Source organism: Chlorocebus sabaeus, chromosome 2 (genome assembly GCF_047675955.1).
Source record: "Chlorocebus sabaeus isolate Y175 chromosome 2, mChlSab1.0.hap1, whole genome shotgun sequence".
NCBI classification, from domain to species: Eukaryota; Metazoa; Chordata; class Mammalia; order Primates; family Cercopithecidae; genus Chlorocebus; species Chlorocebus sabaeus.
In genome coordinates this window covers 20052706-20341063 of record NC_132905.1, presented here as the reverse complement: position 1 = coordinate 20341063, position 288358 = coordinate 20052706, and the positions used below count along the sequence as shown (strand labels likewise).

Here is a 288358-nt window from a genome sequence, read left to right as displayed (position 1 = left end):
TCTGTCCCGTTCCTCTGAGATCTCATGAAAACCTGATTAGCCCTCTCTCATGACACCAGGAGCTGCCTAATCGTTTGTGAGGACGGGTAGCATCTTACAGTGATCCACGGTCTGCACAAGGCTGTTCTAGAAGTTGTCTTACTTGATTATCCTGCGGTGGGGTCAGTGGTACCTTAAAATGCTGTAGCCGTAGAGTTATTAGGGTCATGCTCATCGAGGCCATTGCCTCAAACTTCCTGTTCTCCCCTCTGCACTCTCCCTGCGTCCTGGGGAGGGATAGGCAGTGGAGCAGACCTGGTCACAGGAGTGAATTCCAGACCACTTTCACGGAGGCGCTTAGGCTGTTGCACTTGTTACCAGGCCAAAGGAGCTTGCTGCCCAGTGCACTAGAAGCCAATACTATGACACTGGGTTTTTGAGAAATGAAAAGCTTTTTAAGTTGACTAACAAGGAGACAGGAGTCCAGCTCAAATCTGTCTCCCTGTGCTGACTTTCAGGCAGTCATTTCATTAAAAAAGGTTGAGGGGGTAGATTCTGGGATTAGCGGGTGATTGGTGGAAGGAAAGGGGAGGTCTGGAAAGTCCTGGGATATGCCCAGTTATCTCTGCATGCTACCACATGTGCAAATTTGTGGGAGTGTTCATGTGAAACAGGCAGTGTTTCCTGTTTTCAGACCAGGCAAGGTGGCTCACAAATGGCTCTATGATCCAGAGACAGTCAGCAGGGAGGGTTGTGATTTGTTATTATGAAAAATTAACAAATTACATCCTCAATGTGCTCAACTCCTATTCCCTTTGAAAAGGATCTTTGGGTACCTAATTGACATATTTTAAGAGACATATTGGCTAGTTAGACATCAATTGACATCCTCATTAAATATCAATTAACACATATCCTAATGTGATATTTAATTAGCTTGCTGTAGCTATTCTTTTAAAAGTCAATTAAATGCTTGGAATATTCTTACAAGCCGACTCCACTGATAGCAATTATGTGTGAATTCCTGTCATAAGTCATTTTTAGTGGATGACAGGGCAAACTGATTCTGAGTATACACATCAGGTCTTTCAAGAAGAATTTAAAAATCAATCATTAGATATCCAATGATCCCTCTTCTCTGCTGATTGTGAATAAAAGGCATGTTTGGCTCTTGGACTGTAGTTTATTGCATTTTCACATGATTGTTGAAACTCTAGGTCAAACAGAACAGACACCTGCCTCTAGGGAGACTTGCGCTTCATTTGAAAAGAATATTGTGGTAAAATAAACATAACATAAAATGTATCATCTTAACCTTTTAAAAATGTATAGTTCAGTAGAGTTAAGTACATTTGCATTGTACAACCAGTCTCCAGAACTGTTTTCATCTTGCAAGCCCGAAACTCTTGTACCCATTAAATAATGATTCCCTTTTCTCTCTCCTCTCAGCCCTGGCAACCACCATTCTGATTTCCATCTATAGGAGTTTGACTACTTTAGGTTCCTCATATAGAATTATACAGTATTTGTGTGTGTGTGTGTGTGTGTGTGTGTGTGAGAGACTGGCTTATTTAACTTAGCATAATGTCCTCAAGGTTCATCCGTGTTGTAGCATGCATAGAATTTCCCTCCTTTTAAAGGCTGAGTAATACTCCATTGTATGTCTAGGCCATGTTTTGTTTATCCATTCATCTGTTAATGAACACTTGCATTGCTTCTACCTTATGGCTATTTGGAATAATGCTGCTATGAACACAGGTATACAAATATCTCTTGGAGACCCTGCTTTCCATTCTTTGGGTACATACCCAGAAGTGGGATTGCTGGATCATGGAGTGTATTAGTCTGTTCTCACGCTGCTAATAAAGACATACCAGAGACTGGATAATTTATAAAGGAAAGGTGTTTAATGGACTCACAGTTCCACATGGCTGGGTAGGCCTCATAATCATGGAAGGCAAGGAGGAGCAAGTCACGTCTTACACAGAGGGTGGCAGACAACTCCTCTTGTGCAGGGGAACTCCTCTTTATGTAACCATCAAATCTCTTGAGACTTATTCACTATCATGAGAACAGCACAGGAAAGATCCACCCCCATGATTCAGTTACCTCCCACTGGGTCCTCCCACAACATGTGAGAGTTGTGGGAGCTATAATTCAAGATGAGATTTGGATGGGGACATAGCCAAACCATATCATAGAGTACTTCTATCTTTAGTTTTTTTTGTGGACATACTTCATTTTTAAGTTAATTGATTCAATGCGTTCATTAAGCACCTATGCTAGTGGACATTCTTTAAAAAGGAGAGCTCAGTCCAGTGAGCTGGCCAACCCAGGAATAAGCCTAACCTGTTAGGGCTACTGCTGCAGTAGTGATGATGCAAGCCCAGATGGTGTGATCGGTGCATTTCTAAATGTGGCATGAACCAGGCATACCAGTGGGGAGAGTCAACACAGCTGGCCTGAGGTTGCATCCTCAGAAAGGTCTACTTGCAAGGTTGGCCCTTGGCTGGTGTCTGGGTACTTGGGTTTCAGGAGGATTCTACCATTCCCGTAACTGATAAGAGTGGCTCACTGTGCCTAAACCGTTTGTAGGCACGTGCTGAGCCCCTGCTTTCCTTCTGGGAGTCTGGAATTTCGGTACATGTTAGGCAGAAGGTGCTTATATGGCCTGCCCCAGTAGAAACCTTGAGTATTGACTCTCTAATGAGCTTTTCTGGTAGGCAACACCTCACACATGTCAATACCTGTCCCTGGGAGAATGAAGTGCATCCTGTGTGACGTCACTGGGAGAGGACCCTTTGAAGATTGCACCTGGTTTTCTCTGGACTTTGTCCCTGCGCCTTTTCCCTTGGCTGATTGTTTTTTTTTTTTTTTTTTTTTTTTGAGACGGAGTCTCACTCTGTCGCCCAGGCTGGAGTGCAGTGGCCGGATCTCAGCTCACTGCAAGCTCCACCTCCCGGGTTTACGCCATTCTCCTGCCTCAGCCTCCCGAGTAGCTGGGACTACAGGCGCCCGCCACCTCGCCCGGCTAGTTTTTTGTATTTTTTAGTAGAGACGGGGTTTCACCATGTTAGCCAGGATGGTCTCGATCTCCTGACCTCGTGATCCGCCCGTCTCGGCCTCCCAAAGTGCTGGGATTACAGGCTTGAGCCACCGCGCCCGGCCTTCCCTTGGCTGATTGTTTTGTATCTTTTTGCTATCACGAATCACAGCCATTACTATGACTCTGCATTGAGTCCTGTGAGTCCTCCAGAAAATCGTGGAAGTGTTCCTGGGGACCCCTGACATAGGCAATACCCTGCAGGAGGCCTTACAGAAGCAGAGGGTACATCCAAGGTGGCTCTTGAAAGACAGGGAAGAGTTTTCCAGGTGGACAAGGGAGGGGTGGCTGTCCAGCCAAAGGCACATCATGAGCTCAGGCATAGAGGCTGGAGGAGAGTGCCTGACCGGGCAGCTGCAGCTGCAACAGAGGGCAGCCAAAGCCAAGAGGGTGTGGGGTGGCCACTCATGACAGGCCGGGAGCTGAAGAGCTGGGACTCTGTCCATCAGGCAACGAGGAGCCCCAGTGGGGTTTGGAGCAGGAGTGAGGGATGAGGGTTCTCCTGAAAGCCCCGGTGGGGGCTTCCAGGTGTAGTGAGGAGAGAAGGAAAATAAAGAGAATGAGAAAGCAGTTGATAGAGTAGCCAAGAGGGGGTGGAGAAGAGGGAGGAAAAAGGGAAGGAGGCTGAAGGAGGAGGAAAGACAGTCATTAGGTGCTCAAGGGAGAACAAGTCATCCTTGCCCATGGCCCATGATAGGGCAACCACCACTCCCCAAGTCCTCAGAGGATTTCTTCCACTTCCTGCAGGAAAGAGGCTGCCCTGGCTCTGTTGGCCAAGGCAGCTGGGATGGGCCGTGTGTCTCTCTTTGCCTCAGTTTGTCTCTCTGTTAAATGGGAGGGCAACAACATCTACTTGATGGTTGTTGTGAGGAATTCCTGGAATAACAGATGTGATTCAACTTTTATCCCCTAATGTGATGTCCTCAGGTGGAGGTGAAGATGGAAGTAATTTCTAAGTCTGGGGCCTGAAAGCTGGGTACAGAGACAGGCTACATGCCACATCAGGTCAGACAGTGAGGTAGCTTTGCAGAAGGAAGCCAAGTGTATTAGCCCATTTTCACGCTGCTGGTAAAGACATACCTGAGACTGGGAAGGAAAAGAGGTTTAATGGACTTACAGTTCCACATGGCTGGGGAGGCCTCACAATCATGGTGGAAGGCAAGGAGGAGCAAGTCACATCTTACATGGATGGTGGCAGGCAAAGAGAGAGCTCATGCAGGGAGACTCCTGTTTTTAAAACCATCAGATCTCGTGAGACTCATTCACTATCATGAGAACAGGGCAGGAAAAGCCCACCCCCATAATTCAATCACCTCCCACCGGGTTCCTCCCATGACACCTGGGAATTGTGGGAGTTACAATTCAAGATGAGATTTGCGTGGGGACACAGCCAAACCATATCACCAAGCTTCTGGAGGCATTCATTCCTGCTGTGGGAAAGTGAAGCCACATATTCTGGCTGAATTAGTGAATTCGGTCCCTCCTAGGACACCATATCTTGGCTACAGAGAGGCATCTTCACCCTGGAGGTGAGGACCGCATGGTGGCATGGGATGGGGAGGAATAGCACACTGCCCAGGGCACTGGGGGCCTGCTCTGCTGCCTGTTCCCTCTGTGTCCTGGGTGGCATGTGATGTGGCTAATGTGACTGCTTTGTGTCTGGATTCTGCATTGTGCCTGTGCCTGGCCTTGGAACCACTTTCACCCTGAAAAGTAATTCCAGGACTGTTGCTTCTGCCCGTTGCCACTCCCCTGCCTACAAGATAAAGGCCATGCTTCTTAGCTTGGCATTCAAGGCCCCCACAAGACCTTCAACGCTTTTTCCTGATGTCTGCCCTGGCTCCGCCCCCTGGCACCTCCTCATTATATTCTCTGGCTGTACTTTTTACCCCATTCCTGACATTACACCCACCTAGTCTAGTCTACCACCAAGGCAATGACCCCCATGCCTTAGTGGCTTCAGCTTTTCCAAACTGTGATCTTGGGCAAATTCCCTCTGGTACGTCAGTTTCCTCACATGTAGGAAGGACATGACATGAGAGGCTGCCCTGTTGGCAACTGGGACTACTTCATTGTTTGTCTTGGGGATTAGGCAAGATGGGGTTGAACAGACCACCTGAGGCTTCTGTCTACTCTGCCCCAAGGCCACCTGCTCCAAGCCCCTCTCTGGCGCCATCTGTCCTGGTTTCTGCCCCCAAGCTTCTGGCCTTTATTCTCAGAAATGGCCCAGGGTGTTGCACAAGCAAGGTTTGGCCTCAAACAGACCTGGTTTAAAACTCACAGATTGGATGCTTCTAGACAAGTCACTCCTCTGCTCTGATCCTTAGGTGGGTAACACGGGGAGCTCACAGAGATTGAGTTAACATTTGCAAAGTGCCCAATGTCCAGGTGCTCCATGAATGTCAATTTCCTCCCTCCTTCCATGCGCAGTGCTTCAGTTCTGACATAAGTCAGCCCAGCAGCGTGACCGGGAGAGTGGATTCTGCAGCCAGTCTGCCAGGAGTCAGCTTTGCCTGACTGACTCCAGGAGTTCACTGGCTGTGTGAACTTGGGCAGGCCACTTAAATGCTCCAAGCTCTGAGTTTGTCACGTGTAAGATGGGGGCAATGAAGTGTCCACTCCTAGGCGTTGTTGTGAGGAGCTGGCAAGAGATCACAGCCCTGTGCCTGACACATAAGTAACTCTTAGGTAAAGCTTCGCTGCTGTTAGTGATCTTTTCTTTCCCAACTCTAGTGGATTGTACTTTCCAAAGGAGGCTGCAACAATAGCTCCCATCCCATGTGATCTTCTTACAAGGTGACCTTGATGCATTCCCATCAGGAGGTGAAGTCTATGTCCCTGACGCTTGAAATTGAACAGATCTTTGCGACTGCTTTGACCAACAGAGTATGGCAGAAGTGACGCGATGTGTCTTCCAAAGGGAGGTCATGATAGGCAATATAGCCTCACCTGGCTCTCCCTCTCCAGGCACACGTGCTGTAGGAGCCCAGCCACTATGCTGTGAGGAAACCCAGGTGACCAGGAGGGGCCATGTGTAGGCGTTTTGGCTGACAACCAGCCTCAGTTATCAGAAATGTATTAGTGAACCTTAAAATGATTCCAGCCCCCAGCTCCTGTCTGAGTGCAACTGCAGGAGAGAGCTGAGAACCACCCAGCTGAACCCAATCAGTCCCCACACTGTGAAAGATAATGATAATGATACTATTTTAAAAATTCTGTGGTTTGGGCTTGGTGGTTCATCCCTGTAGTCCCAGCTATTTGGGAGGCTGAGGTGGGAGGACTGTTTGAGCCCAGGAGTTTGAGATCAGCCTGGGCAACATAGTGGAACCCCTTCTCTCCAAAAAATTAAAAAAATTAGCTGGGTGTGGGGGCACATGCCTGCAGTCTCAGCTACTTGGAAGGCTGAGGTGGGAGGATTGCTTGAGCTTGGGAAGTTGGGGCTGCAGTAAACTATGATCGCATCACTAGTCTGGGTGACAGAGCAAGACCCTGTCTAAAAAAAAAAAAAAAATCATTTGGTGAACATTTTTAAGGGGAAAAGCAAAGTTTTTTTCCTATTAATCGGTGACCTCAGCATGGCATCAATAGAAAAACAAGTTGGGAGAAGGGGTTGCTGGTGGCTATTGATAACTGTCGTGGAGGGCTTAGGATGACAGCAGAGTTGTCCCTGGGGCCCGTCATGAACCTCAGTTTCTAAGCTAAGCACAGACAGTACAGAGGTGGCAGCAGCAGGTGGGGACATGTGTGGGCCTGCAAGTCAGAACTAGGTGGACCCTGCTTCCAGCACCCACTAACTGTGTGGCTTTGGGCAAGTCCCTTCCCTGTTCTGGACCTCATTGGAGACATGTTTAATACACAGGAGCTGGGCCTGAATGTTCGTAAAGATGCTTTGGCCACACACAGGACTGTGATTCTCAGAGAGAAACCCCCCCTTCCTCGTCCTCTCCCACTGCCAGGTGGAGACGGTTAGTTGGTCGAGAGCCTCTGCAGGACACGGGGCAATCCCCAGTCCCCATAGAGACACCAGCTTGCTCAGCTCGTCCGCCATCTTCATGGTCTTTTCTGCCAGCCCCCTTTACCTTGCGTTTCCCCGCATCACCTCACCGACACCTCTCCTTGCCACATTTCTGTCCTATCACTTCCCCTCACATTTTGCTGTCACCCACACCCTTGTAGCCATCCTGACAGATTCCCACTGTCTCCCCAATGCATTTATAGACTCTCCTACAACTGCCATCAAACCCCACCCTCTTGTTTCACCTCACAATCCCAATGTCAATTCCCTTTACAATTTCAGGTCACATGCCAACATCCATCCCCTTCACCCCTGCAACCCCCAGATGCCCTACAACCTCAAGGCACCACCTCCACCCTCCACTACCACCCCTGAAGCTGCCCAGCCTTTGCCTATACTTTTGTGGTCACCTGGACCATGATAGATGCTTCCCCTGTCTTCTCATTGTCCCCTTCACCCCACCCAAAACCAGCCGGAAAATTACTGAGTTGCCATTTGCTGCCCAGATCTCTGCTCCGTTTCCTCGTTTGGTAATGAAGAGTTGTTAGTATAATCTCTACTTTGCACGTGGAGGACTTGAGGCTCAGGGAGGCTAACTAATCTGCTTGGAGTTTCATGGGGCCGATGCCTAAATAGCCCACACCTAGCTAATGTCATACCTGCCCCTGCTGCCTCCTGCTTCTCTTACCCACATTGTCTGACTTTCATCCCATTCTCTCTCCCTCCTCCGGCACACCCCCTCCCCATACCTCCTCCCTTCCAAGTGGCCTATGTCGAACTGAGGCAGAATGATCTGGGTAAAAAGGATGGAAAGATCTAGCAAGCATGGAATCCTTTGGCTCTTGGAGCCTCAGATTTCTTATCTATAAAATGGGGGCAAGAGATGGTTCCTTCATGTGACTGCTATGAGCATAAGCAAGAGCGTTCCTGTGGCGTCATCTAACAGAGTTGGGTGCATGGTAAGCATCTGATGAATCCACAAAAATATTCCAGGCACAGGATGCCATCAGGTTATGAAAAACACCTTTTCCAGATCCCCCAGGAGGTCCACCTTTGTCCCCCTGCCTGTGCTGTGGGCTGGTGGGGTGGTGGCATAGTCAGCTCCAGCAAGCTCTATGGGCCAGGGGCTTTTACACCTGCTCCTTTACTCAGCCCCTTAGGAAGAAGACCCCAAATGAGGCCCCAGGGCCCAGTTATCAAGAGGCTGAGCAGAGCTTGGAACCAGAAACTAACTAGAGTTGAAATCCAGCTCTGCCACTCATTGGCCTTCGAACTTCATCTCTTTGTGCCTCAGTTTCATAGTTTCATCATTTGTAAAATGGGGATATAAGCTGTGCCCATCTCATTGGACTGGTTGTGAGAATGCAATGAGTAAATCCAAGCCCCTTGGCACACGGTGAGTGCTCAGTAGATGTTAGTTACTGTTCTCACCATGGAACCCGCTGAGCCCCAGGAGCCAGAGATCCCTGCTTGGCACTAACAAAGGGCCTGAGGTTGTGAGTTGTGCACAGAAGGCCAGGCCCAGGTCCAGGACGGTCTTTCTCCAGCCCCCTTGTGTGCCAGGCTTTGTCATCAGCTCTCTCCACACCCAGCCTTTAGGAATATAATTATGAGACCCACTTCCAGGTGAAGAAATTGAGGCTCAGAGATTCTGAGAAACTCCCCAGCTGGTAAGAGGCAGTCAGGACCAGAGCCCGGATTGGCTGTGTCTTCATTTGCTCATCTCCAGCCATTCACCTGGCGCTGAGGACCTGCTAAGGGCCAGGCACTGTTCCAGGTGCTAGGGGAACTCCGCAGAGAAACACGGATATGATGCCTGCCGTTCCCGGATTTCTACAAGAGGATGCTGCCTCAGGAGCAGGGGAAAAGTCAGGCCTCAAATCTGTTGGGCAAGCATTGTTCACAGGGTCAGCTGAGCTATGCACAGGTGACAGGTATAAGTGGAGCTTGAAGAGTTAAAAAATAAGAGCCAGTTATTTCTCTGGGTACTGATGACTGCTTGATCAATGAAGAAGGAAGAAAAGATTGGGGTGACTGGGACTGCATTAATAGAGGTTTAATAATCAGAATAAAGGAGGTGAGAGTTCCACTTGTTGCAATCCAGATCAGATCTCATCAGTTCTACACTCTCACTATAAGGAGAACATGGGGTCGTTGAAGAGATGACATCAAAAACAGCTAGGATGGCCTGTGGTCCTTGGCTGAAGAGCTGGGGCCATGCATCAGGCAAAGAGGCAGCTTACTTGGGACATCAGTGTTGTTTTCAGCTGCCCAAGGGTGTCTTGTGGACTCACTTCAAGGAACTTGGGGGGCCTTAAGGTCATAACCTGGAGCAGATAGTGAACATTATAGAGTTCTTATGAGAATGAACTTTGACCTATCAAAATCCCCAGTAATGGGAGGCAGTTACTAGAGGCAGTGAGTTCCTTGTCACCTAAAGTGTGTGAGCAGAAGCTAGAAGATTATTCAACTGGGGCACGTGGGAGGGGTGTCGGACTAGGAGGTGCCTCAAGTCTCCACGCAGCTCATGCCTGGAGTCTCTGCTTTTACTGTTCCTTCTGTCTGGAAGGCGTTCCAGGTGCTGCCTTCTCATCCTTTAGGTGTCAGCTTTAATGTCACCTCTTCAAGGAAGTCTCCTTTGATCACTCAAGGTAGGTTTCTTCCTCTCCCACCCCACTATTCTCTATTTCAGAGACCTGTTGAATTCCTTCACAGGATTTTCCACAGTTTGTAATTACTTAGTTTTACTTGTTTGATGTTAAATGCCCTCAAAAGACTGCAGATGCAGGAAGGTACAGACCAAATTGTCTTTGTTTTGTTGTCTCGTTTACCAGCTGTGCCTCCAATACCTGGGATATCCTCAGTAAGCATTTCTTGGATGGATGGATGGATGGATGGACGGACAGATGGATGGAGAGATGAATTGATGGACAGATAGATGAATGATGGATGGATGGATGGACGGACAGATGGATGGAGAGATGAACTGATGGACAGATAGATGAATGATGGATGGATGAGTAGATGGATGAATGAATGAATACATGAATACATGCGTGGGTGGATGGATGACTTCCAGCTCACATGTTTTCAGGTGTACACTTCTCTGTGTGTTCAGGACATCCCTATACGTAGATGATAGGCAGAGAGCTGAGCTATGTGTGTGTTCCATTTCCAGTTCCTGTGGACAGGAATGATGACTTCTCTGGGGAATCACTGTAGTGAACTGATTAGCAGCTAATTACAAGAGGACATTTTTATGTTTTGACCCCAGAATTAACCACATGAACTTTGATGAAGAGGAAAATCAAGAACTGGGTGAATTCATTTAAATTTAGTTTAATATGTCCTTTCAGCATGTAAGCAGCTAATAAAAATGGACATCTTTCATGTGCAAATCTCCTCTGAAGGGTCCTCCGTGGATGTTGCAGGGTCACAGCCAGTTTTCTTTGAAATGTGGCCCAGAGATCTCTGGAGGCAGGTTCACGAGCTTTGTTAAAATGTAGATTCTGGGGCCCACTCCAGACCCATTGAATGGGAACTTCAGAAATGGGGCCCAGGATGGGACATTTCTGACGCACTCTTGTCTGAGCTTAGGCCCCTGGGAAACCATCTCAGACAGACCCTGACAGATGATGAAATAGGTCAGCCACGCACAGTGGCTCACGCCTGCAATCCCAGTGCTTTGGAAGACCTAGGCGGGCAAAGCACTTGAGGTCAGGAGTTCGAGACTAGCTTGGCCAACATGGTGAAGCCCCATCTCTACTAAAAATACAAAAAAATTAGCTGGATGTGGTGGCACGTGCTCATAATCCCAGCTACTTGGGAGGCTGAAGTACAAGAATTGCTTGAACCAGGGAGGTGGAGGTTGCAGTGAGCTGAGATCATGCCACCGCACTCCAGCCTGGGTGATGGAGTGAGACTCTGTCTCACAAAAACAAGGAAAAGTATTATATTGAAAAAAACAAGAAGCAGCTGAGGCCAGAGTTGGGCAGTGACCTACTTAAGGTCACACAGTAAATCCATGGCACAGCTCAGACTAGAACCTTCTCTTTTGTCTGCCAGACCAACAGCCTGTTCTTGATGATGGGTGACAGTGAATGGAACTTAGGGTTAAAAATAATCATATTGCTCCCATCTTAAACTTACATTTTCCAGTCCCAATTTTCTACGAATAATGTCCATTAAATAATTAATGTTCCTGAAAATAGTCTGGGCTCCCTCATGCCTTTTTATTCCTGGAACATCAAGCCCTTTCAGATCATAATTAATTAAGACTCTTGATGTCCCCGAGAGGTAGCCAGACACCCACAGAAACTTGGTAATTGGTTCCGAATACCAAGAGACACAGTCTGCATTCTAGAATTTCCCTGATTTGAGAAGGAGATGGGACTGGAGAGAGACAAACGTGGCTCAGAGGGCTGCCGCGCAGCAGGCAATGTGCAAGTTGCTTCTCATATATTCTCACTTCTCAGCCTTGTGACACTGGGCGGTACATGAAATTATCCCCATTTTACAAATAGAGGCAATGGAGGTTCAGACCACCCAAGGTGGCATTCTTCAGCCTGGTGGCATTGAAGGAGGTGGCAAATCTGTGTTACAGAACTCATCACATTCCCACAAATTGAGGTCAGGGTGGTGTTTGTTCTGCGCTGTTTTTTGTTTTGTTTTGTTTAGAGATGGGGTCTTGCTCTATAACTCAGGCTGGAGTTCAGTGTGGTCCAGCCATGGCTCACTGCAGTCTTGACCATCTGGGCTGAAGTGATCCTCCCACTTCAGCCTCCCAAGTAGCTGGGACTACAGGTGCATGCCACCACACCTGCCTAATTTTTTTTTATTTTTTAATTTTTTTGTAGAGACAGTGTCTTGCTGTGTGGCCCAGGGTAGTCTCAAAACCCTGACCTCAGGCAATCCTCCTGCCTCAGCATCCCAAAGTGCTGGGATTACAGGCGTGAGCCACTGCACCTGGCTATGCTGGTTTTAAAACACGCTTTGCTCGTGGCTTGACCACACTTGGTCAGCGTGGCTGAGAGGAGTGGAGTGAGTGTTCCAGGGACGCACCAGGAGGGTAATGAGGAAGGGTCAGCAGAGCTGGGATCTGGGGTTAGACAGAGGCCACGCTGTAGAGAACCTGCCTCCAGGCAAATAGCTTGTTTTGCACTATTTCTAAATAACCACCCCTCACACCCATCAAGGCCTTCATGGAGGTACCACACACAACCACCCCTAGCTGTTCATTTACTCATTCATTCATTCATTCATTCAACAAATATTTACTGAGCAACTGTTATGTGCCAGGCACTGTCTCAGGCACTGGGGAAACAGCAGGGACCTCGGTGGCGACACAGATAATAAAGCAGCAGAAAGTTTATTACTGTGGACCCTTGAACAACGTGGGGGTTGGGGTGCCGACCCCTTACCCCATGTAGTCGAAAATTCTCGCATAACTTTAAAACTTAACTAACAGCTTACTGTTGGCCAAAGCCTTATTGATAACAGAAACACTTGATTCACGGATATTTTATATGTTTTATGCATTATATACTGTGTTCTTATAATAAAGAAAGCTGGAGAAAAGAGAATGTTATTAAGAAAATCATAAGGAAGAGAAAGTCTATTTATTATTCATTAAGGGGATGTGGATCGTCATAAAGGTCTTCATCCTCGTTGTCTTCATGTTTAGGCCGGGGAGGAGGAGGAAGGGTTGATTTTGCTCTCTCAGGGGTGGCAGAGGCGGAAGAGGTGGAGGAGATGGAAGGGGAGGTAAGAGAGGCAGACACACTTGGTGTAATTTTATTGCAAAAATTCTGCGTGTAAGTGGACCCACACAGTTGAAACCTGTGTTGTCCACGGGTTGACTGTCATTAATTAATTACTCATTGTCACCCATGCGATGAAGGTCCAGGGTGTTGCGGGGTACTGTAGAGAGGGCAGTTAGGGAAGGCCTCTGTGCAGGGCTGATGTTTTAGGCTGAGAGCTGAAGGCTGGGGAGGAAGCAGCCGTGGAAGATGGGGAACAGTGAGCTGAGGCTCAGAGTGGGGGAAAAGTGCCATAGGATTGTGAACTATGGACCGTGGACCAAAAAGAGGACTCGCATTTCTGCCACTCCTGCCCTAAGGAGGGGGAGCAAGTATGTGGGGAGGGCAGGGCCAGATGGTCCTGGCCAGCTGAGAAGCAGTGTGGGAACATGAGGGTGCTTTAGCCGTGGGTTAGGAAACGGGGGGCCATGGAAGGGTGGGGGCTAGGAGTGACACAGGCTGACTTAGGATGTGTAAGCACCTTGTGGCTCCAGTGTAGACTGTAGATGGGGGCAGGTAGGGACTGCGGGTGGCTGCAGGGAGCCCAGGTAAGAGGTGGTGGCTGATTGGTCTGAGGAGGGAGGGATGAGGCTTGAGCCAAGGGCAGACCCAGATATATCTAGTGCACCTACCCAGGCTGACTTCTGGGTATTTGGAGACTCGCTCTGGGCCAGGGCAGGGACTTTTCTCCCATTCAATAGGTGGGAACACTGAGGCCTCCAAAGTGAATTGATGTGTCTGAGTTCTCTCCGGCAGGTGCAGCGCTACACAAGTCCTCTGCCCACCTTTGTGGCCTGGCTGGACCAGGGATCTTGTCCCTCAAGAAGTAAGCGAGTGCAGCTCAGGAGAGAACCCAGCCCTGCAGGTGCTCAGGGCAGACACAGCCTCCATTCACAGTGAACTCTTCCCCTGGACTGGACAAGGAGGGCTCAGAGAGGCTTGAGATGGAGCAGGGCTCGGGAGGAGGCTGCAGTCAGATGGGGGAGGAAGATGAGAGGCCCGAGCACAGTTACATAATGACACTCAGCAGCGGCTGAGGACAGGCAGCTCTGACGGTGGTGGTGGTGGTAAGGTGGGGGGGATCGGGGGTAGGAAGAGTGATCAGAGAGGCCTTCCTGGAGGAGGTGAGGAAACCACAGACCAAAGATGTGGCCAGCAGGGTGTGAGAGATGCCAGTGAGAGTGGAGGGTGGGTTTGGGTAGGAGAGACCCTCTAGGTGAGAGGATGGGGTGTGGGTGTTTTAGGATTAAGGGTAAAGCCTCATCATCGAGGCTGGGAGGCAGGAGGCCTGGCCTGTGGCCCCAGTTCTTCCCTGAGTGATCAGCTGCCTGGAGTGGCCAGTCACACCCTCTCTGGAGAGCCCTTTCTCCTAACTGAGCCTCGAGGGGGGCCTGGTCATGGCAAAACAAGCATTCCCCATTCATGGTAAAAATAATCTCTCCAACCATCTTAGAAGATCCGTAATTTTTTTCACTTCTTTCTTTCTTTCTTTCTTTTTTTTTTTTTGAGACGGAGTCTCTCTCTGTTGCCCAGGCTGGAGTGCAGTGGCACGATCTCCACTCACTGCAAGCTCCGCCTCCCGGGTTCACGCCATTCTCCTGCCTCAGCCTCCCATGTAGCTGGGACTACAGGCGCCCGCCACCACGCCCGGCTAATTTTTGTGTTTTTAGTAGAGGCGGGGTTTCACCGTGTTAGTCAGGATGGTCTCAATCTCCTGACCTCGTGATCCGCCCATCTCCGCCTCCCAAAGTGCTGGGATTACAGGCGTGAGCCACTGCCCCGGGCCTTTTTCATTTCTTTCATACAGTATATGTTAAAAAGTAGTTAATTATTTAGATAGCATACTGTTAAAGACTGTATTACAAAGTTCGTGTTTAATGCAGAAAAAGACATTTTTATCATCTTGTCCCTTGAAAAAGAGATACACACAATTTCTTGTGAATTTCTTTTGAATTAATTATGTAATAAATGGCACAATTTGTTGACAAATATATCTTTGAAGGACATCTCATGTTTAATTTGGGGGAATAAATGCATATGAAAATGTACGTTGATGTTTCATTCTGTACGTAATTGAAAAACTGCTTTCACAGCCGGATGATAGGGATTTGTGTGTTTTGTGCCTAAAATAAAAGCCATGGAATTACTGGTGAATTTGGAGGCTTTGTTTCAAATTGACTATAAATAGGAGAGAAGGCTCCAAGCTGATGTTGATAAGACCCAGGGAACCCACTGTGGTGTGGATAGCTTCTTTCCCCTCCAATAAATGAAAAGTTAAATTGGTTATGCCCATCTCTGCATTTTCTCTCTTTGTAATTGGTTTTTGTGGTGCTGGAAACATATGGATGTGTTTTATAAGAATTCTGATCAGATGGCACCAATGAAAGGTAGCACGAGGCACATCCAGTGAATTATCATTTCAGCGATGCCCATTCACTTGTATTTCAACTTCACTGTGCCTGGCTTCCTGTTCTTAGCTAATATTCTGTTGTGGGTATAAATGAAACAGGGTATGAGTAAGAATGTGAGCAACTGGAACTATCAAACAGCGAACATCCTACAACAAATGTAAAATTACAACAGTGATAAGATTCATAAGATGCTTACGGCCGGGCGCGGTGGCTCACGCCTGTAATCCCAGCACTTTGGGAGGCCAAGGCGGGCGGATCACAAGGTTAGGAGATCGAGACCATGGTGAAACCCCGTCTCTACTAAAAATAGAAAAAATTAGCCGGGCGCAGTGGCGGGCGCCTATAGTCCCAGCTCCTCAGGAGGCTGAGGCAGGAGAATGGCGTGAACCCGGAAGGCGGAGCTTGCAGTGAGCCGAGATTGCGCCACTGCACTCCAGCCTGGGCGACAGAGCGAGACTCCGTCTCAAAAAAAAAAAAAAAAAAAGATGCTTACAACACTGGAATATAGTCGGTGGTCAACAAAGGTTAGCTATGGTGATGATGATGAGGGCTCCGAAAGGGAGTGCTCTGGAGCTAAATTGCTGTGTGACCATGGGCCAGCTGCTTACCCTTTCTGTGCTTCAGTTTCTTCATGCAACATGGAGACAATTAAGGCACATGCCTCGTAGGTTTGTTGTAAGCTTTAAATGAATTAACATAAAAAGTGCTTAGAGTGTTCTGAGCACACAGTAAGAGCTAAAAAATGTTACTTACTTGTAAAAATCATTATCACTATTATTCTCATAATTAGTCGAGGGAGGTTTCCCAGAGGGAATGACTTGGAGCTGAGCTGTGAAAGATGAGTCAGCGATAGTAAGGCAACAATGGAGGGATAAACATTCCAGGCGGAAGGAACAGCATGTACAAAAGTCCTATGGTGGGAACGGACTGTGGTACATTTGGGGAGTCGAACAGAGCTAGTGTGACTGGAGTAGAGTGATCAAGGAGGAGTGGGAAGAGACCTGAGACTGCAGAGATCAGCTGGGCGTCTGAGGAGGTTGGGCCTGGGGGCTTTTGTTAGGGCTGTTAGTCTTTATGCTGAGAGCAATAAATGCCAACAAGGGGTTTGTAAGCCTGGGAGAGGCAAGATCTCCCTGTCGATTTGCAAAACTCCCTCTAGTGGTTTTGGGGAGGGCTGAGGATGGCGGGATGAGGGCTTTGGTGGGGTGGGGCTGGGAGGGATGAAGAGATAATTGCAGAGAGGAGTCTAAGATGCGGCCCCCAGAGGAGTTGGTGATGCATAGGGTGGTTGTGAAGAGTGAGGAAGAGAAAGAGGACAAGGACAACGCCCCTCTTTTTTGGTTTGTGTAGCCACTGGGTGGGTAGTGGTGCCTGAGCATGATGGTGTGGGGGGTGAGATTACTTCTCTGAGCCTCAGCTTCCTTATTTGTGCCCCCAGCCTGTGGTGGGGATTATTAAGTGGGAGAATGTATGAAAGAGCCGTCAGTGCAGCCCCCACAACGTGTCTTTTTCCCCCAGACTCATCACCTGGGACCTACCTCCTTCCTACCATGGCACTGGTGGGATAGAAGGTAAATATCACCCACACCCAAGTCCCTGGATCTTGTTTTCCTCATCTATACAATGGGGGCAAGGGCCCTTAACCCACAGGTTTCAATGAGATTCACAGGATAACGCTTTATGTGCATGAAGGGCTGTGGTTCATGGTCAGTGACCAGCAAGCCTGGGTCCGAGAGATGTTTCCTCTTCCTACCTCCTCCCTTCTGCAGCGTGCCTGAACGAAACTTTTTTTTTTTTTTGAGACGGAGTACCATTCTGTGGCTCAGGCTGGAGTGCAGTGGTGCAGTCTTGGCTCACTGCAACCTCTGCTTCCCATGCTCAAGGGATTCTCCTGCCTCAGCCTCCCGAGTAGCTGGGACTACAGGTGAGTGCCACCACTTCCAGCTATTATTTTTTGTTTGTTTTTTTAGGAAAGACAGGGTATCACCATGTTGGCCAGGCTGGTCTTGTACTCCTGACCTCAAGTGATCTGCCCGCCTCGGCCTCCCAAAGTGCTGGGATTTTAGGCATGAGCCACTGCGCCTGGTCCTAACATATATACATTTATGTGCATGCAACATACATGTACACACTTGTGCTCACACATTCCTCCTGCCAATTTCTTCCCTCAACACACGCATACCTGCACACACTTACACACACACTCATGGCACCCACCTCCACACACCCCTTGAAAAATTCAAACTCAGAAGGTCTCTAGAGCCTCACTCGCTATCAGTGAAAATACAATGCAAACCATATATATCATTTTAAGGTTTCTTGTAGCCACATTAAAAGTACAAAGTAAAAGTACACATTAAAAGTGCAAAGAAACGCTGAGATTAATTTTAATACGATATTTCATTTAACCCAATATATCTAAAATATCATTTCAACATGTAATCAAAGCAAAACTTATTTGAAACTTATGTAAACTTATTCTGATATTCTTGATGGGGTTTTTGTGCGATCTTAAAAATCCACGTGTATTTTACACTTACAAGACAGGCCACCTTTCAAGGGCACAATCACCACATGTGGCTTATGCTGTGACATTGGATGGCACAATTGGGGATTATCTGCTCAGAACCCTCGTTCAACTGATGGGGAAACTGAGACCCCGAGTGGGGCAGTGACTGGCCCTAAAGAATGCAGCCTGGCCGATTTATCCCACAACACCCTGCTATGTAAGGTGTCCAAGGCCCTCATTTACCCCTGCTGTGGGCAGAGTGGCCCCTGCAGAGCTCCACACCTGGCCTCCCAGAAGAGGCGCTGCCCACGCATGAATCAGGCTTGGGGTGGCCTGCAAAGCCTACTGGTCTGTGATCCTCTCCTGGGGGTGCATCAGCTGGAAGCGTCGGGGTTCACTGCAGGGAGGGAACACTTGGGTCCTCCTCCTTTTCTTACAGCCCCCGCATGGGGTGGCTGGAATGGGACCACGTGGAAGCCAGGCAAAGCTGAGACATGGGGGTCATGGTGACTCTCTCTCCCTGGTGGGCCCGGTCCTGGGGTCAGGGAATTCATTCTGCCTGCCTTGGTTCTGCCTTTAGCTGCTGAGGCCAGAGTTCACGGAGAGCGGGCGGCTGACCCAGATCCCATTTCTTCTCCCAGCTGTGAAAGCTTCTCTGCCAATCAGCCACTAGAGTCTTCAAGGCTAAATAAGAGGTAATGAGTCTGCTAGAAAAATGGGTCAGAGGTCCATTAACTCAGGCTCAGATGTGGCTGAGAGCCTGCTTTCACTATGGCAATGCCTCCAGCACCAGGCAGAGGTGGGGGCTTGGACTCTTCGAGAGAGGGGTTGAAGATGGAGCCTCAAATGCCTGAGGGGCCCAGGCCAGCTTCCTGGGGACTTGCTACCTGCCCTGCCACCTGGCCATTGGAGGAGTCAAGGGCATGTGCCACATACTCAATGCTTTGAGTATCATCTCATTTAACCCTCTCAACAACACGCTGTGGGATGCTGTACAGTGGCTGTCTCCAGTTTATAGATAAGGAAACTGAAGTGCAGCCAGGGGAGGGAATCTGCCCAGAGTCTCACAGTCAGCAGTAGGAGGAGCTGGGATTCACTCCCAGGTGAGCTTGACTCTGGGGTGGGAAGGAAGGTGCCCTTTCTGTTATAGTTTCACCCAGGGTCGAAGTCAGGCTCATTTAGGCCAGGCTCTTTCGTGCAGCCAGATGTCTCTCTGAGCTCTTGTTCCAGAGAGCCAGCTGCACTGGGAGGTATCTCTGTGGGTCCTGGGTGCCTCACGCCCTCCACGCTCAAACTTGAGCTCCCCTGACCTGCCGCTGCTCTGTCCACCTCATGGAGACAGGAGACTCTCCGCATGGAATTAGGCTCCCAAAGCCATTCTGATCTCCTGCTGCTCCCTCAACCTCACACCCAGTGATCCGTGCATCAAACACACACTGAGCACCTATGATGTGCCGGGCACTGATCTAGGTTCAAAGGAGAAACCAGTGGACAAAATCAACAAACATTTCTACATTCCATCTCGCAGGGTCTGACTCAAGAGGAAACATGAATAAGCAAATGATGTGCCCCTAGGGACTGCCTTGGAGAGTGTGGAGCAGGGTGAGGAACTGGGAATCTTGGAGGAGGTTGCAGTATTTATTGGGGTAGTCGCAGCATGCCTTATTGAGAAGCTAACCCTTGAGCAAGATTTTAAAGGATCAAGAGAATGAGTCAAGGGGATATTGAAGGGAAGAGAATTCCAAAGAAGGGGAACAGCCAGTGCAAAGATCCTGGGAAGAAATGGTGCTCGCAAGCTCAAGGAATAGCAGAGTGTGGGTGGAGAGGAAGGAGTAGGAAGAGGAGAGAGATATTAGCAGGAGATGAGGTCAGAGAGAAGACAGAGAGCGGGCAGATCATGCAGGGTCTTGTGGAACAATGCAAGGCCTGACTTTGACCCTGGGTGAAATGATGCCATCTGATTGCCTTCAAAAAGGCTCACTCAGACAGGGGAGGCAGGGAGGCCAGTGAGGTGGCTGCAGCCAAATTCAGGAAAGAGAGGAGAGGGTGGCTGGGACCGGGGAGAAGGGGTCAGATTGGAGTGTGTTGTGAAGACCGAGCTGGCGAGGCCTCCTGATGGGTTGGACAGGTTGGCAATTGAGAAGGGGGAGTCTGCAGGTGGGGCAGGTTTGGGGGAAGATCAGGAGTCCAGCTTTGGAGCTGTGGGGGTGGAAAGGCCTCCTAGACATCCCAGTGGAGATGTTGAGAGAGAGAGTCAGGTTTATGGGCTTCCGGATGGGGACAGAGGTCTGGGCTAGAGTGGCTGGCATGTGGGTAGACGTGGTCACCAAGGGAGGAGCCCCAGGGCCCTGGGGAGAAGAGGAGGGATGAGCAGAGGCAATAAGAAGGAGTAGTTGCAGGGTGGGAGGAGAACTAGGAGAACTGAGCTGTGCCGGGTCAGGTAAGATGAGGACTGAGCATCGCCCAGGAGACATAGCGATGTGGAGGTCATCAGTGGCCATGTGGGTGACGCCTGGCCAGGGTGATTCCCGGGTCTGAGCAATCTACCTTTTATCCATGTGGCAGGCTGAATAGCAGCCCCCATAAGGTGCTAGGCACGAATCCCCGCAGCCCCTAAATATTGATATTAGCTCTATGGCAAAATGGTCTTTGTGGCTGTGTTAAGGATTTTGAGATGGGAAAATTATCTGGGAATGCGTGGGCCCTACACACAATCCTTATGAGAGAGAGGCAGAGGGAGATTTGACACAGACAGACAGATGGCAATGTGACACCGAGGTAGAAATTGGAGTCATGCTGCTACAAGTTAAAAAGTGTCACAGCCACCAGAAGCTGGAGGAGGCAAGGAATGGATTCTGGCCTGGAGCCTCCGGAGGGGGCACAGTGCTCTTGACTCTTTAATTTCAGCCCAGTGATAATGACCTCAGACTTCTGGCCTCCAGAGCTGCGACTGTGACTTTAAGCCATCATGTTTATGGTAATGTGTCACAGCAGCCACAGGAAACAAACACACCCCTTCTGGCATCAGGTCCCCCCGCTTCCTACCCGCCTTAGTCATCCTCTGTCCCTCATCCAACAATTGTCACAGCCTCATCACCAGGCTCCTGCCTCCAGGCTGCCCCAGCGCCTGCCCTCCCCACACAGAGCCTGATGGGGTAACTTCCGTCCCTAATACCCTCTGCATGGAGCCCACAATCATTAGCCCAAAGCCCAAGGCTTTTCCTGATAAAGCCCTAACAGTCTCCACACTCATTTCTCACCACTGCCTCCCAGAACGTATGCTCCGTAACCTCCATGCAATTTTCAGTTGCTACATGTTCTCTTAAGCTTCTGAGCCATTGTACTTGCTGTTCCCTCTGCCTGGAACACCCTTCCCCATCCCGGAAATAGGCATGGTTTGTTTCCTCATCGAATTTAGGTCTTCACCCAAAGAACTTTTCTGAGGACCATTTTAAAAGTGCAACTGCCTCTTCAGCTCCACGTGCCTGATTCTCTTCCCCGCCTTGTTTTTCTCCATGGTGCGTATCACTCACTACCTATGTATTTAATTATATACCTATGTATATAATTTGTTCATTGTCTTGTGCCTCCAATTAGAATTCAGTTCCACGGGGGCAGGGGATGTAGTCTGTTTTGTGTACACTTGTATCTCCACCACCAAGGAATGTGTCTCACATGTAATAAGAACTCAAGAATTATACGCTGAACGAATGAGTGGGTGTATGAATGAATGAGCAAAAGAGACCAAAAAACCCCCCAAAAAACTAACCAGGTGTGGTGGCGCATGCCTGTGGTCCTGGCTACTCAGGAAACTGAGGTGGGAGAATCGCTTGAACCCAGGAGGCAGAGGTTGCAGTGAGCTGAGATCACGCCACTGCACTCCAGCCTGGGTGACAGAGTGAGACTCTGTCTCAAAAAAAAAAAAAAAAAGAAAAAAAAAAAGCCAGGAGCACATGTTATCTCTGCGGCTGAGAGAGTTAAGTGTTTCTTAAAAATATAGAAACTTCTGAATCATCCATTGTAAAAATGAGTCAAGTCTAGGTATAACGCTAATGTATTTTTATTGCATAAAGCTTTTTCGGGGATTTGATTACTGGCACAGCCTACCTGTGAGCCACAAAATTTATTCAACAAAAGAGCCATTCAGCTAGTTCCGCCAAACTCTCACATTCTTTGAGGATGAGGACGCCTTAAGTGCCAAGCCCTTGCTCAATGCTTCATGCTGTGATTTTCCCACCAGCCCTTTCCCTGGGGTGTAGGGACAGGTAAACAGTGCGGCCCCTCACCGTTTCCTGATCCCATTTCCAGGAAGTAACTAGCAGGAAAAGCTTGATGTGTAGCATGGTACATCTATATAAGGAAACACAAAGCTACGTCATTTTGAAAGTGGTAGTCCACAAGTCCTGTTATCCCACAACTGTTTCCCCTCCCCAGTCCCAGTCATCTGTGGATACCTTTCCATGTCATAATTAATATCTGTGTCATTGCTCCCATCACTTTAGGGCCACCTCATCCCACCCTAGAGTAACTATGGGGACCAGTTTACTGTGCACCTTTCCTGGCGTGTCTGATCTTAGTCTCACCATGATCTGTCTATATAGACATACACATGTATACACACAAACAACGCTGTGGGGAGGGACACATGCCCTGTCACGGAGCAGCAGCTGCTTTCTTCAGACCAGCTCTCCCACCTGGGAGTCCCCGCCCACCCCTTCCCAGCCTTTACAGAAGCCCAGGAGCAGGTGTGGGCTCTCCAGGGAGGTCGTGGTGGGGAAAGGAGTCCTTTCTGTCAGAGAGGAGAGCGGGGAGTTGGGGATGGGCGTGTTAATAGTCCTCTCTTGCAGCACACACGTGCTATTTTTAGCAGGCCATGGCATCACGCTTGAGTATCGGCCTGCGTCTTGCTTCCTTCACCCACCAGCTTGTCTTAGAGCACTCTCCATGTGGAAATGCACAGGTCCACCCCGCTGTGAGTGAGGGCTTCATAGAATTCAACAGGATGGCCAGGTCACACTGTGTCCAGCTTCCCTCCTGGGGATGGATCCCCACATGGTTCTGATCGTCTCCTTGCACGTTTGGAGGCTGCAGCTATTATCAATATCTTTACACACTGAACTTTTACTTTGTGCAGGTAGATTCCTACACAAGTAGTAGGCTTGCTAGATCAAAGGGCAAGGACATCTAAGATTCTAGTTGATGCTGATGCCAAGTTATTTTTTGCTATGATGGTAGCAAGCCGCACTCTCCCTCCGTGTGGGTGAATGGATCCAGATGCATGTGGTTGTCAGTCCAGGCAGGGAAGTGGATGAGTAGGGAGGCACAAGGGAGCTTAAGAGGAATGGGGGCATGTTCTGCCTTTTTTTTTTTTTTTAAGAGACAGGATCTCACTATGTTGCCCAGGCTGGTCTTGAACTCCTGGGCTCAAGCGATCTACCCGCCTCAGCCTCCCAAAGTGCTGGGATTACAGGCATGAGGCACCGTGCCCGGCGTGAGTTCTGCTTTGCAGAAAGGATGCTGGGGGTGAGATGTATCAAAGACAGTGCAGCGGAGTGGCTGTCCCTCCCTCCCACCCCGTGTGGACTTCTTTCCTATTCTTCTTTTCCCACGGGCCTCCTTACATCCCTGGGCAAGAGGGAACGTCCAGGGTCAGGCTAGTGAGCGCCTCCTTACATTTTGCACTTTGTCCCAGACCTGGCAAAATCATACCCATTTTACAGATGAAGAAAGTAAGGCTCAGTGCAATGAGTGTCCAAGACCACAGGACCTGCAGCTGTGTCCCTTCTCCAAGGACTCCTGTGGAATGTAAGGGAGGTGGGATGGGGTCCTCTAGGGACAACAGCCTGGCCAATAAGCAGAAGAGGCCTGAAGTCGGGGTGATTCTGGGGGTGCCACTAACTTAGCTCGGCAATCCTGGCTCCCCACCTCTCAGGCCACAGCTATGGCACCCAGAAAATGGGTAGGTAGACTTAGATTAAGGGTTATAAAAAGAAATGGCTACAGAGGACCCAGGAGACAACTAAGATCTAGCTGGTACACAGCTCTGAGACTGTGCAGATGGCAGGCCTGGGGCACTGTGTGAGGACGGGGCATGCTAGGGCCTGGGCACTAGAGATGATGCCCTGGCTGAAGGAGAAGCCTCTACTGGTGCTGGGAGCTGGGTTCCAGGAGGGGAGGCAGGTGCAGTATTGCCAGCAATTTTTTCTTTTTTTGAGACAGAGTCTCGCTCTGTTGCCCAAGCTGGAGGGCAGTGGCATGATCTTGGCTCATCTCCTGGGTTCAAGCAATTCTCCTGTCTCAGCCTGCTGAGCAGCTGGGATTACAGGCACATGCCACCATGCCTGGCTACTTTTTTTGTATTTTTAGTAGAGATGGGGTTTCATTGTGTTGGCCAGGCTGGTCTTGAACTCCTGACCTCAAGTGATCTGCCCACCTCGGCCTCCCAAAGTGCTGGGATTACAGGTGTGAGCCCCCTCGCCTGGTCTCAACTTGTACTTTTCACTGAAGATATCATAAATATTATTTCTTTGAAGAAAGTGAAAACTCGGGTTTTCTTTCTTTCTTTCTTTCTTTCTTTCTTTCTTTCTTCCTTTCTTCCTTTCTTCCTTTCTTCCTTTCTTCCTTTCTTCCTTTCTTCCTTTAAATGAAGTCTCACTCTGTCTCCCAGGCTGGAGTGCAATGGTATGATCTCGGCTCACTGCAACCTCCACCTCCTGGGTTCAAGCGATTCTCCTGCCTCAGCCTCCTGAGTAGCTGAGATTACAGGTGTGCGCCATCATGCCTGGCTAATTTTTGTATTTTTAGTAGAGATAGGGTTTCACAATGTTGGCCAGGTTGGTCTCGAACTCCTGACCTCAGGTGACCTGCCTGCCTCAGCCTCCCAAAGTGCTGGGATGACAGGCATGAGCCACTGCGCCCGGCCAAAACTTGGGTTTTCAAGCACTATAGATTTGTGAAAGGCTGGCCGTTCGTGGGGTTTGGGAGCCATCCCTTAGGCCTCCTGGGACTCTCAACCCTTTGCAATCCTCATGATCAAACACTCCTGACCTTTCTGAGCCCTGGGCCTCTTCTCTGAGCACATCTTTTAAATGCACAAAATAAAAATACATTAGATTACAAAGGATTCCAATTATGTTGAAACAGTTATCAAAATATTAAAAACACTTTTGATATAGCAATAAATGTACCTCTTGATTAATGCACTAAATAACAAGCGCTAGGGACAGGTCTAATTAGTATCCTAACTTTGAAGTGGTACTGGGTGTAAACGATCTATGGAGATAGTAGCAATAACTGTAATGCGATATGAAAATATCTGTGTTTCTTTTGGTGACAAAGCCAAGCACACCACTAATACAACTGTGGTTTGTTGTTGACATTCGCAAGGGAAGGAAATGCTAACTTTCAGGGCCGTGGTGCGGAAGAGACAGATACAATTTTTTTCCCACTTCCCAAGTTTACCAACTCCTCCGTGAAGATCCCCTGTCATTCACGGGGTTAGGGGTCAGCAGGGCGGGGCTTGGACCCCAGGGTGAAGTGCTCATGACCAGAGGCCCTTCCATGGCTAAAATTAGGAGGGGCAACAGGAGCTGATCCCCAGGGTAGGCCTCCCACAGCAGGCAAACCTGAGATCTGGGAAGGGCCTGCCCTTCCTCCTGCGGCCCTGGTGAGTCACAAAACGTCCTTTCTCAGGAAGACCAAATATAAACAGTTCAGGATTATCTTGAGAACAAGATGTTTGTTTACTTTCTAAAATTGCAGACATGGCAAAGTGCTGAGGCCTACAAGTGCAATTAATAATAATTCAGGCGCATCGCTCCCGGGGCAGAGCTGCATCTCCGTGTTAGACACAAAGATCCATCTTTTCCTTGTTTTGTGTTCAGGCAACATGACGTTGTTTATCTCTTCTTAGTCACAGATATTTTTATTGCTTGTATCACCCCAGATTATACAAGCAATACATGCTCATTGTAAAAATTTCAAAACACTACAGGAAGTAAAATTTTCCCCATTTTAACTCATTCCCAGAGAGAACCACTAATAATGTATTCCATCCACTGTGCTTTTCGTCTCTATGCCTGTACTCACACACATTGCCGTTCATATAATTTCTTTTTCCAAATGGCATTCTGTGAAAAATGTTCTACAGCTTGCACCTTTTTTTTTTTTTTTTTTTTTTTTTGAGATGGACTCTTGCTCTGTCACCCAGGCTTGAGTGTCAGCTCACTGCAACCTCTACCTCCCGGGTTCAAGCGATTCTCCTGCCTCAGCCTCCCACATAGCTGGGACTACAGGCGCCTGCCATCACACCTGGCTAATATTTGTACTTTTGGTAGAGATGGGGTGTCACCATTTTGGCCAGGCTGGTCTCAAACTCCTGACCTCAGGTGATCCACCCGCCTCGGCCTCCCAAAGTGCTGGGAGGCCTGAGCCCCCTCGCCTGGTCTCAACTTGTACTTTTCACTGAAGATATCATAAATACTGTTTTTTGATATGTCTGTCTCCTCAATTAGAAATTGGAGTTTCAGAAAAGGAAATACAGTGCTTTATAAATCTTTTTAAATCTAATGCGCCTTACCCGACAATTCATACATAATAGGATTCAACAAATATTTGCTGAGCTAATGACCAAATTAATAAATACATAAATTTGTTTTCCAGGCCGGGCACGGTGGCTCAAGCCTGTAATCCCAGCACTTTGGGAGGCCGAGACGGGTGGATCACGAGGTCAGGAGATCGAGACCATCCTGGCTAACACGGTGAAACCCCGTCTCTACTAAAAAATACAAAAAAACTAGCCGGGCGAGGTGGCGGGCGCCTGTAGTCCCAGCTACTCGGGAGGCTGAGGCAGGAGAATGGCGTAAACCCGGGAGGCGGAGCTTGCAGTGAGCTGAGATCCGGCCACTGCACTCTAGCCTGGGCGACAAAGCAAGACTCCGTCTTAAAAAAAAAGAAAAAAAAAAAAAATTTGTTTTTCAAAAAATAAATTGTGAACACCTTTGTGTGTTCATCAAACAATACTTCATTGTTTTGGGGTGCCTGAGAGATAAGTTGTAGGGACGTGATTGAATTTTTCAGTGACCACTCACAGGTACATAGGTCGTTTCCAATTTTTCAAACCTGTTCTGCCTCAAACATCCTTAAAACATATATATCTTTGCATGCTTCTTTATGCATTGTTTAGATTCAAAGAAAGGCCTATTTAGATTGTACCAAATTATAAACTTATCACCACAGAATCTTTTTTATCTGTTCCCTCACCAACATTGAGTGTTTATTTATTTAGTGAATGTGAACACATTTTAATTCAACAAAAATCAGGCCTATTTCAAATATGCCAAAAGTGCTTCTACAATTCTTTCTACTGACATTTCTAATTGGATTTTTGTTCTTTTGAATACTTCAAAAGATGATATACTTTGAACAATTTCAAGCTTGTGGAAAAATTACTAGAACAATACATAGAACTACCATATACCCCTCACCCAGATCATCAAATTCTTAACATTTTATCACATTCTGGCTTGTACGTGTGCTCTCTCTCTCTCTGTCTCTTTGTCTCTCCCTCCCTCCATTATTCTCTTGCTGAATCTTTGGAGGGGAAGCTGCAGACATAATATTCCATCATCTTTAAACACAGTCGTGTGTGTTTCACCAGACCAAGTTCATTCTCTACCTAACCCCGATGCAACCCTCCAAATCAGGAAATCAACATCAGTACAAACACCACCATCCAATCCTTGGACCCCATTCAAGCGTCCCACCAATGTGTCTTTTCCCCTCTGTTCCAGAACCTTCTCCAAGAACATGTATTGCATTTAGTTCTTGTGCATTTTTGGTTTCCTACAAGCCGGAACAGTTCCTCATTTTGCCCTGTCTTTTGAATCCTCAACGGTTTTAAAGGGTTCCATTCTCTAGGGTGACACTCAACTTAGATCCATCTGAAGTTTCCTGTGTCCACACTCAGCTCATGTTCCTGGGCAGGAAGGCTGCAGGATGAGGCGGTATGATTTCAGTGCATCATCTCAGGAGGCACAAGATGGTGGCCATCTCTGGAGGTGTTAATCTCGAGCACCAGGTCATCTTGGTGCCTGCCAGGTTTCCCTACCGTGTTTTTATTTTATTTATTTTTGAGACGGAGTTTAGCTCTTGTTGCCCAAGCTGGAGTGCAATGGTGCAATCTCAGCTTACTGCAATCTCCGTCTCCCAGGTTCAAGCTGGGATTACGGGCGCCCACCACCACGCCCAGCTAATTTTTTTGTATTTTTAGTAGAGACGGTGTTTCACCACGTTGGCCAGGCTGGTCTCGAACTCCTGACCTCAAGTGTTCTTCCCGCCTCGGCCTCCTAGAGTGCTGGGATTACAGGCGTGAGCTACTGTGCCCGGCCTTCGGTTTCCCCACCATAAACTCACCATTTCCCTTTTGTAATTGGTCGGTATATTGTGGGGAAGTTTTCTGAGATGATGCCAATATTTTCTGTTCCCTGTTAAACCCCCTTCATGGATGACTTCTGGATCAGTCACCTTTGTGATATTGGCCAAATGGTAATTTTTGTATTCTCATCATTCCTTCTACACCTATGAGTTGGTATTCTATTGTAAGAAAAGTCTTTTCCTTTTCCTTTTTGTATATACGGGTGTATTTATATCAGCAGGAGCTCATGGATTTCTATGTTATAATTCATTTCTATCATTACCTAGTTTGATGATCAGAATCTTGACTCCAGCCTGGGCAATGGAGTAAGACCCTGTCTCAAAATAAATAAATAAATAAATAAATAAATAAATAAATAAATAAATAAAAGTCCAGGCACAGTGGCTTATACCTGTAATTCCAGCACTTTGGGAGGCCAAGGCAGGCAGATCCTTTGAGCTCAGGAGTTCGAGACCAGCCTGGGCAACAGGACAAAATGCTGTTTCTACAAAAAATGCAAAAGTCAGCTGGGCTTGGTGGTGTGCACCTGTAGTCCTGGCTACTTTGGGGGCCGAGGTGGGGAGGATCATTTAAGCTCAGGAGGTGGAGGCTGCAGTGAGCCAAGATCATACCACTGCACTCCAATTTGGGTGACAGAGCCAGACCCTGTCAAAAAAAAACAAATCTTTTCCCAGATGGCGGGAACCCCTTCAAGAACACAGTGACTGCCTTGTCCTTTTACTATGACTTCATCATTCATTCACTATTTCCTTACTTTCTGGCATAATGAGATATTCTAGGTTCATCTCATCATCGTGCATTTTCTGCCTCAGCCTTGGCGTTAGTCATTTCTTGGAGTAGCCCTGATTCATTTTAGTGAAGGGTGATATTTACAACCAAGATCAGGGCACTCAGTATACTCATTACACCTGGGATGTAGGTATATGTGTGTGCATGCACGTGTGTATACACACATACTCATGCTTATTCAACTAAAAATTATTTGCATGTGTCTCTCTATATATATGTACACATACACACACACACACACACACACACATGAATCATGAGTTTATACTAAAACCTTCAAATCCAATCCAATACCTCAAGGTTATTTCTAGCCTTCACCTTTTACATTTGTAAATATCTTAGGCAATGAGAATCTTGGTGGCTGTCATTATCTCGAATATATGTACTAATGTATTCAATTGCTTTGCTTATTTGTTTTATATAACCTATCTTCCACCACCGCAACATCCTTTCACTGTTCTGCATCTGCGGCTGCTGTGACTCTCAGTCCACACCTCCTCAAAGCCCCCCAAACCACTGCCCCAGCCAGCCTCCTCGGCCATGAGGCCCATGGGCCTCACATTTTGACATGACCCCCCACCTCCAGCCCTGTGTCCTTGCCACTGACTAGTGCCTCCACCGGCCCACTTCCTGCATTATTTCCAAGTGCTCAATTTGGCCAGTCTTACAGTTTCAACAAAAATATCAGTGTTGTCATTTTAACTTTTTTTTTTTTTTTTTTTTTTTTTTTTTTTTTGAGGCAGAGTGCCACTCTGTCACCCAGGCTTGAATGCAGGGTTGCAATCTCAGCTCACTGCAACCTCTGCCTCTCGGGTTCAAGCGATTCTCATGCCTTAGCCTCCTGAGTAGCTGGGATTACAGGCGTGTGCCACCACGCCTGGCTAATTTTTGTATTTTTGGTAGAGACAGGGTTTCATGATGTTGGCTGGGCTATCCTCAGACCCCTGACCTCAGGTGATCCGCCTGCTTTGGCCTCCCGAAGTGCTGGGATGACAGATGTGAGCCACCATGCCCGGCCTCATTTGAACTCTTTAATCATTAACAAGGTTGAGTATCTTTTCTTGTTTCTTATTTGAGTGGCTTGTTCATTTATTTTGCCCATTTTTCTACTATATTGAGCTATTCTCTTCTTGATATGAGAGTTCTTTGTACTGTAGAGATGTTAGGTCCTGGTTCCTTGCAACCAATTATCTTTTGATTTTACTTATGGTATATGTTACCATTTAACATTTTTATGTAATAAAATAAGACTTCTTTTTTAGAGTTTTATATTCCCGAAGTTTTATATAGATATATTTTTCTTACCATTTTAAACATTTAAAAAATATATACCTCACTCATCTCTCTGGAATATATTTTGGTATTTGAAGGAAGTTTGGAAAATTTTTTTTCCTCCCAAATGCATAGCCATTTATCTCAACATCTTTTTTTGGGGGGTGAATTCTTACTTTGTCACCCAAGCTGGAGTGCAGTGGCGGAATCTCGGCTCACTGCATCCTCCGCCTCCTGGGTTCAAGCGATTCTCCTGTCTCAGCCTCCTGAGTAGCTGGGATTACAGGCACCTGCCACCATGCCCTGCTAATTTTTGTATTTTTAGTAGAGATGGAGTTTCTCCACGTTGACCCCGCTGGTCTCGAACTCCTGACCTCAAGTGATTCAACCACCTCAACCTCCCAAAGTTCTGGGATTACAGGCGTGAGCCACTGTGCCCAGCCCCTATCTCTTTTATTGTATAATCTGTAAACTTCTGACTAATTTGAACTGCTGGCTTTATTACAAATTAAACTTCGGTATACATTTGGGTCTAATTTGCATTATCCTTTCTGTTTCACTCATTTGTCTGTCTCTTTAGGCAACAGAATACATTATTGATTACTGTAGTTTGATAATACAACAGTACTTTTAAAATATCTGGTAAGGAAAATCCCCCTTTAATGTTCTTTTTAAAGGATTTTTACAGCATTATACATTTATTTTTGGGGACAGGATTTAGAATTATTTTTTGTTAAAATCCCAAAAAGTGTTTTTGACATTTTAATTTGGATTGCATTAAATTTTAGAGTATTTTGAGGAGAATACATATTTTTATGGTGTTAGATCTACATACAAGGTACCTATCAGTATGCATGCAGTCTTTTCTTATATATTATGTTTCTAAGCTGTGCTTTACATTTCTCTGCATTACAGGCTCTGCACATATCCTATTATGTTCATTCCTAAGAATTTTCTGGGTTTTTTTTTTTTTTTTTGCTATTGGGAAATGAATCTTTTATGCCATCATATGTTCTAACTAGCTATTACTTATATATGTCAGAGTATAGTGGGAGGAAGTAGTCCCTGGTGGTTAAATACTTAGCCTTTGGAATAGGACCACCTGGGTTTTAATCCTGGCTCTGATATTCAAAGCTGTGTGAATGCAGGCTGGTGACGTCACTTCTCTGAGCCTATTTCCTCATTTTTACCATAAGGATAAAAATAATATCTATTTCATGGAAATGTTCATGCTACATAGTAACTCCTTAAATATTAGCTATTACTTAAAATTTTTGTAATGAGCCATTTTAGTGAGCTATTCTATGGTATATATTTTTCTAACTTATATTGTTATTCCTGTATTATCATATTATATTGAATTATTATTTTATTTCTAATGGTTTATCAGTTGACTCTTAGATTTTTAGGAAGGTGATTATATAATATATAATTATTTTGCTGCCTTCTTTCCAAAACTTATATCTTATTTTATTTTTATTTTATTTTTTCTGTAGAGATGAGGTCTCACTATGTTGGCCAGGCTGATCTCGAACTTCTGGCTTCAAGAGATCATCTTGCTTTGGCCTCCCAAAGTGCTAGGATTACAGGTATGAGCCACCACGCCTGGCCTTTTACCTTATTTTCTTATTTACTTGCGGATGCCCTGATTCTGTTTTATCAGAAGAAATGCTCCTATGACTGAAGTTTTGAGTAAGATGTTAGTTATTGGAGACATAAGTATGTCTCCAACCAGTAGTTATCTATAGATAGCTAAATATCTGGGTATTTAGCTATCCAGATATTTAATAATGTTATACAATTATTTTTAACTTTTTCCTTATAAATTGATATTTCATTTCAGCCAATACCTTTTGGGAGGGCATGTAAGGAGATGACCTTGTCATTTTTCTATTTTAACCCATTGATATCGTAAATCAATGGATCTACCGAATATTGAACCAACCTTGTAGTCTTGGTGCAAACCCCTGCTTGGACATATTATGGTAGTTATGTGATGTACTGCTGTAAGTGATTCATTAATATTTTATTTAATGTTTGGGATCAGTTTACTTTTTTCTTGTTGTTTTCAGCTTTTAGTGCTACTTTTATGCCTGCTCTATTTAAAATTCAAAAAAATTCTTCTTTCTAAATGTACTGGAACACTTTTTTTATTCCTTAATTATATTTTTAAAATTGTATTTTATCATACGGTAAAACTGACTTTATTTGGAGAGTGTACAGTTCTATGCGTTTTGACAGATATATATATATGTATATTCTTGTAATCAGCACATATCAAGGCATAGGACAATTCCATCATTGCATAAAGCTCTCTTGTGGTTGCTAACCAGCAGAGAAGGCAGAGGAGGAAAGGAGGGAAGAGGAGTAAGAGGAAGAGGAAGAAATAAAGGTGGAGGGAGGGAGAGAAAGGGAAAAAGAGAAAGAAAGAGAAAGGGAGGGAGGAAAGGAGGGAAAAAGAGAGGAAGGGAAGGAGGGGGAGGAAAAAAGGGAAAGAGAGGTGAAGGGAGGGAGAGAAAAGTGTGACAGAGGGAGGAGGGAGGAAGGGAAGGCTGAGGCAGGGAGGAAGGAGGGGAAAGAGAGGGAGAGGGAAAGGGAGAAGGGGAGAGAAGATGATGATGATCAGAAGGAACTAGTGGAACAGAATCAAACATTCCTCAGTGGTTCCCAGAATTGTTTTTATGGGGAACCAACAGAAGGATGGACTATGGTTGGGATGGCTAAGAGTCATAGTAATTTGGATCTTAAAATTAATTTCTGGTCAAAGACTACTGAAACCTGAGAACATATCAGTGAATGTTTGTTTGGAATGTAATTGTTTGAGCATATTAATTTTCTTCTGAATACAGCTTTAGCTGTTTAAGTTTATTTGTTCTTTCAGTCAGGAGTTGTTGAGGGAGTAGAAAACGTCTGAATTTTTATTTTTTGGTTTGCCTTTACTATTAATTTATGCTTCTATTGCATCCAGGTTAGAGCTTGTGAATTCTACTATATCTACTTTTAGATTTTTTAGGTTTCCTTTGTAGTCTAGCACATGTCAAATATTCCACTGGCATGTGAAGAAAAGGAATATTCTCTGTTTTCTGTGGACAGAGTTTAACATATTATATACACACATATTTGATCAATGTGATTAATTATATTATTTAAATTATTTATAGCTTTATTTCTGAGAGGAGGTAGTTAAAGTCTTCTATTCTTGTGTTTCTCCTGATTTCTCATTGTATTTATCTAAGAGTTTTTTGCTTCATGTCTTTTGATGTTACATCATCTGGAATGATGTCATTGACAATCATTCTCATTGTGTTTTACATCCTTTATCAACATGGGTGATGCTTTGTCTCATTTGATAATTTTTGGTTTCAGTTTAACTTTGTTGATATTAATGTCATGAATCCTAATTTCTTTTAGTTCATATTTGCCTGGCAGATTCTCAAAAATCATTTTTTAAAAATTCCTTCCCAATCCTTTGCTTTTCTCTCACTCCCTCCTGCCCCCATCTAAACTATCCAGTTACTGATATAGCTCATCACATGTTTTTACTTTCTGAAAAGAGATATATTTATCTCTCTTTCTTGATTTCTCAGCTCAAGATGCAAAACAATGTATAATAGTGTATAGTGACTCTTCACCATAAAAAATTACAAGATCTGTGGATTCATACTTCCTCCTTATTTCAACTTTGTTATGCTCTAAGATTTTTATCATAGACACTGTAGGTATTCTATTTTAATTATTTATCTTTACATAATATAGATTTTCTTTGAGGAGTTATAATTTTGACTTAAAATTAAATTTCACAGTTATTGAGGCTTGATTTTATATTTAAAAGGATCCAAGATTCCCTTTTTTTTTCCCCCAGGCAGGGTCTCATTTTGTCGCCCAGGCTGGAGTGCATTCTTGCAGTCATGGCTCACTGCAGCCTCCACTTCTGTGGCTTAAGTGATCCTCCCACCTCAGCCTCCTGAGTAGCTGGTGCTACAGGCATGCACCACCACACCCGGCTAATTTTTAAGGTTTTTTTGTGGAAACTGGGTTTCTCTATGTTGCCTAGGCTGGTCTTGAACTCCTGGGCTTAAGTGATCCTCCCACCTCAACCTCCCTGAGTGCTGAGATTACAGGTATGAACCACTGTGCTGGGCCCAGGATTCACTTCTTAACCTCTTCTTTACCTTTCCTTCAATAGCTTTCCTATTCTTCACTTCTTTATTTTGAATTACCTTTTGGTTTTCTGGGTTTTATTATTTTCCCTTTTCTTTCTTTCTTTCTTTCTTTCTTTCTTTCTTTCTTTCTTTCTTTCTTTCTTTCTTTCTTTCTTTCCTTCTTTCTTTCTTTCTTTCTTTCTTTTTCTTTCTTTCTTTCTTTCTTTCTTTCTTTCTTCTTTTCTTTTCTTTTCTTTTCTTTTCTTTTGTGATGGAGTTTTGATCTTGTTGCTCAGTGTAGAGTACAATTGCGTGATCTTGGCTAACCACAACCTCCGCCTCCTGGCTTCAAGTGATTGTCCTGTCTCAGCCTCCCAAGTAGCTGGGATTACAGGCATGTGCCTCCACGCCTGGCTAATTTTGTATTTTTAGTAGAGACGGGGTTTTCCATGTTGGTCAGGCTGGTCTTGAACTCCCGACCTCAGGTGATCCACCTGCCTCACTCTCCCAAAGTGCTGGGATTACAGGTGTGAGCCACCGTGCCTGGCCTGGGTTTTATTATTAAAAAGCATTTTTTAAAAGAAATGTTGATGAATCCTACAGTCCCTGAATTTAGGTACTCCTACTGCACACACAGAAGATTATGTGAGCTGATGGATATGATGGATATGTTAACAATTTGCTTGACTGTAGTAGTTATTCCATTGTGTATATGTACATCAAAACATTATATTGTATACCTTAAATACATACAATGAATTTCCTAGAAAGAAAAAAAGCTAAAAACAATGGCAAAAATAAAAACACCTCACATCTGTTTATTGGGTATAAAGTTTTTAAGCATACTTTTATTCCCTCAAACCTATGCAGCTGTTATGCTGGTCTTCTGATATCAAATATTAATACAGAGAAATCAGTGGGGGCAGTCTGATAGTCTCCCTTTAATTGATAACTTGGTATTACTGGCGAGGTACTTATATAATTATCCTTCTTAAATGCCTTAAGTTGAAAATGTTTATCACAATATATCTAGATTTTCACCTTTCTTTACTAATGTTTCTTTGAAAGCCATATACTTTTTCAATCTTCACATTCACTATTTTTTCTTTATTATATGACGGATCATTTCCATGCCACATTTTTTTCTGTTCTCCCCTTTAAAGATGCTGCTTACCGGTATGTTTACTTCCATTGTGTGTCATACATAACAATCATCTGCTCTAAATTGTTTCTGACTCTTTGACCTTTTCCTTTGCATTTTGGGTGATTTTTCTATTACCCTATCTTGAATTCTCCCTCTTTATATTCCTGCCATTGTCAGTTCTGTCCTAGCTGTTTCTTATCTATTTAATAGGAACATAATTCAATTATTCTGGTTCACAACTTCTTAACCTGGCTCTGCAATTCTTCCAATCATCTCATCTTTGACTTCTTTGAGACTATGATAGATCTGTGGTCTAATTTTTTTTTTTTTTTTTTTTTTGATGTTTCTAAAATGTCTTCTTCCAAAATGATTTTTTTTTTTTTTTTTTGAGACAGAGTCTCGCTCTGTCGCCCAGGTTGGAGTGCAGTGGTGCGATCTCAGCTCACTGCAAGGTCCGCCTCCCGGGTTTACGCCATCCTCCTGCCTCCGCCTCCTGAGTAGCTGGGACTACAGGCACCCGCCACCACGCCTGGCTAATTTTTTGTATTTTTAGTAGAGACGGGGTTTCACCGTGTTAGCCAGGATGGTTTTGATCTTCCGACTTCGTGATCTGCCCACCTTGGGCTTCCAAAGTGCTGGGATTACAAGGGTGAGCCACCGCTCCTGGCCGCCTTAAGCCCTTTCCTAAAGGTACTAATTTCAGTCATGATGGCGGAGCCCTCATGGCTTAATCACCCCTCAAAGTCCCAACCTCTTAATACCATCACTTTGGGGTTAAGTTCCAATGTATGAGTTCTGGAGGGACACATACCTTCAAAGCATAGCAGTCCCCGTTGCTAGCTTCAGAACTGCTATTCTTGGTCATTTAAAAGTATATGTCTATTTGTGGTTGTCATTCTATTCAATTTGGGGAGACAGACATTGAGCGAGCCTGCATTTACTTTACCATCTTTCCTTGGATGTTTCAGATAATTTTAGAGAAAACCTCACAAAATAATTGAGTTATTCAATTCCATATCTCAAAAGTAGCTGTAATTACTCTTTGCGGCACATTTTCATACCACCCTTTCCTTGCATCACCTCATTTAATCCTCTGGCAGTTTATTGAGCTAGGAATTTTTATGCCCATTTTCTAGTGACTTTCACTCATCCATAGCAGTGAGCTGATGTGGATTAGATCTGTTCAACTCTAAATTTTGTGTCTTTTCCACTACACTGCACTCCTTTTCAGCAAATGAAATAATAACCTCCTTGCTCTATGCTGGCGAGTGTGTTAGTCAGAGAAATTGGATTCTACTAGCCATCGCTCACTGTATCTACTCTACCTAAGGGCATGTTTAATTGAACTTCATCGGAGCAACTACCCAGGGTTTTAAATTTTTATTATTATTTTTACTAGCTCACTCTTAAGCCAAAAACTCACCATCATTTAAAGCAGGTGTGGTTATAAGTTCAACTATATATAAATGTGGGGTTCTTCTCTGTTGGAAATAGAAATATGACAAAAGTACTGGCTCACCCTTGGGTTGGGATTTTCAGCCTGCCTCCTTTTTCTGTTCCACTGTGGGTTGGATCACTTTCTTCAGATTATGCAGAGGAAAACACACTGTGATTCTTGTCTTGGCTGTGTGACCAGAACAAGTTACTTAACATCTCTGGGCTTCATCTCTCTCTGCTGGGAATGAAAATATACTCTTCTTACCTTTAAGGTTTCAGATTTCATGAAATCCAAGTCTGGGAACTGACTCCAGACCACAGCTTCAGCATGGGCTTTGCTATATTGCTGGGTGGTCTTGGGAAAGTTCCTTCCTTCCTTTCTTTCTTTCTTCCTTTCTTGGGAAAGTCCCTTCTTTCTTCCTTTCCTCAGTTTGCCCATCTGTAAAATAGCCTTGTTAGGTAAGTGCAGTGGTTTCCTTTTCTTTTCTTTTCTTTTTTCTTTCTTTTTTTTTTTTTTTTTTGAGACAGAGTCTTGCTCTGTCACCCAGGCTGGAGTGCCATGACGTGATCTTGGCTCACTGCAACCTCTGCCTCCCTGGTTCAAGCGATTCTCCTGCCTCAGCCTCCCGTGTAGCTGGGACTACGGGCGCCTGCCACCATGCTTGGCTAATTTTTGTATTTTTAGTAGAGATGGGGTTTCACCGTGTTAGCCAGGCCGGTCTTGATCTCCTGACCTCAGGTGATCCACCCGCCTTAGCCTCCCAAAGTGCTGGGATTACAGGCATGAGCCACCGCACCTGGCCACCTTAGTGGTTTTCAAACTGTGTTCCAAGGAACACTAGGAACTGTGGAGGTGGAAATAGAAAGACTAGGCTTGTGCTTTATATAGTCCACCTCTGGGTAAGGTTACATTTGTAAAAAGTGTTCTATTGTTAACAAATGAAAAAATTGTTGTGAGATAGTTCTTCCCATACAGTCTCTCCCTGAAGGAGATTTCTTCAGGTGAACATTCTTAGAAACTAAAACGTACTACCTTAAGCACAATTTTGGTTTGATATTGAATGGAAATCAATATAAAGTAGAATTAGACATCTTGCCTTATTGGCAGCAAGGCACTGAACATTAACTTTTTCTTGCTGTTAAGGATCACTATCTTGAATATCAATATCCTCCCTTCTTCTTTCCTTCCTTCCTTCCTTCCTTCCTTCCTTCCTTCCTTCCTTCCTTCCTTCCTTCCTTCCTTCCTTCCTTCCTTCCTTCCTCTTGCTCTGTTGCTGGAGTACAGTGGCACAATCATAGCTTGCTGCAGCCTTGAACTCCTGGTTGAAGTTCAAGTGATCCTTCTGCTTAGCCCCCTGAGTAGCTAGGACTACAGGTGCGTGCCACCACACCTGGCTGATTTTTAAATTTTTTGGAGACACAGTCTTGCTATGTTGCCCAGGCTGCTCTTGAACTCCTGGCCTCAAGGGGTCCTCCTGCCTAAGCCTCCCAAAGCATTGGGATCATAGGTGTGAGCCACCACGACTGCCAAGTATGCTTCTTTAGTTTGTATACTGTCTTCTCTGATTCCCTCTTTACCCCATGGCTGTCAGGCAGTCTGAAGTCCTTACTCCTTTTTGAGTTGAGGGGTCCTCCTAGGCTCTGAGAAGAAAGTCTCATCACAGTGAGGCTCATGTTTAGAGGGGTCCCCATCTTCCTAGCCTACCTCTGTCTCCATGAGTTTATGGCCAGAAACCTGGTTGTCTCAGGACATCTTTATTGGTTACTCCAAAGATACCTCCAATCTAACACCCTCCCTTCACTTCCCCACCAACAGCCTCTTTCTTGTGAAAGCTTTTCCTCTCTGTGCATGGCAGGATCCCCTGACTCATTTTGGATTCTTCCATCTTCCTCAACTTCGCCATCCAATTAGTTACCCTGGTCAGTCCTGGTTCTGTCCCCAAGACAGCTTGATAACTTTTAACACATCCTTTAACTTCTCTGGGCCTCAGTTTCCTCAGGAAGGAAGAAAAGGGAGGGACAAAGATAAAAAGGAAGAAACATTTACTGAGCTCCTCCTTGCTAAATGCAAGGAATTTGACACCAACCAGATTGGGTCAGATCCAACCTTGCTACTTCTTAGTTTTGTGCTCTTGGCAAGATAACACATTCCCTTTCTGAGCTTGTTTCCTCATCTCTAAAACGGGGGTAGTAATATGTGTTTTGAGGAAGAAATAACAGTGGGCCTGGCATGTAGTAAGCGTTTGGTATATGTCAGCCAGTGTGCCTGTCCTCTCTCCCTTTCTCTTTCCTTCCTTGCCTCGTTGAGAGCCTGTTCAGCTGAATTTTTTCACCCAAGCAACTACTCTTCCCACAAGTGTGTGTATTGTTTGGGAGTCCAGGCTGTGAGATGAGGTTGTGAGTTGCAAAGATAACAACTCCTCCAGCTTCTGTCGCTGGCCAACAAATGTCACGTTCATCCAAACAGCAATTTCAGGGCACGCTTCTTTCCTGACTTGTTGGTACTTTTAAAAAATTAAATGGAGAGAACTTTGAGGTGCCAAGGAACATGATGAACTCATTGCAGAAGCAGAGCCAGCTCTTCCTCCACCCTCCAAAGCTCTAAAATTAGACTCAGCAAACTCTGTGAGGAGAGCTCAGCCCTCTCTTGACCCCAAAGCAAAGGGTGTCCTGTTTGCCATGAGGTCTTGGGTAGCCTAAAGGCCTCAGTTTGGGGGACAGACCCTCAAGACTGAAGCAGAGCCTGTGACATCTCTCCCTCCCTCCCTCCCTCTATTTCCATCTGGAACTAGATGCCACTGGAGATGCTGAGCAGTGACCAGCCAACATTTAATTGTTTCCTCTTTTAGAATCGACTTTGTTGGGGCATAATCCATGTATGATAAAATGCACAAGGCTGGGCATGGTGGCTCATGCCTGTAGTCCCAGCACTTTGGGAAGGTGAGGTGGGTGGATCACCTGAGGTCAGGAGTTTGAGACCAGTGCCAGCATGGTGAAACCCATCTCCACTAAAAATACACACACAAACTAATAATAATAATAATAATTAGTTGAGTGTGGTGGCACATGCCTGTAATCCCAGCTACTCAGGTGACTGAGGCAGGAGAATTGCTTGAACCCGGGAGGCAGAGGCTGCAGTGAGCCAAGATCATGCCACTGCACTCCAGCCTGGGCAACAGAGCGAGCCTCTGTCTCAAAAAAATAAAATGAAATGAAATGCACCCATTTCAAGTGTCCAATTCAATGAGCTTTGACAGATGTCCACATTCATAGAACTATCACCACAATAAAAACATAGAACATTTCTATCACTCCAACAATTTTTATTTAAAATTCAGAAATATTACAACCATCCAGAAATGTACAGAGATTAATATAATGAAATAATGCTTACAAATCTACCACTGAGGTTTAGCAGATGTTACTGTGTTGCTACATTTGCCGTGATTTGTCCTCATTTCTCTCTCTCTCTCTCCCTCCCTTCATCCCCACTCTGAGAAAGAAAGAAAATTAAATAAAAACTCTTTTAAATAAATGAAACATTATCAGTACAGTCAGAGCCTTCCTTATCCCAATGCCCATAGATAACTGCTGTCACTACCCATGTTTTAAAGGGACATGTCTTACTCAGGTTTAAAAACTTACTGCACTATGTATGATCACAAAGAATATACAGCTTTTTTTTTTTTTTTTTTTTTTTTTTTTGAGACGGAGTATCGCTCTGTTGCCCAAGCTGGAGTGCAGTGGTGCAATCTCGGCTCACTGCAAGCTCCGCCTCCCGGGTTCACGCCATTCTCCTACCTCAGCCTCCCCAGTAGCTGGGACTACAGGCGCTCGCCACTGCGCCCGGCTAACTTTTTTCTATTTTTTAGTAGAGGCGGGGTTTCACCATGGTCTCGATCTCCTGACCTTGTGATCCGCCCGCCTCGGCCTCCCAAAGTGCTGGGATTACAGGCGTGAGCCACCGCGCCCGGCCGAATATACAGCTTTGTTAGGTGGGTTTTTGACATTTATGTACAATAATAGTGTTATGTGTCCTTTTGCAACTTACTGTAACTTGACATGTGCTTTTAAGATTTATTCACCTTTTTACAAGTAGCTCTAGTTCATTTGCCTTAAATTAGTATTCTAGTGTAAGAAGGTTTTAAAATTTACTAACCCAATCCCCTACTGATAGGCATTTAGGCTGTTCTCTTTCTCTTCCCAATAACATCAGTGCTGCACTGCAAATCCTGAGCCCACGAATAGGAATTACTCTTTCAGGATATTTATCTGAAAGTCGAATTGTTGGCTTATAAGGCCCCAGGGCATGAACCTCTCCAGCTTTGCTAGATATTGCCAAATTGCTCTCCCAGGTAAGAGTATCAACACTCTCTTCCTAAAAGTTCCTGTCTTTCCCACCTCCTCTGCAACATTTGGTTAAATTTTTTTCCTCCACTCTGATGTTAATGAAATAGTCTTTTAGTTGCTTTAATTTGCATTTCCCTGGTCAACAGTGAAGCTGAGCATGTATTTATAAATTTATTGGACTTTAGAGTTCCTTCTGTGAATGATTGTAGATATTTTTATCTCTTTTTCTGTTTGCTTTTTAAATTGGATTGTAAAGATTCTTTATGTATTATAGATATTAATCCCTTCTCAGTTATATGTATTGTAAATTTTTTTTCCAAGCCTGTGGCCTCTCTCTTAATTTTGGTTTTGGTGCTTTTTGGTCACAGAAATTTTAAGTTTTAATGCAGTCAGATTTTTCTCTGTGGTTTATGCTTTTTGTGAATTGTTTAAGAAATCCTTCCCTACTCCAATAACATTTCTATATTTTCTTCTAAAAGAGATAAGAGTTATTCTTCCCATTTTACGGATAAGGAAATGGAGGAAGTGACTTGTCCAAAGTCCATGGATGTAGGTGGCAGATCCAGGACTGGCCCACTGTGTGCTGATTCTAAATCCGGCATGCTTTCCTCCACTTCGGGCCCCGGTGTTGAGAGCCGGATCTGGGAATCAGATGATCGTGGTTCAGTGTGGTCTTGACCTGTAGTGGGTGGACACTGGGCGGACCATGTCCCCTCTCTGTGGCTCCTCTTGGTGATCCTATGGTCAGGAAGGCTCACGACTTTCCCTTTGCCGGACGTGTCAGTGAATACTGAGTTCCTGAAGGTCAGCTTTGGAAGAGATGTGGGGCTATGTGTTACACATGGAGAAACTGAGACCCTGACTGGGGGAGAGAGTTGCTCTGGACTTGCCCGTGGCTTATCCTGCCTGCCATGGGGCACAATTCTGGCACTGCCTGGCTCCCACTCTGAACCCACTTGGGCCTTGCCACCCTGGCCTGGCCACTGGACAACAGCAGCCACCAATGGGGAGGACACATGCCACCTGCCAGGTGACTGCATGTCTGCCCCTTGACTTTGTCCTCACAGCAGCCTTAGGCCTGGCAACTGTCACCTCCATTTTACAGAGGAGGAAGATGAAATTTAGAAAGGGTAATTGGTTGGGCCAAATTCACACACAGAGGCAGGAAACCCTGATCCCCATGATTCCAAAGCTCATCCTGTGTGACCCAGGATCCTGCTCTGTTTTGGAGGCGACTGAGTCAACAATGGAGAAGCTGCTCCTCCTCTGATTGACCCTCAACTGTTAGAGAACCTGTGTCCCCAGCCCCACATAGTCACCTCTGCCCTGAGCCTCTCCTCAGTGTCTCAGAGCCGCAAACCCTGACTCCATCTCTTGTCTGTTTATTTATTTATTTATTTGACAAGAGTTTTGCTCTTGTTGCCCAGGCTGGAGTGGAATGGTACAATCTTGGCTCACTGCCACCTCCGCCTCTCGGGTTCAAGTGATTCTCCTGCCTCAGCCTCCCGAGTAGCTGGGATTACAGGCATGCACCACCAAGCCTGGCTAATTTTTGTATTTTTAGTAGAAACAGGGTTTCGCCATGTTGGTCAGGCTGGTCTCGAACTCCTGACCTCAGGTGATCCTCCTGCCTTGGCCTCCTAAAGTGCGGGGATTACAGGTGTGAGCCACTGCGCCCGGCTTGGTCTCTTGTCTTAAAGCAAGGAGGTTTTCACAGCTCATGGCCCATCCACGCACAGCCTCTGCCACTCCCACATCAGACTGAGTGGGCAGGGAATGTCCTACATTCATCCATTCATTCCATCACTCATTCACTTAATTTTAACTGGGCAGAAAGTCAGGGTGACGTGTGGCCTGGTCTGAGTCCTCTGCCATCTTACTTAATTCTCAGAGCCTCAGTTTCTTCATGTATAAAGTGGGCACAATGAACACTCAACTCTTCAAACTGCTGTGAAGATTAACTGAGAGGAACAAGCCTGTGGTTATGATTCCACGGCCAGTTTACCGTGGGGTCTGTGACTGTTGCCTCGGCTCTGCCATCTGAGCTCAGGGCTGCCTGGCCTGGAATGGAGGGGTGGGTAAGAGCACAGGCTCTGAAGCCAGAGTGCCTGGATTCAAATCCTCCCACCACCCTGACTAGCTGTGTGATTTTCAGCAATATACTAAGCTTTTTGGTGCCACATTTCTTCGTTTAAAAAATTATGTTAATAGTAATGCCCACCTTATGACACTGACATGAATATGAAAAAAAGTTAATACACGTGAAACACAAAGAACCATGTAATTATAGACAAAATTGTGTCTCCCTCACCCCCACCCCAGATTCATATGTTGAGGCCCTAACCCTCAATTTGACTGTATTTGGAGATAGGGCCTTTAAGGAGGTAATTAGGGTGATATGATTTGGTTGTGTCACCACCAAAATCTCACCTTGAATTGTAATAATTGTCAAGGGTGGGACCAGTTGGAGATAATTGAATCATGGGGGTGGTGTTTCCCATACTGTTCTCATAGTAGTAAATAAGTCTCGTGAGATCTGATGGTTTTATAAATGGGAATTCCCCTGCACAGGCTCTCTTGCAGGCCACCATGTGAGACATGACTTTGCTCCTCATTAACCTTCCGCCATGATTGTGAGACCTCCCCAGCCATTTGGAACTGAGTCAATTAAACCTCTTCCCTTTGTAAATTACCCAGCCTCGGGTATGTCTTTATTAGCAGAGTAAGAACAGACTGATACACAGGGTTAAACGAGGTCATAAGGGATGTGGGGGCGGGGCTAATCAGATAGGATTGATGTCCTTGTAAGAACAGAAGAGACAGCTGAGATAGATCTTCCCCCCATGACCTTTCCCTTTCTTTCTTGTGTGCACAGAGGAAAGGCCACGTGAGGACAAGGCAAGAAGGTGGCCATCTGCAAGCTAGGAAGTGAGGCCTCACCAGACACCAGCCCTGCTGACTCCTAATCTTGGACTTTCAGCCTCCAGGACAGAAATAAATTTATATTGTTTAAGCCACCTAATCTGTGGTATTCTCTTATGGCAGCCTGAGCAGACTAATATGCCAAACTCATAGTAAGTGCTGAAGAAAAGCTAATTATTTGATAATAATTTTATTTATTATTATTAATACAATTGTAGTTGTAACTGAAAGACCAGATTCAGGTATCTCCTGCAATGTTGATAGAGGGGTGGCAGGGTGAGGGACTGGGGCTAGTGTCAGCACCCTGCCCAACAAAGGACTTCCCCTCCCAGGCAGCCAACAAAAGAGGCTGGGCCAGGCTGCAGGTGGTTGGGGAAGCCTGGCCTCCTTGTCACTTCTGCCTCTCGTCACCGGTGCACAGGCCTGCTCTGGGCCAAGGGTACCAGAAGGCTTTGCCTATGCTGTTTCTCTGACCCAGTGGCCTCTCCTTTTTCAATTGCCTAACTCTGATGCCCCTTTCAGACCTGCCCCCTAAGGCACCCCCTTAGACATTGGTCAGTAACAGGAGAGAAGATTGACAGATTAGGGGTGGGGGCATGGGAAGTTCTCTTCTGATTGTTTCTCTTTCTTTTTCAAAATAAAAAGCAAGGTCAACAGCTGAGAGTGGGAGGGGGTAGGAGTTGGAGATTTGAGGGAGGGGAGATAAGGAATACAGGCTATCTTACTTTTGGTTGCTCAAAAGCAGAGACCCAAAGACAAGGATCCCAGAGCATGTAGTTTATTTGAAAGGTGATCCCCGGACAGCCAGGTAGGGGACTAGTGGGGTGAGGCAGGAAGGGAAAGGAGCCAAGCCCATTACCATGGTGGGCAGCTGAATGCAGATCAATCCCACTGGGCTATCGTGGGCGCCACCCAAGATGGGAGGAGACTGGAGTGATCTACATTCCAACTAGGGGTGGTTTTTGCTTAAAGGTTGCTCCTGGTTGAGAGGTCAAATCTCTGCCTCTACCCGCCAAGTCCCCAAGAAAGCCCTAGCCAGGCAGATGAGGGCAATTAGCATTGGGGCAGCAAGGAAAGGGTACTGGCCAGGGCTGGTGAGTGGGATCCTGCCAACATCTGCTCTGGTGAAGGAGTGAATTAACCAGTAGTAAGTGGAGGTCCCTCAGGGCTAATGGTGATTGATTTAAAGTGAACTAAAGAGTATAAGTTGTCAAAGGATCTTAGTCATTGTAGACTACCATGCCTGGCTAATTTTTGTATCTTTCGTAGAGATGGGATTTCTTTGTGTTTGCCAGGCTGGTCTCAGACTCCTGGCCTCAAGTCTGGCTTACAGACGACGTGAACTATAGGGCTCCCAGAAGAAAAGACACTTTTCCAAAATCACTCTTAGCATGGTCAGGATGGCAGGTCACATTCCTTTGGAACCTTGCACAGAAGAAAAAAAAAAACCTTTTAAAGCAGTTTTTAGTATTCAAAACTAAAACATGATTATTGGAGAAAATCCAGAAAATATGGACAGAAAATTTTAAATCACACAGAGAACTGTAACCCAGAGACAACCACTGTCAACAATGGATCTGTATCTTTCTAGTCTTTTTCCTAAGCCTATGTGTATCCATATAGTTTTTTTTCAACAAAATTTCAATCACATTATATGGAATAGAACATACTGTCCTCTAGCATGATTTTTTCATGTTACAGTATAATCATGTTTCTCTTTCCATAGCATTGAATATTTTTCTGCATAAATGTCTAGGGTCACACAATATTCCATTGTTAAACACTGAAATTGTTTGCATTTTTCCATTATTATAAATACTACTGCAATTAATTTCCCAGAAACTCACTCTGAGCATGACCATGAATATTTCCTAAGAATAAATCCCTAGGAATGGAATTGCCAACTCAAAGGGTAAGCACTTTTTAAGGCATTTATTTGATAATTTGCCAATTTGATAAACTTTGCTAACTTTGGAAACAACATGACTATTTATTCAGTTGCTCAGTCCAAAATTCTTGAGTCATTCTGTGTATAATAGTTCTGTACTTTGTGGTAGGATTTCTGTAGGGTCCTTTGAAGTGGGACATACAAAGGTGTATTCATTTGCCATTTTGATAACACTACCAAATTATCTTCTGAAAGTATTTAACCAAATTGAATGTTCTTATCCAAAAACACACTATTTCTCTCTCTCTCTTCTTTTTTTCTGTTAAATACTTCAGGAGAATTAAATTGCTGTTCCTTTCTCATAGACATCATGCACATTATAGACTTTATTCTTAGGTATCTTTTGAGTTTTATTGCAGGCATGAATGAAATTTTAAAAATCGGTTATATTTTCTAGTTGGTCATTGTTGAAAACCTAAGAAAACTATAGATTTTAACATATGTATTTATTTAATTATTATTTTTATTATGCTTTAAGTTCTAGGGTACATGAGCACAATGTGCAGGTTTGTTACGTATGTATACACGTGCCATGTTGGTGTGCTGCACCCATTAACTCATCATTTACATTAGGTATATCTCCTAATGCTATCCCTCCCCGCTCCCCTAATCCCATGACAGGCCCCGGTGTGTGATGTTCTCCACTCTGTGTCCAAGTGTTCTCATTGTTCTATTCCCACCTATGAGTGAGAACATGCGGTGTTTGGTTATCTGTCCTTGCGATAGTTTGCTCAGAATGATGGTTTCCAGCTGCATCCATGTCCCTACAAAGGACATGAACTCATCCTTTTTTATGACTGTATAGTATTCCATGGTGTAAATGTGCCACATTTTCTTAATCCAGTCTATCATTGATGGACATTTGGGTTGGTTCCAAGTCTTTGCTATTGTGAATAGTGCCGCAGTAAATATAGATGTACATGTGTCTTTATAGCAGCATGATTTATAATCCTTTGGGTATATACCCAGTAAGGGATGGCTGGGTCAAATGGTATTTCTAGTTCTAGATCCTTGAGGAATCACCACACTGTCTTCCACAATGGTTGAACTAGTTTACAATCCCACCAACAGTGTAAAAGTGTTCCTATTTCTCCATATCCTCTCCAGCATCTGTTGTTTCCTGACTTTTTAATGATCACCATTCTAACTGGTGTGAGATGGTATCTCATTGTGGTTTTGATTTGCATTTCTCTGATGACCAGTGAGGATGAGCATTTTCTCATGTGTCTGTTGGCTACATAAATATCTTCTTTTGAGAACTGTCTGTTCATATCCTTTGCCCACTTTTTGATGGGGTTGTTTGTTTTTTTCTTGTAAATTTGTTTAAGTTCTTTGTAGATTCTGGATATTAGCCCTTTGTCAGATGTGTAGATTGTGAAAATTTTCTCCCGTTCTGTAGGTTGTCTGTTCACTCTGATGGTAGTTTCTTTTGCTGTGCAGAAGCTCTTTAGCTTAATTAGATCCCATTTGTCTAATTTGGCTTCTGTTGCCATTGCTTTTGGTGTTTCAGTCATGAAGTCTTTGACCATGCCTATGTCCTGAATGGTATTGCCTACGTTTTCTTCTAGGGTTTTTATGATTTTAGGTCTAACATTTAAGTCTTTAATCCATCTTGAATTAATTTTTGTATAAGGTGTAAGGAAGGGATCCAATTTCAGCTTTCTACATATGGCTAGCCAGTTTTCCCAGCACCATTTATTAAATAGGGAATCCTTTCCCCATTTCTTGTTTTTGTCAGCTTTGTCAAAGATCAGATGGTTGTAGATATGTGGTATTATTTCTGAGGGCTCTGTTCTGTTCCATTGCTCTATATCTCTGTTTTGGTACCAGTACCATGCTGTTTTGGTTACTGTAGCCTTGTAGTGTAGTTTGAAGTCAGGTAGCGTGATACCTCCAGCTTTGTTCTTTTGGTTACGATTGTCTTGGAAATGCGGGCTCTTTTTGGTTCCATATGAACTTTAAGGTAGTTTTTTCCAATTCTGTGAAGAAAGTAATTGGTAGCTTGATGGGGATGGCATTGAATCTATAAATTACCTTGGACAGTATGGCCATTTTCACGATATTGATTCTTCCTATCCATGAGCATGGAATGTTCTTCCATTTGTTTGTGTCCTCTTTTATTTCACTGAGCAGTGGTTTGTAGTTCTCCTTGAAGAGGTCCTTCACATCCCTTGTAAGTTGGATTCCTAGGTATTTTATTCTCTTTGAAGCAATTGTGAATGGGAGTTCACTCATGATTTGGCTCTCTGTCTGTTATTAGTGTATAGGAATGCATGTGATTTTTGCACATTGATTTTTGTATCCTGAGACTTCGCTGAAGTTGCTTATCAGCTTAAGGAGATTTTGAACTGAGACAATGGGGTTTTCTAAATATACAATCATGTCATCTGCAAACAGGGACAATTTGACTTCCTCTTTTCCTAACTGAATACCCTTTATTTCTTTCTCCTGCCTGATTGCCCTGGCCAGAACTTCCAACACTATGTTGAATAGGAGTGGTGAGAGAGGGTATCCCTGTCTTTTGCCAGTTTTCAAAGGGAATGCTTCCAGTTTTTGCCCATTCAGTAACATAATGACTGTGGGTTTGTTATAAATACCTCTTATTATTTTGAGATACGTCCCATCAATACCTAGTTTATTGAGAGTTTTTAGCATGAAGGGCTGTTGAATTTTGTCGAAGGCCTTTTCTGCATCTATTGAGACAATCATGTGGTTTTTGTCTTTGGTTCTGTTTATATGATGGATTACATTTATTGATTTGCATATGTTGAACCAGCCTTGCATCCCAGGGATGAAACCAACTTGATCGTGGTGGATAATCTTTTGATGTGCTGCTGGATATGGTTTGCCAGTATTTTATTGAGGATTTTTGCATAGATGTTCATCAGGGATATTGGTCTAAAATTCTCTTTTTTTATTGTGTCTCTGCCAGCTTTGGTATCAGGATGATGTTGGCCTCATAAAATGAGTTAGGGAGGATTCCCTCCTTTTCTATTGATTGGAATAGTTTCAGAAGGAATGGTACCTGCTCCTCTTTGTACCTCTGGTAGAATTCGGCTGTGAATCCATCTAGTCCTAGACTTTTTTTGGTTGGTAGGCTATTAATTATTACCTCAATTTCAGAGCCTGTTTTTGGTCTATTCAGGGATTCAACTTCTTCCTGGTTTAGACTTGGGAGGGTGTATGTGTCCAGGAATTTATCTATTTCTTCTAGATTTTCTAGTTTATTTGTGTAGAGGTGTTTATAGTATTCTCTGATGGTAATTTGTATTTCTGTGGGATCTGTGGTGATATCCCCTTTATCATTTTTTATTGTGTCTATTTGATTCTTCTCTCTTTTCTTCTTTATTAGTCTTGCTAGCAGTCTATCAATTTTGTTATCTTTTCAAAAAACCAGCTCCTGGATTCATTATTTTTTGAAGGTTTTTTTTATGTCTCTATCTCCTTCAATTCTGCTCTGATCTTAGTTATTTCTTGCCTTCTGCTAGCTTTTGAATGTGTTTTCTCTTGCTTCTCTAGTTCTTTTAATTGTGATGTTAGGGTGTCAATTTTAGATCTTTACTGCTTTCTCTTGTGGGCATTTAGTGCTATAAATTTCCCTCTACACACTACTTTAAATGTGTCCCAGAGATTCTGGTATGTGGTATCTTTGTTCTCACTGGTTTCAAAGAACATGTTTATTTCTGCCTTCATTTCATATATACCCAGTAGTCATTCAGGAGCAGGTTGTTCAGTTCCATGTAGTGGAGTAGTTTTGAGTGAGTTTCTTAATCCTGAGTTCTAATTTGATTGCACTGTGGTCTAAGAGACAGTTTGTTATAATTTCTGTTCTTTTACATTTTCTGAGGAGTGCTTTACTTCCAACTATGTGGTCAGTTTTGGAATAAGTGCGATGTGGTGCTGAGAAGAATGTATATTCTGTTGATTTGGGGTGGAGAGTTCTGTAGATGTCTATTAGGTCTGCTTGGTGCAGACCTGAGTTCAAGTTCTGGATATCCTTGTCAACTTTCTGTCTCTTTGATCCGTCTAATGTTGACAGTGGGGTGTTAAAGTCTCCCATTATTGTGTGAGAGTCTGAGTCTCTTTGTAAGTCTCTATGGACTTGCTTTATGAATCTGGGTGCTCCTGTGTTGGGTGCACAGGATAGTTTTATATTTAGGATAGTTAGCTCTTCTTGTTGAATTGATCCCTTTACCATTATGTAGTGGTCTTCTTTGTCTCTTTTGATCTTTGTTGGTTTAAAGTCTGTTTTATCAGAGACTAGGATTGCAACCCCTGCTTTTTTTGTTGTTTTCCATTTGCTTGGTAGATCTTCCTCCATCCCTTTATTTTGAGCCTATATGTGTCTCTGCATGTGAGATGGGTCACCTAAATACAGCACACTGATGGGTCTTGACTCTTCATACAATTTGCCAGTCTGTGTCTTTTAATTGGAGCATTTAGCTCATTTACATTTAAGGTTAATATTGTTATATGTGAATATGATCCTGTCATTATGATGTTAGCTGGTTATTTTGCTCATTAGTTGATGCAGTTTCTTCCTAACATTGATGGTTTTTATAATTTGGCATGTTTTTGCAGTGGCTGGTACCGGTTTTCCTTTCCATGTTTAGTGCTTCCTTCAGGAACTCTTGTAAGGCAGGCCTGGTGGTGACAAAATCGCTCAGCATTTGCTTGTCTGTAAAGGATTTTATTTCTCCTTCACTTATGAAGCTTAGTTTGGCTGGATATGAAATTCTGGGCTGAAAATTCTTTTCTTTAAGAATGATGAATATTGGCCCCACTCTTTTCTGACTTGTAGAGTTTCTGCCCAGAGATCCACTGTTACTGATGGGTTTCCCTTTGTGGGTAACCCTACCTTTCTCTCTGGCTGCCACTAACATTTTTTCCTTCATTTCAACTTTGGTGAATCTGACAATTATGTGTCTTGGGGTTGCTATTCTCGAGGAGTATCTTTGTGGTGTTCTCTGTATTTCCTGAATTTGAATGTTGGCCTGCCTTGCTAGGTTGGGGAAGTTCTCCTGGATAATATCCTGAAGTGTTTTCCAACTTGGTTCCATTCTTCTGGTCACTTTCAAGTACACCAATCAGACGTAGATTTGGTCTTTTCACATAGTCCCATATTTCTTGGAGGCTTTGTTCATTTCTTTTTACTGTTTCTTTTCTCTAAACTTCTCTTCTCGCTTCATTTCATTCATTTGATCTTCAATCACTGATACCCTTTCTTCCACTTGATCAAATCAGCTACTGAAGCTTGTGCATGTGTCATGTAGTTTTTGTGCCATGGTTGTCAGCTCCATCAGGTCATTTAAGGTCTTCTCTACGCTATTTATTCTAGTTAGCTATTCATCTTATCTTTTTTCAAGGTTTTCAGCTTCTTTGCTATGGATTTGAACATCCTCCTTTGGCTCAGATAAGTTTGTTATTACCGATTGTCTGAAGCCTACTTCTATCAACTTGTCAGACATTCTCCATCCAGCTTTGTTCTGTTGCTGGAGAGGAGCTGCATTCCTTTGCAGGAGAAGAGGCACTCTGATTTTTAGAATTTTCATCTTTTCTGCTCTGATTTCTCCTCATCTTTGTGGTTTTTATCTATCTTTGGTCTTTGATGATGGTAATGTACAGATGGGGTTTTCGTGTGGATGTCCTTTCTGTTTGTTATTTTTCCTTCTAACAGTCAGGACTCTCAGCTGCAGGTCTGTTGGAGTTTGCTGGACGTCCACTCCAGACCCTGTTTACCTGGGTATCACCAGCAGAGGCTGCAGAACAGCAAATATTGCAGAACAGCAAATGTTGCTACCTGATCCTTTGGAAGCTTTGTCTCAGAGGGGCACCTGGTTGTATGAGGTGTCAGTCAGCCCCTACTGGGAGGTGTCTCCCAGTTAGGCTACTCAGGGGTCAGGGACACACGTAAGGAGGCAGTCTGTCCGTTCTCAGATCTCAAACTCCGTGCTGGGAGAACCACTACTCTCTTCAAAGCTGTCAGACAGGGACATTTAAGTTTGCAGAAGTTTCTGCTGCCTTTTGTTCAGCTATGCCCTGCCTCTAGAGGTGGAGTCTACAGAGGCAGTCATGCCTCCTTGAGCTACGGTGGGCTCCACCCAGATCGAGCTTCCCTGCCGCTTTGTTTACCTACTCAAGCCTCAGCAATGGCGGACACCCCTCCCCCCAGCCTTGCTGTCGCCTTGAAGTTTGATCTCTGTGCTAGCAGTGAGCAAGGCTCCGTGGGCATGGGACCCTCTGAACCAGGCGTGGGATATAATTTCCTGGTGTGCCGTTTGCTAAGACTGGTGGAAAAGTGCAGTATTAGGGTGGGAGTGTCCCGATTTTCCAGGTACCATCTGTCATGGCTTCCCTTGGCTAGGAAAGGGAATTCCCCAACCTCTTGGCCCCCTTGTGCTTCCTGGGTAAGGCGATGCCCCTCCCTGCTTTGGCTCACACTCCGTGGGCTGTACCCACTGTCCAACAAGCCCCAGTGAGATGAACCCAGTACCTCAGTTGAAAATGCGGAAATCACCCATCTTCTGTGTCGCTGATGCTAAGAGCTGTAGACTGGAGCTGTTACTATTCAGCCATCTTGGAGGGTGACTTCAGCATATTTATTTATTTATTTATTTATTTATTTATTTATTTATTTGAGACAGAGTCTCGCTCTGTTGCCCAGGCTGGAGTGCAGTGGCCGGATCTCAGCTCACTGTAAGCTCCGCCTCCTGGATTCACGCCATTCTCCTGCCTCAGCCTCCCGAGTAGCTGGGACCACAGGTACCCGCCACCTTGCCCGGCTAGTTTTTTGTATTTTTTAGTAGAGACGGGGTTTCACTGTGTTAGCCAGGATGGTCTCGTTCTCCTGACCTCGTGATCCACCCATCTCGGCCTCCCAAAGTGCTGGGATTACAGGCTTGAGCCACCACGCCCGGCCCAGCATATTTATTTTTAATTTGCCTGCCTTACTGAATCTATTATTATTTCTAACAGGTTTTCAATTCATTTTCCTGTTTTTTTTTCCCTAGGTAGAAAATAATAAAATATTTAAATATTAATCATTATACTTATTTTCCTAATAGTTGTATCTCTAATTTCATTCTCTTGCCTAGTGACATTGGTAGCACCTCCAGAAGAGAGAGCAAAACCAGTGGTAGCACCAGTCTCCTTAGTCTTTTCTCAGATTTAGGGGTAATCTCATGTGTGTCTTCCTTTTGAGAATGATACCAACACTCATTTGATGTACATATGCCAACGTTTTTGTTGTGGAACTATCTTTCTATTCTTGTTTTATGAAACACTGCCATCAGGGATAGATATTACTTTTAAAAATTGTATTTTAGGGCCATGCGTGATAGCTCACACCTGTAATCCCAGCATTTTGGGAGGCTGAGGTGCATGGATCACTTGAGGGCAGGAGTTCAAGAGCAGCCAGACCAACATGGTGAAACCCCATATCTACTAAAAATACAGAAGTTAGCCAGGTGTGGTGGCACGTGCCTGTAATCACAGCTACTCGAGAGGCTGAGGCAGGAGAATGGCTTGAACCCAGGAGGCAGAGGTTGCAGTGAGCCAAGATCATGCCACTGCACTCTAGCCTGGGCGACAGGGAAAGACTCGGTCTCAAAAAAAATAAAAAATTGTTTTTTAGGTATTTATTGAAACTTTTTTCTTTTTATATTAACAGCCTATGAAATTTTGAATAACCCTTCCTTATTCTCACAATTTTTCTTTTAATGTCCTGTTTAGTTTATTTGCTGCATGTATGTTCATAATTTATAGTCTTTCATTTTGTGCTTGTCTACTTTTAAAATATTTAATTCTGCCTAATTTGTAAAATTAATTGAAAATTTTATTTATGCATTGGGATGATTTAAATGGCAACAGATTTCTATGATGTTTGGATTTTTGAAAAAGTTCTCCTTCATCTGATGTTATCATGGTTCTGCTTTCTGTTTGTTTGTTTTTCCTAGAACAATTTTTTTGAACAAGTTTTGCTGGTCCTCTTACTCATAGTCTTTCTGAATCATTTTATTTTACTTAAGTGTTTGTGGAGTTATATTTTATGTTTTAATTTAAGCTTTTAAAAAATATCTGTGTTTATTCCATTTTCATTTGTTGTCATAATAATTTCTGTTTAAAAACGTTCTTAGGTTATTTTGTTTGTTGTGATTCATCGCAGTATAATGTGCTTTGTATCTTTTGCTGTACTGTTCATAATTTTTAAAGTAATTGAATGCCCATATAGATTCTGCTTTTAGATCTATTGATAATTGAATAACTTGATTAATCCTCATTCTTCAATTCATGAGTTTTAGAAGTAAGGCTTTGCCCTTTGTCTTTCTCTATGAATGAGAAGGCCAGCTCCACGTTTTTGATTCCTCTCATTCTCTCCTCCGTCAATATCAATTCCAAATCCACCTCACCAGATTTGTGTATCCTGAATTTTTGCCCTAGTCTATTATAAGGAACTTGTTAATATTTGTATTAGGTGTCTGTCTTTGTCAAAGAACTTAATATTTTTGTTCTTTCTTATAACAATATTTCCCATGGCTATTTAGTCTTCATTTCATGTTTAGAATTTGGATGCAGTTTGGATGGATTTGGCTCTTACCCCAGGCTTTCTACGACACAGCTTTCATGTTCAGAAATATGTACTTATTCAACTAGTTCTTGAGAGAGTGTTTACATGATCTCCTCCTAAAATTTTCTGATGTTTGATAACAGCTTGTTTCCTTACCAGGTGACTGGCACCTTGTCTGGGCTTAGAATTTGGGGGCTTAGAACTTAGGACCATATTCCTTTTCTTCCTTTAAACCCTGCCTTGTCTTCTGGCAGTGAATTGTATGGCAGAAACATCAGAGTCCTTTTTCTTCAGTGTCGATATTTACAGACATTTTTGTTTATAACCAAAATGAAATAATTTTTATCAGAACTTGCCTTGACATTGCCTTCTTTGTTCCTCTTTTGTATTAGGAAAGATCTCTTCTTTCATGTTTCGAACACTGTTTCTGTCTTTTTTGTCTTTTATTTTTTGAGATGGAGTCTCACTCTGTTGCCCAGGCTGGAGTGCAGTGACATGATCTTGGCACACTGCAACCTCCGCCTCCCGGGTTCAAGCAATTTTCCTACCTCAGCCTCCCGGGTAGCTGTGACTATAGGCGCACACTGCCATGCCCGGCTAATTTTTTTTGTATTTTTGTAGAGATGGAGTTTCACCGTGTTGCCCAGGTTGGTCTCGAACTCCTGAGCACTGGCAATCCACCTGCCTCGGCCTCCCAAAGTGCTAGGATTACAGGCATGAGCCACTGCACCCGGCATCTAGTCTCCTAAAGAAGAGTCTCCTAAAGAAGAGTCTTTAGGAGCACCAGTTATCCTATACTCCATCTCTTTTTCTTTCCTCTGTGGTTTTCCTCAATCCTTTGTCTTTTGCTTCTACATTCTGCATTATTTTCTCTCAACGACTCTCCATCTTGTCAATCTGGGTTCCTCCAGCGATGAATCTGTTCTCCCTCCCTTCCTACCCATTTAAAAAATGTTGCAGTAGCATTGCCTGGCTTCTTACCATTTTTTCTTAGCTTTGCCCATTCTTTTGTAAACCCAATCCATAGTTACAGGAGCTCATTTTTCATCTGTTTTCTTCTTTGGAGTCCTTGAACTTTTTCCCATGCCACTGAGAAGAGAAAGTAGATTTGCCCCAAATTTTCATGTTTTATGGGTTCAGTTTGCAGAAATATGGTCTTCGTCTCTCTACGCTGCTGTATTCATTTCCTTGTCATTGGTTGCTAAGTTCTTGCTTCTCGCTCCCTTCTCACCTTTGAATAGGATTCTATTTAGGATTTGTACTTGCCTTGGGCTGGCATGGGTAGATTTTCCTTCATGATTCCTCACACTTTGCACTCTACCCTTATGTATTTGGGTAGCTTCAGAATCGTCTTACTAGAACTCTAAGTCAATATGTATCTGGATGCATTTTGAGAGATTCAGAAGGATGCAAAACCAATAGAAAATATTGGTTACTTTAAAGGAAGATTGGAGGGAAATTCTATTGACCTTTAATTGAAAAACCTCTCTTAAAATATGGGCAAACATTATGAATATCAGACAGAATGTATAAATGACTAATCTGCTATGTAAAAAGATGTTTGACCTTGCTGATAGCCAGTGAAGTACAAATTAAAACCACACTTAGGCATCATCACTTGCACATCAGATTGAAAAAGATTTACAATTTTATAATGTCCAGTATGGTAAAGATGTTGAGAAAGATACACTATTTCAAGAATTTTTTTTTTTTTTTAAAGGGAACTTGGAGACTGGATCATGTAACTTAATTTTAGGCATTTACAACTCAGACTGAAATGGGCCTATGGACAAAGTGGGTTAATTTAGTCTTTATGTATTTTGTTTTGGCTAAATAAATATTTCACATATGTTTAAGAAACCTTATAAACAAATTCAAGTACAGACTTTAGTTTGCATTAGGATTGCCTTCAGTTTTTCTGTACTTTTATGTTTTGCCTAGAATGTGATTTCTTCACTGCTTTATCAAGAGCTGGACCTGACCAAATACATCAACATTATAAAATAAATATACAGAGCTTGAGGGCTTCAAGTTCCTGTCAAGGTGACCTAGAAGCCCACATTGATGGTCCTGCCATGAACTCTACTCTGGAGAAACCACAGAAATAGGAGAAAACATGGATTGGAGGAACTAACAAAGAACTGCTTGAAAGCCCCTGGAAGGGTCTCATGGCTGCTTTGAGCTGGAGTGTGTGTATATATGTGCGCACACACTCATGTATGTTGGGGGCCGTAGTGGATGGGACAAGCAAAGGCAATGGTGGGAGGGTAGGTTAGAGCAGTGATTTGTAATCCTGGTGCATGTTAGATATCATATGAGGAGCTTTAAAAAATATTCACACCAGATAACAGGGAAATATAGGAGAATGTCCTCCTCCTTAGTTGTTGAATTACTAGCTGTCTGCAACTTATTTCCAAATACTTCAGTGAAACAAAACACCCCCTAACAGAGAATAAGAGAGAGAGAGGATGAGAGCAACTGTGGCAACTTTTGGTGAATCCAGGTGAAGACAGCAGTGATGTTCTCTGTACTATTTTTTAAGACTGATTTGTTGGTTTGATTTTTGTTTTCAAAGTACAGTGTTGAGAAAATCAATACTCACCTCCAACCCTTATCCCGGGTATTCTGATTTCACTGGTCTGTGATGTAGTGGCATTTGAAAAATGTTCCAGATGTGAGTGTAATGCTGAACTAAGATTAAAACCCGCGGGGTTGGCAGGAAGCTTTTAAAAAGTTCTACTCTTGCTGCTTCTCCTGAAGTGCCTTGATACCATCTTTGACTTCCACTTCCCCATAGAAATTGGAAGCAATAGTCCAAATGTCCAGTACCAGTAAACATGGGACAGCTGGGTCCTCTGCTGAGCGAGGAATTGATGCAAAATGAAATCCCAACCAGAGGAGTTGTCGGTTACAATGGCAGCAAAGAGCAGTGGCTAACTGTTGTTTTGTGGTACTTGAGCTTCACTACCCAGAGGCTCATCCCTCTACTTAACTGACATTCATCCACAGGGACACAAATGACAGCCTGGCCCTTGAGATTCCATTCATATGCTTTGCTAAACAAAGTAGTTGGTTCCATTGTAGGAAAATGAATTCACAGGCCAAGATACCTAGACACCTGAGAAATACTTCTCTTATTTAAAAAAAAAAAAAAAGACAAACTGAATGCATTCCACCTGAAGCAGAATTATTGAGAGATGGCTTCAGAATTTAAAATAAACATTATAAAAATAATTAAGAAAATAAGAGATGATTTTAAGCATATGAAGAAAAAGTAAGAAATCATTGACAAGAGCCAAGTGGAAATATCGAGTATGAAAAGTGTAATAGTTAAAGCAAAAAATACAAGAGATAGAATTAATACCAGGATGGAAACAGCTGAAGAACAAATTAATGTAATGGAGGACTGGGTAGAGGAATTATTCTGAGGCAGTAGGAAATGATGAAGAGGGAGAAAAATATATATTTTCAAAATGCTTTGAATTATGGAGGATAGAAGTAAAAGTGTTAATATTTTAAAAATGAAAACACTAAGAGAAGAAAAAAATGGAGAAGATGAAATATTTAAAGAAACAGTGAAGATTCAACTTCCTAAAATTGAAGACAAGAGTCTCTGGCTTGAAAAGTCCTCTAGAACACCAAAGAAAATAGATAAAGAAAAACCTATACTTAGCTGGGTGTGGTGGCTCACACCTGTAATCCCAACACTTTGGGAGGCTGAGGCAGGAAGATTGCTTGCATCCAGGAGTTCAAGACCAGCCTGGTCAACATAGTGAGACTACTTCTCTACAAAAAATAAAAAAACTAGATGAATGTGGTGGTGTGCACCTGTAGTCCCAGCTACTTGAGGGGCCTGAGGCAGGAGAATTGTTTGAGCCTGGGAGGTTGAGCCTGCAGTGAGTCATGATCGTGCCACTGCACTCCAGCCTGGTGGATAGAGTGAGACTTTGTCTCAAAACAAAACAAAGCAAACCCCACAAAGAACTTGTACCCATATTAGAGTGAAGCATAAGAACATCAAAGACAAATTCTAAATGTTTTTGAAGTTGAAGCAGATCGCCAACGAACAAGAATCAGACCAACGTCAAGTGGGTACTACAAGTGATGTGAAAAACACGGAAGACTAGATAGAAATATAGTCAAGTTCAAGAAATAAATAAAGATAAATAAACTTGAGTATGGGTCTTAAATTAAGGGCAACTGACACAAGGCCCAAAGCAAAATATATAACTTTTGAACCAGCAAAAGGAAATTCTCCCTACCCAAAAGAAAGTTGGATAGAAGGAAAAAAGAAAAAGAAATTCCTATAAGTGTAAATTGTGAAATACATTATAACAATAATAATAATACATGAAAATGGATTAAATTCTCTAATTAAATTCACAGACATAGAGTAGATGTTTTAAAAGAAAGAGACAACATTGTGTATTTAAAATAAGAAATAAGCAATACAAAAAGGCAAAGAAAGTTGAAAAATCAGACTGGATTCCAGGCAAATATGAAAATATTGATAGTCTGGCAATTTGAACGTGTGACAAAATAGCATTTAATGCCTAAACATCGTAATGAACAAAGCAAGAAGTTATATAGTAATAAAAGGAACAATATAACAAAAAACCCAATACAAATATATATGCACCTAAAAATATACACTAAAAATATATCAAGCAACAATCGACAGAGTCACAGGGAGAGGATGATAATTCATTATTTGCAGTTGAATCTTTTATTGTATTCCTCCCAGGAGTGGACAGATTAGGTAGTCTAAAAATGATCAGAAATATTTTTAAAAATATTCTCTTTGCTCCCAGTGTTCTGAAATTTCACGATGATATGTTTCAGCATGGGTCTATTTTTGTCCATCTTACTTGGTACTCATGGGCCTTTTCAATCTGGCAATTCTTGTCCTTCTCTTAGGGACATGTTTTATTGTTGTTTTGTTGCTGATGTACTCCCCTATGTTTCTCTGTTCTCTCTGGAACTCCTTTTATTTGCATGGCATCTTCTGGATGGTTTCTCTAGTTTTTTTTTTTTTCTTTTTTTTTTTTTTAAATCTTTTCTTTCCTATTATCTATATCTTTGTCTTTTTGATCTACTTTCTGGGAGATTTCCTCATCTATAGCTTCCAAGCCTGCTGCTGACTTTAAATTTTTTCTATCATATTTTTAACTTTATGAGCACTTTTTCGGTTTCAGAATGTTGCTTTTCTTAAAATAGAATCCTGTTCCTATTTCATGTTTGCAAGACTTCATCCCTTTGAGGGAACTAATACTTTTTAAAAAAGAGATTTTCTTCTTTCTGGATAATTTCTGTTTCTCTAAATACCCCTGTTCTGGTTTTTTTGCTGCTGTAAAAAATTAAAACAATATGTGTATTATCTTATAGTTCTGTAGGTTAGATGTTCAATATGGGTTTCACTGAACTAATATCATGGTGTTGGAAGGATCGTGTTTCTTTCTGGAGGTTCTAGGACTAATCTGTTTCCTTGACTTTTTCAGTTTTTAGAGATCAGTCACATTTCTTAACTCATAGCCCGTTTCCTCACATCTCACTGTCTCTTTTCTAGTTGCCACATCTCCCTCTGACCATGGCAAAGAAAAGTTCTTGGCTTTTAAGGACGCATGTGATTTGACGGGGCTCACCAGGATAATCCAGAATAATCTCCTCATCTCAAAATCAGATCATTAACAACTTTAATTCCATTTGCAACCTTGAATCTGCAAAAGTGCCGTGTAACATAATACATTCCCTGGTTCTGGGGATTCGAACATGCACATTTTGGGAGGTCATTATTCTACCTACCATACCCCATCCCCATAACCTCTCTCTTTTTTTGTTTAGTTTTGTTCTCTGATTTTCACTTTGGAGGTTTTCCTCACATGTGTGGTAATCTCTAGCTATCTGCACATACTTAGGAATGAGAGATTAAAAAGTTTATTGGAAGCTCTGAAAACATGAGTGGAGCTCATTGACTGTATAACTGTGGATTATTTGACAGACTATTTCCCTGGGCAACCCCCATGTCAGTATCTCAGGGTCTTTCTTGTTGGGCTGGTCAATTCCCCAGAGAAGACTTGTACAGTCTCCTCCCTAGACGCAGAAGGCCTGGCCACCTGAGTCACACTATCAGAGCAGGTGAAGAGTCTTAAGAATTTCAAGATCCGGGATGTGTGTGTTTAGACTTAATAATTCACTTGTGTCTGTCAATTATACCTGTCATCCCTTTTGCAAAAACTAGACATTCAGTCTTCTGCCTGGGTGTAAAGATTCAGGGGGAAAATGGGGCAGGGGAGTCCAAATGTCTCTTAAACAAACCTTCAACAACTCTTGAATTATTAGTCAAATATTCACCTTTACTTCCAGAGATCCTGGATAGCAATTGCTGAGTGATTGGGGGACTCTTTAGTATAAACTAGGTTGGTTCTTGGATTTACCCTTCATTGGCTTATAACTCAACTTTCTCAGTCCTCAGCTTGTCTGTCTGCTTTCCAGTTTCCAAAATTTTGATGTTGGTTTTTTCCCTATTGGTCCTTGTTAATAGATGCCTTATTGGTTGTTGTTAAAACCCTTTATTGTTGCTTTAATGGCATTTCCAAAGAAAGTAGAGCTCAAAGCTTGGGTTCAATTCATTATATTTTTAACTGGAAGTTGGTACATTATTCCATATTTGTTGAACCCACTGTGCAACATGAGCCACGGAAGTGCCCTGTCCCACTGTGGATGCCTCTTCTGACTGACATATTTCTCTTTTTTTGGGGTGGACCAACCATATCAAAGAGAAGTCAAACTAAAGGAAAAGCTCATAACCACAGGCTTTCTGTGTTGAAGGTTGCTATGACTTTTAATGGCAAAACCCACGATTATGTTTGCAACAACTTAATAATACTCCCAACCCAACAGGTATTTGTTGAAGATGTTGGTCTATAGCTCTGAAAATAGTTCCCAAATGATATTTTCCAGTCTCTCTGATTCTGCCTTTGCCTTCCTGACATCCATGTGTGTGCCCACTTGTGTGTGCTTGCACACACACACACATTTTCTTCCTTTTTTGGAGTGTACCCTTATCAGTATTAAGAATCTGACTCAGAACGATGGGGAGGGCTTTGGTCTTCTTGTTCAACTATTACCATGGCTCAGAATGCTGTCTATGTCAGGAGATGAGTCCCTGATTTTTTTCATGGCCCATCCATGTCTTTCCCTCATGCCACCAAATTGAAGATAATGCTATAACTTTGCATTTAGTTTTATAGCTATAGGAATATCCAGCACTATATATGTTTAAATACAGGATAACCCAGAACATAAAACACCTCCATTTCTTTTCTAGTTGAGAATAATCTCCAGAATTTTGGCCAATTTAAGTATAGATAACCTTTAGAACCTTATTGAAATTGATATTTACTTATAAATTTGATTGGAGTAGTTTCATTATATATACAATCTAAAATTATATATTGTAAAAGTAACTTAATTTACTGCTTTTTTCCTACTCATATGATAATAAAGTTGTAAGAAACAATTTTATTCAAACTCCTTACTGGCGTCTTGGACATTAGTGTCTCTGTCGTCAGTAGAGCCATTTTTAAAAATCATCCAACACAGTTTTCCAGGTACATTGTCTTCATTTCCATTTGAGGCATTGTGACACATTTATGTTTGTATCTACATGTTTACTCCCATGGAAACTTCTATCCCAAGCCACAATAGCCCATTACGTGGGGACAGATTTTTGGTTGTTTAATTTGTCCTGATGATATGTGTGCATGATTTCCACAGACAACCATTTTCTGTATTGATTTTCAAGTGAGCTTTAGAAGGATTGTTTACAAAGACATTTGACACTTGCAATTGTGAGGTGATACCTTTAGCAATAATTACTAAATCTGTGTCAAATTTCTTTGCCTTCCTTATTTACTGATTCTGTCAGGTGACATCTCTAATCATTGCGAACAAGTATTGATTTAGGTCATTTCAGGCTGATGTTTCTTTGCCAAACAAGATTTTTGTTCAAAATAAAGAATTTGAGCCTGGGCACAGTGGCTCATGTCTGTAATCCCAGCACTGTGGGAGGCTGAGGTGGGTGGATCACCTGAGGCCAGGAGTTAGAGACCAGCCTGGGCCACATGGTGAAACCCTATCTCCACTAAAAATACAAAAATTAGCTAGACGTGGTGGTGGGTTCCTGTAATCTCAGCTGCACGGGAGGCTGAGGCATGAGAATCACTTGAATCTGGGAGGCAGAGGTTGCAGCGAGCTGAGATTGTGCCACTGCACTCCAGCCTGGGCAACAAAGCAAGACACCATCTCAAAAAAAAAAAAAAAAAATTTGAATGTACATTTCCATAATAGTGCCTTTCCAAGTTGGTCTTCTTGTTCAGCCTTATCATCATGGCTCAGAATGCTGTCTATGTAGGGAGATGGGTCCTTGATTTTTTTCATGACCTGTCCATGTCTTTTCCCTCATGCCTCTTCTTATAGATTACCCAGTCTCAGGTATTCTTTTATAGCAACACTAAATGGACTAAGACACTTTCTCTTCAGACATCCATAGGACTCTTTTCCATAATATGAGAGATTTTTTAAGGACGTAAATTTAGAGTAATTCTTTTCTGAGAGTTAATTTTTAGAAATTATTATATTTGGAGTAGATTCCACACTCACTTGGTTTTATTGCTTATTGTTGATCCCCTTTTATCATGATCTTCTCATTTCTGGATCCAACACTTTGATCTAATAGCCAATGGGATTTAAGTGCCATGATTTTAAACGTCATCTACACACTGATGGTGCTCAGTGTTGTACTTCCAGTCTTGACATTTTCCTTGATCTTCAGTTTATATATTCATCTGTCAACTCAACACCTCCTAAGCCTAAACCTAAATTGATGTTTAATAGGCATCTCAAACTTAAAATGTCCAATACAGAATTAGTTCTCCAAGAGTTGGATTTTATAAAGCCAGGATGTCCCTTGGGTTTAGTCTCTTTGCATGTATCCACTGCCCATTTGGCCTCTCCACCATGTTATACAGCAGACCAGTAGCCCTCACCTTGGGTCATACCCTTGAACTTCCCAGCTTGCAGAACTGTGAGCTAAATAAACCTCTCTTCTTTATAAATTACCCAGTCTCAGGTATTCTGTTACAGCAACAACACTAAATAGACTAAGACACCCTCCCTTCAGATATCCACGGGACTCTCTCCATCATTTAATTCAGGTCTCTCTTAAGATCTTATCTTCCCAACTGCAGTATCACCCCACTGACACACACTAGTCACTCTGTAACCCTTCATTCTGTGTTCTTTTTCTTTACAAAACTTACCATTCCATGCCACTGCATTTACTATAATTTAAATATTTATTATTTACATTATACTCACTTGTTTATTTTCTGTTTTACCACCAGAATGTGGGCTTCATTAAGCCTAAAACTTTGTTTTGTTCGTGATTTATTCTCAGTTCCTAGCACCAAGTCTGTGTTCAATAAATATTTGTTAAATGAATTAATGAATGAACAAACCAGTTTTCCATATGATGGATCACATATTTAGTTCTCCTTTCATCCTTTTTCTTTTACCCACTGCATTCCTGCTTTCCCTTTTATAATTTTCATCCTTCTTTTATCACTGCATTCCTGACATCTTATCAACATTGATGACTTGATATGCATTTGTTTTGCTGCAGTACTTAATTACTGTTGGCACACTACAAAATTCTGTCATAGCATTGTTTATTTCTTATATTATTAGTTTCTCACAGTAAAAACAATCTCAACCAGGCTTCTGTTCATCCCATTCTGCATTATTATTTCTTCTCTCATCTTACATTTCATAGGCTCTACATTTTCTTGAATTTCATTGGGAACTTAAACGTTTCTTTTAGCAAGTGATTTTCTTCAGAAGACCTTTTCTTTTGCTTCCTTGCAGAGTGTTTAGCTGTCTCTCAACATCCACACAGAACCCCAAAGTGAAGAATGGGAGATGTGTTGGTCTGAGGCATTTAAGGAAATCTCTCTTTAATCATTAGTAGCTAAGCTAAGCAAGCAGAGACTTCAGTTACAATGTGACAAAGAATATAAACTTTACAGAATAATTCCAAAGGCCACTAAAAAAAATTAGCAGCAGCAAAAACAAATAATAATAATAAACTCTGGAGGGGGGAGAATCTGATTTCCAGAGTTACCATATTATATTATTTTAAAGGTCAACTTTTTCAACAAAAAATATAAGTTATGCAAAGAAATCAGAAAGTATGGGCCATAAACAGGAAAAAGGCGCAAAAACAATTAAGAGAAACTACACTAAGGAACCCCAAATGTTAGATTTATTAGACAAAGGCTTTAAATTAGCTATTTAAAATATGCTTAAAGAACTAAGGAAATTATGTCTAAGGAACTAAAGAAAAGTTTAAAAATGTTGTCTCATGAAATATAGAATATCAATAAAGTGATGAAGTTATTAAAACAAAAATTCTGGAGTTGAAAGTACGGTAACTTAAATGAAACATTCACTTAGAGGAGCTCAACAGAACAGTTTAACAGGCAGACGAAAAAGAAGTCAGCAAACCTGATGATAGGTCAAATGATATAATCTGTCCAAGGAAGAGAAAGATAAAAAGAATGAAGAGAAATGAAGAGTCTCAAAGACGTATCAAGCATACCAAGATATACCAACAATACAAAAATATGCATAATGGGAGTTCTAGAAGAGAAGATAGTGTGGCAGAAAGAATATTTGAGGAAAAAAAGGATGACTAAAACTTCCCAAATTTGATGAGAAACATTCATCTACACATTCAAGAATCTCAACAAACTCCAACTAGGATAAACTAAGAAAGATCCTTACCTAGACACATCATAATTTAACTATTAAGAGGCAAAGACAAAGAGAATATCTTCAGAGTATCAAGAGGGAAGTGACTCACTATATATAAGAGATCCGTAATAAGATTGTCAGCTGATTTTTAATCAGAAACCATAGATGTCAGAAGATAGTGGGATGGTATAGTCAGAGCCCTGAAAGACAAGCTGTCAACCAAGAATTTTATATCCAACAAAACTATCTTTTAAAAATAAAGGAGACATTAAGACATTCCCAGAAAGACAAAAATGGAGGCAGTTTGTCAGGTATTTCAGCCTGAAGGACTGAACATTCATTAGTATTTCTCTACAAGAAATACTAACAAAATTCAGCTTTTCTACAAGAAATACTAATGAATGAATGTTCAGTCCTTCAGGCTGAAGTGATAGGATAACAGGAAGTAACTGAGATCCACCTAAAGAAATAAAGCTAACTACATAGGTAAATACAAAGGGAAAAATAAATACAAAAGGAAAAATAAATTTATTTTTTCTATGTAACTCTTTTTTTCCTCTTATTTGTTTTAAAGAACAGTGATATGAAGTAAAAATTATAAGTCTATGTTGATGGTCATACAACATATAAAGATGTAATCTGTATGACAAAAACAGGTACAAAAGTTGGAGAGGGAATGAAGCTATATTGGAGAAAGGTTTATGTATACAATTGAAATGAAGATAATACTAATCCAAATTAGGTTGTTATAAATTAAGATGCTAATTATAATCTCCAGGGCAAACACTAAGAAAATAACTAAAAATATATAATTAAAGAAATGACAAAGGAATACTAGAAAATATCTAGTACAAAAGAAGGTAATCGTGGAGGACTAGAAGAAATAAAAAACACATATAAAAACAAACATCAGCATAGCAGACATAAAGCCTACCTTATCAGCAATTACATGAAATTACTCTACATAATCAAAATATAAAATTTTTATGTTTCATTGGACACCATCAAGAAAAGTGCAGAATGAGAGAAAAGTTCAAATTATATATCTAATAAGGGACTTGTATCTAGAATATATAAAGAACTCCTACAGTTTAACAATAACTAGACAAATAACCCAATTAAAACATTGTGCAAAAGATCTGAATATACGTATCTCCAAAGAAGATGTGCAAATGACAGTAAGCACATAAAAAGAGGCCAAACGTCATTAGCCAGCAGGGAGGGTAGTGCAAATTAAATCAACAATGAATACGTTTTTTTGTTTTTGTTCTTTTTAAGAGATGGGGTCTCACTGTGGTGCTCAGACTGGAGTGCAGTGGTTACTCACAGGCATATTCATGACACACTGTAGCTGCAAACTCCTGGGCTCAAGTGATGCTCCCACCTCAGCCTCTCAGGTATCTGGGACTATAGGCATGCACCATTGCACCCAGCTTAAAACAATGAGATAGTACTTCAGACCCACTAAAATGGCTATGAGAAAAATGTTGGACAACAATAAAGGTTGGTGAGGATGTAGAGAAATTGGGACATGCCTACAGTGATGGTGGGAATGTAAAATGGAGCAAGCTGCTTTGAAAAATTCTGGCAGTTCCTCATAAAGTCAGACATACAGTTACCACATGAACCAGCAATTCCATTCATAGGCATATGACCCCCAGAATTGAAAATCTATGTTCACACAAAAACTTGCACAGAAATGTTCATAGCAGCTTTATTCATAATAGCCAAAAAGTAGAAAGAACCCAAATGTCCATTAGCTGACGAATGGATAAGCAAAACATGGTATATCCATACAATGAAATATTAGTCAGCCTTAAAAAGGGATGAACTACTGATGCATACAAAACATGGATGAACCTTGAAAACATATTGTTAAATGAAAGAAGTCAGACACAAAGAGTCACGTATTGTATGATTCCATTTATGTGAAATGTCTGGAAAAGGCATATCCATAGAGACAGAAAGAAGATTAGTGGTTGCCAGGGGCTTGGAGAAGGGGTAGTGCAGAGTGGTTGCTAATGGTTACAGAGTTTCTTTTTAGAGTGATGAAAATGTTCTGGAATTTGATAGTGGTGACTGTTGAACTACTCTGTGGATATATGAAAAACCACTGAATTGCAGTTTAAGGGGTAAATATTATAGTGTGTGAATTATATCTCAGTTTTAAAAATGGGACGGAGTTGTGCCTAGACCTCTAATGTGCAAGGGACTTCCTCCTATGTCCTACCTCTATCACCTGGACATGTCTAAGTGGCCCTCCTGACCCCTCTTGGTCCCTGTATTAGTCAGGGTTTTTTAGAGAAACAGAACCAATAGGATATCAACATCAATATTGGCATTGACACCAGTATCTATATTGACAAAAATATTGATATATAGAGAGATGTAGACACGTAGAAAGACCAGGTGTTCACCCCACAAGCTCCTTCCTGTTCCCTTTGGGAGCTCTACTCTTTATATTCCCAGTAACTAGCTAGGATTCCATGACTACCATCGTCACTCCTATTCCCCTTCTTGTTATTAGGTTAATGAGGGGATACATATTGAGCCCAGAACATGGCCAGAACTATGTCCTGGTGAGGGTGACTGGCTGACAGCTCCTGAGATGGAGAAGATGAGAATCGATGGTTCTTTGAACAGTTCACGGCTCCTGAGACCCTAACCTCTATGCATTGACTGGCATATGCTCAGCTTTTTTAGAGACTAGAATTAAAAATCTAATATTATTACAATTCTGCTCAAAACCTTCGCCGACTCCCCATTGCATTCTAAATAAGAGCCTAAGTTTAGTCTAACATTCCCTTTTCTAGAATATGATCCCAATCCACCTGTCTAGTCTCCTGTGCAATATTCCCTCAGTTCCTGTCATTCTTCTGCAGGACACTTGACCAAACATTCCAGAAAACCTGGTGTCTCCCTCATGCATTGAACATGCCATTCGGCACAATGCCATTGAGAAACTGAACTTGGGATACAGGGAGGGAGACCTGGTCAGGAAGTCCAGCTCTGCCAAAGACTAGCTGGCTAACCTTGGGAAAGTTACTCTACCTTCTGCTTAGTTTCCTCATTTGTCAAAATGAGGAATTAGTCTACCTGTCTCAGTCAGTGGTCACAAGGTGTAAGCGACGTAGAGTATGTGAAGGGCCTTAGAGAACTAATTTAGCCTAGTCTAGCATCCCCTTCCTGGGGGAAAGGCCCCCTCTCCTACTCCCTCCCTTTGGTTCTGTGGGCGGCCAGTCATTGCCACTTTTACTTCTCTGGACACACAGGTGAGGAAGTGGAACTCTTTGGGAACTTTCAAGTTGGAATTAAAGAAGGATTGTTTCCTTAGGATGGAAGAGCCTGGAAGATGTGAAGTAGGGAGGCAGTGGTGCCCATGTGGCCCAGAAAGCCAGTATGTAAGCATGAAGAGAGCCCAGGCGGCATTTAATTTTGGGGTTCTGGTTATTTCTGCAGCCAGCTGCAGCCCTTTCCACATTAAGCAAACTCACCCATCGATTACCTTTTCACCCAAACTGGATTAAGACAGACTTCTGATCCTTGCATGACTGATGAACTCAGGAGTCAGGGATTGGGGGACCCTTCCCAGACTCCTCGTTGCTCCAGGTTTGTGTTCTTATTCTCCACTCTTACCTTTCCCATGAAATCTGAGGCTCTGTCTAGGCAGGGAAATAGTCACTTGACTTGCTCCTCCCTGTGAGCCAGCCTGGGGTTCAATCAGTGTTTGGGCTTGACCCTTGAGGCTCAGGCAACATCAGCAGGGCAGTGAGAGCCTTTACTCAGGGAGTGGAGGTACTTAGACAACTTTGAGATGGGTGCCAGGACTCCTGCCAGCTTCCAAAGGAGAGAACTAAGTTTGGACTTCTATGAATCTCAATGGCTAAACCACCTTCATTTCCACTCAGACCCACCAAATCCAAGTTTCTGGAATCGAGGCCTGAGAATCTGCATGTTTTTCAAGATCCGGGTAATTCTCATGTACCTAAACTTGAAAATCTCTGGGCTGAGTCTTTTATGAAGCCCTGAGTTCATAGTTTTACTTCTTCAGATTCCTGAGTACAGCAGTTTGGGGAAAGTTATAACCACAACAAGCCAGCAAGCTAGTTTCTTATGCTAATGGTCACACAGATCTCATAATTACATGGAGGACACAAGTGTCTCATAATTAGCGTCTGCTGTTCTGTTCCTGGGGGGCAATTGTTCTGCAACAATGGCCAGGCTCAGTGCTGGACCACCAGCGTCCCTCAGCTCACTCCCCTCCACCACATTCCAATCTCATGAGAGAAGAGCCCCTAGTTCTCAGGACTTTAACCCTCTCCTGCCAGGACCCCCCAGGGCCAGTGCTGAGGTGGGGGAGGATTGGGATCATATTCTAGAAAAGGGAATGTTAGACTAAACTTAGGCTCTTATTTAGAATGCAATGGGGAGTCGATGAAGGTTTTGAGCATAATTGTAATATTATTAGATTTTTAATTCTAGTCTCTAAAAAAGCTGATCTGATGCCGGGCATCCAGGGGGAAGCGGGAGAAAGAAATGTGGAATGACTGAGTACTGGGGGTAGCTAGCACTTTGCATTTAAAGCTGTGTTTCTCACTCAGACCTAATGAAGCATAACTTAAGGGATTGAGGTGCAGGAAACCCCTGGGATTTCTGATTTTACTAGGATTTGAGACTCACTGACCAAATCTTTACCTCTTTCAGGCTGACAAGTTGGCTAAAAGGGCAGGAGGACTTACTACTGACATGCATCTGCCACTCGAACCATCACAATAGCCTCCCACCTTCTCAGTGGGATAGACCCACTGAGAGTGACCCAGTAGCAGGAGGCAGCAGGAGGTGGTGACAACACACATCTGGCCCTAAAACTTGGGTCACATCCTGGCTGCCATTCACCAGCTATGTGGTTTTAGGAAAGTGGATTTACCTCTGAGCTGCAGATTCCTCATATATAAAATGAAGACAAGAACACCCATTCTTAGTATTTGGGTATTTAGATTGTTTCCATTTTTATTTTTATTTTTATTTTTAATTTTTTTGTGGGATGTAGTCTCACTCTGTCACCCAGGCTGGAGTGCAGTGGCGTGATCTCAGCTCACAGCAAGCTCCACCACCCGGGTTCCAGGTTCATGCCATTCTCCTGCCTCAGCTTCCCAAGTAGCCGGGACTACAGGTGCCTGCCACCATGCCCGGCTGATTTTCTGTATTTTTAGTAGAGACGGGGTTTCACCTGTTTCCATTTTTTAAAATTTCTTTTACCATATTCTTGGCATTACGAGTTTAGCATTCAAGGTTCTGACCAACAAGTGATTGCAGGGGTGTTCATGAAAACCCCTGGGAGAAGCTTTTACAAAATAAAGAACGGAGTCTATTGAGCTGGAATTTGTAAGGACACGACTCAGGAATGGAGTATTTGGAGAAAGTTCTTCAGGTCTTCCTAATGCACACTTTTATCTTTTATTTAAAAAAATTATTTATTATTTATTATTATTTTTTTTAGAGACAGGGCCTCACTCTGTTGCCCAGGCTAGAGTGCAATGGTGCAATCACAGCTCACTGCAGCGTCGACCTCCCAGGCTCAAGTGATCCTCCCATGTCAGCCTCCTAAGTAGCTAGGTCTACAGGCATGTACCACCATGCCAAACTTATTTTTTAAACATTATTTTTGTAGAGACTGGGTGATATGATTTGGCTGTGTCCCTGCCCAAATTTCAACTTGAATTGTATCTCCCAGAACTCCTATGTGTTGTGGGAGGGACCCAGGAGGAGGCAATTGAATCATGGGGGCTGGTCTTTCCCCTGCTATTCTCGCGATAGTGAGTAAGTCTTACGAGATCTGATGGGTTTATCAGGAGTTTCCACTTTTGCTTCTTCCTCATTTTTCTCTTGCTGCCACTACGTAAGAAGTGCCTTTATCCTCCCTCCATGATTTTGAGGTCTCCCTAGCCAAGCAGAACTGCAAGTCCAATGAAACCTCTTTTTCTTCCCAGTTTCGGGTATGTCTTCATCGGCAGTGTGAAAACAAACTAATAGAGTGGGTTTTGCTCTGTTGCCCAGGCTGGCCTCAAACTGTCCTCAACTGATCCTTCTGCCTCGGTCTCCCAAACCGCTGGGATTACTGTTGTGAGCCACCACACCTGGCCCTCTAATGCATACTTTTATTCAAACTCATCTGTGAGAGGCCTGGAAGGACTTTGACATGGAAAAAAAAAAGTGATTTTGCAGAGGCATTGATTTAAATTGTGTACACTGATGTGTTAGGGCAAGTTAGTTAGCAGGGAGTGAGCCTAGACAAGAACCCAGCACAGACCTGTCTGTCTCCTTTCTAAGATTTCCAAAGGGCTAAACACTTTACTTATTATCTTATTTAATCCTAAATTTGTATTGCTGCTCTGGGCTACTAGACCAGGTCCCTAGACCCATGTATCCAGCTACCTACCTGATCTCTCTGCTTGGATGGGAATAAACACCTCCAGTGTGGCTGGTCCCAACTGAACTTCCGATTCCCCCTAAACCTGCTCCAGTCTCAACCTCAATGGCAACTTATTTAATGACAATTAAATTCTTATGATTTCTCAGGCATTTTGAATATATCCTTAAATAGTCCCTTTCTCTCACACCCTACAACCTATTCTTGAGCAAATTCCACTGACTCTACCCTTGCAAAACATCCAGAATCCAAAAAGTTCTCATCATACTCATGGCAACCTCTGTATCCTAACGCACTTTCACCTCTCTCCTGAATAATTGCCATTGTATTAAGGCAATGTCTCTGATGCTTGTTTTTATTTTTTATTTTTAAGAGATGAAGTCTTACTCTGTTGCCAGGCTGGATTGCAGTGGTGTAATCTCAGCTCACTGCAACCTCTGCCTCCTGGGTTCAAGCGATTCTCCTGCCTCGGCCTCCCAAGTAGCTGGAACTACAGGCACGTGCCATCATGCCCAGCTAATTTTTGTATTTTTAGTAGAGATGGGGTTTCACCATGTTGAACAGAATGGTCTCAATCTCTTGACCTCGTGATCCACCCGCCTCGGCCTCCTAAAGTGCTGGGATTACAGGCATGAGCAACCTTGCCCAGCCTTTTTATTTTATTTTAATTTATTTTTTGAGATAGTGTCTTACTCTGTTGCCCAGGCTGGAGTGCAGTGGTGAAATCTCAGCTCACTGCAACCTTTACCTCCTGGGTTCAAGCAGTTCTCCCACCTCAGCCTCTGGAGTAGCTGGGATTACAGGCCTGTGCCACCATGCCTGGCTAATTTTTGTATTTTTAGTAGAGATGGGGCTTCACCATGTTGGCCAGGCTGGTTTTGAACTCCTGACCTCAAGTGATCTGCTCACCTCACCCTCCCAAAGTGCTGGAATTACAGGCTTGAACCACCGTACCTGGCCTAGACAAGAGGCCTTTTTATCCTAGTCTCCCAAATTTCTCCGAGCTATGCCATGCCAACTCTGCAGGAATCCAGGCAATTCTAGTCAGTGTGGACCTGAAAAGGAACTGAATCCTCCATGACTTTTTTGCTCATTGTTTCCACTTGTGAGGAATCCTAAGGAGAAAAATGGAAGCATCATTTGCACAAATCTGGGCGCGGTGGCTCATGCTTGTAATCCGACCACTTTGGGAGACCGAGGTGGGCGGATCACGAGGTCAGGAGATCGAGACCATCCTGGCCAACATGGTGAAACTCCGTCTCTACTAAAAATACAAAAATTAGCGGGGCGTGGTGGCACATGCCTGTAATCCTGGCTACTCAGAAGGCTGAGGCAGGAGAATCGCTTGAACCAGGGAATTGGAGGTTATAGTGAGCCAAGATCGCACCACTGCACTCCGCCTGATGACAGAGCGAGACTCTGTCACACACACACACACACACACACACACACACACACACACACACACAGGATATTTATCTCTTAATTTATCTCTTAATTGTTGTTGATGGTTTATTTAGTAGAATCTTTAGTAGAATTACAAATCTGAGCTCCGGAACCCAATGTTAAGAGGTCTGGGAGAAGAGGCCGGGTGCTGTGGCTCACACCTGTAATCCCAGTACTTTGGGAGGTGGAGTTGGGCAGATCACCTGAGGTCAGAAGTTCGAGACCAGCCTGGCCAACATGGTGAAACCCCCGTCTTAACTAAGAATACAAAATAAATTAGCCGGGCTGGTGGTGCATGCCTGTAATCCCAGGTTGAGGCAGGAGAATCGCTTGAACTTGGGGGTTGTGGGGGTGGAGGTTGCAGTGAGCCAAGATTGCATCACTGCACTCCAGCCTGGGTGACAGAGTGAGACTCCATCTCAAAACAAAAGCAAACATAACAAGAGGTCTGGGAAAAGAGAAAGAACCAGTAAAAGACCCCAAAAAGAAATGAGCTGGGAGGTAGGAGGAAACCAGAACGGGAACGTGTGATGTCCTGGAAGGCAAATAAAAACGTGCTTCAAGGAAGATTCCTAGAAATAAGATCAGGAACGGGTCTACTAGCAAAAAAAAAACAATGAATCTCCACTGAAGGATATGAAATAGGACTTCAATAAATGAAGACACATCTTTGATAGGAAGTGTTAGTATAGTAAGGATGTCTGTTCTTCTTAGATGAGTCTTTAACTCAATGTAATTCCAGTAAAAACACCCTGCTCAAACTGATAGGAACTTAATGAAGTTATTATAAATCTGGGAAAATTGGTAAAAAAAGAATAGAATTGAATTTCCTGAAAAGGAAGCATAATAAATGGAACTTGCCCTACCTGTTTACCAAAACATATTATAAAGGTAAATTAATGGAAACCAAACCACAGGCGCATGGCATGACGAATAAGGGGGCCGCTGAGTGTAGACTCAGGCTCCAGCATCACGGCTGTTCAGTGGATAATGAAATTGACCACTTCACATTTGGGGAGGAAATAATGAATTACTTATTAATTTTTGTTTAAATTAGCTAGTCATTTAGATTTAAAAAAAAAAAAAAAAAAAAACTAGAAACTGTCCCTGAGTCTTACTCCAAAAGAGACTTCAGAAAAATGGAAGATAAAAAGAAAAAAAAATCCATACAGTATAAAAGAGAACACAATAGTTTAGTAATCTTTAGAAAAATAAAGATTTACAGATTTAATTATGCAAAATAAAAAACTTCTATAGAGCAAAATAAATCATAAAACTAAAAGATAAACACTACTGTGAAATAAAAAAACTTTTAAACATATATGAGAGAAATGGTTAATATCATTAATGTTAACTTTGGGGTAGGAGTAAAGTTGGGAGCTAAATAAATACTTTGGTAAGGAGAGGAAGAGCCTTAAACTCTGTCCATCAATTCCTTCCTGCAGATATAGGCTCCCTGCACCGGCACCAGATCAGGCCACTTCCAGGTGGGCAGGCTGGGCCAGGTTCCTAAGTACCTAGGGCTGAAAGCCCCATGTACTCCTCTCCTCCATCCTGGTGGCCCACCTGGACCCTCCTGTCCCTCCTCTGCACCAGGTGTGATGGTAGGGGACAGGAGGAGTCACCGGAGACCTCTTCTCTCAGAAAGCAAGACCAGGCTGGCATCCAAGCTAAAGGCAGGGGCTAGGAGTGCCGGGTGGAGGGATGGAGTGGGTTCTGGGTCAGAGAATTGGTGGGAGGAGAGGGAGGCTGTGCGCAGCCGCAGGAAGGGGAGGTGAGGAGGGGGAAAAGCAGAGACGGGAGCCCAGGCAGCTAGAACGAGGGCAGCAGTCGAGGCCAGCAGAGGTGGGACAACTGAGGTGGGGGGGGGTTGTCCCTGCAGGCCCCAGAGCTGCCACTTCACCTCTCCCCGTCATTCATCCAATTTGCAATGAGTTCCCTTTACTACATGGAAAGTATCCTCCTGAACTTGTTTGCATGAACAACGCAACGCATGAATGCCCACTTGGAGATGTTAATTACTTATTTGGTTGATTTATTAAAAAATAATTTATTATTTACTCTGAGTCACACTTCGCTAGGCACTGGGAATACTTGGAATACTCACCACACCCGTGCGTTTATAAATTTTAAGACAATGTGAGAATGCTTAGATTTAAAATGGAAAACCATAAATGACAAGGTTACTCTGCCAAGTCTATTCAACTGCCTTTCACCAAGGTCAGAGAACTCCAGGGTGTGAGTTTCCTCCTAAATTTACTGAGGCTGCCACGGGCCAGGCAGCACGCTGGCCTCTGGGGTTAGAGTACTGACTATCCTCATGCGTTTATTAATTTAAAATGAGGCCCAAACACGGGGTCACACGGTGTCCAAAAAAAAAAATAACCTTTGGACCGACACAGCTTGTTTCAAAACAGCTGAGATCCGTTGCCTTTTTGGCATTTGATTTTTGGTGCTGGGCCAAAAAAAAGGGGGGGAGGTGTATCTGGGAGGGGATCATAAATGCAGCTATTTAATCTGCTGTCACTTTGTAAGAGCCCCATTGAATTTTTGATGGGAAAAATGTTTTTGCCGGAGTTGAGCTTCTGGACAAAAAAGAAATGCAAGGAACACAGAGCAGAATTGATAGGGTTTAAAAATATGTTAAAAGATCTTATACTTTGTAACAAAGTCAGTAAGCTACAATGGAAGAATTCCTGACACAGCAGAGGCCTGGCCAAGCCCCTCCCCTGGGGGCCCCGGGGAATAAAAGCTTCCTCCTCCAAGCTGTCAGTTGAAAGAAATCTTCCTGCCTAATGGCCATGTGCCACTCTCTTGATGCTTGGGAACAAAATTGTGATGTGGCAGACTACACATTGTTTTTCTAGAATAACACAGGAATGTATTCTGGGGAATCAGTTTAGACTTAGGTAATCTGGTGAGCCAGTACAGGACTGGGAAACAGATGCCCTGGGTTCGAGTCCCGGCTTCACGGGAGTGACCTTGCCCAAGGCTTCCTCTCTCTCAACCTGTTTGCTCCTCTGTAAAAGAGGAATAATGAGCTAAAGGAGCTCCATCTCCCAAGACTAAGTGAGGAGGGAATATAGCAATCAATGGGTGAGAGAGCCACTCATGCTTTGTTCCTTCCTCTCCACACACACATCATCTCCATGTTCCAGTTAGAATCTCAGGGAAGGCCAAGAACTGAATTCAGGGTGGCTGCTCATGTCCTTGGCCACTGGCACAAATTTGTGCCTTGAGGCGCCACCTTCCTCTTGTTTCTGTCACTTCCTATGTCAGTGCACCCAAAATCTCTGCTGGTCCTTCTATGGTGTAAAATTGTTTTGAGGAGGCGTCTTTTCAGTCTAGCACTACATTTCCTAGCCAGCATTGCATCTGGGGTTAGCTATATGAAAAGTTCTCATCAAGGGAAAGTGAGCAGAAGCAATGTGTCACCTCTGGGCTGGGGTTTATGTGAAGCAGGGGGATGGTGGAGCCAGTGATAGAGGAAGCCTGGATCCGATAGAGGAAGCCTGGATCCCTGAATCACCACATGGAGGAAAGCTGTCAGCAAACAAGGAACTGGATTTTTCAGTGAACTGGAGTAATCAGTGAGCAGGAAACAGACTTCTGAGATTAAGCCACTGAAATTCAGGGCTTATCTGTTGCAGTAGCTAATGTTACCCAGAAGATACATACCATCCACACACTCACTTTCCCTGGCACAAGCTGCCCTTTCAACCCTCTCAGACATTCACAGATCACATCCACACAGATCCAGGGGAACTGGATCACTGATGTTATCAACTTAGTCATTGATTGAACAAATATTTATAACTCATCTGCAGTGTGCAAGAAGCAAGACTAAACATCCCCAACACAATGCAGATCGCACCCCTACCCTTTCTGGAGGAGGTCACGTCCAGGCCTTCTCCCAAGTCCAGCGGCTGGCCTGAGGCCTGAGGCCCTCATTCTCCCACGTGGGGATCCAGCCCACCCTTAGACCCTTGATCCTGGACTTTCCCTTCTTCAAAAACCAGCCCCTACTCACTGTGAACAATACACTCTAGAGCAGCAGTTTCCAACCCCTAGACCCATAGACCTCTACTGGTCTGTAGCCTGTTAGGAACCGGGCTGCACAGCAGGAGGTGAGCGACAGGCAAGTGAGCATTACCGCCCAAGCTCCACCTCCTGTCAGATCAGCGGCAGTATCAGATTCTCATAGGAGCGTGAACCCTATTGTGAACTGCACATATGAGGGATCTGGGTTGCACTCTCCTTATAAGAATCTAATGCCTGATGATCAGAGGTGGAACAGTTCCATTCTTAAACCATCCTTCCCCCATACTACCAGTCCGTGGAAAAATTGTCTTCCACAAAACCGGTCCCTGGTGCCTAAAATGTTGGGGACCACTGCCCTAGAGACTGTGTTCCCCTTAGGACTGCCACTCCCCCTCATTCGTGTAAAAATCCAACTGGAAGTCCTCACCATTCCATCCTCAGTCCTCTCACCTTTCCTCCAACTGAATCCCATGGAGACCTCCAAAACCAGAACCCCCTCCTTTTATCATTATCTGTCCCCCGCCTGCCTTCCCTTCACTCTTAATCTAGGATCAACCTGAGAGCTGAGCATTTTCACTGTGTCTTCACCTCTGGTACAGACGGCAGGGTGCATGTTCAGTCATCCCTGGCAGCCCCAGGAGCTACTAATAGTTCTCCAGGGCCTTCTCATTTGTCCTGATTCTTTTGCATGGCCTCCCTTCAGATGCAGTGCCTGCTTCCCCCATAGCACACACACATTGCTTGGAGCTGAGGACATCACTGTCCACCCCTGGAAATGAAAATGTAAACTACTGACGCCTTTGTAAGCTGACCTTGCTGCCTCTTTAAGTGAAGGGTTTAACTGTGTCCACAGATCTTGGCCAGCAGACCATAGGCTGGATTTCAACTTCATTCACTTCCTTTACACAGTACACAACCTATGCAACTATACATGGTCGACTTGGCTTTGAGCTCCTAAATTTGGCTTGTGGGGTCCTCCCTCTGGCTTGCCCCTCCAGCTGTATCCAGGCCCTTTCTGTCATGCCCTGGATTCTCCACCAATAGACAGCTTCACGGGGAGCCCTGTGTATAGTGGGCTACTTCAAACCACCCTGTCTTTGCTCTTACTGTGTCTTCTGACTAAAGAATTCTGCTTTGCTCACCTGGCTCCTGTTCATCTCTGAGACCTCGTTTGGGAGTGTCCCCATCCTGGAAGTCTTTCTGCATCCTTCTTGCCTCCTGCAGCCTCCACTCCCAGCCCCTGTGGCCCCTGGGTAACCCCATTGGCACTCATTGCCCTCCACTGCCGTTTCTGTCCACACATCTGTCTGAACACAGCCTCTCTCCAGCAGGGATCACATCTGTAACCTTGGTAGCCTGCTCCAGTTCAGGACCTGGCAGCAGAGGACAGCAGGAAATGGAATTAAATGAGGAAAACGGTTTTAATCTAAAAGAGTGCTTGATAGGATGAAATGAATCCATTCTGATAGATTCACTCATTCATGATCCACTGGGTCAACAAATACTTCTTGAGCACACGCTGTGTGCCAGGCGCCGTGCTAGCCCCGGGGCACTGTGAACAACCATTTCTGGTTATGTGGGAGCTGCCAGCTTTAGCTCTCACATATATCATCGTACCAGAAAGAGAAGTGTAAATAGTGATTCTGGTTTGGGCAATGTGAGAGGAAAGGAAAAACTGGGCCTAAGCTGGCATGGGCTGGGGATGGAAGCCCATGATTCTGGGAGCAGAAGGAGGGTCACGGGCTGCAGCCAAGGCCTGGGAGCTGTTCCCCACCCACCTGTGACCTTCAAGAGCCTAGACCTGGAAGTTAGGGTCCTGGACTCCCAGGTGAGCAGCTCAGAGAGCCTGAGCAAAGCACTGCCCTGCTCTTGGTTGCAACTTTCAGGGAGAAGAATCCATGGCTGAATGAAACTTGCGCCCCGAGGTCTGATCTCAGTCCACGGGGGGACTGACCTTGGCATAAGCCCCTTGCTTTTGGGTACAGAGGCCACCACAGAGCCAGCGACAGCCAGGACCTCTTTCTGGGCCAGACCCAGGCTGCTTGCTAAAATTCGAAGAACCCATCTGCTTACCCAGTGCTGCTAGAGTTGCCATTTTAATAACCAAGTTTAGAAGATTCAATTAAGATTGGGAGCCTCATCCCTCTTCTAGGGAGGCCTCACAATTGGTGTTTTTCTTTGCGAAAGCATGAGTGGGGCCCTTTGCAGGGGTTTTTGTACAGCAAGCAGAGCCCAGAGAGAAAAAGAAAAAAAACCAACAACTTTAGTTCAAAGATGCCAATAATAGGGGATTTCTTTTCCCGTCTCCCCGTGGAAGGCTGTCGACAGTACAGGCACAATCAGGCCGGCGGCTGGCCTGCTCAGAGAGGGGGACGTGTGCTCCTTTGTTAGGACGGGCTGAATAGGATGTCCCTGCACCCAGACCTGGTCTCCCGGCTAACAAAGGACCCCTTTATCACCCCGGGCAAAGAGTGCTGCTGAGGTTGCCACAGCAACTCAGAGACACAGACTTAACGTGCAAGTGACATTTCAGATGGTAACCGGGCATGCAAAAATTCAGATTTCTTTATGTAGAGTGGTTTCCTTCTCTGGATATTTTAAAGGAACCACATCGCAAACAAAAGAAAAAAAAATAAGTAAACAATAAACACGTGGTCAAACAGCAAACAGAACATTGCAATTCAGCATGCTGGCTCCTCCCCTCCTGATGAAAAAGTTGGGCGAAAAGCCTTGCTGAGGGCATTGTGGGAGGCCCTGGGTGAGCTTAGGGTTTTTCTTATCTGAAAGGCAATCAGACATCATTAAAGAAAGTTTGGGGAAAAAATCATCTGAAATTCCAGTCACTGGACACAGGACACTTTTTCTTGTCTCTGTCTCTGTGTTTACCAAACATTGCTGCTGGATGATACGCCGCATGCCAGGCTGAGAACTGGGCTGGGGCATGCAAAGAGACGTTAGGTTCCTGCTGTCCAAGGTGGATGGTAGAGTGCAGTCCCATGTAAACGTGATCTCCATACAACGCTGCATTCCCTTTAGTTGAGGTCAAGGCAGAGGAAGTAATCGATGTGGCATGAGCAGAGGTGAGCAGGGAATAGTGGAACTTGGATCTGCCGCCAACCCAGTGTTGACACTTTGTTGCTATTCGCTGGATGGAATGAGGGAGACCCTGAGGGAAGGAAGGAAGACAAAGAGGAAGGGCTACCTCCACATTCTTCTATAGTGGAAAGCATGGTAAATAGCACGATGCAGGCACAAATGTTTCCCCAACTGCCACCATAACACACGAGGGATTTTCCCTCCACATTTTTAATAAACATGTGGAAAGAATATGAGAGCGAACACCTGTAAACTACCACCTGGATTCCATCATTACTTTCCTCTCCTGGTTTTATCACATACTTACTATCCATCTATCTGTTTCTCTATCCATTCATCTTTTGGGGGTGCATTTCCAATTGCAGACGTCCTTCCACTTCCCCTAAAATACATCAGCATGTGTATCATCAATTAGAGTCTACTATTTATTTATAATTTTTTAAATGTGAAATTTACATACAATGCAATGTACAAACCTTAAATATATATTTTCTGAGTTTTGAGGAACGTGACTGCTTGTGTAACCTAAGCCTTCATCGAGATACAGTATAGTAGGGTTACTTCAGAAAGTTTCCTCATGTTCCTGCCTAGTCAATTCCCCCACTTACCAACCATTATAGCAAAGATAATGTTCTCATGTTGCTTTCTAGTTTTCATGGTAATTCATTCTTCTGTTCACTTAATCAATTCATTCTTTAGTTACCCAGGGCCTTCACTGTCCCAGGCACTGGGGACATGTCCCCATAGGAGATGGTGTGTAAATGCCCTGGGTTTGACTCTCAGGCCTAGAGTTTTATAGGGCAAGCCATCTAACCTCTCTGAACTCCACTTTCCTGACCTGTAAACTGGGGACAGTAACATTAGCAACAACCTCACAGTGGGTATATTACGTGAGATGATACATGCCGACCACTTAGCACCTAGTAAGTGTTCAATAAACATATTGTCTTGAGGGAGGCCATAGCTGAATGGTTGTTGTCAGCACTCCAGGATTTTAAAATCCTTTATTTTCCCATGGCCATTAACTCGACTACTGTCCCTGTCTAATTTTGGCTATGAAAAGCCCTCCTTCTCTGAACGTTTTTGGACAAGGACATTTAGGCTTCTGCAGAACAATTTTCCAAGGCTCAGTAGAGAGTTGGAAGGGAGTGACCAGAGAGTAGTGCATCTTTTATTTTTATGTTCTTGTCTTCATGTGTCCCTTAAAGTCAACTTGCTTACGAAGCCACCAGCAGTTGGGGAATGGTCATTACCAAAAGGGGCTTTGCCAAAGGTCTTCTTCAAGGTGAGAAGTAGCAGCTAACTCTTATCTTTATTTTCCTTTGCCAAAGCCTGTGCTATAGCAGATGATAGAAAATATGGCACCAGAAGGGCATGTAGGACCAAAGTGAAGTATTGTCATCCTTAGAAGGGGGAAACATTAGTAGACATTCTCTTGTAAAAATGAAGGAGCCTAAGATCACAAATTCCTGGGTCCAGGCAGCTCACCCTTGCTCAGAGCTGAGCCACTTGAAAATGAGTCCAAAAGCAAGGACAAGAAATAGCCATCTCTTTCACCTGCCTAACTCCTACTCATCCTACAGTGCCCAGCTCAGCATCACCTCCTTCAGGAAGTCCTCCTCTGTGTTCCCAATTCACTTTGTACTTAACTCTATTATGTTTATCATACTATACTTAATTGACCACTTACCTGTCTGTCTCTCCATTTCAACTATGAGCACAAATCATGTCTCAATCATAGTTTGAATCTCTAGTCCCTGGCATGTGCTAAAAAATATTTTTCTTATATTAATTTAACCAATATTGCCAAATGCTTTCTAAGTACTAGGTGCTTTACATGTATTATCTTTGTTTGCAAAAATGTTAATTTTTCTTCCCAGTTACTATAAAAAACTTGGAGAATATAGAAAATAGAAATATAGAATAAAAATGTAGTTTAATGACAGGCAAACTTTAAGTATGATTGATTAAGAAAAGAAGAGAAAGAACATATGTAACAGATACAAGAGCATTTCAAAAATCACAAGATAATAGTAAAGACATGTTTAACCCAATACGTTTGAAAAGCTAAGTGAAATGAACAATGTTCTAGAAAAGCATACCAACGTTTACTAAGAAAAAATGATATGATCATCCAATTATAATTTAAGAAGTATAAAATTGTTTTTAAGTATAAATTTTTTATAATTTAAGAAGTTGAATCAGTTATTAAAATTCTTCTTTCCCATTCATTAGGCAAAACCAGTATAACCTTGACACATAAAGCTTGGCAACAATAGCACAGAATTTTATACCAATTTTGGTTATTAATATAGATGCCAAAAAAAAAAACCCTAAGTGAAATAACTTCAAATAGAGTTTAGCAGTATATTAGAAAATAAATTATAACTGGAGGTAGTGGCTCAGGGCTTTAATCCTAGTCACATGGGAGGCTGAGGCAGAAGGATCACTTGGGCCCAGGAGTTCGAGGCGGCAGTGAGCTATGATCACATCACTGGACTCCAACCTGGGTGACAGAGTGAGACCCCTGTTTCCAATAATAATAATAAAATTAGAACCAAATAGAAGTCCCAACAATTACCCAAGGTATTCAAGGATGATTCATTATGAATAATATCTATATATATAGTACATATCATTAATAGGTTAGATGATAAAACCCAGATGGCTATTTCAATAGATGCCAAAAGTAAACCATATTGTAAACTATAATTAATTCATGCCAGAAAAAATATCTTAGTGACTAGGAATAAAAAGAAACTTTATTAATTGATAAAATATATTACCAAAAGCCACAGTAAGTATCTTACTTAATGGCTTAATGGTGGCATATAAGAAGTAGGTTCACTGAAGTAAGGAACATGACAAGAATGCCTGATATCACCACTTCTATTTAACATTGATTCTAGAGGTGCTGGACAATGCAATAAGAAAAGACAAAGAAAGAAGTGGTAAGAAGATTGAAAAGGAAGAACAGAATCAATCCCCTCTTCCAGATAACATGACCATCTACACAGAAAGTCAAAGGGAATCTATAGAAAAACAGAGCAAATAAGAGAGTTTTAAATTTTTTCTTGGATACAATATCAACTTTGAAAACTTTAATAGTATTCCTGTCTATCTATCTGACTTAAAATAACTTTTAATAAAAAATTTAATTCTCCCCAAGTTAATTGAATAATTAAATGTAATTTCAAGTAAAATACTAATGGGGTTTTCTTTTTACCTTAATCTGAAATTTGTATGACAGATCAGAAAGATGCAGTGAGGTGCAGTAGTTGAGTGTGAATTTGGGAGCAAAACTGGCTAGTTGCACATCCTGGCTACAACTTGTTCTAATGGCAGGTAAGTTACTTGGCCTCTCTGTGCCTCAGTTTCCTCAGTTATAAGATAGGGACTACCTACCTCATGAGATTGTTGGCTAAGGGAGTTGAGCAGAATCCAGGACTTGCATTCAGAGTCTTTCACATCTCATCTGGTATTCTTATATACAGGTGCCAGAGTAAGTCACTTTGTGCCAAAGTCTGTCACATACATGTTGGTCCATTAGATCTTTTGTCCAGCAGACACTTTGAGTGCAAATTATGGGCTTCTTTGGCTCATTGTCAGAAATAATGGACAAGTTGTCATGCTGTTGGCCAGAGGGCACCATGGCCAGGGCTCTAGGAATGCCAACTGCTGCCTCAGACAATAGCTACCCACCAACCAAGTTCCCGGAGGAGAAGTGTGTAGCTTGTACCCGCCTCTTTGCTTAAGGGCTTTCTCTGGTTGCCACAGCCCTGTTGTGCCTCTCAGTCTGAGCTGCCAGGAATGAATGCCCCAGACAGTAGGCTTTAACCAAGTGTGTTAAGAGAGTTGGTGGGTAAAGACCCCAATTCCTTGTTCTTTAAGGGGATAACTCTGAGTATGTGCTCTACACTATTTCCAGAATTCCCCAGTGGAGTTAGGCTCTAGTCACTCACAGTAGTAATTTGTTGGATAATACGCCCTTTCTTGACTGTCTTCCTTTCTTGTCTCACTTTCCCACACCACTACCTGTGTGTCCTGGAATTGCTCTCCCATAAACTACTTGCACCAGAATCTGTGTCTCAGGATCTGCTTTTGACCTCAACTAAGAGAAGTTGAGCTTTTGAAGTGAGGTTTTCCCAGTGGACTTCCATTTTCTGCACCTCAATCCAGCTTAACATATTCCACCACATGTATGCTGGCTACTGGGAAGGAGGGGACAGAGACAGATGTAGCTAGGGCCTCACCGGAGAGTTGAATTGTGACTTCCCTCACTGGCAAACATGGCCCATCTATGAACTGTAATCTGAACAATTAAATTCTTCGTGTGTGTGTGTGTGTAGGAAGGGGTGTGTCTGTATGTGTGTATCTAGGAAGGTCTCCCCAGAGGTGGGCATGAAGCATCCAGGATTTGTTAGCCCCTGTGCTAGTCACTGATGACACTGAGATGAGTGAGCTACGGTCCTCGCCTTGGAGAAATTCATTAGGCAAATGTGATGTTGCAGTTCTTTGAGATTCACACTAGTAGTCCTGTGTGCACATGGTTATTGGAGCAGTGAATTGGAGCACTAAGTTGGAGTCTTAGAGAAGTCTTAACCAAACAAATGTTACTTGAATTAGGTCTTAAAAAATGAGTTGACATTTGTTAGGATTTTTATGGCTCAGAGAATAGGATTAAATATGCTCAGGCCCTTAAAGCTTCCACCTGTAAGTGACACACACCACTTCTGTTCATGTTCCATTAGCTAAAGTGTCACAGGGTCACATCTAAGTTCAAGTCTACCATGTGCCTATAAGGAGAAAGAGGAAGAAGATTCATTACTAGATCTAAGTGCTCCCACAATTGGGTATTTAGTTCCTCTGCCATAGTTGTTTTTTAGGGATTAGTCATTTTGATTTAAAGCCAAGACATCCCCTAGGTAAAGGAGCAATAGGTGGAGTAGGACTCATTTCCCTCTTGGATCCCATGGGTAAGTGGACACATCTTGTATTAACCATGTCTTATTTTCTGTATTCTGATACTTTGACATCTGGGGTCTTGCAGACCCTGGAGGGACTGCCCCTTCTAGGGTTAGCCAATACCTAGAAATAGGAAAGAACTCACTTGTGAGCCTGTGAGCATAATTTTCAAATGCAAACCAATACAGAGCATACACCTCCAACCACCTGTATTATTGGGCTTTCACACTCCCACTCACTATCTACCTGCCCCAATTACTCCAGGGCCAGTACCAGACAACTAGGGACAGCCCCTATGCCCCAGAGCTGCTGAAATTATTCAAACATGCCAATCGTAAACCTGCTGACCCTGCCTTGTCTGCTCCTTCCTGCAGAAACCACAGAAAAGGCTCTTACCCACAGTTCCTTCTCCCTCTGCCTCCTGACTGACCTGGTGCTTCCCCAGTGGCCCCCAATGGCATGGCATGTCCCCTTCTCCTGACACCTGGGAGTACCAAACTATCTTTTACATGGCAATCATCTCCTGATGTGTTGTCCTTACCATACCTCAAGGTTAATAAAACATATTAAAACCCATATATATTTTGATATCTCAGCTATTTATGATATCAGAACTGAGAGCTGGAAGATGAACAAACAAATACTCTGAGTCTCCAGACTGGACCAGCTGGGCTACTGGTTGAGATCTGAGGTTCCTCTCTCACAGATATTTCTTTGCAATCAAAGGGAAGAGAGGAGAACTGAAGCGCCACTCCCATCTTCAAGACAACAGATGAGGCTGTGGTGTTTCTTTGGGGGAACTGAGTCATCAGCTTCCTGTCTGATCAACTGCCAACATGAAGTGACAAGATCAAGCTTTGGGGCCTTATTGGACTTTGCTGCTGGACTTCTCAGATATCTCCTTGGTGCTGGCTCCCTCCCCAGGGAAGGAAGTGGATATAGGTGACTGGCAGGGTTTATGGTTGCTGCTGCTGGCAGGCTCCAGAGAAGTCAAATAGCTGCCTGTAGCTGACCCATTGCACATGCATCTTCAAACTCTGGTGGACATTGTTCTACACCTCTGGCCAGAGTTAGTGGGACTAACACTGTGGAAATATGGGCAGTAGGAAGTGCTCCAGGTGGAATTTCCAGACTTAGGTGTAGTCCTGGCTCTACTATTAACTGTCATGACGTGCATTCCTCACTGGCTCTCAATCTTCTCATCTGTAAAATGACCACAGCAGTCTTATTTCCTGACCCAGAGTATTTCTGTGAAGACTGATTTCCCCAACCTGCAACAGAGGTATCTGTAAAAAAAACTGGATCACAAGACCAGGAGATCAAGACCATCATGGCCAACATGGTGAAACCCTGTCTCTACTAAAAATACAAAAATTATCTGGGCATGGTGGCATGTACCTGTAATCCCAGCTACTCAGGAGGGTGAGGCAAGAGAATCGCTTGAACCAGGGAATGGGAGGTTGCAGTGAGCCGATATCGCACCACTGCACTCCAGCCTGGTGACAGAGTGAGACTCCATCTCAAAACAACAACAACAACAACAAAAAAGCAAAATTAAACAAAACATAAAACTACAGCAAGCATTATAACTAATGGTGAAATGTTGATATCTTTCCTTTGGAGATCAGGAATGGAACAAGAGTGTCTGCTACTATTACTTCTTTCCAAAATTATATTGGTGATATTAGCCAGTGCAACAAGGCAAGAAAAAGAAACAAAACTTCTAAGAATTGAAAAGAAAAAACTAAAACTCTCATTTTTACAGATGAGATAGAAAATGTTTTTTTTTTAAGCCAAAGAATCTGCAGATGAATTACTAGAATTAATAAATGAGTTTGGCAATGTTGCTGGATACAAGGTCATTATATAAAAATCTATTTATATTATGTTTCAGACCTATATTGCTAAGTAACAAATCACTCCAAAACTTTGTGGCTTAAAATAACAATAATCATTTATTACCTCTCACGGTTTCTGTGCATTTTGGATTCAAGAAGGGCTCATCTGCACAGTTCAGCATTTTTCATGTGGGTGCAGTCAGATAACAGAACAGGAACAGTAGGAGCTGGCACAGCCTGGGACTGGCTAGGAATCCCTCTTTACTTAGTATCAGGGTCTCTGCATATGATTTTTCTGTGTGGGTTAGTTTGGGCTTCTTCAATGCATGGCAGCCTAAGAGTTCTTATATGATGGCTTAGTGTTCCAAAGATAAAAGTCCTGAGAGAGGTAGCCAGGTAGAAGCCCTATTAACTTTTATGATCTAGCTAGCCTCAGAAGTCACATAGATTCACTTCTGTCACATTCTTTTTGTTAAAACCCATTCACTAAGACTAACCCTTTCCCAAGAGGAAGAGTGTTAGACTCTACTTCTTGGGAAAGTTGTAAAAGAACTTGTGGACTTATTGTAAAACAACAACCCTGTACTGACAACAAACAGAAAATAAAGAAGCCATTCATAATAGCAACAAAAAATACCTAGGGCTAAATCTAATAAAAGATGTGCAAGGTCTCCACACAGAAAACTACAAAACATTACTGAGATAACTTTTTTTAAAACTCCAAATAAATGAAGGGACATACCATGTTCATGGATAAGAAGTTTTACTATTGAAAATGTTAATTTTATTCCAATTGATCTAAAGGTTCAAAGTGATACCAATTGAAATCCCAGCAAGATTGTGTCAGTGTGTTTGTATGTATGTATATAAGTAGGTACGCTGATTCCAAAATTTCTGTGGAAGTGTAAACATCAAGAATAGCCAACGCAGTCTTAAAGAACAAAGTGGGTAGACTTATTTCATGAGACATTTAGACTTATAAGGCCACAGTAATCCAGACATTGTGATAATGGCACAGGGAGAGAAAAACAGGCTAACAGAACAGAACAGAGAATTCAGGAACAGTCTCATGCACATATAGACTACTTGATTTATGACAAAGTTAGCACTGCAGAAGAGTATGTGTGTGTGTGGGTTGGGGGGCGGGTGGTGGTGATCTTTTCAATAAAGAGTGCTGGTCATTTGGCTATTCAGATGAAAAAAATGGAGACAGGACAATGGAAAATTTTTTCTGATGAGGTGTGGCATTGTATTTCTAGAAACAATGACTGCTGAAATTTATTTGGAAGTTCTTTCCTTTCTGAGCTATAATTTCCCTCTGTTGTTCCTAAGCCTTCAGTGAATGTCTGTTTCCCACACCTATCTTTTGTTAATGCATCTTTCTTATGGTCCTAGTTCTAGGCCGGGACCAGCAAAGCCCAAGCAGCAGTTGAGAACTAAGTTCTAAGCTAGCTCCTGAGTGGGCAGGAAGCTCAAGTCCTTTTCTCCCAGTGGCATCCTATATCCTGATGCCACACAAGAATGCCATTCTGGCTGACTTCTGTTTCCTGGCCTCTCCCAGTCAGACATACCTGGAGCAGTCAGTGAGCAGTGAGATTGCTAGTGGAGATTGCTAGTGTAGACAATTCTTGCATGAAAAGGGGGATGGGGTGCAACAGTCTAGCAACCAGCAAGTGATATCAAGAACTAGAGGGTTTTTTTTTGGTTGGGTAGGATCCCCATTTCAGGGTCACTTTTCTGACCCACCATCAGAGTCATCCCATTCCAATCTCATTTTCTTCCTTTCCTCACTCCAAGAGACCCTGACTGCGGGCAGATCCTAGACCCCTCTTCAGAGCTTCCGGCTCTAGGCATTACTACGGCCCTCCCCTCCCTATCATTAAAAGGGATGGGGTCCTTCTGCCTTCTCCAAGTGGTTTCAGTTCTGGATACTTTGGGAGCAGTGGAGCCCACCCTCCTGGAGCTCCATTACTGGTGCTGCAAGTCTTTGACTCAGTTTCCCCATAAGTGAGTGAGAGTTTAAGCGTGGCAATTTCCAGGGGGGGCTCTCAAACTGACTCAGATCAGTGAGATGAGGAGGGGGCGGGCATCCTAAGAGCATCCTCCAGCGCTGGCTCGCGTCCCCTGGGGAAGGCAGCACCCATCTCCAAAGTCCTGTCACCACCTTCCTCTTCTCCCCCAGCACCCACGCCGCGGGGCGGGGAGCAAGCGCCGCCTCAAATATTTAGGGCAAGGGAGTGTCCCACTTCTGGGGAGGGGTGTCGTTCGGGCTTCTCTCTCTCCTCACCGTGGGTGGCGAAAGGCGGGACGAAAAAGCGCCGTCTGGACAGGCGTGCCCACTCAGGGATGCAGGGCCGGGCGGGGGACCCAGCGGCGACCCAGCCCGGAGGACGGACCTCCCCGCCCCGGCCTGGGCCCCGGGGCCCCCGGGCCCCCGGCCCTAGGCAGCGCCCGAGGCCGGAACAATAGCGCGCGCGGGCGGGGCGGGGGCGGGGGCGGGGCGCTCCTCTGGGCACCGCCCCCGGCCCGCCCCCCGCGCTCGCAGTCCCGCTCGCACACTGGCTCCCACCCGCCGCCCGCCCAGGCACTGCCCGCGGGAGCCGCCGCCGCCGCCGCCGCGCCCGCCATGGACGTCCGCCTGTACCCCTCGGCGCCCGCGGTGGGCGCGCGGCCCGGGGCCGAGCCGGCCGGCCTGGCGCACCTGGACTATTACCACGGCGGCAAGGTAGGCGGGGGCGGGCGGGGGTCCCCGGCGGGCGGGGCCGGAGTCACCTGGCAGCTCGGGACGCGGGCGCTCCAGGGGTCCCACGGGGCCGCGCACATCAGCCCCGCCGACGGGCACTGGCGGCTCACATCGATCCCCTCGCGGCCAAGCTCACGCCCTGAGTTGTTGGGATTGCGGGCAGAAGTCATCCCGACAGCCACCCGTGCGACGACACAGTGGCCCCTCACTCACGTCCCACTGACAGCCTCGCAGTCGTTCACAAGCTCACAAGCTGACACAGTGGCCCACGGCCACACGCAGTCGGCCAGGCAATGCTCACACGGTCCCGCCGTCCCACGCAAGTCACCCTGACAGTCACTTATACACAACGACACCCAACGACTCACCCGCGAACAGTCTTACCGCCACAGACGAGTCACCCACGGACGCTCCGATGCCCCACACACCGTGACATGCCCTCACCCGCTGTCACACTCAGGCACAACGGGGGACAGTCACACAAAGAAGTCGCTCGACAGTCACACGCTCGCAGCCACAACGCCTCACCCAGGCGCACGCTGTCACACACAGCCACCCCGCTGGACGGTGAGCCTCAGACACAGATGGTCCTGACGGCCACACAGCCACACGCGGTCACACCCAGGAACGGCCACACCTCGGTCATCCACAGTCGCGCGTCGAGGTTTAACTTCTCAGCGCCGCTGCACACTAATTGGGCAGTTTACTAATTGGCAGTCACTGCCCGGCGGGACCTCGGATTCCGAGTAGGCGGCGGCCAATCGAGGCCTGTCCCCTCCCGGGAACGGTGAGCCGGCGTCCCTCCAGGCTGGGGCTGTAGTGCGGGACACCCTCCCTCCTGCATGTTTCCAGGATCTCCTCCCCCTACCCCAGCCAGGTTCCCGCTGCGCTGCGCCGGGCGCGTTCCCAGCGATGGAGGCTTGCGTGCCTGGAACCCCGAACCCGAGGCGTCAGGTCCCACTGCCCCGCCTGGCCCAGCCCGGATGGGCTGGGTGCCTCTGTGCAGTCCGCGTCCCCTTCGGTCGCCGGGGAGGGAACTTTCAAACTTAGTTAGGAAGCCAGACTGTCCGCGCGTCCGCCGGTAGGTGCGTGGGTCCCGGGCCGGCTGTAGCCAAGCGCGGCTTTTCGTCACTCGGAGCCCGGATTGAACAGCGCGCGTGGGTTTCCCGTGGCCCCAGAGCAGACGCGCGGGCTCCGTGGCGATGCGGGGTGAGTGCGCGTCCAGTGACTGGATCGGCGCCCCCCAGGGTCTCTCCTCAACCTCGCAAGCTTTTCGTCAGGCCCCTGGTAGTGGGGATGCGGCAGGAGAGGGGCGTCCTGGCGCGTATCCGGGGGCCTCCCGGGCTGGGCCTCCGGGAGTGCGCCCTCAGGCCCTTGGGGAGCGGCTTCTGGCAGAGCCTCCCCGCAATTCGCCAGGGGCGGGAAGAGTCCAGGCCGCTAGGGTCTGCGCGGTGTGGGGCGGTGGTGGGCGACAAATGAGGTCTCGCGAAGAGTGGGGGTGGTTCTCTTTTGTCCAGTGACCTGCAAAGTTAGAAGCCGAAGAGGGGGGATGGTAGCCTCAGGAGAAGGCCTGGAGCTGCTTCCAGCCTGATGGAGGAGAAATAGATTAAAAGTAGCAAGTGGAGTTTTCAGGGAGGAGAAGGTTGGGTGTGGGGGCAGCTGGTCTGTCTTCTGCCCTTGGCTCTGTTATTTTTCAAAACGTGAAGTTGGCGAGGTAGGTTACAGCCTCTGGTTTGCGGGTGTGGGTGGGCTGGGCATTTGTGCCTCAAAGTCTGAGTGGGTAGGGGCTTAGCCTGGAGCGCTGCGTTTGAGGGTGGTGTTTCTATAAATCTTGCCAGGGTGGGGCTGTCCCAAATAGGGGGCTTTTGAGGCAGGACTCAGCCGAGGTCCCTGCTTTATTACGATGCTCTGTAAACCTCTGACTCAGCACCAGAACCTGTGCGAATCTCACCGGGAAGGGCCGGCAGGGAGGGAATGAGAAGCCAGCGATTCTGGTTTCTTTCTGTGTGGGATGTAGGACCCCTGGCCCATAGCTGAGGATGTGTCTAGAGTGGGGTGGGGCAGGGATGGGGGTGGGGATGCAGCTGAGCCACTGAATAGGTGAAAGGAAGGTCTGAGTTTGCACTGGGATGTGAAACCTGCTACTCAGTCCTTCAGGCTAGAGCAGGGTGAGGCGGGAGGGGAGAGGTCACTATACTCAGCTAGGGGCTAGAGGTGTTTTGGTAAGGGATTCCCTAGTGGGCATGGCCTTAGTGGTGGTGCTTGGCGGGTAGGACCAGGCGGTGACCGGGAACTCCCCTTTTCTGGCTCAAGAAGTGGATGGGAAGGGGTTGGGGAGGGAAATGCCCAAGCTCCACCTTTACACTAGTCACTATCAAAGCTAGAGGGGACACTGAGGCTCAGGGTGCAGTAGTGACCACACTTGGGGCCTGCAGGCCTGGCTGCATCCACACATTGTGGGGTGGACACACCCACACATGGGGGGCTCTGTCCCTGGAGCCCAGTTGAGGCTCGTTGCACAGGGAGCCAGGCTTTATATACATAAGGGCAAGCATTTGCCTAAGCGATGCCCGACAACTATGGGGCAGTTGACCTGGAAGGGCTCTTGGCGACCGTCCCCTTGGCGACCATCCCCTTGGCGACTGTCCCCTTAGCGATCCTCTACACAGAGATTCCCAGCCTCTTTAAACCAAAGTCACGAACATTGGTTGTTCTTTCGGTATCTTTTGTTTGAGAAAATACACACTAATGAAAAGCTGTTATGGTTTTATTTTTGCTTTGAAATAGATGTGTATTTTATTAATCACAATATTAGCATGCAGTAGAAAAACAGCTTACCAGGTATCAATAAGACTCATTACTATTTAATGTAATAAAGGTGCTTTTTGAGCATAGGGATTTGTGGCCCCATGGCTCCCATAATCTGTGGGTCCATGCTAGGAACCATTGGTCTCCTTCTTCTTTGCATTACAGAAGGGGAAACTGAGTCACAGAGGAGCGTACTCACAGATTACACAGCAAGTAAGGAGCAAAGATGAGGCCTGAGCCCAGGTTTGACTCCCAGCAGAACACTTGTTTGGCTTTTTTGCAAGTCTCTGTCACGGTTTAGGGGTTTAGAGCCTGTAACATCTTTCTTAGGGTAACTATGAACTCCTGGTTCAGATTTTGGCAAGGCATCTTACCAGGCTGGGGGACAGCTGGGGGATCCCTGCTCAACTATGGCAAACTAATGTAAACTGGCTATTGGAGCTTGGCAAGCCTTGGTTCAAATGTCCGTTTGTTGCTTAGTGACCTAGGGCAAATGATTTTTAGCTCATTTTTTACTGAGATATGATTTACATACAATAACATGAAGATTTTAAGTGTACAGTTCCATGAGTTTTGACAAATATTAACACTCATGTAACTAACATCCCAGTCCAGATAGAGAAAGAACATTTCTGTCATCCCAGAAAGTTCCCTCACAACCCTTTGTAGTCAGCACGCCCTATGCCCATCTCCAGAGGCCACTACTAACCTGATTTCTGTTACCAATGCTTTCTTTAAGTTCAATTTAGGTATATTAACCATGTTTAAGTTCTAGAACTTGATATGCAGCATAAACATTTGTGTGTCTGTCTTCTTTTTGCTCAATATAATGTCTTCAACATTCATCCAGGTTGTTGCATATATCCATAGTTTGTTCCATTTAATTGCTGAGTAATATTATATTGTATACATGTAATACAATTGGTTTATCCGTTCACCTGCAGGTGGACATTTGGGTTTGTTTCCGAGTTGGAGCTATTATAAGTAAAGCTGCTGTGAACATTCTTGTACCAGTCTTTTTGTGGGCAGGGAAAATAATTTAATATCTCTGAGTCTTGGTGTTCTCTCAACAACATTGCCTACCTCTGAGTTTCAGGAGGGTTAAGTGAGGTGACACAGGTTAGGACAGTTCTTGGCACATACCAGCTACTAATTAGATAACAACAATATCAACCATCTGGGGCCATTCCAGGAAGAGGCTTAGCATCTCTGTTCCAGCATCCTTCATCCCTGGACTGAAGGGATGAAGGCCTTCATCAAGGCCAACCTGGGTGCCACCTTCCCCATGTGGTGCTTCACAGCCAGCAAACTTCTCTTTCCTTCCAGGCTTCCCCAAGAACTGGTACTGCATAGGATGTGGCATGTTCTGCCATCCATCATTCTACCAGCAATATTTATTGAGCACTTCTTGGTGCTAGGCACTGTGCAAGGCAACTGATGCTGCAGCAGTGAACAAAAGTCACTCAAATCACTGCCCTCTGGAGCTTATCTATCAGTGTGAGAAGTCATAAATATATGGGTGAAATATATGCTATCATGATTGTTTGGAATATGACTTTTGGAGAAAAATGAAACAGGAAAGAGAGTTGGGGGTCCCAAGGCCTGGAGCTGGTTTGTGATTTTAAATAGGGAAGTTGAGGAAGGCCTTGTGGTCTAGAATAGTGTTTCTCAAATCTATGTACACATGAAGAATCATCTGGCAAGATTTTTTCAATATTTTATTTTATTTTAAGTTCCCAGATACATGTGCAGGATGTGCAGGTTTGTTACATAGGTAAACGTGTGCCATGGTGGTTTGCTGCACCTATCAACCCATCACCTAGGTGTTAAGCCCTGCATGCATTAGCTATTTATCCTGATGCTCTCCCTCCCTCCCTCCCTCCCCCATCCCCTTGACAGGCTCTAGTGTGTGTTGTTCCCCTCCCTGTGTCCCTGTGTTCTCATTGTTCAGCTCCCACTTATAAGTGAGAACATGCGGTGTTTGGTTTTCTGTTCCTATGTTAGTTTGCTGAGGATAATGGCTTCTAGCTCTATCTGTGCCCCTGCAAAGGACATGATCTTGTTCCTTTTTATGGCCGCATAGTATTCCGTGGTGTATATGTACCACATTCTCTTTATCCAGGTTAACACTGATGGGCATTTGGGTTGATTCCGTGTCTTTTGTCTGGCAAGATTTTAAAAACAGATTCTTGGGCTCCACCCCCAGAGATTCGATTCAGTTGGTCTGGCATGGGGCCCTAGGAATTGGCATGTCTAATGAGCTACCCAGGTGATGTTACTGCCCATCCAAGGACCACACTTTGTGTAGCAGTTGTTTGGTTGTTTGTGTACAGGCTTTTGTGGGCTCCTGGCAGGCAGGAATTCTGCCCAGCACCTGGCATGGTGCCTGACTCATAATTGCTCAGTAAATATGTGCTGGTGGGTGAAGGATTCAACTTCCCACCCACACAGCCCTGGGCACAGCATCCTGTAAGGATGAGATCTGGACGAGCTTGGTTAATGAACGATTGGAGGCCCTTTTTGACAAAAATTCATGAAGTGGGGTTAAACTACGGACTTGATCTGGACTTGACCTGCGTGAGGCCTGCCCAGCATCCTTGGTGGGTGAGATTCCGCAGCTCCTTTCTTCAGGGGCACAGGTGGCTGCTAGGGAGTCCCATGGAAGGTACCCTGGGATGGGTGGGCTTAGAGCTGAGATGGCTGGTCCCAGGAAACGCTAGATGGATGTCTGCATCTCTGCTAGGAAGCTCTCATTTACTTTCCATCTAAACATGTTCCCGGTAGCTCCTCCCCCAACCTGTGCTGGAGGCTCCTCCAGGAAGGACCCCAGGACTTTTGCATGGTAGGACCAGCAGCCCAAGCCTGGCACTGCTGCCCCTAATCTGCTGGGTGACTTTGAGCCTGTCAGTGCCCTTCTTTGGGCCTCTGTTTCCCTGTGTGCAAAGGGAAGGCAAATCAGTGACCCTCAGCCTAGAGGGATGGTGTGGGGGTGGGAATATAGTGAAATAAAGGCTGAGAACGCCCTTTCTAACTGTGGAGGGTGCACTGGGAGGGAATGCTGGTGGGAATGGTGCTTTTTGAGGAGATGGGCCTGCTATGCTTGAGAGGACAGGAACCACTGTGTCTGCCTTTACTTTTGTATTCCCAGTGCTAGCCTGACACATAGATGCTCAGCAAATATTTGTAGAATGAATGAATGAATCTAGGGCTTGCCAGTTGTAACCTGTGGCTTGAGGAACTTAGCATCTGTCTGGCTGTTGTCATCTGAAGACTTTGTGGGGCACAAGGAGTCCAGGTCAGGACAGGGCAGAGGCGCAGAGTCTTTGGCTGACCTTCCATTCCTAGAGGAGCTTTCCAAAGTGGGCTCAGAGGACAGAGCCTGGCAAACAGAGCAGCCTGTAGACGGGAAGAGGAGCTGAGCCTGCATGAAGGGCAAGGTCCTGTGCCTCCCCCTTGGTCCAGGGATCCCCCTGCTGTGTGGCTTCTTGCCCCATGTGACTCTGTAGGGCAATCTATTTTGCTTCTCTGATTTCCTGGAGATATGAAGGCAGCATGGTTTGTGGAACCTGGCAGGCTTGGGTTTGAACACTGCCTTCACCACCATCAGGGTGGGCAAGTTATTTAACCTCCCTAGACTCAGTCTCCTCATCTGTAAAATGGGGACATTGACATCTCCCCTTCGGAGCCAGAGGGTTGGAGATCACGTGTGTGTAGCACTTGGCCCCAGCAGGAAATGCTTTCATTTTCATCCACAAAGAGCAGCCCAACTGAAAGTTAAAATGTGAGAGGAACTTGCTTTTCTGCACCAGCTGCTGGAGGATGCCCCACAGCTGCCCCGCCATGTTCTTCTTCTTCTTTTTTTTTCTAGAGACACAGTCTTGCTCTGTTGCCCAGGCTGGAGTGTAGTGGTACAATCATAGCTCAGTGCAGGCTCAAACTCCTAGGCTCAAATGATCCTTCTGCTTTGGCCTCCCGAAGTGCTGGGACTGCAGGCATGAGCCACCACTTCTGGCCCTGGCTGCTGGCAGTCCCAACATCGGATGCTTCCCTGTCTTGGTCCTAGACCTGATTTTCCTGAGCCTCTGGGTTGAAGGAGTCTCTTATTGAAGTGTCCGGAATTATGAATCGGGAGAGAGTTGCTCATTTCCTTCACCTTCTGTTACCTTCTTGAATCTGTGTAGCAGAGAAAGTGGGTTTTGGAGGCAGAGAAATTGGTTCAAATCACAGCTGCACCATCCACGGGCTTGGGCAGGTGACTTTATACTCATCACTTAGCTGCTCAGGTCTCAGTTTTCTTATCTGTACAAGGGGACAGAAATGCCTGCCTTCTGTTGTTGCTGTGAAGATCAGATTAAAGTAATCGGTGTGGAAGTTCTGTCTAATCTAGAGTGCTGTTTCCCAGCCTCGGCGCTACTGACATTTTGGACCTAATAACTCTTCGTTGTGGGAGTTGTTGCATGCATTGTAGAACGTTTAGCCGTATCCCTGGGCCCTACCGAGTCGATGCCAAGAGCATCCCCCTTCCCCGAGTCGTGACAACAAAAATGTCTCCAGAGTTTGCCTCTGGTTGAGGACCAGTGATGTGGGAAGAAAGTGTAGCACAAGTAAACTAGAAGTTAGTGGTGAAGGGAATTGCAGCGCCGCCGCAGGGCCCGTGCTTTCTGGCCAGGGCTTCAGTCCACTGTCTCCCTTCAGTAATCCTATATCCAAGGGGTTGATAGTCATCTTATTTACATAGATTCAAACCTACAGGGTGATTTTTCAGCATGGTTTGGGAGCAACAGTAAAAACATATGGTAAGTGATTATTAACCTAATGAGTTGTGATAAATTGTAATTTGATATCTTAGTGAAACGATGTTGTATGACACAGGATAATACATTTTGATCAATTTCCCTGATATTTAAAACTTGCTACTGTACAGTTGCTAATTCTGGTGCCTGCTGGCATGAGCAACCTGATTGTGGTTTTTCAATATTTAATGGCCTGTTTACTGCTGGGTTTCCCAGATGTTCAACAGGTTTTTATTGAGTGCCTACTGGGTGCTGGGGATTCAGCGCTGTCGTGGAGGCTCAGTGACTCCATAGAAAAGTTTTATTTACTGGGTGAATGGCTATGTGGATTTATGATCAATTGGCTCAAAATGCAGAGTAATAATTAAATATAAAATTGGCTGAGCAGTGCCAATGCCAGGAGTGTGGGAAGGTTTCACAACGGCAGAGTCTTACAGGAATGCCCGGTGGGCTATCCGGGGGCATGTAGAGTGGCAGGGGGTGTTCCAGGCAGAGGGAGCAGCCATTGCAGGGGTGGTTTGGGGATACTGTAAGCCTAAGGAGGGGAAACCTGCCTGTGTGGGAGTTGGGACATCAGCAGAGATGGTTATGAAGAGCCTTGCACCCCAGCCTGTGGGGCTTTAAGTAGAGGAGTGTGCCTGGAACCAGGGGTGCAGTGCAAAAGTATGGAATGCATCACGCTGCTGGATTCTGACCGTCCTCAACGACTGTCTCTTGGTCTTCTGCTGGTGGGAAGGTCTAATGACTTGCATTTGATTTCCCCCAGTAGCCTGCGATAGATACTCTGCTTCTCAAACTTTAGCCCACCAGAATCACCCGGAGCGCAGTTAAAACAGACTGCTGTGTTCCACTCCCAGAAGTTCTGACTCAGCAGGCCTGGGGAGGAGCTGAAAGTTAGCACTACCAGCAAGTCGATGGTGCTGATGGTGCTGGTCTGGGATCCACACTTAGAGAACCTCTGGTCTAGACTAGAATGTGGCAGGATTGTCCTGCCTTAACTGAGGACAGTGGGGATGTATTGCTGGCCTGGGGCATGGAGCCCTGGTGGGGACATGGTTAGGTGTCCTTCTCAAGCCCCTTGGTGGGTCATGGGGAGAGTCTTCTTCACCATGGGGAGAGTCTCACATTGGGTTGCCTGGAAATGGACTCTGAGATGGAGAGTTGCTCATGGAAGGTTTGTGTGGGGAAGTTGCCTGCGGTGAGGTGGGTGGAAGGGGTGCACCTGCGGGGGACACAGGAGGAAACATGCTTGGGCGGGGGAGAAGCTGGCCTGTCCTGTCCTGTGGATCTGATGAATGCCATCCCACAGGGAGCTCTGGCGCTATGGTGGCTCTTCAGTGTTGCCCCAGACGGAGATGAGGGTACTGCCCAAGCCTTTGACTGCTGCATCATCCGGTCATTTCAGCATAAGTGAGAGGCCTAAAGGTGAACAGCAGGCAGTTGCCTTGGGCGAAGGAGTTCACTGCAGCAGAGGGCAGTCCCATTGAAGGGCGAGCTGCAAGCCCAGCCGCTGATATTCCTGGGGTTGGGGGATGAGCATATGGAAGATGGCCAGGGAGTACCACTGTGACCATCTCAGGGAGATGCATCCTCAGGGAGAAAATGCACCTTCCTTTTGGTTCCCAGGAAGTCACGGGCCAGCATGTGGATGACTTTTAGTGACTGTCACTCACTTGCTCAAGGTTCTTCTTTGTGTCATGAAGTGAGAGAGATGTGTCACCTGCTCCGCGTAGGAAAGGCAGGATAGTTACTTTTTGGGTCCAAGGGAAGACGAATGGTAATTAATGGAGTTTTTAGGGGCTTAAAGATGCTCTACTCCAGGGTGGGATTCCAGAGTCCTTGCACTAAGCTGTCACATATCTTCCTGTCTGTTAGGGAGGACTCCAAGGAGCTTCTGGGCCATGCTTAAGGAGGTCACCTCTGGACAAGAGCCCGGGCTTTCTCTTTGGGCTGGAGTCCTGTCTAGTTCAACAAGAGGCCGTCTGCCCTGCCCAGCCTCAGTGCAGGTCAGTGTCCCTGGCTTTGCCTTTCACCTTCACTGAGCTCCCAGGAAGCTCAGAGGCAAAGGAGTGGGTCACCTTTAGCCATAACGTAGGCTATTGTGGTGTGGCTACCGTTCATTAACTCACTCCCAACTGCACTTCACTTTCTACCATTTCCCCCTTTCTCTTGAGTCCTGCCACTCTTTTAGTTTTTAAACATTGGTTTTGCTCCTTGTAAGACACACAGAAGTATTTTAGAAGAGGAAAGACACAAGTGAAGTCCCTGTCACTCTCTATCCCTCTCCCTTCTCCACACACAGCCGTGTGTCCCAGGGTATCCACTGAAAAGGGTGTGGAGGGTATACTTCCCATCAAACCCTTTCTTCAGTTCCTTACTTTTAATACATTCGTTGTTTTTATTTCTGTAATCATTTTTTTTTATTTTCCTGGAATTCTGAATTTCTTGATTGATCTCATCTCATCGTGGTCTGTTCTTTCATGGATATGTGACTATCCTGAATCTCTTTGAAGATGGTAATTCGATTTTTAAAAAAGTGGTCTTTGTTTCCTGCATTTAACTCTGTTTTATTAGTGGTTCTTCTGTTCGCTTTTAGGCCTCTCTTTTATGCTGATATTTTCTACAAAAGCCTGGTGATTCTTGGTTGACATTTAAATTTGTAAATGGGAGGGGGGGTCTAGATCTGTCCTGTGGTTGCAAGTTTCCTCAACACGGGTGGAAGCCATGACTGCGTGGGTGGGCAGTGTGGATGCTGAGTAGAAACGCCCTGCATGTGCTGTGTGAGTGCAGACTCTATTGCAGTGTGGAATGAGCCTACAATGTCCTTGGGGGCCTCTTTGTCCCTCAGGTAGGCCAGCAGTTACCCCCAGGGCACTGGTGCACTTTTCCACAGGAGGGAGTCTCCCAGGAAGATTTCTCATTTCAATTAGAGAATTCTTGTCCTTGGCATTAGCCTGGGGGCAAAACCAACAAACAGCTTCTCCCAGGGCTTTCGACAGACGCAGGGGTCCCAGCGCAGGCTTCCTCTCTCTGGGAATGTTCTGGGGTTCAGTTAGGTGTTGTGTGCCGGTTTGTTAGTACTCACAGGCTTCGCTGTCAGTCTGTTTCTTTGACTTCTTAGTTTTAGCAATCTCGTAATGTTTCTGATCCCAGCCTTTTCTTATTTTCTTATGTGCCTTAAGTCTTCCTAAGAACTATGCTGGGCACATTTGTCCCCATTTTTTAGGTGAGAAGACTGAGGTCCAGATGAATCAAGTAACAGATGGGTGGCAGAGGAGGTTGTTAGGCAGAGCTAGAATTTGGCCCGAGCTTGCTTGCCAGCTGTCAGGGTGCCAGGGGGAGCTCACTTCCTCCTGCTGCAGGGGTGGAAGAGTGGATCGCTGGTCCCTTGTCTTAGAGCGCCTTTACATCACAGCTAATTAAAATGTGCTTATGTCGAAGCTGGGCCTAATTTGCAGGAATGATTTAGAAACTTGTTGGAAATGAATCGATTCAGTAGTATAACCCAGGGTCAATCCCATGCATACATTTTCTTGTTCCATCATGCTGTGTTTTGACTTGAACTTTGTGATGTGGAAGATGGACCCTGGGCTCTTTATGTCTCATTTATTCTGTAAATATTTCCTGTTTACATTATTTAGGAAGGTCTCTCACCCCCACTCTCATGCTTTCTCTGTTCTCTATGTCCACCTGAGATGGAAGTTCATTTTTATGCAAACCCAGATGTTGGATCCAGATGTGACTTTGAGTTTGATGGAAGTGCCTGGGTTCATATCCTGACACTTATAAGCTGTATGACTTTGGACCTGTCACTTAGCCTCTCTGAGTCATGGTTTCTTCACACAATCACATTTGCATCTCAGGTTGGTTGGTGGTTAGGTCTATGGGAGAGCAAGTAAGTCTTCCCGTCCCTCATTTCTTCCTCCAGGCACTGTTTAGGTCAACTGGGCCCTCTGTAGAACAGTGAGTATAGACCCAATACTAGGTTTTAGTGCCTTTATAAATTATACAGTCTAAGGAGCTTTTCAGTTCAGGATCGGTGTAGCGCTTGTTGCCATTGGGACTGTCTCTTTTCTCTCCTGTATCAGTTCCCTTCTTTCTCACTGCAATTCCCACAGGGAGTTTTTAAGGACCGATGAAACATTCAGACTCACAAGATGAACATAGGGGACACTTGGCACCAGTGTCCTCGAAAGATTTGGGACACAGCCTGACACAGCCTGCCAGCAAGGCACGTGAGCTGTTCTCTTCTGCACGAGTAATTCTTGCAACAGTCTCTGCAGTGGTCCACGAAGGTGACCAGGAGCTATTCTCTTTGTTGCCCCCTCCCTCCCAGGATCTAGTTCAAGTGCAAAGGGATGAGATACACAATGGGTGGCTGTGGGAGTCACCCTGGCTTAGAAGCCTTATTCTCCCAGCAGCCATATCCATTGTAACAATTCCCTAGGCTTAGCTCCAAGGACCTAGGGACATGTCAGGTACAAATGTCACTGCATCTAGGAAAACCCAAAGTATGGCTTCTTTTTCAGATATTTATAACTTATTTATACTTCCTCCCAGTTCAAATGCAACTTACCAATCAGGGATCATTTTTACCATAAGCAGAGTTGCCTGGTAACATAGTTAACATCCCACCTTCATCAGGTTTCCAGGAAAGTTAAGCTCTGCAATTAACAAAGGTGAAATTATCTTGCAACAAGGAAAAGGGTTTGGTTAACCCTTTCTTTCCCCGGTATTCATCATCTTCCTTTTTTCCCCTGTGGGCTGGTATTTTTGGCATCTCTTTTGGAAGGACGAATGGAGTCCTAAATATATTCCACACTGTGTACATTTTCTGATTGATCTATATAACACACACACACCCACACACACACCCACACACACACACGCCGGGAGATATGCTTTGGACATACTGGCCTGGGATCAAATCTTGGCTTTGCCACCTATGAAGAGTTAAATTTTTTCCTTCCTTCCTTCCTTCCTTCCTTCCTTCCTTCCTTCCTTCCTTCCTTCCTTCCTTCCTTCCTTCCTTCCTTCCTTCCTTCCCTCCCTCCCTCCCTCTCTCCCTCCTTCATACAGCCATCCAAAGAGCATGTACTGCCTGCTGTATGCAAGGCTTTGTGGTAGGTGCCAGGCAGGAACAGGTGATAAAGACATGGTCCTTGTCCTTGAGAAGCATGATCTTATTAGAGAGACAGAAATAAACAATTTCAAATGTGTGTGGCAAGCATTATGTTGAAGCAGCACAGGAGAGTGTGGGACCCCAGGCTAGGCTGGGGACAGTCAGGGAAGGCTTCTCAGAGGACGGGACACTTGCCTGTGCTTGAAGGTGAGTAGAACTTGGCCAGGTGAAGAAGGTAGGGAAAAGCATTCCAGGTAGAAGGAACAGCATATGCAAAGGCATAGCAGGGGCTGAGAGTGTCAAGAGGTGAGGCTGAAGATGGGAGCCAGGGGCATTTGGAAAGCTATTTATTATCTCTGATTTCAGTTTTCTCACAAAATGTGATGAGCAATGCTTACTTGTTTATGAAATTAAATGAGGTAATGATGTATGTTTAAGCACCTGGTGTAGTTAGCTTCAATTCCCTTTCCAAATCTGTCTACAGATGCCTAAGAGCCAGGCTTTGATTTTAAATGAGAGAAGGAATAAAAAGCACTGGAGGGCCTGGCCGCCCACTTGCACAGTGCAGGTTTCCTCCAGCTGCTCTCGTGTTGGTCGCTTTATTGCTCCTTTGGACGGAGCACTAAATGTCTGCACGCCGACCTGGATTATGTCCTTCAGGATCAGCGAAGCACATCATTGTGTTTTCTTAATGGCTCGATGCTAACAGCAAGTCACGGCCTGTTGAGGTGTCCTCTGGGACAATTTTTCATCTGCCTATGGCCATGCTTCGGTCTGACGCTCTGTCAACACGCCCTGTCATTTGCTGCTTTGTCTTGCTTTGCCGAAAGGTGGCCACCTCCCACATGCCAGCGGGGGAAACTTAGCTTTCCACGGAGTCTGGAGACATTTACTATCCAGTGACCAAAGGTCAGGATGAGCTGAGGAGCCATGGTGGCCACCATTGATGTCTTTATGATGCATAAATTGGATCCTGTCTCTTCTCCATAAAAACCTGCTCAGTGGGGCTGGGCGTGGTGGCTCATGCCTGTAATCCCAGCACTTTGGGCGGCAGAGGCGGGTGGATCATTCGAGGTCAGGAGTTTGAGACCAGCCTGGCCAACATGGTGAAACCCCGTCTCTACTAAAAATACGGAAAAAAAAAATAGCTGGGCATGGTGGCTCGCGCCTGTAATCTCAGCTACTTGGGAGGCTGAGAATCACTTGAACCCTGGAGGCGGAGGTTGCAGTGAGCTGAGATCATGCCACTGCACTCCAATCTGGGTGACAGAGTGAGTCTCAAAAAATAAAAAATAAAAAAAGGTGGGGAGGAACCCACAAAGCTGCTCAATGGCTTTCTGTTGCAGCTTGATGAACTCTGACAAACCTAAATCATATCTTCTTAGGTTTCTGCTTAAAGCCTTCCAGTGTCTTACCCTGGTGAGTAGATAACATCCAACTCCTCCTTTGGCCCATAAGTCCTCACATAAGCTTGCCCCTGTCTGCATTTCCAGCCTCTGTTCTAGGCACCAGGCTTCATGCTGGGAACATGGTGATGAGCAAAGTCAGAGTCAGTCCCCCTCAATGACTCCATTCCAGTCACCTGGCCTTCTTGCTATTTCTTAGACCCGCTGTGTTCTTTTGCACTTGGGGGCTTTGCACATGCTCTTCCCTTTGCCTGGAATGTTCTTGCCCTCATTCTTCACATGGTTAGCTCCTGCCCAGCTTCAGCTTCATCCTCATCTTCCCAGAGTCTGACTTGCTCATCTGTGCAGTTATCTCGCTTTTTCTCTGCCATAGCCTCTGAGCATTTTTATTTTTTAATTTTTAATTAATTAATTAATTTTTTTGAGATGGAGTCTTGCTCTGTCACCCAGGTTGGAGTGCAGTGGTGTGAGCTCAGCTGACTGTAACCTCCACCTCCCAGGTTCAAGCGATTCTCCTACCTCAGCCTCCCGAGTAGCTGGGATTACAGGCACCCACCACCATGCCCGGCTAATTTTTATATTTTTAGTGGAGGTGGTGTTTCACCATTTTGGCCGGGATGGTCTCAATCTCCTGACCTCGTGATCCACCCGCCTCGGCCTCCCAAAGTGCTGGGATTCCAGGCGTGAGCCACCGCGCCTGGCTGCCTCTGAGCATTTTTCTTTGTGGCATCATATATCTGTGAAATTATTTGGTTGCTCCCCCTTCAGTATAATAAACTTTAAGAAGCAATAGGCTCATGCTTATTTTGTTTACCACTGCGTCCCCATGGTGTCTGATCTATAGTAGGTGCTCAGTAAAAAGTTGTTGAAAGATTGAACAAGTGAATGAGGCAGGTTATATTTTTCAGAGATGACCACCGTAACATAGCCCAGGCTGTGTTTCTAAGAATAATCCACTCACCCTCTCTGGGCCTCACTTACCCTGTTTATATGTTGTTGCCAGGAGGATTAAACACATACATGTGAGACACAGTGTTTGGGGCCTGCAGGTGTCAATCCATGCGAATTTTAGAATTCTTATTGTAGAAACATTCCAGGACTATCTTCAGCTGAGCCCAAGGAGGAAAGTTGAGATGTGACTCAAGAGAGATGATGTTTGAAATCCTTGTCTTCATGGCTTTTAATCAATGCTTGACCCTTTTGGGCAAGGGCTGGCAGATGCAGCCCATTTTGTCCCCTTCCCATCTCCCTGGGAATGATGACCTTGCCTTTGTCAGGAGGGAGGCATCACTCCCAGTTGCTTGGGCTGGGGTATCTGGGGCACAGTTGGCCTGGCCTTCAGAGATAATAAAATCTCTGTTCAGCCTGTGGGGATGTTTCTGTTGAGCAAGCAGGACTTTTTGGTGGCTTCTCTCCTAAAGTTATCACTCCTCTTTTAAAAAAAAAAAAATTAAACTGTAAATTATGAACACTGTGTTACCTGCCAGAAAGTTTAGGAAATGAGGGAAATCACCTGTTATGATCTCACGGTGCAGATTCAAGGGCAGTGTTTGACACTTTGCCTTCTTAATACTCAAGGCTTGCACACTGCATGGCCCTACCACGGTCCACTGGAAGCCCCTTACCCATCGCTTTCTTTCTACCTATTCCTGATGTTTATTGTTTATGCCCTTCTCTCCTTCCTCCTCTATCCCATTCACTAGAATATCAGCTTTGCAAGTGTGGGGATCTCTATTGTTTGCTCATGGGTGGAGCCTTCAGAGCGACTCTGACTGCCAGGCCTCTGGTTTTAGTGTTTCCCACCCAGCAGGCAAACTCCTACACACACATCTTTTTTTTTTTTTTTTTTTCTGTAAAAGACAGAGGCTTGCTCTATTACCCAGGCTGGATTGCAGTGGTACAAACATGGCCCACTGCAGCCTCAACCTCCTAGGCTCAAGCAATCTTCCTGCCTCAGCCTCCTGAGTAGCTGGGACTACAGGCACGGGCCACTACACCTGACTAATTTTTAAATTTTTTGATGAGGGGTCTCACCATGTTGCTTAGGCTGGTCTCCAACTCCTGGGCTCAAGTGATCCTCCCACCTCAGCCTCCCAAGTAGCTGGGACTACAGGCGTGTGCCACTACGCCTGGCTAAACATGCACGTCTGTTAAATTTCTGCTCAAGTCCCATCCCCTCCTGGAGGCCTTCACTGCTGTCGTCCCCTTTGCTACTGCCCTTCTTATCCAGCATCTGTGACACTGTGGGCTCCCTGGGGCTGGGCTGCCCAGTGTCGCCAGGAGACATGGCCTTCGGAGGCCATGTCTGGGCGCTTGGACTTTGACTTGAGAGCAGTGGGAGTCATGGAGGTGTGCTACATTTTAGAAGAATCTTTGTAGTAGTTCTGTAGGGGGAAATATTGGATGGGGCAAGAGTGGAGGCAGGAGAATAGTTGGGAGGTAGTGCCTGTGGTTCAAGGGAGAATTGATGATGGCTTGCGGCCACGCTATCCAATAAGGTAGCCAGTAGCCCTACGTGTGACTCTTTTCATTTAAAATACGGGAAAATAAAACAAAATTTAGTTGTTTCACACTACTATATTTGGAGTACTCGCTAGCCACATATGGGTATTTTAGCCCCTATTGGGCAGTGCAGATACAGACATTTCTATCCCTGCAGAAAGTTCTGTTGGTCCACTCTGGCTTGGACTGTGGTGTTGGAGTGGAAATGAAGAGAAGGATGTGGGAGGTAACAGGAGGGAAGATGTATGCAGTTTGGGGTTGAGTTGGGTCTGGGGTATGGTGGAGAGTGGGGTATCAAAGAAGACTCAGGAAGTAAAATTTCTGGGTCCAAAAAGAGTGAGCATTTTTATGGCACCCGATTCATGCTGACCTGTCATTTTCCAAAAGGGTCACCCCCACTCCCCAGAAGCACGAGAAAGTGCCCATTTTATCCTGCTCTCCTGGCGCAGCTTATTACCTTTTAAAAACCCTTCCATTGTGTGTATACCTCTTGCCAAATCTGCCTTCATTTAGGTCTAGCATGTGGACCCTGAGGTCTTTGTGATTGGGGACTTATATGTATATTAATGCAGATTTCAATAAAAAGAGTTATGTTTGCCATTGTGGTACGGTCTGATGCTGTTTAAATGCCTTTGGTAATATCTTCAATCAGACAGCAAATAAAAAACAGGAAAGTTAGTAATAAAAAATGAATTAGGACGATTAGCAAAAGGTGAATCGCTTCCCTCCTCAGGCAACAGGCAAAGTTGACGGAGCTTTGCAGGGTGCCTCCTGTCCAAACACACGCCTGGATTATTGCAGCCTTCGGGGCTGACTCTGGGGTCTTCTCTGCACATAGGACTTGGTTATTGCATTTAGTTTTGCAAAGGTCATGGACATCCCCTCAGAGGGGCTTTGAGGGGCTCACACCAGGATTGGGGGCTCACACCCTGGGGTGGGCTAAAGACAAGGGGTTGGAGAGGGGTTGATGCCCTCCCTGCCATTTCTGACTGAGGGCAGGTCAGCAGCTTCTTCCTCTAAGCAGAGACATCAGTGGGCCTTGCTCCCCTCCACGTATCCTCCAGGGGCCTGGACAAATCTCATCCACCTCTCTTTCTGACACCTTCCCCGGGAGTGCTTTTGGGGAACCTTTCCTAGCTGTCTGGTGGCCAGGGCAAAGTCCCTTCAAGAAGAAGTAGAGGCAAAGGCTGTAATTGACTAATGCAGACCCTGAGGCACCAAAGAGAAACAGAATTCTAGTGATCAAGTATGGTCACTAGAGGTTAGAGCTCAAACCGGAAGGGTGAGAAGCTTCTACCTGGGTAATGTTGGGGATCACACTCACCTGGAGCAAAGGGGACCATGTTGACCCCCACAGGTGGTGGTCAGGTGGTGAATGTCTCCATTACCTGGCTCATTTCTGTAGTTGATGGTCAAGTTTGGATAATGTCTTAGCTCAGTGGGGCTCAGGTAACAGAATACCAGAGATTGAGTGGTATTTATTATTTCTCACAGTTCTGGAGGCTGGGAAGTCCAAGATCAAGGCATGGCAAATCTAGTGTCTGATGATGGCCCACTTCCTCATAGACAGCCCTTGTTTCACTCCAGCCTCACATGGTGGAGGGAGCCAGCTAGCTCTCTGGGCTCTCGTTTATAAGGCACTGTTCCTCATCAGGAGGGCTCTGCGATACCATCAGGATTTCAACATGTGAATTTTGGGGGGGACACAGCATTCAGACTGTAGCAGATAACATGCATATTAGCAATACGATTGCCATGAGAGAGGAGTGGGTTTGGTTAATACCCAGGTTAGTTGGCTAATCCCCGCAGAGGGCTGGTAACTGCCTACCTCAAACCAGTGCATCTGAAATGGAAGAGCACCCTGAAGGGTCTTGTGAGAATGCAGATTCTGATTTGATAGATCTGGGGCAGGTCCAAAGATCTGGCATTTTAAACAAGGCCTAGATGATGCTGGTCAGAGGGCTACGATTTGAGAATCGAGGCATTTGTGGTAGGCTGAGATTCTAGAAGCAGAGCCTGAGGCAAGGGTTCTTGTGCGAGAAGTTCGGTGGGGAGTGCTCCCAGGAGAAAGGGAGCAGGCCCTGATGCAGGAATGTTACCAGGAAGTGCCTCCCATCTGGAGGCTGGGGTGGCGCCTCTGCACTCCACATATCAATTAGTCATTGGCCATGGGCTGCTCAGGAGGGGGAGAGGTATCATGCCTCCTGTGCCATCTCCCAGCAGGTGTTTCTCCAGAGGGAGCAGCTGTGGACAGCTGTGGGCATCAGCACTCAGCCCCTGGGGAGTGGGTGCACAACCTGAAAGAGGGGTTCTGGGTGGAACTCCTGGTCATCCAGTCACAGTATCTTTGCCTGAGGGTGGCCTTGAGGAGGGTGGACTGGGAGGCAGGACTCGGGCTCCAGTGTGGACTCTGCTGTGTCCCCTGGGGTGGCCGCTTCTCCTCTCTGGGAGCTGCATGTGCTGCAGGCTCACAAGGTGATGGTTGTGGTTGGTCCTTTGTCCTGGTCCTCAGACTGTGATGGAGGCTGAGGGTGGGGATTGGGGGAGGGTTTGCACAGGAAGAGGCAGCTCTTATTTCAGAGCCCAAGGTCAAGGCGGGCGGGGGGGAGCGGGGAGAGAGAGAGAGAGTACCCCTGAGGCCTGCAGTGTTCAGGGAGGGCTTCCTGGCAGAGGGAACCTTTAGGCGAGACCTCCAAGAGTAGGAGGAGAACGTAGAGGAATGGGGAAGGGCAGAGGCATTTATTTAGTATCCATCATAGGATGGGTATTTCACTTATGTTATTTATTTAATATTCACAACAATCCTATTTAGACAGCCACCTCCGCTGTGCAGGTGAGGAGCTGAAGTTTGAGAGGTAAGGGCACTGGGCCGGAGTCACAGTGGGATTGGAACCCAAACCTGCTTGCCAGGAACATACTTTCTCTTCCTAAGGGACCACACCACATAGGGAGAGGGTGTGTGGAAAGGGGAGGGGAGCTGGCGGCCTTGGGAATTACTGCAGACCTGACTGGATAGGCAGAAGCTCGTATAGAGGGGCTAGGAGGACACTCAGTGCCAGGCTCTGGGGTTTGGATGCTGTACTGGGGAGCCATGGAGGGCTTTGGGGCAGGCGCGATGGTGCAGTGTCATACCCTCTGCCCTGGGACCCCCTTCCCAACCCAACTCTGAGCCACCTTCTCCACATTGTCCGCCCTCCCTGGATTCAGGCTTCGAGTGTGTGTGTGTGTGTGTGTGTGTGTGTGTGTGTGTGTGTGTGTGTGTGTTGGGGTGGCTGGAGTCCATCCTGCACCCTTGCTATAGATCATTTTTTGGACATTTGGGCTACTCCGGGCAAAGGTAATCTATTTTTGCTGTAAGTGTTTTGTGGGGCAGAGGCCAGGCCAAGCTGCCAGCAGCATCCCCGGAGTCATGCTCTGTCCAGGAATCTTGGTGACAGCTGGGTGTCTGGCCGCTGTGGTGAGCCTTCTTTCTCTCCCCTTCCCATGCAGCCAGCCCCATTCTGTGCACTGGTGCCTTGGGGGTGAATGGAGGAAGGAGCACAACTCATTATCCCAGATGAAGACAGACTGAGCTTGGGTGCGTCAGGACCTTGTGGGGAGGATTCGGTTCTGAATTATCTTCAGTCTTCTTCGCTCTGTTCTCCACCTTTGTGGCCTGAGTTTTCTCTCCCAGTCAAAGCTGGGAACATCCAACTCTTTCTCCGTCATCTTCCCTGTAAGCCTCTCTTGCACAGGATGTTATATAAGCTACAGTCACAGCTTGGAACCTGGCACGAGATGCTGATATCAAACATGGAAACTGTTAGTGCTAAGCAGTGATGTGGGGATAAGATGGTCGAATGAAAGGTACCAGCAGAGTGGGGGCAGGGACGAGGAGGAACTACTGTTTATTGAATACTTAACTATGTGCCAAGCGTTGTGCTAGGTGTCTTTTGTATACTATCTTATTTAACCCCTACAACAGCCCTGCAAGTTATGTATTACTATTACCATGCCACAAATGGGATACCTGAAGCTCAGAGAAACTTGCCCAAGGTCACACAGCCTGTAAGAAGCAGAGTGGATCTGCCTGTAATCCCAGCACTTTGGGAGGCTGAGGTGGGTGAATCATCTGAGGTCAGGAGTTCAAGACCTGCCTGGCCAACATGGTGAAACCCCGTCTCTACTAAAAATACAAAAATACAAAAAATTAGATGGGTGTGGTGGCGAGCGTCTGTAATCCTAGCTATTCAGGAGGCTGAGGCAGGATAATCGCTTGAACCCAGGAGGCGGAGGTTGCCGTGAGCCAAGATCGTACCACTGTACTCCAGCCTGGGCAATAAGAGTGAAACTCCGGGTGCGGTGACTCATGCCTGTAATCCCAGCACTTTGGGGGGCCGAGGTGGGTGGATCACCTGAGGTCAGGAGTTCAGGACCAGCCTGACCAACATGGTGAAACCCCATCTTTACTAAAAAGACAAAAAATTAGCTGGGCATGGAGGCGCATGCCTATAATCCCAGCTACTCGGGTGACTGAGACAGGAGAATTGCTTGAACCTGGGAGGTGGAAGTGGCAGTGAGCCAAGATCGCACCATTTCACTCCAGCCTGGGCAACAGGAGTGAAACTCCATCTCAAAAAAATAAATAAAATAAAATAAGAAGCAGAATGGATCATGAACCTGAATCCGTCTAGCTCTGAAGTCATGCTCTTTATTCTGCGCCACATATTCTTGCATGCACGGGGGTCTTTAGCTTCCTTTTGGAGACCCTTTCATGTGGTCCTCATTTAGACTCAGACCATTGACCCGAGAAGGCTTGGCATGGCGTATGTCATTCCCGCTGGTGGAGACAGGCAGACCTACCAACAGAGGTGAGTGCCCACCTTGTCCCAGCTCACGCCAATGTCACAGGCCGGCAGGCTCAAACTCACGGTCTGAACTTCCCTGATCCCAGCTGCTTCCCAGACCCCAAGAGGCTTTGTTGTTTTCAACCTGATGCTGAGTAGACCAGACACATGTTCTCTGGCTGTGAGCGTATCAGGGCAAATGCTCTTCTATTAGGTCCTGTCTCGGTTGTGTATTGCTGCACAGTAAGCCACCAGAATTAATGGCTTAAAACAACCATTTCGTTAAGCTCATGATTCTGTGGGTTGGCTGCAAGGCTTCCTGGCTAGGCTGGTTGTCTCTACAGGCTCTCCCTGCATCGTGGTCTGTTGGCCAGTGGCCTGGGAGTTGGGTGATCTAGGACAGCCTCCCTCGCATGGCTGGCAGTTTGCATGCTGCTGGCTGGGGGCTGGCTGGTTGTTGGCTCAGCTCCCTGCGTGATCTCCTGTCCTCCAGCAGGCTAGCTCGGGCATGTGCACCTGAGGCTCCCAGGCTCCTTGGTGCAGCAAGAAAGAGCAAACCCCAGTGTCCTGGTGCTTTTCAAGCCTCTGCTTGTGTCACATTTGCTGTTGTCCCATTTGTCAAATACAAGCGTATGGCCAAGTCCACATTCAAAGCATCAAGGGAGAACGATAAGAGGAGTGGCAACCTCACAGTGCCGAGGGCATGCATGCAGGACAGGAAGCTATGATTATGATTAGTGGTCATCTTTGTAATCTACATAGCTGCTCCCACTCTTCAGAAAGCAGACATTCATCGAGCCCCTGCTGTGTACCAGGCACTGTGGCAGGGACTCTGGGGTGAACAAGACAGGCCTCGTGCAGTGGGCATGTGGCCTCTAGTCTAGCCAGTGAATAATCACATGACACATAACGAAAGCAGAACAGGTGTGATGAAGGAGAGTCACCCAGGGCTGGGAGACCAGGCAACGGAGAGCATTGCGGGGACTGTGGGAAGAAGAGGAGTTGCTAGATGATGGGCACGGGGGAAGCATTCCAGACAGGGAAGAGCACGTGCAAAGGCCCTGTGGAAGGAGGGGCCCGGCACACTTGACCACCCTAAGAAAGTGCCAGTTTCTTTTAAGTGTTGGCAAGCTTGGGCTAAGAAGGGAACTTCTGGTTTGCAGAGGTCCCCTGAGCATTCCCGTGCAGTGCAGTCTCAGGAGTAAGGTAGCCGATACCTTCCCACAGGCAGCTCCTGGGTTTTGTGGGCTGGGATAGGAGACCCAGGAGAGATTGGAGCGTTGGGAAGGGTGTTGTGGGGACAGGGTTCAGCTTGAGGAAGGGGGAGGATGAAGCAAGGAAGGGTCAGTTGCGGAGGATTTGGGAGGACTGGTGTGTGAGGGAAGTGAGGGGGTTTGGACTCAGTCCTGCTGGCTGGTGGTCTTTGAACCGTGGATTGAGAATGAGGTGATCAGATGTTGGGGAGGCCCGTAGGGAGGGTGCACAGAGGAATGACTTGGGGACCCTCCCCAGCCACACCCCAGGTCTCCAACCCTAAGCCAGCCTCTATGTCCATATGCAAGGCTGGGAGGGCCATCCTGGGGGCAACTGGAGTACCGAGTCACCCTGGGGAGCTGCCTGCCCAGTCCCGTAAGCAGCCGTTGATGTTCCTGGAGCCTTCAACAGCTTCTCTCAAGGCAGATCAGGGGCTGTGGTTTTGGAAAAGGCCCAGCATCACTGGGTGCTGGAATAATGGTCATAAATGAAGCAGCACAGGTTGGAAAAATGGGAGGAGTCAGGAATGTGGGTCCCTGCTTCTCGCCAATGTCTCCATGAAACCGTGCAAGTAGCTGCGCAGTCCTGAGCCTCAGTTTTCTCATCTGGAAATAGGGCCAGCTCCCACCCTCCCTGGGTTAAGTGAAGAGGAAGCTTTGAGGGCTGTGAATGTCAGCACCTTCAGTCTACTGCTTGTGGACAATGCGGGGACCCCAGTGACTATGCGGGGGAGTAAAGCAAACTTTCCTCTTACCAGGACTTATGTCAATGGAACTTTCTTCCCAGAAATAAACAGAAACTGTGGCAACTGGGATACATCACGTGGACTGGCAACCTGTCCCAGTGATGGCCAGGAGAAGGGCCCGGCACAGATGCAGGCCCCACTCACAACTCCACCTGCTGTGGGATGACCCACCGGGACCCCTTAGCCCTCCCCTTCTGCCTGAGGTAGGACTGAGAAGTTCAGTCCTGACTTTGGATTTCCGTTCAACCTCAGATTTTACTATTACTTAATAATAAAATGCTTGTTCCGGAAAGCACGTCTCAAATGAGATAAGTTGAAGCAGTCCTGGCTCCCGCCGCATGTCCTGATGGGTGCACTAGGAGTTATGAGGATGCTACTGGAGGTGAGCACTGAAATGGCAGCAAATCTACTCTGAGAGGGAGGGTACTGAGCCTGTGAGCTCCTTCAGTCTTCAGACAGCCAGCGAGGTGGTGGCGTTAACACCCCACTTTACAGAGAGCCTCAGCTCTTTACCCAGGGTTCACAGCTAGTATTTGGGATCCGAACCTGCATCTTCGTGCCCCAGGACTTATTTCCACACTGGCTTTAGCTGAAGTGGAGGCCCAGCCACCACGTGGCAGGCAAAGAGCATTGGTCGCTCCCTGCATTGAGAAGGTGACTGGTCTGTGATGCCTGCCCCCAGCACAGTGGGCCCAGGCATGGTGGAGGGGTATCTGAGGCGGCTGTGAAGGCCAGGGAGTTTTCCAGCCCTAGTGTTCTGCCTTATGGCCTCCTTGTGCAGCTCTGGCAGGAGTGGGACAGGTGCCCTCGCTTCTGGAAGCATGGTCTTGCCTTAGCTGGGAGTTGAGGGTGGAGCTTCCTGGAGTTGCTGGCTTCACCTGCGTCTATAGCCATCCAGACAGGATACCAAAGCCCCAGCTTGGGTAACCCGCTTGTCTTTTGGAGCCCCAGTGTCCTCATCTGTAAAATGAGGAGATTAGTGAGTGCCTCAGGGACAGCGTAGCATGGTGGTGGTGGGCATGCCTGTTAGGTCCTAGGACCTTAGTTCCAATTCTCTCTGTGACCTCTCTGTGCCTCACTTTCCTCCTCTGTAAAATGGGGATAATAATTGCGTCTATTTAATTTGTGGTAAGGTTTGCACAGAGATTTCATCATATTGGAACTGGAGGAGTTGAGTAAGTAGAAAGGCTAAAACCTTGGTCTAGCTTCTGCCAATTTCTGGGCAAAAGCTGAAGTTAGCACAAAGTCAGCCCAAGCACACTCTGCTGCACTCAGAGTACAGTTCTGCTGCCGGAACCCAGCCGGGGGGAGGGTGTATATGTGTAGAGGATGGAAACTGATTAAGAATAGGATGGATGCCAAGACTAGTGAGGCATTTTAACAAAATGCGGCTGGAATGTGGCATTGTGTGTAAGTCCCACAAATGAATACATGTGGTGGGGCTGGAAGATGAGCGAGGGTTCATTTGGTGAGACCGTTCGTATAGTCAGACATGAGTTTAAACCGACCTTGCAGCTTAGAAGCTGTGTGACTTCAAGAGCTTCCTTAACGTCTCTGAGCCTGTTGGCACACCTGAAAAGAAAAACAACTCATTTCGTTTTGATTGTCTAAGGATTAAAGAGGTGACAGAAAGTACCAGTGCCTGGCACAGAGTAGATGCTTACTAAACACCCCAAGAGTGTCTTATGGGGTGCTTATGTGATTCAGTCGGTGCTGCTACTGAGTGACCACAGGGATATGCTCAGATATGCTGCAGAGGTTTCCTTCTATAGTTAAGGGGCAGGGAGTCATGCGCTGTATGAGACATTTTTCCTTAAGGAAAATGAAGTCATAGGACTTGTTCACCTGGATGGTGCAGTGCAGGGGTGTATGGGGCTTGCGGTACTGCAGACAAGTCCCTGGGACAGTGTGACTGAGGGATGGGGCCTTGCATCTAGGAGCTTGGTGCAGAGCTCAATCAATAACCTTAAAAGAAAACTGAAGCAGGAGAATGGTGCGAACCCGGGAGGCGGAGCTTGCAGTGAGCGGAGATGGCGCCACTGCACTCCAGCCTGGGCGACAGAGCGAGACTCTGTCTCAAAAAAAGGAAGGAAGGAGGGAAGGAGGGAGGGAGGGAAGGAAGGAGGGAGGGAGGGAGGGAAGGAAGGAAGGAGGGAGGGAGGGAGGGAAGGAAGGAAGGGAGGGAGGAAGGAAGGAAGGAAGGAAAGGAAACACAATGTAAAGCACAATGTAAAGACTTTCTACCTTGAGGGCAGTGGGGGCCGTTGAAGGATTTTAAATGGTGGGACGTCACTTTTTTTGTGACGAGATGGTGTCCTGCTCTGTCACCCAGACTGAAGTGTAGTGGCATGATTATAGTTCACTGCAGCCTTGAACTCCTGGGCTCAAGTGATCCTACTGCATGAGGCTTCTGAGAAGCTGGGATTACAGGCATGCGCCACCATGCCCAGATAGTTTTTTTTTTTTTTTCTTTTTGGTCTGTTTTTCAGAGATGGGTCTTGATATGTTGCCTAGGCTGGTCTTGAATTCCTGACCTCAAGCAATCCTCCCATCTCGGCCTCTCAAATTGCTGGGATTACAGGTGTGAGCAGTCGCACCTGGCAACTTTTTTTTTTTTTTTTTCCCTAAGAAAGCTCTACTGATTGGCCTGGAGAATAAATGGGGGAGGGTGAGCTAAAAAGAGGCTGCTATGGGGATCCAGGCCAGAAGGGTGAGAGGCTGAGCCAGAGTCGCAGGGATGGAGCGGGAATGAGAGGTGACTGCAGAGCATGAGGCAGCGATCAGGGCACCCTAGGGGTGTGGTGTGGCACGTTGGTGGTCAGTGCTTTGCAGAGAGGAGGCACATGGGATTAAGCAAACACAAAACCCCAGTGGGCCTGAGGATGTAGACAGGGCACCTTAGAAGCGCAAAGCGGCTTTAGTCACTTCCCTTGGGTGAGATTTGTTTAATGGAAGCTTGCAGCTTCTCAGCACTTAGCAGGTGCTGACGGGGGCATCACAATATTGTGAAATGCAGCTGTGAAGCCGACTTCATTACCAGCTTACCTGGTGATGAAGCAGCCGCCTTAGTTAGCACTGATGGTTGGGTATGACAGAGCTAAAATTGAACTTGGCAATTACCGCTCATGAGAGGTTCTCGGTGCCGGGAAAGGAAGGTTCCGTGGAAATCAACCCTGGTAATCACAGGGTTTAAAATTAGTCAGTTACTATTAAGGTTGCTCTGTCAGCGTATGCTTCAGGGTGATGTGAGGGAAGGGGGCGTGGAAGCTTGGGTTTGGGCCGTTGTAGGTTACCTTATGCTCACCTGCACTGCATTTAAGAAAAAAAGTTGGTTCTGGGACAAAGGTTTGAGAGTCCCAGTGTTAATATCATGGTGCAGGGTCGCCATTTGGATAATAGGTGATTTTAAAGCCCTGTGCTTTTTCTTTTTTTTTTTTTTGAGATGGAATTTCGCTCTTGTTGCCCGGCTGGAGTGCAACGGTGCCATCTTGGCTCACTGCAACGTCTGCCTTCCAGGATCAAGCGATGCTCCTGCCTCAGCCTCCTCAGTAGCTGGGATTACAGGCACGCGCCACCACACCTGGCTAATTTTTGTATTTTTAGTAGAGACGGGGTTTCACCATGTTAGCCAGGCTGGTCTCGAACTCCTGACATCATGTGATCCACCCACCTTGGCCTCCCAAATTGTTGGGATTACAGGCACGAGCCCCTGTACCTGGCCTAAAGCCTTGTTCTTTTTATTTGCGTAAGCTCACACCCTCTCTCAGCTTTGGTGTTTTCTATTGACTTGAAGGGGTTTCCTGACTCGCTTCTGGCCTCTCCTTGGGATGTCGCGCAGGAAGAGCTCAGCTCTCTGTGGGTTCCTCCTTGCCCCAGAGGAAGGAATGATGTGATATGATGGAAGGTTCCTGAGTCCTCCACAGAGTTGTTTTTGGTAAACCTTGGCTGGGACATCTCAGCAATCTCAGAATGTTTGTCCCCATTTTGTGAATAAAGACAGCAAGGGGCTGAGATGGGCTTGGTTGCTACTGTGGTGAAAATCAAAGGACAAAGCTTATAATGATTCAATTGTGAGTTTGCCTGGGCTGTGTGCACTGACCCTCATGAATAAGAAGATGGAAGTCAACTCATTGCTGTGAGCCTCAGCTTCCTCATCTGTAAAATGGGAACTTCTTTTGTGCAGGTGTGAGGATTAAATGAGATCATCAAAGCACAGTAGAACCTCAGCATGGCGGCTGTTGGCTATTAACAGTGGTGGTTATGGACCAGACCAGGCACTTTCCATCGATGACAGCTGCTTTGCACAAAAACCCCACCAGGAGGGAACTGTTATTCTCATCTTAACATTAGTAAACAAAGGCTCAGAGAGGATCTAAGTTTGGCCAGGATCTAAGGGTACAGCCAGGATTCAAACCCAGGCATTCTGGCCACAGAACCCAGTCATTGTCCCTGCCCCTCACCCTGGGAACAGCTGAACAACAAGGAAACAAGTAACATGACTCATGTCTGTCATCCCAGCACTTTGGGAGGCCACGACGGGAGGATTGCTTTAGGATAGGAGTTAGAGACCAGCCTGGGCAACACAGTGAGACCCTATTTTTACAAAAAAAGAAAAAATACAAAAATTAGCAGGGTATGGTGGCACATGCCTGTAGTCCCAGCTACTCGGGAGGCCGAAGCAGGAGGATCTCTTGAGCCCAGGAATTCAAGGCTGCAATGAGTTATGATCACGCCACTGCACTGCAGCCTGGGCAATAGAGGGAGACCCTGTCTCAATAAATAAATAAATTAATTAAATAAATAGATAGATAAAAAAGAAAAGAAGAAAATGAGCAAACTGGACAAGCTGCCTCCGTGGATAAGAAGAGAGAAGCATTAAAACTGAAAGATCATTTCCAAAAGGCTGCAGCTCCTCCACAGGAAGCTGAGTCATCTCTCTTTGTTTTGAACCATAAGCATCACGTTGCCTCAGAATCTGAAAAATTAAAAAAGAACTACAAAAATGCTGAGTTTCTTCATGGTGCAGAGGCCCTTCTTGTCTCCACCCCAGAAGGAGCTGAGCAGAGGGGCCATAGAGATGGGACCCCCCTCCTCCAACCCCCATTAAATACCTCCAGCTGAAGATTTATTGCAACGCCAAGAGCACTGCACCTGGAATCCGGTCTCACACCCTGGGATTTGCCTTGCTAAGCCTCAGTTACCCAACCTGCCAGGCAGGTGCACCTGCCCCAGCCCTGCCTTCTCTGTGGGGCTGGTGCTCTCGGGATGTATAAGTCAGGGTTGGGAGGATGCTTTCTCACCTGCACACCTGTGGATGACACGATCACAACTCCAAATGCCTCCTCCCAGTGCTTTTGGCAGAATCCAGTCCAGAATCTGGGCCTCGGCTTAGCTCCTATAAACTCTCTCTCCTACAGATGGTGGGGTTCAGTAAGCGTTTGATGAAGAACGCAGGGGCTTTCTGTGCTTGTCTGGTATCACCCAGCTTCTGCCTTTTAAAATGCCTCGTTCCTTCTCTGTGTACTCAAACTCTGCCCCTTCTCCAAACCTCACCTTTTTCATGAAGCCCTCGCCCAGGTGACCACCCTGAGACGCTTAGGCGTGAGCACTGTCTCAATTATATCATAGTTACTCACCTCTGCGTGTGAGCTGGGCTTCCTGTGAGGACAGGGGCATTGTTCTGTTCACACATTGCTCCACCTTCTGGAATTATGACCTATGTGAAGTAGCGTGGAGGCAGAGGTAACAAATAGAAAGTTTTTTGAGTGAATAAATAAGTGAATGAATAAATAAATAGTACTTGAAGGATTTTTACCTTTGTGTTTTCTCTGTGACAATCAATTATACCTTTCACTTGTCTCTTGTTTCTGATGAACAAGTTTAGCATTTAACAAGCAACATGGCTTCTTTCAACATCAACAAATGCCCATCATTTTCATGGCTGCATAGTATTCCATTCTGTGGACAGCTGTGATTTATTTATGCAATCCTCTATCAATGGACTTCATTGTCATTTTCATCTTCTTATAAATAAGGATGCAATAAATATCCTTGTCCACACAAATTTGAGCCTAGAAAGTTCTTTCTCATCCTAAGCTTATATAACTATTCATGGAGTTTGTTTTTGCATGCTTACAGCTTTATGTGTGTATGTGTTTCTAAATCTTTGGTATATCTGAAATTTTCATCCATCTTTGTATCACAGTGCAAAATGCACCTCTCTTTTGCCTTGAGACAAGTGCCATGTGCCTTGAATCTATGAGTTGTGTGCACTTTCTATTTGGTGAGCACCCACTGTGTGTCAGGCCCCATACTGGGAGCCAGGACCTAGAGATGAGCAAGACAGACGATCTTGACCATCAAGAAGCTCTGAGCCTAGCGAAGAACAATAAACACAGAAACAAAAGCCATCAAACACATAAGCAGAAACCACTGGCTGGAGGAGTATGCTGTGGACAGAGTGATTCAGGTGCAGGTGAGATTAGAGGAACTCTCTGTGGGGAGGAAGGAGATCTTTGAGCAGAGCTGGAAGGATGAGAAGCAGTCCGTTGTGTGAAAGTCAGGGGAAGAGCATTCCAGGAAGAGGTAACAGCATGAAAAAGGTACAGAGGCAGGGAAGCAAGATGTTTTCCTTTCTGGAGCCTTTTGTAATCCCCCTTCCAGCCCCTCCCTCCTCCTGCAGACACGCTGGGCACTAGCCCCCTTTGTCACATGAAATTTGCTGTTCCTAGGCCGTTCTCTCTGTCACTTACTTTAGTATTGTTACAAGTGTTCAGGAATAGGATGATTCCCCAGAGCTCTTCCTGCTTAGTCTGTATCCTCTCAGCTCTGTGATGCCTCCTCAGCAGCCTTTGCTGCTTCTGAAATGTCCAAAAAATTAAAATTAGTTTAATATCACTCAGCACAGTACATGACACTTAATAGGTACTATTATCCCCATTTTACAGGTGAAGAAACTGAGGCTCAGGGAAGTTAGCCATTCCAGCAGGCAGAGCTAGGATTCGAACCCAGCTCTGTCTTATTTCAAAGTCTGCCTTCTTCATGGAGCCCTAGTTTAACAGCATTTGTGTGAAAGCTGATGAGAGACTGCTGGTTAATCCTTAGTGCCTTGGGCCAGCTTTATTCCAAGCCTGATCAAGGCTTGTGGTGGGTGACCTTGGCCTTTGGCCTGATGGCTTCAGAAGAGTGGAAGGGAAGGAGGGGGCGGCGGTTCTTCTTTTTTTGTTTTAAATTACAAATGTAATACATGCTTGTGGTAAAGAAAAAAAATGAAGCAAGAAAGAAAAAGCAGCAACTGAAAATATCTCCTCCTCCCTAGTGTAACCGCTATTAACAGCCTGGTATCTTTTATAGTCCATGTTCAAACACATACATATACACCATTATTGTTTTTATAAAAATGGAACCATGTCCTTGACTTTTTCTCTCAGCCAGTTCCAAGTCAGTACCTACACGCCTTCCTTGTTCCATCGGATGTATTTCAATGTATTCAACCAGACCCTGGCTTTCAACATTTAGCTGTCTCTAATTCTCTCTGTAACAAGCAACATCCTTGGGCATGCATCCATGCACTGACTACAGGTATTTCTGCAGGATGGATGCTCAGAAGTCTAATTGCTGAATGAAAGGGCATGCAAGTTTCACACGTTGACAGGTGCTGCCAGTTTGCCTTCCGAAGGCTCTTCCAGTGCAACACCCCTCCCAAGGCAGTGTGTGTGTGGGGAAGGCTCTTAAGCCACAAGTGACGTGGAGCTGCGCTGTATTTAGGGGCTGCCTCCCCTTCTGCTCCCCGAGACCTGGCGTGGAGACCGCCACCAGGAGCTCCGAACACACAGGCCCAAATTGGAATAGGAGATGGATTTTGATAAAAGAGGTTAAATAACAGGTTTTTCCATTTCACCTTATACGAACGGGATGGGGGGGTGGGGGTGCTGGGCCTCCAGCCAATAGAGGACCAAGAGTTGTCGGGAGGGCTGATAAAGCTTGCTATTTCTGGCATTTTTTCCTCTTTCTCTGCTGATTATGCAGCAGACTCGCACAGAGGCTGTCGCGGGCGCGTTCTCTCGCTGCCTGGGCTTCTGTGGAATGAGACTCGGGCTCCTTCTCCTTGCAAGACGCTGGTGCATTGCAGGTGTGTTCCGCAGAAGGTAAGCAGCGGGTGCCCGCCGCCACGTGAAGTGGAGGCGGTCAGGCCGTCCCTCTGGGCTGAAGACAGGTGATGTCTGGATGGGGGCAGGCAGGGACCTGGACTGGTGCTTGTCACATTTTGGAATGAAGATGCTTTAGAGGGGCCAGGAGGCCTGCAGTTGGCAGCTCCTTCTTGGAGAGGAATTCTGGAGGCGGTTGGGGCTGGCCTCTGGAGAGCAGGGTCAGGCTGTGGCCTTGGAGCCCAGGCTGCTTGGGAGCATACATTCATTCATTCAGCATACCCTACAGTAGGCCTGGCCAGGTGTGGGTTGGGGGTCTGGCTGATTCAGACTGGAAACAATGGGAGCAGTGATGGGGATGGCCTATGGTTTGGGAGGAACCCAGAAAACACCTGGGCTAAAGAGTGACAGGGCCCTTCCAAGAAGGCAAGAGGGGTGAGAAGCAGCTGAGGACGTCACCAGGAATACCCGAGCTGCCTCTTCCACTGGATTTTGGAGTTTGGGGAATCAATAAAAATTCCTCCCCAAATTTGGTGAATGCCACCTTTTCCTTTTGTTAGGTAAGGACATTGAAAAATAACCAGTTGGGATCTCCACGCACCATACTTTCGTAGAAGAAAGGACAGCAACAAATGAGAAAGGACCTAGTCAGACTTAAGGGGACACACATGCCCTTAATAGGTGGCAGAGATTTCAAATGCAGAAACCTGACGTGAATGGCCATCCCAGCTGTGCCTGGGAGGCTAGCTTGGTGATGGGAGTTGGCTGGGTTGGGGTCGGGGCTTGTTGCTGTTGATGGCGCTGCACCCAGCAGACCAGGAGGCCCGACCTCTTCTGGAGCTCTCATTTATCACAGCCATTGGTGAAATCTGGCTTCAAGCATGTGCGTCCCAGCAACAGAAGCCTCCCGCTCAGGTCCGCTTTCCGTCATTTGGAACATCCTGGGTGAACCGGGAGAGACCAGGAAACACCAGCTTCTGGGCCTCCTGGGATGGTTTCCACCTTCTCCACTGTGGGTCTGAAAGCCTGCAGGAGGCAACGGGCCCAGGTCTGCAAGGGAAGGCTGAGGAGCCAGCTGGCCCCAGAACGTAGCTAACTGGGGTCTGGGTTAGGCACTGCTTACAAATCTCAGCTCGGCCACAAATACAATCTGTGACATAGGGCAAGTTCCTTGAGCTTTCCAAGTCTCAGTCTCTTCATCCATAAAATGGGGACACTGATGCCTACTTGTGTTGTCATGATGGTGTGTATGTATAAGCATTTACGTGTGTTCCTGTGTATATGCACACATGCACGTGTTCACACACTGCATAACACTGCCTGGTAGGTGGAAGGACCTCATTAATGAGGCATGAATGAATGAGCTAATAACCTAGGATGTCGGCTCAGCTCAGGAGGAGGGCGTGGCTCACAGGGGCATGTGTTTGTGTGCATCTGTGTGTATGATCCAGGGAAATAGCTTCTTGTGCTTAGAGTCAGAGGCTCTGGAATCTGGGGAGCTTGAAGGGAGGGCCACGTCTGTTTCACAGCCCCGGCTGATAGGAATTCTTTGTGTTTCTGGTCACTTCCGTGGGTTCTTGACTGGGAGAGGAGTTTATGGCAGAGACTGGCCATTTTGAAACAGAACCAACCGATCCTTTTAGTGTTAACAATTCCTGAACAACTTACTGAATATCACTCATCAGCACTGTGTTGGCGGCGCCCTGGGAAAACAGCCAGCCAGTAAGCCAGCGTTCAGATTGCTACCTGACTACCTGTTTGCTGAGAGCCCCTGGCTGGGAAGGAAGGTACTGGAAGGAAGGGAGACTTGGAAGGGAGAGAGTGGCTGAGAATTGCACCCCCACACATGCTCCCTGCCTGGAGAACAGAAGCTGACCCAGGTTTAAGACCTTGTTTGAAGTCATGGCTCTGTTCCTTGCTTGCTGTGTGACCTCAGCACAGCAACCTCTCTGAGTCAGTTTCCTTGCCTATAAAATGACAGATTGTTAGGAGGACTAAGTGGGATAAAATATATAAAGCACATTATTGGTGCTCAGTAAATAACATGTTCTCCTGGGGAGGGAAGAGGGCCTGGAGAGCCTTTGCCTAAAACCAGGGTGTCTGCTGGCACGCAGGGGCCCAAACACAGCGGGCACCTGCTGAATGTTTATGGGAAGAATGAAGGTGTGCAGAAGTGGGAGGCCTGAGTTGCAGGGCTTTTCCTGCCATTAGTAATTGCTGTGTGATTTTGGGCCAGTTCTTCATCCCCTTTGGACCTCTGATTCCCTCAGAAGAAGAATCCAGGCTGATGGCCTCAACCCCTGGTCTTCCACTGTATTGGAAATCGTGTGGGAGCCTCCAGAGCAGGATGAGCTTCATGTTTGAAATTAATTTCCTTTCCTCAGCCGGCGGCATCCCTGATGACTCTCCCCTGCTGCATTGTGCATGAACAAACCGGTAATTAATGAAATTGGGAGCAGGGGCATGGAGGCGAGGTTTCCCATGGAGGCAGCTGGGGGCCTACTGGGGCAGCCTCTGTGCCACCCACTGGGAGGCCCAGGGCTGCCCAGGAGCTGCCATCTCTGTCTAGCCAGGGGGCCTGGCAGATGTTCACACATCTGGACAGTTGCAAAGTGAGGCCTGAAACATCATAGATGGGGAGATGGGGAGTGAATTCTGCAGCTTCTCCTGGGCCTGGGGAGCCATTTTCCAGGGAGGGCCTTGGGAACCTCCTGCTGTTGGGTGTTGAGCTGAGCCTGGAGTAGGAATTGGGTGGACCTGGATTTTCAGCCTTTGCTCTCTTGACTTCTAGTTGTGAGGCTCGAGGCAGCTCACTTAACCTCCCTGGGTCTTCCTTGCTGTGAAGAGAATGGAGGCCATGGGAGCAGCTGCCCCCTAGTCGTGGGGGGATTGGCGTAGAAAGGCAGCTTTGATTTGCATGTCCTCATCCCAGGGGCTCATCTGGAAGGAGACAGTTACTCTCAATGGCCCTTTTCCTGATTCACACCCCCCCCACTTCAAAATTCCCCTTCTACTTTGTGCCCCCTTTGTATATATGACTGTCCACCCCTCGGCTCAGGCCACAAATGTGGGATCATCTTTGACCCCTCTGTCTGCCTTACTCCCTGCATCGAATCTGCCTGCACGTGCTGCTGGCTATACCTTCAGGGTGCAATGTTGTCTCCCTGCTTCACTATTACCTGTCACCGGGGTGACTGCTGGAGCCTCCTCCCAGGCCTCCCTGCCTCTACCCTTCCCCCTTAGTCTGTTCTGCTCACAGCAGCCAGTGGGATCTCTGAGAACCGTGTGATGCGCACATCCCTCCCTGCTTAAAGCCTGTGGTTGGGGGTCTTTTATAATCAGCTGGATCTGTTCTGATATCTTTAATATACCCACCTGGGGGAGCTGGGCACCTGTCTGACCTCACTTTTTGCAGTCCACAAGCTAGCTTCTGCCTCCTGCAGAATCACTGTCCTTCTCCCTCCTAAATCCCCTTCCTTACTGACGAAGCTATTGTGCCTCTTAATTTTGCTTTCAGACCCCTTTGTCCAGAATGTTTCTTTTACCCCTCGGACTCCTGTTTATTCTTGCAGGTGTGGTCACGACGTCCATGGCTTTCCAGAAGCATTCTCCAATTTCCCCTGCTGTCTACCCGCAACTATCTGAGCCAGGGTCCCCTTCCCTGTGCCCACTTCAGTCATTGTCCTCCCCGTCAGTGCTGTGATGCTCTGGGAGGACATCACCCACGACAATGCACCTTTATTCTCACACATGCTGCAAGGCCAGACAGCATAGGAGTATTAATTTAGGCAGTAAATGCAAAGACCTCCCTGCAAATTAAGGACCTTCAGACCTAGACAGACTGGAGTAGGATCCTCAAACTGTGGTTTGATTTGGCTGTGTGACCTTGGACAAGTCACCTAGCCTCTCTGAGCTTGGAGGGTCACGAGGATTGACGAGATGACATGTATAACAAACATCCTCCTCTTTCCCACTTGCTGGATAGTAGTGTTTCCAGACGCTTGGAATGTTTAACCCCTCACATTTGCTCTGAGCAGAGCAGACTCAACAATGCGCACAAGGAGCCCACCACAGAACCCCAAACAGGAGCAAAAATAGCAGCCATCAGGGCAACCTGAGTTGCAGAAGCCACAGGAAGAAGCCGCAGGCCAGGCGGATGTCAGCTGCTCTGAGGCCCCGCTGAGGTTCCTCGGATGTGCCGAGCTATGCAGCCCTCACGCCTGCCCTCGCTGGCTCCCCAACCACAGCATCAGATAAGGCCGGTGGAAAAAGTGCTGGCTTCCTCTCTCTGGGGAGGGGTAATCTCAGTGCCATCTGTAGGGCATACTCCATCCCCAGTTGCCTCTCTGGCCTCCCCTCCTCCCCCGCTTGCTCTGCCCGTCTTTGCTGGTCTCTTTGCTGACCAAGGTCACACCTGCCGGTGGCTCCCATCTTAGGGCTTGTACACAGGTTGCTGGGCCCTGGAATGCTGTCCCCAACACATCTGCTAGGCTCACTCCCTCACCTCCTTCCAGTCATGGCTCCACTATCACTTCCTCAGTAAGGCCCACCTTGACTGCTCTGTTTAAACTTGCATACCCTCCATCTCGACGTTCCCAATACCCCTGACCTGCTCAACTCTTTCTTCTTTCTATAGACCATGAAAGTCACTTATTGACTATGTATTGTTTTCTGTCTCCAGTGCAAGAGCGTCAACTCCAGGGGTCTTTGTTCATTGCTGTCTCCCAGGAGCCCAGAATAGTGCCTGGCACTATTAGATGCACAGCAAATATTCTTTCAGTGCATGGATGCATGAGTGCATGAATAAGACCCAGCCCAGCAATCAGAAGAGGTTCAGGCCAGATTTTGGGGTGAGGGGGGTTTGTTTCTGGGCTCCAGGCCCCAGGGATGGGCTCACATAGTCATTGAGAATTCTGGCCCCAGGATTCACCTGCACTGGCCAGAAGCCCCTGCTGACCTTCAGGGCGATAGCTGTCTGGGGCCAGAGAAGGGTCTGGAAGCCTATGGTCCCCTTCAGGAGCGACCCTTGCGGTAGTTAAGAGTTTGCTTTGGAGCCACATTGTTGTGGGTTTGAATCCCAACTCCACCACTTCCTAGGTAGAGAGCCTTCACCTCCACCTCTCTGTATTTGAGTTTTCTGCCTTTGAAACACAGTAGATAGGCCGGGCGCAGTGGCTCACGCTTGTAATCCCAGCACTTTGGGAGGCCAAGGTGGGCAGATCACTTGAGGATGGGAGTTCAAGACCAGCCTGGCCAATATGGTGAAACTCCGAATCTACTAAAAATACAAAAAAAAAACAAAACAAAAAACCAAAAACCAATAACCCGGGTGTGCTAGCGCACACCTGTAATCCCAGCTACTCGGGAGGTTGAGGCAGGAGAATTGCTCGAACCTAGGAGGTGGAGGTTGCAGTGAGTTGAGATCATGCCATTGCAATCCAGCCTGGGCAACAAGAGCAAAACTCTGTCTCAGAACAAAACAAAGAAAAGTAGCGAATTCCGACCTTGCTTGGGTGGTGATTATGAGGGTTACATGCAATGTAGGTAAAGTGCCTGACTCATGGTAGATGATCAGCACATGATAATTGCTGTTCAACTTATGTGTTTTTTAGAGAAAGGGTCTTGCTCTGTCACCCAGGCTCTAGTGCAGTGACATAATAGCTCACTGTAGCATCAAACTCCTGGGCTCAAGCAATCCTCCCATCTTAGCCTCCTGATGAGGACTACAGGTGCATACCACCATGCCTGGCTAATTAAAAAAAAATATATACATATATATATATTTTTAAGAGATGGGGCCTTGCTATGTTGCCCAGGCTGGTGTCAAACTCCTGATCTCAGCTATTTTCTCGCCCTGGCCCCCCAAAGCGCTGGTATTACAGGTGTGAGCCACTGTACCTGGCCTAAACCTAACTGAGCATGTTAGGGTTTTGATGCTGTAACAACCCCCTGAATCTCAGTTGCTTATAAGGAAGGCTTATTTTTGCTCTTACTACATGTTCCATGACAATCAGCAGAGAAGGAAGGGCTGGGCTCTGCTCCACAGATCACTCAGGGCTGTAGGATGGCCAAGTCTTGACCATCTGGAACCTTGCTGGTCCTCTAGAGAAAGCCTGCAGATCTCAAGTTTGCTTTTCTATACTTCCACCCAGAAGGAGACCCACGTTGTTTCTGCTCATAAGCCATTGGCCTAAACTAGACACATGGTTCCAATAAATGGCAAGGGGAGCCCGAGGTGTAGTGTCCTATGTGCCAGGAAGGAGAGGAGAGCCAGATATTGGAGAGCAGTAGTAAAGTCTACCACAGCAGGTGCTTCCCACTCTGCCTTCTCCAGACATATAGGCGGATTGAGACACTACTCACAGGACTCACTGTGGGTGGTTGGATAATGACCCTTAAGTATAGCCAGGTCCTAATCTTTGAAACCTGTATATGTTGCTTTAAATGGCAAAAGGCGTTCTGCAGATGTGATTAAGGATCTTGGGATGGGGAGAGTATCTTGGGTTGTCCGGGTGGGCCCTGTAGAATCACAATGGTCCTTGTAAGTGAGGAGGGGGTACAGAGTCAGGAGAAGGTAATGTGAGGACGGAAGGAGAGACTGGGGCGATGTGCTATGAAGATGGAGGAAGGGACCACAAGTTAAGGAATACAAGCAGCCACTAGATGCAGGAAAAGGCAAGGAAATAGATTTTCTCCTAGAACCTCCAGAGCAACCAGCCCTGATGACACTTTGGTTTTAGCCCAGCGAGGTTGATTTTAGACTTCTGACTTTCCAGAACTGTAAGAGAATAATTTTTGTGTTTTAAGCCACCCGTTTATGGTGATTTGTGACAGCAGCCCTAGGAAACTAATCTATCACCTTCAGTCAGAAAATCATTTGAAACCCACTGCATAGAAGCCTCCTCTGTCTGCTCAGACAGAACCGACCCTTTCCTCCTGTCTCTTGTGGCACCCCTTGTACCCATCTGTCATCACGTTCATGCACAGGCAGAGGTGTCTCTTAACATAGTCCTTCCACTCCCAACCCCCATGCTCCAACATGCACACGCACACCCTCAGCCACTCTTTGAGCCTCTCATTGCCGGGGCTGATCCGGGTTGGTGTGTGTCCACGTCTGTAGGAACGCAGGGCAGGCTGGTGGCAAGGTCAATGTAAAGAACTTGTCTCTAGGCAAAGGGCCCTGGCATGCCCCAGAAGTGGCTCAGTTGGCAGGAGAGTAGAGGCCCCATGGGAGGTGGTGGGAGGGTGAAGGATGGTGAAATCAGCAGGGACCAGGTCAAGCAGGACCTTGGGACCAAGAGATAGAGGTGAATCTTTGTTTTGAAGACAGAGGGGAGCCTTAGAAGGGTTTCAGGCAGGGGAGCGACTATGGATGACTGATGACTGGGATCTCCTGGTTTGTGACTAGGCTAGAAGGCTGTCTTTGTCCTCCCATCTTCTGGAAGCCAACTCTATGCCAGACACTCCTGAGCTGTGCTTTTCATAGGATTTCTCGTGCATCCATTTTATAGAGGAGAAAGCTGAGACTCAAGGAATGGAACCTCATAGAATCCATCCTCCATGTGGCTAGCTGAGTCATCTTTTAAACTATAAATTAATGCATGTTACTCCCCTGCAAGAACTCTCCAAGGGCTTCCCATTTAGGATGAAATCTGAGTGCCTTATGGTGGCCCTAGGACCCCATGTCACGTCCTCGCCCCGCACCTCTGCCTACTGTGTCCTGTGCATTATTCCCCCTGCATGTGAGAGCTTCTACTTGTGGACCTCAGGGACTTCGCGTTGCTGCTCCCTCTGCCTTACATGCTCCCACCCACGACTTGTTGCCTGACAGCCTCTTCCTCTCCCTTCCGGGCTCCCTCAGTTTAATTGCGGCCTCTACAGAGAGACCCTCTGTCTCTGCATTTCCTGTGTTTGCTGCACAGCACTTAGCACAATGCAATGTGTGACCACCTTTGTGTGTTTGCTTGCTTGTTGCCTGCCTCCTGTGGTGGACTCTGAGGCCTGCAGGGGCTGGGACCATGTCTACCTCACTTCTTGTTGTGTCCCAGCCCCCAGGACAGGAACTGGCTTGAAGTGGGGCACTCAGCAAACCTCTGCAGAAGGATGAAGGATGCGTCCTGGGTGCAGAGGATGCGGGGAGCTCTGGACCTTTGAGGGTGGCTGAAGGATCCTGAACCTGCCTCAGAGGACAGACACCGTGCAGGGGCCAGCTGAGGAGGGGTGCCAGTGGTTTCTCTGGGCACCTGGGCAGCCCCATTCCTGTTGCACCTGGCCTTGACCTACTCCCTGTGCTGTCCACATTCCCTGTCACGTTAAATGCTCTGCCTGCCATTTCAGCCTCTGGGAGGATCCATGAGCGTGTAGGGAAAGACATCAGACCTGGGTTTAGATCCCAGTTCAGCCACTTAATAGCTATAAGGCCTTGCACAGTTTCCTTTAACTTTCTGAGCCTCAGTTTCCTCCTGTGTAAAATGGGCATACAGAGGGACAGTCTCCTAGCACATGAGTCCTGGTGCTTGATTCAGCTTGAAACTGCCTTATCTGCAATCCAAAAAGCCCTGCAACCAGAAGTTGTTTTATATGCTGCAAACTCATTTGGCCCCCAAAATCTGACCTGAGCTGACGCGAGGCTCTTTGTAATCTTTACTTACCCCACTTGTGTGAATATTCATATGTTCCACTGCAGAAATATGAATGTGTTCCATTGCAGGTGTTGCCTGAGGCTCCACTGAAGCTATGGCATAATTTGCAGAATTTGCACTTCATTACTTTTCTGAAATTCAAACAAATTCTGAAACTGCACGAGTTCTGGCTGAGAGCTGTGGATCTGTGTATGTGAGTCGCTGCTGAAAACCCTCCTGGGGCACAGGAGGGCCCATGGAGGCCTCTGGAAGCTATTGCAGAGCCTGAAACCCCTTGTTTCCCCTTGGCTGGCTTCTGGTTTCTCGGCAGCCAGTGTCTTCTTAGCCACCTGGGGTTATGTTGGTTTTGCTGGTTCAGGGGCAGGGGTTAAAGCTTAGGGCAGGGTGAGCCCAGGTACTCAAACATTTCTGATGTGAATTTAAAAGGAAATTTTTTTTTTTTTTTAATGAATCATCAGAAGAAAGAAATCAGAAGGAAGTGTGTGACCAAGGAGAGGAAATTAGGGTTTGCAAATTGCATGAGTCACCCCCTTTCTGACTCCTGGGTGATCCCTTGCCCTTGGCAATTTTCACTCATCTCTGAGACTCTCAAGGCCGTATTCTACACAACATGCTGGGGCTGTCGTGGTTTTATTCTGGCTCCAAACCTGCTTCTCATTCTAACCATCAGTATAAATTTCTATTTTTGAATGACTGCCACGCTGTTTTACTTATTGCGTTAGCCAGTGTTTCTTCCCTGCCCAAGCCCTGCTCAGACTCCTGTTTCCGCATCTTAGCATCTACAACCCATTCTCCACCCAGAAGCCAGAGGCCAGTTTCTGAAGTGCAGCTCACATTCTGGGCTTCAGTCATACCTCCCCAGTCTGGCCCTTGAAGCCCCCTTGTGATAAGGCCCTGCTTGCCTTTCTGTCTTATCTTGCACCACCTTTCTACTCCATGAATGGGCCCTTCCCTGCAGCTCCCAGGCTTTGGTGAATGCTGTTCCCACTGGCCTCTGCCCTCGCCTGGCTAGTTCTGTGCATGTCGCGAGTAGATCTGCTTTAGAAACCACCTCTTCCATGAAGTCCTTTTACAAGGCCCTTGTCTAGGCCCCACGAACCTGGCTTCCCATTGACTTATCACCCACCCATATTCTGATTCCTGGTCCTGTCCCCTTCCCTAGACCCTGAGCTCCAGGACAAAGACTCTGTCCACCAGTTGCAGTGGCTTACGCCTGTAATCAATCCCAGCACTTTGGGAGGCTGAGGTGGGCGGATCACCTGAGGTCAGGAGTTCGAGACCAGCCTGGCCAACATGATGAAACCCCATCTCTACTAAAGATACAAAAATTAGCCGGGCATGGTGGCGCACACCTGTAATCCCAGCTACTAGGGAGGCTGAGGCAGGAGAATCGCTTGAACCCGGGAGGCCGAGGTTGCAGTGAGCTGAGACCATGCCACTCCACTCCAGCCTGGGTGAGAGTAAGGATCTGTCTCAAAAAGAACAACAAAAAACAAAAAACTGTGTTTTCTGTATATCACTTTACCATCCCCAGCACTCAGAGTAAAAGACTGTTTTAAGCAAGACTGTTAAGCCCTCGAGTCCTCGTCCTCTGCCTCTGGCTGGCTGTGTCTGCCTAAGAGTGGCCGCCATATTGTCTTCCATTAAGCTGGAACCTGTTTCCCGTGTCAGCAGTGGTATGAAATATCCCAGTTGCATTGCAGTAAGTTTGTTGTGTGTGCATTTCCCCACTTGCCGTTGAATCAGGTGTCCCTTTTTTCCCTTCCATATTTGTTTCTTAAGATAACACCTCTTGTGTGACTTTTGTTTGAATCCCATGTCCTTTTGTCTGTTGGCATCTTGTTTTCTGTTTAATTTGACTGAGCTATTTCCACCTTGTATATATTAACTGTCTTATAGTTGGTGCTGATATTTTCTTAGTCTGATGTCCTTTTCATTTTGGTTTTATTATGTTTTCTTCCACAGAAGATATTAATGCATATATATTTGAATCTGTCAATCTCTCTTCCTCTGTGATTGCTTTGAGGACTGAAGAAGTTACCCTGCCTCCACAGATCTGATAAACATTCTGTTCTGTTTTCTGATTGTTTCCCTGTAGCATGACTTTTTATGCTTAACTCTTTAATCTGTGTGGAGTGCATTTTGGTGGGTGTCTTTCTGTGGATATCTAGTTCAGTGTTCCTAAATAGGAACAGGATAACCCTCTTGTCCCCATTCTGTTTATTAAATAATTAGTCCTTGTCTCTTTGTTTGCAAAAGGCCAGACAAAATAGAGTAGCTCTTATAAGCACGAGCTTTAGCAGAATTAAGATTTTGACCTTGCCACTTTGTGTGAGCTATGAGCACATTGCTTATAGATTGAGCTTGTTTTTTCCTCTGTAAAACAGGATGATGATATCTGCTTCCTAGGATCGTTGTAAAGATTGAGCAGAAGATCTTGTGTAAAGCACATCACATGTTACCTGGCATAAAGTAAATGTCCTCCTTAATCTTGATACGTTTCCGTACCTGACTGGGTCCAACATTGTGCTTTTCCTTCTGTTTCATTGATTTAGAATTCTTGTTTTCTGTTACTGCCACACTGCTTTAATTGTGGTTTCATGGAATGTTTTACTCTCTGGCCAGATTGGGCATCCTTCCGTTGCTCTTTAAGAATATTGCTTTAAACACGCACCTGTTTTCTTTAGTGGTGTTGATTTTCTCTCTCCCATTCTGTACTGTAGCCCACCTCAGTGACTTCTAGACACCCCTTCTCCCGCCTCCCCAGCACACACACCGGTTTTCTCCACACCTGGCTGCCTAGCCTTTGCTCACTCTGGACTCACTGCCTCACAGGTACGTACCGACTGCTCTCACCCGGCGTATCTCCACTTTAGTGCTTTATCACCCCCCGGGTGTCATCGTGCAGATACCCATTTTCCCTATGGATCTGAGCTTCCCTGGGAATTGGTTCTAGGTCGCTAGTGCCCGTCTGCACCTGGCATGTGGCCACGTACATTGCAGGTGCTGAGGTCAGGGCTTGGGGAAGAAAGGAATGTTCACTGTGCCCTTGGACTTTTGACAGTAGCTGGGCTAAATCTGGCTGCTTCTGGAGGTGCAGGCTTAGAGGATCCAACAGTTTGGCGGTTGTAACTCTGAACATGCTGTTGCCAATAATGGTGGGCCATCTATCAGCTCTGGCCTTGGTTTCCCTAGTGGGATTTGCAGAAGCCAGAGGGTTAAAACCCTCCCAGCCCTGAGGCCTCATTATTTATCTTAGAGGGTCCATAGTAAAGATGAATTAGAATAACTCACTGGCACACGCTATGCCTTCGAGTGCAGTTTTCTGATTTCTGGGAGAGAAAAGGCCTCTTAGGACAGAGCCCCCCACTGCCCTCCTGGGTCTCCAGGAGAGAGCCCAGATCTGGATCAGAGGGGTTCAGTAGTCAAGAACAGAGGGGTGGCTCTCTCCCTGGGAAGGCAACTGGGGCGAAAGCAGGGAGCTAGCCTTTCTCTGCACACTACTAGGTAGCTTGCAAAACGCTGCCTGTTCCATTCCTGTTCTCCAGAGGAGGAATCTGAGGATGAGAGCAGTAAAATCCCTGCCCACTGCCACGCAGCAGTTAAGTGCAGAGCCTGGACTTGAACCTAGATCTGCCCACTTCCAGAGCTGTGCTTCACCAGTGTTCTCACAGCTCCCAGTCCAGAGGCCGATGTTGAGACGGCGCTTAAAAATACACCAGCAGTGTTTACAAATACCGTTTCCTGTGTTATCTGGTACTGATAGAAGGAAGTGAACCTGGCACTTTGTCTGTGTTAGGTTTGGGGTTAGAGGCATAAGTGCCAAGTTCAGATGACCTAGAAAAACATTTCTAGGTCAAATTACAATTTCAAAGATTTCTTTTCTTCTTCTTTTTGAACCGCTCTAAGAGCGAACGCTGTCGTTGACATATTTCCCTTCCGACAACACGAGCCCTTTGTGGCGTGATTGAGGGCTTGTTTTGTAGTACTGGGGAGAAAAATATCTTCCACATCATCTGCTGCTCAGTGTCTCAGGCACACTCGCTCCCCCCACACACAGTGCCACCGACGTACCCTCACGTGGCTTTTAGTTAATGGTCTTTGGCAAGAATCAGTTTTGGGACTTGTTCCCAACCGCTTGGATGATAGATAATTGTCAAATACAAATATTGGCAGTGCAGGGCAACCTGAGGCTCTAGACCGCTGACCGCAGCCCAGCCTCTGGGGAGAGCCGGGAGCTGGGCAGCTGCATGTTTTGGGAGGTAACGGGGCAAGACCTGGCAGCAGCACAGCCTTCTCATTACAGTGTAGGCTCTGGAGTTGGACTTCCTGGATTTGAATCCTCACTCCACCCCTTCCTAGCTGTGTGGCCTTGGGCAAGCTACATAACCTCCCTCACCTCAGTCTCCTTATCTGTACAATGGGAGCCTCAGTGACTTACCTCGCGAGGTGGTTGTGAGGATTACAGGAATGGATATTTGTCATTCAATTAAGAGTGCCTGGCTTGTCATCAGTGTGATGTAAACACTGCACACATTCGTTCTAAGGAATAAACGATCGTAGCCATAGTGGATGCTGTCGTGTGTCACCCTAGTCCCTCCTTAGATCCAGGCACACATTCTGTCTGCTGCTTACAGTGCTGGCTGCCGCCCCTATCAGCTGAGCCTCTCTCTGGGCAGCTCCATGGTGCCTTTGGTGGGAAGAGGAAGCCTTGGCCAAGGTCATCAACACTTGCCTCCTGGGCATCCTGGATATCCAATGGCCATCCCATGTGGGGATACACAGTGCTTAGCTACCTGCCTCAAACTGGGACACCTCTGCTGGGCCATCCCAGTTCCAGAGCTCCCCTTGGGACAGCTGGAGGCCTCTGTTGTGACTGCATCACAGTTTGGTTTGTCCCTCTGGCCTGGCCTGCTCCCCCACTCTCCTATAGCACTTCCCAGTACATTTCTTGTCTGTAGATTTCACCCTCAGAGTCTGTTCGGTACCTGAAACAACAGGTAGCTATCCAGACACTGAATGGAATCTGATTTCCATTTTAAAGCACATGCTGATTTCACTTGCTTGTATTTTTGGAAGCTTTTTGAGGAGTGGCCTTGGGTTCTCCACCCCTGTCTCCACCCTCTGTGTGGCACTGTCAGCATGCCTTGGTCACCTCCATGGCTCCTGGTGGGAAGAATGTGGCGTAGCTCCTGGGCAGATCTTAAAACTTAAAACCTATAAACTTAAATAAAAATAAAACTTAAAACCGATGGAACGGCCCAGGGGCCCAGAGGGCATCACCCATTCAACCCTTCCAGGTACAAGTGAGGAAACTGAGGCCTAGAAAGGGGGAGCCTTTTTCAAGGACACACAGTGAATGGTGCCTTTCCTTTCCATCTCTGAAGGTGATGGTGTCTCGGGATGTAGTGAGCAGGCTGGTCGTAAGAGTCAGACGTGCGGCTGTTGTGATATTGTGGTGCTAGGGTCCAACACATGTTTTACGGGGTGCCCCCATGGCAGAGGGGTGGCCAGGCCAGCCTGGGAGTGGGAGTCAGCAGTGGCTTCTGGAAGAGGGACAGCATGGGAGTTGAATGGGCATGAACAGTGTGGAAGAGAGAAAGCAGGAAGTTTCAGGGGGAGACACAGCTGCCGCAGAGGCCTGGACGAGGCGTGCGGGAGAATGTGGTCTGGGCAGGGAGCTTGGAAAGGTAGAAGGGGGGATGGGCGCATGACGGGTGGGAGGGAGCCTGGACCGTGGGGCTGGCAGGTGGCAGAGGCTCAAGTGAATGGGTCCCTATCTTCCCTCTTATCACTGGAGAGGTCCATGGGCCTGGCTTCAATGAGACTCTGGGGACTTAGGGAGTGCTGGTGAGACCAGCTGAGAGCGTGTACGTTGGCATCCCCCACAGCAGAAGCCCAGGGAAAGGCCTCACAGTCGTGAGCCCAATCAGATGAGGTCCTGGCCCTGCCCCTTGGATGGCCTCATCTCATTACACCTTGACCCACTTCCCAGTCCAGCTCCCGCCAGCCCCAGGCAGTGTCTGCAGCCCTCTTTGAACCATTCCCCCTCACAGCGCCAAATGAAAATGTTTGTTGAAAACAACATGTGCATAATTAAAGCTTAATGAGCGCTTGTCTGTTTGGAATGTGCAATTAGATTTACAATCGGGGATGGGAGAGAGCTCCAAATGGCTTTAAATGGAGCTGAGAGAGAGGATAATTTTTGCCATAAATCTGCAGTAATGCAGACGGTGTGTGAGCTACCAGTGGAAGTACCAGGGAAGGAAGAAATACAGGCCTGCCAGGCCTCCATGCTATCTATGCTAGGGGGCTGCCCTGCCCACCAGGCCAGGCCCTCTGGGCAACTGCAGCTGGTGAGTGTACTGGGATGGGACTCACTGGTGGTCCTGGGGACAGATCTGCCCTAGGTTGGAGCTGGAGTTCCTGCCTGCAGCTTGTGAGATCTGTGATCCAGCCGACTGTGAGGGGCTGAGGGACTGGTGTGGAGTCCAGCTGCCCAGGTCCCCAGGATCCCATGGCTGGGGAGAGATTCCTGTGTCATCACCATGTTCACCCCCAGCCTGCAAACTGGCTTCAGGGCAGAGCCCTAACTGGGATGTGGCCCTCTACTTTGTTCTCTGCTGCTTCCCAGTACCCAGAGCATACACAGTAAGACGTCAGTTAGCATTTGTTGGATGAATGAATGCCTCGTTACCAGACTCTTGCCTTCAGCACGTCACTCTCCCTCTGCAAACCCCATTTCTCCCTTATCTATCACAGAGAAATGGATTCGGCTACTGCTGATGTCAACTCTTCTGTCTCTGGGGTTCTGGGTCAGGAGCAGACAATGACTAGGGCAGCGTCTAGGCCAGCACCATCCAGTAGAAATACAATGCAGGCCATATAAATGATTTTAAATTTTCTAATAGCCATGTTCAGAAAAAGTGAAAAGAAACAGGTGACATTAATTTTAATATTTTAGTTAACCTAGTATATCCCAAATATTAATATTATTCTAATATATCATCAATATACAAATATTGACAAGGTATTTTACATTCCTTTTTGTTGTCATCATCATCATTCTTGCTCTGAAGTCTTTGAGATTCAGTGTAGACTTTACACTTACCCACATCTCAGTTTGGACTAGCCACGACTCAAGTGCTCAGAAGCCATCTGTGGTAAGCGGCCACCGTTCTAGATGGTGGAGGTCTAGAAAGAGCACAGCTAGAGCCAGGTGGGAGGGGGCAATGATTCCCACCTCCGAGAGGAGCCCAGGTGCCTGGCAGCCCTTACCTGTGGTGCTATAGTGATCACTGCCATTTTTACACTACCCCTCCATGTCTTTTATTGACTGAAATAGGTGGCGCCATCCAAGCCAACTCTCGTTGGCGGTGGAGACAAGGGTTCTGCAGGGGCTCAAAGCACTGAGCTTGCTTGTACAAAGGACATTCCCAGCTCCTGTGGCAGGCAGTGCCCAAAGCGTTGTCCCTGCTTCTGATAGTTAAGGTCCCAGGCCCATAGTCATGAGGTCACCTTCTCTGGTTCACATGGCTTGCACGCAGTGAGGGTGGGAAGCCAGGGTGAACTCTTAGGAGCCAGCAGCCTGGACTTCAGACTCAGCTCTGGCAGGTCTTGGCTGCGTGGTCTTAGGCAGATCCCTTAAACTTTCTGGGCCTCTGTTGTAGGGGAGGATTTATCACTAGGCAGAATACAAATGTGCGTTGTACCCAGCAAAGCAGGCGCACCAATCAGGAGAAAAACATTTCTGAAAAAAGATGAATATCTGATATCTTAGGAACAAAGCATGAGAGTCGTCGTTGTTGGGAAAGATTGGCCCTTGCAGTTGGACTTTCTTACAAAGACTTTAATTTGCAAATTTTATTTCAAATTACATACAGTGGGCACAGGCATCAAGGGTCTTTTCCATGATTAAGACCTCAGAGATGTGCACAAAGCCCCACTCAGTTTCTTCATCTACAGAAGAGAGTTATAGCAACTGGCAGCATTCTTAGGAGGATTCAATAATACGAAATAGCTAACAATGATTGAGTGCCTTCTCTAGGTAGGCAATGTTCTAAGCACTTTCTGTATAGTTAATTCAAATGACAGTCATACCCATTTTGCAGATGAGAAAACTGAGACACAGTAATGTAGTTAAAAAACTCAACAGCTTGAAAGCAACAAGCCTGGGATTTGAACCCTGGCAGCCAGACCAGGGCCTGTGTTTGTATCCACTGTGCCATCATGTTTCTCCATGTGGTGATGGGCCTGGAATTGGTGTACAGGGCCCGGTTCAGAGTGAGACTGAGGCTTCCCACGCCGTGCTCTATTCCTGTTCCTCTTCCATCTGTGCCGGCCTCTTTGCCTGCACCCCTCCCCCGGCATCTTCCTGGCCCCGATGTGTATTTCCCCATGAGACTTCCACATAAAACCGCACTCTCGGCAGGACCTAGGTTGCAGCTGCCTCTCTCTTTAGAGCTGTGTTTTATCTGTGCAGAATGAGCGTTCTCACGGCCCGATGTGGGGCAGGTGGGAGCAGTGTGTGCTGCTTTGATTGTTTCCTCTTTAGATCTCAGTGAGGCGCAGCTGTCAGTGCCTGTGACTGGCTAGGCTGATGGCTGTGCATCCCTGGTCTTTGATCTGTGTCTCTGTGCAGAGGGAAGGAGCAACAGCTTCTACAGAACAGCTGCTGCTTTGGTACCTGGGGTCAAGGCCAAGTTCAGACTTCCTGGGTGGCTTTGGACAAGCTCCCAACCACTCTGAGCCTCACTTTGCTCATCTCGATAGTGGGGCTACTCATGGAAGCCTTGGGATTTCTAGGGGGTTCCAGTGAGATGGCTGGGCACAGCTCTGGGACAAGGGCTGGTATACAGTAGGTGCTCTCTGGCCAGTGCTCACAGCAGCCTTGGATGTCATATTCCCTGCTCCTTGCCTGGTCACCTCCTGTGCTTCCTACATCATGGAGCCTCCAAGTCACTTTTTCAGGATGCTTCTGTGGGAGGACCCTCTGCCTTGCTTCTGCTCCCCTTGGCTAACCTTATCCTGGCCTTTGTCACATGTGCCAAAGAAGAGGGCATCATTCAACATCAAAAGCGAGAAGCTGAATTCATTGGTATACTTTGCAAGGGTAGTTTCCCCAAATCAAGCAAGAGCTGATCTTTTCAGGGTTTGGGGAAGCGTGGAGTCCTGGGATAGGAGGACTTTCAGAGCAGGAGGTTCTGAGACTGACTGGCTGTCCCCATGGTGGACATGTGGCTGTTAGGAGTGAGACTATTATTGATTGTTTGACTTTCAGAGGTAGGACTGTAAAGCTCCCAGTGACCAATGAGGATGAGCTTTAAGCTTTTAAGTTTGGGGTTTCATTGTTTGCAGCTTGGGACTATGGTCAAAGAACATCTTTTCCTTTGTAGATTCGGAGAATAGGAAGGTTTATTCTCCCTCCATAGCTGTCATCTTCTCCAAAGGACTGAGGGTTCCTTGAAGGCAGGGGCTGTGTCATCATTCTGACATGCCTGGCACCTAGCACACTGCCTGGCACACAGTAAGCACTCACAAGAGATCGTTCAATGAACAGTAACTGTTGCCTCCAAGTACCTTTGCTTTTATCTCTTTTCAGAGCCTGTGTGATGATCTATTTGCATAGATTTCCCATGGGGCAGTGGCAAAATTCACTTGTAGATTCCCCAGTGGCTGGGAGCATATTCCTCAGTACAGGATACATGCCCAGTACACCATACAACAAAAGCACTGCCTTGGGCTCGTTTTGCCTTAGCACATTTGAATTGAGATCTTAGACCCAGGACCAAGAGTGGGAGTGAGTGGGCGGAAGACGTGGGAGGGACAGGGTCAAGGTGAAGAGGCTGACCTTGAACAGGAGGGAGATACCTTTTCAGACTAACAGAAAGGAAGTCGAGATGAGCATGACGTAAATAACGTAGGGAAGGTTGGGAGAATTGAGGGAATATCTGATGGCTTCAATTCCTCAGTGACAGAGGAGACAATGTCGTCTGCTAGACTGAGGGAGATGCGGGCTGATAAAGGGATAGGAGTTGAGTATATCATAACAATGATAATAGGTAACATTTATTAAGCACCTGTCAAAAATAGTTAATATCTGTAACATAATGCTTAATAATGCTAACTCATAGCTGATGTCTGATAACGGATACCAAAAACCTTATGAGGTAGCAATGTAGCTGCCATAATTGTTGTTTTATAGGTGAGGAAAGGAAGGCAAAGTGAAGTTAAAGTCACTGAGCTCGTAAGTAGTGGAACCAGTTGTCAGATCAGTGCTGTTACCCACTGTGTTACACTGCACACAGGAGTTGAATTAAGTCCAAAGCTGATTTTAGATGGAAACTTTTGGTTAGGTCCAAGAATATGGGTTTATAAAAGCAAGCAAGACAGTGTTAAGGTTGGAGTTCGTAGCCAGAAATAAAGAAGGGTCTAGGAAGAGATGGATTTCAGTGGATAGAGAAAGGGAGAGTGCTCCAGGCTGATGGTGGGACGATGTGTAAGAGTGGGGGCACTTGCTGGGTGTGGTGGCTCATGCCTATAATCCCAGCACTTTGGGAGGCTGAGGCAGGCAGGTCACTTGACAGCAGGAGTTTGAGACCAGCCTGGCCAACATGGTGAAACCCTGTCTCTACTAAAAATACAAATTTACCAGGCATGGTGGTGCATGCCTGTAATCCCAGCTACTCGGGAGGCTAAGGCAGGAGAATCATTTGAACTTGGGAGGTGGAGGTTGCAGTGAACTGAGATCACGCCACTGCACTCCAGCCTGGGCAACAGAGCAAAACTCCATCTCAAAAAAAAAAAAAAAGTCGGAGCACTGGAGGCTCCCACTACGCTGAGGACCCCATGGGAACTGAGACTTGGGGCTGTCCTGGAGGGTCCTGGATATAGGCTAAGTGATGTGGAGTCTCTGCAGGGTTTGGATCTGAGGAGTGAAGCGATTGCCCAAAGATCACTAGTGATAGCCAAGGTGTAAGATGGATTGTGTGACATGGACCCACCGAGATGGGTTTGTGGTGCCTGTGTGTGCCCCCACGCTGTGCATACCACATGCATTGTTTACCTTTGTATTCACACTCAGCATACTCTTAGAGAAGCTGAGCAGAAAGATGTAGCAGGTGATTGGATCAGAGGGATATAGATGGCTGGGAGACCAGAGTCACCCCAGGGGTACTGTCTGTGGGACTGTGTGGAAGGTGACAGTTTCTGTTATGACAGGGGAGTGCTGAAGAAACAGAAAGTTCATGTACATGTTATGAGTTCAGTGCTGGAGGTGTTGAATTTGAGGTGCTCATGGGCAAATAGGGGAGATAGCCAGGGAGAAAACTATATATTGGAATCTGGAGGTAATTTGGCTAAAGATGAGGATTTGAGAATTGGTGATGTTGCAACCATGAGTAGCCATGACATTGTCCAGAGAAAGTGTGAATCGAGTGAGAAGGAAATACCAGACGCACAGTTCTATGCACCTATCCATTCCACCCAACCACTCAACCCATTTTATCCACCCAGGAACCCACACGTATAGGCATCTATCCATGCATCCCCAACACCCATCTCACCCATCAGTGTTCATCTCATCCACCATCCCAATCTCTTCCCATACATTTGTCTGTTCACACTCACACAGTCATCCCATTTCACCTATCCATTCATCCACTCCTCCCTCTCATCCCAGCCATCCCGTCCATACATCCCAACCACCCATCTAATCATCCATCCATCCATTCCTCCATCTCATTAATAAACCATTCATTAATCATTTTATATTGATTACATGTTGAAATCATGTTATGAATATGTTGAGTTAAATAAAATATAGCATTACAATTTTTGTCTTAATATTTTTAAACTGTGGCTACTACATTTAAAAATAATGAAAAGAGTATAATTGGATTGTCTGTAACACAAGGCATAAATGCTTGAGGGGACAGATACCCCATTCTCCATGATGTGATTATTACATATCGCATGCCTGTGTTGAAACATCTCATGTGCCCCATAAAAAACTGTGGCTACTAGAAAAGTAGAATTACATGTGTGGATCACATTTGTAACTTTTATTATATTTCTGTTGGACAGTGCTAATGTGTACACTCTCACCCATCTGTTCATTCACCCATATATCCATTGCGTCTATTACCTGTCTATCACCCGCTGATCATCCATCACCCATCAATCAATCATCTATCCACCCATCCATTCATCCACCCATCTGCCCATCCATCCATCTCATCCTTTACTCCTTCCTCCTTTCCATCCATTCATCTACCCACTTATCACATCTGTTTACCCCACAGATATTTTATTTATACGTGTCATGAATCAGTGACTCTGTAGTCATAAGAATGAGAAAACTGAGGCTTAAAGCAATTAAGCAATTTGCCCAGCGTGGCACAGATGGACCTGGGATCTGACTCTCTAAGATGGGGGCTCTTCACCTTGGCTGCCTATTTGCTAAGTTTCCTTAAAAAATCCTTTGGGGAAGCATGGTGTTCTTAGGTTGGGGGGTGGCCGTTGGAATAGGGGCCGAGGAGCTCTTTTCCCTGAGGGGACCACACAGGGAAAGGAGAGGTAGGGGAGAGACAGACTCCTTAGAAACCCCTGTAAGCTGTGTCCCTGGTGGCCGTCATGAAAGGGTTATCCCTACACATTCGATATTTGCAAAAATGTGGGTTCTTTCAGATTCCAAAACTCATTTCCATGACAAAACTCTTGGGAAGAGAAGATGAAGGCCTGGCTTTTGCAGAACAATCTTCCAGCTGTAATGAGGACTGAAGATGGCAATGGGAAAAGGAATTATAATTAGAATATGAAATGGGGAAAATTAATCTATTCCAGTCACTGGTAAGAGGATGTTCTCCTGGCGTTCATGGAAATTCTTAAGCTGTTGTTTCTCCCTACATTTTTTCTCTCACATTTTAAAGCATAGGGAAGGCTGTGTGGTATAAAAGAAAGGTTTTTGACCAAGGAACTGATAAACTGTGAAATATGCATAGAATTGAAGTTCATGTGCATCTTTGCTTTGTATGTCTCTGTATGCACATGCAGTATATGTTTGTGTTCACGTTTATGTCAGTCACATTTAAATGGCTGCAGACGCATGGAATGTTTATACACATTTGGGCACACCCTACTTTCCTTGTGTGCATGCTGTGGTTGTTGTGTGTCCAGTTGTATAAAGGATCTCTGACATGGGCCACACTCACGCTTGTGCTGTGTGTGCATTGGTTTGTGTTACCCATGGACATGGTACATGAGTGAGTTGAACGCTGCCGTGTTGAACGCTGTGCTGCGTGACATGGGTCCACACAAACATGGGTTTGTGGTGCGTGTGTGCGCTGCCCACGCTGTGCACACGGTATACATCATGTACCTTTGTGTTCACACAGTGTATGCAGTGTGGTGGGTGTAGATGTGGGTGTTTTTGATCTTGTCTGTGCACATGTGGAGGACGAGGTAGCCCTGCTGTGTCTGAGGGCAGAGGTGACTTTGTGACCTCTGCCCTTGGCTTCCAAGTTCATTTACCCAGAAAAGGTCCCAGATGAGGAGGGGCTGAGGGGGTAAGCCCCAGGCCTTAGAGTCCTGGAAGCCAAGTCAGGGGGAGCCTGGAAACCCTCAGTGTCCGCCATCGATTCCTTCATGCCCTCCAAGGGCTCCGATGTGGTGAAACCCTGGCAGAGGTGGGCAGAGAACAGGCCTCCCCGCCCCTTCAGGGCCTCTGCTCACCACTGCTCTGCAGCTGGTTCTGAGCCCAGCAGGCTCCAGGGCACCGTGCAAAGTGCCCAGGGGTGACTTAATTGAGGAGACCCAGGCCCTGCCTCAGGAACCTCTGCCAACTTCTCAAGTGCTCCTTGAAAGCCAGAAGCAAGCTCTACTCCAGCAAGTGGCAGCTCTTTCCTAGACATTGGTTGAATCAAGGAGTGAATGAATAAGACAGTCTCTGGTGACCTCATGGGAATCCACTGCCCACCCTCTTGCCTGCCCCTGACACACTCGCATCAAAGACCAGGCCCCCTTGCCCTCCATCTCCAGTGCCATTCCCACTGCTCTCTCTGGATAATTCCTCCCTCTCCTGAACCTCTAACACACTTATCAAGCACCTGTTATGTGCCAGGTCCAAGGCAGACTATTGATTATATAGTAGGATCTAGAAAAGCATGGGTCCCTGCTGTAAATGCACTTTCTGCTAGTTGGAGAGTCCAAGCAGAAAAAATCCAACAAGGGACTCTTAAATCCCATCCCTCCCCAGCTGTGTGATCTTGGACAACTACTTATCCTCTCTCTACCCATTTCCTTGGTTTTAGCAGGGAAAAGAATACTTTCTTCATTGGGTTGTTGTGAGGATTAAATGAGGTCTTTTATGTAAAGCATTTTGCTCAGTGCCAGGAATATTCAGTCACCAAATATTTATTGATTGTCTACTGCGCATATTGGGGAATGAAGCAGATGCTGACCCCTGCCTTGCGGTGGCTCTGTTCTCACCAGCATTTAATAAATGGTGACCATTCAAAGGTTTTTTTGGACATCTTTCCCTCTGTTTCTTATGTATATTCCTATACCATACTGTTCGATTACTATTGCTTTATAAAATGTTTCAAACACTTCATTAAACTTAATGTTCCTCCATCTCCCATTATACTTTCTATTAGGGTCTACTTATAAGTTACGTGTGGTTTTCAAAAAGTTTTACTTTTGTCAAAATGACCAATGGCCATGGTCACACATCAAGTCAAGTACCCAGGAGCTTTTGCTGAAAGCGCCCCTACCCTGCCTAATTTATAGCCCCATCCCTAATGCCAGGCTCTGGGAGATTTGGAGATGACCAGGACACAGTTCCAGCCTCCATGTTGCTTCCACTCTAGGACAAATGACAAATGTGGAGACAGTCTATGTTGTAAGAGGAACAGCCAGAGGAGGTGAGAGCATGGCAGGCTTCCTGGAGGAGGTAGCCTCTAAGCAGGGTCTTGCAGCATGAGTTCTGGGTGCAGTGTGCTGGATGGAGTCCTGCGTTCGGGGTCAGTGCCCAAACTCTAGGCATGGAACAGCCTTTTCTTTTAATCATCCAGCAGTCACTGAGGGGCTCTCCCCGTCCCTGTGCTGAGGAGGCTCTTTGGTGTAACCATCAACCCAACAGCCTAGATGGTCAGAACTGGTCAGAGGCTATCTGAATGTGGTAGTGGCTGCTTTATTTATTTATTCAACAAACATTTATTGAGTACCTTCTCTGTGCCAGGCACTGTTCTAGGAGCTTGGGAGGCATCAAGGTACAGATAGACAAAGATCCCTGATCCCTGGGAGCCTCCATTTTAGTAGGAGGAATCTAACAGTAAGCAATGAATATAGTGAATACAGAGAATGCTAGAAGGTAATAGGGGCTATGGAACAAAGACCAAGGGAAGGCGGGGCGAGGACATCGAAAGTGGTGGTAGAAGGGTGGCGGGCTCTCAGCCCACAGGGGCTGGGGCTGGCATCTGAGCCAGTTGTCAAGCAAAGCTGCTCTGAGTGAAGGGGGCTGGGTAAACTGACATTTCACATGTTTGTGGGCGTGTGGATTTCTGCAGCCTCTGTGAGGGCAGCTGGGTGATGTCTGTCTAAATTACAAATGCACATACAGTTGGACCCAGCAATTACACAAATGAATCCTACAGATAAACTCACACCCGTGCTCAATGACGGATGCACAGAAATATTTATGGGAGCAATATTGGGATAGCAGAAGACTAGAAGCTACCCATGTGCTCAACTGGTTAAATATATGTGTTATATCCATACTGTGGAATACTGGATACAGAAGAAAGAATTATGTTCTGATGTAAAACATTTTCTAAGATGTGTTGCTAAGAGAAAAATAAAGTGCAAAGCTGTATAGCATGCTGTCTGAATAGAATAAATGACTCTAAAATGTGTATATGTAGACAGTCTTTGAAAGGATATAAAAAAGCTGGTAGACATTGCCTCTGGAGAGGGGCAGTGGATGGCTGGGAGGTGGGGTGGTGTTGCTTTTTGTACTCTTGGAATTTTGAACCATGTAAATATATCTTAATAAATAAATGGTTCAATTAAAATAAAATGGCTGTTTGCTATTGGTGCCCCACCCAGAACCCTTTACTGACCAGCACAGACATCTCCCACCCGCCTTGAGCAGGAGCTGCCTACAAATGGCTCACAGGAAGTATAGTTCTCTGAAGAATTGTCCTTGGCCAATTGGGGACCACCTTGCTTAGAAGGTTATCCCCTGAGGGCAGCCCATGGCAGATGACTTCCTTACCTGGGCTACAACAGCCACCCCTTGCTTCGTGTTGGAACTAACTCTGCAGTACAATTCATGCCTTAGAGCTCCCCACCAGAACAGGCTGAAGGACGTCTTCAGCCAAGACCACATCCTTGCTTAGCTGCACCCAATCCTGTCTGGCTTGCCCCCCACACTTACAGGTTATTCCTAAGGAGCACTTAATAACCACATGCATCTGAACCCTTGCCTCAGGCTCTGCTTCTAGGGAACCCTATCTAAGACACCTAGCTCAAAGGAAGGGAACTAACTGGAATTAAGTGCTCTCCCTGTTAATGTGTTGAGTCAAGTGTCCTACAGTGCAACATCCTATGAAGAGGGGCCTACAGGCATCACCCTCATTTAACAGATGAGGAATCTCAGAAGTTGAGACACCAGCTTGAGATCACACTTCAGGGCAAAGAGGGAGACGGGGTCCCAGAGCCCACATCTCTTCCCCTGCACCTGCTCCTGAATTTTTCGGCAGATTTATAGGGAAATCTTCCTGAATCCAGACTTAGCACCTTCTTTGCACACAGGATGTAGTTCCTGTACATGGTCTCTACCAGAGTCCTCACTGCCTGTAGCCAGGCGTGGCCCTAGGGGCTGGGATGGCATAGGCGATGGGCTAAAACTACTCAGGATGGCAGGACCTGGAGGGCATGTCTGGGGAAGGCTGTCATGATCCCAAGGTTCTGGTGTTCTTGGCCTCCCCCAGCACACGGGATCAACTTTAGCTGATCACCTGATATCATTTTGGTCAAGGGAGGTGTTTGCATACTTCCAAGAATGGGCAGCTCAGCACCTGACAAGGCAGCCTGCTGTGTCTATGGATAAGTTATAGAGGGCAGAAAGGTTTTCCTATTTTCATTCTAAATGTGATTAACAGCATGAACCTGAACACTTGAGGGCCATGGAACAGGGGCTGCTCCTTCCACCCTAGAGGTAACCCTGCTGAAATGGGGCCTTGGGCATCCTGGGCTCTGATTTGGCTTCTGCAGCCCCCACAGTCCTCTGCATTCAGTCCTGCCTTCCTCGGACTGCTTCTCCTGGTGCCTTCCTGAGAGCATTTTAATCAGAGCTGCTTCTCCCTCTCTCTCTATTCTAGTTTGATGGTGACAGTGCCTACGTGGGGATGAGTGACGGAAACCCCGAGCTCCTGTCAACCAGCCAGGTGGGTGCCCCATCCTTCCTGAACTTAAGATTTGGGCTGGCTGGAGCCGAGCTCTTCCTGGGTGGAGTGGGGGGTGCAGAGTGGGGGCCAGCACAGGCTGCTGCTGTCCTCTCTCTGAATGATCAAGAATAGCAAATAGCAAATCCTTAAAAGGCACAATCGAAGTGGAACTATAGTGTTCTCTGTAAACCAACTACCTGGCTACTCTTGGCTTAAAATGGTTTGGGAACTGGATGAAACTTGAAACGTATTGCCCACACTCCCCACGCTTGGGGCAGCTTTTCGGCAGCAGTGAGTTGAGGGCCTGCTGCTCCCTGGTGCCGCCTGCCTCCTGCCACCACACAGCAACCACGGGGACATGTTCTGGTTTGGATGCACACACCCATGCATAGGCATGCGTGGTTCTCCTGCCCGCTGGGAGTTGAAGGCCACAGGGGAGGGTTGTGGACAGGGCACAAGGGAGGAGAGCAGAGGCTTCCTGTGAGGGCCTTGCTGGTAGCAAAGGAAGCAGAGTCATTCCTGGGCAAGGCTGTCCCAACCCCAGCCCGTTGGGGGTCACAGATGCCAGTTGGAATCAGATTTTCCACTGAGAGCCTGGTCTCTGAAAATTAATGTTTCTCTCAGCTGGGAGCATCCTCACTATAGACTGTGATGCCACAGAGGGTCCTCACTGCAGGCTGAGATCAGGGAGGGTCCTCACTACAGGTCAGGACCCTGGGGAAGGTCATCCTTGCAGAATCTGATTGATGCCAGGGAGGGTCCTCACTGCAGACTGGGGCCCCAGGGAGGGTCCTCACTGCAGACTGGGGCCCCAGGGAGGGTCCTCACTGCAGGCAGGAGCCCCAGGGAGGGTCCTCAGTGCAGGCAGGAGCCCCAGGGACGGTCCTCACTGTAGGCTGGGCCCCAGGGAGGGTCCTCAGTGCAGACTGGGGCCCCAGGGAGGGTCCTCACTGTAGGCAGGAGCCCCAGGGAGGGTCCTCAGTGCAGGCAGGAGCCCCAGGGAGGGTCCTCAGTGCAAGTAGGAGCCCCAGGGAGGGTCCTCAGCGTAGGCTGGAGCCCCAGGGAGGGTCCTCAGTATAGGCTGGAGCCCCAGGGAGGGTCCTCACTGTAGGCAGGAGCCCCAGGGAGGGTCCTCAGTGCAGGCGGGAGCCCCAGGGAGGGTCCTCACTGCAGGCGGGGGCCCCAGGGAGGGTCCTCACTGCAGGCGGGGGCCGCAGGGAGGGTCCTCAATGGCAGAATGTGATACCAGGGAGTGTTCTCATTGCAGGCATGGCATCGTGGAGGATGGTTCCTTAAGGCAGTGGTGCTTGCTGGGTGGGACCAGCTCAGGACACTGATTGGAGAGCCAAGGAGGGTTATAGTTGCTGAGAAACTTGGGAAATGGGAGGGTAACCCCAGTCCTGGAGCTGACCTCACCCTCTGTCTCTACCATTGTCGGGGCTATGGCAGTCCAAGTTGGGTGGCCCCTCAGCCATCAGGCCCGGCACATATTTTCCAGCTGGGGCAGTAGAAGCCTATTAACTCACAAATATTTATGTCCCTATTCTGTGACAGGTCCCATGGAGGCCATAGACGAGTAAGACAAGGGCCCGTGGCCCTAGGGGGCACTACTAGTGAGGAAGATACTGTAGTCTTAGTGGGGCATGGAAGCTCTGCTGCAGGGTGCTGTGCCCCCTCCCCTGCCACTGCAGAATCGCTCATGCCAAAGCCACCATACCATGCCCCTCTCTGGCCTGCCCCTGTGTGAGCATCATGCTGCTGCTGCAAAGCTGCCTTTATATTGCATTGACATGCACCAACATGCGAGACTGGTGGGCAAGACTCCAGGCCCTGAAAGTGGTTATTTTGGAAGAATCCACTGATGTCATTTAATTGTACATAATTGTACATAACTGAAATGTCATCTCAGCAGACCAGAGTTAGCCCTGGCATCTCATCTGAGCCTTTTCACAATGTTTAGATAGTATTTTTGTTAACATATTGAGCCTTGGTTTTCAGAACTATATTATGGTGAATTCTGTTCTGGAACCTTCTGGAAAGCATTGGCAATGTCCTTCCACCAAGAAGGAAAAGTGGGACTCAGTGGAGCTGTGTGTCTGCTCTAGGTCTGGGCAGATGGGAGCACAGTACTTTGGAGAGGAAACTTGGTACAAATAAATGTCACCCTCCCCAAACCATTAAAAGTCATATCCTCAACAATTCCCCCCAACGCTTTGCAGCTTGCAAAACCTTTTTCTCAATGGTTATTTCAGCTAATCTTCACAACAGCCTCGAGAATGAGTAGTCATTATTGTTCAGTCAATTTTATAGATAATGCAACTGAAGATCCAGGATGCTGGCTGATTCAATCAAGGTGACTCAGCCAGGGAGCACTAGAGCTGGCATTCGAACTTGTGAAGCTCAGACTCAGAGCTCCACAAGCTTCCCTTGCCTTGTCCACTGACTTGCCTCAGCCTAAATGCCACTTCTACAGAGAGCTCTTTGTGACTGCCAAACCCACATGAGGTCCCCTTTCCATGATTCTCATTAAAATGGCACCAGGTCTTTTTAATTTATGATGTTTGTCACTGTGGTCTACTTATCTTGTGATGATTTAGTTAATGCCTGATTTCCACCCTAAACTGACCACCATGGGGAAAGGATCTGGTCTCTCTGGTCCAATGCTATGTATCCCAGTGGGGCATAGTGTCTGGAACACCAAGAGCACTCAGAAAATATTTGTGTAATGAGTGATGGTAGCCCCTGCTCTCCTCTGAACTTCAGTGTTCCTAACAGTGGAACAAGGTGGTTGGACTTCCTAAGGGTCCTTCTAAATCTTTTATGCCGTGACCCAGAGGGTCTCCCTAACTTAGGACTTTATGAAGAAGATATCAAAATTCTCTGAGATTAATTAAGTCTAGCCAGTGGCATAAGCCAATCTTAATGTGAACAAATTTGCAATTGCAGTTAGATTTCTTATAGTGTATCTGTTAGTTTTTGCTGCATAACAAACACCTCAAAACTTAGTGGCTTAAAACAACAAATGTTTATCTAGTTAATGATTCGGTGGGTCGGCAGTTTAGCTGAGTTCAGTTGTGTGGTTCTTCTGGCGTTGCCTAGGATCACTTTAGCAGCAGCAATACGCTGCCAGATGGGCCGGTTGGTTTGGGAGGGTCACCTGTGCTCCACATGGTCTCTCCGCCTCCAGCAGGCTAGCTCCAGGTTGTTCACATGATAGGAGAAGGGTTCCCAGAGCAGCAAGAGCAGAAGTTGCAAGATTTCTTGAGGTCCAGGCTTGAAATAAACACACATCTACTTCCAACACATTCTGTTGGCCAAAGCCAGTCACAGGACCAGCCTTGAATCAAGGAATGGGGAAATAGCCTCTACCTCTTGGTGGGAAAGGCTGCAAAGTATTGTGGCCTTTTTACAAACTACCACATGTAGGAAACATATGGGATATGATTCATGCTGATTTTATTGAAAAGTAGACTTTTCTGGTACCAATAGCTCCCTACAGCTCAGTGGGACCCTACTGGCTTCTAGTCTTTAATGATGAAAGTCCTATATATTTCCTTTCTCTTTTCCCTGGAGTGCTTCTTAAATGCACGACACACACACATACACACACGCACACACGCACACAAACACCCTTTCACAATGTATTGTCTCATCAACTGCAGAAATTGTATTGTCCCAACCCTACTGGATTAATGATTGACATCAACATTTGGGTAAAATGAAGCTCTCACAGCCACTAGAGGATTCAGAGGATAAACACTCTAAATGGCATAAAATATTTTTTGTAAATACAGTTGAATACAAGGTTCACCCAATCAGCAAATGTTTATTGGGCACCTGTTATATGCAAGGCTCTGAATATCAGTGGGAAACCATTTCTGGAAAACATTTGCTTCCAGAACATCCAATCTTTTTTTTTTTTTTTTTGAGACAGAGTCTCACTATCGCCCAGGCTGGAGTGCAGTGGCCAGATTTGGCTCACTGCAACCTCCACCTCCTGGGTTCAGGTGATTCTCCTGCCTCAGCCTCCCAAGTAGCTGGGGTTACAAGTGCCCATGACTACACCCAGCTGATTTTTTTTTTTTTTTTTTTTGTATTTTTAAGACAAGGTTTCACCATGTTGGCCAGGCTGGTCTTGAACTCCTGACCGTAAGTGATCTGCCCATCTTGGCCTCCCAAAGTGGTGGGATTATAGGTATGAGTCACTATGCCTGGCTCAGAACATTCAAATCATAGTACAAACCTGCTCTTTAATGTAACACTTCTCCTGAAATACCATCTTCTTTACTTAGAAACCGCAGCTGAGACAGAGGCTCCCCTAGGGTATGTATTAGCTGACTGTGTCCCTTTTTGAGAACTTTCACAGCAGCTCTATGGGCTTGAAGTTTTTTCTGCAAATGCATGCTCCATTGTTTGGTTTTTGCAAGTCTCCACAGAAATTTTCGCATAGCTGCTTTAGCTTTTACAAATGATCACACTCCCTCTCCCTCCTTGGACCTTGGGTTACTTTTGTACCAGACTTGCCAGGGTGGCCTGAGAATGAGGTATAATTCTCAGATACGGCTGTGTCCCCATCAGCAGCTCCAGGCGGGTAGAGGACCTGGTAGAGGTCAGTTCTTTCCTGTTGAGAGCAGACTCTGTCCAGGATTTACAGGAGTGGGTATTTCCTGATTATGTGACCCAGAAAGAGTCTCCTTCCTGGGATGAGGTGAGGAGGAAAGGGAGTAGTGGACTTGGGACTCAGCAGACCTGGATTCAAATTCGAGCTCCTCCATGCCTCAGCATGAGCCAGATTTCCTTATGCATGTGATAGCAGCTTCCTATCAAATGGGAGGAGTAGCGCCTGCCTCCTAGAGTGTCATGAGAAGTAAATGAGGTATGTGTGTGTGTGTTGTGGATTCTCTTGCTGCCTCCCCAGAGTCCCGCTTATCATTCAGCTGCTGTGAGTGTTGGCTGCTAACTATTCACAGCTACTCCTTCTTTGGAAAATTGGAACTGTGAACCCAGGAGAGGATAGAAGGGGAGGTCTAGAAACCAACATCCTTATCTCAAGGAGTGACCAACTCTACAACTCCTCATGGGCTCCAGCTAATCCAGCCAGACTCCAGCTGAGGCCAAATCCTTACTCAGCTCCTCCCCTGTCGTGTCCTGCCTCCCTTCCTTCTTCTGAGAGCCCTCTTCAAGTCATTTTCACAGGCATCCCCATCTCAGGCCGTACTTCAGAGGAAGCTAAATTGAGAGTATGTAAAGCACCAGAGTTCGGAAAAACTAGCTATGACTTGTTTTTATTACCATATATAATGCTTTGGTCACACAAGAACCTCTGGTCACCTCTTGCACTCATTTACAACTTGGTGTTTTTGTATGCATTGTTTCCTCTGATGGGAATCCCCTAGTGGTTTTCAACCAACAAATGCCTATTTGTTCCTTCAGGGGCACTACAAATGTCACCTCCTCATCACAGCCTTCCTGGCTGTGTGTGGAGTTTTCCATTCTCTTGGCTCTAAATACCACTTCTGCCAAAGAGCTCACATTTTTACAGGAATTATTGAAAGAACTTTGTGTGTGTGTGTGTGCGTGTGTGTGTGTTAGAGTCAGACTGAATGTCATGAATGATATCAGATTTGCAGTATTAAAAGCTCTCAATGACAAGAATGAATACAGGGAGACCAAGTGGGAGGGTGTGGTAATAGGCCAAGTGAAGGATCAAGATCTCTAGACTGTAGCAGAGGGGTTGGAAAGAAGTAGATGCATTGGAGATAAAGTTGGTGGGTCTTGACAGTGATAGACATAGAGGGAGAGAGAAATGGAGGGGAAAATGATGACTCCTAGGCTTCTACCAAGAGCCCATTTTCAGGCATGGTGGTACCATTTTCTGAGCTGGGGAAACCCTTGGGAGATGCAGGTTTGATGATGCCAGACTTGGATGTGTTACATTTGAGATGCTCATCCACATGGAGATGTTCAAGTAGGTAGATGATGGTACAAATCTGGAGCTCATGAGAGTAGTAAATTTGGAAATCTTCAGCCCATGATGTCAAAACCTTGGGAGTGAAGATTTATGGAGAGAGAGGGAAGAAGGAGAAGAGCAGAGGACCAATGACTCTGAGATGTTGAGCTCCAACATTTGAAGGCAAAGTAGAGGAGGAGGAGAAGACTGTGAATTAGATTAAGAAGGAGTGGTTTGAGAAGTAGGAGGAGAACTTGGAGTCTTAGAAACCAAGGGCAGAGTAATTCAAGAAAAAGAGAAGGGATCTAAGGGAAAAGGATGTCGGATCCACAGTTCCTTGATAATGAGATCACATCAAGTTAAAAGGCTTCTGTACAGCAAAGGAAACAATCAACAAAGTGAAGAGACAGCCCACAGAATGGGAGAAAATATTTGCAATCTACCTGATGAGATTAACAATCAGAATATATAAGGAGCTCAAATGACTCTATAGGAAAAAAAATATCATAATCCAATTAAAAATGGGCAAACAGGCACATGAAAAGTTGCTCAATGTCACTGATCGTCAGAGAAATGCAAATCAAAACTCAATGAAATATGATCTTGTCTCAGTTAAAATGGCTTATATTCAAAAGACAGGCAGTAACAAATGCTGGTGAGGATATGGAGAAAAGGGAACCCTCGTACACTGTTGGTGGGAATGTAAAATTGTACAACTACTGTGGAGAACAGTTTGGAGGTTCCTCAAAAAACTAAAAATAGAGCTACCATATGATCCAGCAATCTGACTGCTGGGTATATACCCCGAAGAAAGGAAATCAGTATATTGAAGATGTCGGCACTCCCATGTTTGTTGTAGCACTGTTCACAACAGTCAAGACTTGGAAGAAACCTAAGTGTCCATCAACAGATGAATGGATAAAGAGAATGTGGTATTTGTACACAATGGAGTACTATTCAGCCATAAACAGAGAATGAGATCCTGTTTATTTGCAACAACATGGATGGAACTAGAGATCATCATGTTAAGTGAAATAAGCCAGACACAGAAAGATAAACATTGCATGTTCTCACTTATTTGTGGAGTCTAAAAATGAAGACAACCCATGGAGATAAAAGAGTAGAAGGATGGTTACCAGAGGCTGGGAAGGGTAGTGGGGCAGAGAGGGACATGGGGATGATTACTGTGTACAAAATAGAAAGAATGAATAAGATTTAATATTTGATAGTACAACAAAGTAACTATAGTCAATAATTGCATATTTTAAAATAACTAAAAGAGTATAATTGGGTTGTTAGTAACACAAGGATAAATGCTTGAGGGGATGGATACCCTGTTCTCCATGATGTAATTATTATTGCATGCCTGTATCAAAATGTCTCATGTACTCTATAAATATGTACATCTGTGTCCACACAAAAATTAAAAATAAAAAATGATTTGATAAATGTTAAATCAAACATTTAAATATACTCAAGGGAACCGTAAAGGCACCAGCAAAACAAACCTTAAGGTATACTTTACAGCTTTGGTGTGGGGAAGGCATTTCTACTATTCAAAGCCTCAGAAGAAAAGACTCAAAATTGGACCATAAATTAACATAAAACTAAATTAATATAAATATAAAAATTAACATAAAATCAACATATGACTTTTGTATGGCCAAACCAGCATAAGTAAAGTCAGTAGACAAAAGTTGGGCAAGAATATTTTCAACTCACACCATAGTTGAAGAACTAATCACCCTTATACATAAAAAGTTGCTAGAGATCAGTTCAAAACCCTGGTAGAAAAAAAGGAAGGAGATATGAACCAATAGTTTACAGAAAAAGAAATACAAGTGGCTCTTAAGTAAGTGAAACGTGCTAAGAATCATTCATGAGATAAATCATAAGAGAGCCATTTTTTACCAATTGGATTGACCAAAATCCAGAGGTTTGATAACACACTCGATTGGAGTTCTTATGGGGAAACAGGTACTTTTATACATTGTTGTGGGCACGGTAAATTGACAACATCTATAAAAATTACACATTGACCTTTAACCCAGCAATTCTTTTTTTGGAAATATGCCCTACAGATATATCTGTACATATGATAAATGATGTATTCAAGACTATTCATTTTGATATTGCTTTACTAAAAAAGATGTAAAACAGTAAGTACAGTGTGCCACCATTTATACAAAAAGGTGATAAGAATGTATATTTCTATGTGCTTGCATTTGATTAAATAACCTTGGAAAGATATATGGAAGCTAGTAGTGGCTTTGCATATTGTATATGCATGTACCTCCATGCATGTGTGTGTGGTATGGGAACTGTGCAGGTGCTGGGCAGGGATAGAAAGAATACTTTTCACTGTATCTTTTTATGTTTAGGGAGTTTTAAACCATGGGAATTTATTATAACTTTAGAAAGTTAAATAAAATTTAAATAAAAAGAAGGAGAGAGTCAGTTAGCTCAAACACTTCTGAGGGATTGGTTGAGATGAAAGTTGAAATGTGTCCAATCATCTTAGCAAAAGGGAAGTTACTCTGGGCTTCAGTATAAGCAGTTTTCATGTGCAGGGTCGTTGTGCAGGTCCCATGGGCAGATTGAGAAGTGTGAGGTGAGGACATGTAAACAGTAAATATAGACAACTTGTATGAGAAGTTTAGCTGTGCAGGACAATGGCCAGGGCCGAGCTCAATGAGATGAGGATTCCATAGAAGAAACTTTTTTTGTTGTTGTTTTTTTAAAGAAAGGCCTTTAGAATATTTAGTCATCAATAGAAGGTGTCAGGAGAGAGGATGAAGCTCTAGGTTTAGGAGGGGGAAAGGCTAAGGGATGCTTTCAGATTTCAGAGAAAGTGGGAGGATCTGGATCCTGAGGTGGCGGCTCTGGCCTTAGCTGGGAGTGCTGGGTGTGGAGGACAGCAGAGAAAAGGAGTGTGGCTTTGTAGGTGGGTTGGCTGGGAGCAAAGGGTGTCTGCACCTGAAAGTATCAGTCTTCTCAGAGAGTTGGTGGGCCAAGAGCCAGGGGACTGCGGGTGAGAGGTGGTGGGGAGGTCTGGGGTATTTGCTGTAGGGCATGGGAGAGTGAGCTCCTGGTGCTGGTGCTGTGGGAGAGATGGGTGGGTTAATCCACGGCAAGAGGTCTGCCAGGCAGGTGCGTCAGAAGGACACAACAGCTTTTTTGCTAAAAAGAGACTGTCATAAAGGATCAGGGAATCTAAGCTGCGTATAGAGACAAGACGGGGGGCCCAGGGTCCAGTGCAGCGGAAGAGCTACTGGGAAGCAGCTGGATGGCAAGGACACCCTATTCAGAGTGGGAAGCTGGCTGGTGATTTTGGAAGTGAGCAGGCCATGGCATTGGCAGGGGCCTGGTGTGCCTTGGGAGCAGGGAGCTGCATGGTGGGGAAGGTCCTAGGAGGCGAGGAACCCAAAGCTGAGCACAGCATGGTGGCTGAACTGAAGGGTTCTGGAAGGATGCAGGGGTGGGGTGGATGGGAAGGTGGTACCCAGAACTGAAGACTGGAAGAATGAGGGGCTGGATGCTGATGGGACTGGGTGTGGTGGGATTTATAGGGACAGTCAGCAGGGGTCTGAATGGATGGGGCAGTGGAGAGGGAGAAGGATGTCAATTCCTCTGAAATTCCTGTTGAGGCAGGAGGCAAGCAAAAGACGTGTTCTAAGGCAAGGCTGGGAATAGGGTACTTTGTTCCTAGGGTGAGAATCCCAGTGGCTACAGAGCTGTTTGCAAGGGGAATGACACTGCACAGTTGAACATGAAGATTCTGGGGATTTACACATGAGGTGCTCCCTGGGGTGCCCTCAGGTCTCTGGGGTACAGTGTGTGCCACCAAATGTGAACCTGCTGGCTGTGAGCCTCATAGGGCATGGGCAGCACCCAGTGTGTCCCCTGGCCCCTCTGCTCCTGTAGCATCCCTTCCCGATGCTCCAGCAGAATGTGTGCTGGAGTGCAGCCATCATGTCATACAGGCCAACATCCTCATGCTACAGAATGAGGCTTCTCAGTGCCTTGCACCACACCTGCATGTAACAGACACACAAGAACTTGGAATTCGTGATTCTTGCTCTTGGTTCCAGCACCACCATATGTTTGTGCAGCAACCTTTCTTCACAGATCCCCAAGGTTGCCTGGTCTGTTTCTCTCACCACTTGGATCAAGCATAGACCTAGGGTGGGGAGATGGTACCATCAGGAGGCCAGAAGACAAGGAGCTGGTGAGCCTGTAGAGGAGAGCTCAGACCTGCCGTTGCCTGAGCACTGAGGTCCTTGCGGCCTCGAAGTCACAGCCTCCTTCCAGCAGGGGGCAGTGTCAGATGCCCAGAATGGGAAAAAGAATCAGGAGCTCTGAGTTCGAGGTTCCACCCCACTGTTAGTCCTTCGCCTGTGCTGGTATCACTCTGAACCTGTTTCCTCATGTGAATAATGAGGGTAGATGGTCTGCTTTTTCCAGCACTAAATGATGATGATAACAATGATCATTAACATTTGCCCTGTACCTCCTTAGGCTCAGGCTCTGGGACTAAATGTTTTCCATGGCTGGTCTCATTTCATCCTCATATTAACTGTGTAGGTAGGCACTATTGCTGTCCCATTTTACAGAGGAGGAAACTGCAGCACAGAGTCAGAGGAGGGTGACACTTTTTGAAACTAATAAAAACCCTCCCCAGGAAATGTATTGGAGGCAGGCCACCCTCCTGCTACTGTTGAAATCTAAGATTTCCGTCTTAGTAACTCTAGCCTCTGAGTCTGTGTACATTGTAAAGGGCAAAGATGACAAGGATTTTATTGCTTTAATTAAAACCTGGGTGAAGAGCTCGCGATTCATATTAAAATGAAATTGTGTTTTGCCCGCTGTGGTGTGGAGAAGGTAACAGCAGTGATTACCGCTAAGATTACAAACAATCAAAGAGAAAAGGCCTTTTGCAAGCATTTCCTATTAAAGCCACAAACATCACACTTTAAAAATAATTATGGTTGTGTTATCAGAACATGATTCATGAGTTCTGAATAAATACCGGGGGCCTTAAAGGAAACTATTTCAAGACCATAGATTTTGTTCACATCCGATGAAATTTAACATCACTTCACAGTTGGAGAATAAAATACAAGGAGGGGGAAAAAGCCTATCCTATGGATATGGAGAGAATTGAGTATATGTCAGATTGAACTAATGAGCTCTCCCCCATCAACCCTAAACACATGCTCAGAAAAAATGGCCTAACTTCTCTTATTTTCATTGAGAGAAAACTGCCGAGAAGGAGTGAGTACTTATCTCACCAATCTTAATTTTACATCCCAATGGCTAAAAATGTATTTATTTTAAAGCTCTTGATTCCTGCCTGTGAGATGTTTAAATATTCGAGGGCACAGGCATGGAGGCATTGGGGGATGGATGTGGGGAGGACTTTGGTCTGCGTTTATGGTGCCTCCCCTGTCATAAAGATATTTTTCATACAATGCAGTGAATGTTTATGGCATATAGTTTTGTTTCCTTCCAACTATTATGAGAGAAATTGAATCCCAGGAAATGTTCACTCTCTCTAAATGGGATGGAAACAATGATGATGATGTGGGAAGTGCAGGGGCTTGGGGGAGGGGATAGCAGTGGGGTGGACACGTGATTTCAAGGATTTTCTTAAAAACAGCACTCTTCCCGCCTCCCAGTCACCTCGAACTTAGCATCCCCTGTAGGACCTGGGTTTTTGCTGGGCAGGGTCAGAGAACAAAGATTTTATATATTGTTCATTGCTGCATGTGAGCTCACCCGTGACCAAGCAGTGGAAATGAAGCCAGGCGTGGGGACTTCCTCAGAATGGGACTGGGTTCTTATCTTCTGGAGGGTCAGGATCCCGGGTCTGGCTGCTCTCCCTGTGTCCCCTCAGACTGGTCATTTGTCCTCTCTGGGCTCTGGTTTTCGCATCTGTGAATGGTGATTGGATGAATATCTCTGAGGGACCTTCCAGGTTGACTTACAGCCACGGGCTCAGCCCCCTTCACCCACCGACCGAGCACCCAGGAGGGACAATGGTCTGCCCCAGAGGTCAGAGACTGGCCTTCCCCACCTGGCTGAGTCACACCAATGCCGAGAGGGCCCCGCAATGAGGCTGGAGGCTGTGTGTCACATTTCAGCCCCCTAGGGATGATGATAAGGCGCTGGGTTATAAAGGTAATGACATGAGAAGGCAGAATTGGGCTCAAATGATAATCTTGACACACGTGGCTGGGGAAGCTTGGACAGGTTAACCAAGTTTTCTGAGCTTCAATTTTGTCTTTAGAAGTTCCTCAAAGTGATGCAGAAGTAAATTAGATGTGTTTATACCAAAGTAGTTATTCTAGTGCTTGGCATATAGCAAATGGTAGTGAGCCTGAGGTGCTACGAAAATACCCATTTTATAGATGGAAAATATTATTTTCAGTAAGGTAAAATGGGACAGGTACATAATCAGCCCCAAGTAGAGGCCCGGAAGCCCTCAGGTCAGGCCGGTGATGCAGGCCTTAGAGGATGCATCTGCTTGTGAGGTAGCAGGGCCTGTGCCGACAGCCACCCAGTGATGCTGAGCTCATAGTTGGGAGGGTGCTGAGAGCAGACTGAGGAGCTGGGGTGCATGGCTTTAAGAGGAGTGTGGGTCCGGCTGGGGAAGGATGAACGGGCCATGAGAGTGACTGTTGCCTTTGGAGAGAGAGATGGGGAAGGAGGGCTCTGAGGAAGGTTGCTGTGCATTGGGAGGTGGGATCTTCCTCTTATAAGTCCCCTGAAGAAAACCTTCAGTGAAGTTCTTCGTAACTGCCCAAAGGCTTTAAAAGTTAGCACGATATGACCTTTGGCTATTGACTGCTGGGATGGCCCTCAAGGGTGGGAAGTTTGTGGCTAGTGGTTACACTTGTGCCGTGTGTAAACTGAGCAGTTGTAGTTTTATTGTTGCCACTAGCCTTCATAAACCATTGTTGGCGATTGCAACGGGAAAGATATAATGGGAAGGGACGAGGAAGCCTTTTAAAATGTATGTATGTATGTATGTATGTATGTATGTATGTATGTATTTTTTGAGATGGAGTCTCACTCTGTCACCTAGGCTGGAGTACAGAGGGGTGAGATTTTGGCTCACTGCAACCTCCGCCTCCTGGCTTCAAGTGATTGTCCCGTCTCAGCCTTCCGAGTAGCTGGGATTACAGGCACGTGCCACCACGCCTGGCTAATTTTTGTATTTTTAGTAGAGACGGGGTTTTGCCGTGTTGGCCAGGCTGGTCTCGAACTCCTGACCTCAAGTGATCTGCCCACCCCAGCCTCCCAAAGTGCTGGGATTACAGGTGTGAGCCACCGTGCCCGGCTTTAAAAGTTATTAACATGATGTACTCCTACCGAAATGGAAAACATGTAAAAGACAAAGTTGACAAGGATCTGGAGGAACCGGTACCCTCACCCACTGCTGTGTAAATCGGTACCACCATAGATGCCACTTTGCAGTGTCTAAAGCTGAACATATGTCTCTGTGACTCAGTAATTCAACTCCACAAATGCCTTCGTATGTTCACCAAAAGATGCACATAAGAATATTGAGGCCAGGCATGGTGGCTCATGCCTGTAATCCTAGCACTTTGGAATTCTGAAGTGGGAAGATCACTTGAGCCCAGGAGTTCAAGACCAAACGTAGTGAGACCCCTGTTTTAAAAAACTAAACAATTAGCCAGGTGTGGTGGTACATACCTGTAGTCCCAGCTACTTGAGAGGCTAAGCTGGGAGGATCACTTGAGCCCTGGAGATGGAGGCTGCAGTAAGCCATTGCACTCCAGCCTTGGTGACAGAGTGAGACCCTTTCTCAAAAAAAAAAAAAAAAAAAAAGTTTATAGGAGTGTTTTTCATTAAAGCTCAAAACTGAAAAAATCCAAATGCCCATCACCAGTAGACTGGATAAATGATTCTGAAATATTCTTACACAGTGGAATGCTATGCAGCAATGAGAATGAATGATGTGTAACCACATGCCATCAAGCAGATGAGTCTCACAAACACGTTGAGTGAAAGAAACCAGACAACAAGACAGAACTTTCTAGACAATGCCATTTACATACTGCATGTGAACAGGCAAAACTAATCAATGGAGATAGAATGTGAATTGCAGTTACCCTGGAAGAGGGGTGGGGAGTGACTATAGGTACTTTGAGGGGCTTCAGAGGTGCTGGGAAGGTTTTCTCCCTTCCTTTGAGTGCTGTTTACACATATCTGTTCATTTTATGACAATTCACTGAGCTGTACATTTATGATTTGTGCACTTTTCTGTTGTATTCTATGCCTCAATAAGGTATAAGAAAAGAAAGATCAAGGCATTGTATTTTTACAAGTATCTCAAATTTTAGAGACAGGGCGGGCAGGGAAGGGAACCTAGCCAGGTTTGGTCATTTGTATCTTGTGTTAATCCAGTCACTAGGGTAGTATGTTCCCACTGGGAAAATGGATGGACGAGCCTTTTACGGCCTGAACAATGTATTTAACTTCCTGGGAGGGGAGGAATTGTTTTAGCCTCATAATGGATGATGAGCTGTGAAATTGCTCTGGCTGTGGCTTGCCCCAGGGAAGCAGGTGGCACGGGCTTCCCCAGATCTGCTCAGCTCTGCAGGCTTTGGCCTTCCACTTCTGTTTCCCTGTGGACAGAGTTGTAGGAAATGTTTGAAAATCAACATTTTTTCTTTTTTTTTTTTTGACTGAGTCTTGCTCTGTCTCCAGGCTGGAGTGCAGTATCACCATCTTGGCCCACTGCAACCTCCACCTCCTGGGTTCAAGCAATTCTCCTGCTTCAGCCTCTCGAGTAGCTGGGATTACAGGCACACGCTGCTACACCCAGCTAATTTTTGTATTTTTAGTAGAGACGGGGTTTCACCATGTTGGCCAAGATGGTCTCGATCTCGATCTTGTGATCTGCCCACCTTGGCTTCCCAAAGTTCTGGGATTACAGGCATGAACCACTGCGCCTGATCAAAACATCAACATCTTAAAGCACGGGCCTATGCGTGTGTACGTGTGTGTATGTGTGGTTTTTGTGATGCCGTGCTGCAGTGCCAGAAAATCTTGTTAATGGAACATGTAAAGATACCTATGGAAAAGTTTCTCTGGGCACAGACACACACATGCTTGTATACAGACACATTCATGCACAAATACAAGCAAATACAAACACAACTTGTAGGCATGCTCAGTGTATGGAAAGGCACGTCGAGCATTGCTGTGTGCTTCTGGGCAAGTTACTTAATCTCTCATTGCCTCAGTTTCTGCAGTGAAATGGAGATAATAAATCACCTGGCTCTTGGGCTAGTGTGAGCGATACTCTCACATGTGCACAAGCACACACAAATGAGATTTTAGTTTCTGTTTATTTGCTTAATGGCTGCTTTCCTTCTAGACTATGGGTTTCGTGGGGGCAGGGACCTGGCACATGGAGTTGGTATCTGGGAAGCTAATATCTGGTGATGAACAACTGTCAGAAACCCACTGGGACAGATGCTGTTTAGACACATTCACAAGCACATCTGACACACTCATTCACGGGTGTAGGCGCATACAGGGATATACACGCACACACTCAAGTGTGTCCAGACTCAGAACTTAGGAGGGTGGATTTAACTGCAGTTTGGGGACTCTGGACTAGAACGGAGAACACTGGGTTTTGGTTATGGCTCCAGGTAACTCTAATTTATTGTGTGACCTTGAGTAAGTCTCTCCTCTTCTCAGAGGTCAAGGACTCCCAGCTGCATGTGACGAACTGGAATTTGAACCATGGTTAGTCTGAGTCAAAGTGCTTTTAATGATTCAGGCCGTGCTATCCCCAGTGTGGTCATGGACCTGCATCATCCCCTGGAGCGTGTTAGGCATGCAGTGTCGCAGTCCCCACCCACAATCTGATTTAGGGTCTCCTAAATCAGAATCTTTGTTTTAACAGATCCCTACTTGATTTGTGTGCATGTTACAGGTTGAGAAGTGCTGGCCTAGTGTACCTTGCCTTCCCCAAGCACTGCAAGGGGAGAGCCCATGCTGAGGGGGTTCATAAGCTGGTGGGGCGCTGGCACATGCCCACCCTGAAGAGCAGTTAGAGAATGGGAGAGGAGGCAGTCAGAAGCTGCCTATGAAGACAGAATCAACATGGAAGCTCAGCATGACACATGTGGGAGCCCAGTCCCTTCTGTTTATAAAGAAGCAGAATCACACGGTTGTTAAGGGTGCCAATTCATGAGCTAGGCTTTTTAATTTTAAAAACAGCATATATTAGGGCTGGGCACAGTGGCTCATGCCTGTAATCCTAGCACTTTGGGAGGCCCAGATGGGTGGATCACTTGAGGCCAGGAGTTCGAGACCAGCCTGGCCAATATGGAGAAACTCCATCTCTACTAAAAATATAAAAATTAGCTGGGTGTGGTGGCATGTGTCTGTAATCCCAGCTACTCAGGAGGTTGAGGCCAGAGAATCACTTGAATCCGGGAGGTGGAAGTTACAGTGAGCCGAGATCACGCCACTGGATCTCCTCTTGGAGATCTTAATGTGACAGTCAGGGCTGTGGTCTCATCTGATGGCTTGACTGAAGGGGGATTCACTTCCAAGTTCTGTCTTTTGGTTGTTGGCTGGATTCAGTTCCCCTGAGCTGAACCATTGAGTTGGAATCATGGCTCCATCCCTTCTTACCAGTTGTGTGACTTTGTGCAAGTTTCACATCTCTGTGGCTCTGTTTTTTCCTCTGTGAAATGGGTATAATAATAACACCTGCCTTATAGAGTTGTTGTGAAGATTAACAAATTCATGTGTGAAAAGTACATAGGATAGGGATACCCCTACCCATGGTAAGTGCTATATAAATGGTTTCTGCTATTACTTTTTGAAAAAAGCTTTAGAAAAGCAGGTCAGAACAATGTGAGGATGGGGGCTGAGCTATGTTTTAAAAAATTTTACTAGTAACTCTGTAGGTTGCAGCACAAGCCTAGTTCAGAGTGGGTGCTCACTACATCTTAGGGGAGTAGATGAGCTCTGGGTGGCAGCCCCCTGATGGGATGTTTGGGGCATAGTAACAGGAGCATGGGGTCCAGGCTGCAAGAGGAGCAGGCCTTGCTCTATTCTGCCCAGATCACTGGGCCCCATTTGTTGTGCTACCACCTGGGAAGGCAGTAGGGTATTGTGTAGAAGTCCTGTCACTGTCCCCTGGGAGGACAATGGCATGAGCAGAAGGGCCAGCACACCCAGGGGCACGGTGATACCACAGAATGCAGTGTCTGGGGGCTACAGTGATTTCACTGTGGCTAGTATCAGGCAAGGTTGCAGGACTTGGTCCAGGAGGCCGTGGATACCAAGCCGAGGCTGGGACCCCCGCTCTGAAGGGTCTGAGCAGGGCAGTGTCCATGGAGCAGTGTGCTCTAGAGGACTTCACTGCTCAGCCTGGTGTCCTGGGATCTCAGGGCACTCATGAGGACCGTTCTTGGAGAACTTAAGTGCCTTCATCCACGGGCAGCTGGCGCTTGGCACATTTTTAGGCAATGCTACTTCTGTCGTTTTCAGAAGGTAGAAATGGGAAAGAAAAAAAAGCTGCAAATAGACATCATTTTTCCAGAAGCTTATTTTAAGACAGAAACAACTAGAGAGCCTACTCATCATTTTTGCTGCTTTTAAAATCAGCACTGCCTTGTGTGTGCCTGGGTACCTGCACACAAGGAGCACAGGCATGAATTGAATTTGATTTTTAAAGTCCCTTGATCCAATTGCCCCTTTTTACAGTTGGTGTAACTGAGGCCCAGAAAAGGGGTCAGTGACTTGTCCAGGGTCACATAGCCTGTCAGAGGTAGGGGCTCAAATCTTCATGGGGAGATGCTAAGATAAGGATTGGGAACCAGGAGACCCTGACGGGCCAAGTTAGAATGATTTCATGCTGAACAGCGTCTCTGACAGGGAGGCTGCTTCAGACCTTTGCTGACTTCTTACAGCTTGCAGGAAAGATGGTGTAGCACTGGGCCCAATGCCATAGCAGACCATTAGGACGTTCATTCACTCCAAAACATATTTACTAAGCACCTACTGTGTGCCGGGCAGTGGTGTAGGCGCTAAGATGAAACTGTGAACAAAGCAGTCAGACACTCCAGTCCTTACTCATTCATGCATTCTTTTATTCAGTAAATGTTTATTGAGGACCTACTATGTGCAAGGTACTGTCCTTGGCCCTTGGAATATATCAGTGACCAAATGGTGGAATTTATATCCTAGTGAAGGGGACAGGCAACAATCATCATTATTATTATTTTGAGTTGGAGTCTTGCTCTGTCGTCCAGGCTGGAGTGCAGTGGTGCGATCTCAGCTCAATGCAACCTTCACCTCCCAGGTTCAAGCAATTCTCTTGCCTCAGCCTCCTGAGTAGCTGGGATTACAAGCGTGCACCACTATACCCAGCTAATTTTTGTTTTTTAGTAGAGACGGGGTTTCGCCATGTTGGCCAGGCTGGTCTTGAACTCCTCACCTCAAATGGTCCACCTGCCTTGGCCTCCCAAAGTGCTAGCATTACAGACATGAGCCACCGCAACCAGCCATAATCATTATTTTTAAAAAGTAAAGTATGCTGTATGTTTGCAGGTAACAGTTCTGTGGGGAAACTGAGCAGGTAGGGCAACTGGGTGTGCCAGCAGGAGCTGCACTTGCAAACAGGGTGGCCAGGGAAGGCGCTGCTGAGAAAGTGACATTTGAGCAAAGACTTGAAGGGGCGAGGGAGTGAGATCTGGGAAAGGACATTGCAGTGGAAGGAACAGCCAGTGCCAAGGCCCCACAGTGGGAGTGTGCCTGGCATGTTTGAGGAATGTGGTTGGAGTGGAGGGAGTGAGGTGGAAGAGCTGGGAGACTTATCTGAACGACGGCTGGGATGGTCAAGAGCAGCTCCCAACCACATGTGACGTGGACAGAGGTGAGTGACCCAGGACAGCATCAGGAGTGATCATGTAGGAGCCGGGATACCCCCACCTCCCTTGTAAGGCCTCCCAGCATTGACATGTGGGCAGGGCATGTACATATGGTGTGGCATCCCTTGCAGTGATTTAAAGGGAAGTCTAAACGTCTCACAATGTCTTGGAGCCAAAGGAGCTCCCATTTTGAGGCCACTGTGGGAAAGTAGTATGACGTAAGGAAGGATCATGGCCTTCAGATCCAGCCAGGCCCGTGTCTGAAAAATGTCATGGTTGAATGTCTTAGTAATACCAGCATGGAGAAGCCATTTTCTAAGCATGATGTGGAAGCCAGAAATCATACATTAATACATTTAATGTTATTAACATAAATGTAAAACCCTTGATATGGCAGAAGTTATAAATCAAGTGACAAATTGGGAGTAATATTTGTAGCATGTAATATGCAAATACATAGAATAAAACAATAGAAAAATGGCAGAGGTAATGCTGATTTTAGAACATGAAACACATTCATGTGGGGTTTATAAAAAAAAAAAAAAAGGGTGGAGGGCCAGATTTGGTCCATGGTCTGTGATTTGCTGATCCTAACTGTTTTAGGAATGTTGACATGTCCAAAACTGAGTTTGTGGTCTTCCTCATACCCACCAAGCATGTTTCCCCCTCAGTATTTCTCCACCAGTGGCTCGAGATGGGAACCTGGGAGTGATGTTCGAGTCCCCCCTGAAGGAGAAAGGCACGTGGCATGTCAGACCCCATCCAGGCTGGCCATAGTGATGAGGGGGTGTCATAGGAGGTGAGACTGGAACGCGACTGGGCTGGATCATGCAGGACTTTGCAGGCTGCAGAGAGGATTTCACACACACTGTATCCTGAGCGTAAAGAGGACATCACCTAACAGGAGTATCACTATCAGTTTTGTGTGTAGAACCTCTACCCTGGCTGCTATGGAGAGAACAATTTGGAAGGAAAAAGATTAGAAGTTAGGAGATCATTGAGGAGGCGATGATAGCAGTCCGTGTGGGAGGTGATGACCGCTTGGACTAGGATGGTTGCTCTGCAGATGGATCATGGTGGGAAGATTTGAGATACATGGGGCTGGCAGGACTTTGTGACTGATTGGAGATGGGAGTGAGAGAGGGAGGAACTGAACATCACTCCCAGGTTCCCAAATGGAGCCACCGGTAGAGGAGTACTGAGGGGGAAACGGACTTGGTGGGTACAAGGAGGACCACGAGCTCAGTTCTGGACATGTCAGAGAAATCATGGGCCTTTGACCAAATCTGACCCTCCACCTGTTTTGTGTAAATAAAGCTTTACTGGAACACGGGATCCTCCTTCGTTTAAATATGGCCTATGACTACTTTCATGCTATAGCAATAGAGTTGAATAGTTGTGACAGAGACCATATGATTCACAAAGCCAGAAATATGTGTTATCTGCAGAAAAAGTTTGCTGGGCCCTTGTGTAGGACATCCAAGGGAAGGAAAGTATCAAAGAGGCAGTTGGATATGTAGCTATAAAAACGTCATTTGAGGCTGGGCACGGTAGCTCACTCATGTAATCCCAGTACTTCGGAATGGAAAGCAGGGAGGATTGCTTGAGGCCAGGAGTTTGAGACCAGTCTGGGCAATATAGCAAGACCCTGTCTCTACAAAAAAAAAAAAAAAAAAAGAAAATTAGTAGGACATGATGGCACATGCCTCTAGTCCCAGCTTCTTGGGAGTCTCAGGTGGGAAGATCGCTTGAACCCAGGAGATTGAGGCTGCAGTGAGCTGTGATCATGCCACTGTACTCCAGCCTGAGCAACAGAGCAAGACCCTGTCTCAAAAAAGAAAAGTCAATTAATAAAACAGAGTTTGGCACGGTGGCTCATGTCTATAATCCCAGCACTTTGGGAGGCCAAGGTGGGTGGATCGCTTGAGCTCAGGAGTTTGAGATCAGCCTGGGCAACATGGCAAAACCCCATCTCTACCAAAAATACAAAAAAGTTAACCAGGTGTGGTGGCTGGTGCCTGTAGTCCCAGCTATTCAGGAGCTACTCAGGAGGCTGCCGTGGGAGGATGGCTTGAGCCCAGGAGTCAGAGGCTGCAGTGAGCCAGGATCATGCTACTGCACTCTAGCCTGGCTGACAGAGCCAGACCCTGTCTCCCCCTACTGCCACCCCCCCCCCCACAAAAAGTCTACCACTTATTGGAAAAGTGAGCTTCCTTAACTCACTTTTAACTGTAAGATGGGGGCAATGCCTGGTTCAGGCTGCCTCTTCTCATTCAAATGCTGTTGCCCACAAGTTATCCCCAGCCTTGCCACTTTTGCTACTTAAGTTCTGCTGGGACTGCTGCTTCCTAAAGAAAAGGACCCCCAGACCCACCCACCAATCATGTATCCTTCCAGAGCCTCACCGTCCCTGCACGGTGAATCACCCAGGATGCTGCTGGAACTATAGCTTGAGTCAGATTGTGTTCTGAGCCAGAATACATGGGGGTTGTCATGTTTGTTCCCAGATAGGGTTTTAGTCAACAAAACTCCTGTCTAATGTGACTGTCTGTCATTGTCCCATTATGATGCCTCTGTCTGCCCCGATCCAAGCATTTCAGGGTCAGGAATAGCCACAGAGCAACCGTGGCTGGCAGTGTGGCAGACTGCCGGCGGGACGGTGTTAGACGCGCTCCTGTGTGAGTGCCCTGGCTCGGCTTGGAGGTTCTGCCTGTAGATAAAGGCTGAAAAAAGATATTACATTCCCCTCCCCCACCTCCTCCAGAATCCACGCTTCATTTTAACGATACGGCTTTTCACTCCCGTTTGGCTTATATATGATATGGACTTTTTTTATTTTTTAAGAAGCAAATTTAGTCCGGGAAAATGACAGGCCAAGCAAAAGGCATAATTGTCCTGATTTTCAGAAGTGCTGCAATTCTGCAGATCAGATGTATGGTGAGACTCGAATCAGAAAGATTCTATTAAACATGTCTGGGATGGGTGACACAGGGGTATTATCTGAGATGATTAATTTGACTCGGTCATTATGGACACAGACAAGCCTGACAAAATTGCATTTCATTCCCCGCAGAATTCATGAAATCACTATCCCCGTGGTAAGAAGTTACAGTGCTAGGAGCTCAACTCCAATTGATGGGATTTAGAGTTTGGATAAGATGCCATTCTCTGTTTTGAAAACAGAGTTGAGAAACACTGAATTGCACTACAGTTTTTAGCTGAGATGACTTTTTAAAAAGTTTTATTTTAGGTTCAGGGGTACATGTGAAGGTTTGTTACATAGGTAAACTTGTATCATGGGGATTTGTTGTACAGATTATTTTATCACCCAGGCGTTCAGCCTAGTACCCATTAGTTATTTTTTCTGCTCCTCTCCCTCCTCCCACCTTCAAGTAGACCCCAGTGTCTGCTGTTCCTTTTTTGTGTTTATGAGTTCTTGTCATTTAGCTCTCACTTATGAATGAGAACATGCGGTATTTGCTTTTCTGTTCCTGCATCAGTTTGCTAAGGACAATGGCCTCCAACTCCATCCGTGTTCCTGCAGAAGACATGTCATTCTTTTTTATGATTGCATAGTATTCCATGGTGTATACTGTGTCTATGTACTACATACCACATTTTCTTTATCCAATCTGCCGTTGATGGGCATTCGGGTTGATTCCATGTCTGCTGTGAATAGTCCTGCAATAAACATTTGCATACATGTGTCTTTATGGAAGAATGATTTATGTTCCTCTGGGTATGTATCCAGTAATGGGATTGCTGGGTTGAATGAATGGTAGTTCTGCTTTTCGCTCTTTGAGTGATTGCTGTATTGCTTTCCACAATGGTTGAACTAATTTACACTCCTACCAACAGTGTAAGTTTTACCTTTTCTCTCTAACCTTGCCAGAATCTGTTATTTTTTGACTTTTTCTTAATAGCTATTCTGACTGGTGTGAGATGGTATCTCATTATGGTTTTGATTTGCATTTCCCTAATGATCAGTGATGTGGTAGCTGAGATATTTTGGCTGGTGTGCGATTTACTTGTTAAAATGGCAAGATGGAAGGGCGACCATGTAGTTTTTTAGCCAAACCAAGACACTGTTTAGAGTGAAAGAAAACACTGTTAACCTGACACTGGAACAAGAGGCGTAGAGCAGGCCTGCCCTGGCCTAACCCAGGGTTCATGTGTGTGTTGGGCGGAGCTGGAACAGTGGCAGAGCAAAGCTTTGGCTACTGGTAGGCGGGGCTTCTTGTCCTCATTTTCATAAGTGCTACCCATATGACTTTGGATAAGTCATTTTTCCCTTTTGAACCTCAGTTTCCTCATCTGTAAAATGAAAATACCATTTTTTACTTGTTCTGCTTATCATCCGAGGTCTTTTTTTTCTTCCTTGGGGGTGTGTGTGGGATTTATGCTGACTTTCTGTTCGTGTGTTTTCTCATTTGTTTCTTTGTGTAGCTCTCTCGGCTCTCAGGTGGGGTTTTGTAGACAAGGGAAACTGAGTAGTAGGCATTTTGGATAAATTGCCAGAAGCCCTCAGCAAGTAAGAGTCCCCATGTCAGTGTAACTCCAAAGCCAGAGCTCTTTCTGCAGATCAACAATGTAACTCTCAATACATGAGAATTACAGCACCTTATGTTTCCATGTATTTCAAATATTGCTGCCAACAAAGCTTGAAGGTTGTTGGAATACATAATCAGGATTCAACTCTAGGGACACAAGTTGGGTTCTCCTAAGAATCATTTCTCACCATGCATCTCCAGGGAGTGAATGCCACTTCTCCTTTTATGCTATATTCCAACTCTCAACAAGCTCTTAGGAGAAAGGTCAGATCACCCACTACTCCCTCAGTGAATCTTCACCTCTTTCTTATACAGCATGGTGGTGGGAAATGGAGATCGATAGTCAAAATGGCAGCCTGAGAACCTTCATGTGAGTACTAACTGGGATAAAGTAGAAAGCCATCACTAATAAAAGGAACACTTCACCAAGCAGATACAATAACAATTGATTTGTAAATACATAACAACATAACTTTGAAATATATGAAGCAAAAATACATAAAGCAACATAGCTTTGAAATATATGAAACAATACAGCAGGTTGATAAAATCACAATCACAGTGGAAATTTTTAAAACACTTCTCTCAGAAATCAAAGGATCAAGCAGAAAAAGGAAAGTAATAGTTTGGAAGATTTAAATGGTAGAATTAACAAGCTGAAAATTATAAATATTGATCAAAATTAGCCTGATACTGTATCAAAGGAATTCTCAATGGCTTTTAAAGAAGTAATATATTTTTCATTCCCTTTTGGGTATCGTTTTCTTTTTTCTTGTCGGTGGTTCCTTATTAGGCTTTTCAAAAAACTATCTCTTTCTTACATTTCTTATCTAAAATTTGTTTTCTATTTTATTACATTTTCTCCTACAGACTTTCAGTTTATTTTATTATTCTATTTCTACCTTTTTGAGTTGAGTGCTGAGTTTGTCTTTCTTGTCTTCTAATAAATTCATTTCGATAAAAAGGTATAATTTTTCATTGTCCATCTCTCAAAAGTTTTGTCAGGTAGTATTCTCATCATTTCAGTTGTGATTTCCTCTTTAACACAGAAGTTACTTAGATGATTGCTCTTAAAGTGTTTAAGTATGTAGGAGAATTTCCCCCCCTCCATTTTTATTCTGCTTGTTTTTGTTAATAACTAGGTTGGTGCATGTACTAGTCTGTTCTCACATTGTTAGAAAGAACTACCTGAGACTGGGTAGTTTGTAAAGAAAAGAGGTTTAATTGATTCACAGTTCTACAGGCTGTACAGGAGGCATGGCTAGGGAGGCCTCAGGAAACTTACAATCATGGTAGAAGGGTGAAGGGGAAGCAAGTACATCTTCACATGGCAGCAGGAGAGAGGGAGATGGGGGAAGGGCTACACACTTTCAAACAACCCGATCTTGTGAGAACTTACTTAATCACGAGAATAGCAAGGGGGAAATCAGCTCCCATGATCCAATCACCTTCCACCAGGCCCCTGCCTGAACTCTGATAATTACAATTTGACATGAGATTTGGGTGGGGATGCGGAGCCAAAGCGTGTCAGTGTATTTAGGTCTTAGAATGTGATATATCTAATGTATACCTTTTGAAGAGTTTGAGATTCTCTTTGTAGCTTACCTGGTTATATTTTGTAAGTGTTCCATGGACATTTGAAAGGAATAAATCAAAAGAGTGAATTGTGATATTCAAATCCTCAATCCTCACTCATTTCTATCTGGCTGTGATTTGCCCATTTTGTTTATGGTTTTGTACGAACAGTTTTTTACATTTTATATTTCTGTGGTTTTATCAATTTACATAAAAGTTTATGTCTGTGATTTCTTCTTAGATTTATACCATTTATTGACTTAAGTGTTCCTTTTGATATTTTAATGCTTTTTTTGCCCTGATTTGTACTTAATTTGTAATTAATTTTGCCACTCTGCTTTTTATTGGCCTGATCTATCTTTCTATCTGTCTATCTATCTATCTATCTATCTATCTATCTATCTATCTGTTTATTTTATGACAGAGTCTCGTTCTGTCACTCAGGATGGAGGACAGTGGCACAGTCTCAGCTCACTGCAACCTCCACTTCCCAGGTTCAAGGGATTCTCCTGTCTCAGCCTCCTGAGTAGCTGGGATTACAGGCACTCGCCACCATGCCCAGCTAATTTTTGTATTTTTAGTAGAGATGGAGTTGCACCATGTTGGCCAGGCTCATCTTGGACTCCTGACCTGAGGTGATCTGCCCACCTGGGCCTCCCAAAGTACTGGGATTACAGGCGTGAGCCACCACGCTTGGCTAATGTCTATTTATTTTTAACCTTACAGGTCATTTTATTTTAGGCATGTCTATTATAAATCATATGCTGTATGTATTTTCATAAAAATATTTTGTTTTTTAATAAAGCAGTTGAAATCATTCCTATTGTGCTATGAATATTTAATCTTAATGCTGCCATTTCATGAATATTCTTTATTATGTTTGATAGTTCAATCGTATTTTTTTCGCAGATTTTTCTAGATTGATAAAGTTCTTTTTTCTCCTACTTTGGTTCCTCCAATGGTGTAAAATTTTTGCTGTTCCTTAAAATTATAACAAATAGTTAATAAATGAATTCATCAAAGTTTCAAGGCAAGGTCAGTATGAAAAAATCACTTGTGTTTCTATAAACCAACAATGAACAACTCATAAAGGAAACTAAAAAAAAAACAATTCCATATATAATAACATCTAAAAGAATAAAATATGTAGGAATAAGTTTAACCAAGAAGGGGAAAAAACTTCTAAACTGAAAACTACACAACATTGCCAAAAGAAATTAAAGATCTAAATAAATTGAAAGATATCCATGTCTGTGGATTGGAAGACTTAATATTGTTGAGATGGAAATACTATCTGAGCATCTACAGATTCCGTGCAATCCCTATCAAATTTCCACTGGTCTTTTTTGCAGAAATGGAAAATCTGATCCTCAAATTCATATGGAATTGCAAGGGGGCCTGCAAACACCAATAATCTTGAAAAATAACAGGCTGGAGGACTCACACTTCCCAATTTCCATAAAGCAACAGTAGTCAAAACAATGTGGTACTGGCATAAGGACAGACATATAGACCAATGGAATAGAATTGAGAGTCTAGAAATAAACCAATACATCTATGGCCAGTTGATTTTCTATAGGGGTGTCAAGGCCATTCAATGGCGAAAGAACAGTAGGCTGTGTGGATATTGAGAGCAGAGTATTCTAAAGAGAGGGAGCAGCCATTGCAAAGACACTGGGGCAGAAATGTGCCTGGAGTAGCTGGAGTGGTATGAACAAGAGGAATAGGAGATGATGATGTCAGAGAGGTAAAAAAGGACATGTGGGATTGGGGAAAGCAACACTACATAGCATGGGGTGGGGGCCGTTGTTCCTTATCTGAGTGAGAAGGAGAGCCCTAGAGGGTTGTGAGCACAGCTTATATTTTAGCAGGGTAATTCTGGCCCTGGGGTGAGAATGGACCTTAGCAAGGGTGGAGGCAGGGAGGCCAAGAGGCCAGGGAGGCGAGTGCTGCAGTCATCCAGGGCAAAGAGGGCGATAGCTCAAGGTGGAGCTGATGGCATTTTTGGACACATTTTGTGTAGCATGTGAGAGGAAGAGAGGGGTCAAGGATGACACCTTGGTTTCTGGCCTGAGCAACCAGAAGGATGGAGTGGCCATTAACTGAGGTGGAGAAGACTGTGGGAGGGATAGGTTCTCTCTTAAATGTGTTAAGTTGTTTGAGATATCAATTAACATCTAAAGGGAAGGACAAATAACAGTGGACTATATGAGTCTGCATTTCAGGGGAAGATCTGGCCTGGAGGTAAGAACTGGAGCTCAGCAGCATACAGATGGTCCATAGTGCCACAAGTCTGGATGAGAGCACCAGGGAGTGAGTGTGTTTAGAGGACGGTCTAAGATCTGAGCTCTGGGACATGTCATCATCAATAGACTAAGGAGAAGAATGGGAACCAACAAAGGACATACAGAATAAATGGCCTGTGGTGTTGAAGGACTAATATCTCTGGTGTCCTAGAAGCCAAGTGAAGAAGTTTGTTCCCAGGGAGGAGGATGCACTAATTATATCAAATTCCACTGATAAGGTCAAGTAAGATGGCCAGATGAAGACTGAGCATTGACCACTGGATTTAAGAAGATGGAGGTCATTGATGACCTTCCTAAGCAGTTTTGGTGGAAGTGGGATGAAAACATGATTGGAATGGGTTTGAGAAAGAATGAGTGGAAAGGAAGAGGTGACTCTTCCCAGATTTCCTGTAAGATTTTACTAATATTTTTAACTGGGAAAGCTCTTACGAATTGGTATCTCTTTCTCTATTTTCATGAGAATGCCAGTGGTAGAGAGAAAATTAGGCACCTTGGAATGGCCAATTTGGTAGGAAAATACTGGGTTTGGAGTCACAAGACCTGGGTCTGAATCACAACCAAGATCTAGCTATGTGACACCTCTACTCTCTAAGCTCCATGTCCCTCATCTGCAAAATGAAGATAATCACTTCTCTACAGAACATATATGAATTAAATGGAGAATGTATATGGACATGCTGGGCTCAGTGCCTGGCACATAGTAGGTACTCAGGACAAGTTGTTTTGTGTTCAGTGTCGTGCATGTAGGATTTGATTGCATTCAGAAGACGCATGTTCATGTTTGCATGCTTAGTTATTTTTAAGTGTGCTAATTGCCTCTTTAAGTGAATTGTCATAATTGTGTGATTCCAATATTTTGATGCAGCATATGCTTATTTTTCCAAAAGGCTTCTGGTCAACTGGGCCAGTTCCAGTGGATTGAAGTTTTGTTTTTTGACTGAAAGGAATGGACTTGAGCAATCACTTAGCATTCACTGGGCACCTGCTCTGTGCCAGCACCTATTGTAAAGATGCTGAGGGACAAGGAGGGAGGTGGCAGTCAAACACAGGAACAGCAGGTGGTTGAGGGGTGTCTAGTATGTTGGGAAGGACAGCTGTGGTTTGAAACTAGAGCCTGGGACATTCCCCCATTTTCCGTGCCCATTTATTGTGTTGTCATGAGTCGTTACTGTGCACTGTGCTAGGCACTGATGACAAGACAATTAAAGGACTTCCCCAAAGACACAGAATAAGTAAACAGCAGCTCACTGGCTCAGGATCCTCATTCATGAATGTTCCTAACTCACACAACACAGGTCTGAGCACCACAGGGTGATGTGTGTCTTCAGCCTGACCACGAGATGGGCTGGGAGCCGATTTTCTTTAGGTGGCAATAAGCCACAGATGTCGTATCACCCCAGAAAGTGGAGTCCCACTGCTAGCTTTCCATTTCAGAGTCACCACCTCCAGGAAGCCTTCCCAACCCCTCTGCCCGTTCTAAGGCAAGACTCTACTTCTTTGATGCTTCCTATACAATCCCTTGTGTGTGTCCCCCCATAGTATCAGAGTATTCATGACCACCTGCAACCATTTTGACTCTACTTACGTTTTGCTTGTGTCCCTGTCCCCCATATCCCAGTGTGCCACTGTTTACTTATTCTCTGTCCTTGGGGAAGTCCCCACCATCTCTCAAACTCCAGATAAGGGCAACAAGGATAGCAATAACTAACACTGACATCACTGACTGTGTGCTCAACATTGTCCTGAGAAACTTACATGTTATTGATTTGTTTACTCTTCGTAGCAGCCCTGTAGATACATACTGTCATTACCCGCTTTCTCACATGAGGAAACTGAGGCACAGAGAGGGTGTTTTAGTCTGTTTTGCATTGCCATAAAGGAATACTTGAGACTAGATCTTTTACAAACAAAAGAGGTTTGATTGGCTCATGGCTGTGCAGGCTGTATCAGCATGGCCCCTGCATCTGCTCAGCTTTTCATGAGGCCTCAGGAAGCTTTTACTCTTGGCAGAAGGTGAAGGGGGGAGCGGGCATGTCACATGGCAGGAGAAAGAAAAAGAGAGAGAGGGGAAGAGGTGCCAGTCTCTCTAAACAACCAGCTCTTGCGTGAATGAATAGAGCGAAAACTCGCTCATTACCACAGGGAGGATCCCAAGCCACTACTGAAGGATCTGCACCATGACCCAAACACTTTTGGCTTAGCCCCACCTGTAACAGTGGGTCACTTTTCAACGTGAGATTTGGAGGGGATAAATATCCAAACTGTATCAGAGGGTTAGTAATTTACCCAGAGTCACACACAGGCAGTAAGTGGCAGAGCCAGTATGCAAATCCAAGCTGCCTGGCTCTTAACCACTGCACCACACTGCCTCCTGTGTGATAGGGACAGTAGTTCCCACCTCCAGGGCAGTTATGAAGCTTGAGTGAGACGCATGTTTATGGCGTCCACTGCAGGACCTGGCTGGCAATTCAACTCTTTTTTTTTTTTTTTTTTGGATGAGGTCTCACTCTGTCACCCAGGCTGGAGTGCAGTGGCACAATCACAGCTTGCTTCAGCCTTGACCTCCTGGGCTCAAATGATCCTCCACCTTAGTCCCCGAAGTAGCTGGGACTTCAGGTACATGGCACCACACCCAGCGAATTTTTTTTTTTTTTTTTGGAGAGATGGGGTTTCACCATGTTGCCCAGAGTGGCCTCAAACTCCTGGGCTCAAGCAATCCTCCCATCTTGGCCTCCCAAAGTGCTGAGATTACAGACCAACTCATTGTTTCTGAGTTCTTATTTTGTGTTCCGACTCTGTGCCAGGTTCTGACCGAGGCACTGGGGATATAGGGAGTAAAACTCACATTAAACATCAGACAAACAATCACACAAGAAGTCAGTTAACTACTTATACGATGAGTGCCTCCAAGGAAAAATTCTGGGTGATCTTGGGTGTGTGAAATGGGGTTTTATCTACGTTGGAGTATCAGGGAAGACATTTAAACAAAATCTGTTGTGGAGAGATGAGTAGGAGCCACAGGAGAGACAACGTGTGGTGGGCGGAGCAGTCCAGCAGAGGGAAGCACGTAGGGGAGAGCCCAGAGGCAGGAGAGGTCACTGTGGTTAGAGGGGTGACGGGGCCAGGCCATGCAAGGACTTCCAGGGCTGGATCTGGGACTGTGGACTTCATCCTGAAGGCAGTGGGGAGCTCACCATTTGATGTAGAATTGACAGGGTGTGATGATCATCTTGATAGAGACCACTTTGGCTACAGAAAGAGAATAGAGCAGCCCAGAGTGGCCAATGAAAAGGGCTGGTAAGAGGTGGTGGTGGCCTGGACTAGGATAGTGGCAATGGGAGAGAAACAGATTTTAAAGATACTTTGGAGGCGTTTCATTGGATTTGAGAGATGCCGGAGAGTGATTCCCAGGTTCATAGTTCTATGAACTGGATGGAAGGTAGTGTCACTTGATGAGATGGGGAGGACACAGGGGCACGGCAGGGGAAGGGGTATTATAATCAATAAACGAGAACATTGATTGGGCATGGAGGGGCTCAGCCCTGGAGCTCAGATGAGTGACCAAGGCTGGAGGGTAAATGCGGCACCTAGATGAGAATCGAAACCCAGACTGGTTGAGGTCCACCTGGGGAGGCAATGTAGGGCAGGAAGAGAGGGGAGTTCAGGACAGCCTGAGGAACCCTAGCATGAGAACAGAGAAGGCGAAGGTGAAGCAGGAAGGTGGGCACGGTCATGGCCTGTTCCCAGATGACTGTTTGCCCATCTGTGAGATCATCCCACTGCAGCCCTGCAGAGGGAGGCAATGAGCAAAGGGCCATATGGGCTCTGGGTCCCGGTGGTGGGTCCCAGGGTGTCAAGGCACTTACCCTCTCAGTCTGGTCTACCACTGTAAAGGGTAGTCTACGGCTCCTCCCCATGGAATTTAGGTGTCTTGTGCTTTCTGCCATTGCCACAGGCTGTACGCACACCCAGCTATCCCCACTGCTCAGTGACTTCACCCAGCAGACACTTGGGACTGGCCACCACCAACCAGGTCCTGTGACAGGCTCAGTGACCTTCACTATTTTAACACACACTCTTAACAAACAATACGGTGATGCTAGAAGATGTTATTTCTTACATACTATTGTGGTTTAGGTTTCCCCCCACCTGTATGTATATTTCTTGATTGATTTAAGATTTAGCACTGTACGTAACAATATGTTATGTAGTTATACAGTCTGAAAGAGCTAGAAGGAAGATATTGAATGTTCCTAACACAAATGATAAATGTTCAAGATGCTGGATATGCCAATTACCCTGATCTGATCGTTATGCATTATTTGTATCAAAACATCACTGTGTATCCCATAAGTATGTACCATTATTTTATGTCCATTTAAAAAATGAAAGAAAAAGTGTGAAAAACATTTACCTTTATATTTACCAGTGCCTTTGATATCCTTCCTCTGTTCTGGAACATTCTCAACTATTATCTCCTTAGTTCTCCCCGACCTATTCTCTCACTCTTCTCCTTCCAGAATGCTGATTGAACAGGCATCCATTAGATACTCTTACTCTCCCTGCTGTGCACATAAACTCTCTTTCATATTTCCTTTTTTGACCCTGTCTGCCGAACTCTGGATAATTTCTTCTGAGTTATCTTCCAGTTGACACATCTCTCTTCTGCCAGGTCTAATCTCTTCCTGAGTGTAGAAATGGAAGAATGACTCCTCAAGACAATGTAACCTTGGTACTAAAACTCCAACAAGGACAGTATGAGATAGGAAAATTACAGGCCAGTCACACTTGTGAACCTGATACAAAAGTCCTAAACAAAACATCAGCCAACAAAACCCAACAATCTATAAAAAGAATAATACGTCATGACCAAATAGGGTTTATTCCAGGAATGCAAGATCGATCTACCATTAGAAAAGCAAATTACATATTTACTACATTAACTGAATTAAAGGAGAAAGATCATTTGAGCCTGTCAGTAGATGCAGGGGGAAAGAATTTGATAAAATTGAAAAGCCATGCGCGATTTTAATAAAACCACACACTTTGACCCACCAGGAGGTCCCTCAACTTGCTAATGAATACCTCAAAGAACCCGTGGCAAATGGCATCCTTTGTGGTGAAATATTGAGCTCTTTATGGTAAGGAAAAAGGCCAGGATGTCTGCTCTCACCATTTCTATTCAGCGTTGTCCTGGAGGTTCCTGGACAGTTTGGCAAGGTGGGAAAAAATAAACAAGGAAGTATTGGAAGGGAAGGTGCCCAGGTGACTCCTGGTTTCTTGCTTGTGCTCCTGCAAGGATGTTTGTGCCATTTACCAAGATGAGAAAGACTGAGAAGCCCTGGGCTGAGTGTTGGGAGCACAAGAGAAAGTGGCCTGGCTTCCCTGGAAAGATCACCAAGCATGGAATCAGGACACTTCAGCTCTATTCCCAACTCTTCCCCCAACCTTGGATGGACTGCTTTCCTCCCTGGACCTGAGTCCCCGTCTGTGAAATGGGTGGGCCGGAAAGATGGATCCAAGGTGGGCTGTGATGGCCAGATCTGGTGGGAAACCACAGAGAAACAGGGGAAGCTGGCCCCCATTCTCCAGGAGGGCAGGCTTTTGTGTGCAGAGCCTCTGGTGGAAGGAAACATCTGTTTGGGGATAGGGCAGGAGTCCGACCAACTCAGGGCACCGTCTTGACCCTCTGCCTTGCAGAGGCATCATCCCTTCTCTCCTTTGCCAAGGGGTTGCTATCGTTATTGTCGTTGCTATCATTGATGTTGTTGGGTGTGTTCTGTGGTTGTAAGGCACTGACCCCCACCAACATGTCTTTTTGATGTTTTAGACCTTCAACAGCCAGAGCGAGAACAACGAAGACTATGAGATCCCCCCGATAACACCTCCCAACCTCCCTGAGCCATCCCTCCTGCACCTGGGGGACCACGAAGCCAGCTACCACTCGCTGTGCCACGGCCTCACCCCCAACGGTCTGCTCCCTGCCTACTCCTATCAGGCCATGGACCTCCCAGCCATCATGGTGTCCAACATGCTAGCACAGGACAGCCACCTGCTGTCGGGGCAGCTGCCCACGGTGAGTCCCTGTCACCTGCTGCAGTTCCTGCTGATGACAGCAGGGAGGGGGTTGAGAGGGAAGCAGAAGAATGTTGATGCTTTGATAAGAACCCTCTACTCATGGGCAGGGTCTGGGTTCAACAGGTTGCTTGCGTGGGAGTCTGTGGGACACAGCGGGTGGGCATGGAGAGAAATCTAATGTCAGCACGCTCCTTCCTTCTGGAGCCCTGGGTACAATATCTCGGTATTGATTTGCATTATTTATTAATAGGATAATCTCATTTTTATTTTTTAACAGTTTTATTGAGGTGTAATTTATATTCCGTACAATTCACCCATTTGAAGTATACTACTTAAAGGCTTTTCGTATATTCACAGAGTTGTGTGACCATTAACACAATTGATTTTAGAACATTTCATCACCCCAAAAAGAACCACTAACTAGGCACAGTGGTGTGTACCTATAATCTCAGCTACTTGGGAGGCTGAGGTGGGAGGATCACTTGAGCCCAGGAGTTCTGGGCTGTAGTGCACTATGCAAATCAGTTGGCTGCACTAGCTTTGGCATCAATATGGTGACTTCCTGGGAGTGGGGGACCACCAGGTTGCCTAAGGAGGGGTAAACTGGCCAAGATCGGAAACAGAGCAGGTCAAAACTCCCCTGCTAACCAGTAGTGGGATCGTGCCTGTAAAAAGGCACGGCACTCTGGGCAACATGGCAAGACCCTATCACAAAAAGAAAAGAAAAATGTTGTATTGCCAGGCACGGTGGCTCACGCCTGTAACCACAGCAGTTTGGGATACTGAGGCAGGAGGATCGCTTGAGTCTAGGCGTTCAAGACCAGCCTTGGCAACATAGCAAGACCCTGTCTCTACAAAACAAAAAAATTAGCCAGGTGTGGTGGCATGTACCTGTAGTCCTAGCTACTTGGGAGGCTGAGGTGAGAGGATCACTCGAGCCCGGGAGGTCAGGGCTGTGGTGACAGAGTAAGACCCTTTCTCAAAAAAACAACAGGAAGAAACATCATATTTTTGGCCATCACTCCCAACCCACCCCCTGAAATCTTCAGCCCTAGGCAACCACTAATTGACTTTGTGTGTTTATGAATTTGCCTATTCTGGACATTTCATAGAAATGGAATCATATAATTAAAAAAAAATTGTATCTTAAGCTGCCAGAGAAGAGGGTGATTACTGAGTTAAAGTTCATGGGATAGGTAAAAATGTAGCAGGCAGACGAAGGCAAGAAAGAACCTTTCCCAGATTAGGGGAATAGCAGGTACAAAAGGAGGGCAGCAAGGGTGCTCGTGCCATGCTTGGGAATGGCATGTGGTTCATTCTTTTTATTGGGAAAAAGAGGAAGGACCTGGAGTGAAGGAGAGAGAGAGGAGATGAAAGAGCTCAGCAGGGCCTGCATCATAAGGGTCCTGAATCCCATTCTAAGGAGATATATATCCTTAGAATGGCTGATTTGAGGCCAGGCATGGTGGCTCACCGCTCTAATCCCAGTACTTTGGGAGACCAAGGCGGGCGGATCACTTGAGGGCAGGAGTTCAAGACCATCCTGGTCAACATGGCAAAATTCCGTCTCTACTAAAAATACAAAAATTAGCCAGGCATGGTGGCACACACCTATAATACCAGCTACTCAGAAGGTTGAGGCACGAGAATTGCTTGAACCTGGGAAGTAAAGGTTGCAGTGAGCCGAGATGGTGCCACTGCACTCCAGCCTGGGCCACGCAGCAAGACCCTGTCTCAAAAAAAAAAAAAAAGTAATAATGGCTGATTTGAGCCATCAAAATCTATAGAAGAATGGTAGAGCAGTAGAGCTTTTTTTTTTTTTTAATACCATAGAAAAATCTCCTTAAGGGAATTCTAGTGCTGCTTCTCAACAACTGGGACTTGTGTTTATTTTTGCTATTTTTCCTTCACACTTAATATTACATACTAGTCATGACTCTTACATTCATTTTTAAGTGACAGGGACCAAACTCAAACTTATGCAAAAGAGTCTGAAATATCCAGGGAGTAGATACAGGGTTTCAGGCATGGTTCAATCCAGGAACCCCACCAGTGTCACAAGGCCCATTTCCACACAACAGGCTTGATGGCTGCTGGCAGCCAGCATCTTCCCTGACATCTCTGGCAGAGAGGACCATGACAGCATCGCTGGACAGACCACTATGTCTAGGAGGAAGCAGTTCACTATTTTGTCATCTTGAGTCACACACGCACCTGTGGCACAGGAGGAGGGCTGCTTAGTTGATTTTCCTAGCAGAATCTCATGGTTTGGGGTGGCTTGTGTCTACCTCTGCCATGACTCTTCAGAAGCCACAGTCAAATCTGTGGCCCAATTCTAGCAGACCCCTGGGACCTTAGGACGTGGCTTTGTAGTCAAACGATCTCAACTGTATTTTGTTTATTCTTCTTTTATTACCACCAAACTTCCTTGTTTAAAAAAGCTGGTGTCCTCTGTGTAATTTTGTAAGGCACGTCACATTTTTTTTGTTGTTTTTGAAGCTAGGTGGGAAATAAAAGGAGACAAGGAAGGGAAGGAAGATGGGAGGAAACCAACTCGAGATCCACATTTTGTAGTGTTTGGTTCTCACGAAAGAGTTCAATGAAAATGGATGCTCCTTTCTCCAGAAATTTTTTCCTGGTGGGTCCATCAATAATGCAAGTCCTCAGCTTCCTCTTCTCTCTCTCAAACCTAGCGATTCAGACTCACACCGCCATGTCTGGAATGGTTTTAACCCATTTATGCCTGAGGTTGCAATTTTTTGAATTTTTGCATTCAGACCTTGGCAATGAACTTGAGCAGTAGGATATAAATAACTCCCAGATGCTTAGCATTTCAATAATGGAACACTAGGCATAAATGGGTTTCCAGTTCGTTAGAATGTTTGTACCTTACTTGCTTACCGGGCTCATTTTCTAGCAGGAACCTCACTGCTCAGGACCATCCCTGTTTGGGATTTATGGTGATACAAGCGAGAGCAGGGTCAGGTGAGCACCTTGTCATCTGCTAGCAGGGATGTGGTGCAGGGGTGAGCATGGCTACAGTTTGGGGCCACTGTGTCGCTGCCTTTGGTACTGGGGTGAATGGAGGCAGTGTGGGGTGGTGGTTGATCGCAGACACTCGAGTTGGATCCTGGCTTCACCTTTGAAGCCTCGGTTCCCTTGTCTTGGAATCATAATCGTACCCACCTGAAGATTGTGATGAAGTGTATCAGAGATAATGTATGTAAAGTCTTAGCAAATGTCTGGCAGAGAGTAAACATTCAATGAGCATTTGCTATTGTTATTTGTCGTAAAAATGAATTCCCACTGTAACTAAATGGCAGTGTTTTCCCTTAAGTCTTATTTACCTAAAGGAGCAGACTGCAGACACCCTCAGGTACATTTGTAGGGCCACCTGATTATAATAGCTCTGATAATTACAAAGCATGTTATCTTTTTATCAAAGATGACCCCCTAATCTCCCCTCCTAGGAAATGCTTTTGTTGGGCTCTGTCCAAATAGGCACTTGCAGTCGCTTCCCAGATTTTCTTTGAAACTAGCTCATGTTTAAGAGGCTTCACAAATTCAGATAGCCTTAATTCTTCCATTAGTCAGACTTTGCAAGGGTTCACTGAATTTTATATTCCCTCTTTATGTCATGAAAGATAAGCCAAACTCTATTACCCAGGGGAGGGCACCCGGACCAACTGGGAAAACCAGATAAGAAGATGTACATGCGTTGGGACTATCTGGTGAAGAGAGACAAGGGGCTCTTCAAGACGAAGTTTTTAAATTCATCTGAACCACAGGACAAAGGGGCGTGGCTTTGTGTGCGTGGGCATACACGCTACGTGGGTGACGCTGGAATTGGTGTTAACACCTGCTGGGTGTCAAGCACCGTGCAGAGGGCTTTCAAATGTTTTCTTGCATAATCCCCCCAGAAGCAAACCGAGGGATCGTGATAATACTATCATGAAGGGATGGAGACTCCAAGGTGGCAGGTGATTATATTAGTGTGCCACGGCTGCTCTAAGAGATTTCCACCAACTTGCGGGCTTAAAAAAACAGACTTATTCTGTCACACCTCTGGAAGTCCAGAGGCAGTCTCCTTGGGCTGAAATCACGGTGTCAGGAGGAACTCACTTTCCCCAGAGGCTGTCGGGGAGAACCCAGCCTTGCTTCTCCTCCGGCTCCTGGGGGTTGCTGGTCTTCCCTGGCTCGTGGCTGCATCATTCTGATCTCTGCCTCTGTCTTCGCATTGCCTTCCCTCTGTCAGCAAAACTCCCTTTGCCCCTCTTCTAAGGACGTTTGTGACGGCATTTAGGGCATTTGGGGATAATCTAGGATAATCTCCCATCTCAAGATCCTTAATCACATCTGCAAAGACCCTCTTTTCTAAATACAGTACCATTTACAGGTTCCAAGGATTAGGACCTGATATCTTTGGGGGGGCATTTTTCAACCTACCACAGTGATCCTCAGCTGTGTGACAGCCTTCATTGAGCACCCACTAGGTTCAGGCATTGTTCTAGGCTTGGGACCTACAAGATGCCCTGGAGGGACGCCTGGTGCCGATGGAGAGAAGGTGAAAAGCCGATTTCTAAAACTGTGGTACATTCTCTAATAGCATCAGTGTGTGGTGCTCTGTGCCCGGAAGAGGCCCCTTAGATGTGGGGTTATCACTTCCTAGAGGAAGTGTCCCCCGATGCAGAGTAGATTCTATAAGTACTTTGTGAATGAATTACTGTCATACAGCTCCTAAACGGCAAGGTCAGAATGCAAACCCAGCTCTATCCCCTGTCATCCATCCACCTCTCAGTTTTACCAGATGACTGAGGGATGGTGCGGCCAGGCTGCAGAGTCACAGGTGGTACAGAGGATGCGCTGATGGCCAGGGTGCTTCAGGCATTGTCTGCACAGATTGAGATACACTGAGGATGTCATCCCTGGAGAGGCGGGCAAGGCCAAGGCATTTGACAGCCATCTCATAAATGCCAAAGCCCCTTTGGCTCTGATCCCAGAGGCCACCAATTCTTTCTGGTCCCCTGCCCTGGCCTGTTCAGTCTTGCATTCATGTGCGGGAGTTAGTCTTCTGCTTTAAAGGTATGGCAGCTAGCAGGAGTCATGTACAGTATTGGAATCGAACCCCTTTTACAAAATTAAATATGCTTAAGGTTTCTCCCTCCACTTGAGCATCTTAACTGATTAAACATTCATTTCCAAGACAAAAAGAGTCAATTTAGTATGAAAGATATATTTTGCCAGTTTAATTTAAAGTACTGCACCTCTGTCTGACCCTGATTTTCATAACTCAATAATTTTATCCTGTGTTGATTGTCTCATTTCGAGAGAGATATTGTATGTATAAATCAGTTTCTAAAATACCCAAAGAAACTCGAAGAGTGGAATTTATTAAGCTGCTTCTGTTAAGTCTGAAATCATTTATTTTGGAGTCGTGCTTGGGAAATGTTCGAGCTTATGCTCCTGGCTTACCCAGGAGAGGAATTACCCTGGGAGATGACAGAGTTGGACGTTCCCAGACAGATTCCTGGGGAACCTGCACCTTTTGTGAGACCAGAGAAACTCCTGGGAGAGCCTCGGGCAGATGGAGGCTGGACCCAACCAGAAATGAATTCTGGCAAAGCTCCCCTGACAGTAGCCATAGATTCTGGCGATCAGGGAAATGTGGGTTTTTCCTGCACCAAGCCCTGTGGGTCCCTGGAGCTGTGTGGTCTTGCTGTGGGACTCACTCAGTGCAGGAGAGGTATGCAGGTGTCATTCATGCATTCTCCTCCCAGCTTTGACTCCTGTTTGCTTTCTTTGGGATCTTGGACAAGTTACTTCTCTCCCAGCCTCAGTTTTCCTATCTATGAAATGGGGATTGGGATTTCAGCTCTGGTGAACTCACAAATAGGAAAATGGGTATAATTGTTTTGTTAGCAGTGACGTACTAGACAAGTACATGGATTTGAAGTTCAATAGTCCTCCCACTACCAACATCACACATACCACTGGCCTAGGGGGGCTCAAATCCTATCAAACGCAGTACTTAGTGCTGTGTTTCAGATCCTTTGTGCTCTAGGTCCCTGTCCCAAAGCATCTTGCCAGAATAGGCCCTTCATGCTGCTCACACAGGGCTAGGGATTGTGGCCCAGTGTCCCCCACCCCAAGTGAAGAGCCTTTCCATGCTGGTGCTCTGAGCTAGGCTGTTGGGAAGGGGGCTGAGCTGTACCTTAGTTGCCACTTGACCCCCTTGCTTTAGAGATGGTTCCTGTGCCCAGAGCCTGGGGGCAGGGCTTAAAATTTGGAGTGGGGACTTGATCCTGGGGGCAGGGCCTTGGACTTAGGGACAGTGTCTGGGTATTGACTCTGGGAGGTCCTTGATATACCTCCTAACACCTCCCCCATTTTCTTCTTGTTCTGAACTATTCCCCTCCAATCTCCTTTCTCTCTCCTCTTCCCTGCCACTTTCCTCCTCCCCAAAGAAGGCATGGTCTATCCCTGTTAGATTCTCACAAGTTGAGACATAGGAATGCCCTCCTGAGTTACAGGCACAAGGAAAAAAGACCCTCAACCCTTGGTCCTCTGGTCTTCTGAAACACAGGGGGCAGTAGGGACCCCCTAGTCCAACCTATTCATGTCATTACTCTTAATACATAACATTTTTGGTTTGGTCTTGTCTTATGATTGTATCAGTTAGCTTTTGCTGTGTAACAAACTACCCCAATACCTAGTGACTTAAAACAATAAATTCTTATGATTTCTCGTTATTCAGCAGGTCAGCGAGGTAGTTCTTTTGATCTGGACTGATTCAAGTGATTTTTGAGGTCCAGCTTACAACCTGCCTGCAGCTGCTTATTCTAGAATGGCCTTATTGACATTGCAATGGTTGACTCAGTGTCAGCTGAGACCAAAGGAAAACGATTTGGTCACTCTCATATCTCATGATGAGAGGTTTATGTCTCAGGGCTGGGCATCGTGGCTCACCTGTCATATCAGCACTTCGGGAGGCCAAGATGGGCAGATTACTTGAGGTCAGGAGTTCAAGACCAGCCTGGCCAACATAGTAAAACCCCATCTCTACTGAAAATACAAAAATTAGCTGGGCATGGTGTCTTGCACCTGTGGTCCTAGCTACTCGGGAAGCTGAAGCAAGAGAATCACTTGAACCAGGGAAGCCAAGGTTGCAGTGAGCCAAGATCATGCCACTGTACTCCAGCCTGGGTGACAGAGTGAGACTGTCTCAAAAAAAAAAAAAAAAAAAAAAAAGCGGGGGGAGGGAGAAGAGAGATGTGTGTCTCTCATCATATGGTGGCCTAGTATTGTTCACATGGTGATGGACACATGGACACAGGGTGCCCAGGGTAGCAAGAGAGGGTACACCCCAATGTGCAGTACTTTTCAAACTTCTGCACGCATCCTGTTTGCCCCTGACGCATTGGTCAAAGCCTGTCACATGGCAAATCCCAGAGTAAGGGCTGGAGAAATAGATCCCACCTCTTGAAGAGAGAAATGGTAGAGTCACATCATAGGAGGGCGTGGACGCAGAGAGGCAAGAATGTGTAGCTAATTTTGTAACCTACCGTGATGACATTTTGGGTTTTCTCTGTGCATTTTTGGTTTCTTGGCATACAGTATCATCTAGTAGTCAGGTGCATAGGCTGTGTGGTCAGGCCGACCTAAGTTCAAATCCCAGCTCCCCTCCTCGTTACCCCCAACGCTGTGACCCAGAGCAAGGGGTTGATCCTCCCTGAGCCTCGGTTTCTTCATCTGTAAATGGAGATGTTGTTACCTGCCTCATAGGAGTTTATAAAGAGTCAGCGATCCGATGCAGGTGAAGTGTCACACATAGGCAATTGGTAAATGTAAGCTGCTCTGTTTATTACTTTATCCACTTCATTGACGGAGTTGGGGTGGCTTCAGCCTCATCTCTAAGTTTATCCAGGCTGACCTGCTGGTTACCAACTTTGTCGGAGGCTGAGGTGGCTGGGGATAGCGGGAGGGCCCCCAGCTGGGGACAGGCAGGGGAAGGCATATTAGTTACACTAGGACCTCTGTCAGGGCTTAGAGCTTAAAAGCAACAGTGAAGTGACAGTTCCACTGCTTGCCAAGAAAGCGGGGGCCCAAGATGCAATGCTTCTTGGCATCGTGACCAAAGGAAAGATCCATCTTAGTCGAAGCAGGGGGTTACCAGGGGCACCTCTGAGTTGGGCTTGTCCAAGGTGCCATGTTTTTGTCTAACGTCCCTCTGGGGATGGAAGTGGGGGGAGCACTGATCTCCCAAACGAGTCTGTGAGGGTACTAAACAGTGGTAACCAGAGACCCAGGGCTTCCTTTGTATTTATCAGAGTCCAGATGAAACTCCTGGCCCCTGTTTTTCAGAGGCAGTAAGCGAAAGAAATACGTCTTTTTACATTTTATAAAACTCAGAAAAATGGCTTTAAACAGCTTTTGCTCCCCTACTATAATTATTTATTTTCAAACACTCCTGCAGGGGACTGCTCCGTTTTCTTACCCTGAACTCCTTTTTCTCATAAATGAACCATCACTTCAATAAATCATTATGGAAACAGAGACTAACACCGGCTCTGAAAGGTTGAAAGATTTATGTAACACATTTATGTTTCCCATTTTCTCATTCTGGTACTCGGCTGCAAAAGCTAAGCTAATAAAAGCTGCTATTAATATTTCTTGTTGCCTAGCAACCCCAGAGCGGGAGTAATAGCTTCGGCTAGAAAAATAGATGACCGATAAGGAAAAATTCAATTCTTTTATTATCTCAGGGGGAAATGGCCTTTTACTGGAACATTATGATGTACGAGTGTGAAGTTGAACACAAAAGATTTTTTTGTATGTGTTTGTTTTTCTATTTTTAATGAACATTATTTTACCTCCACTAACTCTTTTAGGGCACTTCTCTTTTCTTTCGTAAACCCCCCATCCCATCCCTCATGCTTAATTTAGCAGCTGTAGTAGTTAAGAATCTGTCAACGTTCTTTAGTTTAAAAATGGTTTTTGCAAAGGTTTACAACTCGGTCATAAAAATTCACTCCCTGTTAAAACTCAGGCCAGTGATAAGCTAACACACTGGCTGGTTTTCCGTGAACAGGATCACGTTTGTTGACGAGATAAGATTCATGGTTTTCCCTATAAGAAAGGTCGGAAAGGAACAAAACATGCTCTTCTGCATGTCCCAGTTTTCTCTGGAACCAGGGACGCTGTCTCTTTTGAGAACTGTTTGCTCTGCGGTTTGGGATATGTTCACACTGGGATAGGAGGGGGAACAGATATTCACTGAGAACCTGCTCTGCAGAGTCTTGGTGCCATTCCCTCCTCCCAGCACCCTTTAAGGTAGGAACCGTTAGGGTACCTATTTTTCAGATGCAGAAACTGAGGCTTAAAGGAGCCAAGGGATCAGGCTGAGGTAGCATCTCTATTATTTTGTATTTTTTTATTTTTAGTAGAGACAGGATTTCACCATGTTGCCCAAGCTGGTCTCGAACTCCTGAGCTCATGCAAGCCGCTTGCTTCAGCCTCCCAAAGTGCCAGGATTACAGGCGTGAGCCACCACACCTGGCCTGAGGCAGCATCTTAAACTAGGGTGTTTCCCACCTGTGTTCTTTAGCACCGGTGTTCCCAACTTCGGCACCACTGACATTTTGGGTAGGATACTTCTTTGTTACTGGGGGACTCCTGTGCCTTGTAGGATGTCTAGCAGCATTCCTGGCCTCTACTCACTATTCCTGGCCTCTAGTAGCGCTACCATAGTCAAAATCAAAATGGAAAATGTCTCTAGACATTGCCAAACATCCCCTGGGAGCAAAGTCACCCCTGGTATAGAGCCTCCGCAGGCTGTTCGCTCTGCTGAGAAGGCTATTCCCCCTTGTCCACCCAGTGAACTCCTGTTCTTGTATGAGGACCCAGTTCAGAAATCATCTTCTCACATAGGCTGCCTGGATGCTCTGGGCCGGAACTAGGGTAAGGCATGTGAGGCTCGTGCCTCAACCATAAAATTTAAGAGGGTATGTCCAAAAACTCAGTCATCAAGATAAAAATATCGTTTTAATGAAATATTTTGAAAAGGCAAAATTAACACAGAAAACCATGATGAACAACGTATCAGAAATGTAAATTAAGGTGGGATCATTCTGAATTCATGGCAATATGTAGTTGTGCATTTACTAGCGGCGGTAAATGCCCCTGGATGGCCTGAAGGCTGAGCCTGGACCTTGTGTCTTTCTCTGGCCCCAGCATCTAGCAAAGGGCCTGGTTAGCAGGTGGCCTTCAATGTCTGTTTGTTAATTACTAATGAATGGGAGAAGGGAATTACTTGTCCAGGGTCACATAGCCAGAAAAAGGATAGAGCTGGAACTTGAACCTGGGCCTCTGACTCTAAGCCCAGTGCTCCCTGCACCTGCCTGGCTGAGTATGAGTATGGGGTGAACCTTTGTCGTCTACTGATTAGCGACCTAAGCTGCAGAAGATTGAAAGATGCCCTGGGGTGCTCACTGTCTAGGAGTGGCGGGCAGGGAACAGCGGCCGTGATTTCAGCTTGGCGTCAACCCGACTTTCCTTGTGGCTGTTATTTCAGCTTCACCACCTCGGTGCCAGGCAAGAGCTGACATGGGCAGCTCAGTGACATGTGGAGCGTCCCCAAGGATGTCACAATGGCCAGCCCCTTGCAGCACTGCTCAGGCCCACGGGGCTAGGTGCCTCACCTTGGCCTTTGGAGGTCAAGAACCACACCTTATTTGACCTTGTATCCTCAGTGAACTTTTCCTAAACGAATGGGTGAATTCTTTATAACTGTCATGTAACATTTATTTAGCTGTTACTATGGAACTGGCACCTACTTAAACCCTTTCTGTTTACAATCTCACTTAATCCTTGACCCTGAGAAGGAGGTACTGTTATTGTTGCCGTTTTACAGATGAGAAAACAGAGGCACCGAGGGGTAAATGACTTGGCTACACAGTTATCAAAATGATGGTGCCAGGAATTGAATCCAAGCAGCCCGACTCCCCAGCCTGGGCTCTCCATATCTAGCCTATGCCGCCTTCCAAAGTGAATGAGTGAATGAGCAAGGCAGTGAGCGGGGCAAAATGGAGACCCACTTTATCTGCCCAGCTCTGAGTTGAGCCATTCGTATTCATACATAATCTCAAAATGAAGTGTGAGGCACTTGCAGCTTGGAACAAGAAATGGAAGAAGTGCTGAGCTCAGAGGACAGTCCCGGCACTGAAGGCTTCCTGGAGGTGGTAGCCTTGGGGGCCAGAGGACAGTGGGAAAGCCTATTTGAAATTTCCTATTTGCATGGACCTCCCTGTTCAGACCTGATCACTACCCCTTCCGCTGAAATTCATAAAACAATTTGTGATATTTTATGGTCGCTCAGCTGCCCTCTGGTACCCAGCCTTTCCACCCCCTGCTGGGCTCCTAATCAGAGCACTCGAGGCTGAGTGCAAGGGCCAGGTGTTTAACTTCCACTCCAGGCAGGATGCCAAGCCTAACAGGGTATGAACTCTGAGAGCTGCTCCTGAGTCATGAGGGAGAATTCAGGGAAAATCACGGTGACATTCGTCAGCTGCAGCTTCGATATTACTGGGTGTAATGGCTCTTTCCTCCGAGTGCATATTCAGGACCATGTTTGGGAAAATGAGCTTTTAATGTACCGTCGGCATTGCTGAGAAGCCATCTTTGGCTCGGCAGAATGTCTGGAGCACATAAAACTTGAGATTTATTGGAGTCATTTTCCCCCTGCTCTGGCTGGATAATAAAAAGTCAGTCTCATGAGCTCTCTTTCTCTCATCTTGTGGCTTTGTCCATTTAGAACTCGGAGTCTTTATAAAAGGCAGCAAGACAAATACAGCTCATCTAAATATTAAAGCTCTAGGAGAGAGTATCGGGGCACTATGGAAGACTGGAGGCTGGGAGCGTTTCCAGGACAAGCGTGTCCCGTCAGAGATTAAAGCTCAGCAGCTGGGTTGGGCTGGGGCCCGGGCTGTGGTGGTGGCAGCTGCTTGCCCAAGCAGTAGCACTTAACTGGGAGTCTGGGGTCCTGGGTCCCTGTTCTACCCCAGTGTGTGACCTTGGGTGAATTTCTGTCTCTCTCTCTCAAAGACTCAAGTGAGATGGAGCTGATGCTGTCTGCTCCACAGAGTGACTGTGAGAATCAAACGTGCCAATGAATATTTCTGATGCTTTGCTTCGTGTGTGGGATGTAGCAGGTGTCTGAAAAAGGTTTGTTGACTGACTGACCGACTGACTGAAGAATGAATGAATGAATGAAAAATAAATGCCTCTGTAAACACCTCAAACTAGAATGCTACACCATTTTTGGAGACTAGGTCGCATGGGGACCCTATAGCCTCTTCTGTCTTACGCTGCAGTCTCCTTCATCTCTTCTAGCCCTCCCATCGACTTTAAGGGAGATAGAATCCTGCTCATTTACAGAGGTGTTCCCAAGACCCAAAGGGCAGGGGACTTGTCCCAAGACATACAGCTAGGAAGTGGTGGAGACAGGGTGGGACCCTGATTCCCCTGACCCCAATTGCTTTAGGTCCTCAACACAAAAACATCCTTCACCCTATTCTTGGCCCAGGCCTCTGAGCTGGGATGGTGGGCAAAGGTGGGACCCTTGCCCCTGTCTCCCCATCGAGTGTGGGTGTTGGTCAAAGCTCTCAGCCAAGACAGGGTTAGGAGGGCAAAAATGTTGGCTCAATGGCTCTGTCTCCAAACTCCTGGTAGTAAGGAAAAAGGGAAGGAATGTCAGGTGAGTAGTCAGAACTTGTCATGGGGTGTGTGTGTTGAGCGGAGCTGTGGGACTGGGATGCTGGAGCCCTGAGGAATCTTTAACTAACCAGCTAAGCATGGTTAGTTCTTCCTGTCACCCCGGAAACTGATAACAAGACCGCGAATCAGGAAGCCTGGGTTTAACTTCCTGTCTCTGCCACCACTAAGATATTGTGGGAGGCAAGTCACTTTCCTTCCGGCCTCACTTTCTTCACCTGTTGAATGGACAAAACCCAAATCACCCCAGGGAGTTGTGGAAAGGATCAAGGGAGAGGGGGCCTCTAAAGCATTTCATGAATGAGCTCCTGAAGAGATTCAAGTCCCTGGAGGGTGTGGATCACAGCTGGCTCCGGAGAGCCACCAGGTGAGGAGGTAGAGCTCCAAAGTCAGGCAGCATCAGCTGCACATGTAACCAGCTATGTGACCTCAGCCAAGCTGCTTAACCTCTCTGTGCCACAGTTTCCTCCCAGGGTTGTCGTGAAGAGTAAATGAGACATTAGAGATGCTATCGAAAGCCGCACTAGAGGGAAGTCTGCCTTGTCCCACGGGCAGCACTGCAGTGTGGATTAGGCCACAGAGTTGCTGGCATTTGTTCCCCAGTGTGAAGTGTGAATCAGCCGTGGGTCACAGGCCAGGAGTAGGTGGAGCTCCTGCATAACTTCCTATGTAAGATGGCCCCCCAGAGGAGGGAGAGCATTAGGACAAATACCTAATGCATGTGAGGCTCAAAACCTAGATGACGGGTTGATGGGTGCAGCAAACCACCATGGCACATGTATACCTATGGAACAAACCTGCACGTTCTGCACATGTATCCCAGAACTTAAAGTAAAATTAAAAAAAAAAAAACAACAGATGGCCCCTCTTGGCTAAGGGCAGTTCTTGAGAAAGGGGCAGGTGTGTGCCTTTGGCAGCCACTCTCCCAGCAGGGGATTCAGCAAGACAGACTACTGCTGAGCTGCTTAGGAAATGTGATCCTAAGGCCAGCAGCAGCAGCATTGCTTGGGGACCTGTTAGAGATGCAGATTCTCAGGCTCCTCCCTAGACCTGGTGACTGGGAGACTTGGCTGGGCCCAGCAGCCCATGCCTAACCACACCTTCGGGGTCTTCTAATGCCAGCCCAGAACTACTGGACTGTGGTCATCCTCCGCAGAGCCCTGAGTTCTCAATTGTTTTAGGACACATGGGACGTGTTTGTGTTTCTGTTTGCCTTGAGGGTTTCATCACACTCTTGATGGTTGCAGACTTTTTCCTCCAGAGAATCTTGAGGACCAACACCTCTGCCTGTGGTTCCTGGTTCCTTCCTACCCTGTATGCCTCCCATTGTCACAGGCCTTGAAGCAGACCCTCTGGCAGGATGACAGTCCCAGCCTGTGGTCAGAAAGACTCCAGGTTTTCCTGAATTGCACGATGCCTCATCCTGGGGTGCTGCTTTATGGGCAATTGTGCACCAAGGGCCTAAGTAGAACCAGGAACAAAAATGCAACAGGGAAAAGCAAGGGGGCCTAGGGCAGGGGAGGTATCAGGGATGTCTGTGTGACCAGAACACAAGATTCCTCCCACTGCTTATGGGGGAGAGGGGTGTGCATATTCTAGGGAAGGGATGGATCAGCGAAGCCCATTCTTCGAGATCATAGGAGGACAGAGTGTGATCAAGTGGACAAGGAGACTCAAACTAGACATATGCAGCACTGGTAGCAACTGGCCCAGAAGAACCGGACCTTGGTCAGAAGCACAGGGTAACAGCAAATTATGGGGCTGTAAACTGAGATTCTGAGACCGAAGGATCAGCCTGAGATGGTCGCTACCCCATCCCACAGGACTCCTCTTCTCCTTTGGGAACCCCAGACCTGAGGCCCCTGTCCCTGTGCACACAAGACCCCCAACCACTCCCTTTTTGTCTGCCTTGTGAACCTGACACATTCTTACCTTCTGCTTCTGTATCCCTGCTCTGAGAAGCAGATTAACTCTAGCCAGTACATTGGCTGTGCCCTCCTGCATGCTTCCACTAGGTTGACCTTTTTTTTTTTTTTTTTTTTTAGACAGAGTCGCACTCTGTTGCCCAGGCTAGAGTGCAGTGGTGCAGTCATGGCTCACTGCAGCCTCTACCTTCCTGACTCAAGCAGTCCTCCCGCCTCAGCCTCCTGAGTAGCTGGGATCCCAGACACATACCACCATGTCTGGCTAATTTTTTTTGTTTTTTAGAGATGGGTTTTCCCTGTGTTGCCCAGGCTTGTCTTGTACTCCTGGCCTCAAGTGATCCTCCCCCTTTGGCCTCCCAAAGTGTCGGGATTATAGGTGCGAGCCACCACGCCCAGCCTAAGTGACCTTGATCATACTAAACCAGAACTGTACCTTTCCATAACCCACTGCAAAATGAATTCCAGATGTGGTAGGGAGTAGGCTCACTTTGCCCTCAGCACGTGGTGGAAGGCCTGCCACCCACACACACATCCACAGCACAAGCGAGCCGTGGCCGGCCGATGACACTGGAGACAAAACTGTCCTTCGGGAACAGCCCCTTAACCGGGACTCTCCCTGTCTTCTCTGTGCCCATGGCCCTGCTGAGACGGAGTCAGCACGTTGCCAGAATTAATGTCACTGGCCTTGGACTTGGAGAGACCTGGATTTAAATGAGTTTCTCCAGCCACATGCGTGTTCAGCAAGTTACCCAGGCCCTGTGAACTTTAGTGTTTTTTTTGTGTGTAAAATAGATGTGTTACTCATCCTTACCTTGTGAGTTGCTTTGAAAATTAGATGCTGTCATAGTTATAAAGTACCCAGCATGGGAGCCATGGTAATGCTATTATTTGTCTCTAAGCACTTTATGTGTGAGCTGTCTCTGTTTTCTTCCCTGCCAACCACACGGAGGGCTCTGTATCCTTTCTGGTTCCCTCAGGAAGTTCACCTTCTCAAGCACTGGTGAACTGACAGTGGATGCCCGCGTGGTCTCACAGGGGTACCTGGCACAAACAGTTGACTCATTTCTGTGTTTCCCTGCCTTATCATGCCACAGTCACTGTAGGCCTGTGAGTGTATCCCTGCCCTGTGGCATGTTCCCTGCCTGGGACTCCTCTTGATTCTGTCACACTGTGAGCCCCTCAGCCCTGGCATCTCCCCTATACTTACCTCTGTGCCCATGAAACCAAGGCTCCTCCACGGGCAGGACCTGCTTCCTTAGAAATGAGCTTAGTGACCCCTGAGTGGGGTGTCCTTGGGGTCCACCCTCCACCCCAAGCAGGTCCTCAGTGTGTTTCTATCAGACAGGTAAAATTTTTCTCCCAAAGACAGATTCTAGTTGTACATTAGTTGCAGTCTACCAAGAAGCAGGCACCAGACGGGATTAGACATGGAAGAAGAGAGAGAGAGGGAAAGGAAGGTCGGGGGAGGAAGAGAAGGCCAGAGGAGTAGGGGGAGCTTCAGACCATGATACAGGTCTGAAACCAGAGAGAAAAAGGATGGGAAGGAGGGAGGAAAGGAAAGAAAGAAGGAAGGAAGGAAGTGAGGTAGAAGGGAAAGATAGAGGAAGGAAGAGACAGAAGGGAGGCAGGGAAGGGATCCCAGCACTTTGGGAGGCCATCAGGTACTTTCTGGCCATGGTTCTTGCACACGTCCACCCACAGTTGCAGTGGAGAAGGTGTTCCAGGAAGTGCTCACGAGGGTCACCTGGGCTATGCGTGGATTCCTCCCTGCCCTGTTGAATCATAGCAGCCCTTCCTCCTCCTGCTCTGTGGGACCAGTCCCCCTGCCACGATGGTGACTCCTCACCTGCTGGCCCTTGGATGTTAGAAGTCTAAAGGACCATGGCAGCAGCCATAACTTGTGGTTCACTGGAACCGTTGCTGTGTTCTCTGGCAAGAGTGCACCCCCTTTTGGGGGCCAGGTCCTCCAACCCAGCAGAGCCCAGAGCTGCAGAGTCAGGAAGCATGATACCCCTAGGGGATCCTAGGGAGGGACAGTGAGCAGGGCCACTCCTGTTTCCACCCCTGGGCTCCTGGACTATGTATTATTCAGAACGACATAGGGAGGTCCCTGATTTAATACAAGTACCACATCCCGAAGGACAGCAGCCTGCCCTTTCTGAGTGGCATCTCCAAGCTGAGGCTTCATCTGCGCTTGAAGGAGGCCATTCCAGCATTCTTTGAGGCAATGAGTATTCACTAATTCAGTGTTTGCGGTGACTTTATAGAAAATAACTACCATGAATAGTGAGAGTTGACTGTATATTCTCACATCTCAGGCCACTTCTCCTTCCACACAAAGTACACGATTAGGTGCAGCCTCCACAGCTCATCACCACCTCCCTGGAAGACTTCTCCTCTCTAGTCGCTTTCAAGCCCCACTTCCATGCATGCTGCTGTGATAGAGCCACTATCCCCTTTTGGCTCATGCCTCTGTATGGACCCGACTCATCTGTAAATCATACTTGAGTCAGTCTTCTTCTTTTAGCTGGTTGCACAGGACCCTGCACTCCTCAATACAGCCATGGGTGTGAGCTGTGGGAGGGACCCCAGTACAGTTATGGCATGTGATGTGAGAGGCCGGGCTGTCCTCCCATTCCGTGTCCTCATGCTTCTGGTCCTGCTTGGGCTCTGTCCTGAATATGCCATTTCCATCTTAGGAGGGACTGCTGCTGGGGGCCTCTGATGTTATGATGAGTTGGTTTGTCCAACCGAACCCACCTCTTAATAGCCAACTCCAGATCCATGGCCCGTGGCCAAGTGTCCCATCTCCACCACAGCCTGGTAACACTCCAGGAGCTGTTTCCGAAAAGTAAAGTCTAATTATGTTCTGTAAATGGTATAGCTGTACTCAGAATCCTGGGCACCTGTATTGTACTTCTATTATAAGCTCTGAACGACATTTCATCCCATCACTGAGATGTCCAGTCAACACCCTAGGCTCTGCTGTATCCGATGGCCCACGTGGTAGGTCTCCTTGCATTGAAACCTGGACCACTGGGGAGCTCTGTCCTGTTCTGCTCCCCATGTCACCTAATACATGGGCTGGAGCATAGCCCTGGGTGTGGAATGTGAGCCTTCAGAACCTGAAGAAGACTCCTGGGCCCTGCACTTCCTTTTTTGTGGTAGGGAAGCAAGATGCAGACATTTGTCTTTGACTTTGACTGGACCCCTGAGAACTTCACAGAAGCAGCAGGTCTCTGAATCTTCATATGGTCTGATATTTATTTTTATCTGGCTGTCTCAAATTGTATAACTTTTTAGAATTTGAGATTTGGGGGGTTTACAGAAATGCCCTCAGATCTACAGAGAAGATACTTTTCAGTGGTTGTATCTCATTTTCCTTTTGTTTCATTGCGTGGAGCTGAACTTTATTTTCTAGTGCTGATATCGGTGACCAGTGATCCCTGCCTCCTCACCCAATTTAATGGAAACGCAATTCACCGATGGCATGAAGTCAGTTTTCTTATCATCTTTTAAAAACCATCCTTAATTTTTCAGCTTACTCATAGTTTTTGTTGAGGTTTTCAAGTACCTATTTAGTATGTATTGAGATGAATAGATCATCTTTCTTCCTTGGTACATTGAGGTGGGAAATTTCATTAATAGATTCCCCAGTATTAACGTGTTTGGCTTGATTATGGTGTGCGTGTATATGTACACTTATAAAAATGCATGCATATACAACATACATATATTTTTTAATATGAGACTGGATTTGATTTGGCATTACTTAGGGTTACATTCCTGAGTTTTTTTCCATAATCATGTGTCTTTACTTTTCCCAAATTCTGTGATAAAATGCATCCATGGCTGGCTTTTTATAAAATAGCTTTATCATACTTCTGTCTTGAGGTTCTACTATCTTTATAAGATGACTATTACACTGAGATCTACTGAGTAATCTATTACACTGTGATCTACTGACTATTACACTGAGATCTCATACTTCTGTACTGAGGTTATACCATCTTCATAAGATGACTATTACATTGAAATCTATACGGTTATTACCATGGAGTTGTAGATAGTATTACCTTATCTCTTTTATGGTCTTCGTATCTATAATTATACCCTGATTCATAATGCTAAAGTCATATATTGGTAGTTTCTCCCTCTCTTTTCTGCTCATCTTTACCCAGGGTTTATCCATCTTATTGCTTTATCTACATTGTTTTATTCATTTTATTCAGAGGACTAAGCATCAGAGTTATGTTCCAATTCTATTACTTTTCTCTTTTTTAATGTTTTCCTCCTTTATGTTTATTAATCCCTTCTTTCTGTAGATGTTTAAATTTTTTATTTTGAATCCTTTAATCCATTTACTTTTATTGTTTATTGTTTAATAATAAAAAGTTTATGGCTGTACATTTTTTTTAGTATGGCTTTGGCTGTATCCTATAAATTTTGAAATGAAGTATTCTTACATCTTTTACTTTCTTCCCAAAGCGTAGCTTTGTGGATTGGATTTAAAATAAAATGGCACGTGTTCACTGTGAAAAAAAAAAAAATTAAACCAACAAATAGAAGTAAAAATTGTTAAAACTGCACCATCCACAAATAATCATTATCAACCCAACCATTTACTAAGTATCTTTTCAGTCTTATCTTTGTGCATTGTATGCAAAGACAATATATACAATATATAAAAATATATAATATATAAATATATATAATATATAAAAATATATACAAAATTTACATAAATGGGATCCAAACGTGATGCCTTTTCCTGGACTTTCCAGTGTGTTCTATTGGAGCAGTTCTAGGACCTGCCAATTTTCTGCACCAGTGTATCATGTGTATACTTCCATGTGCATAATTACAGGTCTTGCTCTTCCTTTTAGTGGCTAGATAACATTCCATCATATGGCTGTTTCATCATGTACTTAAACAACCTTCTGTTGATGGACATTTAGACTATTTCTGATCTTTTCTATTATAAACTCTCTTGGGATGGGCTGCTTGGGAGTGGTGAAAATGATTTTTTGAGGGTGGGATCTCAGGAGAGGGAGGGAGAGATGTTAAGACAGACAGAGAAGTTTCCCTTGGATGCGTCGAGCCTCTGCCTGCCCCCGGGGGCGTTCTGGAGCATAAATTGTACCACACAGTTGATCCCATCATAGGGTAAAGGGGTAGCCTTGGCACCCTCATGTCCATTTGTCATTGGCCAGAGATTGGGGGATTGAGTGACCTTCTGGGGCTGCAGTACCTGTTAGCAAGGGGTGTCCTCTGAAGAAGCGGGCAGCTGAGAGCCTTCACCAACCGATGTTCCCAGCAGCTGGGGGACGGGGTGTTGCTCCAGCAAAGGGGGCCCAGGAAGGGGACAAGAACTTCTACTACATCAGTGGTTCTTAACAGGGGCAGCTTTGCCCCCCTGGAGACATTTGGCAGTGTCTGGAGACCCTTTTAATAGTCACAACTGGAGTTAGTTTAGTAGAGGCTAGGGATGCTGCTAAGCATCCTATAATGTACAGGACAGCACCCCCACCCCTACCACCAAAAATTATCTGGCCCCATATAGCGTTAATGCCAAAGCTGTGAGACCCTGTACTACAAAAACAGTCAAGCATTTTTGCGGATTTATCCTATTTGTGCATGTATCTCCTTTGGAATTTCAAAACGTCTTGAAACAGTCATGTGCGTTCGGTTTTCCAAAATTCTGTCCTCCCACCCTTTCTTGGCTTTTGTTTTAAGCCCTTCACTGAAACTTCCCACTTCATGGTTTTCAATGACCTCCATGTTGCTGAATTCCAGGGTCAGTGCTCAGCCCTTGACTTACTTGCCTGCTCATCAACCTTTGACATCACTGGCCACTTTCTCAGCCTTGCTCAACGCTTTCCTCACTTGGTTGCTGGGACACACACTCTCCCGCTTCTCTCTGTTCCCTCTGTGTGAGTCTCCTGGGTTTACCTCTGAGCACTGAAGGGGCCCCAGGGCTCAGTCCTCTTTTTATCTATCACAGGTACTCCATGATCCCATCTAGTTTTGTGGTTTTAAATACCCTCTATGTCCTGAGAACTTTCAAATTTTTATCTCCAGCACCAAGTATCACTATGGTTGTCTTAACAGGCATCTGAAACATACTATCTCCAAAACCAGCGTCCTAACACTTCCCCTGCACTGCTCCTCCACTGCCCTCCACCCCTTCCCATCTCACCCAAAGACAGTTCCATCCTTCCAGTTGCTCAGGCCACACAGCTAGGGGTCATCATCCCAGACCATCCTTCCTCTCAGTGAGAGAGCTCTAGGTGAGGACCTGGTTCACAACCTCCCAGTGCCTTCACATCTCCCTCAAAGTGACAGCCAGTGACTTACAGTGTTCACAAGACCCTGCATAATCTGCATGCCACCCCCCCACCCCCCCAACTGCTTACTCGGCTCCAGCCCTGCCAGCCTCCTCACCAGTCCTTGAACATGCCGGGCACGAGCCTGCCTCGGGCTCTTTGCCATTCTGTTCCCTCTGCCTGAAACACTCTTCCGCAGACATCTGCAGAGTACATTCTCATACCTCTGTCTTTCTTAAAAAGTGACTCAGATGTCATTCTCAGGAGGCCTTTCTAGCCACCCTTTCTAAAATTGCACCCCATCCCCTACCCAGCACCTTGAGCTCATCTTCCCTGCTCTATTTTCCTCCTTGGCACTTACCACTGTCTAAAGCACGATATACTTATTTGTGTGTCTGGTGTCACCTCTGTCTCCTTCACTGGAACGCCAGTGCCCTGAGAGCAGGGACTTGGTCTGTTTTGTTCACTGCTGTATCCTCAGAACCAAAATCAGTGCCTGGTGCATAGGAGGCATTCAACGATTATTTTTAAATAAAATTGGAATGAGTGGTGGGCCAGAAGACATGCACGTTTTGAAGCATATTGCCAAGTCATTTTGATTTGGATGACAGACGGTGGCGATCATGGGAGCTCTAGTGGATCGAGGTCTTTTCTACTATTTCTCAGGCACTGTGCTGAGTGCTTCCTCATGCATTCTTTTTTTTTGAATGTCTGATAGACATTTTATTTTTTTATTTTATTTATTTTTATTATTATACTTTAAGTTCTAGGGTACATGTGCATAACGTGCAGGTTTGTTACATATGTATACTTGTGCCATGTTGCTGTGCTGCACCCATCAACTCGTCAGCACCCATCAACTCGTCATTTACATCAGGTATAACTCCCAATGCAATCCCTCCCCCCTCCCCCCTCCCCCCTCCCCATGATAGGCCCCGGTGTGTGATGTTCCCCTTCCCGAGTCCAAGTGATCTCATTGTTCAGTTCCCACCTATGAGTGAGAACATGCGGTGTTTGGTTTTCTGTTCTTGTGATAGTTTGCTAAGAATGATGGTTTCCAGCTGCATCCATGTCCCTACAAAGGACACAAACTCATCCTTTTTTATGGCTGCATAGTATTCCATGGTGTATTCTCATGAAACCTTGGAGGTAGACTCTATGGTCACCCCATTGTATGGATGAGGCAGCTGAGGGGATGGAGCTGTGCAGCATGTTCTGGAGAAGTGTTCAGACCAGGTGGGTCTGCCCAGCATCACTGCACTTAATCCCTACACACCGTCCAGCAAATGAGCGCATCAGCTGCACCCCCACTCATGGTGCCAGAGATACCAGAGTTCTCCTGCCCATGTCAGCACTGAATTTTGTAGAACTTTTAAAAAATCTGAACTAATCCTTTGTGCGAAAAATGTTATTTTTCCCGCTCCCACCACATGCCTGGATCCTTGGGAGGAATGAGTTACAGCTTCCCCCACCCTCAGACAGAACCCAGATCCTCAGTGGGGGAGCAATTTGATGCCATCAGGAGAGCAGGGACCTTGGGGCTAGAAGATTCCAGCTCAAGCCCCAGCTCTATCCTGGGCAAGCTTCTTCGCCCTCTCAGCCTCAGCTTTCTCATCTGTAAAAAATGGTAACCATCAGAGCACCTGCCTCAGAGGAGGGATGTGAGGATAAATGAGGAGCCATTTGTGGAGCCTTCCAAACTGTTTACAGGTTGAGAGGCCCTAAAGCTCACGGTGGGGCGGGGTGGGGACACATAGTCCTCTGACATGGCCATGGAGTCCAGGGTAGGGGGAACTCTGATCTTTAAGCCAGCTTGGATTCTAAGATGGCCTGCTGCCTTGAACGGCTGTACCTGATTGGTCAACATTTGGCCACTGCGGAAAAGGGGCTGGGGATAATGACTTCTTTCCGCATGATTATAGCAGCACAATTCACAATTGCAAAAATGTGGAACCAACCCAAATGCCCATCAATCAACAAGTGGATAAAGTGGATATATATATATACACTACATATATATATATATACACACACCACAGTTTCTTATACAGTTTCTACACATACACACAGACACACATACAAACATATATACACACACAATGGAATACTACTCAGCCATAAAAAGGAATGAATTAATGGCATTTGCAGCAACCTGGGTGTAATTGGAGACTATTATTCTAAGTGAAGTAACTCAGGAATGGAAAACCAAACATTATATATTCTCACTCATAAGTGGGAGCTAAGCTATGAGGATGCAAAGACATAAGAATGACTTAATGGACTTTGGGAACTCAGGGGGAAAGGGTGGGAAGAGGGGGAAAAAGAAGATAAACATATTTTGAATTAAAGATTACTCCTTGATATTAATAGTGGGCATTCCTCTTAAATTGTGGATTTTAAAACCCTGGGAATTTATTTTACCTCAAAAATAAAAATCAATAATAAACCTAAAAAAGGGGGGGCTGGAGAGCAGGGAATATGTGGCTTCTTCTGCCCCCCGACATTGTCTCAGAGGCCAGACCTCCCCAGACCCCCTTTATCTATTAATTTGTGGTAAATTAGGCGGTAGGAACCACCCCAGAACTCCAAGTCCTGTCTATGCCTCAGGTCCACTGTGTGACCTCAGGGCCAGTCCTGACCCTCTCTGGCCTCCCTCCCTCTTCTGTGGGGTGAGGCCACTGAGCCCCATCCCTGAGCACCCACAGCTCTTCTGGGAAAGGATCTGGGAAGCTTTTCCTGCCGCCTCCTCCCCACCTTGGCATTTCAATCTCAGCTTAACCAGGCACTTCAACAGGCACCACTTTTCTCGAGAGTTCATAAAAACATGTAAACACGGGTGAGGATACAAAATATTGAGCGACGAGGCAGTAAAACACGCCAGTGTTTGTTGTGTTAATTGAATATTCATGAGCTGACTGTTTAAATTACAGTTCACAACTGTTACAGGGCCTGATGAATAATTTAAACGAGGGTGGCCAAAGAGATTTCAACACTGCATTAGCAGACTGCTCAGGATCGGCTTCAGAGAATTTATAATTAGCTCAGAATAGCCTATAATAAATTCTTTGGAAAGATGGTTTTAATTAGCACACGTGCCAATTCAGAATGGAGAATGTTCAGCGTTCGGGGGAGGGGGGTCACCCTCCCCTCCTTCTTACATTTCCCCGTCATGCGGAGGTCCCACCACCTGCCTGGGATCCCTGAGCCATGCTGAGCCCACCCAGAACCCACCACCAGGCTTCCTACCTTGAGTCTGTCCCGCCTCCACTGCCCCATCCCAGCTTAGGCCTCTCTGCCCTGGCCCGTGCGGCTGCAGGAGCCTCTGACCTGGTCTCCCTGCTTCTGTGTCTCCTGCTCCAGTTCATCCCCGTGGGGGCAGCCAGTGGGAACTCACTGGATGCAGATCTGATTCCATCTCTGCCCCGTTTGGAGATCCTTAATTGAGGAGGCCCAGAGAGAGAAAGCAGCTGGTCGAGCTCAAATGGGCCCCAGAGACTAGCTGACTTCAGCCAGTGCCAAGGTGCTTTGGGACGGGTGAGGCATCACTGGCAGAAGGAAGGGCAAAGGTGAGGAGGCAGGAATGTTCAGTGTGTGGGGGCCAGTGGGGAGCAGGACAAGCAGAGGCTTGGAGAAAGTGGGGGCCCGACCGTGGCGTGCCTCAAATGCTTCGAGGTGGAGGATGTAGGAAGGAGGTCCCACTTAGGGGATCATGGAGGCTGCCAGTCTGGGGAGCAGAGCTCCCAGGCCCACCTGGCTGATTCCTCAACATGTGCTGAGTGCCCGACAGGTGCCATGCCTCGGGCTGGGCACTAGGGTAATGGCTCAGAGCAAAGCACCAGCCACAGTTCCCGCTTTCATAAATGGAGCACACAACCAGAGCCATGTACACACTCAGCCGAAGGTATGACTACAGCTGTGACAAGTTCAATGGAAAACATAACAGGGTGTCAGGAGGGAGAATCAGCAGGGATCCTGATGTAGGTGGGAGAGCCAGGGAAGGCCTCCTGGAGGCAGGGGCATTTGAACTGAGTCCAAAAGTGAGGAGTGGTGAAAGAGGCCAACTGGTCCCAGGTGGAAGGAGCTGCTCCATTCCCAGAGAGGGTGCTGTGGCTGGGCAGGGGGCAGGGCTGGGGTCTAGTAGAGCCCCCAGCAGCAGCCTAGGGTGGGGCTGGACTGGTTCTGGGAGAGGGGCATCTGCCTATGTGGACCTCGTTGCTGGAGGAGGAAATAACCTTGTTTCTGCTCCCACACCCTGGCTGCAGCGCTTAGAGCTGCAAACCTTGAGCCAAGACATTGGGGTTTCTCTGCTTCATTCCATCAGGATCACTCACGCACTCATTCATTCAGCCCTCACACTGTTATTGAGCCCCTACTATGTACCAGGCACTCTTCTAAGCCCTGAGCAGTGAACAAAACGGATGGCAACTCCTGATTCATGGAGCTTACGTTCCAGTGATATAGACAGACTAAGAGGCAACGGAGTAAAATGTGCCCTCCCTGTCACTCAAATGGGGGAGGAAAGGTTCCCTGCCAGATTCACCGATGCCCCTCCCAGCCCTGGTGCTGTGGGCAGGACTCTCAGACGCTTTTTGAAATAGAAACTGAAGATCAAATTTAGGCAGTTGGAGGAATCACAGCTTGGACAGTCACTTTTAGTTATCCACCTGCTGTGACCAAGGGCGGCCAGTTCTGCATCCTCAGCTCTCTCCCGTCCATGACATCTGCCCCAGGTGCCTCTTGACTCTGCCTTTAGCCTCTTGCCCTGAGCACAGGGAAACCTGCTGGGCCATCCCCCACTCACACACCACTCTGGCTCCCCAGTGCCTGCCAGACCAAGTCCTCATCCCCTTGTGATCTGCCCCTCCTGGCTCCCCAAGCTTCGTCCCTTGGGGGCAAACTCTGGAGTCCTAGCAGCCCCCTGACACTCAGGGTTGCCACCGAGCTGATGCTGAACAACAAGCCTCGCCCTCCAGCTCTGCTTCCATCACAGCAGTTCTGCGGTTTGTCATTGTTTTTGGCCAGTGGTTCCCTCTCAGTTCTTCACAAAGATACAGAGAGATAAGTCACAAAGATTAGCCAAAACAAGACGGATATCGCTGTGCTGACCTGCTTGGCGATAACAAGCATCATGCCCTTTCGGGCACTCTGTAACTGTGGGTAAGAGGATGTGGTGAGGCCAGCCCAGCCTACACCATGCTCCTCTGCCCTCAATAGTGAAAAGAGGTCAGACTCTGGGGTCAAACTGACCTGGGTTTGGATCCTGATCCTGCTGTGTGTGCGCTGCAGACAGAAAGCCATGGACCTCACCTCTTGGAGGCTCCATTTCCTCATCTGTAAAGTGGAAACAGCAGCAGCGACCTCACAGGATTGTTAAAAGAACCACTTGACCCCAATGAGAACGTGACCTGTGAGTGGCAAAGCCATGTTACAGCACCCAGCTCTGCAGTTAGGATCCCCATGGGGAATTGCTGTGATGGGAACACCTGCCCTCCACAATTACACTTTCTGCTCAGCATCTAAATAGAAAGTCATCCTGTGACACCTGCTTACTGTCTCCTCTCTCCCATCATGGTGCCAGCAGAGCTTCCAAGAGGGGGTCGTCAACTCTGGCTGTCTGCATTTCCTCCCCTCCCATTCACCTTGGCCTCTGTCTCCCTGCGACTCTAAAACTCTTCTGGTTAGGGGCACTGATGGCCTTCACATTGCCAAACCCACTGGCCACCTGCTGTCTTTATCATCCTTGACTTTGGCTGTATTAGATCAGGCTCCTGGTGTCCTCCACCGCTCAGGCCACCCTTTTGCACCCTCCTTTATAGGACTCTCCTGATGCTCCACACTCATGGCTGGGTACCACAAAGGAGTCCAGGCCATTTCCACTGCTCTGTCCCCTCTCCTAAGCACCAGACCATGCAATCGGCCCCCACCTGGACACCCCCACTTGGATGTCATCTCCAAGCTCAGCTGTCCACGGCTGGCCGCTCTCCCCTACTCTCAGCAGCCAAGCTGGCCTTTCTGAAATACAAGTCACTGCTCTGCCTAAAACTCTTCTGGGTTTCCAGTGACCCTCAGGATAAAGTCCAATGTCTTTCCCTGGTGTTCAAGGCCCACCCAGCCTGGCCCCTGCCTGTACCTCTAAACTCCTCCTTCCCCAACCCTCCTCACCCCTCCCACTATCCTTCACTCCTGCCAAATCAGGGCCTTTCCTAATGCCCAGTATGCCCTTGACCCCTGATCGTACAGCCTCACTTGGCCTGTGGCTTCCCTCTCGACCCTCACCACCTCTGTGACTGTGTATTGATTTGGATGTAGATGAGCTCCACAGGGCAGGCACATAGCAGGGCTCAGCACAGGGCCTGGAACATAGCAGATATTTAATAAATACAGATGTGCCTGCTAGAAAGTGGCACATGCATTCCTGAAAAACCTGCAAAGTCCTAAGAACAAAAGTTTATGGGAAAAATAAAGCTGGGACAAACTAAAGGTCTATGCAACTTTGTAACCACAGCACTAACAGAAAACCGTAACATTCCTTATGTATATATCTGGACAATTAAAAAGCATTTGTTAAATTCTTCCTTAAAAATCCTCAGTAACAACTGGGGAGGCATTTCGATGGAAGGGGGTTTGAGGAAGGGTGGGGCTGCATTTTGATGGAAGCGGGTGTGAGGTTCACTGCTGAGTTCCGGAGACAAGGGCAAAATGCACAAAGATGGAGAAGCAAGTCATTGGCGCTTTTACACCAGAGCATGTGGCCAAGTGGTACGGTGGGGGAAGGTGAGCAAATGGGGCATTGGAAGCGGCGCTGCTTCCTCCACTGTTTGCTGAGTCCTGCTCTATTAGCGCCCTCTGTGTTCAGCCACCGTTCCTTGGTAGCATAAAGTAGTGAAGCCTGTATGACTGAGCAGGACTCCTCTGCAATGCCACTTTCCCCATTTGCTGGAAGGGGTGAGATACTGTGTCACAGGAGCGCGCTGCATTTGTCGAGTGGGTGAGTGCATTAGTAGCGTGGGTTGTGCTATATTGGTGCGATTAGCTCATTCCATCTGTTTGTCCCACTGGACTTGGTGACCCCTTCTGCGTGGCAAGGTCTGTGCCTGCATTCTTTGGGTCTCACATCCTGTGGCTCATTGACCATCACCGTGTAGGTCCTGGGGCTGTGACAGTTCACAGGCCACTGTTTCTGCCCTCAGAGAACCAACCAAGAATGCACCGTGTGGCCCGTGGGAGTTACTCAAAAGCACTTGCTGGAGAAATGCCTCAGCTGCCCGTTAAGAGACTTACCATGGTCCAGGAAAATGAAGTGGGCTCTGAACTTTGGCAAGAAGGGGTGGATTTGGGAGACCAGGAGGAGGTGGCATGTACTTTTGGAGGCCCAGCGGACATGGAGGGTGAAGCGAGGGGGGAGGTTGGTGGATAACTCATTCAACATTCACTGAACCCCCTGCTAGATATCGCAGTGTCGGGTGGCTGCGGTCTAGGTACCGGCAATACATCCGTGAACAAAACAAAGATCTTTGCCCATGTGGAATTTACATCCTAGCAGGGGGAGCGAGATAATAAACAATAAACTACTAAATAAGTCATGCAGTATGTTAGCAGGTGTTAAGTGCTTTGGAAGAAAGAACAGAAGCATAATGCATTGGGGAATGATGGCCCGGTGTGTGGGGCAGGTGAGTGGGTTGCAGTACTGGGTAGGATGGTCAGGGAAGGCCTTCTGGGAAAACTGTGGTTTGAAGGAAGTCTTGCAGGAGGTGAGGGAGGGAGCAGGGTGAGCACCCCCTGCTGGGTGGGGGAAGAACATTCCATGCAGAGGCAGTGGGTAACCCCCAGGGTTTTCCAGCTCAGCACTACTGACATCTTGGACTGGATTGTTCTTCGTTGCGGGGCTGCCCTGTGCATTGCAGGATATTGACCAGCCTCTCTGGCCTCTACCCACCAGATGCCAGGAGTGTCCCTGCGGTTGTAACAACAAAAATGTCTCCAAATAATGCTAAATATCTCCTGGGGGCAAAAATGCACTGAGCTAGGAACCTGCTCGAGTGTTGAAGGAAGAGCAAGGGCTGGATGTGATGGAGAGGAGTGTAGTGGAGGAGGCCAGAGAGGTGCCAGGTGGTGGTGGTGGTTGAGTTGTTATAGAGGCTTGTGACTCAGTAAGGACTCTGGCTTTTACTTCAGATGTAGTAGGGAACTATAGCTGGCTCTGAGCAGAGGGGAGAGAGTCTGCATTGCAGAGATGGGGAGCATGGGGACCCCCTGAACAGAACCCTCACACCTGAACAGAAACCTCACACCCCCGGTTGAGCAATCCCAGACCCAGGGGCTCAGTGACCCGTATTTGCAAACCTTTCTTCAAAGACAAAACCAGCCCCCAAAGGGGACAAATTGCTTTTCATTTCTCTGCTTCTCCGCTGGTGGCTTCATATTCATAACATGATGATCAGTATCACCAGGAATGGGGTTGTTGCCTTAAAGGATAAATTAGTCTGACTCTTAACTCAATAATTAAAACTGTGATGGCGCTCGGCCTGCAGGGATAATATACTATTATTATAGTCGTTTGTTTCAATTAAATGCTTACTGATTTTACAATAGCAGCTGGGCACCTGTGCGCTACAGCTATTATTCTGAACAAGATATCTAAATTTCAGGAGAAATTTGTCAGCGTGCGAAGGATCTCCCGCCAAGCATGAAAGTGTATTAGAAATACTTACCGAGGAGGCTTTGGGGCCAGGGGCAGGCATGGGGGAGGCTTCCTATTGGTTCTCTTTTCCTCTCTTTTGTGCTGGACTTTTTTTTTTCCAAAAAGAAGATAATTTTCAATTATTTGACGCTTAAAGCCCCAGGACATCTCAGAGAGCAGTGTGCCCCTGGGAAGACTGGCATGGGGGAGCTTTAGTTGTGACTTCCCACATCATTGATTCTGGGATGCAGTAAGCTGAATCATGCCTCACCAGATGCCCATGTCCTGATCCCTGGGGCCTGTGACTGTGTCACCTTTTCGATCAAAAGGGCTTTGCCGATGTGATGAAGGTAAAGATCTTGTGATGGGCATATGGCTCCGGTTTCTTTGTGTGAGCTCAATGATGTAATTTCAGAAGTACTTACAAGAGGGAGATGGGAGGGCCCAACACACAGAACCGCTGCTGATGAGACCACAGAAGCAGAGAGCAAAAAGGTCATGTAATATGGGGCCACAAACCAAGGCATGAGGATACGGTTCATCCAAAAAAAAAAAAAAATTATGGAAATGCTTCTCCCCCGGAGCCTCCAGAGAGAACTAGCCCCGCCAACCCCTTCACTTTAGTTCAGTGAGACTGATTTTGGACTTCTGACTTCCAGGAGGTGCATGTGCTGTGCTTGCTTCTGCAAGGGAAGGAATTTGTGTTATTTTACAGCATTAAGTTTGTGGTAATTTATTACAGTAGCAATAGCAAACTAATACACAGAGTCTCTGCTGCCTTCTCAGAGGACTGAGACATGTCGACTTTCTCTGGGGAGGCAGATATGCTGCAGACCGTAAGGCTTCTTGTCAGTTGTCAGTGCCCAGACCTGTTGCCTGTGGCCACCCCCTTAGCACCTGCAAGCACACTTACCCTCCACCAAGTCCCAGCCTCTGGATACCCCTCGATCCTTATATCCCACCCTCCCCATCACTCCAGCCCTGCCAGGCTCCAGGCGGCTTGCAGAGCTTATCACACTGGCCCGTGCCTCGGTGCCTTTGCATGTGCTGTTCTTGCTCCTGATATACCCTCTGCACCCTCCTTATCTTCTGCAGACTTCAAGAGTCAGTTCAGGTTTTTTTTTTTTCCCTGTGGAAACGCTTCCTGGCTCTCCAGGTATTGGAGGGGCTCCTGCTCTGGCACCCCACAGGACCCCAGGCACACCTGGGTTGCTGCACTGGTTAAAATTGTGGGCTCATTTCTGCCTCCCCCACCAGAAGGTGTACTCCTGAGATGGGGTGTTTCTAGCTCAGGGTCTCAGACATAACAGTCCTCAGGGAATGTCTATTGAATGAATGAATGGAGTACCAGGAGCAGCTTGGAGCTCCGGGAGTTCTAGAGAAGTGAAATGGCCGCAGAGAGAGTTGTGATGAGGGCAGCTCAAGACAGAGGCCTACAGAGGACGTGAGAAACAGGCTCGAGGCAGTGATTCAAGGAAGCTCAGAGTCAGAGGACAGAACAGTGGCCAACTTCTGGGTCTCTGTCACCATCTGGGCCTCTCTGCCAGGTCTAGACTTCTAGGCTGGACTCCAGACTCTTCTTCTCCTTCCAGGACTGTATGAAGGAGCTTTGTCATTGACTGCTCACATCATTGATCCAAGTATGGTGGGCTGGATAAGAATCCCCCGCAAAGATGTCGACGTCCTAATCCCCAGACCCTGTGAACATGTTAGCTTCCATAGACACGATGTTGATTCCCGAAACTTAACACATTTCTGCCTGTGCTCATCACCTTCACTCTGCCCAATCCTGCTCCTCCTTCTATGTCTCCACCTCAGAGAACTGCAACAGGCACCCCTTATCACCATTTCATCCCAGGAGTCTTGCTTGACTCAGCCACTACTCATCCCACACATTCCACTCAATCACCTATCAATATCAATCTTCCTCAGTGCCTCTTGGACCTACCTGGTAGATTTGGCCACCGCCATAGACCGTACTCCAGCCCCCTCTCTGGGACCTCTTGTCTCCTCTCTCAATTGCTTCATCCATGTGCAGCCAGAATGGTTCCATAGGGCAATTCTGAACACATCCCTCCCCTGCTGAAATCCCTTCGATGGCTCCCCATGGGCCTGGGAGAACCTTCCCCAACTCTGGCTCTCAGGCCTTTTGCTGTCCATCCCTGCTGGCCTCTGAAGCCGCAGTGAAGCCACCTTGGGTCCTGCCAGGTCCACGTCAGCTCCACGGCTTTGCACAGACTGTTTCCTCTTCCTGGACACCCACAGCCTCTTCACCAGCTAACTCCTGAGCAGCTGCAAGAGTCAGGCCAGACTCCACTTCCTCTCGGTGGCCACCTTCTTCTGCAGACTAGATGGGAAGGTCTCTGCACACGTCTTACTCCTGTTCGGCCCACCACCACCACACAAGGCCTCTGGAAGGAGGGACTGTGTTCCGGTCAGCCGTGTGTTCTCTAACCCAGCATCTGCACCCGGCACTGGACATGCTCAACAAGGGTTGCTGAAGGGCTGGAGGGAGGCGCGGCTGATGCATGGGGAGACGCTGGTTCTGGCCCGGGCATTGGGGCCCTGCTTGATGCCTGGGAGATGCAGAGAGCTTGAATGTGCTGGGTAATGGGGTAGCATGGGCCAGCCAGGTGGTTGTCATCAGTCAGGTTCCCTGGAAACAGACTCTGAGATGGAGATTGTGTACAGCAGGTTTTGGGGGAGCACTCTCAGGAACGTCACCCATGAGAAATAAAGGAAGCAGCCTGGGGCAGAGAGAGAACTTGAACCAACGTGCATTGCTACAGAGGCCTCAGTCAATCCTGTGAGCTCTGGAATGCTAGGATGCCCCTTCTGAGATGTCCCAACTTGAGTCAAGGGGGCTGGGCCTTTGAACCCCCACATGACTGAATGTAGACCACCCCTTCAAAGGACTTGTAACCATGGGGGAAGCAGCTCCATCAGCCACAGGCAATTTCTGGAGAGGGGTGCAGCTGTGAGCTGTCAGAAGCCCATATGCCCAGCAGCTGGAGAACTGAGTGCCGTGGTCCTGAAGGGGCCATGGGGTGTGCAGGGGTCACAGCTGCACTGATTTTAGAGAGAGGCTGCAATGCAAGGTCAGAGCAAGAGCCCAGCTTGTGGCCGGCGCAGGACTTGGCCAAGTGAGAGCACACTGAGTAGGTGTTCGCTGAGGCTGTGCTGGGCAAATGGGTGCAGCAATGGGGTAGGGCTGAGGACACAGGCCTGGGAGCCACACAGACATTCATGTGAATCCAACTCTGCCGCCTACAGCCAAATGACCTTGGGCACGTGACTTCTCCTGCTGAGCCTCAGTTTCCTCGTCTGTAAAATGTTGATGATAAGCACCCCTTTCTTGCATGCCTGAGTAGGAAGCAACTGTGGTCAACAGGTCAGTGTCTGGCAAATGCTACCTGCTACATAAAGGATAGCATTTCTACCATTGCTTCTACTTACCACACTCCACTACCGAAGGGTTGCCGGTCTGTGGCCCTGGGCCAAAGGTCCTCTGCCCATTTTTGTAAATAAAGTTTTATTGGAATACAACCACAGCCCTTCATTGGCATTCTCATCTATGGCTGCTTTCCTGCTCCTGCAGCAGAATTGAGTTGAGTAGTGATTAGAGACCATCTGGCCCGCAAAGCCTAAAATATTTACTATCTGACCCTTTACAGAGTTTGTCAACCCCTGCATCTGACAAATAGAGCAAATATTTGTGAAGCGCCCTCCTGTGCCATGCAGTGTGCTGTCATTTTTAGTGTCCTTGGAGCCTCCCTCTCAGATTTCAGAACCTTCGGTTGTTTCTCACCTCTTCTTCTTTTTTTTTTTTTGAGATGGATTCTCACTGTGTCGCCCAGGCTGGAGTGCAGTGGTGCAATTGGAGCTCATTGCAACCTCTACCTCCTGGGTTTAAGTGATTCTCCTGCCTCAGCCTCCCGAGTAGCTGGGATCACAGGAGCCCACCACCACGCCCGGGCTAATCTTTGTATTTTTAGTAGAGACAGGGTTTCACCATGTTGGTCAGGCTGGTCTCGAACTCCTGACCTCAGGTGATCCACCCACCTTGGCCTCCCAAAGTGTTGGGATTACAGGCATGAGCCATGGCGCCCGGTCATTTCTCACCTCTTCTTAGCCCAGTGGAGATCCAGTTCAAGCTCATACCTTAAGCAAGTTCATGAAGGGATGAAAAAAGGAAAACTTTTGTCTTGAACACCCACTACGTGTCTGACTCTGTACAAAGTTACCTTTTCATTTGATCCTCACAGCTGCCTCATGAGGCCAGGGTCATTGTTACCCCGTGTTGAAGCTGTTAAGATCTGTATGGATACAATGAAAAACATCTCAGCCTCAGAAGACAGCCAGAATTCTGGCTTTCCCACTTTCTGGCTGTGTGATCTTAGGCAAGTCACTTAACCTCTCTGGGTTTCAGTGTCTTTACTGTCAAATAAGGGTGATAAGAGTGCTTGCATCAAAGATTTGTTGGTGACTCTCCTAGCATGGTTCCTGGGGTGTAGTGAGCCCTCACTGTAATACTAGATATTATTATCGTTATTATTATTTCTATCATTTTCTGTAAAACAAGGACATTGGGATCTAATGGAAAGCGCTACTCTTTTAAATTACTCAAGGTCAGATAGTTCTTTATAGCAGTATGAGAATGAACTGATACAGAAAATTGGTACCAGTAGTGGGGCAATGCTATAAAGATACCTGAAAATGTGGAATCAACTTTGGAACTGGGTAACAGGCAGAGGCCGAAAGCAATTTGGAGGGCTCAGAAGAAGGCAGGAAGATGTGGGCAAGTTTGGAACTTCCTAGAGACTTGTTGAATGGTTTTGACCAAAATGCCGATAATGATATGGACAATGAAGTTCAGTGGTTTCAGATGGAGATGAGGAACCTATTGACAACTGGAATAAAGGTCACTCTTGCTATGCTGTAATTTCTGATTGTGCTCAGAAATTAATGGGAAGTGCTGGGTGCCACGCCTCACACCTACAATCCCAGCACTTTGGGGAGCCGAGGAGGGTGGATCGCTTGAGTCCAGAAGTTCAAGAACAGCCTGGGCAACGTAGAGAGACCCTGTATCTACAAAAATATAAAAAATTAGCTGGATGCCATGGCTCTGCCTGTGGTCCCAGCTACTAGGGAGGCTGAGGTGGGAGGATCGCCTGAGCCTGGGAGATGGAGGCTGCAGTGAGCTGTCATTGCACTACTGCACTCCAGCCTGGGCGAGAGTCCGGGAATTAAGGAGAAGTTTCTGAACCCTCTCAAACTGAAGCAGGGACTTAAATAAGAGCACAATTGAACAGAGCCTTTGCTGCCATCAGAAAATACATTCCACACTGTATACATCTGTCAGCACACCAGATTGGACCCTATACATGTATGCAACTCTGACCTGTAAACAAAAAGAAAAGAAAAACATTTACTTGTGGGGGGAAACTTCCACCTTTCCGGGCTGAAGAAATTAAAAAAAAAATTAATTGTGGAAAAAAAGAAAAAAAATTTCCACCTTCCTGGGCTGAGTGTGAGGCTGTGTTGAATGATAACTCGTTCAGGCCTCGGAGGACGCAGGGCGCTGCCAGCTCTGTGAATCGGCAGAAGGCGGGAAGGAGGAAGGTGTGATTTGTCTTGTTCTCTCCTCACTGTGTGGGGTTACGCTGAGCACACGAGGCTGCTCTCCACAGAGACTGCAAATGGGAAGTTTGTGAAAAACGCCCGTGTGTTCCTGCAGCCCTGCGAAGCTATTAAGCTCTGCGATCCTAATTACGTTCACAGCCGCCTCGTTCCTGCTGCCTCCTCCTTCCTGGGGCGGGTGCAGATGTGGCTTGGGAGCGTGGCCATATGTTTCCATGAGGGAGGCAGGAGGCTGGCTTCACTTGGTTCCCAGACATCTCATGAGTGCCGGCTGCCTGCCCAGCCCTCTGCCTGGCGCTGGGAGGCAGGTGTTTCCGCACTCGAGCAGATGCTGGGAGGCAATGTGGAGAGCTCTGCGAGAGGCTTGGAAAGAGGGTGAGGCCAGAGGATGGAGCAGGAGAGGGAGGGCTTCTCTGAGGAGGTGAGGTTTCTGATAAGCCATAAAGGAGGATGACACAGAGGGCAGGTGTCCAGTCTAGAGAGAAGCCCACATGTCCCCAGGGAACTCTGGGAAGGGGCTGGAGAGGTCAGGAGGAGAGAGCTTGTACAGATCTTCAAGGGGCATTTTACACAGCGAGGTCATGGCTAAGTGGGCTCGTGGGAGCTCCTGAGAGATAGACAACAGGGAGGTGACATTTCATGCCCCAGAACGGTCACTGCAGGGGCCACCATGGCACCTGGACTCAGGAGACCATGCTGGAGGCTGGAACCAGAGCTGCGTAGCTTGAGATAGCCCTGAAAGCAGACCCTGACACAAACGTTTGGGTGCAAGAAGTTTGTCTCGGGGTGAACCCAGGAAGCCCTTGGAGGGAAGAAGGGAGGTGAGATTGAAAGGAAAGAAAGTCATGGGTTGTTACCACTGTGGACAACAGGAATGGGGTCCTGCTGTGGACCCTCTGAGAGACTTGTGGATGTGATCCGGGAAGGATGTCAAGTCTTCCGGGACGCAACTCAGAATCATCCCACTGAGGGGAGAGGAAGTCGAGGTTTCATCTGCAAACTGTTCTCACTGGCTGAGGGTCATTCCTGGGGCCCCAGTTGGTCAGCAGTTCCAGGCTGTTTGGACCAGAGAACACAGGGAGGGAGGGAAGCCGTCCACATGTACAATAACCCTCTATAAGGGACCCCCGAGGTGGGCTGAGGGCCGAGGGGCAGGGCCCCCACCGCGTCTGCTGCAGCTGATCAGGAATAAAGGCCGTAGCTGCTAAAAGTGTTGGGGCAGCGGGGTGTGGATTCTGATTGGAGTAGAGGTCTTGTGAGCTGGTAGAGTTTTCTAGAATGCATGGAGGGATGGACAGGGTCTCACCACTTCTGTGTCCCTCTCTTGTGAGCTCACCTTTCTTCTTCTAAAGGCTGAAATTGGCTTTAAGCAGAACACGTTTTTAGGTGCAATACGGGAATTTTAGAATCATCATGGGGGATGCCCCTATCTGTAGGTGTCCATGGAGGAGTCACAGATTCACTTGGAAGGAAAGTAAGATGGAAGGAAATGTCAGACAGAACCTGAGGAGCACCAGCGTTTAGTGGGTGGGCTGAAGAAGAGCAGGAAGGACTGGCTGGAGAGGCAGTTGGACAGCCAAGCACCAGGCCCTTGATGGAGAGAAGGGGGCTAGGAGGGGAGGCAGCAGGCGCAGGAGTTAAGGGTGGAGAAGTGTCTTGGGGAAGGCATCGTAACTTAGGGAGGAGGGTGATACTTTAGAGAAGTTCAGCTCCACGTTTAGCAGCTGTGTGATTATGGGCAAGTCTCTTGGCCTCTCTGAGACTTGGCTTTTTCTGCTGGGGATGATTATATTCTGCCTCCTATGGTAGTTGTGATTAAATGAGTCATATGTGGACATGCTCAGCACAGTGTCTGGCACATATTAAGTGCTTGATAACAATCTCTCCTCTTCTTCCTCCTTCTCTTCCTCCTGATGAGGATGGTGGTAAGGACACTGATTACAACGGTATGGGTAGTAATGAGGACAGATGCCAGGTGAGTCGCTGGTGGGAGGAGTGGCCCAAGGACAGTGAGGAGAGACAATTCTTTGCACAGCTGGCTGCATGGAGAGGAAGGAAAGTTGGGGCAGAAGTTTTTAGGGGACCTGGAGCTAAGAGAGATTTTAATTTGAAGATGGGAGAGGAGTGATATTGATGAGATGCAACCGACAGACAGAGGAGACGGGAGCTGAACCGATGGAGGCGGAGGCTTTCTAGAAGCAGAGCCTAAGACGGGGTTCTTGTGAAGGTTGTTTACTGAGGGAGGGGCTGCAGGAATCAGGGATTGCAAGGGAAGGGGCTGAGCATGGATGTAGCCTTGGCTGGAGACTCGCTTCAGCCTGATTCCACAGGGAGCCCTGGAGCGCAGATTCACTGCAAGCAAACAGGGTGGCCTTTAGCACCCCTGTGCCAGTCAAGCAGTGGTGAGGTCTGCTGCAAGGCGGGCTGTTGGTGTTAAGGAGATATCATAACCTCCTGGGAGAACCAGCTCCCATTTGGCCACTTTTCTGGAGATGGGGGCAGGTGCCAGTGCTCCCAGCACACAGGGGAATGAGTACAGCAGCATGGTAAAGGGGGTGGGGTCCGGCACCGACAGTGTCCACTACAGCGGGCATCCTCAGCTAACAGGCCTCAAATTAGGGGCACATTTTTCACCTTGGGGAAATTAGGACAAAGTTTTTTAAATGCCCTAGAAAACGTGGGATGCTTAGTGGCTGTCCCCATGTCTCGCTGGTTTTTATCTATGAATAGCCAGTCATGTACTGTCTTTATGAAGGGAACTGTCTCTCTAATTGACTGTGAGACCCTGAAGTGCAGTTGGGGAAGTGGGCGCTCTCATCCCCAAAGCCTGGCATTGTGTCTATCACAAAGCATGGACTCATGAAAGGTCCGACCATGTGTTGAGAATATATTTGTAACTATAGCAAGAATGAAGCTTCTCCACAGAGACTTGACATCCTTCCTGGATCGCATCCAGTTCTGCTGTTATGGCTTTAATTTTATTAAATAGGTCCAACAAGCATTTGCTTTTGCAGTATGCAGGCTTGAATCCAGGAATTAGGATATAAAGAAAAGTCACTGGACAATTGTACAAAATCTGTAGTTCTAAAGAAGGCACATTCTGAGAATCTTACTCCAAAAAATAGGCAAAAACATTCATAATAAACTTCAATTATACGGTATAGCCATGTGATGAGAAGAATTTGCAATCAGGAAAGATGGCTTTCAGGTAAAACGTGTATATTAGTCTGTTCTCATGCTGCTAATAAAGACATACCCAAGACTGGATAATTTATAAAGGAAAGAGATTTAATGGACTCACAGTTTCACAGGGCTGGGGAGGCCCCACAATCATGGTGGGAGGCAAAAGAGAAGCAAAGGCACGTCTTACATGGTGGCAGACTCCTGTCTTGTGCAGGGGAACTCCCATTTATAAAACCATCAGATCTAATGAGCTTATTCACTATCACAAGAACAGCACAGGAAAGACCCACTCCCATAGTTCGATTACCTCCTGTTGGGTCCCTCCCACAACATGTGGGAATTATGGAAGCTACAATTCAAGATGAGATTTGTGTGCCAAACCATATCGAGATGTGACCACTGGATGTAAAAGTTCAGTGAAAGCAGCGAGCACCACTGGTTGTAACCAAATAAGCGAAGATGATCAGCTCCAGGTTTACTCCTAAAACTCCAAGGGAGAAGTTAAAGGGCTCAAAATTATGACTGAAAAGATAAAACATCCTGATGATTCAATGTGTTTAAAGGAAGCTTAGCAAAAAGGCAATAATCAAATAATTGTAGAAAATATCACTTATCTGAAGAAAGTGGAAAATGTTCCAAAGGACCTAGCGAATATCAGCAAAATTAAATCTGTTACCCATGTGTAAAAAACATCATAGTGCAATGTTTTTAGTTCAAAGAAACTTTGAGATTCAAAAAAGCCGTTATTGTTGTCATTATTATTTGGGGGATCGGATTTTATTCCAAGAGGATCAACAAGCCAGTGAAGAATTTTGAGGAGGATGGTAGCCTGGCCTGATTTATTTATGTGTTTTAGAGAGGTATTAATTGGTTGAGATGTGAGGAGTGTGAAAGATGCAGGATTCATTATGGAGGTGGAACCAACAATGGCGTGTCCTGGCTAGTGCCTGGGGTTGTAAGGGAAAGGGAGAAGACAGGGTTTATGTTCAGGTTTGTGGCTTGGGTGACAGCAAGAATGCCAGTGCCATTTTACTATTTTGTAAAACTGGAGGAGGAACAGGTTTCAGGAGAAACACACTCCATTGCAGCGTGTGAAGTTTGATATGCTTGCAGGGCATCCGAGGGAAGATGTCACTCAGGCAATTGGATGTGGGAGTCTGGAGCCCAGGTTGGAGGTGAGGGGATCAGGCTGACCCTATTTCAGACATTTCAGGGTGCTAATATGGCCAATTCAGTCACGTGGGTACCAGCCATTTCCCCTCATTCCAGACTTCCCGGAACCCATCACATTTAAGTTTAACACTCTGCTTGGAAGAGCCCATATTGTTGTTGCTGCTGCTTTGGATCTGCTTTTGAATAAATAAATATTGCAGGTACAAGGTCCCTTTGTACCTCTCTGTTCTCAGAAGGAAATAACCACTATTCTGTAGTGGGTGTTTTTATGCTTTTTCTACATTTTCATATATCCTTGAACACCTGACAGTGATGTTTTATATTTTAAACATGTTCATAAAGGCATTATACTATACGTGTCCTTCTGAAACTCTCTTCACTGGTTATTGTCTTTGAGTTCATCTACACTGGCAGATGTAGGTCCAGGTTGGTCAGGTTAACCCTCTACAGAATTCCATTATGTGAATACACTGCAGATTTTTCCATCTCTCAGTGAATGTTTACATTATTTCCAGTTTTTTTGGAACTAAATGCCATAATGATCATCTTTGTTGTAATGCATAACTTTCTAAAGGTAACATCATAATTCTCATATAAATATAAGATGAAAGTGTGCCAGAAATTCATTTAAGTCATGATTAATGAGGAATCCGGTAAGATATGACAACAGATCCAAAGGCAAATCTGAAGAATGGACACATATGTAGGCAAACAGGATGGTGAAATAAATTTTCTAAGAAATGCAAAACGGGTTAATAGCTATGGAGCCACTAAACGTAATGTTTGCAATCACCTTTTTTACAGGGTGGGATCAATTATATCCCTGTGAGACAAAATTTGTTTGCATTTTTATAGACAAGAATGAGTTTCACTCTACCTCACACCTATTAGGATGGCCTCTATTGAAAAGAGCGGGAGAGAGAGAAACAAGTGGCGTGAATGTGTAGAAACTGCAGCCGGAACCCTTGTGTGTTGCTGGTGGGAATTGAAGCGGTACAGCCACTATGGGGAACAGTATGGTGGTTTCTTCAAATTAAAAACAGAATTACTATAGATACAGCAATTGGAATGCTGGGTGTCTACTCAAGAGCGTTGAAAGCAGAGTCTCCACGAGATACGTGTGCACCCACGTTCCCAGTGGCATTATTCATAATGCCCAACCAAGTGCCTACCAGCAGATGAATGGATAAGCAAAATGTCGTCTATACATATAAGGGTGTATTGCTTAGCCTTAAAAAGGGAAGAAAGTTCCGATTCAGCTATCACATGGATGAACCTTGAGGACCTTAAGCTAAGTGAAATAAGCCAATTCTTTTGCCATTTTACACCTAAAGTAGTCAAAACTGTTTATTGAATAGACATATGGAGAAATGTGTACAATATACAGTATTATTTCCAATATACATGAACAGTTTTGCAAAAATGGATCATACTTGGGTGACGAAATAGTCTGTACACCAAACCCCTGTGACGTGCAATTTGTCTGTATAATAAACCTTCACATATATCCCTGAACCTAAAAGTTTTGAAAAAGGAAAAACAAATTGATCATATCCTAAGCTATAACAACAACCTCACTACATTCCAAAAAGATAAAATTCTAGGATTCATGGTCTCTGATCATAACAAAGGATACATTACATAAAATCACTCTTCCAAATAATTTTAGGGTAAGAAATAAAATAATCAGCATAGAATATTTTAAAAATAGTTACATGTAGCTAAAATTCTCCTTAGGAGAAAAATCATAGTTACAGAGCAGGGTTTCTCAACCTCAGCACTTACTGACATTTTGGGATGAATAATTCTTTGTTTGATGGGAACGTCCCTGGCCACTACCCAGCAGATGCCTGTAGCTTCCCACCCTCCAGTTGTCAGAACCAAAAATGTCTTCAGAGAAATGCCTCCTGCATGGTAAAATTGCTTGTCTCAATTCCTGCCCTAGATGTTTCTATTACTAAAAAAGAAAGTATGAAAATAGCTTAATTTGAAAACCTATGTAAACAACAACATATGATACCTCAAGTCAACATTAATAGAGAAGAAAGCAGAATTTAATGAATTATGAAAGTAGTCAATTTTTTAAAAAAATTTAAGAGCTGGTTCTTTGGCTAGACAGTTGAAATATATAAAGTTTTGGCCGGGTGCGGTGACTCATGCCTGTAATTCCAGCCCTTTGGGAGGCTGAGTACGGGTGGATTGGATCACTTGAGGTCAGGAGTTTGAGACCAGCTTGGCCAACATGGCAAAACCCCGTCTCTTACTAAAAATACAAAAAGTAGCCAGGTGTAGTGACATGTGCCTGTAATCCCAGCTACTCAGGAGGCTGAGGCAGGAAAATCACTTGAACCCAGGAGGTGGAGGTTGTGGTGAGCCAAGATAGTGTCACTGCACTCCAGTGTGGGCAACAGAGCAAGACTACGTCTCAAATAAAAAATAAATATATAAACTTTTGAGAAGGAAAATTTTAAAAAGCAACATGTATTCACAATATTACAATTGTGAATGGGAATGGATGAAAACCATAGAGTGTATTTAAAAACATATTATCCAGTTATATGCTAGTATGTGTTAGTATCTGGATAAAATGAATAAATATGTGTGTGTGTGTGTGTGTGTGTGTGTGTGTGTGTGTGTGTGTGTGTGTGTGTGTGTATATGTAACATTCACCAAAACTGACTCAAGAGAAAATGGAAACTAAAATAGACCTATTAGCCATGAAGGATATTGTGAAAACAAAAAGCACTGGGCCTCAGATGGTTTTCTGTTTAAGCGCTTTCATTCTCTAAGGAAAATGTAATTTATATGTTGTTTATTCTGTTCTAGGGCATAAGGGAAAAGTTCATTTTCTAAAGCTGATCATAACAAAAACACCATTTGACAAAAGTAACCCTAAAAAATAAAAACTAAGAGATATGTAATAAAAAAAGACATGCCAGACACATTCAAACACATATACAGTCAAGGACAGCATTATTAATATCAGACTTCATGGAATTTGAGGCAAAAAATTAGACCAAAAAAGATAATAATTTAATCCCCATAGTGAAGATATAATTGTCTGTCGTCTTTTTGCGATAAAAACCAACATCAGGGCCGGGCGTGGTGGCTCATGCCTGTAATCCCAGCACTTTGGGAGGCTGAGGTGGGCAGATCACTTGAGGTCAGGAGTTCGAGACCAGCCTGGCCAACATGGCGAAACCCCTTCTCTACTAAAAATATAAAAATTAGGCATGGGGGCACCATCTGTCGTCCCAGCTTACCTGGGAGGCTGAGGCAGGAGAATCACTTGAACCCAGGAGGCAGAGGTTGCAGTGAGCCCACTGCACTCCAACCTGGACAACAAAGCAAGACTCCGTCTCAAAAACAAAACCAAACCAACATCAAATTCCCAAAACAAACACTTTATGCATTAAAGGGAAATGTTTTATGGAAGCAGAAAAAATTGCAGGCAATCTGGACAAGACTGTGTAAGATTAAAGAGCCAAAAAGCTAAGGAATCTAAAGAATAATCACTGATAGAATGGATAAATATTATACTGCTGTATTCGTCTGCAAACACGCCCTATTCTTTGTAAGGACTGTGGAATATGTACACAATTTAATCATATTTGGGTCCCAAAGAAAACCTTAACAAAGTCTCAAACTTGTGAATAGTACAGACCCCATTCTTTCCTCATTTTTGTTACTAGAAATTGTAGCCAAAAGAAAAAGAAAATTAGCCACTTAGAATTTCCAGAACTCTTTTAGTTAGATTCTCTTTTTTAAGTTCCAGGGTATATGTGCAGGGTGTGCAGGTTTGTTACATAGGTAAATGTGTGCCATGGTGGTTTGCTGTACCTATCAACCCATCACTTAGGTATGAAACCCAGCATGCATTGGCATTTTTCTTGATGCCCTCCCTCCTCTTGCCCCTGACAACAGGCCCCAGTGTGTGGTTTCCCTCCCTGTGTCTAAGTGTTCACATTGGTCAGCTTCCACTCATAAGTGAGAACATGAGGTGTTTGGTTTTCTGTTCCTGTGTTAGTTTGCTGAGGTTGATGGCTTCCAGCTCTATCCATGTCCCTGCAAAGGACATGATCTCATTCCTTTTTATGACTGTATAGTACTCCATGGTGTATATGTACCACATTTTCTTTATCCAGTATATCATTGATGGGTATCTGGGTTGATTCCGTGTCTTTGCTATTGTGAATAATGCTGCAATGAACATACACATGCATGTATCTTATAATAGAATGATTTATATTCCTCTGGGTACATACCCAGTAATGGGATTGCTGGGTCAAATGGTATTCCAGAACTCTTCTTGAACAACTCTTGGAACAAAGAAAGTAGATTTTAAATGTTCTAATCTGAGAAATGTTATATGAAGTGATGGATATATCATTTCACAGTGTATATATGCATCAAAGCATATCATACATATAAATATATACAATTTGTCATTTGTCAATTAAAAAATAAAATATAACTCAAAATTGAGGGGGAAGCAGCAACTATAAATCTTTAAAATGTGAAGGAAGGGATAAAGATGAGATATTAAAGAATTAGAAAACAGAGAAGCAGAAGTGATAAACTTGAGATTTGATTCTTTTGAGGAGAAAAGAAACAACCCACATAAAACTGAAAACCCATTTGTCTTCCTAATGAAGAAAAAGTGAGAGAAAAACAGATACTTGATGTTAGAAAGGGGAAATAACCACAGATGCAGAGGAAAGAAAACTTGTAAGAGTATGCAAATAGGTACGCTTCACTGAACAGGGCGTGGACACATATTTAGGTCCAAAGTCTTATTCTAAATGTGTGTTTAGTGTGAGAAATGCTTATATGTAAAAACCAGTAGCTGGCTTATATTCCAGAAGTAACCAGTTAGAAAATATCATGGGGAATGGAGTTAACGATAAAATTGCTGACCTGTAGGAAAGTGCTCAACTTTATCAATAAATTTATTCAATGTATTTAACACATGCTTATACAATATAGGGCTCACGGTATGCCAGGTACATTTGATCTTTAAGAACTCTAGAGTGTAGGTTTGCTCATATCCACATTTTACAGATGAAGAAACTGAGGCACAAAGAGGTTAAGTAACTTGGCCAAAGTCACCCAGCTGGTAGATGGCAGGACCAGGATTCGAAATGTAATTAGCGTCCGCATCTGTGTGCTTTGCTGTCATGCTGACTGCTCAGTTCATGCAGAGACATATCATATTCCAGGAGGGAAGACTCAGTCTCATCAAATGATCCAACATAACCGGACTGAGCTCTCTGGCAGGGGCTGAAATGCAAAGCGTCTGTCTGAGGTGAGAGTCAGTAGAATGGCACACAGCCACGGAGCTGCCGTTTTCCCACGAGTGCGCTGGGGCTCCATCTTGAGATTCACCTGTCAGGGATCGGAGCAGGAGCCGTACCCATCACTTCTCCTCTGCATTCCCTCCTCCCAGTCTGCTAGCACAGATGTGATGGAGTGGCAGGACAGACCCTTCCTAACTCAAACCCCTTGTCCTCCTCTCTTAGATCCAGGAGATGGTCCACTCGGAGGTGGCCGCCTATGACTCGGGCCGGCCCGGGCCCCTGCTGGGTCGCCCGGCAATGCTGGCCAGCCACATGAGTGCCCTCAGCCAGTCCCAGCTCATCTCGCAGATGGGCATCCGGAGCAGCATCGCCCACAGCTCCCCATCACCCCCGGGGAGCAAGTCAGCGACCCCCTCTCCCTCCAGCTCCACGCAGGAAGAGGAGTCGGAAGCGCATTTCAAGGTATGTGCAGTGCAGGAACAGAGCCTGAAGCTGCTCTCCTGTCAGCAGGGAAGGGGTCCCGTGGGGAAATGGGCATCACCTCCCTCTAGTAAAGACTAGAAAAGCCCGATGTCTTGGGACTGAGCAGGCCTTCCTGGTGGTGGTTGGGATATCCGCCACAGAGCTCAGTGGTTTTCTGTTAAGACACCCAGGCCATGCTGGAAGCCAAGGAAAAAGCACATTGGCAGGTGGAGCACCTGGTCAGGGGGATGGCACCTATGGGCCTTGGGACATAGGGCTTTGGCTGCTCCATGTGCTGAGTGTCCTTGACAAGCTGTGTCCCCTCGGGGCTCCCACAGCCTTGTGTGTAAAGCAGAGAAAATTCCAACAAATGTCGAGGGGATGGGGTGAGACAATCTTGTGAAAGTTGGCAAAGCCTGACTCCTGAAGGCCAGTGGGCGATTTCAGAGGTGTGGACGGCTTCAGCAAGGCCATTGGGGTCACATTTGCGGCCATTTGGCCCTTTTAGGAGAAAATATTCTGACAAAACTGTGTGATCCAGGAGGCAGCACCTCTGGGCCTAGAGTATTCACTGACCTTGAGGGTGGGGTGCAAAAATGACCCCCCCGGTGGGAACATGGGTTCCCCCAACATTCCTGGAGTCGAGTGGTTTGACCTCTTCAAGAACATGGTAGACATGGTAGGGATGAGAACCTGCCACCTGTCCAGGCTCTGGCCCTTCTTTGCATTGACTCCAAATCCACCTCCCAGTGAGAGAACATCTTGTCTTACCAGGGAGGAAAACAGAGGCCCAGAAAGGCCACAGACAGAAGTGTTTGCCTGGGGCCTCCCAGCAAGCTAGTGGTGGAATCAAGACTTACCTCCCTCTTCGTGCCTCCTACCTCTGTCGATCCAGTGTCCCTTCCACATGGTGGCCTCCCAGAGGCCTGGGGCAGTAACCCTGGACTTCGGGGGGGAAGGGAGTTTACCTCTGGATCCTGGCCCAGCTTCATCCTAAGGATGACTCGACCTCTATTATAGTTCTTGCAGGAACGGTTTTTGTTTAACAAACACTCCCTATAGGCCAGACACTGCTCTAAACACGTGACAAGTATACGTCCATGTAATCCTCATAAAAGTCCTCTGGGACAGGGACTGTTATTATCTCTGTTTGGCAGATGGGGAAATAATGTATCTGTTATCATACATTTAGTAAGTGGGGGAACCAGGATTCAAACCCAGGAGGCTGCAGGTGTAGTCCAGTTCATGTGCCCTCAACCCCCCGCCCTGCTGTGCCTGTTCAGGACTTTATCAATGACAACATGCCTCTTCATCCCTGATCTTGCTAGGGCCACACCATGGTGCTAACATAACTGGGGCTTGGAGAAGAGGGTGGCTGCAGAGATAAGCCTCAGGAACAGAACCATGTTCTTCAGACATGGATGCCTGATCATGCCTCCTGGCCCATGGCTTTATCATCAGTTCAACGTGTCACCTCCATCTTCTTGGCTTCTAGAGCCAGAGTCTTCACTGCAGGGTCCAGGGCTTTTGACCAAAGTCCCCTGTACCTGCATGGCTTGAGTGACCCAACAGAGTCCCACTGACGTCTGTGGTGGGCATCCCAACCATCCCCCGCCCTGGAAGCCCGAAGTCAGTGTTCACAGGATCGTGGTCCTGCGGTCTGTCCAGGGCGAAGCCACTGGCTCCACGGCTGACCCAGTAACAGTCGCTGTAGCTTCATCCCCTCCCCACTTTACAGGGGTCCAGGGCCTAAGCTACCTGCTCAAAGCTGTGCAGCTGAAACATGGTGGTGGAGACCAGCCTTTTGTAATGCAGGATCCTTTTTGGGGATTATTTGTGATCACAAGTGGGAGAGCAGATATATATATATAGATAGATAGATAGATAGATAGATAGATAGATATCTATGTAGACACGTATCTATATAGATATCTATCTATATAGACACGTATCTATATAGATCTATATGTATATAGACATGTATATATAGATCTATATCTATATAGACACATATCTATATATACACACATATATACATGTATATATACACATATATACAGGTATATACACATATATACACACACATATGTGTGTGTGTATATTTACACACACACATGCACACACACTCCAAACTTGGAAATAGGCCCCCAAATAACTGCACATTCTTTCAATGTCACACCAAAGCATTGGCTAACAGGCTTACTCAAGAATTATCTGATTCTCTAGGAAAGTGGACCTTTGCTTTGATTCATTATTCATTATTGATTAGGGGATTTTATAACTCTGTAAAAGAAGAGGTTACCTTGGGGGGGAAAATGTAATAAGAGATGTAAGTGATTTTTGTCTGATTATAAGGCAAATTAACTTTGCCCAGTAGAGATGCGAATTTCTGTCCAGTAGAAAAGATTCAAAGTCTTAAAGGTGATAGTTTTAGCGTTCTATTGGCACTAACCACTTTCACGTGTAATTTAGCAATCTAATTCCAGCATTCTTTCCATTCTTTCAGTGACTATACAGTCATCTTCTCCTCCTGCATTTCTCTGAATCAACTTTACAATCATGCTGGTTCTCTTTAATGAGTTAAACACCCACCCAGGGTGTGTGTGTCTGTCTGGCCATTGCCCTTTCCACCTCGCTAGTGGTTATCTGTGCATGAGCAGGGCTGGAAAAGCGCAGCTTGGCCGGAGTCTGTGTGGATTGCCTTTGGCAGGAGGCCCTTGGGCTTCTTTGGTTATCTGACTCTTCTCACTCGGGCAGATATCGGGAGAAAAGAGACCTTCAGCCGACCCAGGAAAAAAGGCCAAGAACCCAAAGAAAAAGAAAAAGAAGGATCCCAACGAGCCGCAGAAGCCTGTGTCGGCCTACGCACTCTTCTTCAGAGACACTCAGGCCGCCATCAAGGGTCAGAACCCTAGTGCCACTTTCGGTGACGTGTCCAAAATCGTGGCCTCCATGTGGGACAGCCTGGGAGAGGAACAGAAGCAGGTGAGCCTCCCTCTCTTTCTGGGCCATCCCCTGAGGCTTTGTGGTCCTGGAGCTAAGGACACACTTTGAAGGTCTGAAACCAGGCCCAGCTCCGGAACTGAGACTCTTGCAGAGGTCTTTCCTGGGCTCTGGAACTTTCCTGGGCTCAGTTGCCCATCTGTAAACTGGGAACCTGGTTGCCTTCCAATTCTACTAACCAACTGCATTTACTAGCAACTTAACCACTCGAAACCTCTGCTTCCCCCTTGATAAAATGAGAACAAGCATCTCCATCCATCTTGTCCCTCCAACCCTAAAAGTCTGGAGTCCAGGCCAGAGCTTCCTATCCCACTGACCATGTGCCTGTGGCCTCCTTTAAAGGCCTCCAGGGAGAACAGAGAGCAGAACTAGCTGGTAGGCAGATGGAGCTGCCAGCTGTGTGACCTCAGGCTGACCACCTAAACTCTGAGCCTCGGTTTTCATGTCTATAAAACAGGGGTGCTGGCAACTCATTCTCTGAGCTCTTGTCTGGGCTGAGCTCTCCCTCCGGTATTTCACTGAATCCTTACAACACCCTGTGGAGTAGCCATTGCCTTCCTGTTTTGGTAGAGACACCAAGAGGTAAAGTGACTCGCCCAGGGTCACCAGCGTGAATCAAGGTAGTCAGGATTTGAACTCACATCTGTAGAAGCAGGAGGCTCAGTTGGGATGTTGGCATGAGAGACATGAATCAAATAAGCAGATGAGTAAATGTAAAATTACAGTTGTGATTGTGCCATGTACCGGGAGGATACATAGTTCACGAGAGTGGAAAGAGCAGGGACGGACATTGTCCCTGCAGTCAGGTCTCCAGGTGAGACCTGAAAAGTGAGTTCTTTTTGGAGGAGGGGAAGTGTTCCAGGCAGGGAGGCCTGGTAAGGGAAGGAGCCTGGAAAAGCACAGGGGACTGAAAGGAGACCAGGATGGCCAGAGAGGAGACAGTGAGAGTCCTCATGGCAGAGATGGAGCTGGAAAGGAAGGCAGGGGCCAGATCATGCTGGGCTTTGCAGACCTTGGAAGGAGTCAGGCCCTGTTCTAAGAGGAGAGAAAACCAGTGAAGAGTTTTATGCAGAGGAGAGACCAGAATGGCAGCATAAGGCAGGTAAGAGTAGATGTGGAGGGTGCACAGTCATCCAGGTGGGGGAAGATGGGGCCTGGAGCATCTTCCAGAATGGTTTGGGGTAGGGGACCCAGAGCACATCTTGGCAACCCCCTTGCATCTGGCTTCCATTCTGAGTAAATGGAGATGCCAGTCACTGGATGGGAAATACGGGGAAAGTAGCAGGCTTGGGGCAGAGAGATGAATTACTGACTTATTTGAAACATCTCCTTTACCGTATTCTAAAATTTTAGGTAATTTTGGAATATGTTACAATGCAGAGAATTTATTTGTGAGATGACCCCCACCTCTGGTAGGACAGTAGGGAAATGAGACAGAGAAAGGAGGGCAGCCAGGAAAGGGCACATTGTCCCAGGAGAATCCACCATGGGCAACTGGAGCACAGTCCTGCTGGGAACTCAGGAGCCTGCTTAGAATGTGCCAGGCCTCAGGGTCATCCTGTCTGAGGGGCAAGGGTGCTGGGGTGGACACCAGCATTCCTTCCTTCTGCAGCACCTCTGACCTGCTACACATGCCAGGCTCCTGCCACCAGAGGGACCCCCAGGCAAAGGAATATAGCCGGTGGCAGCTGGAAGTAGAGCATGTTTGTAGGACAGGGGTAAGGACTGGGGGATATTGGCAGGGCACTGCGGCTTTTGCTACAGGGACATCTGTCTTTTTCACTTGTGTGTTTTGTTGGCAACCAACCAATTCCCTTTCAAAAGACTTCAGGTTTTTTTGTTTGGTGGGGGAATTTCCTTGCCCTTTTATACAGTCTGGGGAGACAGTGGTCTCAAGTGCTGTGTCCCCAGGCATTCCTTTCAGTGATGCTTTCTCTGACTTTGTTCAGCACAGCCCAGAGACAAGCAAAGGCGGTTGAGAGTCCCAGCCCCTGTGTCGGTTTCATTTCTGCTTACCCGCCTGGTGTTTTATTTCTAACCCAAGAACTTGGCATATAATTTATTTCCATCCAATAATGGGCATATCTCTCCTTTTACTTAATGCATTATAAATGGCATGTTTCTCCCCATTTTCCTAGCAAATTGTTGATGTATAAAAAGTTAGGGATTAAAATAGTAAGCTTGGCGGTTACAAATTAATCATTTCTGATCATTTTTAATTCCTGAGTATTCTAGGCTTAAAAAAAGTGTCTATAATTATGTACATATTTATACACATATATCTTTTACAAACAATAATTTTGTCTCCTTTGTTATTTAAGAGACAGGGTGTCGCTCTGTCACCCAGGCTAGAGGTTAGTGGCATGATCATAGCTCACTGCAGCCTTGAACTCCTGGGCTCAAGCACTTTTCCCAGCTCATCTTCCCAAGTAGCTGGGCCTACAGGCGTGCCGTGCATCACCATGCCCCACAAAATTTTTTTCATTTTTTTTTTGTATAGAGACAGGGTCTTGCTGTGTTGCTCAGGCTGACAAACTCTTAGCCTCAAATGCCTCCCAAAGTGCTGGGATTAGAGGCATGAGCCACTACATCCAGCCTTGTCTCCTTATTTTGTCTCCTCACTTCTCAGATTTCTAATTTTGTTTTCTTTTGCCAGTTATGTTGACTAGGACTTCTGAAAAAGAGATGTTCAGCAATGTTGGGGATAGTGGTCTTCTTACTTTGCATTACCTCTCATGTTTCACTATTAAGCATAAGGCTGGATGTTAGCTTGTGTCAGTTTTTGAAATCACATTTAGAAATGTGACTTATATTCTTATTTTACTATTAATACACTAACAACCAAGAGGGGTAGTGAGAAAATAATAGGAAATAAAAAACCCCTGCCTCTCCCCCAAACGTTTCAAGCCTAGATGATGGATAGGAAAGTTCTTTCAAATCATCAAAGAGTTAATAATTCCAAGACTTAGAAAAATAAGAAAACCTTCTCACAAATCCTTATATACAATGTAACCCTGACACTAAAACATAATGAAGCTAACTGCATCATTTAATTTTGAATGTGTAGTAAACAATACCAAAATTTAATGGTTTAAAACAATAATCATTTATTCAGCTTATGATTCTGAGGGTCCATGAACTGTTCTGGGCTCAGCAAGATGGCTCTGCTGCTGCTCTTGGCTGGGCTCACCCATTTGCATCAGTGGTAAACTACAGTAAATTAGGCATCTCTGCTTCTGGGAGTTGGATGGCTGTCAGCTGGAGCAGTGGAGCCAAACTGGGCCATGTGTCTCTCATCATCCAGCAGACTAGCTCATGCTTATTCACATAGCAAGTCAGAGTTCCAAGAGCAGTTTTAGAGCAGAAAAATGATGGAAAGGAGGCAGGACTAACTTGCAGCTCCCACTCGGACAGACAGAGCAGCATGTGGAGACTCACATTGTGAACTTTTGCTCCAAGAACTACCACAGGAACATGCTAGGAAAGCCAGAAGAATCCATAGACCCTTTGAAGGAGGTGGATTGCTGCTGCAGACTCTCTGGGACAGCCAAGGAACTGTGAGTTGGCTTGCTTTCTCAGCTGGGAGGCCTGTAGCCTGGGGCAAGTTCTCAGCCCTGTTCACTGACTGCCTGGAAATAAACTCAGTGCTGTTGGGGGTGCATGGTGGGAGTGAGACCAGCCTGTGGCTGCCAGCTTTCCCTCACTTCCCTGATGACCTGTGTGATGCAGCAGAGTCAGCCATAATCCCCCTGGGAACCACACCCCCCACAGCATCTGCAGCAAGCCCCACCTAAGGAGAGTCTAAGCTCAGACACGCCTAACCCTAACCCTGCCCCTACCTGATAGGCTAACAGGGCAGGTAGAGAAAGACCAAGACAAAGGACATAATCTCTTGGGAACTCTATGGCCCCGCCCACCACCTGACACTAGGGCAAGCTTGTATTCTCCCTATACTACTGCAGCTGATGCACTCTTGAAAGTGCCACCTCCTGGCTGGAGGCCAACACAAAGCCAGTGCACTTAAAAATACAACCTAAGGACCCTCACGGAGTCCACTTCACTCCCCTGCTACTTCCACCGGAGCAGGTGTTGATATCCATGGAGAGACCTGAAGACAGATCACATTACAGGACTCCTTGCAGACACTCCCCAGTACTAGCCTGGAGCCCGGTAACTCCGTTGGGTGGCTAGATCCAGAAAAGAAATAACCACTGCAGCAGGGTTCTCAGGAAAACACATCCCTAGGGGAAGGGGGAGAACCCCAAGGAACAGGAGAATCTGAACAGCAGCGCTTGACTCCCAGATCTTCCCTCTGACATACTTTACCCAAATGAGAAGGAACCAGAAAAATAATTCTAGTAATATGACAAAACAAGGTTATTTAACATCCCCAAAAGATAACACTAGCTCAACAGCAATGGATCCAAACCAAGACAAAATCTCTGAATTGCCAGAAAAAGAATTCAGAAGGTTGTTAAAATAAAATTATACAGGATATGAATAGAAAAGTCTCCAGAGAAATAGCATAAATAAAAACAATCACAACTTCTAGAAATGAAGGACACAGAGAAATGCAAAATACACTGGGAAGTCTCAGCAATAGAATTGAACGAGTGGAAGAAAGAACTTCAGAGCTCAAAGACAAGGCTTTCAAATTAACCCAATTCAACAAAGACAAAGAATTTTAACAAATGAACAATGCCTCCAAGAAGTTTGGGATTATGTTAAATGACCAAATCTAAGAATAATTGGTGTTCCTGAGGAAGAAGAGAAATATAAAAGTTCAGAAAATATATTTGAGGGAATAATTGAGGAAAACTTCCCTGGCCTTGCTAGAGATCTAGACATCCAAACACAAGAAACTCAAAGAACACCTGAGAAACTCATCACAAAAAGAAGGAAAGGAAACCCTATCAGATTAACAGCAGATTTCTCAGCAGAAACCCTACAAGCTAGAAGGAATTGGGGTCCTTAAACAATTAACCAAGAATTTTGTATCCAGCAAAACTAAGTTTCATAAATGAAGAAAAAATATGGTTCTTTTTTTCAAACCAATGCTGAGAGAATTTGCCACTACCAAGCCAGCACTGCAAGAACTACTAAAAAGAGCTCAATCTTGAAACAAATTTTTGAAATACACCAAAATGTAATATCCTTAAAGCATAAATCTAACAGGACCTCTAAAATAATAACACAATTTTAAAAAAACTACAAGGTATTTGGGCAACAAATAGCACAATGAATAGAAGAATAGTACCTCACATCTCAATACTAACATTGAATGTAAATGGCCTAAATGCTCCACTTAAAAATACAGAATAGCAGAATGAATAAGAATTGACCAACTGAGTATCTGCTGTCTTCAAGAGACTCACCTGACACATAAGGACTCACATAAACTTAAGGTAAAGGGGTGGAAAAAGATACTTCATGCAAATGGATACCAAAAGTGAGCAGGAATAGCTATTCTTATATCAGACCAAACAAACGTTAAAGCAACAGCAGTTTAAAAAGACAAAGAAGGACATTATATAATGATAAAACTAGTCCAACAGGAAAATATCTCAATCCTAAATGTATATGCATCTAACATTGGAGCTCCCAAATTTAAAAAACAATTACTACTAGACATAAGAAATGAGAATGACAGTAAAACAACAATAGTGGGAAACTTCAATACTCCACTGACAGCACTAGACAGGTCATCATGACAGAAGGTCAAAGAAACAATGAACTCAAACTATACTCTACAACAAATGGACTTAACAGATATTTATAGAACATTCTATTCATCAGCACATGGAACATTCTCCAAGATAGACCATACAATAGGCCTTAAACAAGTCTCAACAAATTTAAGAAAATAGAAATTATATAAAGTACTCTCTCAGACCACAGTAGAATAAAACTGGAAATCAACTCCAAAAGGAACCCTCAAAACAATGCAAATACATGGCAATATTAAATAACCTGCTTCTGAATGATTGTTGGGTCAACAATGAAATCAAGATGGATATTATAAAATTCTTTGAACGATAATAGTAACATAACCTATCAAAACCTCTGGGATACAGCAAAAGCGGTGCTAAGAGGAAAGCTCATAGCATTAAATGCCTACATCAAAAAGTCTGAAAGAGTACAAATAGACAATCTAAGGTCATGCCTTAAGGAACTAGAGAGAGAACACACCAAACCCAAACGCAGCAGAAGAAAAGAAATGACCAAGATCAGAGCAGTAAATGAAATTGAAACCAAAAAATATAAAAGATAAACAAAAAGCTGGTTCTTTGAAAAGATAAAACTGATAGACCATTAGTGAGATTAACCAAGAAGAGAAGAGAGAAGATCCAAATAAGCTCACTTAGAAACAAAACATGAGATATTACAACCGATACCACAGAAATACAAAAGATCATTCAGGCTACTATGAACATTTTTATGTACATAAACTAGAAAACCTAGAGGAGATAGATAAATTCCTGGAAATATACAATCCTCCTAGATTAAATCAGGAAGAAATAGAAGCTCTGAACAGACCAATAACAAGCAGTGAGATTGAAATGGCAATTAAAAAGTTACCAACAAAAAAAAAGTTCAGGACCAGATAGATTCACAGCTGAATTCTATCAGACTTTTAAAGGACACCATTCCACAAAATAAAGAGGGAATCCTTCCTATTCTATGAAGCCAGTTAATCACCCTAATACCCAAACCAGGAAAGGACATAACAACAACAACAAAAAAGAAAACTACAGGCCAATATTCCTTCTATGCCCAAAATCAGCATAGAAGGGACATGCCTTAAGGTAACAAAAGCCATCTATGATAAACCAGAGCCAACATTATAGTGAATGGGGAAAAATTGGAAGCATTCCCCTTGAGAACTGGAACAAGACAAGGATGCCCACTCTTACCACTTCTATTCAACAGAGTACTGTCCTAGCCAGAGCAGTCAGACAAGAGAAAGAAAGAGCATCCAAATCTGTAAAGAGGAAGTCAAAGTGTTGCTGTTTGCTGATGACATGATTGTATACCTAGATGAACATGAATGCAAAAATCCTCAACACAATACTAGCTAACTGAATTCAATGGTGTATCAGAAAGATAATCCACCATGATCAAGTGGGTTTCATACCATGGATGCAGGAATGGTTTAACATACACAAGTCAATAAATGTGATACCACATAAACAGAATTTAAAACCACATGATCATCTCAATAGACACAGAAAAAGCATTTGACAAAATTGAGCATCCCTTCGATTAAAACCCTCAGCAAAATCGGCATAGAAGGGACATACCTTAAGGTAATAAAAGCCATCTATGATAAATTCAGAGCCAACATTATACTGAATAGGAAAAAGTTGAAAGCATTCCCCCTGAGAACTAGAACAAGACAAGGATGTCCACTGTCACCACTTTTATTCCATGTAGTACTGGAAGTCCTGGCCAGAGCTGTCAGACAAGAGAAAGAAAGAAAGGACATCCAAATCAGTAAAGAGGAAGTCAAACCGTCGCAGTTTGCTGATGGGATTATCATATACCTAAAGACTCATCCCCAAACCTCCTAGAACTGGTAAATGAATTCAGCAAAGTTTCGGGATACAAAATTAATGTACACAAATCAATAGCTCTGCTATACACCAACAGGGACCAAGCTGAGAATCAAATCAAGAACTCAACCCCCTTTAGCTGCAAAAAAATTAAAAAATAAATAAATAAAATACTTAGGAATATACCTAACCAAGGAGGTGGAAGACCTCTACAAGGAAAACTACAAAACACTGCTGAAAGAAATCACAGATGAAACAAATGGAAACACATCCCATGCTGATGGATGGGTAGAATCAATAGTGTGAAAATGACCATACTGCCAAAAGCAATCTATAAATTCAATGCAATTCCCATCAAAATACCACCGTCATTCTTCACAGAACTAGAAAAAACAATCCTAAAATTCATGTGGAACCAAAAAAGAACCCTTATAGCCAAAGCATGACTAAGCAAAAAGAACAAATCTGGAGGCATCACATTACCTGACTTCAAACTGTACTATAAGGCCATAGTCACCAAAACAGCATGATACTGGTATAAAAATAGGCATATAGACCAATGGAAAAGAATAGAGAACCCAGAAATAAAGCCAAATCCTTACAACCAACCGATCTTTAACAAAGCAAACAAAAACAAAGTGGGGAAAGGACACCTTATTCAACGAATGGTGCTGGAATAATTGGCAAGCCACATGTAGAAGAGTGAAACTGGATCCTCATCTCTCACCTTATACAAAAATCAACTCAAAATGGATCAAAGACTTAAATCTAATACTTGAAACCCTACAAATTCTAGAAGATAACACTGGAAAAACCCTTCTAGACATTGGCTTAGGCAAAGACTTCATGACCAAGGAACCCAAAAGCAAATGCAACAAAAGCAAAGATAAATAGATGGGACTTAAACTAAAAAGCTGCACAGCAAAAGAAATAACCAGCAGGGTAAGCAGACAACCCACAGAGTGGGAGAAAATCTTCACAATCTGTACTTCTGACAAAAGACGAATATCCAGAATCTACAAAGGAACTCAAATCAGCAAGAAAAAAAACAATCCCATCAAAACTTGGGCTAGGGAAATGAATAGACAATTCTCAAAATATGCAAATGGCCAACAAACATATTAAAAAATGCTTAACATCATTATGATCAGGGAAATGCAAATCAAAACCACCTTACTCCTGCAAGGATGTCCATAATCAAAAAAATAGATGTTGGCGTGGATGTGGCAAAAAGGGAACCCTTTTACACTGTTGGTGGGAATAGAAACTAGTCCATCCACTGTGAAAAACAGTGTGGAGATTCCCCAAAGAACTAAAAGTAGATCTACTGTTTGATCCAGCAGTCCCACTGCTGGATATCCACCCAGAGGAGAGGTAATTATACAAAAAAGACACTTGCACACATATTTGTAGCAGCCCAGTTCACAATTGCAAAAATATGGAACCAGTCCAAATGCCCATCAATCAATAAGTGGATAAAGAAAATGTGGTGTGTGTGTGTATGTATGTGCATATATACACACGCACACCATGGAATACTACTCAGCCATACAAAGGTAGGAAATAATGGCATTTGCAGCAACCTGGATGGAATTGGAGACAATTATTCTAAGTGAAGTAACTCAGGAATGGAAAACCAAACATTGTATGTTCTCGTAAGTGGGAACTAAGCTATGAGGACACAAAGGCATAAGAATGATACAGTGGACTTCTGGGACTTGGGGGAAAGGATGGGGGCGGTGAAGGATAAAAGACTGTACATGAAGTACAGTGTACACTGCTCAGGTGGTGGGTGCACCAGAATCTCAGAAATCACCAAGAACTTACTCATGTACAAAAAGAATTTTTTTAAATAAGAGTTCCAAGAGTAGCAAGAGGGCTCACTAATATGTGATCACTTTGTCAGTCTCTGCATCACATTTGTGCTTTTATTGGCCAACACAAGTCACACAAGGCTAAGCTCCAAGTCGTTCACACCTCCTTGTTTCTACCAAAAGCCATGGAAACAAGGAGGTATGAACAAACGGGCACCAATCCTATGATAACATATGAATCTAGGTCTAAAATTTTTAATAAATGATATTAGCACACTAAATCCAGCCTAATATACTATGAACAAGTAGATTCATTCTAGGTTGCACAGGTGACTCAGCATTAAGAAATCTGCACTGTGCTGGATCAGAATGGGGGCTTCAAAGGGCCTTGTCTTTCTGTGATCAGTTGTGCTGATGTAACGTGGAGACCCAGAGAGGTGAAGCATGTTGGTCAAGGCCACACAGTGAGTTGCTGAGGAACTGGGATATGGCCTGGTCTCTGCAATTTCTCTGTAGTGCTCCCAGAATGGGGCCAGTGACTGGCTGACTCAGCTTCTGACCCCACCCCCCTCATCCATTCACGATCCTTGAATCCATGCCTTCCCACCCCAGGACCCTGCACCACATCTCTTCTGCAACTTTCTCCCCAGTGTTGCTCATGTGTTGACTTTTCCAGGCCTATAAGAGGAAGACAGAAGCAGCCAAGAAGGAATATCTGAAGGCTCTGGCAGCCTACCGGGCTAGCCTCGTCTCCAAGGTAACACCTGGAATCTCCAGGCACAGCCCTGATCAGAGTGGGGCCACTTGAGGAATGGAGCAAGAACCGGGGCCCGTGGGAAGGCCAGCACCCCAGGTCTTAGAAAGGATGGGTCAGACCTACATGGTCATGTCTGCAGGGCACCTACAGCGTGCCAGCCTCATTCTGGGCACTTTACATGCATTTCTTTCCACTGGATTCTTCCAACAAGAACCCAGCACCCAGAGGGGTTGAGCAACTTGCCTGAAAAGATCCAGTTTGTTGAAGTGGCTGCACTAGGATTCAAACCCAGTTTTGCCAGTTTTATGTGGCGTTTACTTCTGACCACTGATGGGGCTTGGGACATACTACCCCAAAATATGGCACCTCGTCACCACACCCCCGGCCGCCTCTGTCAACACCAGCAATGTAGGAAGCTAGGTGTGGCTGTGGATGCGTGGCCCAAGTGGAGGTGGGTGGTGTTCCTGTTACAGAGGAGATGGCGCACAAATTGGTCCATAAGAGGCCAAGTAAAAGGCGGTTCAAAGTCAAGGGAACAACATCTGCAAAGGCACAGAGGCTGGAAGGGGCATGATGGGAGCTGGCTCAGTGGGATGGTGCTTGTCCCACTGGCCCGGCTGAGGAGCATGGATTCCCCCATGGGGAGGAGACCCCCCAAAGATAAAAGCAGTGGGTGGCTGGATGGTCAGAGCCAAAGGGACTGAGGCCCCTGTGCTATCTCTGGTTAGTTCAAGCTCTCTCCCAAGAGAGCCAGCCAGGGGCCGTGTCAGTGGGTCACAGAGCCTCCTGACCTCACAGCCCAAGTTCTGGCTCATCCCTCTTCTGTTCTCTGGTGACTGATACCTGTCTCCTTCCAGAGCTCCCCGGACCAAGGTGAGACCAAGAGCACTCAGGCAAACCCACCAGCCAAAATGCTCCCACCCAAGCAGCCCATGTATGCCATGCCAGGCCTGGCCTCCTTCCTGACGCCGTCGGACCTGCAGGCCTTCCGCAGCGGGGCCTCCCCGGCCAGCCTCGCCCGGACGCTGGGCTCCAAGTCTCTGCTGCCAGGCCTCAGTGCATCCCCGCCGCCGCCACCCTCCTTCCCGCTCAGTCCCACGCTGCACCAGCAGCTGTCACTGCCCCCTCACGCCCAGGGCGCCCTCCTCAGTCCACCTGTTAGCATGTCCCCAGCCCCCCAGCCCCCTGTCCTGCCTGCGCCCATGGCACTCCAGGTGCAGCTGGCGATGAGCCCCTCACCTCCAGGGCCACAGGTAAGCAGGGAAGAGCAGGAACAGCCCTCTGTGACTGTGTGGGGAGGGGAAGCGGCTTTGCCCTTTCAAACCCCAGCCCTGCCACGGACCGGTGATATAACCTCAGCCTTGGCACCTGACCTCTCTGAGCCTCAGTTACCACATCTAGGAAGTGGGTCTCGCACACCTTATCTGAGATGCGCTGGCTGCAATGAACAGTTCACAAGTTACCAGACTGACTCTTAGGATATTCCAGTCCCCGCTTCCTGCATCCTCCGCCCTAGCCCTGGCCTTTCCCAAAGCCTTCCAGACCTTACCCCTGCTAATTGTTCCCCAGAGATTGCTACAAGGTTCACATGGCCCTCAGAGGTCATTGGGCTTAGTAATTCCATTTTACAGATTGGGAAACTGAGGCCCACAAAGGGAAAGGCCCTGAAAGCAAAGTCCTTCAGCCCCTGATTCAGCCAAGACAAGGGTTGAATATTTCTCAGGGTGCTCTACTGGAGGCAAGGCAGCAGCCCTGGAGGCAGAGAGGCAATTCTGGGTGACATGAGGCAGTGTCTCTTCTGTGTGGACACCCTCGGACCCAGGGGCTCCCACCCTGGGAGGCCTGGGACAGTCTGCCCCCTTATCTCTCCTTGGCTCATGGCCTCCTTCCCCATCTGTAGGACTTCCCACACATCTCTGAGTTCCCCAGCAGCTCGGGATCCTGCTCACCTGGCCCGTCCAACCCCACCAGCAGCGGGGACTGGGACAGCAGCTACCCCAGTGGGGAGTGTGGCATCAGCACCTGCAGGTTAGTCCTCACCTGTCCCTGCCTTTGCCCTGCCAGCCAGGGAGACTGGGAATAGGATGGCCAGGGATGGGAGAATGGCCACGGGCAACGTGGACAGGGGAGGACCCTGCAGTCACTGTCAGCCCTGCCGAGGGGATTGAGACCTCAGATGACACCGCAGAGCCAGGCCCCGGAAGGACTGCTGGCCTGATGCTGAGGCCTGCTTGGGAAACTGACGAGTCTTCAGTCTTGCTGCTCCTTCCTTGCTCCTGTTTTTTCCACAAATACTTCCACGTGACATGCACAGATGAGTCCTGCATCTTAGGCCGGTTCCCTAGAAGCAGAGCCTGAGGCAGCAGGGATTGGGTGCCCTTGGGGATGTGTTGGGGAAAGCCTGCAGGCGAAGGGGGTGAGGGAGGCAGGATGGGGTGGGGGAAGGAGCCGAGGGGGGATGTGGCCTCAGCTGAAGACTCACTTCCGCCTCATCCCATGGGAGCCCTGGAGCATGAACTGTGCTAGAGTGGCTCCCACCTGGAGGTCAGGGAACTGGCTTTTTTAACCCCTTCATCAGTCAGCCCTCGGCTGTGGGCTGCCCCGGTGGGGAGTGGAGCCCACTGGGCGGGGCAGCTCCCAAGACTGGAACAGCTGAGAATGCAGGACAGGGGACCTGGGTGGGAGAACGGACCCACTGTCTATCCCAAGGAATTAGACATCTTAGAGACCCCTTCCCCTGCACCCCAGCGTCCTCCCTCGTCCTCCTGTGGGCCTCCGTTCCCATCCTGCACTCCACCTTTCAAACCCATGCTAACGCCTCCCTCTGGAAGTCTTCCTGGATCCACGCCACCCCAGCTCCGGGGAAGAGTGGCCTTTCACTCCAGCCAGCAGGAGAGGGAGGATGCAGTGAGGAGGGACACTTGCTCCTTAACCCGCCAACCGGGTTCCCATTCCCTTGGCAAGAACGAGTCCCACAGCCACACCTGGGGGATGTAGTGCCAAGCAACTGTTCCAGGGATAGCGCCGCATCCTGGAAGGCCCAGCGCACTTGTTGGGTGGCCACCTTGCTGCTGAGAACCCCTGCCCCCAGCCCTAGCCTCAGCCTCCCAGCACAGGGCTGATTCCTCTGCTGACCCCGCCAGCGCCCTTGGGCACTGAACAAGTGGCCACCGTGCATGCCCCGTTTCTGACATGCCTGGGGTGAGATTCTACGTGGGTGGGCGGACTCGGCTCAACAAGAATCCCTTCCCTGCACCCCAAACAGGTGCAGACCCTCCTACTCCAGCCCTTTCCCGCCAACTTTCCTTCTCGAAAGTCAGAATACTTAGGGCATGTAGGGGAGTGTCACGCAACGTCCAAGCCTCCTGAGGCTGGCCCATCACATCCAGCATGGAGGTCGGACTGCAACAGGGCCCTATTTTAAAAACATAAATGGCACCTGTCCCTCCCTTAATTCAGTTTGAGATTTACAAATTCCTGTGATTAAAAACGGATGTGGGAGCAATGGTGACATCAGCGTGTGCCTCGATGAAGGACAGACACACTATTGCCCTTTCTTCCAGGGCTGAGGACCAGGTGGCCCCCTGCTGGGATTCCAGGACGGGCTTGGTGCAGAGTGGGGTGGGGGTGGGGGAGCAGCTGCAAGTCCCTCATTTGGCTGCAGAGGGGCAGCTGAATCCAGTGGGGGTTGGGGGGGTGTAGAGTGCAGGGGTCCTGGTGCTCCCCTGGCCTGGGGAGGTACCCAACAGCTTTGACAGCCCCTCCTCTCTCACACAGCCTGCTCCCTAGGGACAAATCGCTCTACCTCACCTAATCCCGCCTCCCCACCATCCCTGAGGCTCGCTGGAAGGCACTGCTCAGAGCCTGAAGGGCTGACAGCAGAAAAGAGGCCCTGGCCAGAGGCAGGGTGGCCCATCGAAGGGAGCAGTGACACACCCATTGCCGGGGGCTGAGTCTCTTCCTCGACCTCCCACCAGACTCTGCAGAGGCAGCCCACTGCCCGCCGCCAGCCCAAAGAACCTGCAGGAACCTTCTGCCCGCTGACCTGCTTGCTCCAGGGTAACTGTGGACCCTGTCTTCGCCCTGCGCACGGTACCCTATGTCTGGATGCCTGGCCCCGGCCCCGGCCCCAGCTCACGTGGGCTGCCCCTGGCGGGGTCGCTTACCAACGGACACCCACCCTGGATGCATGGGCCAGGGGGCCGGCCCCCATCATAGACGTGCACATCGGTTTTCCAGTGTGAACAAAAGATTACGAAACCTAGAAACTGTTGGTTCCGTGTAAGTAGTTGACTACGTGTTTTAGAACTGTGCTGAAGACATCTGTAAGATTATTTTGTGGGGGAAAAAAGTAGTTTCCTTTAAGGTAAAAATCATTTTATATGATCCTTAGCACATTTTTAAGTTTTATCTTAAGGGAGACGTGCACAAAAGCGGCTGCCAAACCGTTTCGTCATCCTCACAGCAAGGACCGGACGATTGCTAGCCACCCCGGAGCACCGCTCTCCTTTTAACCATGTGTTCATCTATTTTACATTGCCAGCGACGACTTTTGTCTATTTATGGAGAAACCTTGAGAACAAAGTTGCAGCTTATCCTACCGTGTGCGTGGTTTGGGGGTTTGGTTTGGGTTTGGGTTCTTGACGTCGTTTGCAGCTGTTTCCTGGCCCTGGCGAGTGTCTGTCTTGGTGCCCAGTGCTTCTCTCAAATCTCTTTATAATAAAACTTCTGAAAAGCTGAAAACAAGTCTGTGTCTCCTTGTCCTTGGTGAGTCAGGGTTGAACCCCCTAAAGTGGCATAGAGCCCCTCGGGCCAGATGGACTCAGGTCAAAGTCTTGCCTGACCTTTACCAGCCCGTGTGGGTTTGTGTGGCTGATGGGAGCACCCTGACCTCAGTCTTGCCCTCTAAGGGGGTCACGATGGTTCAGACTCGTAGGGCTCTTGTGATGATGAAAAGAGGTGTGGGCAAGAGTGCCGCCACACAGGAACTTGCATTGGCTGGTGAGTGGCGAGCCCTTCCTCTGGAGGATGGGGCCTCCCAGGCTTGTGGAAGTGAGCAGTGGGAACCCAGGGAGGAGGCCAAGGGGTTCTTCAAACCTGATTGTAGGAAGCATCCTAGAAGGGATTCTTTAAACCAGGTTTCCCAGCAGATATTAGATGGTGATACTAACAACAACAACAAAAGGCAAATAATACCTGACTGCTTTAACTACATCTGGAAAAATACCAATTGCCTGGTGGAAAGCTGCAACGCTTGCACCCTGCATTGCAGCCATTTTGAGGTGGGGGCAGGTGCCGCTGCTCCCAGCCAGGCTCGGGACTCAGAGAGAGGAGGCTACACCCTCAGGACAGCTCTCCCAGCCTCTCCCTCTCCAATCACGGTAAACCCCTCCTTCCAGATGACAGCCCAGGAGTGGGGTGCAGTTTCCCCACTGGAGGGCATTTTGTAATCCGCTTTGGAAAAATAAAAAGAAAACCCCAAACAAACCAGCCACCTGCCATCCCGTCAGCAGCAGCACCGCAACGTGCGGCATAAATATTTCATGTGGTTACAATTTCCTTTTCTGTGTGGAGCTTGTCAGTAACATGACGGCTTAGACAGTTTAATATTCAACTCTTGCGAAAACAACATCACTGGGATCCACGCAGACAGCCCACAATGACAAGAGTACAAGGCCCTCCTTGTAAAGTGGTGCTGAGGCAGAGGCCTGCTGCCATCCCTCGAAGCTGCACCAGGAGCTCAGGAGTCTTCTCCAAGCATCCACATGCCAAGGCCAGCCTCTGGGCTGCACGGGACACGCAGAGGCCTTGAGCAGAACCTAAGCACCCTGCCTGCAGATACCAGGGACTGTCGCACGGGTGTGTTCTGGGGCCCCAGAGTGTGGAAATAGAGCCTAAAGGCTGATTTCAGGGCCATGGAGTGGACAGCAACTGTCTTAGTCCATCCCAGCTGCCATAACAGAGCGCCATGGGCCAGGTGGCTCATAGCAACACAAACTTACTGCTCACGTTTGTGGAGGCTGGGAGGTCTAAGATCAAGGCCCTGGCAGCTTCAGCGTCAGGTGAGGGTTCACTTGCTGGTGTGTAAACATCCATCCTCTCTCTGTGTCCGGCAGGGCGGGAGGGTCGGGCACTCTCCAGAATTTAACAGCACTCACCCGAATCCTGAGGGCTCCACTCCGTCACCTTCCAAAGGCCCCACCCCCAAATGCTGGCCCATTGAGGGTTAGGATTCCAACAATCAAATTCTGGGAGGACACAATCCTTCAGTCTGTAGCGCCGACTACAGTGGTTGGCACTGGTGTCCCCCTCTCCCCGGGCTCTTCTGTTGCCAGAGCCCATCCCCAGGTCCTGAGTGCCATCCCAGTCATTACCCCCTTGAGCTGCCACAGCTAATGACCAAATAATGGAGACGCCAACTCTGTGGTCCCATTCACAACCCGAGTCCCTGGGAGCAGCCTGAAGCCGCCTCCAGCAGCAACACCATCCTTGCTAAGCTCCTTCCTCCCACCCCGCCCTGCTGAGGATGTAAGTCCCTTCTGAGAGTACCCACTCAGGAAATGGCTTGAACCAGAATCCCCACCCAGGCCTGTATGTTTCTAAGGCAGCAGCCTACCATACTGGCTATGCCCATGGTCCAAGTGGGCCACATCAGTATTGCTCCAAATGTCTCTGGCTCTGGCCTCACCTGCGACTACAAGACTTTCAGCCCTGGAACAACCACCCCACTCCTGGGGCTTCCTCCTTCCTGGGAGGCAGCGTCTGCTGCATGTTTTATGACTCCATCCTGCAGTGACGGTGGCCACGACCCACAGAGCCTCCAAGAGCCCAGGGTCCCACCTGCTGTAAAAGCACTGGGGTCTCTGCCATGCGCTCTCTCACTCCCCATCCCTAGGCTCCCAAAGCTGCCAGCCCTGGGTCCCCCAGCCTTGTCGTGGGCCAGGTTTTCCCTGCAGCATCCTCCACCTGCCAGGGCCAGTCTGCGGTCGGGGTCCGTCTGTGGTCGGGGTCCGTCACACCTTGAGGCTTCAAGTTATTGCCATACCCTAGAGCAGTGGCCCCAACATTGTGAACACCTTTACTTCCTGCCTGCAGCCTGCCCCCCGCCGCCCACAGTGCTGGCCCAGGGACCAACCCCACTCGCCCTTCCTAGGGCCAAGCGCCTTCCTCAGGTTTCTCCATCTCACACCTCCCCCTACAAACGCATCTCAGTCCAAGCAGGAGGCACAACCTGGGCTGAGGCTGAGACTGTCCCCCGACCACCCCAGAAGGCAGGCATGGCTGGTCCCAAAATTGCCCGCTAGTAATTCCTCCCTGGAGGGCTACACATACATTTTTACACTGGATTGGAATGTGGGCAACAGATTAATTTTCAGAGCCCACGATGCTAAAATTCGATGCGTTCACTCAGCAAGAATACAAACAGAGCAGCTCCTCTCCGCCAGGCCCTCGGCTGAGCACCGGGGATGCCAGCAGGATGGGGCACAGTCTGCCTTCCTAGAGTTAATTAAGGTCCATTTGGGAAGACAGAGATGGAACACATAATATTATAACACTAGCAAGTTCATATTATAAACCACAAAAGTATAAATTTATGAATACCATGTGACCAGTGGAAAAAGAGGAAGCAGGGGAATGCGGAACAGGGGCGCCCCATCCTGCGAGGGTCAAAGGCTTCCTGGGTGAGGTGACATCTGGGCTGTGCCCCGACAAATGACCAGGGCTGGAGTTAGGACTGGCACGTGCTCCCGCGTGCCACGCTTTCCTGAGCACACAGCCCCAGAGGCTGTGACTCTGCAACTGTGAACCTCACCAAGAATTTCAGAGAATTCTCTCTGGAGGAAATTGAGGCAGAATCCACATAGCTGCATGGGGATCTTTTTGAATTGGAAACAGGGTGGCTGTGCTCAGATTGAAGACGAACCTCACGAATGGCGCTTATTCCCAAACATTCGCCCTCTGCAGCCATCTCCTGGGGTCCAGGCCAGCTCTGACTCCCAGCGTGGTGGTGTAGGGTGGCGCATGTGTGGATGGTGAGTGTGGAGGTGGTATGACAGTGTGCAGTGTGGTCTTGTTTCATATGTGTGTAAGGGTGAGTTGTGTCCATGTGATGTGTGTGTAGCATGTATGGATGCATAAGTGTGCTGTGCATATGGTGGTATGCATCTGTGTACATCATACGCATGCCTGTGCATGGTGTGCTTGGCGAGGGCAAGCTCTATGTGTATAGGTATGTTATGTGGTATAGCATATGTGTAGCTAGTATGCATGTGTGGGTGGGACACACATATACACAGCACCCAAAACACATACAGATGCATGCACACACGTAACACATACACTCACACATCAAACTTGGCACATTACACAGACCCACATCACACACACACACATGCATAGCATATGGATGCACACCACATACCACACATATACCATGCCCATGCACACATGCATGCCGCATGTACACACATATGCAATACAACACAAACATGTATATACACACATCACATACATACCACATATAAGCCCACCACACATATACACACATACCAAATGCATACAAATGTCCTTCATACCCCCCACCCACTACTCAAGTGCATCTTACACATACATGCCCGTCTCATGCAGACATACGTGCATGGACACAAACCACATGACCGTTCATACTGCTACACAGCACATGCATATACATACATCAGTTAGCATGGAATTATCTGTTCTTGAAAGTTTGAAGTAACTCCCATGCATAAAAGATCTGACGCGCTGTTACAGATTCAGGAGTTTTAAAAAAATGTTCAACCCATCAGTAATTAACCAGCTCTGCTTCCCAAATTACCCAAAACAAATAACCTCAAGCCCACGAAACTCTGAAGGGTCGTCAGAGTGAGAGGCAGTGTGGGGGCAGTGGCTAGGAGGGAGGGCTGCTTCACAGCCTGCCTGGGAGAAGATTCACTTGGCTGCCTACAAGTTGTATGAGCTCAGGCAAGTTGCTTAACTTGTGTTTCCTCATGCCTAACTTGGAGATAATAGTCTCCTCTTCAAAGGGCTGTTTGTAACCATGAATTAATATAGGTAAAGTCCTTAAAATAGTATTATTATTATATAATAATGTTTAATCTCTGCACTGGAAGGTCAAGTTTCTTGCATTGTATACTATTTAGGATGTGCTAGGCTACGCTGCAGGAACAGCTCCCATCTCAGCAGCTAAACCCAACAGAGTTGATTCCTCCAAGCCTCCTCCAAGTCATCAAGACTATCTGGGAATCCAAGATTCTTCCCTCCATTGGCTCTGCCACCCCCTTCACCCTTGGAGCCCTCCCCTGGGTCCTCTATAGCCAGCCAGAGGTGAGTGAGCTAGGGATCCTGAAGAAGCAGGAAACGAAGTGACGCCTGTCACTGTTTCCCATTCCCTGATGGCCACAACTAGTCAGCAGGGATGGGAAATGGAATCATTCCAGAGAAGGAGTCCCCAACCCCTGCGCCTGTCCGTGGCCTGTTAGGAACCGGGCCACACAGCAGGAGGTGAGTGGTGGGTGAGCGAGCATTACCGCCTGAGCCCCACCTCCTGTCAGATCTACAGCGGCATTGGATTCTCATAGGAGCGTGAACCCTATTGTGAACTGCGCATGTGAGGGATGTAGATTGCACGCTCCTCATAAGAATCTAACTAATGCCTGATGACCTGAGGTGCAACAGTTTCATCCCGAAACCATCTCCCCGCTACCTGCCAGCCGTGGGACAGTTGTCTTCCACGAACCTGGTCGCTGGTGCCAAAAAGGTTGGGGACCGCTGTCCTAGAGGGACCGTGCCCTGGAGGAAAAATGCAAGTTTGTGGAACTCACAGCGATGCTTTTGCCAAATATCACAACACATTTTCAGGGGACAAACATGTTGCCCGGAGAGGCCAAGGTACATGCTGGAGGTCACATAATTTGCATGAAGCCGAGAATTAAAATGACATCAGACCCCACATATCTCCTTTTCCAAATTTCCTCCACTTGCACGTAGGAAGCAAAACTCCAGGAGAGAAGAGAGCCCAGGCACTAAAGCCCTGGGGGCTTGACTTGCAAAAAGCACCCAGATCATCACTTTATACACAACCCCAGCAACTTTATCTTCCAGCCTCTAGCATATAAGGAAAGTCAGTAAAAAACTGTCTGCTAGAGGTGGGCACACCAAAACCACAAGAAGCAATGCTGGGCAAGGGAAGGAGATATAAGAACTCATACTTAGCAGTCTGGGGATATTTGGTGCAGGATCAAACAGTCCTATGCACACCGGCTGCCCCTGCAGGCATCATCTAACATGCTTCTAATTTTGTCTTAGGTTTCAACACATGTAGGGGGACATGCATGAGTTACTAGACACATTTATTTCTGCAAAATGGCCTTATCCTGGCAAAGTGGACCAGCTGACCTGTCATTGTCCTTCGAATGAAGGAAAAAGATGACGATATTGGGGAGTGGATCTAGTCTGGAGAGAGAGGGCTTGGCTGAGGACCAGAGAGGACTTCGGGCACAACAGAGGTTCACAGCATCTGGCAAAAATCAGAGACTGAGGATGGCAGCAGCTTTGGGGTTCTAGGACCAACCCTACCCTTTCTGGCTGTGACACCTGGAAGACTTTCCACTTGGAGATCTGGTTTCCTCATATGCAAAACCGTAATGGTAATAGGTGTGGCTCAGCCTACTGAGTAAAGAGACAGTATGGGTGAATTGCCTGGGACAATTTAATATAATAAATATTGTTTGCTTATCTTTCTCTAAGTCTTGCTTTCCTTATCTGAAAAATGGGAATACTATTACCATTTCCAGAGGACACATTTTGGGATTGCAAATCATGGTATATTTGTAGGGGTCTGGCTCGTAACAACTCACATTCTCATGTTTTATTATGTGTGTTTTTTAAGAACCTGGCCCTGAGAATGAAGAGACCAGTGTCACCCTTAATCTCTCTGGTCCCCGTTTCACTCGGCCTGCAGGGTACAAGCTTTGCTTCTCTCCTCCCCAATCTTGCTCCTGCTACCAGAAGGTGCGGCCACCCACCACCCACCTGCCCATCTCTCTGCCAGCCTGGCCTTGCCTGTGTTTGACCTTCTGCCTTAGAGCTCTGCTTCCAAGTGGAGGAAGGCTGCCTTCCAGAGGTTTCTATTAAATACAAAAACAGGTCAATTGGCATTCATTCAGCAAGCATTTAATGAACTATTAAGTGTCAGCTGCTGTGGCAAAGTGACAAGTGACACAGACCAGGCAGGTCTCCAGCCTTCTGGACGTCAGGATAGCAGGAGAAATAAGCCCTAAACAAGGACACGCGCAGACGCAGAGAAGACTTCCGATTGGGAGGCTGCTGAGAAGGGCCGAAAATCGCTGCTATGAGCAAGAATAAAAAGAGGACTGTTTTAGATGGGGAGAAGGTGGGGAAGAAAGGCCTTTTGAGGAAGTACCCTGGAGGGTCTGCCCCAGCCTGCAGTCATTTTCCTGCAGGGGTCAGAAGTGTGGATGCATACGGGTGCTGACCAGGGAGGAGCCACTGTCCATCCTTCTCATGAGCTCCAGGGATGAGTGTGAGGGGCCAGGGGCAGGGAGGTGATGTGTGGCCCCACTGTGAATCAACTCCTGCCACACTTACACCCTCTTTCTCCTCCACGGGGATCCCTGGTCACCCTCCTGGGCAACAGGAAAGATTCCAATCAACATTTTCTTATTTGAATACACTAATGAATAAACAGGAAGTGTAAGGTGGTGACAAGATATGATACGGTGACAGGACAGGGGACAGGTAGCGTGTGGCACCTCAAAGAGGGAATGGGGACAGGTAGCGTGTGGCACCTCAGAGAGGGAATGGAGCTGACTGTTGAGTGGAGACCCAAAGGAAGCAAAGAGCAGGCAAGGACGGTACCAGAACAGAGTTCCTGGCAGAAGAACGGGCACACAGACGCCTGGGGTGGGAAGACGCTGGCTTGCTCTGAAATAACAAGGAAACCAGCATTGGCTGCAGAAATGGCCAAAGGGGAGCATGGCATGAGATGAGTTTGAGAAGCCAGCAGGGGCCTGACCAAGCTGCAAGAGGAGTTTGGACTGTGTTGTAAGAACAATGGGAAGTCATCTAAGTTTAGGAGACGCATGACCCAAATGGCAGTTTTACAGGATCCCTCTGGCGGTTGAGAGGGGAGGGGAGGGGATGGTGGGGGTGGAGGATTGGGCTGCACAGTCATCCAGGGGAGAGGAGGTGGTGACGTTAGACAAGGGTGGTGACAGCTAAGGACAGGAATCCAAATTGCCACGACACAGAATGCCACTGGAAACTGGACATGTACTCGTGGGCGCCATAGGTGAGAGCACTGGATGAGGAGCCCGCAGTCCTCGAGTCAGAACCTCGGCCCTGGGGCCTGCACCACTATGCATTCGCCACGTGACTGTTGTGCCCCCGGTACCCAATGCCAAGGCTGACTTTGAGGCACGGGAAGAGAATCAGAGGACAGAAACGAGCCTTCTGAAGTTCAAGTGCAAAGCATTTAAAGAAACCACTTTGAAGAAGTTCCAATCAACAGAAGAGGGATGCAGGGGCCAGCTGTGATTTCACTGTTGCCTTCTGCTGTGGTCTGAATTGTGTCTCCCCAAAATTCATATGTTGAAGCTCTGACCTTCAAGGTGATGGTGTCTGGAGATGGGGCCTTTGGTAGGTGACAGGTTGAGAAGAGGTCACTGTAATGCCCAGACCGTTTATTCCCCGAAGAAGACCACCAGAGTCCAGAGTCAAAGCTAAGCAGCAAGGATCTTTATTACAGGTTCGAACCTGGAACTCTCCCTCGCTCGCGAAACGAGACGGGCAGGAGAGCTCCCCCACTGAGCTCCGAGCAGTGTTATATAGTCTAAGAAAAGTGGGCATAGAATTATTATACAAATCAGATATATGATTGGCTAGTGTTTGAACAAGGCGATTTGGCTAACTATGATTGGTTCCCACCATTTCTGATATTTTGGTTCAACCTTTGAGGTGGGAGAGCAGGTTTATGGCAGCGAGAGTTTATCTTACTTAAACACATCTTGTGACCTTGCCTTAGAACTTACAAAATTTCTGGTATGTGCAGAAAAACAGGTACTCATAGAACTTACGAAATCTCTGGTATGTGCAAAACAAAGCTCTGGTACATGCAGAAAAACAGGTACTCACAGAACTTACGAAATCTCTGGTATGTGCAAAGATTAGAGAGCAGAACAGAGGGTGTAGTGGGGGGGGGGCGGGTACACATCTGTCTTTGTGTCCTTTCAGTCACAAGGGTAGAGTCCTCATGATGGGATCAGTACCCTAAGAGGAGACACCAGAACTCCCCTCCCGCCCACTGGGTGAGGACACAGAGAGAAGGCAGCCATCGCCAAGCCAGGAAGGGCCCTCACCAGAAACCAGCCACGCGGGCGCCTTGATCATGGACTTTCCAGCCTCCAGAACTGCGAGAAAACAAATTTCTGTTGCTTGAGCCGCCCAGTCTGTGATGTTTTGTTATGGCAGCCTGAGCTAAGACACCCTCGGCATTAGAAAAGGCCCTAGGGGGAGAAGCAAAGGGGACTCAGACCTGGCAGTGTAAAAATCACGCTGGTGGTGCCCTGCGCAGGCCTTTCACACAATTTTAAAATAGAAGCAACATCCACGTGGTGTAATGGTGCTAATTTTCAAGGTCCTTGACTTCAGCTTTAAAACTTTAATAATATAACTGCGGCCGGGTGCAGTGGCTCATGCCTGTCATCCCAGCACTTTGGGAGGCCAAGGCAGGCCGATCACCTGAGGTCGGGAGTTCAAGACTAGCCTGACCAACATGGAGAAACCCTGTCTCTACTAAAAATACAAAATTAGCCAGGGTAGTGGTGCCTGCCTGTAATCCCAGCTACTCAGAAGCTGAGGCAGGAGAATCACTTGAACGCGGGAGGCAGATGTTGTGGTGAGCCGAGATCACACCATTGCGATCCAGCCTGGGCAACAAGAGTGTAACTCCATCTCAAAAAACAAACAAACAATAAAACACTTTAATAATATAATCAACCCTTGATATCTACAGGGGATTGGTTCCAGGACCTTCTACAGATACCAAAATCCACAGATGCTTAAGTCTCCTACTTAAAATGGCATAGAATTTGCAAATAACCTATACATATCTTTCTGTGTACTTGAAATCATCTCTAGATTACTGATAACACCTAATCCAATGTAACTGCTATATAAATAATTGTTATACTGTTTTGGTTTTATTTATATTAATTTTTACTGTATTTTTAAAAAATATATGTTTGATCTGTGATTGGTTGAATCCATCACGCAGAACCCACGGATATGGAAGACTGACCACATATCCCTGCCTTAAAAAGTCAAATCAGGCTGGGCGCAGTGGTTCACGTCTGTAATCCCAGCACTTTGGGAGGCTGAGGTGGGCAGATCATCAGGTAAGAAGATTGAGACCATCTTGGCTAACACGGTGAAACCCTGTCTCTACTAAAAAAAAAAAAAAATATATATATATATATATACAGAAAATTAGCCAGGTGTGGTGGCGGGCGCCTGTAGTACCAGTTACTTGGGAGACTGAGGCAGGAGAATGGCATGAACCCAAGAGGCGGAGCTTGCAGTGAGCTGAGATTGCACCACTGCACTCCAGCCTGGGGTATAGAGCAAGACTCCATCTCAAACAAAAACAAAAATAAAAAACAAAAAACAAGTCAAACCAGACTATGAAGCTTATAATGATGTCAGGGTGTCCTCTGCCCTTCCCTCCTTCAATCTGTGACTCTCACCACCTGGTGGTAAATACTCTCAACTCTTTTTAACAACTGAATATGCACACACTATTACTTGTTTTATAGATTTTTTTTTCTTTTTTCTGAGACAGAGTCTTGCTCTGCCGCCCAGGCTGGAGTGCAATGGTGCAATCTCGGCTCACTGCAACCCCTGCCTCCTGGGTTCACGCCATTCCCCTGCCTCAGCCTCCCAAGTAGCTGGGACTACAGGCGCCTGCCACGACGGCTGGCTAACATTTTGTATTTTTAGTAGAGACGGGGTTTCACCATGTTAGCCAGGTTGGTCTCGATCTCCTGACCTCGTGATCCGCCCACCTCAGCCTCAAAAGTGCTGGGACTACAGGCATGAGCCTAGCCGATTTATAGATGTTTTAATGCCTTTTATTCACTTCTTTTCATGGAAAAAGAGGATTTAGTGCTCCTCCTCCATCTTGCTTCCCCCTTTGTGTCCTCCCAGTGAACTACACAATCACTGTGGTTAATCAATATTCCAGGCTTACATTATTCCTATTCTGTCACTGATGTTTGCTGATGGGTCAAAGCTACGTATTTTTTTCCTTGAATAATTTTTCATTTTTGTTTTTCATGTGCTCCATTTTCCTCCCTGTCACTCATTTTCCCCCAAAGCTCAGAGCTGTAAACCCCTTCTGATTATGGCCAGACACTTTGTGCTCCAATCTGATCTCTTTCTCAGGCAGATTCCAGCCATCATCAGATGCTTCCTTTTATTACTCAGCAAATCCCCCTGCTTTTCTCTATGATGGGCCCTCTCTTTGCAGGATTCCATCCATTCCTCCTTCCTGTCTTGCTTCTTTATTGTGGTGGAACGCATCTTCCAGGCCCTTTCTAAGAAAGGATGGATGAGAAATAAAGGTGCAGTTCTGCAAATGTTTTCGTCTTACCCTCACACTTGATTGATGGTTTGACTGGGTGAAGACATCTAGGCTGAAAATAACTTTCTCTCTGAATTTTGAAGGCACGGCTTCATTGACTTCTCGTTTCCAGCCTTGCTGCTGTTGAGCATAGAATATTATTCTGCCTCCCATTTCTTTGTATACTGCTTACTTTTTGCCCCCTTCTCTGGTAACTTTTAGATTTTCTCTTCATCCACCATGTCTTGAAACCTCACAGGGATTTAGGTGGGTCTTTCCTCACTTTGCGGGTGGTAGGTGGACCCTTCCAATCTGAAGAGAGCCAGACCGCATCTCCCCTTCCAGCTTCCTCTGTCTTACTCCTTGACCATCTTTTTGAACCTAGAAACCAAGAATTTGGCTTCTTTTGCTCTCATCTGTGAGGAAGTGGTTCTCATCACTAATAGTAAGAGTGTAACAAACAAAGCACATGCATTAATTCCTCCACGTGTCTTACACAGGGGAGTGGGGAGAAGGAGGGTAGTCTCCAAGCTCCTTCCTCTTCCACTGTCAGGCTGGTGGTTTTTTTTTTTTGAGACAGGGTCTTACTCTGTTGCCCAGGCTGGAGTGCAGTGGTGCGATCTTAGCTTACTGCAGCTGCAACCTCCTGGGCTCAAGCAATCCTCCCACCTCAGCCTCCCGAGTAGCTGAGACTACAGACACGTGTCACCACACCTGGCTAATTTTTGTAGAGACAGGGTCTCATTACATTGGCCAGGTTGGTCTTGAACTCCTGAGCCCAAGCAATCCTCTTGCCTCAGCCTCCCAAAGTGCTGGGATCACAGGCTTGAGCCACGGTGTCCTGCAAGGCTGGCTGTTGACCACAGACTTACATCCTCAGCTCAGCCAGCCCTGTCTCAGCCTCTGCTCAGACCAGCTTTGATGGACAGCATATTAATCAGCTTGGGCTGCCATAACAACAGAAATGGTTTAAACAACAGAAATTAATTTTCTCACAGTTCTGGAGACTGGGAGGCCAAGGCCAAGGTGCTAGCGGGCTTTGTTTCTTCTGAGGCCTCTCTAGATGGCCACCTTCTCTCTGTGTCCTCACATGGCCATCCCTCTGTGCCTGTCCGCCTCTGGGGTCTCTCTGTGTGTCCAAGCCTCTTCTTCTTATAAGGACATCTGGTAGATTGAATTAGGGCCCACCCTAATGGCCTCATTTTTAACTTAATCGCCTCTTTAAACACGCTGTCTCCAAATACAGTCACATTCTGAGGCCCTGGGGCTTTGAACTTCAACTTGTGAGTTTGAGGGAACACAGTTCAGTTAGATGGGGTGCTCAATGATTAGAAACCCCACGGTGCGGGTTAAGTGCAATCACTGGTTCACAGGCCAGGTGAAAGGAAACAGACGCAAATCAGGAAGGATTCTGTGTGACTACACAGTAACCAGGCCACTCTTCTGGGAGGGTAGTGCAAAGTCGAAACACGGCATGCTCCACCTCCAGCTCACCACTGTCCAGCCCAGGAAATCCGCACATCTTTGCAGGTGCCATGCACGCTACGCTGACAGAACACAAGGGACATTTACTGATAGATTCAGGGCAGACATTGAAGGACAGGGCTCCTTCACGCATCTCCACAACGACTCTCAGCCACACCACTTGTTAACTTCCCTGGGTGCCTTCCTAAATCTCCAAGCTTCCCTGGAATCCCTTGACTCCCATCCAAAATATATTATTAGTATAAGGGAGTCGACAAACTCATGACCACAAGCTGCAAATTCCAGTGACGTCAGGGTCAGGCAGGTAACATAAGCAAAGGAAGGAGACAGGGGGACATATGAGAGGGAGTGGTGAGGAGCGGGGCTAAGTGGAGAGGGGCTGCCCTGCCAAAAAGCATTTCAATTCAATGTGTATTGGAACACTACCAGCCAAAAACAAAAAAACCACCAAACACAAACCAACCAACAAAACCAAGTTTGCTGACCAAATGCGGCCTCCAAGCATCTAGTTTGTGACCTTCACTGAGGATATGGTTAAAAGCGCAGGCTTTGAAGACAGACCTGGTTTTGAATTTCACTATCTGTGTTTCTGTGAAACGGTCTGGTCCAAATGTTAGAGATGTATGAGAAATATATGAAATAAAGCATGTAGTGCTTAGTGCAGGCCTAACACATAGCAAGTGTTAAATTAATAGTAGCTATTAATATTACTGTGGTAAATAAAAGTAGTGATGTGATTTTAAGCCTTCTCAGCAACAGTGCGGAGAGTACTCACTTGTGGAGTGGTGGTGCCCCCTGGTGGTCATAATTAGGAACTGCAGAGCAGTGTAGCAGGCCTAATAGAATGACTAGGAGCCAAGTGGGCTTTAGGGTCAGACAATGGGTTTGAATCCAGTTCCGCCATCTGTGAGTAGGTGACACAGGTCATTCACCTCCATGCTTAGCCTCCATATTCAACTGCCCTATACCTACAACCCCACGGAGTGGCTCTGACAACTTCACAAGACAACGTAATATCACTTCGTATGCAGTAAAGCCCTTAATAAGTGCTACGATCCTAGTATGATCCTAGCATGATGTCAGAACTCAGAACACCCCAGCACCACACTGTCAACATCCTTCTTCCTTGTGAGAAGGTGAAACAGGTGGGTACCCGGTTATGTTTTCTTTTATCGGGTGGCGGTGGGAAGGGGTTATCCCGGACCAGAGCCCCTGACCAGAAAAACAGACCTGCTGTGGACACCCGAAATTCACCGGAGCAAAGTATTCCTTTGAGTTACGCATTGCTCTATCCAGACTTCTCTTTTAAACCGGAAGTTCCCCTGGAAGGGTGACTGTATTAGCCCCAAATACCCACGTGAGGATGAGTTTATCAGCTGCTCCCCGCCTCGACAGGAGGGGCCTGGGGGACACTTTGTGCTGTCATTATCTCCGTTTGGGCCCCCCACCCCGGTCACAGCCATCTGCCCACTTGCCATTGCTGGCCTACAGAGCTGGCTTCCTGCCTGCCTGGGATGGGAGACCCTGCTTTCAAGCTGGCTCAGTTGTCCCCAGGAGGTGGAGAACCAAAGGCCAGGCCTGACCTCAGACAGCAGGGTCCCCTCTCCCCCGGCCCTCTGGGGAAGCGCCCCGCACCCAGGCCTCCTCAGCCCTGCTCCTCCGCCCCAGGTCCTGAGCTCTTCTTCCAACAAACAGCAGCAGCATCTGTCTGGAAACACAGGAAGGGGGCCTCCACTCGTATCCTTTCCTGCTGCCAGATGGAGAAATAAAAACAGGAATAATAGATCACGCTGCCAGAGCACGTGTGCTGGGGCCCGTGCTGGGCACTGCAGACCCACTGGCCCATTTCATCATCTTGCCAACCTCATGTGATAGATACAACGATTGTACACATTTCACAGATGAGAAAACTGAGGCTCAGAAGGGTGAGTGACTTGCCCAAGGTCACAGAGCTAGACAGGAGAGCCTGGGTGGGAACCAGGTAGACCACTGCCTGACCCTTCACCATGGTGCAATGTTTACCCAGTGATGAGCCAGCCCTTCCACCTCCAAATCCAAGAGGCCTGCCGCTGACTGACCGAGATCCAGCCCATTACTCTACCATCAAATCGATCACACGTGAGCACAAATTATCACATTGACACTGACCCACCCTGACAAGTGTCACTGGCCAAATGTGTAACTGGTCATAACTGACAGATGGATAGACATTTGGCTTGGGAAAGCTAGGGCCTAGTTAATCTTTGCTTTTAAAACATCTTAATTTTTTTTGAATTTTAAACTTAAAAATTGAGGTACAGTTTACATCCTCTAAAATGTCCACATTTTAGGTGTACAGATTGATGCGGTTTTGTTTTCCTGTTTTTGAGATGGAGTCTTGCGTCTTGCTCCATTGCTCAGGCTGGAATATAGGGGCGTGATCTTGGCTCACTGCAACCTCCACCTCCTGGAGTCAAGGGATTCTCCTGCCTCAGCCTCCCAAGTAGCTGGGATTACAGGCATGTGCCACCACACCTGGCTAATTTTTGTATTTTTAGTAGACATGGAGTTTCACCATGTTGGGCTAGTCTCAAACTCCTGACCTCAGGTGACTGGCCCACCTCAGCCTCCCAAAGCGCTGGGATTACAGGTGTGCGCCACCACGCCTGGCCAGATTGATGAGTTTGACACACATGTATGTCCCAGTCAAGCTACAGGATATTCCTGTCACCTAGAAATCTCCCACACCCCTTTCCAGCCAACCCCTGCCCCTACTGCTCTAGGCAACCACCGCTCTGATTTCTATCACTACAGCTAGGTTTAGCCTTTTCTAGAATTTCATACACATGGAAGCACTGGGTATGCACATGTGTCTGCGTCTTTCACTTAATGGCTTTTAAATTCATCCATGTTGTTCCCTGCCTGTCTTTAATCTCTTCCTTTTTGTCCCTGAACAGGATTCCATTGTAAGCGATCAGGCGCAGTCTGTTTTTCTGTTCTCCTGGTGACAGTCATGTGTGTGTTTCTAGGTTTTGGCAATTATGCCTAAAGCTGCTATCAACATTCTTGTACAAGTCTTTTTGGACATATGTTTTCATTTATTTTGGGTAAATACGTGGGAGTAGAAATGCTTGATCATAGGGTAGGTATGTTTAACTTCAAAATAAAACCTGCCAAACTGTTTCCCCAAGTGGGTGTATGATCTGGTCAATTAATTTTAACTACTCATCTGGTGAGCCAGAACTACCTACCAACTGACCTCCTTTCCAGACAAGTACCATGTGACTCCTGAGCTGGGCTTCCGGGGACTAGAATTGTTCCCGGGGACAGGCTGGATGTTGACCAGAAGCAAAGGATGGCGTTTGGGAAGTTGCCTGGCTGGCTGCCCACCTTCCAGGGCCTGTGCTGGACACTGCAGACCCACCATCTCCTTTCTGCCCCAGCTCCTCTTGCAGGCTTCTGAGGCCAAAGAACTTCTGCCCGGCCAGACATCCCAACTCCCTCTAAGGAGGCCCTCAGCAAGATGCTCCTTCGGTCCCTTGCATCAGTGCCAGGTGGAGAGAATGTGACCGGGGCTATCCTGAGGCTGGGAGGGGAGGTAGGAAGGAGAAGGCAGGACCTGTCTAGACCAGACCAGAGTTCCATGCTCAGGTGTGAGGCTGCACAGCCCCATGGTACGCCTCAGATCTGGGAAAGGGAATTATCTCACCTGTGAGAGTGGGGACAATACTGTCAACAGCTCAGCCCTGGCCTCGTGTCAGTTATCGATTGCTGCCTAATGAAGAATCCCCAAGCTTATGGGTTACAATGATTACTCATTCTATCTCACAAACCTGTCGGTTGACTAGATGGTTCTCCTCCTCCATGTGGTTGGCTAGGGCAACAGGACACTGGAGTTGGAGTGAAAAAGACAGTTTCTCTCCAGATCCAGAGCTCAACTGAGATGATTGAAACATCTGGGGTGGACTGGACATCTCTCTTCTCTTTCTCCATCCGTGTGGCCTGTTCATGGAGCCAGCTTGGGCTCCCTCATCACGTGGTGGTCTTAGGAGCACTGGGCTTTTTTGGTTTTTTTTTTTTTTTTTTTTTTTTTTGAGATAGGGTCTCACCCTGTCACCCAGGCTAACATGCAGTGGCATGATCACGGCTCACTGCAGCCTCGACCTCTCTGGGTTCAGGTGATCCTGCCACCTCAACCTCCTGAGTAACTGGGACTACAGGCACACGCTGCCATGTCTGGCTAATTTTTTTTTTTTTTTTTTTGTAGAGAATGGGTCTCACTATGTTGCCCAGGCTGGTCTTGAACTCCTGGGTTCAAGTGATTCACCCACCTCAGCCTCACAAAGTACTGGGATTACAGACGTGAGCCACCATGACCAGCTGAATTGGACTTCTTACATGGTGTGGTAAGTTGAATAGTGTACCCCTAAAATTTATATCTGCCCAGAACCTCAAAATACAACCTGATGTATGGTTGTATATGACCTCATCTTAACTAGTTATACTGCAAAGATGAGAACAAAGTCTTTGGAGATGTAACTAGTTAAGATGAGGTCATACTGGATTAGGTTAAGACCTAAATCCAACGTCAGATGTCCTTCTAAGGAGGTTAGAAGACAGACACACACATGGATGAAGGCCATGTGAAGATAGAGGAGGAGACTAGAGTTATGCCAACACCAGCCATGAAATGCCAAGGACTGCCAGGAGCCAAGAGACAGGCATGGAACAGATTCTCCCCCAGAGCCTCCAGAAGGACCCAGCCCTGCCAACACCTTGATTTTGGCCTTCCAGCCTCCAGAACTGAGAATACATTTCTGTTGCCCTAAGCTGCCCAGTTTGTGGTACCTTGTTATAGCAGCGCTGGGAAATTAACTCGCATGGTGGCTAGGGTCTGAGGATGAAGCAGAAGCTAATGGCATCTTGAAGGCTGAGCCCAGAACCGATGGAGCATCACCCCGCCATGCTTCATTGGGCAAAACAGGGCCTCTCAGCATAGGCACCATTGATACTGGAATGGTCTCATTCTGTTTGGCGAGGGCAGAGGAATTGAAGGAGGTTGCTCTGTGTGTTCCAGGATGTTTAGTGGAATCCCCAGCTTCTACTCACTGCCAGTAGCACCCCCACCAGGCCCAACAACTAAAAATGTCCCCAGAGATTGCCCAATGTCACCTGGAGGACAAAGCCACCCTGGATTGAGAACCGCTGGGTTAAAGTAAGTAACAGGATCGGCGCAGCTCCCAGGGCAGGGACTGCACGAGCGCGTGAACAGCAGCAGGCTCCGAGGGCCACCAATGGGACAGTCGCCCGCTTCAGGATCACCTGGAACTTGCCTTGAGATTTGCAGGATGTACCCCACAACCCCCAGATCTTTTTTTTCCTTAGAGACAGAGGTTCCCTGTCGCTCAGGCTGGAGTGCAGTGGTGCGATCATGGCTCACTGCAGCCTCGAGCTCCCGGGCTCAAGCGAGGCCTCAGCCTCCTGAGTAGCTAGGACTATAGGCACAAGCCACCATGCATGCCCGGCCAATTTTTAATTTTGTAGAGATGGGGATCTTGCAATGCTGCCCAGACTTGTCTCAAACTCCAGGCATCAAGTGATTCTTCTGCCACTCAGAGTGCTGGATTACAGGTATGAGCCACGTGCCTGGTCCCCCAGAGACCTTCAATCCCATGGGTTCCACCTTAGGAATTGAGTCCCAGGTGGGGGTCAGAAGCTGGTGCCCAGGTCCAGGACCCCATGGAGGGTTACCTGTGACTTTGGGTGCTTCTGCACACTTGTTGCCAACTTGAGATGCTGAATTCAAACCATCATAGAGCTGCTCCCTGTACCAGGTGAGAAGTGTAGGAAAATGGTTTGAAGCCACGTGGTTTGCCCTGGGCAGTCTAATAGGCAAGACATGAATGCACATGTGTCTAGGTTGGGCACTGCACAAAGAACGCCACATCTAAGGGCAACAGGGCAAACATACTAACTCACATGAGTGGCAGAGGTAAAGATTCATGGGCTTCCACCCGAGTCCTGGGGCAGCATAGAAGAGCCTCTGCCCACCTAAACCAGCGCTGGCAGCCCCAGCCATGCCACACGCTTGGGAGAACGTGTTCACCCTGTGCCACACCCTCCGCTGCCCAACCCCAAACCTACATTGTGGCCTCGGCGTGGCAGGTGGCTCCAGGAGCACACCCGGCAAGGGGGTAAGGGTGTGTGAAGCACAGAGCGCGGCATCTGTGTGTGCAGCGGAGTTCACCTGGGAGGAAGCAGCGTAGCATTTGCCTGATTTCTTGTATGTTGCATACACGCTGGACACTGACTCAGAAGGGCTGCTTTTTCTGCTTGTTTTAAAATGATACATTTTCACATCTCCATCTCTGCAGCCATGACCCAAAACAAAATGGAATGTTTCCATCACCCCTGATAGTTCCCACGCGCCCCCATTCATCAGTGATTTCACCCACCTCCCTCCCCACCATCTCCCCAGGTAAACACCACCCTGTTATTGCCATAAACTGAGTTTGCGTCCTTTTCTATCGTTTTATATAAATGGACTCATATTGTTATCTTTTCTGTCTGGCTTTTCTTCAGCACCATTTTTTCAAGATTCATTCCTGCAGCGGTGTATAGCCATCCCTTTTATTTTTATTTTTATTATTTTTATTTTTGGCAACCAAGTCTTGCTCTGTTGCCCAAGTTGGAGTGCAGTGGTACAATCCTGGCTCACTGCAACCTCCATCTTCCCAGTACAGGCCGTTCTCCTGCCTCAGCCTCCCGAGTAGCTGGGATTACAGGCTTGTGCCACCGTGCCCGGCTAGTTTTTTGTATTTTTTAGTAAAGACAGGGTTTCACCGTGTTACCCAGGCTGGTCTCAAACTCCTAGGCTCAAGCGATCCACCCACCTCAGCCTCCCAAATCCCTTGTACTTTTTATTGGTGTGCAATATGATAAAAAAGAAGCTTGGTTTATGAAATTGCAGTTCCTAACTGGATGCTACTGTTTACGGCCCAGTGCCAGACCCCTACCCCTTCCTCTCCTTCCCTGAACTCCATCTTGACACTTTGGCCATGACCACTGTCACCCAACTCACCTAGAGTGAGCGTCCCATCCCGCCTCAGTCCAGCTTTCCCCCAGAGCCACCTGTGATTGTTCACGCTGCGCAATGCCATCCTGACTCCAACAATCCCCGGGGGAGAGGTGACGGATATCCTAACCACCCTGCTCCGATTATGATACATGGTATGTGTATACCAGAATATCACATGTACCCCATCAATATGTACAAATATTGTATATCAAAATGGAGAACTACTGTAAAAAACAATGACTGGAGGAAGAGAAGCCTTTTTCCAGTTTATACCCTGGCGCGGCCTGGCTGGCAGCAGGTTCTCCACTTCCCACAGCCAGAGCCCTTTAAAAACTGGTTTGGCCCCAATGCCATTGCTGCAGCTGGAACGGGCACAGCTGGCTCATCTGGGATAGAAAGCGCACGGCCAGCTTTGTGTGAAAGGAGAGGAAACTCTCCCCCTACACATAGCTGCTGCCGCTGGATTCCAAATTCCTTGTCCTGCCCTCCCATCTTCCCCGAATCCTGCCCCAACTTATCCTTGAAGCACCGTTCCACTGCAGCCGGGCACACTCCCACCAGAGCCATGGGCCACCAGTCACCACCCTTCCAGGGGATACAGTGCGGCAGAGCACATAGGCCACGCCACTTGGCAGTTCAGCCACTTCACGCAGCCTCAACTTCCTCATTTGTGAAATGGGCACAACGACAGCAACTAGCTCATTTGGTGGGAAAACGTAAGAAAATCTAGGTAAAGTCCTGGCACAGTGCCTGGTGCACAAGTCATCACTGAATATTACCTTTTGGTTGATCTGTGCAGGATAGTTCTCCAGGTGGCCTTGGGCCAACCCACCAACCCAGTTCTCCTCACCTGCCACCCCACCCCCCTCTCCCCCCACTTTTTTTTTTTTTTTTTTTTTTTTTTGAGACAGAGTCTCACTCTATCACCCAGGCTGGAGTGCAGATGTGCGATCTCAGCTCACTGTGCAACCTCCACATCCCAGGTTCAAGCGAGTCTCCTGCCTCAGCTTCCCAAGTAGCTGGGATTACAGATGTGTGCCACCACACCTGGCTAATTTTTGTATTTTTAGTAGAGTTGGGGTTAGGCTGGCCTATGTGGGCCAGGCTGGCCTTGAACTCCTGAATTCAAGTGATCCACCCACCTTGGCCTCATAAAGTGATGGGATTACAGGCATAAGCCATGATGCCCGGCCACCCACTTTCTTGCTTGATTCTCAGGACAAACTTGGTGAGTGCTAGGAATGCAACATCCTGAGATATGTAGGAACTGGCTACAACAGCCCAGGCTCTATTCCCCTTTCCCCTACAAACAGAGTATCCTTAGGTGTTTTAGCCCAGCCTATTGTGTTACCCCTGAAGTATACAACCTGGGCTGGGCTGTCTTTTGGGGTCTCTCAGCTGTGGTACAATTGGGGCACACACAGAGACTCCATTCACCCCGGGGTAGATTTCCTGAGCCTGGGGGACTGGCTTGCAATGAATCCCAGGCTTCTGTTGTCTCTTGCTGTCTGTCTGTAAGTAACAAACCCATTTCATTTCATGTAACTTGTGTGCGTGGGGGTTCTGCCTCACGGGATTCAGGCAAGCTGGTCACCAGCGCACAGAAACCCTGCTCCACAACCTGGGATCTAGTTGAAACTCTGGCACTAGTGCTGATTTGAGTGGGCTCAATGCCTGGGCAAAAATGCACTTCTACCCCTGTCCTTCAGTTTCTCCATCTATAAAAGAGATGGTACGCAGCACCTTGGGAGGCCGAGGTGGGTGGATCACGTGAGGCCAGGAGTTCAAGACTAGCCTGGCCAACATGGCAAAATCCCATCCCTACTAAAAATACAAAAATTAGCCAGGGGTGGTGGTGCATGCCTGTAGTACAGGTGACCCATAAAGTTACTTCCAAACCTCACATCCTATAAAGCTGTGATTCCCAGAGGCTGAGAGCTCACCACTACTTTTGTACTTTCATTTTAAATATTTAAATCTTCAATCCATTTGCGAGTGACATTAGTACCAATATGAACCATGGATCTAAGTTTACTTTTCCCCCAAACGGTTGCTCAGTTGTCTCTTCGCTATGTATTAAATGACCCATTTCACCTTTTTGAGTGACACTCCTTTAATTAGAAAATTGGGTCCATTTCTGGATTTTAAAAATCTTATTCCATTGATCCATTGATTTTACTGTAGATTTTTAATATACTTAAGTATTTTTGTGGGTCAAGCAACCTCTAGTTTCTTTCTGAAATATTTTAGACATGTAAACAGTACAGAGAGAATATAACTAGCACCTAGGCAACCTCTACCAATCTTAAACTTCAGTCAGAACTCAACCCTCTTGATTATTAGGAAGAGTCTGCTCTTCCCAATAATTATAATCAAGGTTCCCACGTTTCATTCTACCAGTTGCCATCCTCCTCTGAAAGCAGCTGCTTCAAATTATCATTTCCATTATTTAAACAGAAATGTAAATATCCACGATATATAATATTGCTTTATGTGTTTTAGAATTTTGTGTAAATTTCTCTTACTATCAATATCATTCTCCACTTACAGGTTTGAGATATATGTAATGTTGGTATATGTAGCTTCTCATTCTCATGGCGCTAAGAATTAAATGAAATAATCCTTGTATGCAATTAGAAGTGTCTGGAATGTGATAAACAAGGTTAGCTGTCATTATCAATGTCACCGATCATTATTTTTATTATCACTATTCCTACAAAAGGGATCAAAGGGATCAGAGGTTCACACACGACACTGTTGAGGAGTCGCAAAATGGAGCCCCGATTTCTTTTAGGATAACAGGAGCCGTTTTCCCTGCTCTGAGGTATGTTTGGATGGGAACAGTGGGCTCGGTGTCAGCTGTTCCCTGGTGCTGTGCACAGCTTGCAGGAATGGCTCTGATTTTGTTTAATGACTCTGCCATGGACTCCCAACTTGGCCATATGACTTGCTCTAGCCAATGAGACAGCAGCGAACACTATGCAAGCAGAAACTTGAAAAGTGCTTGCTCACTGGCCTTGCCCTCTTACTGCTCTTGGTCAGACCCGTTACCATGAGAACAAGCCCACGCTAGCCTGCTGGATGATGGGAGACCCTGCAGAGATAAGGAAGGTGCCCCAGCTGACATCAGAAAGCCCTGTACCCATCCAGCAGCCAGCTTCAGATATATGAGTGAGTTCCAGCTGAGATAAGCCAAACTTGGCAAAATCGCAGAACTGCCCACATGAACCTACCCAAACTGCCATCCCAGAGTTGTGAGCTCAATAAATAGTTGTTGTATTAAGTCACAGAGTCCGGGTGGTTTGTTATGCTGCGTAAGCTAGCTGATACACCTGGTTATCTGACAGCTCCACCAACCACTGACTGTATTCGCAGACTTAACTCTTGGTTACATGACCGGAAAACAATATTCCACGTGCGTGAACCACAACCCACAAGAGACAGGCTCCCTTTCAGAAACATCAAACGATATTCAACAGTTGGCAGGTCTGAAAAGCTCTCACCCATACCATGAGTGTGCAAAACATGCCTTGACCAATGATAATCACCAAGGGCCACCTTCTGGGGGATGGTGGTACCCCCCCGCAAAGAGCAGACTCTTCCCAAGGTAACCACAGGTGATGTATAGGTGTTTCTAACTGGTCCTAATCCCAAATCCACGTCTGAAACCTCACCTTATACCTACATATGAACTTCATGGGTGCAAACACCATGCCTGGTCATACCACAAAGCAGAGTTCCCAAAAAGGGTAGATGTCTTTCTGCACACAGCAAAGACATGTTAGGCCATGCCTAGTGGAAAAGGAGGCAGAGGCTGCAGAGCTGGAAGCTCAGCTGTTTCAAGGCCCTGGGCTGTCAGATTACTGTCCATAGCCTTGCCAGGAAATGCCCCACAGTCCCACATTTGGAAGTGAACAAGCTGGAAGGGCGATTTTCCAACTGGACACAGCTGGTGACGATCAAGATAGTGACCCCAGAGAACTGCCCTCAGACTCTGCAAGGCCCATTCTCACCACAGGTGGAGTTATTTGCCTGCATAATTGATGAAGTCGGGCCCTCTTTCCTGCCCCCAAACACAGAGGAGGGACCATGCACTTCCTGACATTGTGGCCTCAAATCCCACAACCACAAGGGCCATCCATTTAGGGACAACATTGATGTCTGCCTCAGGAAGTCCCTTCCCACTCCACCTGCCTGGGAACACTCCCCTCTGATGTGACTGCTTCTGGACTCACGTTCTAAACAATTCCTTTTTTAAGGGCCTGAAACACTGGACTAGAACCACCTCCCCCCCAAACAACAAATGCAAATCCACCATACCAAGTACTATACAAAGGTGCTCTCGTTATGCTTGGCTCAAAATGATTCACAAGAGGAAAGGAACCGACTCCATATGTACACGTGTCTAAGAATAAGACAGAGACGCTTTCTCTACGCGTATGCTTCCCAAAAATTAATGAATGAAATCTCTCATCCTAGTCCTTTACAGATTTATCTAAGGTTTCTTCCTGTGTTTGAATTCCTCTATTAGAAAAAAATTAATCAAAGCAAAATGTCCCTATGGCTAGAAGTTAAATATTTATGGACGTATTACAGAAGCAGTCATTTGCCACCCCCTCTCTCCACACCAATGCAACTCTTACAGTGTAATTCCTGAAGACTAGCTAGTATAACTCTAAGTAATATATTTATACCATTCTTTCTTGATTTATCAGCTCTAACATGAGTTCTTCCCAAATTCCTCTAAAGGTTTTGATAGATTACTTTGATTTTTTTCTGCTCCTTGAAACATCACACCTTTAAACAACGCACTTAAACCTCAATTAAATGAGCTTTTCTATTACAATAACTTTTGTCTCCCCACTACAATTGATGAAAACTCCCTTCCACCTCCCCACCCTTCTTTCATTTGATACCTTTTGATGTCTGTTAGCTGCATCATAACTTTTACCTGTAATTAACTCCTTAATTGCCAGGCACTATTCTGTGTACTGGGGATACAACCTTCGAGAAGACAACAATACTCCTTCTCTCATGGAAATGACCCTTTAAGGGAAGCAGAAAATAAAAATATAAGGATGTGCAGAATTTCTGAGAATGAAAACACACTGGATATAAACAAACAGCCATGTGCAAGAGACTGTACCTAGAAGCAGGAAGCTCAAAACTAACTGGGGGCCAGGTGCGGTGGCTCACTCCTATAATCCCAGCATTCTGGGAGGCTGAGGCAGATGGATCACCTGAGGTCAGGAGTTCGAGACCAGCCTGGCCAACATGGTGAAATCCCATCTCTACTTTAAAAATTAGCCTGGCATGGTGGCACATGCCTGTAATCCCAGCTACTCAGGAGGCTGAGGCAGGAGAATCACTTGAACCTGGGAGACAGAGGTTGCAGGGAGGCAGAGGTGGTGCCACTGCACTCCAGCCTGAGTGACAGAGTGAGACTGTCTCAAAAAACAAACAATTCTCTTCTCTCTGGGACTCTGTCCTGAGAAGTCTGCCTACCTGGGTTTTCCCAGGCTCCCAGCCAGTGTCCTCAACTCAAGGATTCTGCCAAGTTCCCTGTCTTGGCACTGCAACCTGAAAACTCACTGGGTCAACTGTAGAACGCATTAGCCTGGGCTGCCATGACAAAAGATCACAGATAGGGTGGCTTCAACAACACATTTATGTTCTTCCACTTCTGGAGGCTGGAAGTCCATGATCAAGATGATGGCAAATTCAGTTTCTGTTGAGGACCTGCCCCCTGATGGTAAATGCCCTTCCATGTCCTTCCGTGACTTTACTCTGTGCTTGCACTGGGGAAAGGAGGGATTTGTGTGTGTGTGTGTGTGTGTGTATGTGTGTTTTTAGTTAAAGAGGCAGGGTCTCTCTCAGTTGTCCAGGCTGGTCTCAAACTCCTGGGCTCAAGCAATGCTCCCATCTCAGCCTCCCAAAGTGCTAGGATTACAGGCGTGAGCCACTATGCCCCACCTCTTCCTTTTCTTATAAGGACACCAATCCTATCTGACTAGGGTCCCACCCTTATGGCCTCATTTAACTTTAATTACTTCCCTAAAGACCCTACCTCCAAATATATTCATATCGAAGGTTAGGACTTCAACATATGAATTAAGGTGGAGGGTGGCACAATTCTTCCCTAACAGGGCTCACTCCATTTGTTTCCCATTTCTCAGTGATCACTGTCCTTTGTTGATGGATGTACAGTGTCTTGCAAACCATTGTTTTGTCCCTTCTTTTGTTGATCCAGAAGGGAGGTTACCTCTGGTCCCTAGTACTGTATCTTGGCTGGTCTTAGATTTTCACATTTATGTGCATAAAATAGCATCATAGTTTTTTTACATTTTTGTTTTATGGTCATTTGCAATATTTTGTATGTTTGTGCCTTTGTCTTTATTATACTAGCTAGTATTTTTTTTCATAGAAACAATTCCAAGTTCTATTTCCTTTCCCTTTTCTGATTATTAGTACTTGTGTTTATTAATTCTCCCTTCCACATCTTTTCATTGATATTTGTTTTGTTTTGTTTTTGAGACAAAGTCTCACTCTGCCACCCAGGCTGGAGTGGAGTGGCGCAATCTCAGCTCACTGCAACCTCCTCAAGCGATTCTCCTGCTCAGCCTGCCAAGTAGCTGGGATTACAGGCGCCCACCACCATGCCCAGCTAATTTCTATATTTCTAGTAGAGACAGGGTTTCACCTTGGACAGGCTGGTCTTGAACTCCTGACCGCAAGTGATCCACCTGCCTCGGCCTCCCAAAGTGCTAGGATTATAGGTGTGAGTCACTGCACCTGGCCCTTTTGTTATTTTTATTGTTGTTCATTTCTTAACTGTGAGTTGGAAATTAAACTTTCATCTTTTTATTTATTGCTATACCTATTCAATGGTATGAGTTCTTAGCTAAGCACTATATTGGCTGTGTCCCAGTGATTCTGATATGTTTTTATTCATAAAAAAGCTTTTAATTTCAATAAAACATACTCCAGAAAATGCACAAGTCTTGAGACAGCTGACAAACCCATTACAGAGTGAACATACTCATGAAACCAACACCTGGATCAAAAATAGGACATTGCCAGCATCCTAAAACTTCCCACTGTGCCACTTTCCCAATATCCCTCCATCCCCCAAGCAACTATTATCCTGACTTCTAACACAATAGGTTAACTACGCCTGTTTTTGAACATGATATAAGTGATATCATGACGGAGTCTCTTAGGTCTGTCTATTTTCACCCAGCATTATGTTTGTATAATTTGTCCATGTTTCTGCATGTAGAAGAAAAATGTTAAAGTTTTTGTTATGACTGAAATAAATAGAAAATGCAAAATTGCTCCTTAAAAATCTATGTTATTACAAATGTTCCAAGCAGCTTTCATGATTTGGGGAAGAGACTGAATAGCTTACCCAATAATATGTAACAGGTTAAAGACAGGAAGTACTCCAAAGTCACATCAGAAAAATGGAAAGATGCCTACATAAGTGGAAAGAAACTAAAAATTTAATAATTTGCATAACTTTTACCCAACCCACTTATATTATTTTGACTTTTAAAAAACTGCTAAAATGAAATCTTACATTTATCAAGTTTGCTCATGTAGGGATTATTTACAATAAATATACATCCTCTTGGCCAGGCATGGTGGCTCACGCCTGTAATCCCAGCACTTTGGGAGGTCAAGGCAGGCAGATCACTTGAGGTCAAGAGTTTGAGACCAGCCTGGCCAACATGGTGAAATCCCGTCTCCACTAAAAACACAAAAATTAGCTGGGCATGGTGGCAGGCGCCTGTAATCCCAGCTACTCGGGAATGGGGAGGCAGGAGAATCACCTGAACCCAGGGGCGGATGTTGCAGTGAGCCGAGATACTGCCATTGCACTCCAGCCTAGGCAACAGAGTGAAACTCTGTCTCAAAAAAATAAATAAAATAAAATAAAATAAAATAAACATACATCCTCTTTATACAATGCTTTTGGAAAGAGACTGATCATATGACGCAAATCACTCCAGACTGGGAATAACAGTCAAGTTTGAATCTCTGTCCATCAATGATAACCAAGATGAAGTTAGATTCAAATATTTTATTTTCAAGCATAAAATAGGACAGTCACAAGACATGAGGTTTTTTTTCTTGTTCTAAAACATAATGTGATCCTAAATATATTTAGACAACCAAAAATTACATCAGAGACATGAGAAAATCTGGCAAGAGGGTGATTTAAAGAGGTGGACCCAGCTCACCCTCCATATTCATTTTCTACTATTTTTGCTATTAAGTTTTCTGGTATTAAAAATTACCAAAACGTAGTGGATTAAAACAACACAAATATCTTACCTCATTATCTCACAGTTTTGTGGGCCAGAGTCCAGCAAGGGTCTCACGGGGCTGAGATTGAGGTGTCAGCAGGGCCATGTGCCTTTCAGGAAGCTGTAGGAGGGTATCTGCTTCCTGGCCTCTTCCAGCTTCCAGAGACCCCCTTCCTCCATCTTCAAAGCCAGCAACGTAGCGTGTAGGCGACCCTACTTCCATCACCACGTCCCTGTCTCTGACCACAGCTGCTACTGGTTGTCTGCTCTTAAGGAGCCCTGTGATTAGATTGGATCTGCCTGGACAATCCGGGCTCCTCGCCCCAACTCAAGGACAGATGATAGCAACTTTAATCAATTCCCTTTTGCCATGCAAGGTAACATACTCACAGGTGCTGGGGACTAGGATGTGGACATTGTATTAGGCCATTCTTGCCTTGCTGTAAAGGAACACCTGAGACCGGGTAATTTACAAGAAAAGAGGTTTAATTGACTCACGGTTCTATAGGCTTACTGTTTCAAGGATGGCATCAGCGTCTATCCAGCTTCTGGGGAGGCCTACAGGGGGCTTTTACTCATGGTGGAAGATGAAGGGAAGCAGTCTGTTACATGGTGATAGCAGGAGAAAGGGAGGGAGGTGGAGTGGGAGGGAGGGGGTGTCACACGCTTTTAAACAGTCAGATCTGATAACTCACTCACTATCACCAGGACAGCACCAAGCCATGAGGGATCTGCCCCATGACCCAGATACCTCCCACCAGGCCCCACCTCCAACACTGCAAATTACATTTCAGTGTGAGATCTAGGGGGACAAATATCCAAACTATATCAGAAATCTTCAGGGGCAGTATTTTTCTTCCTCCCTTGCTTTTTTCAGCAATCTTGTTGGAGTAACTCCAATTCTAGAGCTAGCATGATAGTGAAGCTTAGAAAGTGCACTTGATTTTGTTTTTAATCAGCCCTATCCAGCTCCTGTCCTGTCACTCAAATCTCCAGGGTCCAAAGCCTAGATGATCCTTTATTTCCTGTGAAACAAAGCATCGGATGGCGAAAGCTCATGTCTCCACCAGGCCTTAAGACCAAGGACTTCCTGGGCTCCCTAAGGGAGTCTGCTCAGTGGATGCTTTCGAATGATCTGTACCAGGGACTGGCAAACCTTTTCTGTAGGGAACAGAAAGGAAGTATTTTAGGCTTTGCGGGCCACGTGGTATCTATCACAACTACTCTGTGACCAGACGGAGGGCCCTGAGTGTGAGTTGTCCGGGTCCTCGGCGTTTTGAACAAAGAATTGGACAAAACACACAGTGACAAAGGAACAAAACAAAGCAGTGAAAGCAGAGATTTATTTTTTATTTTATTTTATTTTATTATTTATTTATTTATTTATTTATCTTTGAGACAGAGTCTCACTCTGTCGCCCAGACTGGAGTGCAGTGGTGCGATCTTGGCTCACTGCAACCTCTGCCTCCCGGGTTCAAGCCATTCTCCAAAAGCAGAGATTTATTAAAGTGGAAAGCACTCCACAGGTGGGAGTGGGCCCAAGCAAGCAGCTCAAGGGCCTGGTTATGAAGTTTTCTGGGTTTTAAGTACTCCTTCTGAGGTCTCTATCGGCTACAAAAATGAGTACCAAACTCATGTTTTGCTTTACAGAAAATAAAGGATCATCTAGGCTTTGGGGGCTGGAGATTTGGGGAACAGGACAGGAGCAGGATGTCAGGTCCACAATTACACCAAATGTCCTGCTTGGGGTCAGGTTCGGGCCCATACTGAGGTTCAAGGGGAGTGGGTGGTTGGGCAGATAGCTGAAAAACACTGGGCGGGGTGCCATAGGCAGGTGAGATGTAGTTTTATTCAGCAGTTCTCTCATCAACAGCTCTTACACACTCTTCTCTCATCAGCAGTTTTCTTACACAGTTTGCCCTGTTTTAGCTGCTTCAGCCAGCTGCTCCCACACACCGCTGTTCTGCCTGCTCTCCCTTGCCTTCAGGGTCAGCAGCTTAACTCTTTCTCTGGGCACAAGCTAGTTCCTGGCTCCCCACTGCCCGCCTGCAAGACGGACAGTTTGGCTCTCTCTCTCTCTTCCTCTGGGCACCAGCGCACCGACCGTGTCGAGCCACGCCCAAGAGCCAAGCCCAGCCATGTCCCTAGAGCCCCGTGCAGTGTCAGCAGGGCAGTCATACCTTTTACAGACAATAGTGGCATAGAGCCAAGTATGAACTTACACAAACAGGTTATATAACAAGTGGAGGTGTGAGCCTGCACACCAACCCTGCTGAGTCATGGAGGCCTGGATGTCTGCCTCGACCTATCCCTTGACCAAAGCACATCCATGTGAAGGAAATAATGTATACAGTGGTCCATTTCCAAGACAAAGTGCCTTGAATTGGCTTAGGTCAGCAAACTACAGAAGAAACAAGATATACTAGGCCTCTGCTTGGATAGCCGATGCCTGCTTGTCGGCCTCTCCCTTCTCCCCTTCCTCGCTCGCTTAGTTGCCCTTACTCAAACCAAAGACATTTAGTCTAAAATGGAAGTTTACTAGCCTGCAAAATAGCTCACTTTGTTCTCATCAGCCTCTCCAGCTACTTAGGTCATTAGGTCCTAAGTCAAATACTTAAAAAGCCCCTGAGCGAACTAGGGTTGCAATGCATTGTGGGCTGCAACAAAATGCAGCAAGACAACCCTAATAAAGAACATCTAAGGCCCCTACCCACCATCAGTAGGTGAAGTCCGGGAAGTACTTAGCCTTTGGGGAACCTGGGGAAAGACCCGTGCACTACAGGATGAATTGCTTGTTGTGACTGTGCTGGGTGCACCTGCTCATTAGACACCCAGTCTTGCAAGACGGTCATTAAAATCTCACTTTCACTATTCTCTGGGTCTCTAAGTCCATTCTTTGAGTTCAAACGCATGAATTTGTTCCTCACACATGTACCTTACACTGGATAGGGCTGACTAAAAACAAAATCAAATACACCTTCTAAGTTTCACCTTCCTGCTAGCTCTGGAGTTGGAGTTACTCCATCAAGATTGTGGAACAGTGTGGTAGGAAGAACAATGGCGCCGCTAACGATGTCCATTCTTTATCTGGATGAAGGATTTGGCCCGTGGTTAATTAAAGGCTGCAGTGAATTGGTCCGCAGTCATCCGGAGACGGAGTAGAATGGCACCCTATGCAGACGAGGGGATGGCTGGCACTTGGCCCACAGCCAGTCCGAGGCACTTTCCTTTCCATCTGAGACATGGTGGAAGGTTGTATGGAGAGTAACCTTTGATTCTTTGTTATCCCAGCATGGCAAGATGAAGTTTTTCCTTTTGGTTTAGCTTTTGGAAGTTGGTGTTAATTGGTCTTAGAGTCCCTGCCCCCAGACCCAAGTGTGTCCCTTTTTTTTTTTTTTTTTTGAGATGGAGTCTCTCTCTGTCGCCCAGGCTGGAGTGCAGTGGCCGGATCTCAGCTCACTGCAAGCTCCGCCTCCCGGGTTTACGCCATTCTCCTGCCTCAGCCTCCCGAGTACTTGGGACTACAGGCGCCCGCCACCTCGTCCGGCTAGTTTTTTGTATTTTTTTAGTAGAGACGGGGTTTCACCGTGTTAGCCAGGATGGTCTCGATCTCCTGACCTCATGATCCGCCCGTCTCGGCCTCCCAAAGTGCTGGGATTACAGGCGTGAGCCACCGCGCCCGGCCAAGTATTTCCCTTTTGATCCAGCTTTAGGAAGTCAGCACACATTGGCCTTAAGTTTCCAGGTCCAAACCCTATTCTCCTGCCTCAGTTCAATCTGTCAATATGAAGATTGAAAATACATCATTAAACGAGCATAGCTGTGGGCCAATAGAATTTTATTCATAACACTGAAATGTGAATTTTACATGATTTTTCACATCATGAAATGGTCTTCCCTTGTTTCCCACCCTAACCATTTAAAACAGAAAAAACCGACTGGGCGTGGTGGCTCACGCCTATAATCCCAGTACTTTGGGAGGCCGAGGTGGGCGGATCACTTGAGGTCAGGAGTTTGAGACCAGCCTGGCCAACATGGTGAAACCCTGTCTTTACTAAAAATACAAAAATTAGTTGGGCATGATGGCACATGCCTGTGATCTCAGCTACTCAGGAGGCTGAGGCAGGAGAAATGCTTGAACCCAGGAGGTGGAGGTTGCAGTGAGCCGAGATCCCACCACTGCACTCCAGCCTGGGCAACAGAGTGATACTCTGTTTCAAAAATAAATACATATATAAATAAATACATATGTAAAAATTGTTCTTAGCTCAAAGAAGAAAATAAAAAACAGACATCGGGCCAGATTTTGCCCATCAGCCATGTTTTGCCAGCCTCTGATATTCACAAAGGGTTGTCTGCTGAGTATGACCTTACTTGGCTCAATACCATACACCTGAAGCAGGCAGGACTCAAATCTCTGCAGCTGGGGAGAGATTTTAAATGCAGCTACAAAGTTTTCCTGAATATTAGACATATTTGCAGGTTGCCAGCTTGTTAGATAAGCACTCACAGGGCATTGTGCTCACTGCTATTTTGCCCTGATCAACACTTTTACGTCGTGACCTATAAGAAAGCTCAGAGAACCTAGTGGCCAGGAATAGCAAAGGAAAACAGTTACGAGAGGAGGTAATTACCCTCTCTACCACCAGAGATAGAGGGTAGATGGTGGAGGTTAAAAAGGTGGGCCCTGGAGTCACAGTAAATTACTCAGGGTAAATCATGTAAATTTTCGGGCCACCAGTTTCCTCATCTGCATAATAGGGATGAGGATAGTGTCTGTCTAATTATATCACTGATAGGATTAAATGTCATGCATTTAAAATACTTAGTGTCTGCTTGTTAGCTTTAAGTGGTTGGTTTTCACTACCTCCACTATTAACTACCCTGTGATAAAAAAAGCAAAAGGAAAAACAAAGACAATTTGTACAATTAACTCCTAAGAAGGCGAAAGAGTTAGTGGAAGAGATGAGAATGCTTTAATAACAAATAAATAAGAACTTTCAAGAAAATGCAATTGGGTTTGGTGACTTTCTGGAAGTAGAATGTTTGAAAACTTAAAAGAAATATCCAATAGTTGGACTGGAATAAATGGGAATGATGGTATAGTAAGTGATAGGACATCTCCTCATAGGGATGAAAGAACAGGTAGACCAGGGGAAGGGAGGACATTTAGAAGGCAGGTGCAAAACACCCCATGAGAATCCAGGGTGCAGGGAAATACAGAATTAGAAGAGTTGGACAATTAATCCTATTTGAAAGGATAAGTTCAATTAGCTGAAGACTGATTTTTTTTTTTTTTTTTTTTTTTTTTTTTTGGGACAACGTCTTGCTCTGTCACCCAGGTTGGAGTGCAGTGGTACAATCTCGGCTCACTGCAACCTCTGCCTCCAGGTTCAAGCACTTCTGCCTCAGACTTCCAAGTAGCTGGGATTACAGGTGCACCACCTGTAATACACCACCACACCCGGCTAATTTTCATATTTTTAGTAGAGACAGGGTTTCACAATGTTGGCCAGGCTGGTCTCGAACTCCTGACCTCAGGTGATCTGCCCATCTCAGCCTCCCAAAGTGCTAGGATTACAGGCATGAGCCACTGCACCTGGCCTGAAGTCTCAAATTTTGACACCAAAGAGCACATTGTTTCCAGGACAGGATTAATTCCTAAAGAACTCACCTTAGACACATGCTCTGTTTAAATTCTGAAGACTGAATCTTAGATCTGACACGACTTCAGAGGGAAAGAAAAGAAGAGTTCACTCATAAAACTAAAAGAATAAGTAATGGAGAAAGGACTCCCTATTGAAGAAATGGTGTTGGAATAACTGACTAATCATATGCAAAAGATTGAAACTGGACCCCTTTCTTACACTGTATGCAAAAATCAACTCAAGATGGATTAAAGACTTAAATGTAAAACCTAAAACTATAAAGACCTGGGAAGATAACCCAGGAAATACCACTCTGTACATAAGCCCTCACTAAGATTTCATGATGAAGACTCCAAAAACAATTGCAACAAAAACAGAAATTGACAAATGGGACCTAATCAAACTAAAGAGCTCTGTACAGCAAAAAGAAATATCAGTAGAGTAAACAGAAAACCTACAGAATGGGAGAAAATATTTGCAAACTATACCTCCAGCAAAAGCCTAATATCCAGCAACTATAAGGAACTTGAACATATTAACAAGCAAAAAACAACCCCATTAAAAAGTGGGCAAAAGACATGAACATTTTTCAAAAGAAGACATACACATGGCCAGCAAGCATATGAAAAAATGCTCAATGTTACTAATCACTAGAGAAGTGTAAATCAAAACCACAATGAGATACCATTTCACACCAGTCAGAATGGTTATTATTAAAAAGTCAAAAAATGACAGATGCGAAAGAGGTTGCAGAGAAAAGAGAACACTTATACACTGCCGGTGTGAATGTAAATTAGTTCAGCCATTGTGGAAAGCAGTTTGGCAACTTGTCAAAGAACTTAAAACAGAAGTACTATTCAACCCAGCAATCTTATTATTGGATACATACCCAAAGGCATAGAAATCATTCTACCATAAAGACACACATATGTTCATTGCAGCACTATTCACAATAGCAAAGACATGGAATCAACTTAAATGCCCATCAATGGTAGACTGGATAAAGAAAATGTGATTCCTATATGCCACGGAATACTATGCAACCATAAAGAGGAACAAGATTATGTTCTTTGCAGCAACATGGATGGAGCTGGAGAGCATTAATCTAAGTAAACTTAACATAGGGACAGAAAACCAAATACCATGTGTTCTCATTTATCAGTAAGAGCCAAATATTTAATACATATGAACATAAAGGAGAGGACGGGAGTTGCTGGGCCTACCTGAGGGTGGAAGTTGGGAGGAGGGTAAGAATAAAAAAATTACCTATCAGGTCCTATGTTTATTACCTGGGGGATGAAATGTCTCTACTCCAAACCCCCATGACACGCAATTTACCTATATAACAAATCTACACATGTACCTCTGAACCTAAAAGTGTAAAAAAAGAAATTGTGTACCTTTAAAGCTTATTCACAAATATGACTCTCAATATATTAGCAATATATTAAACATATTTGTTTTTCAATAATACATAGGTAGAAATTAATAATATCTACTTTCACATTCAATATTGTGCATTCCTTACAGTGCTTGCCCCTGATTTTGGAGATTAATGCTGCAGAGAATATAGAGCCAAAAAAGGCATAGGTAAGCAACATAGCTGCATGATCCCATCTGTATTCTAGAAGTCCACTAGAAGAGTGGAGGAGGACAAATTCCTAGAAAGACACAAACTACCAAAACTGACTCAAGAGGAAATAGATAACCTGAGTAGACCTATACAAAGTAAAGAGGTTGAATTACTAATGTCAAAACTTCCCATAAAGATTCAATCTTTGTAGGTCGCACGCTTCTAGGAAGTCATCCATTTCTTCTAGGTTACATAACTTCTAGGCAACATAACAAAGGAAATAATTATCAGACTGAAGAAACAATCCATGAATTGAGAGAAAATATTTGCAAACTATACATCTGAAAAGGGGCTGATATCCAAAATATATAAGGAATTCAAAAACTCAACAGCAGGCAAACAAATAACCCAATGAAAAATGAGCAAAGGTTCTCAACAGGCACTTCACTAAAGATTAGATACAATTGCCCAACAGATATATGACAAAATACTCAACATCTCTAATCATTAGGAAAATGCACATTAAAATCACGATCAGATTTCACCTCACACCTGTTGGAATGGCTGTTACCAAACAGATGAATGACAAGTGTTAGTGAGGATATGAAGAGATGGGAACCCTTGTGTATTCTGGGTGGGAATGTAAATTAGTACAGCCATTTTGGAAAACAGGTTGAAGATTCCTCAAAAAACTGAAAGAACACCTTTGTCCTCTAACAAAGGTGTCATTGCGGGGTCCTTCCTCTGTAGTCAATGCTGTCTGGGTCTGTGAACTTATTTAGGTCTGGGAACTAGGTATGAGGCCGTGGCTCTCTATTGCAGTGACTCAAGTCAGGCTTCTACCTATCAAACCTACAGTTTGTCCAGTAATACTTTAGCAGATGGTCCAGCTATTTCATCTCCCCAGGGATACCAGGATTGATTAGCTCCTGGTAAAAATCCCTGCATGTCAAACCTCCTGATTGCTATTGGCTCACGTTGCCCACTACAGAACTTGCACTCACCTTGTCTGTGAAAGTTAAGTACTGCCACTTAGCTTCTACCATCTTGAGATCCTTTCATTCTTATTGAATCAGGAAAAAAAAAAAAGTTTTTTTATAACATAATGGTGCCAATTATGAGCCATTAATGAGCTGTGTAACAACCTGGGAATCCAGGTGCTATAGTTTGAATGCTGCTGTCCCCCTCAAACTCATATGTCGAAGTCTAATCACCAATGTGATAGTATTAGGAGGTGGAGCTTTTGGGAGTGCTTAGGTCATGAGGATTTCACCCTCATTAATGGGATTAGTGCCCTTACAAAAGGGGCCCCAGAGAGCCACCTTGCCTCTTCCACTATGTGAGGACACAGAACGAAGGTGCCATCTGAGAGCCAGAAAGCAGTCCCTCACCAGATATCACATCTGCTGGTGCCTTGATCTTGGACTTCTCAGACTCCCAAACCGTGAGAAATAAATTGTTGTTTATAAGGTACCCAGGCTGTGGTATTGTGTTACAGCAGCCCAAATGGACTAAGACAACAAAAATGAACAAAATAGGCACATCCTTAAATGCACGGAGTTTACAGCCTAGTGGCGAAGGCAGATAAACAATAACCACACTAATAGTTGTATTTAATGGGTCTGAGACAGACAGCTGTGTGCCAAGAATCATCCTGGAAGGATAGGTAGAGGTAAAACTCAGAGTCCTCTCCATCCCTTCCCTTCCAAACTCACAACGCTTTTGTGTATTTTCACAGCCTCCTGCACATCCCTCTGTCCTGGCATGTTTAATGCCAGGCCATCACGTAAGACATTCTAGGTCTTCTTTCCTGGAGTATAAGGACTCTTGTATCTCTTTGATCCAAGTGCCCATGAAAGGTCCTGGAAGTCATTGACTTACTTAAATATTTTAAAAAATAAAAGGAGGAACAAAGAGGAAGAAGATACACCACCAACTGGGGAATGTCCAGCTGTTCATGTCTAAGAAAAGAGTAATCACTAGCTTTTCCCACTGTCTCTACCTGGATATAGGGACCCAATCCAACTAAATACTAAGAAAGATAATTCTACTGACTGATATTAGATAGGATTGGGGGGAAGAAGAGACAGAGGAAAGAAGAGAACATGGAGGAAAAACTGAACTTGTGAAATGAAATAATGAGTGGAGTTGGAGGGAGGGTCCTTGGTGAGTATCAGTGCAGCCCAAAAGGATCAGGTGGCCTGAAGGGATAATGTCATCATGGCTGGAGACTGGACACTCAAGGAACCCCCTCCTCTGACTGCATTTTTCTCTGTGACTTCTCCTGCAGTGGTAGATTGGGTTTTTATTCCCTGTTCTTCACTCCTTATAAAATAATCATATAGCCAGGTATGGTGACTCATGCCTGTAATCACAGCACTTTGGGAGGCTGAGGTGGGAGAACAGTCTGAGCCCAGGAATTTGAGGCTGCAAAGAGCTATGATGGTGCCACTGCACTCCAGCTTGGGGAACAGAGCAAGACCCTGTCTCAAAGACAAGAAATCCTATATCCACCCTTTTGTGGTAAGTACTTCCCTCTAGATTTGGAAGAGTTTTACTTCCCCCACACCACTGTTGTTGGGCTCAGGCATGGGACTTGATTTGGTCAATAGGATCTATGCAGACATGATAGGAGCAGAGGCTTTCATTCCTGCACTTCGGCCATGCACCGTAAGATAAACATGCTCCATTGGCACTGGTCCCAACATGAGAAACAACTGGAAGAAACCTGACCCTTTCCCTTAGTCTGAAGCAGAGCCAACACAGTCAACCCACAGATGTATGAGCAAGAAAAAAAATGTTTGTTGTCATCAGGGTTGCTTGTTATGTGGTATTACCACAGCAATATTGCACTACTACACTTACTTTCTTTTTTGAGAATTTCATTCCACTCTCCCTTTTCTGCTTAACTTTCATGTATCTCAAATGATGTTATAATTTCTTTTTGTATTTCTGATGAGGCTCAGGGATCTCCTTTTCCCCTCATCCACATACCTAAAAACCACCTTGTGCACATAACCAGTCCCACCCATTTATAATGGGCTCTGTACAAAGGCCACATTAATTGCACCACTCCCCCATTCCCACATACATACCCACGCTCTGTCAGGAAACCTCCTGCGTAGAAAAGCCTCTGGGGTATGGGAAGAGCTTTGGTGTGTCAGAAAGGTCTCAATAAAAGCATGAAGTGTAAGAGATATTGTGTAACCTGCCCTGGGCCATACATTTTAACAGATAGAATGTGTTTGGCCCCAAGTAACAAAAAACCTGATGAACGAGGACTGAAATCTTGAGAACAGTTATTGTTTACTTAACAAGAAGTCTGGATGTAGATGGGTCAAGAATTGATTTAGGAGCTTCAGAATCAACTGGGTTGGCATCTTGGCAACTCTCTTGACCTTCCTTTCATGGTTGTAAAATGGCTGCCACAGCTCCAAGCATCAGCACCCAAGACCCCCAACCTGCATCCAAAAGCAAGAATAAGGGGGAAAGGCAAGGTAGCAAGAGAGACTTTGTTTGCTTTCATCTCTTATTTTATCATAGAAGAAAATCTTTCTCAGGAACCCCCAGGTGAGCTTTCCCTTATGTTTCGTGGACAATTCTGTCTCCTGGATCACAAGGCTACTCCTAGATGCAAAGGAAGCTAAGAAATGAGTTTTGCTCATGAGTTTTGCTCATGTCTCTGTAGTGGAGGCAGAGATAGGAGGAGGGTCAGGAATGGCTGTTGGGCATGTGGTAGACAGAGAGATGCATCATGCATTTATCCCTTCAAGAAGGACTTGCTTCTCTGCAGTGGGAAGTGTGGTCAGTAGACAACTTTCAGCTGTCAGTTTCTTCAGGGTCTGCCCCAGCTTCAGAGAGCTGTCTCACCCAAGGTCATGCCCTTCCCAGAGCAGCCCATACCCAGTGTATTAGTTCATTTTCATGCTACTGATGAAGACATACTTGAGACTGGGCAATGTACAAAAGAAAGAGGTTTAATGGGACTTACAGTTCCAAGTCGCTAGGGAAGCCTCACAATCATGGTGGAAGACAAGGAGGAGCAAGTCACATCTTACAATAGATGGCAGTAGGCAAAGAGAGAGAACTTGTGCAGAGTAACTCCTCTTTTTAAAGTCATCAGATCTCATGAGACTTTATTCACTATCACGAGAACAGCACGGGAAAGACTTGCCCCTATGATTCAATTACCTCCCACTGGGTCACTCTGACAACATGTGGGAATTTAAGATGAGATTTGGGTGGGGACGCAGCCAAACCGTATCACCCAGTAACTGAGCAGGGGAGGGGTATAAAAGCCCAGTGGGAGATGCTCTACAAGCAATCCTTGCTCTGGAGCTCCCACTGGGTTGGACTTTCTCAGGCCTGCATCAATTTAGACTTCTTCCTCTGCCCTATTCTGCATTCTCCTCCTTCCTCTCACAGGTTTTGATCCCTAATAAACATCTTGCAGCCTAGGTAACTCTCAAGGTCTGCTCCTGCAGAATCCAATCAGTGATGGCATCTTCCACATGCAGCAAGGAAGTGATATACCCAGGATTAGAAACTAGGTCTGTCCAATTCCAAAGCCCCAACCCACCCCCAATCCCCAACCATACTGCCTCTTTGGCCACCATATCCATTTCCTCAATAAGCACTCACCAAATGTCTACTCTGCCCCAAGACCTAAGTGGGACAATGGGGATGGTACTAGAGGCTGTACTGTCTTGTCTGTTTACCAAAACCCACATCCTTCTCTTCTCCCTGAGGACACATGTAGTCCATATTTCCCAGCCTCCCTTGAAGCTAGTTGAATCAAGCCAAATAACTGAGCTCTGGCTAGTGGAATATGAGCAGAAGTGATGTGTGCTATTTTCCTGGTGAAGGTTTTTAGGAAGCAAATTCCATCCTCCATACTCTCTTTCCTTTTCCTTTGGCCAGATGCAGAGACCAACAAAGCCCTAGGACATATAGAACCACAGATGGAAAAAACCTGGGTCCCTGAATCACTGTGATGAGGGACAGCTATTCTAGGCTGTTCCATGACAAACTTACATGGTGTATAGCAATTATGAACTGTGGAGTCTATCACCTCAGTCAAGCTTACACGAACTAATGCATGGATACAAAGAGGAATCACAGATAGCCCCTCTTTCAAGGAACTCAGTGTAGTGGAGAAGCTGTGGATAGGAAGAGATACAGGGTTGTGTAGTTAGAAACTAGGCCTCTAAGGGGAGGTCTGATTTTTGTCCTGGCTCCTAGGAAGTAATTTCTAAACCCTTATGATATCCTGATTAACAGGAGTGTCTTTGTTATTCACGGTGGGCTCCTGGGACCACAACTCATAGTTTATGCTAACAAGATGGCTTGTAGTGAGTGCTGGCCATGCCAGAAAAATCAACCACAGGGTTAAAGGATTGGGGCTTTGGGCTATGTGACATCAGCTTGACGTTTGGGTGTGGGGAGGGGTATGGAGGTTAAGTTTAACCATGTGGGCAATGATTCAATCAATCACCTCTACATAATGAAGTCCCAATAAAAACTCCAGACACTAAAGCACTGGTTAGCTTACCTGGTTGGCCATACTTTGACAAACTGTTACTTACCAATGCTGGCTAGGTAACAGATACCGAGGACACAGGTGTTTAGCATTTGGAACCCTCCCAGATTCCACTCTATGTCCCTTTCCCTTGGCTGGTTCTGATTCACATTCTTTGTTTGTAATAAATGTGACTTGAGTAGAATAGCTTTCAGTGAGTTCTGTGAGTCTTTCTAGTGAATTATTGAGTACGAGGGTAGTCACAGGAACCCCCTTGTTTGTAGCCAGTCAGTATGAAGTGATGGTGGCCCTGGAGACCCCCAAACTTGTATCTGGTGTCTGAAGGGAGAGTAGCTGTGACTCTACAGCCTCTAGATGTAAATAGCTTTAAAAGATCACTAAGAAGTGATTGTACACCACTGCACTCCAGCCTGGGTGACAGAATGAGACTCTATCTGAAAAAAAAAAAAAAAGAAGAGGAGGAGGAAGAGGAAGGAAGAGGAAGGAAGAAGAAGAAGAAGAGGAAGAGGAAGAGGAAGAGGAAGAAGAAAGAAGAAGAAGAAGAAGAAGAAGAAGAAGAAGAAGAAGAAGAAGAAGAAGAAGAAGAAGAAGAAGAAGAAGAACTAGTAGAAGTAGTAGTAGTAGTAGTACTAGTACTAGTAGTAGTAGTAGTAGCAGCAGCAGTAGTAGTAATAGTAGTAACTGTGATGTAGGCACCTGGTCAAGACAGTCTGGAGTGAATGTTCTGACACATGGGGTGCCCTGGCATCTGTTGCCCTACATGAGGGTCTTACCTGCAGTTGGTCTGTGGACAAAATATGACTCCCCACTCAGTCCAGGCTCTGTCACTGACTTGCTGTGTGATCCTTACAAATCACAACACTCTCTCCAGACCTGTTTCCCCATAGGAAAAACAGGGGGCCAGATGAGCTGATATCTTAGAGTGCCTCCATCTCTGACAACCTAAGGAGTTATTTCCTCAGGCTTCTTCAGAGACCCCCTCCTTCCTTCCCTGAGCTCCTTCGGGAATTCTGAATCATTGCATTCACTCATATCCAATAGACAAATGTTCCCTGCCACATCCTTGTTGACTAGCATCTCCCCTCAGCTGGCTCATCTGCAGTGATGGGAAGTTCACTCTTTCATGGTGGGAGCAGTGTGGTTCTGTAAGAGAGCACAGGCTCTGGGTTCCAGTCCCAGCTCTGTCCTTCCCTCACTGTGATACCTTGAACCAATCATTCCATCTCCCCAAGGCTCAATTTTCCTCATCTGCAAAATGGGTGGACGAATACATACACCATGGAGATATTGTGAAGAATGGAAAATAACAGTGCATTTACCGTCTGCTCACACCATGCTGGGAATTGTTCTAAGTTCCGTGTTCATATTTTCAATCTGAAGAGGCAGGTAACATAGTATTCATCACCCCCAGAAAAGAAAGAAAGTTCTAGATGTTAAGGGACAGAGCCAAGATTTGAACCAGCAACCATGTGCTGAACCATACAGCTGTTCTGCCACCACATACAGGAGGTGAAGGGCTTAGCACAGGGCCTGACCTATGGCCACCTGACTCCATTGAGTGTACCAGCAAGACAGGCCGACAGAGTGAGAGGGAGTGGGAACTTTGGCCTCCATAGGCATAGTCAGAGTTTTGCACAAAGCAAGAACCTAAGAGCTATTTTAATTTCAGCATACATGCAAGTTTCATGTTTTACAGTTTAGGTATTATTTGTATTTTTAGTTTCTTATTTGGCAGAGAGCATCTTCATATCACTTTTTCAGGCATGGTACATCCAAAGGTCATCATCTGGGCCTGCATCTCTTCCAGAACAGCTGGGTCTTCTGTGGGTCCATCAGATTATGAAACTTCCCTTCTTACCCGAATCCCAAATCTGACCCCCATGGTTCCTAGGTCCCCTCCCTTACACTGCCCTGGATAAGTCCTGCAGATATCTCAAGGCAGTGGACCAGCAATGCTCTTAAGTTCACGCATGGTACAAAACACCTTAAATGCATTCCGGGCATGGCAGGAGACCCATCAGACTTCCTAGAGCTGCCTGTGGTCAAGACTGGAAGAGGAGGCATCAGCCTGGCTGTGTCCTACCCCTGAGCCAACAGGGGGTGCTGTCTTCGACCAACCCTACCTGGCTCTGAGTCTCCAATCCTGGGGCTCCGGAAGCTGCCTCCTTTGCAAACCATCCAAAGTGAGTTTAATACAGGCACCCCCGCCCCCAACTCATCCAACACACACAAACACACACACACACACACACACACACTCTGTCTGCAGACCGGCCAACTGGGCTGGCTACCCACCGGCTCTCCCTCTGTGGGTTTTTATCAAAGGCTACAGATTAAAACAATTCCCTCCTCATTCCCACTCCCACCTCCCCTTCTGTGGTTCCTCTAAGCCCATCCTTCCTGGAATCCCAGCATCATTCCAGAGTTTTGAAAACTTTTTTTTCCAGATGGAGTCTTGCTCTGTCACCCAGGCTGGAGTGCAGTGGCTTGATCACGGCTCACTGCAACCTCCGCCTCCCGGGTTCAAGTGCTTCTCCTGCCTCAGTCTCCCAACTAGCTGGGTTTACAGGCACGTGCCACCACACTTGGCTAATTTTTGTATTTTCTTTTTTAGTAGAGATGGGGTTTTGCCATGTCGGCCAGGCTGGTCTCAAACTCCTGACCTCAAGTGATCCACCTGCCTCAGCCTCCTCTAACATGCTGGGATTACAGGTGTGAGCCACCATGCCCAGCCTAAAAGCTCTTTATCACTATAATCTATCTCATTTGAGCCTCACAACTGCATTGCCTATGAAGAAGGCCGTAGGGCAGGGATTGCAGTCTCCTCAGCAGGAGGAAACTGAGGCATAGAAAGAGGGAGTGAGGGAGCACACGGCCCATCAGTGACAGGGCTGGGTTGGGCGGGGGAGCCAGGCTCCTGAGGACAGGGTGTGCCTGAACTCAAGCCTACTGTTGGTTGAGGGACCCTCTTCTCCAACCCCCTCGCTGGGAACCACCAACTTTGAGAGTAACTTCATGGGCAGTGCTTATTCCTAAAAAGTCAAGAGAACTGCTTTCCTGCCACCAACTTGCTGTGTGCGTGACCTTGGGCAAGTCCCTCTGCTCTAAGCCTCTGTGGAGTGTGGAGATCACATCAGGGTCCCCCACTGATTGAGATATTCTGACTAAACAACTAGTATCTGAATCACCTCCACCCCTTTGGGGTCCCTGGGATCCTCTATCAAAATGCAAGAGGGC

At 46.3% G+C, this 288358-nt stretch overlaps 1 protein-coding gene across 7 annotated transcripts; it reads left to right on the top strand.

The window, feature by feature from the left end:
* Positions 1-90034: 90034 nt before the first annotated feature.
* On the top strand, positions 90035-244615 carry TOX2 (TOX high mobility group box family member 2). Of its 7 annotated transcripts, none has more exons than XM_008016777.3 (9): positions 90035-90173; positions 147818-147883; positions 181024-181269; positions 226486-226725; positions 229483-229710; positions 239772-239852; positions 240710-241105; positions 241753-241880; positions 243630-244615. In XM_008016777.3, the coding sequence occupies exons 1-9, from the start codon at positions 90075-90077 to the stop codon at positions 243664-243666; spliced, it is 1521 nt and encodes a 506-aa protein (XP_008014968.2). In that variant the 5' UTR covers positions 90035-90074; the 3' UTR covers positions 243667-244615. The 7 variants fall into 7 exon arrangements, with proteins under 7 accessions (XP_008014968.2, XP_008014961.3, XP_072862563.1 ...); XM_008016836.3 differs by lacking the exon at positions 90035-90173 and adding an exon at positions 91321-91400 and having other exon boundaries at positions 243630-244614; XM_008016770.3 differs by lacking the exons at positions 241753-241880; positions 243630-244615 and having other exon boundaries at positions 90040-90173; positions 240710-241584.
* Positions 244616-288358: the final 43743 nt, after the last annotated feature.

Bases quoted from the DNA above. Each gene is read 5' to 3' on its own strand.
- TOX2 (XM_008016770.3), top strand. From the start codon at position 90,075: ATGGACGTCCGCCTGTACCCCTCGGCGCCCGCGGTGGGCGCGCGGCCC. The intron at 181,270-226,485 runs GTGAGTCCCTGT...CTCCTCTCTTAG, and splicing joins TGTCGGGGCAGCTGCCCACG to ATCCAGGAGATGGTCCACTC. The intron at 229,711-239,771 runs GTGAGCCTCCCT...TGACTTTTCCAG, and splicing joins TGGGAGAGGAACAGAAGCAG to GCCTATAAGAGGAAGACAGA.